This window comes from Melopsittacus undulatus, chromosome 1 (assembly GCF_012275295.1).
Source record: "Melopsittacus undulatus isolate bMelUnd1 chromosome 1, bMelUnd1.mat.Z, whole genome shotgun sequence".
Classification (NCBI taxonomy): Eukaryota; Metazoa; Chordata; class Aves; order Psittaciformes; family Psittaculidae; genus Melopsittacus; species Melopsittacus undulatus.
The window spans coordinates 96905771-97137625 of record NC_047527.1 but is presented as its reverse complement, the minus strand read 5'-3'; the positions used below and the strand labels follow the sequence as shown (position 1 = coordinate 97137625).

The 231855-nt window shown below is 50.7% G+C and overlaps 6 protein-coding genes across 8 annotated transcripts; 2 read left to right on the top strand and 4 right to left on the bottom strand.

The window, feature by feature from the left end:
- The first annotated feature begins 5876 nt into the window (after positions 1-5876).
- Positions 5877-141824, top strand: AGAP3 (ArfGAP with GTPase domain, ankyrin repeat and PH domain 3). Of its 3 annotated transcripts, none has more exons than XM_034066423.1 (18): positions 5877-6209; positions 55947-56005; positions 60831-60918; positions 61095-61180; positions 61427-61568; positions 63414-63548; positions 68585-68712; positions 76611-76766; positions 80708-80800; positions 89970-90074; positions 95276-95444; positions 120043-120216; positions 124737-124898; positions 137270-137424; positions 137940-138030; positions 138369-138591; positions 139967-140222; positions 140512-141824. In XM_034066423.1, exons 1-18 carry the CDS (start codon positions 5933-5935, stop codon positions 140737-140739), a joined length of 2727 nt encoding a protein of 908 aa, XP_033922314.1. In that variant the 5' UTR covers positions 5877-5932; the 3' UTR covers positions 140740-141824. The 3 variants fall into 3 exon arrangements, with proteins under 3 accessions (XP_033922314.1, XP_033922322.1, XP_033922310.1); XM_034066419.1 differs by lacking the exon at positions 5877-6209 and adding an exon at positions 43990-44941; XM_034066431.1 differs by lacking the exons at positions 80708-80800; positions 89970-90074; positions 95276-95444; ... (5 more) ...; positions 139967-140222; positions 140512-141824 and adding an exon at positions 79273-79373.
- Positions 141825-149999: 8175 nt separating this feature from the next.
- On the bottom strand, positions 150000-156816 carry GBX1 (gastrulation brain homeobox 1). The gene is made up of 2 exons (XM_034066383.1): positions 156042-156816; positions 150000-150526 (listed from the first exon to the last, which is right to left on the bottom strand). The coding sequence occupies exons 1-2, from the start codon at positions 156814-156816 to the stop codon at positions 150006-150008; spliced, it is 1296 nt and encodes a 431-aa protein (XP_033922274.1). The 3' UTR covers positions 150000-150005.
- Positions 156817-167254: 10438 nt separating this feature from the next.
- Positions 167255-175741, bottom strand: ASB10 (ankyrin repeat and SOCS box containing 10). Its single transcript, XM_005149842.3, has 5 exons — positions 175432-175741; positions 170968-171235; positions 169916-170420; positions 168486-168599; positions 167255-167674 (listed from the first exon to the last, which is right to left on the bottom strand). Exons 1-5 carry the CDS (start codon positions 175739-175741, stop codon positions 167489-167491), a joined length of 1383 nt encoding a protein of 460 aa, XP_005149899.2. The 3' UTR covers positions 167255-167488.
- Positions 175742-187166: 11425 nt separating this feature from the next.
- On the bottom strand, positions 187167-188192 carry H2BK1 (H2B.K variant histone 1). The gene is made up of 2 exons (XM_034060363.1): positions 188076-188192; positions 187167-187403 (listed from the first exon to the last, which is right to left on the bottom strand). Exons 1-2 carry the CDS (start codon positions 188190-188192, stop codon positions 187167-187169), a joined length of 354 nt encoding a protein of 117 aa, XP_033916254.1.
- A 3540-nt stretch (positions 188193-191732) lies between these two features.
- ABCF2 (ATP binding cassette subfamily F member 2) lies at positions 191733-202305 on the bottom strand. Its single transcript, XM_034061884.1, has 15 exons — positions 202247-202305; positions 201818-201986; positions 199561-199773; positions 198483-198665; positions 198025-198196; positions 197782-197877; positions 197061-197163; positions 196879-196974; positions 196652-196771; positions 195892-195981; positions 195546-195656; positions 195236-195298; positions 194669-194797; positions 193641-193844; positions 191733-192347 (listed from the first exon to the last, which is right to left on the bottom strand). The coding sequence occupies exons 2-15, from the start codon at positions 201969-201971 to the stop codon at positions 192210-192212; spliced, it is 1872 nt and encodes a 623-aa protein (XP_033917775.1). The 5' UTR covers positions 201972-201986; positions 202247-202305; the 3' UTR covers positions 191733-192209.
- A 565-nt stretch (positions 202306-202870) lies between these two features.
- Positions 202871-207546, top strand: CHPF2 (chondroitin polymerizing factor 2). Its single transcript, XM_005149843.4, has 4 exons — positions 202871-203145; positions 204543-205107; positions 205555-205737; positions 206023-207546. The coding sequence occupies exons 1-4, from the start codon at positions 202871-202873 to the stop codon at positions 207283-207285; spliced, it is 2286 nt and encodes a 761-aa protein (XP_005149900.1). The 3' UTR covers positions 207286-207546.
- The last annotated feature ends 24309 nt before the right edge of the window (positions 207547-231855 follow it).

Below are 231855 nucleotides of genomic sequence, written 5' to 3'. Positions count from 1 at the left end.
TAAATGAGGATTCATGATGAATGGGAAGAGATAAGGGGCGTGAGAGGCATCAGGAAGAAGTCAGGGTCAGGCCCTGGCACGGGGAGCGGGCAGGAGATGTGAGAACACGCTGGGAGCAGGGGAGCTGTCAGCAGCAGCGTGCCTGCCCGGCTCCGCACCGCGGCTGTCAGTGACGCGCGGAGCCGGAGGACACTTTGATGCTTCTCCTCTGCGCTGAAGGCGGCAGCGATGGGCTCATTTTCCGCGCAGGGATGACGTGCCTGATGACGCCACACATCCTCTGGGAGGAGCTATCCTGGAGATGTGGGATAACGGATAGCGGCGCCAGTCCACGCTGGTCCCTCTGGAGCAGCTGCCTTACCGGCACATGGATGCCTTGGGCACGGCAGTGCTGGCTGCTGCTTCCCCAGTCCCGGGCAGTCCCAGCCACTCACAGGGCTGATGGTAACGATGTGCCACCAGTGGCTGAAGCTGTGGAGTGGTGACTCAGAGGGCAGGCAGGTGAAGCTCTGAGAGTGCCGGGGGCGGGGGGGGGGGGGGTCTGTGTTTTTTGTGATCTGCAGTTTCCAAGAAGAGCTGGGGCTTGTTGAGATGATGAAGCCGTGCCATCGGCAACACCACAGGGAAATGGTGGCCTGTGGGAAAGTGACCTAAGCCAGACAAAGTGTGTGGTAGCCACCAGCAGCCTGTGTCAATAGCAGGGTGGTTGGTGGGGCAGGGGCAAGGGGCAAGGGAGAGGGAAGGGAAAAAAGGAAGAGGAAGGGACAAAGGAAGGAGCAGGGAAAGGGCAGGGGAAGAAGAAGAAGAAGGGGAAGGGCAAGGGAAAGGGAAAGAGGCAGGGGAAAAGGAAGAGGAAAACAAAATGGAAATGAAAAGGGAGAGGGAAAGAGAAAAGGGAGTGGGAATGGAAAAAGGAAAGGGGAAGGTGCAGGGTCCTGCTTGCTCCTCTGCATTGACCAGCTATGTAAGACCAACTACAAAGGCAGAGCCGAGGGGACACATCCAGCTGCAGCAGGATGAGAATCCCAGCAAGACCCAGGCAGCCCCAACAATGTGGGGCTGAGATCCCCACCTGGGTTTTCCCTTTTCCCACTTGCCATGGGGCACCCAAGTGGCAGCCTCAGCCATGGCCAGGTCACTGCCCATGGCACAGCGGTGCCCCCAGTACTGAGCGCTAGGGCTTTGGTGCCCAGGACCCTTGGTGACTGCACTGGGGTGAGTAGTTTCCCTCTTTCAGTAATTCCATTTCCAGTGTATAACCAAGAAGGCACCATATTGCTCTGTAGGAACAATTCCGAGCGCTTTCCTCTGAGAGTTCACCTGCTGGGAAGTGTCCTCTCCAACAGGCTGTCCTTGGTGTTTGAAGACTGTGCTGATGAGGTTAGTGCAGAGGTAACACACTCTGCTTCAGTATGAAAATCCACTTAGTGCCATGGGACACTTATGATTTAAAAACTTGGTGCAGTACAGTGCTAATAAAGAACTATTGATTGACTCTAAAAGGCTAACTGGCGAATTTAATGCGTGTTTGTGAACAGGATTTTTTTTGTCCCAGTTTGTTCCTAGAAATGCCATAAAAGACCTCAGCTGGTGCTGGTGGCATTTAGTACCTTACTCAGTGGTTTAAAGCCAGCAGGAAAACATGGGTGTTGAAAATATGTGGATGAGCTACAGCTAAAATCACAGATGAGCAAGGAACCCCCACAGAGGTGTGTGCCAGGCAGAGGTGTAGGTGACCTCCCCCAGATACATGTGTGCAAGGTGGGAGTGAAGGTGATGCTGGGGCTGGAAAACAGCATCCAGAATTTTGTATGTTGAGAAGGTGTCAAGGCACCTGGGAGGATTGGGAAAAGAAACATGAAAATCAGCTGAGGTTTGGAGAAGACGCCCTACTTTGATCTCTGTAAGCCTTACCATCTCATCAGAGCAGAGGCTGAGTGGAGGCTTCATTACAGAGAGGGGGTGTTGTGGGTGTCAGCACTGGGGAGGATCTGAAAGCCGCTGGTGAGCTGCTCTCCCAGATACCTTATTGATATCCCACCAGCAAAGGGCAGCAAGGCTCCCCTCCCCTGACATCTTGCAAGAGGTGGGCAGTTCGTTCTACCTGGTATTTTAACTGGTGACCAGTGCAACATCCACAGGCAAGAAAATCACAAATGGAAGGGAAGTCAGAGCACTGTGGGATTATGGACAGCATCACTGCAGCAAAGGATCTGGGTGGGCAGCAGTGGGATGGACATGTGTGCTGATTAAGTCACAAAAAGAACAAACTTCAGTTTTGGGATGTATTTTGGGGGACTGGAGAATTTAAAATCAGTTAAAAATGCTTGTTAGAATTATTGGAAATGATGGAGCCAAGCTGGAAAAAATAAACTGGGGGTGACACCATGTCTCAGGCAGGAGATGTCCTGCTGACCTCTGGGATCAGCTGTTACAGAGCAAACCCTGTTGCTGTGATAAGCAGAGGGAAACATTGCCTAAAACCAGCCTGTAGTGTGAGACATCCCAATATTAGACATCTGATGCCAGACTTTTCAGGATGGGTTTTTAAATCTGTCCCTTTTTCTTGGTCATCCAAGAAATTCTGCTTGGCATTTGCATTTAAGTTCATATGTTTTAAGTCAAATATTCCCTTTTCAGTGATTTCACTTGACTTCCCTCTGTTCAGAGAGATGAAGCCTTTTGAAGGACTACATAAACATGTTACTGGCTAGGATTATCACCTATTTGTCGAGCTTGATTGCAATCCCATTGTGATCACCTACTGTAGGATGGCCCCCCATGGGTTACACCATCACCTGTCCAGCTCAGAGCATCACATCCCAGGGTTCACTTGCAGTGCTCTGCTGGAGCATAAAAATAAAGAGAAAAGCAGAAAGCAATGGATTTTTTATTTTCTTCCCTGTTGTTCATTTTCCAAGAGAGGTAAAGTATTGAAATATATACGTGTATATATGTATGTACCTATCTTTATACTAAAAAAAGGCTAATCCTGCTGCCTGGGCTCCACAGGCATCTTCCTGTGGATCTTGGGAAATTCTCCAGGCTGCAATATCTCATGCTCTCCAGGTGCTGCTTATGGAAAACATAACTGCTTTCCCAGGAGCCTTCACAGGGTGATGGTGCAGGGCCACACACGTTTCAGAAACATCCAGGACCTGCAGCCTTTTACTGGCACTCTTCTCTGAGGAGACAGGAGACGAGGAAAAAGGCCCCAAGGCAGTTGTTTTCGACAAACAATGAGAGTGGTTTTCTCATTCAGAGATGATGAAATAAATGTTCTTAACACCAGAGGAACTGGAAGATACCCACAAGGCAACATTGCCAGGTTGCTCTATTTCTTTGTAGAATTATGGAATCCCAGACTGGTTTGGGTTGGAAGGGGCCTTAAAGTTCATCCGGTTCCATCCCCCTGCCACAGGCAGGGACACCTTCCACCAGACCAGGTTGCTCCAAGCCCCGTCCAACCTGGCCTTGAACACTGCCAGGGATGGGGCAGCCACAGCTTCTCTGGACAACCTGTGCCAGGGCCTCACCACCCTCACAGGAAGAACTTCTTCCTCAGATCCCATCTCAGTCTCTCCTCTGTCAGTTTAAATCCATTTCCCCTTGTCCTGTCCCTACCTGTCCTTGTCAAAAGCCCCTCTCCAGATTTATTGTTGGCCCCTTTAGGCACTGGAAGCTGCTCTAAGGTTTCCCCAGAGCCTTCTCTTCTCCAGGCTGAACAAGCCCAGCTCTCTCAGCCTCTCCATAGCAGAGGTGCTCCGGTCCTCAGAGCATCTTTGTGGCCTCCTCTGGACTTGCTCCAATAGCTCCACATCTTTCATGCGTGGATACACTGGAAAACCATCAGTATGTGACACCACAGGAGCTTTCTGAAGAAATGAACCCAACCACTTTGGTGGCACGGGGTGTGAAGCTGGTTTATATGGCAAATCCACCCAAGGAAACATCTCCGCTTGACGTGTCCTTGGGAGAGGACACAGAAAACAGACTCACTGCTCTGGGGCAGGCTAGTGGCTAGTCTGGGCACCTACAGAGAGATTTGGACAAGAGCACCCTTGGCCAGCTCCTTGCCTGCAGTGAACGTTTCTGTTAGGGGCTGTGAGCAAGGGCAGAAAGACACAGATAAAACAGCCCCCAGAAAATGCTGTGGGCACGGCCCAGAGCCGCAGACCAGGGTGTGCAACTGGTGCCCACAGCCTCAGCAGAGACTGCAGTGCGGAATGCAACGCAGACACGGTTGCATCTGATGTACTGAGGAAGAGCCAGCCTGAGTTATGACTCACAGCTCCATTGCGGGGTCTCTGGAAGTGTTGCTGAGCGCTCGTACAGGTGATGAGGCTGGTACCGTAACACAGGAGCAATTCCTACGGCTTTTGACAAAACCCTCATGAAATTGTTTTTCTAACAAACCCCTTCTACAATGCACGAGCTGCAGGCACCGCACTCTCGAGGAATCCCGGCAGCCCAAAAGAGGGAGACAGAGAGGGCAGGGATGTGCTTCTGCACCCACACACCCTGGCACCGGCTGCTGCATCCTGGAGAATTCCCGAGCCTGGGGAAGTGTCTCTGCCTGGAAACTCTCCGGAGATCTCCTCCTCCTCTTCCTCCTCCAACCCTTTCCACCATCTCTGCTGAGGCAGGAGCTGCCCCCAGCATGGCCCATGCCAGCTCTGCAGCCATCCCCAATACCCTCGAGGCTCTGGGGCATCACCACCTCAAGGGGCTTTGATATCAGTGGGGCCAAGGGAGAAATCTATTGGGATCTCAGTTCTCTCAGTTGGTTGTTTTTCGTTTCCTTCATCTCCCTGGTTATACTTTCTTGTTTAATCTGCCAGGGTTTATGGTCCTTTCTTTGTTTCTCAGTGTTTTGGAGGATGCTGTCTTGTTTCTGTCCATCTTCATTGCCTGGCTGGCACTGAGTTTGCCGGCTCTCATGCTGCCTGCAGGCTGTGACACGGTGCCTTGCTGGAGCCCTCCTGTTCCATAGGCAACTTCTGAAGCTGTTTTTTGGGGTGAACATGGCTGGGGTGGGCTCCATCAGCCTGCTCTCTACAGGGGCAACAGGGCTGGCAGCCTGTGGCTCTGTTGAATGGATCCACTGACCGCTCCTGTGTCCTGCCCTCTACAGCCTTGCAGTCTCTGAGCACCCCCCTGTGATGGTTCCCTGGGTCGTGCTGTCACCTTGCCAGCCTTCACCAAAGCAGCTTGTACGGAGCACCTGAATGAGCCCACAGCAGCGAGGCCCTGCGGGCAGGGGGGACTGGAGAAGGGACCCCACCACAGTGCGGCAGCGGCTGGTGATCACCCAAGGGCCTCTCGGGAACGGCTGCGTTTCATGGTTTCTTAAATGACCTTGTCGTGACAAAAGAATGATGTGATCGCCTCCAAAGCAGGGCCGGAGACTGGGAGGGCAGGGGTGGTACACGGGGGGTCCCCAGGCCAGGCTGGGGGAGCACAGGCAGGCCCGGCAGCACGATGACGGTGCAGAGGCTGGTGCCTGGTGGGATGGTGAGAGGTGGCAGGCGGTGGGGATGGGGTGACCCGGCGATGGCGGACCATGGCGATGGAGGGCAGTGGGGATGGGAAGCCACGGGACTGCGGACCCCGGACACGGGGGCTGCTTCGGCCCGGCTGGTCCCCGCGGTGTGCGCTGTGCAGAGCCGTGACTGCCCGCAGCGAGCGCGGTCCGGCGGACACACGGGGCCGGGCAACACCGCCCCCCCGAGCTCAGCTCCGCCCCGCCCCGGGGCCGGTCCCGCTCCTGCCGCCGTGACGCGGGCGCGGGCGGGGCGGGGGCGGCGCGTGACGCGGGGCGCGCTACCGGCGGCTGTGCTCGGCGCGGCGGGGCACAGAGCCCGCAGAGCCCGGCCATGCAACGGCTGCCGGCGGCCCCGCGCCGCTGACCGCCGGCCCCGCCACCGCCGCCATGAACTTCCAGGGCGGGCCCGGGCAGAGCCCGCAGCAGCAGAGCCTGGCGGCGCCGGGCGGGCCGGTGCCGGTACCGGTGCCCGGCCCCTCGGGGCCGCAGCCCGGCGGGCCACCGCCGCCGCAGTTCGGTCTGTCCAACTCGGCGGCGATCCGGGCCGAGATCGGTCGCTTCGAGTCGGTGCACCCCAACATCTACGCCATCTACGACCTCATCGAGCGCGTGGAGGACCTGGCGCTGCAGAGCCAGATCCGCGAGCACGTCATCTCCATCGAGGGTGAGCGGAGCGCCCGAACCGGGCACAGCCGAACCGAACCGGGGGCAACCGAACCGGGCCGCGCGGAACCGCGCTGGGCCAGGCCCGGCTAAACCAAGCGGGATCGCGCCGGTTCCGGCCTCGCCGCATCCCACCGCGCGGAACCGGGCCGGGCCGGGCCATCGCCGCTGCCCTTTGTCCGCGCCGTCCGCTGCACCTGCTCTCGGTGCTCAGCGGGGGCGGGGGCCGAGCCCGCTGCCTGCCCGCGGGGCCCGGCTGCAGCCCTGCCCGCCGGGCCCCGCAGCTGCGGCGGGAAGTGGCCGGGCCGGCCCGCGGGGGTGGCCGGAGGCGCGGTGGGGCCGGGCTGAGGCCTGCGCCGAGGCGGGCCGGGGCCTGCGGCTGCGGCGCCCACCGGTGCCGGGGGCCGGGCGGGCTCCGTCCCCGGGGCTGCAGGCACCGAACCGGGAGGGTGGGGAGGCGGGAAGGGAGGGGGTGTGCTCCGCAGCCGCGGCCCCGGGGTCCCGGCGCGGCTCCGCGGCGGGCAGCACTGGGGGTCGCGGCCTGCTCAGGGCTGTAGCCCGCCGGCCTTCGTCCTCCCTCCTGATCGGGGCTGCGAGCCGGGCGCCGAGCTCTGGGCGGGGGGATCTGGCCTTGGAATCGGCGGGCAGCGGAATGCTGTGGGCGTGCGGTGTGCTGGAGCCCGTTAAGATGAATAATGCGGAAAACTGCGGTGTCGGCCCAGGAACTTGCAGCTGAAAGGCTGAGGTAGAGCCGAGCGAAGGGATGGATGAGGGGAAAGGGAAGGTGCTGAGCTGGGTGGGCTGGGGACAGCTCACAGCCACTCAGGGATCCCTCTGGCTGGCGTTGGTGAGCCTCAGCCCTCTGACCCTGCACCCAGGCTTCACCCTTCAGCAGAGGAATCCTTGGGGCCACGTGTGCTGTTTGGTCGGGATAAGAGGTCCTGGTTCCCTTTGGTGGCTTGTTGAGCGTGGCCGTTTCCCTGCTGTGGTTTTTGTTGTCTGCTCGGTTTTGGCAGCATGCTCGGGTCTGCTCCAGGCACGTCGCTGCAGGTGGCACGTGGGACCTGTTGGGATAGCGGTGGAATGGAGCAGCGCTGTGTTGGCTGCCACAGCGGGTGACAGTCTGGTCCAGTGGCTCCCCTGGAGCTCTTCTCAAGGTGCCTCCATCCCACTCCAGTCCCTGGGATGATTTCTTTGCAAGGAAAACAAGTCAGAGGGTCTGTAACAGAAGTCTGAAGGTTTGCATGTTTGAGGGGATGTAAATTGTTTCATCTGTCTTGTGGTGCAAGGACAAAGGACGTTCAGTGGGATCAGAACAGGGCGGATGTAGAATCAATAACAGGAGGGGACTTTTCCCACTTCTGTGACTGGCCAGTGAGGTCTTCCGCCACAGTTGAATTAATGGGATCTAATGAGGTGAAGACAGAAGGGATTGGTACGAGAGATGAGTGGGAGTGCACAGGCCGTAGCAGTGCCCAAGCCCGTGGTGCTGGGGCTCCCACTAGGGAGCTTGGGACGGTGCTGGTGAGGGAAGACTCTCTCACATCCATTCCCAAGGAGTTCCTGCAGCTCTTCCTTAATGTGTCTCTGATGCAGTGGAAGACCCAAGGTGGAATGCAGTGGAAGAGCCAAGTAACCAGCAACTGTGATGGTTTGATCCTGCTTGTCATTCCCATGTTGTGGGATGGAGAAGCTTCCACCTGAAATACTGCTGTACTGCTGAAACCTGGGCTTTACTCCCCAGTTACCAGTCTCTCTGCAGGCAGAGTGTGGGCTCCCTGTGTCCCTGTCCTTGTTTCCCTCTGTGCAGGACTGCAGAGCTGCTCTGGCCACCCCAGGGTATCGGGTGCATGTATCCTCCCCAGCCATTGCCCTCCTGTGCCATGCAAACATGGGGAAGCTGATGCCGAGCGTGTTGGCGTTTAGGTGCGTCTCTTAGCAACTTCGCTCGTGGTGCGTGTGTTCTCCTGCTGCTCAAAGCAAGGTGTGAAACAAAATTCTTCCACATGCAGCTGCAGGCAGTTAGGGCCTTCCAAAGCTGGATCGCAGCGGTCTTGTTTAACCCAAAAAGTGAGGGGTGAGGAGTGACCAGCATGCTCCAGTCACAGACCTGTCCTGTCTCTTGTGGTCTTTCCCCGTCTTGTCCCTCCTTGATTTCCGGCGGTGCATTTGGCAGAGCAGGAATCCCACAGATTCCCTTATTTTGGCTGCAGTCCCCACTTAGCTGCTCAGCACTGAGTGGAATTGTGATCCTGGTGAAGTGTGCTGTGATTCTGCAGTTGCCTGCAGTAAGTTACCAGCTATATATGGGAGGCTGAATTAATGGTGGGGTAATTAACCATTGGAAGAGTTTTGCTGGAAATGTTGTCATCTCTTGAAGCACTCCAATATGGAAGACAATATCCTTCTAAACTGCATGCTTTGGGCTAGATGCGGGAATTGCTGGAAGAGGGGTTTTGTTTACGATGTTGATCCAAAGATCAGATTCTGTGACAATAATGATGCAAGGTCCTAAAATCTGTCAAAGAAGTTGCCAGTGAAATCTCAAATTCAACTTCCTAACACTGAGTGCTGGATCTTGCAAGTCTTGCTTATGTCCTCTTACCAGATTCTTTTTCTGCAGGCAATCCCTTCCTTTTTCAAAGGGAGAAAGACAGGGGCCAGTGCCTTTCTGCAGTGCTTTGCAGAAGTTCCTCACCCTCTGGCCGGACCTGGGGTGGCCAATGCTTCAGTGCAGGTTTTCCCCTTCAGAATGTGCTCTGTACAGAAACCTTGTGGTTTTGTGGCTCTTGCTGCAGCCAGCATTGCAAGGAGGGGGGTGAAGGAGTTGGGTAGGCTGCTGCCCCTGGGAGCCCTGGCAGCTCAGATGGGTCTGGGGGAAGGAGCTTTTCCCAGTGAGAAACAAGAAGAGTTTGGAGTCAATGATGGGATGAAAGCAGTACATGGACAGACCTGTGGCTGCTCGCTGGTCAGCATCTCCTGGGCCCGACCTGAGACAGCGCTCAGTGTCGCTGTGGGAGGAAAGGGAAATCAGCTTTATTTCGGTCTCTTCCTTGTAGCTGGAGCTTCTTCGCTCAGAGACTGTGGCAGGAGAGAGCGCTGTCGGGCGCCCAGGGCTGGGGAAGGCGGTGGGCTTGGCTGGTTGCCACTGTCAGCTGAATCACAGGCAGGACCCGGTGGTTTTCAGTAGTTTCTAACCGCCAAATTTGGACAGATTTTCAGGGGGCTAGCGAAAAGCGCTTCCCTCATCCCAGCCGCGTTTCTTTGCCAAATTTCAGAGGCTGCTGCAAGCTGCTGAGCTCCGTTAAGAGGCTTTGTTGCATAAAGCAAAATGCTATGCAGCTTCAGTTCTGAGGTTGGTGTGACCCCTGCTTGTCATAAAAGTGACCTCTAATGATGTTACTCTGAAACAGACTATAGACAGGATTATATTAATAGAATTTGTAATTGGAACAGTAGTCACACAGCACTTAATTTCTTTCATAGGAATTTTCAGAAGTGACCAGAATGCAGGTTCTAGGCAGGGAGAGCGACACTGATGTTGCAGAGTGTGGCCAGAGGGATGCACAGGATGGGGACTGCAGGTTGCATGGGGCAGCAAGAGCCATTGTGGAGCCCTGGGCACACAGGAGGAAGCAGCCAGGAAGATGGATCATGGTTGCAGAGAGGTCTTCTGTGTGCATGAAGTAATGGAGGCCAAGGGGGAGGAGGTGGAAGGTAGATGAGGAGAAGTAAGTGAGATCCATCAGCAGAGCTTTTGTTGAATGATCAGAATAATTTTGTGATGTTAGCTGTCATGCACATGTCTTGCAGCCCCCTTAAGCTGCAAGGGAAGAGCTTGGAGAAGATTGTTGGCTGTGCTGAGAGGACTCGGTGGCCAGGTAGCAGGAACAAGAATCTGCCTGAATGAGTAGTCAGAGTTTTACCTGGAATGCATGTTTTTCTCTTTATCATCCTTTCACACCCCTCCAACATGCTGCTAAACTCATTTTGGTTCCTTTCTGCATTTTAAGAAGTGGGATTAGTTTGGAAAGATTTCCTCTGTATTCTTTAGCTGTTACTTCCCTGGCAGAGGCACAGGATGAAAAAAGCCTGGAGAATGATCTGCTGATAGCAGGCGGGTGGTTAACTGTGGCTCTGCATCTGGCTTTAGCTGGGCAGGAGTTGCCTTTGAGTCTTGGCTTTTCATTGTCCCAGCTGTTCTGCTGCATTTATAACCAGAATGGACTATTGGGTCACTTGGTGTGACAGCTTTCATCCCAGGGTTTAGCCTTTTCCCAGTAGGGCAGCTGGATAAGGCATATCTTTGAGATAGTTACTGTCTGGGGCCTTGCTGCCTGGACAGCATTAGCTGTCCATTATTAGCTGTCTTGCTGTTAATAATTAGCATAGTTTTTTCAATAAACATCTCCAACATCCTGGATATTAATTTTTGCATTTCTAAGAGAGAGTACTCCTTCGATACTGGGTATTTTTGTGTTTAAAGCTGCTTGTACCTATTAATGGGGTCACTTTTCTGTCTCTCTGATGACTTAAACTGGCTGAACCATTGTATTCACTTCCAGCATCAGTTTTACAGCTCTTATTCTGCATCCTTTTCCAGTGTCTTCAGAAACTGGCTCCTGATGCTCTGATTCACAAAGCAAAATCCAAGGCAGGAGTTGCTGTTGATGCAGTATCTTCTTGAGAAAGATAAGAGTGAAGCTCTCTTAAGTTGTCCCAGCATTCTGCTGTGGTTCTGGGTTGTCCCGTGCTGCCAGGCCGCACGCAGGGTTTGCTGGCATGACCCTGCTCAGCTGAATCAGCCTCAAGTAAATTACACCCTATGGAAAGGAGAGTGTTCTGCTTAGCTAGCTCTTTCCTGCTAATTCCATGACCTCTGCAGAATTGCCTTGTTTATGTGTGCCTCTAAGTTCCTGAAGGCTGGAAAACCTCAGGGAGTAGTGGTGGGGTGCAGTGGGAGAAGCTGGGCTCCATCTCCTCCATGAGCAGCAAACCTGAGAGCCATCAGCGCCTCTCTGCCCCTGGGGCTGGACATCCCAGGCAGCTGCATGTCTCCTGCTATGCTGCCCCTTCTGCGTGCTGGAATGGGGCTGGGCTCCTGTGTCACTGCAGTCCTGAGTTTTGCTGGAAATTAAGTTCACATGTTCTGTTTTGTTTGGGGTTCCAGGGCAAAAACTACCAGGTGAGACCTCCTTGGTGGATCCTCTCAAGCCACTGTACGTGCTAGCAAGGAAAAGCCCTGGATCCTCTCCCACAGCAAGTGGCAGAGGAGTCAGCAGGGCCAACACTGCTCAACATCTCCCAGAGCTGATGCATGGTGTGAACAGCACAAGCAGAAATGTCTGTGTGGGGAGAGGCCTGATGCAGGTCCTGGTGCGCAGGGAGACCTTGTCCCCGTGGGATTGATGGACAGAGTAGAAACATTGCTGGAGGAGGCCTGTAGCATGCTTGGACAAATACATGCACTCTTTAATGATGTTTTATGTTGCATCCCAAATTGTCTGGAATAACCTTTGCCAGATGCAGGTCTCACCTCATAGAGCTCACAACTCAGGAACAAGGTTTTGTAGGAGAGTCAGAAAAGCAGAGAAAGAAATTGATGCTGTGATTGACAGGAGTTCGAAAAGGTGATAAAGCTGGAGCAGGAGCACTGGAGGATGATCTTGACAGCTGAAGACTGAGTGGGATGAGGTTACAGGTGCAGTGGTGAGGGAAGAGAAGGTTTCTGGTGCTGCAGGGGCAAGAACTTAAAGGCTGTGGCTGAAGAGGAGAAGATGGGGATGTGGAGGCACACCGCAGGGAAAGAACAGATTTGGATGTGGCCTCAGTGTACGCATTGGAGATTGCTGTGGCTGTGCTTTCACAATTACCCAAATCCAGCACACGTGTGGTTCCTGCTAGAAGGGACCATGTAGCTCTTCCCACCTGGTAGCTCCTTGCCTGCCCTCTTGCCAGCGCTGTCTGCTGTATGGTGAGCTGGATCAAGGAGCTGCTGTGGTGTTGGTGGTAACCAAGCTTTGCACTGGGATTTGGTAGATCTGTTCTGAGCTGTGCACTGGGCTCACAGTGCGACCACATGAATGTGGGTGTGGGCGCAGGCAAAGAGGGGGTAATGCATGGTCAGAGCTGGGGGGCAAGGCAAAATGAACCTCTGTTTCTGAGCTTGGGTAAGACAGCTTACAGCAAAGGTCTGTTTGCTAAATATCCTGAGCGTGACAGCAGCACAAGTCAAGTGCCTGGGGACGAGAATGGGAGCCAGTGCCTGTTTGAGCAATGCTTTCTCCAAGTGTTTCGGCAGATGTCAGCAGGTCTTCCGGAGCTCAGTGCGGTTTCTGTGCATTGTTTAGTCCTCGGTGGCTCTCTTCCCTTGGCTTGTTCAGTCTTCCTTGACCGAGTGTAAGCTCACAGCTCTCAGTTTCTCCCAGTAGGGAGTTGCACAGTTTGGTTTCACAGAGTCTTTTTGCTTGTTTAGGGACAGCTCTGCACCCGAGTGGTACTCCAAGCGATGGCGTCCCACTGACCAGCAGCTGCCCGGCCTCTGTCAGGATAGGGGTGGCTGTGACAGTTTTGTCCCTGGGAGCTGCCTCTGTTCAGTGTAGGGTGAGACCTTGGTTAATGGCCCCGACTGTTGCTTGTGCTTTCCTTCTGTGCTCGAGCTGGAGTGGCTGGAGCTTTGCCGGGTGAGGAAGCAGTAGGAGAGATTCAAGTGTGGTTAGTGTTTGGCAATTGGTCTGTGATCTTGAACCAGCTTTCTGGGGGTTTTCTAAACCTCCTGATGGAGCATGCCTGCTCTGTGCAGAGACCCTCAAGTCTTGAGCAGTACTGGCCTCTGACCTCCTCTGTAGTCTCACCAAGATGAGGGTTAATGGCGTTTGCACATCCAGGCTGGCTGTTCAGAGCTGAGGATAGGAATTCTGGTTAATTTGGGTGGCCCAAGTAGGTTTAAATTCTGTGAGATCTCTACCGTAAAATATGTTTCCAGATGGGCTGGCTGATGTGAAATGGGTGCCACCTCCTCCATCAGAAGCGTGTGCAAGAGTGGGTGTTCCTGGTGCCCCTGGGCAATGGGGTGCCAGCCCTGGAGCTAAAGCCCTGGTCTCACTCCTGGCTGGTGTGGTGAATGTGAGAGGACTGTGGGCAGGAGTCATGGCTTCCAAAGAAGCAACAATGGGCCGAAGGGCTGATGCAAGAGCCTAACTACTAGAAATTGAAGGACACAAGAGCTGCCGCAAGAATGTGCCTGCGATCATTGCTCTGAACCTTGACAAGCATCGTCATACTTCCATTGCATCCCTTGCTGGGCAGGAGGAGTCCTTTCATCTTTGTGATCCCAGCTTACTATTTTGGCATCCGATTTCTTTTAAATCCTCCTCCAGGACTTCCTGTGAGTCAGAGCCTCCTGTACAGCTGCATGGACAAACCATGACTGTTTGATTTCTGCCTACAGTGTCTTGCTTGAAAAAGGCAACTATGATCTTATTACCCCTGCAGTGCTCTGGGCATCAGTAGTAGCACTGAAGCTGAGGTATTGCCTATTCAGGTAGATTTTCTGGAGTGTTTTAGTGAGAGCAAGGAGTCTTCTGAGGCAGGCAAGCTGAAATTCAAGGTAATTTTATCCTGCTTCCCTATTGAAAGGAAATTCATATGATAAAGATCTGCTCTTCTATGTGTGCTTGCCTCTCCTGCCTCAGTAACTTGCAAAACTGCTGCCCAGTTGCAGCTAAACCTGGCAGACCCCTGCTGTTTCTGAATTCCTGCAAATCCGAAGAAAACAGGTATCTAGACTGAGCAGAGTAGCCCAGCTGGTGCCACATGGAGGTAAAGGGATGTTTGCATCTGTCCTCAGTGGCTTGCTGTCATGGGGCTGCATCTCTACTCTGGCTTGTGTGAGTCACTCTGGAAGTTCTTGCCGGGGGTTATGTGTGAGATCTTGTTCTTTCCATGTGATCTGTGTGGTGATGAAATCCACCCGCCTCAGCTACAACTAACTGTTGCTGCATCCAGAATCCTGGTGGTGTTGTGCTGATGCTGTAGTCCTGGAGGTTTGGGAGCCACGGACTCCAGGTTCGTCATCTTGTATCTCAGCCTGCTGCAATGGGTAATGTGGGCTGTCAGCCCTGGACACTTACTCTCTGTAGCGTGTTTGTTTCTCACTGTTGATTTTTGGACAGTTTTTGCTATTTAGCCCAACAGTGGCTCCTGTGCATAATGAAAAGGGCTTTGCCCTTCAGATCAGCCTCTAGCAAGCACACATCCCTTTCCAATCTCCAGTTGAATGACTGGAGAGCAAATCCATGAGCGCAGCAGTGCTGCTGGTCAGATGTTCCCAGCGGGTTGATGGGTGCTGCGGGGTTGAAAGCACTCTGGCATTTCTGTTTGGGAACATTAGGTGTGAGTCTGCTGCTTCTGTTGATGGTTTTTTTTTTCATTGCAGTCATAACTTGGAGCTATATCTGATCAGGTTGCTTCTGCAGGTGATCCTGTGAAAACACAGGACAAAGAGAGCCCTGCTGCAGAGGTCTTGTGGCTTATTTCAGAATGAGAAGTAGATGCCAGTGAGCAAGCAGGGAGCACACAGGGACAGTGGGACAGCATAGGCTGCATTGTGGACATAGGCTTAACATGGCAGTCATGTAACCTGTGCTGTTTTTTACGTTTCTGGTTGAGTACAGAGGCACAGGAGAGCTTTAAGGAGCAATTTGAAAGAGGATAATAAAGCAGATTTCAGGTTGTTTACAGAGAGCTCTTTTCAAACACAAAGTACAAATGGGAGAAAATAGAGGTGCTTGCTTGAAATTCAGCAGCTGGGAAGTGGAGATTGCTGTCACAGTTTGGGAGGGAGAAGAGTCAGCTCTTCAGCAGCGAAGGAAGGATCGTTGTTATCGTATGAGTAGGTTGGGAGGGTGAAGACAAGCAGCTTGCAGTTGACGTGACAGAAGAGGAGGACCTGGAGGGGGGATTCAAAGGGAGGGTTGGCCTGCTTAAGAAAGAGAGGTTAGGAAAATAATTTTAGCAGCAGCATTCTGACTGAATACAGATGAGGCACGATTTTATGCATGTTAGACAGTTTTTGGGGGGAAGGGTGCAGTAGTGAAGTAGAGTGGAAGCCTGGGGTCTTTGACTGCGTGACCTGATGATAAAGGCTGTATTTCAGGGACTGTAACTTATGTAGCTCTGTAGGGGTTTAGGGACAATCAGGATATAGATAGGAGAGTTAGGTCCATGAACTTTATTCCCTGTCTGAATTGTGTCCTTAATTCACAGACAGGATCTAAGTGATGTCCCCAGGCATTGAGCAGGAAGGGCTTGGGGGAAAAGGGGACAAAGCTGGGATTAGTAACAGCTCTCTTTAATCATGTTGAGCTTGGGCTTGTGGGTACACACTTGAAATGCTGGAGGGGAAAATAAGCTGAGACTTCATTTTGGACAGGAGACAGTCCAGAAATAGAAAGGCAGAACTATGAATCATCAGCATAGAGCTGAGAGATGGTATTAAATTAAAGCATAAGGCTAGCTAGAAGAAGCATGAAGGAAAGAAAGAAGGTGCTATGGGCAGAGCCATGTGAGGCACCTGAAAAACAGCAGAACTGAAGGTGGGGGGGTGAGGACAGTCTTTCTGAGGCTGGTGAAAGAAGCAGTAAAAAACTAGCAGGAGACCCAAGAGAGTAAAAGAATTGCTGAGACCACAAGGACAAGGTGTGGTGGTTAGTTAGCTTCCTGAAGGAGGAGCTGGCAGGGTCCAGAAGGAGAGACTTTTTGTCAGGGCTTCTAGTGGGAGACAGCACAATGGGCAATAGTTTTAAACTGAAAGAAGGTAGGTTTAGATTGGACATGGGCAAGAAGTTCTTCCCTGTGAGGGTGGTGAGGCCCTGGCCCAGGTTGCCCAGAGAAGCTGTGGCTGCCCCATCCCTGGCAGTGCTCAAGGCCAGGTTGGATGGGGCTTGGAGCAGCCTGGTCTGGTGGAAGGTGTCCCTGCCTGTGGCAGGTAGGTTGGAACCAGATGAGCTTTGACCGTTCCTTCCAGCCCAAACCGTTCTGCATTTCCATGAAATCTCTTCCAGTGTTTAACTGTCCTTTCCTTAGAAAGTTTAACCTGAATCTTTCTTTGTTCTTAATTTCAGCCTCTTACTGAGGACAGAGGGAACAGTTTGTTCCCTTCCTTTTTGCATCAGCCTCTTCCCATACATGAAAACTATAGCAGAATCCTATTCTTGAGGCTTAATAACTTCAGGTCTTTGTTGGTGACATCTTCTCATCCTGTGTTCATCTTTGTGCTGCTCTGGACTCCCTTCTTTTGATCACATCCCTCTTGGAAAAGTGGTACCCAAAGGCTGGATGCAGCCCGCAGCCTAAGCACAAGGCAAAACTTAACTCCGCAGCCTTGTGTCTGTTCATGTGATTCAACACAGTGGTTGCCTTTTCTCAGCAATACACTATTGTTGGCTCCTGTTGGTTTGTGATTCACTTTGGCCCCCAGATCCTTTTCTGAGGAGCTGCTGACTGTAACTGTACAGCTCTCTGTCCTGTTCTTGGGTAAATGATGAATGCTGTGTATGTGTAGACCTTCCCACAGGCCCCTTTGGTATTTAATCCTGTTTAGACACTTTCTCCAATTTGATAAAGCCATTTAGGGTTTTAAACTTTGCAGTCACTCTTAGTTTCATGCCACCTACAATTTTAATGAGCATACTTTCTTCCATCATCTGGTTGGTTAATAGAGCTGAACCTAGGAGAAACCTTGCCCAATTCAGGTTGATACTAATTTCAATTTGTGTGGTCATCTTTGATAAATAGTCTCAGCATAGTTGTCAAATCGATGTTGTTCTAAGTGTATAGTACATTTATCCTTCCTTAAATTAATTTTGAGTGCACCATGTGAAACAGAGTCAGAAACATTACTTAATGTGTGATGCTTAGCATCTGCTTCTGTGCTGTGCTGAAGGTCTGTGACCCCGCTGCAGAAGGAAATGGTGTTGCTTAGACACCATTTGTCCCTATGTACTAATGCTTGCCTTGTCCTCCAGGGACTTAGAGGTTGTTGCTTTCTTTTTTTGATGTTTTGAATCAAAGTGATCTGGGAGTTCTCAGCTTCTCTATTTGGTTTTAAGGGTGGGCACTACTCTTACCTCCTTGGGTGCAGGTGCCTTCCATCAGCAGAGAGCTGTTGGGGCTTGAGCTCTTCTGAGGTTGCTCCAGTGGAGGCAGCCTCAGCAATGAAGCACTCTATGGTTGAGTTAATCAAAATCTAGCGTTGCGTCTTTTTACTGAAAGTGTAGGTATATTCTTTGGCCACTCCTCCTTGTGCTAGACACCTCTTTGCTGTTCATAGTGAACACTTATGCAAAAAGGCATAAACCACTTTGTCCTCAGTGCCATTTCTCAATTGCCTTTTCTGTCTGCTGAGTAACAGACCAATCTTTTTCATGTTCTTATGCTGATTACTGGTGTACATGAGAATTGCTTCTTGCCTTTGCTGTTGATTGCTAATCTCTTCTACTCTTTGCGTAGCTGTTTTGAGTTCAGTCTCTCGTGCTGATGCCACTCTTTTGTATTCTTATTAATCTGACCTAATTTCCACTTTCCACATGCATGCCTTCCTGTGCCTGAGACCAATAAGGAGCTCATGTGAGTCAGCCAAGTTGGTCTCCTACCACACTTGTTATTCATTTGCACCAGCATAATTTCTGTTTGTGCCATTAGTACCACTGCTTTGAGGACCTGCCAGCTTTCTGTAATCCTTTAAAATTTTTTTCTTTATTTTATTTTTCCTTTTGGATTTGCCTCCAATAAGATCTTGCCTATGGAATTTAGTAATGTCTGCCTTGGCGGAGTATCTTATTTATAGTTTATTGTCCTTCCTCTGATACATCATAAGAACCTGTAGACAGTCCCTTTTTCTGCTCTGCCTCCTCCTGACTGCTCTCTTCAGAGGATTTGCTGAAGGATGCTTTAGTAGACTGTAAGAGCTGGAAATTAAGTTGGAAAGAGCAAGATAAAATCAGAGGACAAAATGGCATGTGGCCTGGTGCAAGTAAGGAATGGGTGTGGGAGAATCTGCCCAACCCCTTCTGCTTGGAGCCCAGGCTTCAAAGTGGGTTGTTGGTGAGAGGATTGCACAATGTGCCTGTGATGAGACATTTAGCGAGCTTGTGGTGAAGGGTACGAGGAAATTGTGGTGATGAGGGGGGTGAGACTGGAGTATATTCATCTTGCGAGAAGACAATGTGTGAAAGTAGGTTGAGCTCAGTTAACTGGGTTTTGTTTTTTCAACACAGAATTGGGTACTCTGGTATCAATTATTTTGCTGTGTATTGTGAACTAATAAAACTGGTGCTATTACCCCACTATTTGGCTTAATAAATTGTTTGATGGAAGCATTTCCCAGACAAACATGTAGGTCAGAATGGAAAATGTCAAGAAGTGGAGAATGGCAGAGCTGTCCCTGCTGGGGAGGGGGTTTTGGGAGGTCTCTAGTGCAACATCCTACTCAATGTGAGGTCAGTGTTGCCATGCAAGTAGGTTGCAAAGAGCTTTGGCCAGTTGAAAAGATCGTTAAGACCTCAAAGGATGGGGGTTCCACACCTCCCTGGGTAGCACATGGCAGCAGTGCCCAAACCAACCTTTGGTCGGTGGTTCTGGCTGTTAATTCCTCTAGCTACTAATAGCATTTGATTTCTAATTTTCATTAATCTGGTTTAAAGTCCCATTTTTTCACTTGTTACTTAAAATTGGACTAGATAAAACTGCTAACTGAACATTATTCCCTGAAAAGTTTACTCAAATATGTCTTGATGTTCTTTTTGGAAAGTTGATAATATAATTCTTGTCAAATGTCTCCTTGTGAGTCCATTTATTGTGGCCTTCAAAGATCCTTTATGGCTCTCCATTACTCAGTGTTTTTAAAAGAATAAAAAAAATCAGAATATAGGCAACATGCCTATAGTCTGATTCAACTGCTGTTAATGTTTACTGTAACTCCATCTCCTGTCTCTATTGACCACTCTTTTTAAGTATCTGAGGATTGATTACCTCTTTCGCTTTGGCATTGCATTGAGGACTAATGATGAATTGCTCAGCTGCTCCGACCTTTGAACTTTTCCTAGGATTTGACCTGCCATCGTACAGGTATGTCTGGTAATCCTTGGTCCAAACATCTTCCTGCAGTGATCGCTGGTAATCCCTGGTCAAAACACCTTGCCGTGGGCAGTACGAAAAGATGCTTTAGCTCAACAGGTTCAGCTTGCAAAGTGATCCAGATCACTCAGTCACATCCTAGTCCCAGATTCTGCAAGTTACAGCATCAACCAGATGTTTTTCAACCACAATCTTTCTTTTACTTGCATTATTGCATCACATAGAGAAAGCATTGAATAGCATCAGGTCTGATACGGATTCATTCTTACCATCAGAGAAATGTTGTTTGGATCTCTAGAAATCTCCAGTCCACCCTATTCAAAGTCAGACTTTCACCAGTACTAGACCAGGTTTGCTGTGATTTTCTCTGACTGAGTGTAGAAAACTCTTCAGAATTGAACTTATACCGTGTCTCTGCAGTAGCTACTCCCTTAGTGGAGAAGCTTTTTGGATACCTGGTCTCTGTGGTCCAAAGCCATGCATATGGCTCCTGTCCCTTGTTGCACTGTCTGCTGTTGCTGAGAAGGGTTCAACTACATCTTTCAGGTAGCTGAAAGCCACTATTAGGTTGCCAGACTGAAGAAGCCCATCTCTTCAGTGTCACCGTGTGGATCAAGCCCCTCACTCCTTGATAGCCATCTCTTGGACCCTCACTGATTTTATAACATCCCTCTTGAACTAGGGAGCCCTAAACTGGTGCAGCCTCACCAGTTTGGAGAGACATGACAGACTCCCTCAGTCTGCTGACCATGCTTCTCCTGAAGTGACCGAAGTCATGGTCTGCCCCAAACCCAGGCATCTCCTTGTCTCCATGCTGAGCCCATTGAGGTTTCTCACCACCCAGTCCAACCTTTTAATGGTATTTGTGCATTAGAGCACTGTTGTTCAGCATATCCACCTGCCCCCTCCTGGGTCAGCATTATTGTGGGGGGGTACACTCTGTCATTACACGGGTGGTCAATTAAGGTATGGTATGATACTGGCCATGTATTGACCTACAGGCTGCTTTGGTCATTACTGCCTGACAGATGGTTATTGAGCCATTGATTGCTGCCCTCAGCCTGATGGTTCAGGCAGTTCCTGCCCACCCTTACTCCTGTTGTCAAGCCTGTATTTCCTCAGCTCAGCTGTTCCGTGAGGCAGTCAGGGTGATCCTGGATGATTTGCCATGGTATATCCTGGTTCCTTGTTACCTGCTCGTTGCTCCCATGTTTGGAAATGGCCTCCAGAAGGATGCAGAGCATGGTCCTTGCAAGGGCTCATGGAGCTGGCTATCCTGGCATTAGCCACCTTGCATGTTGTGGAGACTGGCATAGCAAGAGCATTTTCCCAGCTGTCTGGAGCTTCCCCATATTGCTAGGATGGCTCTAGAGTGTCACTAGATAGTATCACTTACCTGGTAGCATGAAGTCCCTCTCTTTTTTCAGAGACCAGTCATTTAGTCAGCTCTTACTGTGACTGCGTATGTCATTACTGACTTCACAAAGCGGGAATTTATAATAGCAACACTGTATAGTCATAAGTCACATCTTCATGCAAACATAGACAGAATTGTCTTTATCAGCAACACTTGAAACATCTGGAAGAATGAAATCCGATCTATAACTCGAATTTCTGTTTTAAGAAAATCAATTCCAGTTAATCCTTCCCTTTACTTTATAGGGGATTCATGTTCAGATGGCTGCTTGGGAGAGTCTGTGTGTTCTTTTCAGGATAATGAGGTAGCTTCACTCTGTTTCAGTCATTCCTGAACATCTCCATTATTTCAATATTCATTAAGAATCAGCAGGAGCAGAAGAGTGATCCTTTCTGTGAGCTCGCTCTTTCTACAACCATCACATTGAAGTTGTTGCTCTCTGGTATCTGCTGTGGTGGTTTCTTGCTGTGCCTGTCCTGCAGAAGCTCTGTGGAGGTACTGTATTTTGCAAAGCTGCTTCCTGTTGTGCTTAGCATTGTTGAAAAACTTCTTTTCCTGAAGTCTTCAGCTTCCTATACCAAGTTTTGATACTTCCTGCATTCAAGACCATATTGACATCTGTTTCCTTCTCTTTTTTTTTCTCTCCATTTCTTACCCTGACGTTATTAGCCTCTAAGTTAGTTCAGGTCTTTTAGCCAAGTTGTCATCTTTATAGAGTTTTGGCTTTTTGGCTATCTGGTAAATCGTAATGAAAATGTAAAAAAACCTAAGCAACAACAAAAGTCTCAAATAAATGAAAAGACAGATGAAACCAAGCACCCCTTCAGACCTGGAATGCCAAACCCCATGTTCTCCGTGTAAAATTGTCCCATAAGTACATTAATTATCTAAGACAATCAGAAGCACACAAGCACTTGTTCTCTGCGCCCCCTGGTCAGTGGGGATGCTGAAGGAGGCCCCAGCTGGGCTCTTGTCACTGAGAGCCCATGTGAGGCTCTCCAGCAGGCTCAGAATCTGTAGCCATGAGCAGCGCTGGATCTGAAACTGGGGGCTGTGGGCTCCATTTCCAACAGCCTCTTGGTCTTGGGCAGAGCCTGGTAGCCTTTAGAAAGCTGGTTGCATCCCCTGCTGCCTTCTGTTCTCTGCGATAAGTGGAAAGAAGTTTCCCTTATGCCCACAGCCCGTGGTGAGGTGGTGTCTTCCTTCACGTGGTTTGCCTGGGGCCATGTCAATGGGTGAAGCCCTCACCTCTGCATCCTGGTGCCTGTTTCCTTTGCAAGTGGTGTGTCATGCTCCTGCTCTCCCTGTTGTCTTGGGCTGTCCGTGTGTCCAGGGCTGTCCCACTGCTGGCAGGACCGGGTTCACTGGGCTTCTCTGCTGCACTGATCCCAGCCTCACGTCCCTTCCTCTCCTTGAGCTAATTCTGATAGTCCCAAATGGCAGTGGCGGGTGCTGGATTTAGGTGGCACACTAAAATAAATGCACAGTTAATGGGATTTTAGGTTAATTCATTGCTGAAGCAGGTGATGTGCAGTTTCCTCTAGCTGAAGAGGGCAGCATGTCAGAGGGACCAGGCAGGTGAGGTCCCCTTGGTGTGTGTCCCCCACTGAGGGGCACATTGCCATGTTTGAGCCTGTTCAGGATGGGGAAGGGCTTGTCTGACCCACAGCTGGGGTCAGATGATGGTGACCACAGCAGGGACACTGGCATGTGTCCCTGCAGCATAGCTGGTGGCCCAGGGCATCTCCTGCTCACACTGCTGCTGGATCAGTGCTCTACCCAACCCTGGGGTCCTTGGGGATCCGCTGGCAGCAGACAGCACATCATGTCAGGGAGGAAATCTGCACCTGGAGCTGCTGTGGCAGCATGTGCCGGGCAGCCAGTGTCCACCTGTCCATCTGCAGCCCTGTGTCCAAGGGTGACTCAGCCTGTCTCCATGCTGGTGACTCAGTGCCAGACTCCCACGTGCTGTGCTGCCTGTGCCTGACTCACTGCCACTGCCAGCCAGAGGCACCCACTGCCCGCTCCTCTCCACCAGCTGAAGGCTGTCAGCCCTGGCTGGCCAGATACACAGGCGTGTATGACTGTATCCCAGGGAGTTCTCTCCAGAGGCTGAAGGAGAGTCTGTCCTGAAGCATACCTGGCTTTCATGGCACATCAGCTGTAGGTGTAGTTCGAAGCCATGCTTTTGTGTCTTGATACAGAGCTTTGCCAGCACAAGGGTGGAGATGGCTCCATGTGTGCTGTGACTGGAGCAAGGCCCATGCTTGCAGACTGCTGTAGAATATGGCTTCCCTCCGTCTTCTCCAATTTGGAACTATCTGTCTTGGAGCAGAGTTAGGATTTCTGTGAGTGACAAGTTGATCTTTTAGAGAATGGGACCTTGCCACCCTGACCTGGCAGCAGGGGCTTAAGGAGTGTGGTTATAATCGTGGCAGGAATTTGACTCATGGTCAGGTTTCCAGTGCCTTTGAGGCATGGGTAAGGCAGCAGAATTCATGTGTTGCAGAAAATTACTCTCTGTTAGCATGTTATCCACTGCCTGTATGTTTGTCTGTGTGGTGGCATGTGATCAGAGCTGGACTGAGCAATTTGGTCCTTGGACTTGGGTATAATGGCCAAGAGGAGAGACTCCCTGGACCTGTTAGCTAACAGCATGCTGACTGTAATGCTGTAAGGCATCAGAGCACCAAGAGAGCAGTTTGGGGAGGTGACACCTCAAAGTGGACCTGTGGCTGGGCAGAACACAGAGGGACAGCTCTTGTCTCTCATGGGAGATGCCTCTGTGTACCCGAGTGCTTCCTGGGTGTGAGTAGTTCCCCTGATCTAGCTCTGCAGCCTTGATCACGCCACCAGTATCCTGGCTTATGTTGTGTTTTGCAAGCCAGGATACTTGTTTCAGAAGGCTTGTGGTGCTGCCTGGATCCTCAGCTTTGTTTTCAGGTGAGGCTTGTGGCTGCAGGGTGGAGTGACGACAGTAGGGTTGGACAGGGTAACCCTCTGCTAGCGATAGTAATTAGCACTTTGGCTCTACATGGCTCTTTCTTCAGGTTGACCATAACAATTGCAGTGCTTTGCTGTGTCAGGTGAAAGAGGAGGCATTAGCCTCTTCTTGTGCCGCCTGGTGCTCATACTAGTGCCTGAAGCTATCTAGTAACTAGCGGAGTGACTCACAAGTACAGAAAGCCTTATCCTAGGCTGAAATATCAGGGAAGCCTTGGTCAGCAGGATTGCTGTACATTGGCCAAGATCAGCTGCCGACATACAAGCAAGTGCTGGATTCAGCCCCTATCAGTCAGGAACTTCATCTCCTGATGGGCCGATGCAGAGTAAGCTCTCTGGACGCTTGACTGGTAAGTGAAGCACGAGTAAATACCAATGTCATGGAGCTGCCTGAATGTGGCTGGACATGGTGGCAGGGCTGCGCAGTGGCTTGGCTGTGTTGTCACTGTGCTGCCTTTGGTGGGGTGGTGGTGGGGGGAAGCGATGTCTCCTGGTATTGGAGACTGGAGTGCTGGCAGGTTTAACAGTTAAACACCCAATGGTGGTAATTGTCTTTAAACTGAAGTCTCTAATTCTGTTGTTTCCATGGAAATGGAGTGATCTTGTGATTAAGACGTAAGGCTGGGGTAGTGAGCACTCCAGTCTGTTGGAGCTGCAGACTCTTGCTTCATTCCCGTGATTGCTGCTCTGAGGTACCGTGTGTCTGTCTGCTTGGACTGCAAGGGGAGATGCAACCTGCCCTAATGCAGGGACATATGTACCTGCTCTCAGAAAGGTGTCCCAGAAAACCCTGCTTAGTCCCTAAAGATCCTGACAGAACCATCTTCTGGTGCCTTGAGGGGTGGCATTGCTCATGCCATGTCAGCTGAGCAGGCTATCGTTGAAGGGAGATGTGGGATCCAGAAGCTGGGGGAGTTGTCTAACTCAGCATTTGGTGGCTGTGATGGAGCTGACACCACTGAGTCAGTTCCCTCTGGCTCCTCTGAAGTGGGAGTGCAAAGTAGGTTGCATGACTTGAGTGCCGAAAGTGCTTGTTTTTCTCCATTGACTAGGAGAACTGAGGGTGACTATATCAGATATAGGTATTCAAAACACAGATGGCTTTGACTTTGGCTTGAAAAGAGGATAAGATGTGATGGGGCCCACTTCTTTTTGTGGTAGCCTCCTGTGTTAGTGCCGAAGGGGCACTTAGACTAGTGGGGTTCAGCAGAGCATCTCCCTGCGAGCTGCCTCATGGAAACCAGCATCTCCAGAGCACATCTGTTCTTAGCTGGCTTGGAGATCTGTTCTCTTCAGCTCACTTCTCCCTGGTCCTCCCACTGCATTGCCTTGGTGTTTCTCCTGTTTTCTGTGTCCAAGGCAATACTTTGGGCTGATCTGGAGTGCAATCTTGCAGCTGCCATGGTCTCCTGTGAGTGGAGATGCATTGTCAGAAGGGAAAAGGAGTCTCTTCCTTCCTGGGAATTGCTCCTTTGTCCTCTGGCTGCTGAGACATCACAGAAGTGTAGCAAGTGTAACTTCTGTGTAAACTCTCCCATATGAACTCTGTTACTTGATCAGATTCTCTGTGTTTCTACCTTTACTGCCTTTGCTGTAGCCAACACAGTTTTAAAGCTGGCACAATATTTTATTCACCACACAATGTAAGAAAGATATTAAACAGATACCTCACTGATTTCCAGTTCATCCCAGAGGTTACATAAAATTATAAATCTTTTAAAGCCTAGCAGAAGATGTGTTTGAGTCTGGTTGTGTTTAGATTGTGCAAGATCCTAATTGTTGTGGTAATTTGGGAGAGACCCTTCGTGGGGCCCTGCTATACAGGCATTTAATGGGGGTTGGAACTTACTTTGCAGACATGGAAGGACAGGCTAATGATTTTATGGCTTTGACACTACCATCACCAGGTACAATACATAATTTTGATGTCTTTTTTTTTATTAATGTGAATAGTTGGAAAAAAGCACCATAAAATCATTTAAAGCCTGGGGGAAACAGCTAATAGAATAGTAAAAGGTTTGAAAGCAATCAGATCAATTTAGAAGCTGAAGAGAGAATGTGACCCATTGGGCAGAGCCCAAAGCTACACAGATTCACCTTTAAAGTACTCATTTTTATCAGAGTATGTAACCATTGGAATAACTTCACTACAGATGCAGTAAACACTTGCAAGGCCTCAAGTGAAAGCCTGGTGTTTCTTTGCAAAGTCCACGCTGTTTCAGGTACAGGAGATGATTTTGATGCTGGATTTATTGAGTGGGTTTTTCTAACCTGTGCTGTGCAGCTAAATGGCACAGGGATGATCTCTGCTGTCTTTGTAATTGTTATCAGTGACAAAATGCAGAGGATTCAGTAGGAGTCCTTGATGTCAGCTGAAAAGCCTGGCTGCATCTCTAATACAACTTGATTGCATTCAAATAAACTTAAGCAACAGTGATAAAATTATAAATCAAGCACTCAAAATTGAGAAGTGCTAAAATCAAAAGCGCCTTTGTATTTCTTTGTATTTTTAAATTCCTTTTTCATTAGGCTGTCAGCAAGGAAGCCATCTAGCAGATCAAGATAGAAACTGTTCTGCTGCAGCTTGTGTCTTGGCGAAGCCCAGCCTAAAGTGGAGGCTGCTGTGCATCTTCGGCTTGAGCTGTTGACGTGTGGGAGCCAAAGGCTGAATCGCTTCCCTGGTGTCGGTTCCTTCTGCATTAGTTTGAACTGAAAGGGAGTTGGAACCAGATGATCTTTAAGGTCTCTTCCAACTCAAACCGTTCCATGATTCTATGATCAGAGCAAGGGGTCTCTTTGCATCCAGCAGTATAAACAGAAAAGTGTGAACAGCAGCTCTCAAAGGGGTTGTTCCCCCCCAGGTTTGTATTACATTCACAGACTGCAAAAGTCATCTTGCACAAAGGATGACCCCAAGCCAGCTGCTCGGATCCGGCTCCATCTCTGAGCTGTGGAGGTGCATCAGCTCTTCAAGCAACTCAGTCAAAGCTGGAAAAATGTACAGCTTTGGCAAAGCTACCTTATTTTTCCCTAACCTCATTTTTGGAAATGCCTGAATTGCTTTTGCTGAAACTTCCAAAAATACCAGCCTAATGCAGAGAGCAAGCATGGAAAATTTCAGCTTGAATAGTCAGTTTGGCAAAGTTTGCAGGCCCGGATTCTGAGCTGCTGCGGTGACTCTTTGACAGCCGAAATCACACATGCTGCCAGCAGCCCTGCACACGCAGAGGCCCACAGGGGAGACTGAGAGGCGAGTCCACTGTTAGTGCCATCATGAAAGGAGCTCCCTGGGCTGTTCAGCCCATCATCACCCTGTCCTCTGCTGCCACCCAGCCTGTGCCCAGGGGCCAGGATGTGAGCTCCCAGCATGGAGCCATTTGTCTGACACGGATTTCCCGAGCCCAAAGCAGTGTCTCTGTGTTTCTGTAGCCTTGCACTGAGCTTTTGTCCTTGAATTTGCCTCATCATCTGCTGAGCGCGTGTTAGCATCACTGCATCCCTCAATGAGGCGTTTTACAGCTTACTGATGTTTTATATGAATAGATCTCTTTCTGCTCTGAACCTGCCTGCTGATTAATTGGATTTGATGTCCTCTAGTTTGTGTTTTGGGAGAAGCAGTGAACAAATTGTTCCCTTGTGGCTGCCTGCTTTCTTCTCCTGACATGGAAGACTTAATTCCCCCTTTACCATCTTCCTTTTTCAGGCTTCTTGTACAGAAGCTGTTCCATCCTTTTGATCAGCTTCTGCCCTTCTCAGTACCTTTTCTAGTTCCCTTCTGTCTGTTTCTGAGATCTGGGTCAGAAGCACTAGGGAGGGTGAGGAGCAGCACTCGAGCGGTGCACAGCTGTGAGCCATGGACATGCTGTGGATCGGGGCGAGAGCATTGCAATGGTCCCAGTTTTGTTCTTCATCTTCCTCCTAGTAATTGCTAGAACTCTGCTCTTTGATTGCTGCTGAGCAGCAAACTGATGTTTTCATAGAGATGTTTAGAATAACTGTCAGATTTTGAGTGGCCAGAAGTTGGAGTTCCTATTGTGTATGTAAAATAAGATTACTCTTTTTTCCTGAGTATGCCACTTAACATTGATCACCTACTGTTCTGTCACCCAGTTACTCAGGATTGTGAGGTTCTTTCACAATGCTTTGTCTTGGTTTCTCCTATCCTGACTCATGCTTTGGAGCTGATCTGATTTTTTCTTTTGGCGGTTTTGTTCTTTCTGTGCTTACCTGCAAATGCTGCACTTGTTCTAGCACCTTCCATTTCCTGAAGCTGTGGGGCTGCCACAGCCTGAGCTGCAGCAGAATGAGGACATGCTGCCTGCTGAGAGACTCGCTCTGTCCATCCGGCCGAGCAAAGGTCTCTGTGAACCAGAGCCTTTTGTCTGAGCCTGATGTGATTTATTCTTTCTCAGAAGTTCCTTTCAACCAGCTGGCTGTTCCTCTGCATGTCCGAGGCCGGGGCAGGTTTCCTGTTTGCTGCTCTTCCGGCAGTGCTGTGCTATGGGACCTGCAGCTGGGTCCTGCTGTGCGCCAGACCCTGGTCCTGGAGGTGCTGCCACCACTGTGGTTCCTTTCCAGTGGCTTTTATGTGCCCTCTCCAAGAGCTGTGCATCCTTTCAGCCCGGGTTTCTCCCAAGGAGGGAAGCTGCAGCCCTGGGGAACATGCTGTGGTCTCTGGTGCTGCTGTTCCCTGACGCAAGGGGCAGGTTTTGATGGTGGAGGCACAGGAAGAGCTGAGCAGTGGCTCCCTGCAGATCTCTCCTGCTTTAAGGACTTCCCAGACTGCACCAGAGCAGCTCATTGGCTCAGGGAGGATTTGTTGTTTGGCCAAGGAGACCTTGGATGTCAAAGATGTTTAAAGATGGAGCAAATGTTGTATTTGTATGCGTGTTTGCTCTGGTGGCTTCAGTGCAGGGAAAAGGGGAGCTCTGAGCATAAGGATCCACACCTGCCTTCAGAAGTGCTTCAGTACCCAGAGCTCCCGAATTTTGCAGCAATCTCTCCAGGCAGCAGATAGCTGGTGTGCTTGCTCAGTCCTCACCCACAGCGCTGGAAAGCCAAAGGGCAGCTGAGGGCAGATGCAGGGAACGGGGGGGGGGGCTCAGTCCTTGAAGTATGGCTCACTGTGGCCCTTGAGCGGCACAGCAGTATTTACTGCAATGCCAACCCTGCCTGGATGACTGCCATAGTCTGCCTGCCTGCTCAAAGAAGGGTTAGGGCTCAGTCCGTGTCCAGCACCCCAGGGAGTGATGGGGAGCTGAAAACAGATCTCCTCTGTGTTGAGCCAGCCCTGTTCCCTCAGCCTCTCCTCCAGGGTGAGCATCCAGCCTTGGGTATCACCATTCCCTCCACCAAACCCCCCACATGCTGTTCAGAAGCATTCTGTCATGGGGAAGTGGTTGCACTCCTCCCTGGTATCACTCTTCCTCCACCCTTGGTGGCTCAGTGCTGTTCATTCCCAACTTGGCCCCAGAACAGTGCAGCACCAACCATATTGAAAGAGATTTGAAGACAGCAGGTGGAGTGGGAACTGCCACTGCACTGCATCTGCACTGCATCTGTCTGCACATGCCAGACAATGTTCTGGTGCTCTGATCACGCTGCAATTTTAGACATGAGCAGCACTGCACAATGGATGGCAAAGTTGCCAGGTTTGGTGCTGTGGTGTTTCCAGCGTACCAGTCCAGTGCCAGCCTTGGGCATTCCTGGAGGAGGTTCCCAGCAGTGTTTCCTGCTGCATCTCCACTAAAGTGATCTCTCTGGAGCCATCCATCCAGCCCTGTCCTCAATACTGGATCATCCCCAGATGGGTAATGGAGGGCAGGACATTCCACCCCTTCCCCTCACAGTGCAGCTCCCCAAATCCTTCTCCCTCCATAATGGTTGAGCAGGGATGCAGTGCTCTTTCTGGTGATGGTGTTTTTGTGGCACTCGCAGGTTACTGTTTGTTTTAGAAGGGTTGATGTCACAGAGCTGAACTAAATAAATAAATAATGAGCCCAAGTACTTAGGGGAAAGAACATAAATAGCAAATGCAAGCAATAATTATTCATTTCTAAAGAATGTCTTGTTTGTGCCCAAAACACCCAAAGCCCACAATTAATGAAGAAGGCTGTGCTGTTCCAGGATTCAGGCTGGCATACAAAGGAGGTAGCACATCTGAACAATTAAGACTGTCACAGAATTAATCGCTAACGGAGAAAAAGCCAAGACTGCAAGTGAGAGAACTGAAGGAATAAGACGCAAGGAGCAGTCTGCATGCAACTTGGTTAGTGGCAATTGGGAATTATGAGGTTTATTTTTCAACTACAGTGTTGGTCCATGGCTGGTTAAAGTGCATGGGTTGTCGGTAGCCATGCAGTATAAGCATTCTCAACCTGGGCTTGGGGAGATGAAATGCTTTCCCTGGAATGGTTGTTAGTGTTGGGCAGCAGCTACTAAAATCAGGTATTGATGATTCCCGGCTCTGGGTAGCTTGCAAGGCAGGAGCCCTGGGGAGCTGCTGCAGAGCTCTCTGATCTCTGGCCTCTTGGTGGCTCCTGCATGAGAAGATGACTGAGACTGGAGCTGGTTAATGCTGTGCCAGCCTCTAACAGGATAAATGGGATGACTCAGGTATTTATGATACAGTTAGCCTGATATCGATCCCTGGGAAAGAGCACAGTGGCTGACACAGTCTGAATTAATGAAGAATTAAAGGAGGGGAAATGAGTGCCAAGTAGCATGTTTGATGGGATTTGTATTCCATAACGCTGATGACAGCTCCTGAGCAGAGAGTGATTAGGTACAGGTATTAATAATGAAATAAGATGTTTAGACCTCTTTATGATACTTGGTTTAGGACAGAGTGAACTTTAGTGAAGAAATGAGTCTATGATCAACATTAAACCAGTAAAATGGAGTAAGAATTAGGACCTTGGTGTGTAGTTGTAAATAAAATGGGTATCTGAGCAGTTGGGTGTGTGATGGGTTTTGTGGGAGCTGTTCTTCACCTTGTAGCATTAAGCATTTATATTGGTTGCTGGAAAAAAATAACCCGGAATGGTAACTGAATTAATAAAGATTATGTAAAGTGGTAAACCAGGGAGGAATCCCAGCGGTGAGGGAGGGGAATGAATCTGGTGGAGGAGAGGGAGGGGCTTGCCTGGAGAGCCAGGGGCTGGGGAGACATGAGGATCTGGGCTCTTTCCTTGGTGGAAAATGAGCTTCCAGCGCAGTACTGAGGACAGAAGGGGCAGTCTGGATTCTCTCTGTGTGTGATTATCTGTAGGGAGCCTGGTGGGAGACATAGAGGCTGGGCTGGGACAGTGCCTGATTCTGCTGTGTGCGCACCAGCGGAAAAGCATTGGGAAATCAGGGGGATTGAGAAAGACTCGTGAGTTAGTGGCTGGCTTGTGGCATGTAGCCACAGGAGGGGACTTGAGCAGCCCTCCTGTGTCACAGAGACTGTTGAGAGGTTATTTGATCAGAATTAGATGAGCAGTCCCTTCCTTTGGCAGGTGGTTAGAGGCTGAAGTTGAAAGATGCCGTCTGTAAATAAGACACATATTTTGGGGAGGTGAGGGCAGTAATTCAGGGGCAAGGGGGGCATAGATATATCTCTTCTCTCCAGTCCCTGGAGCTGGTTGCTGGGAGGTTAGTGGACAGAGGATGTCCTGCATGCTGCCTGTGACATGGATGCCAGGGATGTTTTGGGTGGCTGCTGTGGGACTGTTGAGGCACCAGCAGCATGGGGTGCACGTGCAAAGAGGGATCTCAAACACAGCAAGTTCTTGCTGGCCCAACATATGGTTTGGTACAGCTGGTTATCCTTGTGTCCTCCCTGCTAAACAGCAGCCAGTCTTGGCATGGTGAGAGGCACCCAAAGCTGTCAACTCCTGCCCCAGCCACATGGGAAGTTCACATGGGTGCCAGTGTGGTTGAAGCCTTCCTGTGCGCATCTCTGCGGTCAGGCAGCAGGGACCTGTCAGGCTCCCCTGGGACTTCGCAGGGCGGGTGTGAGATGGGGCAGAGCGACGTGGAGGCTGCTCCTTCCCATGGGGACCATTTGGTGCGTGCTTCCCTTGGGAGCATGAGCCATCCCCAGGCTGAGGGATCTGTGGTTGCAGTAGGAGCCTCTGGGGGACTGTGAGAACACGAGAATGCAGGTGGGAGGCCAGCACCCTCTGTTGTGTGTGGCTTGGGTTTTGTTTTCTTCTTGTAATCTGACTGATGATGGTCTTTGTGCAGAGGCCTCGGGGAGGAGCCTGAAATGCCTGTGTCCAACAGAGCTCTGCCTGCCTGAGGGCTGGTGCGTGTGCTGATGGAGACGAATGGCATGGTGAGGCTGCTCTAGGGGGTCAGCCTGCCGAGTGCTTGGCCTGACCAGCACACTGTGGAGCCTCTCCTGCCACAGGAGCACAGGCTGGACACCCGGCATCAGGCAGGAGAAGTGCTGCTGCAGAGCAGGGATGCGAGCAGTCGAGTGGAGGTACTTGGGTGGAATTCCTGGCACACTGGCTGGTGCAGTTGGTGTGTGTATAGGGAATAAAGCAGGAGCACACTAGCTGGGGGGCTCTAGCAGCATCACCAGTTTTCCTGGGTTGCAATCTCCATCCAATGACCAGCATCCAAATCCGCAGCTCAGCTGGCAGCGGCTGTGTCATGGTTCTGCAGTTCTGTAGTTCATGCTGTCTGGATTATGCAAAAGGGTTGGTACAGTTAGATAAAATTTAATCTTTTTTTTTGCATAAAACAAAAAGGCATATGAAACGGCTCACAAGGAAACTGCACTAAAACCCAGCAAATATTACTTTGGTTCCAAAAGCCAACTTTGGGAAAATTTACATTTTATATCCTAATTTGGGCTCTTTTGCATATGGGTTTTGATGCAGCCTTTAATTATGTGCTTGTATATTTTCCACAAAGCACTGCATTACTCAGGATGAAAATGTGCACTCAGGCCCCAGGTAAGGTCGTGTGGTCAACAGCGGGGCAGGCACTGCTGCCTCTCAAGCTCTACCCCTTGAATCTCCATTACCTGCCGATGCACTTGCCTAAGCTGTGCCAGAAATGAGGTGCTGTGAAGGGAGCTCACCTGCAAGAACTGGAGGGCTCTTGGTACCATTTTGGTCTTTCTCTGGGTGCTGCCTGTGGTACCTCCTTATTTATCTGCTGGTGATGGTGTCCAGCTCCCAAGCACTCCATCAGTGTAAGGATACAAAGCTCCTCTCCTGCTGCTGCATTGCAGCCCACGGATGATTAAGGATTATCATGAGCTCAGGATAAAACCATGGATGGCCCCGTCAGCCCATCTGGGACAGCATCTGCAGGGTCCCCTCCCACCAGCCCGGTGGAGGTTATTGGCAGCTGCGTGCTGCGCTGGGGTGTAAAGGTGCTTGGGCTCACAGGGAGGGCTCCCTCCTTTCCTCGTGTCATAGCTGTCTGCTCTTGGGTGGTTAGATCGTCCCCTTCAGTGCTGGACACATTTTGTTTGGTGAGACAGCAGCCCCTTAGAACAAGGATGGGTTTGCAGCTCGCCTGGCAGACAGCTGAGCAAGGGCTGGATCATATTCCTTGGGTCCCAGAATTCTTCTCAGCCTGAAGCTGTGTCCACCATTTCTGCATGGATATGTTGGGTTCCCTGTGGGGCTGGCCCTGGCTGGGGCAGCTGCTGAGCCCCCCCTTTCCCACTACCTGTCATGGGGGCACTGCCGGAGTTGCTGAAGAGGGAGGGTCAGCAGCCAGGGCTGAGTCAGGAGCCTTGGCCCATGATGGTTGCTGACAGTGAGCTGGGTTTTGCACCCTTTGGTGTGCAGTGCAGCGCAGGTTTGGTTTGGGGGTTGTGGGGTGGGCACTGGTCTCAGAGACATTTGTGTTTGCTCTCCAAGCTTCTTGGCTGCCAGACTAGTGCATAGAGAAGAGCAAAGCACCAGGCTGGGGGGCTGCTGGTGCTCCTGAGCCACTTGCTGTCTGTTGGAGAGCTGTGCCAGGCTGCTGCCTCTGCAACACCTGCATGTCCCCTCCGTCCCTGATGCCCCAGGGAAATGTAGGAATGCCCCTGGCAGTGTCCTGGCACTTCATGGATCTGTAAAGTCTGGCTTGTAGCTTTGGGCTGAGGCTTCGGCTGGAGGCGTTCTTGCTTTTGCCTCACTGGTGGTGGTTTTGCTGTATTTATTTAGTTGGCTGGGAAGAGAGATGCTTTAGGGCTGGAAACCACTGAGGGAAGTGCGTGAAAGGCTGGGCTAGTTGCCCCTGCAGAAGGCTTGATTAACGAGCTACAATTTAGCCAGAAAGCAGGGTTATTCTTCCCATCCCGGGAGCAATGGTGCAGGCTGCAGAGCTGCTTGAATCATTGCTGGTCATTCCTGAGAGGCCAGGAGCTGATCTGCAAAATAACTGTTACCTCTTGAGTGCAGTCAGTGTCTGCTCACAGGCTGTCACAGTAAACATCGTAATTAAAACACCGGTAGTGATTACACTAAAGTGGGATTAAAAAATAGAGCACAGCTAAATGTGTGTTTGGTCCCATGTTTGTCACCTCCTCTCACTGCCAGCCGCAAGCAGCAGCAGGGTGCTGGGTGCTCTCTGACGTCCTTTGAAAAGTCATCATGGTCATAGAACCACAGCATAGTTTGGGTAGGAAGGGACCTTAAAGCTCATCCAGTTCCAATCCCCTGCCACAGGCAGGGACACCTTCCACTAGACCAAGTTGCTCTAAGCCCCATCCAACCTGGCCTTGAACACTGCCAGTGATGGGGCAGCCACAGCTTCTCAGGGCAACCTGTGCCAGGGCCTCACCACCCTCATAGGGAAGAACTTCTTCCTCAGATCCCATCTAAATCTCCCCTTTGTCAGTTTAAAGCCATTCCCCCTTGTCCTGCTGCTGGGAGGGAAGGATGATCCTCAGTGCCAGAGGTATTTGAGGAACTCATTACCTGGAAGCTGTTGAGTCTGAGGCTCCCAGGCTTACAGAGAAAGTGTGCTTAGAGTGCCAGGCTAATAAAACGCAATGGGAATTTCCTCTTACTTGGTATTGTTTTCCCTTCAAGTTGTACTGCACCATTCACTCTGGAGTCATAGCCGGGGCTGGTTTAGGCTTTGGCATTTCTTGAAGCAAGAGACTTGGCATCAAAATGCCAAGTGAAGCCGTAGGCTAGATAGGGAGTATGTGATGTGCAGACAGCAGTGTCCTGGTGTAAGGCTTGGCATAGGTTTCCTCCAGGAGCCTTTGTATGATGCCCATTGTGGAGAAGAGGACTTTGATAGAAATAGGAGCAGAAATGGGTTATGGGGTGAGCAGAGGAACCAAGGGTCTCTTTGAGGAGGATTATGCTGATTCAGACCAAAGTTCGGTTTAGCCTTGTCTCCTCTTAGAAGGTGACTGAAGGCAAATGTCACAGGAACCAGATGAAGCCAAGATGACCTTACAGTATTATCTTCCTGGTTGACCCAGTATTCAGTGGTGTGTCGCTGAGGGACTCCTGTACCAGTGGTAGAGTCCACATCTTATAGTGCTGGTTAGATTGTTTTCTGTGATTTGGTTTAACTGCTTTTGAACTGGATGAACTTCGAGTATCCACAACATCCTGTGGCAGAGTCCACAGCCTGGCAGCATGGTGTGTCTAGTCTAGTCATTATCCTATCCTATCCTATCCTATCCTATCCTATCCTATCCAAGAAATGCCTCCCTTTGTTTTGAAACTTGTCAGTTTAATTAGACTTTCCTCAGTTCTTCTGTTGGAAAATTCTCTTTCTTACCTGTGCCCTGGAGATCAAATCATGGACTGGGAGTCTTACCCTCCCTCCCCCCCCCCCCCCTTTGGCTTTCTCCTCCTTAGGCTGATAGATCCTTCTCTATTTGCTTCACGGAAGCTCTTTGTGAGCTGGGACCAGAGCATGGCATTGAAGGTGGGCATAAAGCATGGATTTTATATGGTTCTCCCTCTCATTCCCTGTACTTCCTCCTCCATGCTATAACACATCTGGCTGTGGCCGAGTTGCCTGTCACAGCCAAGGGCCCTATGCCTGGGTAGGAATAGCTGCCCCAGCACCCACATTTTGCTTGTGCTGTCAGGGTGCTTGTCTTGTCCTCCATGGGCAGGGCTGTCTTTGAATCCCAGTGCTGCTCCTTGGCCCACTCCCCTTCTTCCAGAGAAACTCGAAAGCACTAGGTGGAGGGACTTGGTCAGGCTGTTGCTGAATGTCCCCAGTGCAGCTGGACCAGCTGCATCTCCTGAGTTCAGATGATTTTGGTTACCATCCAAAGCAGGTGATGCCTTTCTGTGAGGTGTGACTGCTGCTGGCAAAATCCCTCCTGATTCTTTTCCAGGAGATTGCATGTATCTGTGTCTCCACTTGCTCTGTTCTTCATCATCGTTTTCACTGATCTTCCTGTCACGGATGTTAACTGACTGGTCTGCAGTTCCCAGGATTCCCTGACCTGCTTTGCAGCACCAGTGTTGTGATTGCCACCTCCTGTGTCCTGGACATGAAGGCAGTTTTGGGTCACAGCCTCCACACTGCAGTGAAAAATTCAGCTAGTTACCCTGATATAAGCAACCAGAGGTACTGAAAGTTCAGTGTTGGCAGGTCCATGCCCTGAAAGCACTTGATCTGTTTAATCTGTAGATGAAAACGTCACAGTTGGTGCACTAATATCCACCTTTCTCCTGTTAGTGATGTCTTTCCCTTTTCACTGTATGAAATGTTTTGTTGAAGTTCATGTTCTGCAGATAACCTTACAGTTTTCTGCTGGCTGAGGCTCATGAGCACATGGCTCGGTGCATGTTTGGACGGCCATCTAAAGTTGAGCTCGGTAATGGGCCGGCAGGTAATGTGATCAGAACTGATCTTGACTTGTTAGCATCCATGGATCATCAAAGGAGCTGCCCTGTGCCCCAGTGAGTGAGCTGCATGTGGCAGGGAGGAGATGCTGTCACGCTGGTGGAGACCTGTGCAGGAATCCTGCCTCTGGGCTTATGGTGCTGGAGCCTGGGACACTTGTACCTAGGTGGGAGCAGGAGGAGAGGTCTACACTTGTCCAGCCTGGAGCGGGGGCTCTGGCTTGGCACATGCTGCAGGATGCTGCAGTGCTGCAGGCTGGAGGCTGGCTCTGGCTTGCTCCAAGGTCCTTGTTGCACCAGCTGAAGATGTGAGTGGATTTAATGAAGTGTGTATTCTCATTGACACCATGTTGTTGTAAATGTTAGGTTTGTATGCTAGGTGATGTCTGCATTCTTTGGCATCCTGAGAGTTGCATCTTCTTTTCTAAAACTATTGTTGGTGAGAGTTTAAACTAAAACTCTCCAGGGTTTGTTTTGCAGGAAGGAGGCTGATTTTTCTCTTTTCTAGAGAACTTTAGGGGCTAGAGTGTTGTGATGACCCTGCACCAGGTGTGATACAGAAGAATTTACTAATGCTGCTCTCACCGCTGTCTCTTGTTTGTGGCAAAACAATCTCTGCCTTTGTGTGCTGATGTTCTTAGTCACTGAGCTGTTCCTTGGGAGGATGACAAGGTGGAATCATGAGGTAAAATGGTATTTGAAGGCATTTGTTGGGATGCTTAGTTCCATGTGAGCATCTCAGGTTGTTATCAGTCTGGCTTTTTAGCTTGTTTTTCAAAACTACTTCCTTTACCTCCTCTCTTGTTCTTGAGCAGATGCCTGGAGGGAACAGGGGAAGACGGGACCTTTCCATGGCTTCTTACAGTGTAGTTGTTCTGCATGTTTTCCAGAGAGGGCCGGTGTCAGATAGCTTTGGGAAGCAATGCTGGGAGCATCCCTGTTGGGATTCTGGGCTTCTCTCCTTTCTGCAGAGCAGAATGTCTTCCCACTCTTACTGTCTGACAGTGTCTGCTGTTCCTGTAATTCCGGTGCGTTTCCTTTGTGGTGTCTGAGCAATGCCACGTGCAATGGAATGATAAGGCCCTGAGGATAGGGGTCCGTCCAGTCAGTGCAGACCTGGCAGGGTGGGGGCTTTTCACATAGGTGTACCAGTGTCCCTTATCCACAGGGCGTGTGGCTGTGACAGTGGTGCAGTCACGTGTAAAAGACATGGTTTGCCTGGTTTTGGGGAAGGACTCTTGGATTTTTGAGGTTCTTGGTACCCAGGAAGGGTTTTGTTCCCTCCCCGCTTCACGCAGTGCCTTGTGTGGATGTCCTGATGCCCCATCCCGGCCAGTGAGGCTGGGAAGCACCATCCTGAGCCCACTGCTTGATAGGGAAGCAGCAAGAGGAGCTGCTCCCTGTGCAGCTCCCTCCCTGGGAGACTTCTTCCTCTGCTGCCCTGGAATAAACTAGAGGATTTTTACTGTTGTAAACAGTGATTAAAGAGGAGAAGTTCAGGTTAGATGTAAGGAAGAAGTTCCTTACTGTGAGGGTGAGGAGGCGCTGGAACAGGCTGGCCAAAGAAGTGGTAAATGCTCCCTCTCTGGCAGTGTTCAAGGTGAGGCTGGACATAGTCTTGGGTGACATTATCTGGTGTGAGGCATCCCAGCCCATGGCAGGGGGCTGGAACTGGATGATGTTAAGGTCCTTTCCAACCCAAACGTTCTATGATTATGGAAGGGATTTCAAAGGCAGGGCAAGGGTTGAGCTTGAGGACATGAAGATGTCTCCTTTAGTCCTCATCCCAACTTTTTCCATGGGCTTTTGTCTTTGGATTTCAAAATACTGAGGGTATTTCACAGTACCTAGCCTAATCACGTTGCTCATACCTGCAGCCGTTGCTTGAGCATCTCCAGTGGTGAGGGGCACAGAGGACTGTGTAAGTACAGCCTGGGAACAGCCTGATACCAGCACTGGTGAGGCTGGCTTGGAGTGGAGGTACCAGCATAACTGCAGCTAAGCAGAGGCTGAGACTTAGTCAGGACACTGGTATTAACATCCTTGCTTGCACAAGTGCCTGGGGGGTGGTTTAATGAGCAAAGTGATCGCTGCCTTGATCTTCTATTACAGCAGGAAGATAGCCAGGGAGATTACATCTGAGAGTGTTACCTTCCAGGGTTTCCCTGTGGCACTGAGGTATGGAGTGGCTTAGGAAGAGCCATCTCTGCATCTGTCTTGTACTGTGTGTTGGTGTGGGGCTGCGGGGTCTGCAGCATGGTAGTGATTAGCTGCTCAGGTTCCCTTGGTGGGCAAGAGAGTGCCCGTATCCTGTGTGCGTGGTGTGGGGGGAGGTTTGGGTGACATGGGCATGACCTCATGGCGTGTAGGAAGGAGGTGGTTTTGCCTCATCATTGTGAATCCCAGTGGGGAGAAAGTGGTAATTTCCTCATCAGCAGTGGCAGGTTTGCAGGCAGGACTCGAGCTGGGGGTGTGCAGCGTGTGTGGGAGGAGGGAGAGAGCTGATGCTGAAATCAGGCTCTCATGTGCCTTTTCTGTTTACTTCCTGGCTGCTGTTAACTGTTTGCTGGCTGGGCCTGCTTCTCCTCTCCATGGAAACTGTAGGCACCAGCCTGCTCCGAGTTGCCTCTCTTCAAGAGGCCATGGCAAGCCAGGGCTCCAGGGCTGCAAGGGGGGTACAGGCAGGGAACTGAGGGCTTTTCCAGAGCTCAGATGTGGAGCAGTGCCTCATTTCTCCAGTCTAAGACCCTGGGGGCTTGCAGGGGACTGCTGGATGTTTTGTCAGTGGAGACGTGGGGATGTTGTCTCTTGCGAATGGCTTGGTTGTAGTGACCAGAAGGGGTTATTGCAGTGGAGCTGTTGTGATTGACATCTCTGGCTGTGCTGGATGCTGGATGCTGAGCATCCAGAGCCCAGAGCCTGGCTGTGGCTGAGCTCAGCTCTCAGCAGTGTCCCCTGCTCGGGGTCAGGGGAAACGCCTCCATCTCCTTCGCCCTGCTCCGGTGGGGTCTGCCCTCACCACCGCCTCCCCTAAGGACGTCTGTGGCGCGCTGCTGACGCGCTGGCAGCGGGGCTGTGACGCGGGGCTGCGGCGCTGCGCACCCCATGTCCAGGCAGCGGAGCCCGTGCTCCCGGATGCTCCCGGTTTGGGCAGAGCCTCATCAGTATTCCTGGTGCGCTGCCGAGCCGGCTGGAGCTGGTCTGCAGAGCCTGGCAGCTCCGGCGCGGTCCTGGCACTGCGTTCGGGGCGCTCCTGCAGCTGCGGATGGGCTCAGCCGGTGGCACTGAATGGAGCCCTCCTGCTCTGCTGCTCCAGCCTCACGCTGAGATCACATGGGTCCGGCTGGACTGTGTGTGCTGGGGGTCCTTGGGCATCCCACGGCCTGGCCTGGGCAGTGGCACTAAGCCTGGTCTCCTGCCCATGGCCCCAGTGCAGGCACAGTGTGTGTGCATGTAGGTCCCTGGAGCAGACTGATGTCTGTCCAGTCCTAGTCTGCTGCTGGCATCCGCATGCTGCCAGGGTGCTGAGAACTTGCAGCTCTAGCTGTGCTGAGAACCAAACCCCTCCATCCCCAACTGCTGAGGTGTTCTCAGACACTGCAGTCCCAGGTCCTCATCTGTGCTGCCCATGTGGCTTGCTGCAGTGGGTCTCCCAGTCTTGGGCCCCTCTGCAGAGCAACAGCACCTTCAAACCCACGTGGAACAGTGAATGCGGCCATCCCATCCTCCAGGCTGAATTGCCCCTTGCAACAAAACCTCTGGATCTGCAGACAGCTGGAGCAGATACACCGGTGCCAGTTAGGTCTGGAGGAGCGCAGTGGAGCGTTTGACCAGTCACAGTTCAGACTCCTTTTCCATTTCAGGGCTCCACCCTGAGCTTCTCACTGGGGACCAGCCAGCAGTGGAAAGTTCCCTGACTTTGGGACTGTCTTCCAGTGCAGCTGTTGTTTAGCTTCCCATGGCTTTTTGTTAATCTAAGGCAGATGTTCATTGCCATAATATTAGGAACATGAGTGTGACTCATAAAAGTACTGGTAAGAGACTAACTTGCTTCTGTCCCCAGGCACCTGCCCTGGGTCAAGATTGCAAAAGCACAATGTCCCTCTTACATCCCAGCTCTTGGAGCTCGTCTGCTTCCGGAGCTCCGCATGGCACAGGGGACTCCAGCACCCGCCTTTCCACCAGGCAATGGAGTTGCAACCTCCCATTTGCATTAGATATGCACACAGCACCAGTCAGACCTGGTATAGTCATAGAGTAAACTGCCTAAGAGATGCTTAGAGGTGCATAGGGGATATTTCAGCGGTGGCTGTTTTTAAACGCTGGTGGTTTCTGGTTTCCTGGTCTCGTTCTCAGAAGACTTCTTCCATCAGTCACTGTTTCAGCCATACTGGTTGAAGAGGCAGCCAAAGCCCATGTGCTGTTGATATCTGATGGCGTCTGAGACCTTTTTTTAGGTGCAAGCACCCTCCCTGCAGTTTTTTGCCACCACACGTCATATCCGAGGCTCCATTTCATTCTATTTTACGTCTTTTGCTCTTTCTGTGGGAATAATGCCAAAGGGATCAAATCAATGTATGTAGCATGTGGAGACCTTTGCCTCGTAACAGGCTAATTAGATAAAAGTACCATTATGTTGTTACTGTAGTAAAGACCAATATCTTCTTGGGATGTAGCCATATGGATGTTGTTCATGTATTTCTTCTGAGTGCTGCTGGAGGCCCCAGCTGAACATTGTGCCCAGGTTCTGGCACTGCACTTAGAAAAAGGTAGTAGACAAAGTGCAGAGGATTGAAGGGAATGGATTAAAAGCACTAATAGCTTTTAAAGTGCAATCCTCGGTGGGACAGGGAAGAAGACATTGAGAGTTGTGGGGAACACTGTTTCCCAGTACGTTTGAGGCTGTGGGGAAGAATGAAGCCTGCTCTCCTGCACAGCTTATACGGTTACTGCAGGAGTAATTGTCATTGTGTGCAGGCAGGGGGATCCGGACAGGATTGTGGGAGGAGGAGTGCGAGCAGTGAGGATGGTGCAGTGCTGCAGTTGGCTCAGGGAGGCTGTGAAGGACAGGTCAGACAGACGTCTGTCCGGGTGATCCACACGCGTCTCACCCCGCCTCGGTAGCGGAGTGTGTGGTACATCCTCTCTTCCAGAGATATTCCTGTGATTCAGTGATACTGAAAGCCCAGAACTTGGCAGAATGTTTAAAAAAGATGAGATTCACATAGAAGGTGTACCATCTGGCATTGTCAGGGAAAAAGTTAAACCCAGGATCTTGGGAAGGGATGAATATAGATGGTCCCGCTTCATTACAGCAGCAACTTCCAATCCCTGGGAGCACGGAGTTTGCAAAGCGTGGTTGGGAAGGAGCTTGTGAGGTTACTGGTCTGGTTCCCTGCCCACGGGCTCGTTACCTGTGTCTGGATCGCTCCTGACAGACGTCTGTGTGATGGGTTCTGACATCTCTGGTGGCAGAGACACTGTGGTCTCCGCAGCCAGGCTCGTCTGGTGCTCCGCGCTCGTTGGAAGACATTCCCTCATAATTGCTTTCTGCAGAATTCCTCGCTCCTCGCTGCAGTGCGGCTGCTCCTGGGAGACAGGACAGCAGATGATGTGGATGAGGGTCGGATCCAGTCTGGCAGCTCGTGTGTTCCTGTGACCTTGGCACAGATGGCAGAGCTGTGGCTTTGGCAGGTTGTCAGGCGCCTTCTGCTCCCATTCAGACACTGGTGCCCGTTGGTTTGGGAGGGAGGGAACTAGGTGCACCCATCTACTGCCCAAGAAGCACGGACAGTGTGGGGACAGGCACCTGTGAGCTGCTCCTTGCAGTGGGCATCTGCTCTGTGTGCCCAGCACTTTGCGGCTGGGAGGATGTACAGGTTTTAGTGTCTGGAAAGTGCCAATGAGACCAGGGAAGAGAAGGACCTCTAGCCAGGGGAGGAGGCTGCTGCGTGACGGCTCTGCTTATGCCACAGGGTGATGGTGGAAGTGGGGGAGGAGATGGTGGAACCTGTGTGCTTGGGGGAGGATGGAGGAGAGAGAGGAAGGGGCTTGGCTGAGGTGTTGACTGTGCCATGGGAAGAGGGTGAAAGGCTAAACCTGGCAGTGCCTTGTGTTGAGGTGGGATTTAGCTGTGGGCTATGGCTGGGTCTGGGTGCATCCACAGAGAACTGCAGGAGATGGGGTGTTACTCAAAGAAATGGTGGGGACATACTGTGAAGGTGGATGAAGGATCGAAGAGAGGGCAAAGTCCGAAAAGATGGTGGGATTTTGGAAGAGTTGAAGCAGTAAAGATTGGATAAGAGGGAGAAAAGGAGGCGCTGGTATGAACACATTCCTGGAGAGGCCTTGAGAGCTAGAAGGCTTGTTTAGCAGGCAGGGCTTTCAAAAAGGTAAAAGTAATGTGAAAAAATAAATCAAGGGAGAGCCAAGCATCTTTTTTATCCCCTTCCCAGAGGGATCGCAGAGTGGGAGGGAGAAAAGCCAGGGAAAGGGAAAATGCATTGGGAAAAGAGAGGAGGAGGCCCCATGTGGCCTGCTGCAGGCAGGAATGGCTGGGGGTGCTGGGGAGGAGATGGAGTGGGTGCTGCAGTGGGGGGCTCTGGAAGAAGCGGCCTGGAAGGAAGGCCAGAGCTGAGCCATGGAGTGTGTGATGGAGGAAGAGGCTTTGCTCTGGTGTGAGTGTGTGTGTGTGTCTGAGTGTGCGTGTGGGAGTGTGTGTGTGTGTGATGTGTGTGTCTGTGTGTGATGTGTGTGTCTGAGTGTGCGTGTGAGAGTGTGTGTGCGTGTGTGTGTGCGTGTGAGAGTGTCCGTGTGTGTGAGTGTGTGTGTATGTGTCTCGGTGCCGGCCCTGCAGGGCCCCCGGCACTGCCCCCCGGAGCCGCGCGAGGGCGACCGGCGATAGCGGCGAGCGGTTCCGCCGCGCCCCCTGGCGGGCACTGTCTGCCCTGCACCCTGACGGCGGGGGCTCGCTCCGGGGTCAGAGCGGACCCTGACTGTCCCCGGCCCAGCCGGGCGGTGCAGGCGGCCGCGGGCAGCCTTGACGAGGGCCGGGCCGGGAGCACCGCGGTGTGGCGAGTGCGGGCCGGCCGGGAAGCGCCGCCGCTCCCCGTTGCAAAGCGCAGGCTGCCGCCGCGAGCACCGAGCGGCCAGGCAGTGACAGGGCCCTGCCCCCGGGGCTGCAGCAGAGCCGCCTCCCGGTGCCGGCACCGGGTAAAGGACAGTGCCAGCTCGCCCGGGGCTCGGTGCCCGCGACGGCGAGGGGAGGGCGAGGCCGGGCGGGGCGGCCCCGGCCCCATCCCCATCTCCGGCCCCGTTCCGGGGCGGGCCCAGCCCCGCGCTGGCGGCGCGCCGGAGCGCGGCCCGGGCATGCCGGCGCGGCGTGGGAGCCGGCAGGCAGCGGGCTGCTTACGGGGCCCGGCTGCGCCGCCTCTCCGGGGCCTGCCGCCCGCACCGGCAGCGGCCCAGAGCGGCGGGGGGCCCGGGGCCATGGGGCAGCCCCGCAGCTGACGATGGCGGAGGGCTGGCGCTGGAGCGAGGCGGGCCGGGGCCCCCCGCGGCCGAGCCCCCGCCGCGCCGTCAGCGTCTGCGAGTCCCTGGACCTGCAGGGCGTCCCCGCCGTGCAGGCCGCCCTCAAAGCCGCCCAGCAGCAGCGGCGGCGGCCCAAGAGCTTCTGCGCGGCGGGGAACGGGCTTGCCGCCGGGGCCCTGCTGCCCCCGCCGCCCCCCGCCAGGGCCCGCGGCAGCCTTTTGGACTTCTTCAGGCTGCGCTCGCCCCGCAAGCCCGACTCGGCGGGAGAGTGTGAGGGCGAGGGCACACAGTCCCTGCTCGACGGGGCCGACGGGGCGCAGCGCCCGCGCCCCAGCAGCATGACTTTCCTGCCCTCGGCCCGGCAGCCGCACACCGCCGAGAGCCCCGGCTTCCTCCGCGGGGGCTCCCTGTGGGGTAGCCGCCGATGGAATCTCTTTGGGGGCAGCGGCTGGAGCAGCTCCGGCCCCAGGAAGAACTTCAGCTCCCTGCGCAAAAGCTTCAGTTTCCGTCTGCGACGGGGCCACGAGCTGCGGAGGTCGGAGTCAGGGGGACTCCTGCGCCCCGCACGTCTCCGCACCAAGAGCGAGGGAGATGCCAGCTCCCTGCACACCTGCCCCAGCAAGCGGGACCTGCTCTATCCAGAGCTGGCCAGGGTCGGGGGCAGGCTGCACACCGACCCTGGGCAGCCTGGGGGACTCTGGAAACTCCTCACGAGCCGCTTCCGAAGGCGAGAGCGTGGCAGCACCAGCAGCACGTGCTCCAGTAACCCCCACGGTGGTGCTGAGCCTGTCCTCCTGGGCAGTGGTCCGCTGCGAGCGCTGGGTAAGTGAGGGCAATAGTGCTTCTGGCCTGGTGAGAGCCCCCCTGCACCTGTGGGCTCTGTGGGGATGGCTGACTGTGGACTATTCCAGCTCGCTGGGGTTTGCACTTAGCAAAGCTTGGCCGTAGCAAGGTAGCATGAACGTTCATGAGGCTGTTGTTGGTGCTGAAGGAGCTGCAGTGTGGCTAGGTGGAGGTGATCGGTCATAGAATGGTTTGAGTTGGAAGGGACCTTAAAGCTCATCCAGTTCCAACCCCCTGCCACAAGCAGGACACTTTCCACTAGACCAAGTTGCTCCAAGCCCTGTTCAACCTGGCCTTGAACACTGCCAGGGATGGGGCAGCCACAGCTTCTCCGAGTGTCTGGATTCTCTTGCTGGTTGGACACCTGTGAGCTGAGCACACGTGTACCAGGTCTCTTTTGCCCCAGTCATATACCAGCAAGGGCAGGGAGAGCTGAACCTTGTGCCGTGTCCCTGGGGGAGCAGAAGGAACTGAAGCTGCATGGGAGGGGTGTTAGTGGGCTCAGGAGTGAGGGTTGAACTGTTTGGAAGATTGCCAGAGCTGAGGTGTGGAGCAGCAAGGGTGGGTTTTGTGGAGCCCAGGAATGTTCCTGCACCTCCCTCTTGTAAGCAGCTCCCTTATACCAGGCTCTGTCAGGGCGATGGCGCTGCCGGGGTCTGCCCTGGGGCCAAGTGGAGGTGAGGAGTGTGTGTTTGGGATCATGGTCATGCTCGCTGGGTGTGGGGCAGCCCATGGAGCATAAGCATCCCGAGTGATGGGACAAGGGCACAGAGCCAGTACTCCCATGGAGACTGGGCATGTGATGGGGACTGTCAGTTGAAGCGGCTGTCAGGTCCTTGGGCAGTGTCTGGAGAGCAAGAACAACATCCATAGGCTTTGAAGGTCTGGAGCACTGGCCTGCACACATGGCGCTGGAGCTGGGGCTGGGCCGGCTGGGACCTGCTGCGCTTGGGGAGGCTGGGCAGCTGCTTTCAGGCCCCTGCGAGCCTCTTCAGGTTTCCATTACTCTGCTCTGGAGCCCAGGCGTTCTGGAGGCAGCTCATGTACCAGAGGGGCAGATGGGGCTGGTGGGCTCCCCAAGGAATCCACCTGTTCCCCAGACAGCGGCTGCTGGAGCAGCTTTGTGCCCACGATGCTGTCCAGGATGGCTGGGCTCCAAGGACCATCGGAGGAGCAGCGCTGCTGGCAGCCTGAGCCTTGCTGCCACACAGGGAGCTCAGGGGGCTTGTTCCTGCCAGCCCCCCTCATCCCCAGGGCTCGCTGTGTTCTGGGGAAAGACCTGGGGGCTCTGGGCGGGTGGCCGAGGCTGCCTTCGAGGCAAAGGGACAGGGCTGTGCTGCTGCCGTGTGCTCCTGCTGGGGGCCTACCGCTGGCTGGGGTGCCCGGGGCCGGGTGCTGGCTGGGTGGCGGGAGGTTCCCAGGCGAGGGGAGGCTGCGCTCATGGCTGGGGAATGTGGGTGTATCCGGGCAAGGAGGGCCGGGCCCTGCCTGTGCGGCGGGGGGCCTGTTCCTGCTTGCCAGCGGCTTCCAGCAGGAGCTGCGCCAGCAGCAGCCAGCCCGGCAGCCGCATTCCCAGGGGAGTAGCTGAGGTTGAGGGCTTGTGTCCTCGCCCCTCACCTCCCTGTGCTCTGCAGCCACCTGAAAGGAGGTTGGAGCTAGGAGGTGGCTGGGCTCTTCTCCCAAGTTACAAGAGGAAGAGGCCTCAAGATGCTCCAGAGGATATTGGGGAAAATAGATAGGCATTGGAACAGGCTGCCCAGGGCAGGGGTGGAATCACCATCCCTGGAAGTGTTCACAACTATGTAGGTAAGGCCCTCAGTGACATGGGTTAGTGCTGGACTTGGCAGTCCTGGGGTAACGGTTGGACTTGGTGATCTTCAAAGGTCTTTTCCAACCCAGCTGATTTTGTGATTCGATGATCTGCTGGGGAGCCTTCTGAGGCTTCACTGAGGAGCAGTGGAGGGGGCTTGGAGCCAACCAGAGATTGCTGCTTGTCAGGGTGGTTAGCATTTGCCACCATGGCTCATATTGGAGGCCCAAGCTTGGGGATGGCCTCTCTGGCCTGCTTCAGGGTCTGTGGCTCATTGTGGCTGAGCAGGCCCTGTTTCCTGGAGGTGCAAAGTTCATGCTTTGGTTTGGTCTTACTGCAGAACACTGGTTTGCCATTGTCTGCCTGGTACCCAGTACAGGCAGCACAGGCTTCTGTACACAGCCATTGTCCTCCTGGGGTCAACAAGATGTGAAGAAGCAGCAGGGAAGTTTGCAGAGCAAAGCTGCTGTTGCTTGTCCCACCTTATGTGCAGTTTCCCATTGTCTCTTCACTCAGCATGCTGGTCCATGAGCTCCGGCTCACTCCAGTGGGAGCTGTGAGCCTCTAAAGCCAGGACATCATAGACTGGAGGTGCACAACCTTAGTATTGCTCCAACATGGGCTTGCAGGAAGAGGGAGCTCAAAGAGATCTCTGCCCCATTCCTGTTTCAGGTTGGCAGACCCAGAGTGGTTTAACACCTTCTCGAAGTTTCAAAAGCTTTGATGCTCTCTGTGCTGTTGCTGCCCACCTTAGCCCTAGGAGAGCTGCTGATACAGTCCCAACATGCCCTCGTGAGGGGTGCAGCTGCAGTTGTGGTTATCAGCGCTTTGGGAAAGCTGGATGTATGAGTCCAGGCAGAGATCCAAGCCAGCACTGCCACCCTGTTTCCAGAGCCTGGAGTTTTTGTTCATAGCAAGCTGAGATACCCATCCAGCCCTGCACACTGCTGTGTAGATACACCCAAGGACTAAAAACCCATCCCACCAGAGAGCCAGGAGGATGGTCTCAGTGCTGCTCCCCCATCCTTGTGCATAGAGGGAGCATGCAATGGGTGCAGCATCTCCAACAGTTCTGGAAGTCCTTCTCACAACCACATTCCCCTCTCCCAAGAAAGATGCTTTCTAAGGTGGTTTAAGGTAACTCCGTTTACTCTGGTGTAAGCCATGTTCATTCCCTGTGGTGGTGGGTTTCAGTTGGAACTCTGCACAGGGAGGGCTGATCATGGGAGCACAGAGTTCATTACCCGAAAAAGACTTAAAAGAGTTGGTCTTTGTGCAGCAGGATGATGGCTAACAGGGAGTGCTAATACACCAAGGGAAGGCAAAGACCCCTGTGGACCTAGAAGACAAAGTCAAACCAGAGTCTGGCCAGCTTGGACTAATGAGAAATAACCATCATTGGTGGTTCAAAGGAACATTTCTAGGTATCAAGGTATCAGTTGGTGCAGTTCTAAGAAGCTCTCTGGTAGGCACAGGCTTGGAAAAACTGAGCTGGTTTGGGACAGGAGTTTTCACTGTGCATAGAAGGACCATGCAATGGATGCAGCTCAGGAAGTGTTTTCTCACAATCATATTCCTCTCTCCCAAGAAAGATGCCCTGCTTTCCAAGGTGCCGTAAGGTAACTCCCTTTACTCTGGTGTTTAGCCGCACAGGGTACTGATGTGTAGGGCATGTGTGAGAGAAGACTACTGGGAGACGAGGGGTGTGTTTTTACATTAATAAGGTGAAGTTTGCATAGTGAACTGAGTGGATAATGGTATGCATCATCTCTTGTTGGTACCTGCCTCAGCGTAGCTGGAAGTGTTGGTGAGAAGCAGAGATGCCATGAAGGGTTTAGAGACCATGCCGTGGATGCTGAATCCAATCTGGTGTCCACGCTTCAGAAAAACTTGAGAAGTCTGGAAGGTATCAAGGAAGGAGTTGTTGGGACACCGATCTGAGCAGTCTGATCCTCAGGATGAGATCAGAGATGTGTGCTGTGGCTGCAGAGGTGTTCTGATTACAGTCTACAGGCTTCTGTAGGAAGAGGGAGCTTCAAAAACCAACACCTTTTTCATCTTAACCTGCCTTTGCTTGTGGGGTTGAACAGCTAGAGCTGAGGTCGAACAAATTTGGAACAGGTTTTTACTGGTGAGGTAGGTCCCCACAGAGCACTGGTGTGGGGCAGGTGATAGGTTATGTCTTTCATTTCACCAGCTCTGTTGGGTTGTCCCTTTCAGCAGACCCTGGCCAGCCATCAGTGCAGAATTCGGTACAGTTCTTCGGTCTGTGTGTATTCAGACGTGGATTGGGAAGTAGGTGCTAGAGGCTTAATATATGGCTAAAATCTATGCCCTTCACTGCATACATGGTCTGATGGCACCAGTTGCTGCCACTTGTGGTGTACTAAGGAGTAAGAGTGGCAGTTTGTGATTGCCGGAGGATCTGTTTTCCCAGAGATCCTCTGGGAAAGATCCTCTTCTTTTCCTGCTGCAAAGCTCTGGTGAGGTAATGCTTGCTAAGGCCATGTCCTACACAGAGTGTCCATGTTGGCTAATCCTGTGATGGGAATGCTAGCCTTGCCATGTTGGTCCTTGACCTGGGGAAATCTCTCTTCCTGCCAGCATTGCCAGGGTTGAAGGTTTATCGAGCCTGGCCAGGAAAAGGTGGCTCTGCCCAGGCACGTCGCACTCTGCTGCCCTTTTATCTGCATGTGCGGGCAGATGGGTACTTTGGAACGTGGTTTGTGTGGGCACCACTGTGTTTGCTCAGCCTCTGACCTGGTTTCAAGGCTGCTTTTACTGTCAAGGGTTTCAGTGTCCAAGTCAGTTCCACAGTGGCTTGGATAATGTGTTGGTTAATTATTAGTTGCTGTGTGCGGAGACCGAATGTGTCTGGCACTAGCGCTTCTGAAGCATAAGGTAGATGAACCTGCTATGCTTCATCCTATGAAGGGAGCAGCCTGGGTGAGCAGTCAGTTTTGCCCAGCCAGCCCCTTCCTGCTCCCAGCTTTGCAGCAGCACATGGATACAGGCAGCGGCAGGGCCGTGCTGTTGGTAGAGGTGAAGGAGGCTGTTGTGTCCAGCCTCTGAGATGGAGGGTTCTGGTCTTGTTTCCTGTGTGTGATGCTGCCAATCCCACAACTGTGGTCTGGTCTGAGGGCACTGGAGGTCTTCAGGATGAGTGGCTGACTGAGGGACATAAGCTATGTAGGGTGACTGCTTTATGTCCATACGCTCTTTCTGTCCATATCTGCTGCTCTTCAGAGTGGGGACTCTATCCACTGTAACTTCCAAACTTCCATATGGGTTTCCTCCTTCTGCATGAAATCTCCATGAGTAGAAGGGTTTGGGCAGTGACAAACTTGGCCTGAGTCTCTGTTTACTAGGACAGGTCAGACTGATAGCCTCTCTTGTGTGGTTGTGTCCTGGAGCCAGGGCCCCTGTTTGGCTGTGCTAAGGCTCTTGGTGTGCAAGTGGTGCTGTGAGTCCACTGCTTCTGCTTTCAAGGTCAGATGTGCCTGGGGAAGATGTTCAACCGCAGCACTCACAGTCTGGTTTCTGCTGTATTGCTAAATAACAAAGAGAAGAGGGAGGAAGTGACTGGGGGTGTGTTTTAATGTGAAAAAACAATGATGCAGCCAGTCGAGCAGAGAAGCTGGTCAGCTGTATCGCTACTCCCCAATGCCTACGTGAACCCTAATGACGAGGGAGTTCATTAAGGTGTTACCTCAGCTGGAGGCAATTTCTGCTAAACAAACTCGTACGAAGGCTCCAGCACTGCTGGTGCCTGGATTTCAGTTAGTTCATTAGATCAGGACAGGTCACTGGTGGCTTGATATGTGCTTCCACGTGCTCAATGTGCCTTCCTAGGAGAAGATGGGGATCTTGTGCCTCTTCCAGTGGGGAATGGTGCCTGAATGGCTGCTGTCACCCCCTGCACTGCTTGTGCAGTGGTGGGGAGGGAAACGGTTGTTGAAGGGGGGATTCCCACAGCCAAATCAATCTCCTGCAGGTATGTACTTGGGCCTTCCTTGTACTGGTCTGGCACAGACACTCGGAGTGTACAGTATTGCACTAACAGAATTTACACCAATGGGGTGCAGGAAATTGCCTTATGTTGCATTTTGGTAGCAAAGGATCAGGGCCTGGGGTGGACGAGCTGACATCAGCGAGTTGTGTCAGCGCTTTTCGGCAGCCAGGTACTTGGCCTGTGGCTGTTTTGGGTGGTTGAGAAACTGCTCTCGAGGTGCCTTCCTGACAGCTCTGTGGGTGTCATCTGCGCCCGCCCGCACACGGCTGCGGCGCTCGCTTCTGCGAGAAGCTGCTGGTGGAGGAGGAGAGCAAATGCAAGGAAATGGCTGTGGGGAGGGCTCTGTGCTGGGGGATGGATGAGCTGAAAACCAAGTGATGGAGCCACCTTTGCATCCCTGCGGGCTGTGGGGGCTTCAGGTGATGTGGGAGCTGACAGATGAGTTATGTTGAGGCCTGTGAAAAGGCGCATCAGGACTAGGTGTGGGTCACCCATGTGTCAGTGTGGCGTGCATGGGCATCACCCTTGCGTGAGGAGAGAGGGGTGGTCGGTGTGTTTTGGGAGCAGAGCAGCAGGGATGTAAAATGCACTGAGGGCCAGTAACAGTGACAGATTCGAAAGACTCCGTTGTAGCAAGGACCCCAGCCTGACACGTGCAAAGTGGGTTGTGCGCCAGGTCCTCAGGCCTGCCTGGGCTAGCTGGTGGTCTTGAGTACCTTGTGAGAATGGTGTAAGCCAAGGATTTGTGATTGGTAGTGGTGATCCTTCAGGTGCAGTAGAAACTTGTACAAGTTCTGGAACCTGCTGTTCAGGGCAGGAGGAGATGCTACACGCTGCTGCTTGCTGCAGGTAAAGGCATTTTTCCTGTTTTTGACTACCAGAGCTAAGCTTCTCCCCATGGTCTGCAGGGAGTCCTTTGGAAGCAGCCATAGAGGGAACTGAGATCTGTTCTCAGCAACTTTTCCAGGTGATTGTGAAGGGATCTTGTGACTGTCTTCAGTTCAAGCCACTTCTGGCTTGGTTTCTGTTCATTTGGTAACACAGTCTGTAAGCTTTTGCTTTTACCCTTCTGGGTATTGGAATAAGAGTGGGCTCACCCGTACTCTGTGAGCATTTACACTGGGGTATCTCAATCCTTAAATGCTTCGGATAGAACATCTTACCATTGCAGCTGGCTCTGCTGAATGGTCTGGGCAGGATCAGTCACTGGGGCGATGTGGGACCTTTCGCTGCAGCTGGCTACCTTCCTCCTATTGCAGGTGAGAAGCTTTACACAGCCACATATGCAGCGGACGTGTCCTCTTCTGCTAAACAGGAGATACTGGAGGACAGCAGAGAGAATGCAAGGTGCACAACAGCTTCTGTACAGGGAGTGATCTAACAGCTGGGACTCCACAGTGTGGAAAGGAGGGGTTGTGGTGAAAGACAGGGGTGCTGGTCAGGCTGGCTAGGTGTGTTATGTTAGCTTACCACCTCTGGTACTGGAGCTGGGGCATCCAGTGAAGTCAGACCTGAAATAGAAGAAAGGAGGTTTTCAAGGAATGGGTATTTGTATTGCTGAAACTCCTTGCTAAAGAAATGCGGAACTGAAATTTTGCATTGTTTTAAAAGGAGACAGAGCAATTACTCAAAGGAGAGATTTTTGTGGTTTACCAAATAGACAAACCACAGGAGATCCCTGAGCTGAAGAAGCCAGCAGCCACAAACATGTGGGGTCAGTGTCATATACTCTCACCCTTGTTCTTACTCTTCCTGGGCTCCCATGTGCCCACTGATGCTCAACATGCCTGGATGGACCTCAGTTTGACTACACATGGCCATTCTCAGGTAGTGATGTTGGGTAGCCTCCTGCCCTCAGCAGAAGCTGCTGCTGGGGCAAAGCAGCCCCTGCCACCCCCAGGGAGGGTAGGCAGCCCTTGGCAAGGATTTGGGGACCCCAGAGGGACCCCAGGGGACCCCAGAGCAGTGTGGTTAAGTCAGCAGGTACCAGTGTATCCTCCCTGCTGCAGTGTGGGATGGGCCTTAACAGTGACCATGAGATCATCACTGCTGGTGTCTCCATCCTGCTCCTTCCCACCAGTGGGGCTGTCACTTGGGTGCAGGGACTTGGGGTGGTGGGAGTTTGGGTTGCACCATGCAGAGAGGTGCCAGCGCCCTGGCACGTGCTGCTGAGCAGAGATGATGTGTGTGCAGCCTGGCACACGGGGACCTGTGAACTGATGGTGTCATGCAAAGGCTGGGACACATCAGGTTGATCACGAGGGCTGGCTGGTGGCCTGGGCTGGAATTGGGTGTTGGCACATGTTGGGAGCTGATTGACAAGCAGAGGTGTGCAGGTTGTATGTTGGTGTTTCGGATTAAACATGCTAGTGATAGTTACTAATTTGATGTGTTGTATGGCTGAATGTTAGCTCAGTTAGCATTGTGGTGCTCTTAGGTGTTTATGTTAAGGTTTACTCGGAGGCCTTTGCAGCAAGTCAGAAATCAAACTGTTGCTAACCTGGACCTTGGTTAAAAACCAAAGATCTGTTAGAATAGTTAGCACAGGAGACAGCTATGGAAAATCTGGAGACTCTCTGTACTGAGCATCTGAAAACAGAAAGAGAAGAGAGCAGCCTGCCCTCTCCAGGTGTCTCTCTGCCTGTCTTTTCCTTCTTAAGATGCAGTCGGTGAGTGCATTTGACTCATGCTCTGCTCAGAACCCCTTGAAAAACCTGCTTGGGTTTGGTTTTTTTTCTTCAGTTTTCTATCATTCAAGAATAACGTGTATTTAGTGAAACAGTGCCCATGCGCTGCCTTGTCTAATCAGGAGGGAGGGAATGCCAGTAAAGGAGAAGGCATGGAGGGTAGGTTAGCCATCTCAGTGGACTGGCAAAAGGACTAAGTGGAGCTGAAGTTGCAAGTAGAGGTGGCAGCTATTTTTAGACCAAGTAATGCAGCTGGAAATACAGTTGTGCTGTTACCTTTTTGAAAGGGCATAAGAAATTACCATTTTTCTCCTAACTTACTGGTTGTTTTAATAAAAACTTCTGCTTAAAAAAAAAAGATAGGTGAAAGATACCATGGAGAAATGATTCCTCTAAAGAACCTTCATGATAGTTATAAATAACTTTGTGTTACTGCTTCAGACTCTTACTGTAGCTTAGGATAAAGAAGTGTTACTAAGTTAACGTATGAATGGTAAACTTGAGGTGTGAGCATTGCATTCGTACGTCTTGACGGGATGGACAGACGTGCTGTGGCCTGCAGGAGCTGACGGCTGCACAAGTGCTGTGCTGAAGGCACAGTGGTGGATCATCTCTTTTTCCCCTCACGCACCCTGAGCAGCAACAGCAGGTCAGTATGCAGATGTGCAGGCAGGCAGGGCAGGGTCCCTGCCAGCCCTCTGGCCACGGTAGTGGGCTCATCCCCACACAGCTTTGGTTCCCTGGGTGAGGCAGGTAGAGATGAGACAATGTGTTAGCTTGGAGAGAGAGGGGGCTGCAGCTGCCGTGTGCCCAGCCTTGCCCTGGGAGATACAGGAACATTAACTGGGATGAAGATAGCCGCTGACTGGCACTGGCAGGGCTGAAGAGCCTGCCATTGTCCTCTGATCCTGCCTGTGCCTGGCAGCATCTCCTGCACTGCCGTGGTTTCAGGCTGCGGTTCTTGGCACAGCCCCGCATGAAACACCTACTCGGCAGAGACCTGCAGTGCCAGCTCACCCAGCCGGTTTGGGCAGTGCCGGTGCAGGCACAGAGAGCTAAGGTTTGCACTCTAAGCCCTGGTGGGGTTGGGGCTGCCAGGGGCAGCTTGGAGGAGCTGTGGAGTGGCCACAGCAGGGATGGGATAGCAGGACAGGCCTAAGGCTATCCTTCCCTCGAGCCTGGTGTCCCACTGCGGCCGTGGGTGACATCTGAGCAGTGGTAGCACCAAGGCTGTCATATTTAATCATAGAATCATGAATGATTTGTGTTGGAAGAGACCTTAAAGCTTGTCCAGTTCCAACCCCTGCCACAGGCAGGGACACCTTTCACTAGACCAGGTTGCTCCAAGCCCCTTCCAATCTGGCCTTGAGCAGTGCCAGGGATAGGGCAGGCACGGTTTCTCTGGGTAACATGTGCCAGTGCCCAGTCACTGCCCATGGTCAGGTCTCATGGAGTCACCTCTTCCCTTTTTGAACCTGTGTGGGATTTCCGTACATTGTGGCAGTGAATTCCACAAGTTTATTACAGGTTCTTCAAGAAGGTGTGCTCCCACAGGTTTCCTGTCTCCAAAAATCCTTTATTATTTTTATGCAATTAACAGAGCAAGTGCTGCTCTTTTGTTCAGCCCCCTACCCTGTAGCCATATGGCTTTGGGTGGAGGATGCACTTCCTCATCCAAGGTAAATGAAGGATTCTAGTTTTGTTAGGAGTGGCTGCTGGCTTCTTCTGATAATCAAGGTGTGCCCCAGGCTCTTGCTCCTCTGGAGAGTCTGGTTTTATTTGGGAAGTCTGTTGTTTGACCAGGTCCTGGAGATTGTCTGGATGTAAATGAAATGTTGGTGATTTCTGTGGCCCGAGAGAGGGTGTTTCCTGTGCCATTCAAAGCCATGCCTGATTGTTACAACCTCCTAAAGCCTATTACAATGTTCTGTAAATTACATAATGTACATGTAATTAGCTATGTTCACTTTCAATCATGAACATAGATTATAGGGTGCCTTCAGTTCTTTATCTGCACTGTACAGTGCACTGATGGTACAGCCCAAGTACAGCTTTCAAGGCACTACTTCCACTAGTGTGTGCCCTTAGTTCTGGTGTCCTTCACAGCATGTTCCCCCCCCAGAGGCATCTGGTCTCTGGTGGTTCTGTTGTCCCATGTGCCTTGAGGAAGGGGATTCTTCAGGGCCTTTTGTGCTCCTGCAGAACAGAAAGGAAGGTCCTCAACCTGCGGTACATGGGCTCTGCTCTGTTGTGCTGCCTGCTGCCTGCAGCTTGGATGCTCCTTCGCATCTAGAGCTCCAGCTACGTGGGCATGGGCAGCTTTGGGACTTCGTGCAGCTTCTTGCCTCTGGACAAGGTGGAAGGGAGGGGAGAGCCACAGATTGCCTGGAGGGAGCAGGGAGAGTGTGGCAGGATCCTTGTTGCAATCTGAGGAAGACCACAGTGACCTAATGATTTCTCCTCTCTGTTCTCCAGATTCGTTTGTGAACAGCCAGGAATGGACCCTGAGTCGCTCTGTGCCTGAGCTGAAAGTGGTGAGTACTTGGTGACTCGTGCCTGGGATACCCCTGGTTCTCTGATGTTTTCCAGATCCACAAGAAAAATACATATTTTAATGTGGCCAGGTGGAAATGCAGAGAGCCTTCAGCCCTGCTAGGGGGGAGAGGACCTGGAGCTGCGGTTGTGCTGTGGGAACCATAGAATCATAAATGGTTTGGGTTGGAAGGGATCTTAAAGATCATGTAGTTTCAACCCCCTGCTGTGGGCAGGGACATGTGCTGTAAGGTGTCCCCAGAGCCTTCTCCAGGCTGGACAAGCCCAGCTCTCTCAGCCTGTCTCCATAACAAAGGTGCTCCAGCCCTCAAAGCCTCCTGTGGACTTGCTCCAGCAGCTGTATGTCCTTCTTATGTTGGGTCCCCAGAGCTGGATGCAGGACTGTAAGGGGGAGTCTCACAAGAGTGGAGTGGAGGAAGGCAAAGGAGGGCAAAGACTTCTTGGAGGCTCACACTTGTGAGAGGGTGTTGATCTTGGAGAACACTCAGAGATGTAGGTCAAAAGGCAATATTTGAGTACCTCACCCTTCCTGCTAGCGGTAGGAGAGCTGTAATTCTTGATCAGGTACTGTTACACAGGCTAGACCTTCAGGCATAGCAGAAGCAGGGGCAAATCCTGAGCAGTGGGTCAGGCATGCGTCTGCTGTGATCACTCTAAGAGCTGCTTTGGAAGTGTGGCAGTTACCATGTGGGAGATGTCACCTCTCTGTTTGAGCCTTGCTAACTGCAGCTCCACACTGGGGCTTCCCTTGCCTCTGCTGGCCACCTCCCAGGCATGAGTGCCTCACAGTGTCCCTGTCAAGGAGGGCAGTGGATGAAACTGTCACCTCTGGTGCTTTGTTCTGCCAAGCAGAGAGGAGGAATCTCCTCTGGTTTGTCAGCACATAGTGGATTTCACAGGACATGCTGTTACCAGGTTTCATCACCTACCTGTAGGATGGGGTCTCTGGTGGGGACTGTTTCTGCCTCCCTCTCACCCCCAACACAGGTTGATCATTTGGGACAAGATTTTGGGGTGCAGCACCTCTGAGATGGAGCTGTTTCCCATGGCCTGCTGTTGCTGACGGCCACACACCAGGTCACCATGACCATCTGTGAGTTGGTACTGGTCAGCAGTGCAGGAAGGGATGTTGGTGGGCAGGAGGCTGCCCGCACTTCAGAGCAGCTGGCTGAGTGTTCTTGGGGACCTCGCAGTCTGTTCCACCTCTCCACTCTTCCCATGCTCTCCATGGCAGCCCTGAACTCCCTCGGAAGATTGTTGGCATGTTTCCCCCAGCCCTTTCAAGATGAAGTTTTTCACTCTTAACTCGAAGAAGCAAGCAGGCTTTTTGCAGAACATACCAGCATTGCGCTGCCACCGTTCTTCTGATCTGCTGCTAAGTGAAAATGAAAACAAACTTTTGAATATTCATTGGTTAGCTTGGCTTGTAAAATGTGTGTCTGTTCAAAAATATCCTTGCAGCTATTCTGTGTACTGCCTCCTGACATTGTAACATTCTGCAGGCTTCAAAACGGTGCTGCAAGCTAAATAAACCTAATGCTTTTAGTTCTTCCTCAACTAGCACGAGCCTTTTCCCAGGTTTTCCATGACCTCTGGGGATCTCTGTTGCTTCAGGGTTTCATCCAGCCGATGCACTTCTTCCTAAAAGCCTGGAGGCCTTTCAGAGTCTTGGTTCAGTCCTGACCTTGCTGGGCTGGAGTCTTCTCTGTCGTGTGTCTGGGATGAGGCAGTGACCGGGCTCCCTGTGTTCCATGGTGGTTTCTGGGGTGGTTTTTCTGTGGCTGTGAAGGGAAGTACCTCTTGTAGCAGCAGAGCTGCTCCTGTCTGCATCTGAGATTGTGCTCAGCCAGTGGGGATGTGTAGAGCCAGGCAGGTCCTGAGCTTTCAGGTGCATATCAAGGGGTCTGTTCTGCACCATGGTGCTGTGGCCCTGACTGCCCCGTGGGTGCACCAGTGCTGTGCCTTCCATCCTCATCTCCCAGTGGTGCTGTCATCACCATCTTTTACAGGGCCCAGCTCTTCACCCCATGTCTCTACAGAGTGACAGGTCTTTGAACAAGCTCCCAACTTATCACAAAGTCATGTTGGCCACAGCTTATGTTCCTCCTTCTTCTGTGGGAAGTAACTGTTTCACCTCTTCTGCCAGAGGGCAGGATCTTGTTGCTTTCTTCCCTGCTCACCTTGCTGTGCGCACCACAAGTGGTCAATGTACTTTCTCTAAGGATCTATAATAGCTTTATGTATTTAAGTTATGTTCAGCAGTTCTCCCCACTGGAATTTTATGCTGAAGCTTCATCTCTCTGCTGGAGGCTGAGAGGAGGCTGTATCTGGGAGATAGCAGCAGTTCCTGCAGACAGGCACAAATGATGCCCCTTGGAAAGGGCTTATCCCTGGCCCTGACATGGGGCAATGTCAGCCTTTCACTGGCCAGCACAGAGGCAGGCTGCATTCCCTCATTTGCCCAGCATGTCTCTAGTGCAGAGGTTTCCATGGTGCCTAAAGCCCATGTTTTGCTGTGGTTTGGTGCCTCTGAAGGGTCATGTTCCTCGATACTGTCAGTTCTGTTTGAGCTTGTTTATAATGCCAGATGAGCTTGAAGATAAAGCAAAGCAGAAGTGGATTTTAGCAAGATGTAGGTCAGGAGTTTGAGTATAAACAAAGCGTAAATGCAGCCTGCATCCAATCCAAGTTTTAGAGAGGTAAACATTGTTGGAGTGTTTAGTGTCTGATGTTACATGGAGTCTTGGCTGCCAGGTAGTCTTCGGGTGCTGCTTTGTTTTACAGAGGTTCTCCAGAGACTGAAGCTGCAGAGGGCACTGAGCTGAGCCCCTGCACTGCCAGCTGTGTGCCAGGGTAGCCACAGTTTCTTGTTTCCACCCCTTCATACCCCAGGCTGCTCATGCCACCATCAAAGTGCGGCAGTGGCCGGAGAAAGGAGTGTTGCCTTCAATTATACTGTGGGCTACAGCGCTTGTGTACCTCTTCCATCTCTGCCGCTCACTTGGCTCTGAAGCACGTGTGCATTACCTGTGAGGTGCAGTCTGGTGCTTATTCTCATCTGTCCAAACGTGCTGTGTATGAGCTCTAATTACTGCTGTGGATGACAGACCTGGCAGTGATACGTTCAGCCTGGGCATGTCCGTGGGAGTGCGGTGATCCACACTTCCTAGTCCTGGGCTCCTGGCACCTTGGTCCTGCTGGATGCTGGCTCCATGTGGCACAGGCACAAGAGGCGTTGGGATTCCTGTGCTCCTGTAGTGTGGTCTGCCACTGGCTGAATGATGCTGATGCACGGCTGGTGCGTCTCTGTCCCTTGACAGGAGCATGCAGGTCACCCAGGGCAGGACCTGTGCAGCGGCAGCTTTTGAGCACCTGGCTGAAAGCTGGAGAACCTGCCTGGTGGTGACTCACATGCCAGCCTCATCCCTTTACCTGGAAAAGGTCAGCCTTAAGCTTCGTTTTGGTTGCAGAGGCAGCTTTGGTGTTCCCAGTCACTCCTCAACCCCATTTCTTTCAGCAGTGGTGCGCCTGCAGCTGAGTGGCTTTGAAAGTAACACTGCAAACAAGTGCCAGGCTGGACCACATGTTCTGCGAGCTTCATGGGCTCTGCATGGTGAACTGGTAGGAGGTTGCCAGGGTTTTGAGGGTGTATAGGCCTGTGTAAGGAGTGAGTTAGGCTCTTGGCTAGAGCATCTCTCCACAGGCCTGGAGCATTGGGAGGAGGTAGAAGAGCATGCTGCAGGCCAAGGGCGCCTCTGCATTTCCCCAGTGTTTCTACTTCAGCTCCATCAGAGCAGCACAGCAGTTGACACTAGAGTCAGGATGGTCGGTCATGCAAGAGCCCACTCTGCAAGTCATGCTGTCGCCATGGCTGTGCAGAGTACCTGTGGGATAGGGGTTGACCAGTTGGAACTAGATCTTTTGCAGTGATGGAGGAAGGTGCCCCATTACCCCAGGGCTGTTCTCCCATCAGCATTGCAGGGCCACTTGCAAGCCCTGAGGCACTGCAGTTGTTGTGAACAGTTGGGAAAATCCCAGTGCTAGGAAAACCTGGGGTTTCTGGCTGACCTGTCCTGGGACAGCTAGGTTTGTTTGGTAGCAGATTTGTAGGGTGAAACAGACTGACAGATCCCTAGCCTAGGGTGTTTCAACCTAGTTAAAATTGGTGCTATGTGTCTTTATTTTCAGTCAGTTAAAGATGGGTGCTGGAAGTCTTCCTGTGCAGGCAGCACAGCCGGCTCCACTGGGAAATGTGTGCTCTGCTGTAGCAGTGTCACTGCCACAGAGAGGAGCAAGTGCTGCGCCTTGCTGCTGGCATTGGAAGCAGCAGCTCTACCAAACACATAGCCAGTCTCTGCTCTTGGTCTTCTTCTGGCAGAGGCTGTCAAGAGCAGCGCACCAAAATATGGGATTTGTGAGCTGGGAGAAGAGTTCTTTTCCTTCTAAGTATTGCGGCTTGGGAGGGCAAGTGTTCTCCTGAGGAGCAGGAAGGTTGTGGGAAAAGCTGACACGGTGCTGAAAGGACTGTGCCTGTTTGGAGGAGACAGGGGTCCTCAACACCCTTCATCTGAGTACCTGTGCCCCAGTCCCTGCTGCTGTCTGCTCCACTGAGACCAGTTAATGCCCCCAGGCCTCTCACTGAGTACTGGGCTGGGTCCCACCATCCCCAGTACCCTCTCAAGAGCATCTCTGTCCCCCATCTGTGTGTATTCAGGCAGTGGTGGTCTCACCATGCGGGGCGTGGTTTCCTGTAGAGGGAGATGTGTCGGGCACATGGGCGGTGGGTAACATGTGCCTTTGTTTCAGGGCATCGTGGGGAACCTGTCCAGTGGCAAGTCAGCCCTTGTGCACCGCTACCTGACCGGCACCTATGTGCAGGAGGAGTCTCCAGAGGGTAGGTCTGGTTCTCAGGGTGCCTGGGGAGTGGTCTGGGCCCTCTGCTTTAAAGGTGACCCCAAATCTCTGCACCTTATTTGCCATCATGACAGGCAGCCTTGTCTGACTTTCATTAGGGGTTTCCCCTGCTTGCCCCCACCTCTCATTTGACTGCTGCTTTGCTCTCTTCCCAAGGTGGCCGATTTAAGAAGGAGATCGTAGTGGATGGTCAGAGTTACTTATTGCTGATTCGAGATGAAGGGGGCCCCCCTGAACTTCAGGTAGGAGACCTGTACCTCCTGCAGCCCTTTCCCACCTTGTCCTAGGGATGGACCTACCTGGCTGCCTCTTGAAACCTGTTTGAGAGATAACATGAGGACTGTGAGGCCTGAGGAGGGGCTACCCCTGTAATGACTGCTCACCCTAGGGCCTCCCTGTGATGTTGCAGGGCCTGGGCTTGTGCTGGAGCTCGTGCTGGGGCTCCAGGACACTTGTCTGGGCTGTAACAGCTGGTGTGTTTCCCTCAGTTTGCTGCCTGGGTCGACGCTGTGGTGTTTGTCTTCAGCCTGGAGGATGAGATCAGCTTCCAGACAGTCTACAACTACTACCTGCGGCTCTGCAGCTACCGGAACACAGCGGAGGTGCCGATGGTGCTGGTGGGCACGCAGGGTGAGAGCGGGGCCTTTGAGCTCTCTTCTTCCGTCTGTCCTCCCCATCGCGGTCAGGAGCACTGGTGATGTGTCCTCATGGGCAGGAGAGCACAGAGCACTAGCGCTGCAAGTGACCAGGGGATCCTAGTCTCTGTAGTTATATGTGGGACCGGGTGATACTGTGGTCCATAGTCTAGGGTCCTGGAGGAGCTGAGCAATTCCTTCTCAGGCCATCTCACTTCCCTGCAGAGAGCTGCCTTCTTCACAGAGCCACTTTCCTCTTTGAAAGAAAGGGCCTGGGCATGAGAGGCTGATGCATTGCTCTTCATCCTCTGGGGTGAACCGCAACAGGCAAACCCTCCTCCCCTTGCCCCCCCAGGCAAGGACTCCTCTTCACTGCAGAGCTGGGCCTGGAGCGAGCAGGGGCAGGGGCAGAGGCCATAAGGGAACTGTCATGAAACCATGGCTGAGGCTGCCAGGGGGTGTGGGCAGCAGAGGAGGCAGGAGACACAGGGCCTGGAGACCCTCTGGGCACCCCAGGCATGCCTGGACAAGGAGCTGCCAATGGAGAGGGGCTGCTGGGAGAGAGGACAGCCCTTGAGTGGGATTCCTGCCTGGCACAGCATGCGTTGAAGGCAGCCTCACCTCCAAAAGCCTTCCTGTGGGTGCCCAGGAGGCAGGGAGGGGCAGCAAGGGCATTGTTTCAGGTGATGAGCTCTGCTCTTCTGAAATGAGTGTCCTTCCTGCTGTGGGTGGTGAAGTGCTGGAGGCAGGGAGCGTGGGGCTGCAGGCATTGGCTGGATCTAAGGGTGACAGCAGAGAGAGGGAGCATGGACAGAGAACACGAGTAAAAGATGTCTTGTCAGGGCCCAGTTCCTGAGCAGTGTGACCCCTTCCTGGGAAAGGAGAAACTGAGCCTGGGAGCGGAGGCGGTGACAGTGGGAGAGGAGTCACAGGGGTGCCTGCTTTGGGCCCCAGAATAAGAGTAGAACAAAGTTGTTAAACTCTGTGGTTTTATAGATTGTGGAGTTAGTTTTAGGACTGCATGGTCTTCATTCAGGACTGGGTTGGGGTTGTTGGCATGTACCGTGGAGGGTCGGGAGAGGGGAAATGTGGCAGAGGGGTTGGTGATCATTGTTGTCTCAGATTTAGAGCCAGCTGAGGTCACAGTCTTGGTACTGTCACACTGAGCAACCCGCTGGAGAGTTTGAGGAGGACTTCTCTACAGTGAGAGTCCCAGTACTCCTTTGGCTCCTTCTGAGAAAGTTCATTTACAGCCCCTGCTTGTCCCTGGCGAGTCTTCAAGGAATTGCCTTCCTCTTGGGAAGATAGTTTTTCCAAAGTATGCAAGCACTTAGCAGCCATCTGGGATACAAATTAAGCCTATTTTTAAGTGTTGTCCACCAAGGCCTCATATGTGATGTGAGTTCAGCCTGGCAGACCCGTCTCTCCCAGTTAACTGAGGATGTTTTTTCCTTCTTGACGCTTTAATATGTAGGGCAAGGCCATGAGACCTGAAACAACTGAAACTGGCAAAGCCAATTTACTTTGCAGCTGAGGCTGCCTTAGCTTGGCAGCCACACCTCCCCCTGGTTTTGCCCTCTGTCTTCAGTGACACTGGTGGCTGCATGATTAGGAGAGTTGAATAGGACTCTGCTGTCCTATTCAACACTGGTTCATTTAAAAAGGTTCATTTAGTAATTCCATTTTTCTACAAACATGGGACTTTGTTGCTGAAGGCATTAATCAGAGAGTGGGTATCTGTGTGCAAAGGGAGGGAGGGAGACCAGGAGTGTGTCCTGAACCTGTGGATGGATGCGACGCTGGTGCTTGCTCTTTAACTTCCTCTCCCTTTGTTTTCCAGATGCCATCAGCGCCACAAACCCCCGTGTCATTGACGATTCTCGGGCACGGAAGCTTTCCAATGATTTGAAGCGCTGCACGTACTATGAGACCTGTGCCACCTACGGACTTAACGTGGAGAGAGTCTTCCAGGATGGTAACTGCAGCCTGGAGGGTGTCCAGGCGAGACGGGACAGCAGTGCTGTCCTACAGAGTGGGCTTTATACCACCTAGAGCACCAGCTCTCGGTTAGAGTAGCAGTGATGTTGCTTCACAACACAGACTTGCTCCAAGGAATGGAATATACTGTGTGTGTGGAAGGATTCCTCTGTGTGTAGCACATAGGTGAACTGCACATGGATGTGCATGGGGACTGCAGCGCCCTTTCTTTCAGGGACTGCCCTCTGGGTACCCACTTGGTCTGGAGAGCAGGGAGGCTGCAGGGGTGGTTGCACCCCCACTGTGGGCCTGTGCAGTACAGCTGTCTGTATGAGCCTGCAGAGGAATTGTTAGGCTTCAGAGAGGCGTTTGGTTGCCTTTCATGGAGGAGAGGAGGAAGCACAGCAGAACCATTGGGTGTTAGAAGTGGGGAAGCAGCAACTGAATGGCCAGATGGGGCAGCTGTTCTCATGGGAATAGCGTGTGGGAGAGCATTTCTGCTTAGGCCGGGAGAGCAGTCTGCATAACAGTGATGCTGTAGGTTGGAAAGGGAACCTACACCGTGTCCTAGGAGTTTGCAGTTGCTTACATAAACCAGGGCCCTGCCCTTTAATGGGACTGCATATTTCCCTGTTGCCTTCCTCTGCCTTGTCTTAGGGAGTGCAGCGGGGAAACTGTTCAGTGCATGAGGGAGGGTGTGTGCAGAGCTGAGTGGCTGAGCAGGACAGAGTTGCTTTTGGAAAGGAGGAGAGCTGTGCTGGTAGTGTTTTTAAGTGGAACAGGCACATGGAAGAAGGTTTTGAAATCACCGTGCAATAGGACTGCCTGAAGGCAAAAGTCAAGCTTTGTTCATTGCAGCACAGCAAGATAGGCTGAGGGCAAGACACAGGACTGAGTCTGCTGTTGGCTTTAAATGCTGTCTCCTTCCTCTGAGCTGGAGCTGGTGATCCTCCTTCCCCTGTGTAAGTCTGTGACCTTAAGGCCAGTAATCGCCTGTAGCGGGGTGAGGATCATAGTTGCAGCACAGCTTCTCTTAGGCAGAAGCATGCAGAGATGTTCTCTTCTCCTGCTGCTTGTCCACCTCTGAGACTGTCAGAGAAGTCAGCCCAGAAAATGACCTTTCAAACTGTTCCATCTTTCAGGCCAGGAACCCTTCAGCATCCAGCAGCCTCTGCACTGGTTTGGTGTTCCTGGGGAAAATAGGGCGACTTTGTTGGGCAGGTTGCTTCTGAGTCACCCCTTCTTTCTCCTTTTCATGAGCAGTGGAGAATTGGTGGCAAGGAACAGCTGGGAATAGTGAAAACTGCGGCAGACCTGGAAGGGGAGGATCTGCTAAACTAGCTCAGAGATTTGCAGAACAAGTCCTAAGAGAGAAGCAGCAGGTGGGCTGTGTGCAGAGCTGTCCCTGGCTTCTGGAAAGCATTTGGCACTGTGTGTTGCCAAGTTTATTCAGCTTATTCCTTCGTGTTGGTTCTGTGTTCCCCTTCTCTGAAGGACAATACAGTGAAGAAAAGCAGCTGGTGGGCTTGGGAAGGGGCTGGGGAAGGCACTGAAGGGTTAGGAGCTGCTGTTTGCTACATTGCTTCTTATCCTTTAATGTCAAGACAGAATGGATTGTGCTCTGGGGTTGTTTTTTCTCTTTGTTAACCCTGGGAGCAGAGATAACACAACTTGAAGTAGTGCAGTGTGTGAGATGAAGGCTCTCATGTGAGACTGGGGCACAGCTTGTAGTACTAGCACTGCTTAGCAAGCTTGTTGGGAGAGCTTTATCTGCTGCTTGGAGGCTCAGGAGTGAGCAAAGTGCTGTGCTTCATCTTTTGTCTGGGCTTACTCACAGGCTGTATGTGTGGTCAGGAAGGAGGCAAGGGAGCACGTTTGTCCATGTGAGGAGCAGTGAGGTTGAGGAAGTCCAGAAGACTGCAAAGAGTGGGTTGGTTCTTTTGAAGACATTCAAACAAAATTGAGAGAACATTCAAGCAAAACTGATGTCCGTCTGGGCAAATGCTGATGCAGTATGGAACAGGGAGCTTGGGCTGCCCTGCTGGGAGGGCTGGCGCTGACCCTGGGCCTGAAAGCAGGGGAGCACTGAGTGCAAGTCCACATGGATTCTTGCCTTCATACATGGCAGCAAGAGGAGCATTGAGGAATGTTCTTGAACTCGGGTCTGAAAAGGACACAAAGAAACTGAGATTAGAAAAATAGCTATAAAAATTAATTAAGGCTGGAGAAAATACCTGATACAGATTCACTAAGAGAGCTTATCCATTCAGTAAATGAAAAAGAAGATTGAAAGGTGACTTGATTACAGTGTAAGAATAACAACATACCTACATGGAGAGAAAATCTCAGATACTGAGACTCTGCAGGCTCACAGAGAGTTCATGCTAGGAGCCAAAGCCTATCGAAGTAAAATGTTAAAGAATCTTTACTTTTTCTCGTAGTAGCCCTCTTTTCATTAGCTGTTAGAAAACATGCATAGGGAAGTGCTGTATGTTGTATCTCGTGCTTTGTCCAAGTCCAGACCATGTCCCTTACTGGAGGAGACTCTCACACAGATGAGTGATGCAGTATAGGTTGGGTGAAGTTCAATGCCTGGTAGCATACAGAGGTCAGCCTTTGTTTCAGCTGGAGAGATCCTTCTGGCCTTTGAGTGTGCGTGCAGGAGCTGCCTGTGTTACTGCAGTTCCCTGTGCCATACCACATTTCCTGCAGTGGGCTGCCTCTGTCATGATGGTAGGCATGCCCTGGCTGAACATTTTGCCTGGAGCAATGGAGAAAGCAGTGTGATAACTGGAAGCAGAGGGACTCCCCATCTCATAGGAGATCCAGAGTAAATCCCAGGTACTCAGTGCTCTTACCTCCCTGCACAACTGCAGGACTGCACAGAGGCTCCTGAGCAAAGCTTTGGCAGGGAAGGAACCAGGCAGGAGGAACTGAGGACAGCTGAGCCCAGCAGGATGTCCCCAGACATCACCAGCATCTGAGAACTATTCAGGGACTTCCAGGATCCAGTTTTGGATGAGGCTGAATTGACAGGATGAGGCATTTTTGGAGTGTGCAAGAGGCTTTTCCCAGTGAGCACTGGTGGGTCTTGGTGCATCTGTTTTGGTATCTGGAGTACTGTCAGTCATGGACTGTGTGAGGGGCTTGCCCTGCATGCGATCTATTTACCAGGCAGATCTGATCTTTATATGGTTTCTCCAGCACAAGTTACTCAGCCAGATCCTGGGAGACCGGCCCCATGTAGTCAGGTGAAGATGTTGACTTTCCACAGCAGAAACAGGAATACTTCTCAAAGTGGTGGTCTTTGCTTTCATTGCAAAGGTTTGCTTGCTTGTCCATACTGTACAGAGCGTATGCTGCACTTCTGTTGCCACCCAACACTCCCAAGTCCTTCTCCTTATGGCTGCTCTCAATCCAGTCTCTCCCAGCCTGTATATGTGCTAGGGATTGCCCTTACCCAGGTGTAGGACCTTGCTCTTGGCCTTGTTGAACTTTATGATGTTGGTACCATCCCACTTCTCCAGCCTGTCCAGGTCCCTGTGGATGACATCCCTTCCTTCCAGCTTGTCAACCACATCACACAGAGATAGTGAAAAGCAAGTGATCCCAGAGACTGGCTTAAGGGATGACAGAAATTGTCCTTGAAAAAGTGTGGCTGATATTCAGGATGTAGAAGAACCTCTGCCTAGCAAGCAGAAATGTGACGGCTGCCTTAAGATAGCTCGGTTAAGGGTTGGTGAGATTTTATCACCACCAGTATGGCCTTGCTGGCCTTGTGATTAGTACCATTGCTAATGGTACAGGATGAACAACAGGGCAGAGCTTCTGCCAGGCTCTTTGCCTGGGACAGCAGTTGCTGAGGAGTTTGAATCTTTTCTGGCCCCTGAGGTACCTGAGCTTGCAATGGGCTTGGCCAGTGTTCGAAGGAGGGATGGTTCACACAGTGAACACTGCATGAAGCTGGCCAGGGGGAGGAGAGCAGGGAAGACCAGCAAGTTAATTCAGTCTGTTTGGTGGGTCTAGGAGGAGTTCCTGCTATTTATGGGATTAATGTTTAGCTTGGGAGTCTGGACAGGCTCACAGCTTTATCAGATGAGCAGTGGACAACAGACCTTCACTGGTCTCTGTATGGGACATGGCACTGCAGCTGTATGAGGATTTGCAGTTGCTGTTAGCATTTGAGTTTGGTCACACCACGTATGTGGTGCAACGTCTATCTGGAAATGGAATGTGGCACCTTCCTTATTGCAAGAGCGCAGAATTTGAGGCGTGCTGGGTTGGACATGTGATGTTCCCTGTGCCTTCAGTTGTGTTCATCAGCATGCAGGAGAAAATGAGAATGACCATGTGCTCTCCTGAATTCCCCAACAGCTTGTTTGCTGTCATGCTCTTTGACAATGCTCAAGATGTTTTATTTCCAGAAAAGGTAGGAGATTGGAATGGCTGAAATGCAATTTGAGGCTGTTGGCATCAGGCAGTGAGGTCACAGCAACTGGGAGAGTTGTTCTTCACATTAGTTTTTTGAATGTGTAGAGACTGTGAGGGTCACAAGGGCCCAGGCTAATGGAGGTGGCATTGCCTAGGCTATTCAGTTCCATAACTGGCTCTTGTAGCTGCTGTGAAGGGGTGGACAAGAAGTGACTCTGGCTGTCCAGGGATTCTTCTGCAGCAGCCCAGGGGTCTGGGTGGCTCCTTGGTGTCCACATGAAGTCACTGCTCTGCGTGAGACCCAAGAGAACCAGTGGCCTTTGAGGACTCAGCATGGGCAGCCTGCCCTGCTGCCTGCTGGAACAGCCACAGGCAAACGCTACCCATTGCAACTGGGTTGTGTGACAGTGGCAGGCAATGGGGATTGTGAGGTTGGGTGTTCTGCAGAAATCCTCCCCCTCAACACAGGGTGGTGCAGTTTGAGCCCCAGATGTTGGGCTCAGTCAGAGGAAGGGCTGGGGTTTCACAGACACCCCCAAGAAATCTGCGGGTGGAGAAAGTTGCTTTCCATACTCTGACTCTGTCCTTTCTCCCTTCTTCCAGTGGCTCAGAAGGTGGTGGCTCTGCGGAAGAAACAGCAGCTTTCCATTGGCCCCTGCAAGTCCCTGCCCAATTCACCCAGTCATTCGTCTGTCTCTGCAGCCTCCATTCCTTCTGTTCACATCAACCAGGTGGGAAATGGGAACGGGAAAAGCCAGGGAGCCCACGTGCTTCTCCATCCCCTTCTCAGTTCACTTAAAACACAGCACATTTAGCCTAGCCTTAGGCTCGCACTACAGCCCTGGAGTAGCTTTTGGTAAGAGCTAAGTGCTTGTCACCCTGGCCCATCAGTCTCTAGCCCACAATGGCTTGATTCTTGCCCTGAGGTCAAGCTTTGCGTCTAAACTATTGGGTCTGGCTCATGGTCTCCAACAGTTGTGGGGTGTTTGTACAACCATCCCCAGTGGAGTGGTGAGTGGTCTGCAGGGAAGCTCCTGGGCAGAGCAGGTCTGTGAAAGGGGCCTCAGTCTGGCTGCCATGGCCAGGCGGGCAAGCCTGGGTGGACACAGCTGCCCACAGTCCTGCTCTCCTTAGCAGTTGGGGAGGTGGGCTTCATAAGGGGTGTGTTTGTGCAGGCAAATTTGGTGGTGAATTGAAGGATTAATGTGGAGAGGTTCACCTCTTCTGTCAGAGGAAGGGCTCTGTGCTGTGCTTCTGGAACAGCATTAGCTTGATAAGGGCTGCCAATGTCTCCATGCTGGGAGGATGGTGAAGCAAGAGGTGTTTGTTCTGTGACTCTGGTGGAGCAGAACTGATGCAGGAGGGGCAGGTCAGAAACCAAAGCCAGCTGCCATGGTGAGTAGCTGGTGAAGGAGCTCCATTGGGCAGCTGCCTCACTGCCTTTGGGCTATGCTGCAGTTTCCAGCATCCACATAAATGCTGAGCTGTCTCTCTGATGAGGAGGGTGAGATACTGAGCTCTGCTGCTCCTCAGGGGCAGTCAAGCCAACAGATTCCAACTCTGAAGCAGCTGGCATATGTAATCACAGGATCTGTAACAAGGACTCAAGAAGTGTGTCATGGTGCTGTCAGACTGAGTAACAGCAAGTGTAGCAGCTGGGTTTATGGAAGATGGGATATGGCATGGCTAGAGCAGCTGGGAGCTCCTTGGCTGCCTCAGCAGTGAACAGTGCTTGCAGTGATTTTTGAGGAAAAGAGCAGCTAAGGAGCATGTACAACTGAAGAAAAGGCAGACTGAGGCTTTTCTCGTAGGGGTTTTAGCTTTGAACCTTAGGGTGTATCTGAGCTCCTCACCCCTGGGAAAACTTCTGGTACACCACCACAGGAGAGTCTATTCTGGTAGAAACCTGAGTAGTGTCTGCAGCCCCTGGTTGGACCCTTACATCAGGAATTGTTACATACCTCTGTGAAGTTATACCTGACTGTATAGGCTTCTGAAGCTATACAGCAAGTAGGTGTGCACAGATTTTTGCAGAGACCAGTGCCTGGTGCTCTAGATCACCCAGACACCAGTGAGTTCAGATGAAGCCTCTGTGTGCAAGTGAATGGGCTGATCTCTGCTGATAGGCAGAGCTACTTGGTGAAGCTGCATGGCTTTCTGATCAGAGCTTGCTTGTGTCCAGTGAGCTTGTGGTACAAGCAGAGTGAGCTCAGCTATCTGCAGAACACAGACAGCCATACTGTGCCCCACAGTGTGTCTGGGTATAGATGCTTTCTAAGAAACTCAGTAGGAGACATCCAAGGTGAAGACAAAATCCAGGGGAAATGTGGATTTGAGTGCATCTGGTAACTTGAGGATTTTTATTAGGAGACAAACTACAGTCAGAGACTGGTTGGGAAGGAGAGGCAGCCTGTATGGAAATGGGAGTGGGGTGAAAATGGCCACAGGCAGCGTTCCTCAAGGAGGAGATGAACACTTGTTTAATATTTTCTTCAGTGTCCCAAGTATGAGAAAAGGATCCTGACAAATACGTACTAACAGCACTTGCTGTGCCAGGCAACGTTTGTAGTGAAGCTAAAATTGTGTTCCCTGTGTGTGGGATGTGGGGATACCAGACTTCCCAGTTGGATTCCAGTTGCTCATGTAAGTATGAAGTGAAACTGGTGGAGGAGCAGCAAAAGGCAAGTGGGAGAGAAAAGAGGCCTTAACACAAGAGAAAGTTAAGCACTTGACTTGTTTAGCTGAGGAAAGTAAAGGCTGAAATGGAGCAATCCTGACCTTTAAAATAGCTGTAAAAGGAAAGAACTTTTTAAGAAAAAGTGCTAGAAGAAAAGGGATTTAAGAAGAAAAGGATTTAAGACTGGCCACGGGGAAGTAAAGTTTGGGCATCACATGACATTTCTAACTGCCTGACATGAGTTGGTTAGAGGCTTTTGCTCAGAAATCTCCCTATTTTCCTTTCCTTCCTGCAGAGCATCTTTCAGCCTGGTTTGCAGATGACATCTGTGTAGAAGTGAATGCTGGCTCAATGGCTCTGAGGCAGGGCCCTTACTCTCACTACCTTGCTGTGCTCCTGGGGCTGTGCTGGAGGGACGTAGGTAGTTCTGGTGGGAAAGCAGGGCTGTTACAGGGAGGTAATGCAGCATGCAGCTAGCAGGAAGTTGCAGCTGACTGTAAGGCCTTTCTAAGCAAGAAGTATGTATTGATTGCCTGGGTCGTAGCAGTGCCAGCAGTGTCCTTCAGGAGCTTCCTCCCTCCCTGCACATGCTCTGTGCCTCTCTAACACTGCATCCTTCCTGCACCGCAAACCGCGATGCCACAGCGAGGGTCAAAGTTAATTTCTGTTCCCTGGGTCTTCTGTGGCTCAACTACAAACCCTGTCATTTCCCAGTAACTGCTGCAGTAATCTTTGCTGTGGTTTACGCATCTCTCTTCCATTACAAAAGCACTTCTGAAAATAGAGTATGAAGTAATGGAACTGGTGAGTGAGTGTAAAATGCTGTGAAGTATTTTCCCCTTCTTGCTTGGGCTAAGAAATGAGGTTCTTGAGTTGCTTCCCACTGTCCTCAGAGAAAATCCAGCTGGCTTGGGGAACACACATTCACTGATTGCCGGTGTTTCTAACATGGACTGGGCATAGCAGCCCACACACTCTGGCGCATATGGGCTTGCTGCCCATATAGAGGGGAACACATCCAATAGTGAGGCAGTGACCCAGTGATCAGGGATGCAAAAGAGCCTAGAGTTGCTGCTCAGGAGTGCACTGTGCTAGTGGGGACACCCCAGAGGGTATGGTCTCCAGCATTGGCTGGAGCAGCTGTCCTTAACACAGGGGACTGCTGGGTACAGGCAGCTCCAGAGTTCTGCTGGGCACTGCTCTTCAGGTCTGGGCTGCAGAAGTGCCAGAGCCTCTCGTGGGGATGGGTGATGGTGGTCTTCTGCTCCTGGCACTGAGATACCCAGTGGGGAAGCTCTGGGAAGAGATGGACAAGCTGCTGTGTCAGGAAGGAAGAATGAGAGGGTTGGCAAGGTCTTTGCAGAGTAGTGCTGTGTTCTGTGTTTTTCTACCTGAGGGTATGGGGCTCTTGCCGAGGTTCCTTACTTGTCTTCACAAGTAAGGGAGCAGGAAATGGCATGGAGGAGGATCTCAAGGAAGGGTTTAACATGGAGATAAAATGGAAAGAAGCCAAACAAAGAATAGAATTAGGAGCTTTTGTTTGCCTTGGACTGCAGCTAGGTGTTGGTGTTGTGTACAAGATACACTGAGACAGAAGGATCTCTTTCTTCTCAGTACTGCTAGTAGGAACAACGGGACTGGCATTTGCATCATGAGTACTTGTCCAGGAGGAGCCTTTGGGAGCCTGTGCACTGCTCTGTGCAGGGCTGACTGTGGGTGTTGAGAGGTGCTGCCTGCAGCTGCTGGCCGTGTGTGGTGGCAGCATGCTCTGTCCCTTCCAATCAGTTATGATATCTTGGGCAGCATTTTGTTCCCCTTAGCAGGCTGCCTTTCTGCTGTTAGCAACAGCTTTTCCTCACCCCCTAGATCATCCCTCTTACCTTCTGCTGGTAGCTATGGTTGAGGACTGCTTCCCTTCATAGGTTTGTGCCTGGAGAAATGGTGGTGCTGTCTAAGATGAGAAGGATGGTCTGCTTGCTGCCTGGTCCCCTGGCTCATGCAGCAGGGCCAGCTCTATCTCCTGGAGCCGACAGTGAAGAAGGTACCTGTGTTTTGGAAATGGGAGCAAGGAGTCCCTGCAAAGGGTTGCTTACAGAGGGCAGGAGCTGGGAACCAACCTTGCCTCTTGTCCTAGACCTGGGGACATCTTTCCTGGAAGCAGTTTGATGCTACTACTTGAGTTGAAATAGCTTTCTTGGAAACTGCCATTCCTTGGCTGTCTGGCTGGTCCATTGCAGTTACTGGAAGAGGAGAGACCCCAGAGGACCCTGTTGATGCTGTCCTCATCTACCCAGAGGACTTTCTTCTCCTGGTGTGAGGTTGTGGCTGGTTTCCAAACCATTGCGTCAGGTTCCCAGACTGATATGGGTCTGGAATAATGATGTTGTGTGAGATGTTTTGATGTCCTTGCACAGTGGATGGTCCTCCTTATTAACAGTTCTTGAACAAGCCAAAAGCCCTGATTTCTGTCTTTGGTAGTTTTGGGGTTATTCTGCAGTTTTCTGCCTCAAAGGAAGAAGGTGCCTTCTTCCATTGAAGTGGAAGGGAAGGGAGCTGTAATAGCAGGTCAGCTGTGGTCAGGGTTTTCCACCAGCACTCACTATGTGTACCACACACCATGTGTGTGACCCTGGGTACCATGTTCAGCATCTCCCCGGTCCTGTGGCGTGGCAGGAGCCAGGATAGTCCTGCATGCTCCCTAGGGACACCAGTGGAATTTCCCAGCAGCATGTGTGGCATGGATCTGCACCCTTTAGAACAGACACCACAGATCCCCCAGGACCCTGCAGCCCCAGAGGGAAAGCTCTTGCTTGCCTGCTGGTTCAGGCTCTCCTCTCCTGCATCCTGCTGTCACTCACCACTGGATGAGCAGGTTAGATTGGTTTGGGATCCCTGATCCTTGGCTTGGCCTTGACTTCCACCCTGCTCCCTTCTGGCAGCTGCTTGTCTCATGCCCACAGGGTGTGGGTGGGAGTTTCTCGGGCCAGTGGATGCTTGCAGTACTTGCAGAGTTATTCCACCTGATTTACTGTTGCTACCGCTTTCTCCATCTTTCTTCAGGGACTCTGAGATGCCTTTAGGAGTACCCCAGGCTGTGGGATGAGTCACTGCTGCCTGGTTGCTCTGGGGTGGAAGTTTGTCTTTCTGCCAGGGAACTCATTCCCAGCAGCCGGCAGAAGGTAACAACAGGCACCTCACCAAGCCGTGCAGGCTGGTGGAGTGAGCTGTGTAGCCACTGGCACTTGGGGAGGTGCTGCCTGGGCACAGCTGCCCTCCCTGCACGGGTGGCTACGTGTCACTGATGGCCTCAGGCTGTGGTCTTGCACGGGCTCTTTGTGACACTGGGAAGTGCATTTAGGGAGACCTCAGTAGGAGAGCAGATGAAAGAGGTGGAAAATTAAAGTTTGCAAGTAAAATGAAACACAAACTGCAGCTCACCTGTGCTAGGTAATGAGTGCTTCCTGGCCTGCTGCAGCATGTTTCAGCAGGGCTCAGTTAGCGTGTGTGTCTTGGCAGCTGAAGCAACGGACATTTGTATTTCCTTGTGGAAGCCCATGTCCTGCTGCCTGCTCAGCTCGTGCTCCCTCCGTTTCATGGTCTCTACACTCCTGGCTTCTTCCCTGTCCCTGTGCAGGCACTGAGTCAGTGGCTGCTGTTCTGTTTGCCACCTTCTGTTCAGAGCTTTTCCCAAATGTAACTTCTTGTTCTGCCTTACGCCTTTTTATGCCAAGAGTTACTACATCTTAACTTCAGCTGAGTTCTTCCCTCCTCCGGCACTTTGGCACTTCTTTGAAGTTTGCAATACTTACCCATTACATGCTAATGGGAAGGATTTGTCCCCCTGTGTTTTACTAAGTTTTCAGTTTCTGCTGTGTTCTTAGATTCCAATGGCAACTGCAGGTGGCTGTTCAGGTGGATCTGCAAAGTAGCTGCCAGGAGCAAAAATAAAGTCTTTGCCCAGACATGCCATATTGTCAGGGTTCTCCCACATCCCTGTGGTTTGTTCTGGATCCCTACTGAGGTCCGGGAGCAGCCTGCTTGAGCTGAAAGGTGTGGTGGTTCAGGGTATGCTGCTGCCAGCCTTCGAGCAAATTTCTCCTCTGCCCTGAACTCATGTGATGGTAGCAGCCCTCACGCTTGCCTTTGGTGTGAGACATCCTTCAGCCTCAGTACCTATCCTGAGGTTTGGGTGTCTGTGGGACACCAGGAGGCTCAAATGCTTGTGTTTTTGTTGTTTGAGACGGGCAGTAACTTTGACTTGTCTCCAACACTAGGCAAACTTACAGGCTAAAGGCAATTACTCTGGCCAGGCAAAAATTATGAACAAGACTACAGGGAGTATGTAAAATGTAAACCACAATTTAGCAAGATTTCTTCCTGGGAGGTTTAGTGTCCATCACCTGATATCCATGGGTTTGTCCCAGCTGGTATGGCAGGAGCCTGAACACTACAGCCTCTTTGGAACTGAATCCTTCCCACACTTGTAGCTTTGTAACTACTCACCAGGATACTGAAATATGCAGAGCTTAGCCAGGAAACTGCCTTAGAGTGGTTTCTGGACTCCTGGCAGCCTTGCCTGGCTCATCTTCCTGGGTAGCAGGTTCTCTGTGCTACAGCATTGGCCATCTCTTCCCTCATGCTTTGAATCTTTTTCTGACGTGGTTCACACATTACGCATCAATTAGATACTGACTGTACGTGTATTGTTATGCCTGATCCTAAACTTGAGCTGTCTCAGCAATTTCTCTTTGACTGGGTAGCCATAGCTTTCTGAATGTGGTCCTTCATTGCAGTGTTAGCAGAACACTTCCTCACTCAGTTTGAATCTATGGTTTGCAGGAGCTCTCTCTGTTAAAAGTTCAGAAGTCACTGGCAGGGTGGCACATTGCTTTGCTTCTCCGTGTCCCTGGTGGTCCCTTTTTCCCTGGGACACGGCAGCAGAACTCCTTTGTTCAGCATAGGGTTCATCAGCTGGACAGCACGTGGAGAAGAAGCCTGGTCATGTTTCCAGATAGAGTGCCCTGCTTTTACATGTGGAAAAGTAGAAGCAGATCAGGCTCCCATTCGTTCTACATTCAGGGTAGCAGAAGCTTTCCTGTCTCTGGGTAGTCTTGGGGCAGTCTGAGTCCCATACTGGCAGGGAGCCTTTCTGAAGGCCACAGAAGCAGCAATGTGGCCTCTAGCTCCTTGGTTTGAGCCATGTGTGCTGCTGGGCTGGTGACCCATCAGAGCTCAATGCAGTGAGTCCCTTCTGGTACGAGGCTCCCTTTCCTGTTGAGTGGGCAGTAGAGCTGGGCAGACTGCAGAGGATTTGTTGCTTGGTGCTGCCCTGTCTCCAGCTTGGTGTTAAGGTGTTCCAGACCTACCTGGACATGGAGGTCAAGGCATTTTGTCAGGGTAGCATGCCTTCCCACAGGCTTCATCCCTGCTGTGGAAGGGTGTTTTGCTCTGGCTTCAGGAAGCAGGGTGCTGCAGGCAGGCTGTTGTGGAGTTGCTCCAGAGCCTGGGGTAGCCCTGGCAAGCAGGGGCACTGCAGCTTCCCAAATGGGGTTTGGACGGAGGTCCATCTCCAAGTCCTTCCAGAGCAGGAGTTCCCTGTGGCACACCTACCTGCCTTCAGTCACAAGTCTCCTGCTCTGCCTTAGAAAGGAAGAAGTTGGGCTGCTTCTTGGATGGCTCTTTCCTCTCTTTAAATTTGCATTTGCTGCTCTTCACTGTTGATTTCAGAACTTTATCATTTTATTAGTGATAAAACTGGAGCAGAAAGAAGGGAAACTGCTTTCCCAAGATCTCCTGTTGGGCAGGAGCAGTGCATGCCGTGGGATGTCTCCCCTATTCCAGTCCTGTGCTGCACTTCCTTGCCCTGGTGTACCAGGCTGTGTAGGTGGAAGGTGTTTCTGCAGTCACACCCCCAGACATTTGCTTGTCTCTGACTGTCCCATTCTGCCCTAGGCTACCAATGGTGGAGGAGCCTTCAGTGACTACTCCTCCTCTGTGCCCTCCACACCTAGCATCAGCCAGCGGGAGCTGCGGATTGAGACCGTTGCTGCCTCCAATACACCCACCCCCATCCGCAAGCAATCCAAGCGGCGCTCCAACATATTCACGGTAAGCGCACTGGGGCCACAGGAGCTTTGGGATGAGTTTTCTGAGGGTCAGGCAAAGAGAGGAGGGGAAGGGAGCAGATCCACAGCAGTCTTACCCCACAGGCTTCCGTGCACTAGTCTCTAGGTAAACCTTGCTGTGCTGTTCGGGGAGGGGTGGGTGGCAGGGGGCGCAGAATGGGTGCATGGGGAGTTCCCCCCCAGGAGAGGGGGTCTTCAGAGTGTGTAGGACCGTGGTGTTGAGAGCTGCTTCTGGTTAGTGCGTGTGTGTGTGCATGGGGGAGCTCCTGAGAGCAAGCTGCTCCTTGCACACGTAGGAGTGTGTGTGTTTATAGTGTGCATGGGTCTGAGCGGAGCTCCCTGATCTTTGCTGGGGAGAACTGCACTTTGTGCGTGCACAGCACCAGTGACCTCTGCCGTTCCTCTCCTTGGGGCCGTGCCCCTGAGCGTGGCACAAAGTCCCTGGCTCCTGGGCCTCCTGTTTGGTGCCATTTGTGCTGTGCAAGGTGGTGCTGTGCAGAGCCCAGTGCTAGGCACTGGGCTTCCCTCTCTCCGGTACCCAAACTGGGCATCTGTGTGACTTGAGCAGCACACCTGGGAACTGCTGTGGGGCATGGATGGAGGGGGGCATTAGGGAGCTAGCAAAGCCTTGGGCCCCAGGTGGTGCAGGGAATGTCTGCAGCTATTCTCTCTGCTGGTTGGGTTGCAGCCTGCCTGCCTCTCAGCACACTCTCCCACCATGCACACACCCGTGCACACAGTCCTGCCCACACACTTAGCCTCACCGTTAGCACAGCCCGTGAGTTTCCCCTTGCTCTTAGCACACACATACTTCCAAGTTCCTATGTCTAGCATAGATAGCCTTTGTTCCCCATGTAAATGTGTTCCTCTCCCCTGATGCCCCTGTAAATGTGCTGGACTCAGGCCTGTTCTCCTCCCCATCTAAATGTGCTTTCCAGCCACCATTGCTCAGTACACTCGTGTCTGCTGTCTGTGGAACTGGCCACCACAAAGTCCTTGTACGTGTTGCACCATGTTACCCTGTGTGAACAGCTGCCGTTGCCCTGGACCGAGACCACATAAATCCACAATGTCCCATGCCCCATCCCTCTCACTGCACTATTGGCATCCCAGATTCCCCTGACTCCTGGTGCTGGGAGTGTACCCATCTCCTCCAACTTCTGACATCGTAGAAGCATTTGCTCTGATGTCCTGAATGCTTCATGCACTCCCCACCGCTGGCATCTCATACACCTCCCAGCTCTGGTATGCATGTGTTCCCAGCCCGTAAGTGCTTGCCCCCACTCCCTCTGCTGCCTGGCAGGTAGGCTGTCCCCCACCAACCTCCTCCTTGCAGCACACACTGCCCTTGGCAGCAGATCTGCTGCTCCTGACGCATGGTTGTTACCATATGAGCCCTCCCCTCCTCTGTGTGAAAGATGCCCTGTAGGTCTCCTGTTGTCAATGGTCATGCTTACTCTGTTGCACTTCAGTGCTGATATATGCTTCTCCCTCCCCGCCGTTTCTCTCGCTCATGCTTGCTGCTGTGCACCAGTGCACGCGGGCGCTCATGCACTGCCACCCATCCTTCTGCTCGCCTGCGCGCCAACGGGTTCTGGACTCGCCGTCAGCTCATGTTCACGCTGTCTCACTCCTCCTGGAGCCCCATGCTCAGCTCACTTGGTGCGGGCCCACGTTCATGGGGGGAGGAGGAGGGCGGCTTGCTGTGGGGCTCACGCTTACTTGCTGTGGACGTCATCATCCGTCTAGGGCTCTCACTTGCTCGCTCATTCTGGGCTCAAGCTTTCTCACTCTCGCTGTGGGGCTCACCTGTGCTCATCTGGGCTCACGCTCACTCGCCGTGGTGCTGGGGCTCACGCTCACTTGCTTGCTCTTGTGCTGGTGCACATACATGGCTCACATTGAAGTCTTCACCCCATTTGGTCGTGGCAGCAGCAGCAGCTCCTGACACCTCCTCCTGCAGTGGGACAGGGCCAGGATGAGTAGGGATGGGAAGGAAAGGAAGGCTGATTTTTTTGCCGCTAGCTTTTCCCAGGCAGGCAGCATAGGTGTAGCCAGCAGCCCCCCGTCCTTATTGGGGTCCCCATTGGGCACAGGCCTCTCTGTGGTCCAGCTCCGCTCAGGTCCGGGAGCAGCTGCAGCCCCAGTCCTGAGCTGTGCCTGGTTCCTTTGGTCCAGTCCTTCTCCTCCTTTCCTTTCCTCCTCCTCCTCTCCTGCGCTCGCTCCCCTCCTGCTCCCCTCTGCTCCCTACACTGGGTTGCACCCCACTGCCCATGGGGGTCTGCATGCCAGGGACTGCCTGGTGGAAACAGACCCTGCCCAGAGGCACTTGCCCGGTCCCCGGTAGCCGGAGTCCAAACCCCGACTGCTGCTGTGCCAGTGCCCACTCCGTGGCCTGTCTGTCCATCCGCTGGCACCCATCACTGACAGACTCGTGTCCGTGTTCTGAGTATAACTTGCCAAACTCTTTATTCTTTCGATATTTGCAGATATGTGCCACTGTTTCCAACTTTTCATCAACAAAAAGGCCTTTCCAACTCCTTCCAAATTAGAAGATCCAGGTGGTTACACACGGCACCTCTGTACAAATTCTCTCACTTTTCATTGCCTCTCCAGGGCCGGATAAGGGATGGGCACTGGGATTGATCTAAGATTAGAGGCTCGCCCGCCCTCCAGCCAGCATGGGTCCCCCCCTCGGAGACACGCAGGAGCCTTTTAAATCCCCCCAATGTAAAGTCTAGGAAGCGCTGAGACGGCCTGCGCCTGCACTTTAAGCTGGGACATTTCTGGGCCTGCTGGATGCTGTCTAGGCACTTTCCATGCTCGGGGATGCCAGGCGAACGACCCTCATGGGATGGGAAGACCTGCAGACCCGCCGGGACCGGGCGACAGCAGCGAGTGGAGCTGGATGGGCCAAAAGACGCTTTGCTGCTGCCTGCGGGAGCTGCTGTTAGCGCCTGCCGCTAGCACTCAGCTCCTTCCTCCCTACTGCACCTCCTGCAGCCTGCATGGACTCCTGCTCCTCCTCCTCTTCCTCCTCGCAGCAGAGCAGCCATCTATGTCTCTTTAGTTTTCTTCTCTTTCAATCTCTTTGTTTTGTTCTGGGCCCAAAAGCAAGTGAATTGGTGTCCCAGGCGCGTGGGGCTCGTGTCCCTTTCTGATCCAAAGCACATGGGGCGCTCCCGGACTGAGGGGGTGTGTAGGATGCTCCAGAGAGACGCTGCCGCTGCCCTTCTGCCATTGTTGTGATTCTGAATGTATTGATTGTGCTCCATGCCGTGTATGACTTGATATTTTCCTCTGTCCTAAGCACTTTGAATGAGTTCTGCTCAACAGACTGTATATTTCATATTGTATTTATTGGAGTTTGCTCGCACCGCAGCCGCCCTCGGGGGCTGGCGGGTTTTGCTCTCAATTCTCTAGACGTGTGATAGATATTTATTGTCCATGCTCTTTTGTAAGGGGCTGGTATCTCTCTCTGCCCGGTGACCTGTGCTACTTTGTATGGTGCAAGTGTGTTAACAGAATAAATCTGTTGGATTAGTAGAGGTGTGAGTTCCTTCACTGCCTTTAGCCTCTCCTGCTTCCATCCATGCTCCACCTGCATCCCATGCCATTTCTGTCTGTCGCCATGTCCTGTGTGCCCCTGCGGGAGGGAGGGTCAGAGGTAGCCCCGTTCTGCTAGGAGGACAGCTCTGCTTGCAGTTGTGGGGGGAGAAGGCAGCTTGCCAGGGGACAGGCTGGGGGGAGGCTGGGGCTGGAGTGTCCCTAGAAGGGACGGGTGAGATGCTGGCTGCTCCATGCGCTGGGAGACCTGGCCTGGGGGAGAGTGGTCTGGTCTGGTAGCCTGCTGGGGACGGTGGGGCCACGTGTTTCCATCTCCTGTGCCCCCATCTCTAACGACCTGTGTCTCTTCTCTTCCAGTCTCGAAAGGGCGCAGACCCAGAGCGGGAGAAGAAGGTGCCGGAATGTAAAGCGGACAGTATCGGCAGCGGGCGGGCCATTCCTATGAAGCAGGTTTGATCCTCCTTCCTTCACCCCCATGTTGAGTGGGCTCCCTGGGGGAGTGCTGCAAGGCTTTGTGGTACACTGGGTGCCTTCGCTCCGTGTGGGAGAGCACAGAGGAGCCGGGTGCTCCTTGGCCCGACTCACCGGATGCCCTGGGGGCTTCACACCCACCTGGACCCCAGGAACGCGGTGTGTGGGGTTGCTGGCGTGGACCCTGCTCTGTGTGCCTGTGCTGGGTGCGGAGCAGTTCCAGCAGAGGGCATCCGCATCCCGCATCTGTGCTCCAGCGCATTCCCCGCTGCAGCACTGCACTCTTCCTCTCACCTCTCCTCTCTTTTCTCCTCCTCTTTGCTTCTGTTCTGCTCCACACCAGCCCAGCTGCCCTCCGGCAGGACAGAGAGGCTCTCCTCTCCTCATCATGGGCAATGGCAAAAAGCCCATGCCGTGAGAGTTGTGAATCAGAGTGAAGCAGCCACTTGTCCTCTCAACAGGGCATTAGACTTCTGCCTCCTGGCTTCCAGGGAAGCTTGAGCTACCTGGAATTGATCCTGAGTGTTGCCTACCCCCATGTCCATCAGCTGGAAAGCAGTGATGGGTAATGTCTGAGCAAACCAGATGGTATGGATTGGCTTGATGGTGTGATGGTGTTTCCACCAGGATTTCCATGCACTACTTTGCAGCATGTGCCTGTGCTTCTTTTATGCACCATCTGCCTACACACTGCCAGACCTGAGCTGCTGTGCACGTGAGGCTGGTTACATCTAGGTGGGACCAGGCTGACAGGGGAATGGGGTGGTGGATCAAAAGAGGGAGACCCTGCTTGCTGCTACAGCCCTTTCCAGTCCATGTAGGAAGGTTTGCAGAGGGCTGTTGTCAGTGCCACTGGCAGGGGAGTACAGTGGAGCAGCGCTGGGCTATGTCTGGGAGGGCAGTATGCTAGAGGTCAGGCAGGGGCCAGAGGGGAGCAGTGCTGGGCAGGGTCTGTGGGGTCTTGTACATGGGGGCTCTGCTTCTGGCATGCCAAAGGTTTGCACAGCTGCAACAGGAAAGCGCTTATCAGCTGCATGCCAAGTCATGCCCCATCTCTCCCTGTGGCACAGGTCCTTGTTTTAATCTCGTGGTTGCAGCAGGGATCAAAGCCCCTTTAACTGTTTCTTCCACCTTTTATTCTGCTGAGATGCTTGCCCATCTGTCCACACTGCTCCTGTTATTTCCATGCAGACCTGACTGCCTCTGCATACCCTTTGTAGGGGCCATGTGCTGGAAATTATGGCCATGCCTATGCTAGCATGACCCAACACTGACCAGAGGGCTGCAAGCTGAGCAGCCCAGGCCCTGCCTCCATGCCATGTGTACTGCCTTTTGACTGCCAGTCAGTGTGGTGGGGACATGGTTTGTGGTGGCAGTGCTGTTGTGCTCTGGTTTTCAGTCAGCCCAGCATGGCAGGTGGGGGAAAGAGTGGGCAGTTGCTGTGTGGTGATGAAGAGAGGCTGAGGGCAGAGAGACCGGAGCCTTAAACTAGAGTTGACTTGGTTCCCCAAAGCTGTGCTGCTGGCTCCAGGAGGTCTGGTTGTGGAAACATTTCCATGGCCTTTTGTTTCTGGACCTTTGGATTGCTTTTTCACTGTTTCACTTCACTCATCAGGGAAAGATGCTTTCTTTAACTGCTCCTATGTCACTCTTCATTGCTAACTGGGCCTGGCCTTGTCCTGTCTGTTGAAGGTCACAGTGGTTTAGTGTAATTATTAAGTTATTTCTTGCTGTGGGCAGGACAGTGCTGTTACTGAGTTCAACAGGTAGAGAACTGAGGCAGGCAAAGGTCCAGGTCTGTGAAACTAGGCTTGGACATCATTCCTGTGCTTTGCAAGAGGTAGTAGGTGCCCAACTGCTTGCCTGATTCAGGACTTAAGTGAAGAGATCAGTTTGCCCAGCAGCAGCTCTCCAGGAGAGCCTGGAGTAAAACATTACCTTGTGAGACCTGGGTCCATGCCCAGACTCAGGACTGGCACCTCGTGTAGCCAAAGCAGCAGAAGGTGATTGGTGATTCCACAGAGGAGATCCTGACAACCTTTTTACAGGAACCTGTAGAGACACTGGGGAAGCAGTGTCTGATCAGAAAGGTAGACATCAGTCTATGCAAATGGTTCTCCATCCCTGGGCTCTGACTGTCTTACACTGTACTGGAGTAGCTGGCCCTGTGACAATCCTTGGGCCACAGAGCACTGCTGTGACCTGTCTCTTGAGATACTGTGGCACCCTGAGATTGCTACCCTCCCACTGCTTGAATTAAACAGTTGTGCTACAGCATCTTAGGAAGGCACAGAGCTTTGATCCTAAAGGAGAAAGCTGGCCAGTATCCACATAGAATCATAGAATCACAGAATGGTTTGGGAATGGAAAGGACCTTAAAGCTCATTCAGTTCAAATCCCCTTGCCATGGTCAGGGACACCTTCCACTAGATCAGGGTGCTCAAAGCTCTGTCCAGCCTGGCCTTGAACACTTGCAGGTTATAGGTTATATGTGTAAACATGCAGTGTAGTAGATCCAAGGTATCACCAGAGTGCTGCAGTTCTGCACTGTCCTTGCTGCAGCCCTTCACCGAGTTGTTCCTCCAAGAGGAGCACTGATTTGTTGCCACCAGTGGAAAAGGAACAAAAACTCAGCAGCTGTAGCTCCATATCCTAAAGATTCAGGATTGGCAATGATTGCTCTACTTTCTGATATGGACCTGCCCTTTCTGGAAGATTGTGGAGATCTCATTGCTTGCCATCTCTCTGAAGGGCAGTGAAAGAGCAGGGCCTTTAGCTTGCTTTACTCTCACATGGTCTGGTGGTCCTGCCCAGCCATAAACTGACAGAGAAGCCAGTGATATAGCATGGCAACCATGTAGGATCTTCTGCCTGGGTGCTTGGTCAGGTTCAGACTGCTTCGCTTCCCTCAGCATGTGCACTGCTGGGCTGATGGCAGCAAATGCTGTGTTGGGGGTGCTGCAGCCACTGATGGGTAACTTTGGGAGCAATTTGATTCCTCTGCTTGGAAAAACAAGCCTGGTGCATGCTTAAATTGCCTGAGGTAGCTGAAGTCAGTGGATGATGCAGGGCAGCAGTAGGGGTGATTGCCCTGAAGACTCCTTCCATGATACCTGTGGCTGTGATCAGTGTGACGGGTACATGATCCTGTAGAATTCAGGAAGAGAAGTAGCACTAGAGACTGCTGGCAGCCTTGTCTGGTGCTTGGGAAGGCAGACCAGGAAGTAGGAGGTTGGGTTAGGTGGTGCAGAAAGGGGAGACATTGGGAGGAGAAGGGCCATACGCTGTCCCGGAGATGTGGTGGCTGGCTCTCGGTTGTCACAGCCTTCTCCAGCACACCTGAGAACAGCACATCTGGGTGACCTCTGTGTCCCTTACACACCAAGCACACCTAGGAAAGATGGAAATCCCCACTGGGACAAGTGAGACCATGGATGCTGGTGCCTCTCTTCATGTCGAACAGCACTTCCTCTCCCTCCAGGCTGCAAGGGCAGTCAGTGCCTCTGCCGGGTCTGCTCCACACCGTGGACTTGGGATCCCCTTGCTGTGATGTCGTTTTGGTGCTATGTAGGTTCAGATGGTCTTGCAAGGTTGATAGAGCTTCTTCTGGACGCTTGTCTCTGAGAAGTGGGTTAATTAGGCCGGGAGACTAAGCTTCCCCAGCTGTTCGTTACTGGGAATGAAGTCCTAATTGCACTTGTACCAGATTCTTTCTGGGAAGGCTGTGCTGGATGCACAGGCAGCCCAGGGGTCCCCAGGTCCCTGGCCCAGCTCAGTTTGGGCCATGCACTCCAGTAGGACCCAAGGCGGGTGACTCCTCCTCCTTGGGAGCTAGGATCATGCTGGGAGCTTAGATTACATTTAAATTGCAATTTGCATTTTCCAATCAATACGCGACTTTACAATTAAGTTTGTTGTTAAAATTCTTAGCAAAAAGTGAGTGGAAGGGAGATTTGTGGAGTAAACGAGTCCTTTGGGGGCCATCGCTGCTCCCTGCTTCATTACGCTGCATATTGCTGCTGCTGCTTTTACTGTGCACCACCACAATCCAAACACAACACAGGCACTCGCACCGGCCGACAAAATGCGGGGAAAGAAAGGAAAAGAGGGGAGAGGAAGAGGGTTGGGCTCTCTCCCCTTTCATCTCTGGCAGCTTCTTTCCTTCGTGCTTGACTTGGGAAGAAACTCACAGAAACACAAGGTACTTCTTGTGAATCTTTCTATGAGAAGCAGAAGGAGCTTTTGAGGTGTGATTGTGTGAGCAGAGGCCTCGGCACCCTGAGGAGCCCAGCCTGGAGGCACGCTGGGGTGCAGGAGCATGCCCTGGATCTGCGTGGAGGGGATGAGTTCAGCTCCCTCCAGCATTTCATGTGGCCTTGTCCTCCTTGCCTCTTCTCACTTCTCTCTGAGCTGCTGCAGGGGCCTTCCTCCCTCCAGCAAACCCAGAGCTCCCTGGATGCTGCTGGGCCAAAGCTCTGCATCCTGCCATCAAAAAAGAAGTTGGGCTGTAGAGTTGTAACCTTGAGGCAGTCAGCACAGTAGCACCATTAAAATCTGGAATCCTCTTGGCTTCTGTCCCCTGCCTCTTAATCTCCAATACAGCAGCAAACAAGTTTAACTGAGCTGTATCCCTCAATTCAGCTGTTTCTTGCAAATGGTTGGCCTTAAGGGCTCCTTTCCTCCCCTTCCCTCCCCCCCCGCATTTTATTAGATGTTTACTTAGACTGTGTAGTTGCTCCCAGTTTTGGACTCTCATGCCTTCTGGCTTGAAAAAGTGGGCTGCCAGTGTTCGATTGTGTTTCCAGCTCTGGTTTTGCTTGTGTTTCAATTTGCGAAGTTCCACATTTGTAGCTGAACTAACTGCTTTAGTTTAGCTAAACTCTCCTCTACAGGCAACACATTTTTAGGGCTTGATAGAAGATGCAGCAGCCTGAAAATGTTGAAGTAGGTATTTTGTAGCACCAAGGTGCATCAAGTCGAAGGCACATCAAGGAGAGGAGAGGCAGCCAGAGCTGTTTTGCAGTATGTATTGGCAGGTCAGGCTGCAGAACTGAGCCAGGTTTAAGGCCAGAAGGGATCATTATGCCCAGAAGCTAAACAATCTTACCCAGTGACTTTGAGCCAAATTAGTAACTTCAGCCTGGCCTGGAGCAGATTTGTTTGAAAGATACCAAGCAAATGTTCTCAACTACAGAGCATCCACCATTTGTTTAGTGTAATATTAAACTGTCCTTACATGTGAGGAGGAAGAAACACTTTCATACACTGTGTGGGAAATGCATGGCCCAACCGTGGTGCTAGAGAAGATGATTTTATGATGGTCAGAACCAGCCTGGTGTTGAGGAAGCACAGGTACCACTCACTGCATGTGAAGGGATGGCTTACGAGATCTGAGAAGCAGTTGTGCTTCTGGCACAGTCAGGCCCCAAATGGGCTGTGTGTGCTGGTCAGGTCACTGCTCTTCAAGCTGTGGGACGGTTGGAGACTGCAGGGTGAGCAGGTTGATGCTCTCAGGAGCATGTTCGGCACCCTCCCTGCAGCCCCCTGCAGCATGGCAGTAACAGGTTTGGAACTGTGAGTCCAGAGGAGAGAAGAATACACAGAACTGTAATCGCAGTCTTCAGATCACGCTAAAGGCTGCTGCAAAGGGCCCAGGATCACTCTGCATGGTCACCACCACAGGGAGCCTACAGGAAAACTGGAGAGGGGATTTTGACAAGGACAGGTAGGGACAGGACAAGGGGGAATGGCTTTAAACTGACAGAGGGGAGACTGAGATGGGATCTGAGGAAGAAGTTCTTCCCTGTGAGGGTGGTGAGGCCCTAGCACAGGTTGCCCAGAGAAGCTGTGGCTGCCCCATCCCTGGCAGTGTTCAAGGCCAGGTTGGATGGGGCTTAGAGCAACCTGGTCTAGTGGAAGGTGTCCCTGCCAGTGGCAAGAAGCGTCAGAGTCTGATCCTTGGTGGGGAGGATCACAGTCTCCATCTCTGGTGGTTTTTACAGAGAGGTTGGAGTCATGTGGGTGCACCTGAGCTGCCACAGGTCTGCATCAAAAGGAGCATGACCAGCAAGTCGAAGGAGGTGATCCTGCCCCTCTACTCTGCTCTCGTGAGACCTCACCTGGAGTATTGTGTGCAGTTCTGGTGTCCTCAATATAAAAAGAACATGGAACTGTTGGAACAAGTCCAGAGGAGGGCCACGAGGATGATCAGGGGACTGGAGCACCTCCCATATGAAGACAGGCTGAGAAAGTTGGGGCTGTTCAGCCTGGAGAAGAGAAGGCTGTGTGAAGACCTCATAGCAGTGTTCCAGTATCTGAAGGGGGCTATAGGGATGCAGGGGATGGACTCTTCATTAGGGACTGCAGTGACAGGACAAGGGGTAACGGGTTGAAACTTAAACAGCAGAGGTTTAGATTGGATATAAGGAAGAAATTCTTTACTGTTAGGGTGGTGAGGTACTGGAATGGGTTGCCCAGGGAGGTAGTGAATGTTCCATCCCTGGCAGTGTTCAAGGCCAGGTTGGATGAAGCCTTGGGTCATATGGTTTAGTGTGAGGTGTCCCTGCCCATGGCAGGGGGGTCGGAACTTGATGATCTTAAGGTCCTTTCCAACCCTAACTATTCTGTGATTCTATGTGGTGAGCTGGCCTCCGAACACTTCCAGCCTTGCTTTCTATGATTACCTGGAGGTAATACCGTCTGCCTTGTCCTACCTGGTAGCCTGCTGCCACATTGAGTTGCCTTCTTCACTGAACCCTGGGAGCTCAGGAATCTCTCAGTGATGGTGCTTCCCAGCCCTGAGAGCCCCCCTGATGGGTGGTCTGTCCCTGAAACAGGACCTTGCCTGAGCTGAACTGAAATCCATGCTGTCCTCAGGAGCCAGTTGGTACAAGGCAGATTGTGTTAAGGACCAGTCACTGATCATTCACTTAGCTGTGAAGTTTCTGTGTTTCCTTCATGTTTTCTGGTTTTGTGCTTTCTCTGATCTCATCTGGGGAAGGCATTGGTTAAATCCTGTGAATCAAGTGCAGATTGGCTGGACCTCTATACAAGCACTTCTGTTGGATGTGGATTTGCCATTTATGATTACACTTGTTCTCATTTATGATTAAGTTTTGAGACATTTTGCTTAGCCAATTTTTGCTCTGTACATTAATGACCTTAACGATTTTGTACAATTATTTTTTAATGGCGTGTATTGCTTAGTTAAAATCCTGAGGGAAACCCAAAAATGCTGTGTCAGCACAGTGACCATTGTTGTGAGGTTGCGATCTTACCAAAAGTAGGATCAAACTCCTCTGATGACCTCTTTCTGCATTGGTTGGTGTTAGTTCCACTGCTGTACCCTCGTTCCTTGCTGATCACTTCTTGTGGTGGTTTTCCAGAGTTTTTCCAGGTTGGACGAAGCCTTGGGTGATATGTTTTAGTGTGAGGTGTCCCTGCCCATGGCAGGGGGGTTGGAACTAGATGATCTTAAGGTCCTTTCCAACTCTAACTATTCTATGATTCTATGATTCTAAGTGTTCAGCTGAGTGGCCGTAATTACAAGGGTCATTGCTTTTCCCCTTGCAGATCTTGTCAGAGCCTGAGCTTTCCGACTGCCGCCATGTTCCGAGGCATGTTAAAATCAGCACCTTTTAACCACTGCTGAGTGAGCTCTTCAGCTAACTCTCTGAGCTGTTGAAGGCAAGGGACCAGATCCTGCCACCTACACAGCTTAGCTTTTGCTGCTCTGTTCTAATTTTCTCTCCCTTGCACGGGTAGGAGGCGTTTCCTTTTCACACTGTTTGCTTCCCAAGTACTGAACATAAGCGGTCATGGAGCACTTCTGCCTTTTCTGCATCATTTATTGCCGATTTCATGGTCATGTCTGGCAGCGTTGTTACCCCAGCATGTGCCAAACCCTACAACTTTTTGTTGTGTTTCTCCATCATGCAGGCACAGCAGCCTCAGTCTCTAGGCACTGGGACGGGGCCCCCAAATATGCCAAGGCTGGCAAGACAGACTTTCTGTCTAGGTTTTTGAGGAGGTGCTGGCCTGGGGCCCAGATTTTTGCCACATTAGGAACAGCCAGTCTGGATGTCTGTCCAGACAGGGCTTTCGGAGGGCCCAAGCCCCACAGTTGATAGATCCAGCTTTTTCCCAGACTCTGGTATTCATTTGTACTTTTGTCCCCTGTGTTGCCCTTTCTTCTGTGCCAGCAGAATACTTGATGCTCCCTCTCCAGTCCCTCCTCCAGAGCCCTTGCGCCTGGCTTCTCATCCCGTCTGCCTTCTCCCTTTCCACTTCTAGTCCTACCTGGTGCATGATAAATTGCTACTAGAAGCAGTTTTCCTGGGAAGGCAGAACTGGGTAGGGAGGGGGTTAGAGGTGGCCAGGCTCTGAGCATTGATTCAGATCAGTGGGAGTTCTGGGTTAGTTCTGGGTTGGGCTGGTGGGAAGGAGGAGCTTCAGAGCATGGGAGCACATTTTCAGACCCTTAGCAATGTGCTTTCCCTGAAGGGAAATAGGATGGGTCTTATGTAAATCCTGGTAGGGAAGGGGGGTGAAGTGATGCCTCAACTGCCCAGACATGTGTCCCTAGCTCCATCTGTTGACATCTCAAAGAAGTAATTGCAAGCAGGCAGGAGAATACACATCCCCAGTGGGATCTGTATCTTGAGTGTTGTTTCACTGGTTGGCCCCTGCCTGTCCCAAATTGCCCTTGCCCTGATCATCCCTCTTGCTGTGTTTTCAGTGATGGAAGTAGGTCTGGGAGCACTGTGGTAACAGTGCAGTGTTGGTTGGTTGTGAAGTTGGCTTCTGTCTTGTGTTGTCACTGTCCTTCAGCACAAGAAGATTTGCCCAGGGGGGAGTAATTTGCAACAGCAGAATGCATTATGGGTCCCTCAGAGGATCTGGGCATCAGTACTGGCATGTGGAGACCCTTGTCTCTGGGAAAGGGAGATGCTGTCCATGGAGATATGCACGGATTGATGGGGAAAGGGATGCAGCCCTTTTCCTACTAGTCCCAGGGAAAAAGCTGTTGGGAAGACCCACCTAGAAGATGTCTTTTCAAGGACTGGTCTCCTACAAGGGGCAGTGCTGGAGCTGAGCAGGAGGTGCCTGGTCCAGGCAAGGTCTGAGACTCTTGACACTTGTCTTTCAGGGCATTCTCCTCAAACGCAGTGGCAAGTCTCTCAACAAGGAGTGGAAGAAGAAGTATGTGACGCTGTGTGACAACGGAGTCCTCACCTACCACCCCAGCCTGCATGTAAGCACTGATCTGGGTTAGCATGAGGGGTGGAGTGGGACAGTGCAGTTTCCTCCTTCATGCTATGGCTTCTGCAGGTCCTTCTGCAGATGCCACTGTAGCAGAGAGTTGCTTGGGCAGGGTTTGGCAGGAGGTCCTGTGAGGGGATCCAGCATGAGCCCTCGATAGGGCAGCCTGAGCTGTTTTTTACAATGGCCTGGAGAAACCTCTCCCCTCTCATGAAGGCTGTGTCTGCAGTGCCAAGTTGGGTGGATAAAGCTGATAGGAACATGGTTTGCACAGAATTATGCTAAGTAAGTGCATCTTTTCTCTGTTGCCCTTGCTCCGTCCATTAAAGCAGGGGTTGCTGCATCTGTGCATCTGGGGTAAGGAGCAGGCAGAGAACTCCTTGCAGCCGTGGCTGATGGTGCCATTTGGGTGTGGAATAATTTTCCTGGCTGCTAGGTATTGGGTAATGGAGATGAGGTGCCTGTGCAGAGCCTGCCGAGCTGAGCTGTCACTCGATGCATCTCTGATCCTCTTCACTGCTTGGCTCAGGCGCACAGCTGCCTCCCCATCCATCTCTGTCGCCTCCCCACTGTGGGGCTAATGACTTCTTCCCCATTCCCTCTTGAGCACAGTTTGCTGCTGAGACAGTGAGCTGCGGACGGGCACACCTGTGACACCGGGGCCGCAGCACCCTCTGCAGGGGACATACTGCAGCAGGACAGGCGAGCAGTGGCTGGGGAGTGCAGCCTAGGGCCCTGGGTGCAGGGCAGGTTAGGGCTGCTGGAGGGCCCACCAGGGCTAAAGGGAGAAGAGCAAGGTGTTGCTGCTTCTGTGCTTCCTAAAGATCCTGGGCCCTTGACTTGTCCTTGATCTCCTCAGACACATGGGTCTTCGGAGTGCCCTGAGCCTCAGAGTCTTTCTCCTCCATTCTAATCCCGCATCTCTAACTCATGGGCTTACAATGCTCAGTTGACTGGCTCCTGAGCTGCCATGCCTTTTAATCCTCCTATCCTTACACTTTTAAAGCAAATCATTCCTTGCCTTTATTTGTGGAAGCTTTAAGATCACTTTCTTCTTTCTTTTAGTCTTTGATCCTTGTACCATACTTTGGTTCTGCAGTTCCTTAACTTTGTAACCCCATATTTTGCTCTTTAGAGAACCAGACTGGGAGGGAATGGCTGCTGCTGCTGCCTGCTCTGTGTGTGTGCTCACATGCGTGTGTGAGTTTATCCCATTTCCATCAGAGACATCATAGGCCATTATTACAATCAACTGTAGAGGCAGGGCAATTCCTGGGATGGTGTTTAACCACTTTCAGATGATGCTGCTACACACTAAGTTTCTCTCATTTTTACACTGTTTCTTCCTCAGGGGGTGATCCAGATTGATCACCCTTTCTTTCTTTACTGCACTTCTTCAGCGTTTCATTCCATTACTGCATTGCCCCAAGCAAAAATCTGGTTTGCTTCTGCCTGTGATCCACAGCCCATTGCTAAGAAAGGTACAAGATGGGCCTCTTCTCCCTCATGTTTCACTGCATGCTTTGAACCTTGTGCCCAAGATAGGTGTTGTCTTGTCTTATCTTGACCTACAGCAAGGACTGGTTATATGTGGGCTGCAGAATGCAGAGCTGCCCAGCTCTGACTTCTGCAAGGATGAGGGGGTCTGCATGCTCCCTCCATGGCATTGCCTCCCTGAGAACCTACCATCACATTAGATTCTTTACAGCAATGCTGACAAAGGTTCTGGTGAGCAGTGCGCTGTTCTGATTAGCAAACCCACTTTGTCTTGCCTTGCCTTCTCTCTGGATACAGCCTCACCTCCTCACCTTCTAGGGTGAATCTGGAGATGCTGCAGTGCGCTTGTCCCCAGGTTTGTCTCCTATGCCATAAAGCAAGTTCCTCTGTCCACAGGATGATGCAAGCAGCGCACATGAGGGTTGAACTACTGAAACCTGTGCTCCTGTGGAAGGGCGCATGCTTTGTCACTTCCATTCATGGCAGCAGCTCTCAGGGCAGCAGGCATGTCTCTTCAATCAAGGAGACTCTCAGCATCCTGAAATTCCTTCCTTGAGATGTGAAGTCCCAACTTCTCCCCTCCCTCGCTCAGGGTGAGCCTGTACTGCCACGTGTTTGGAGGATGGCAGAATTTTGGTGCAGCAGAGGTTTCTCTGGGAGCATTGCTGAGCACTGCAGGAAGAGTGGCTTTCCCAGCCCCTGACAGGATGTTCAAGCCCTCAAGTACTTTTTGCTGTTCTGATGTTCACAGTGGCTTTTCCTTAGCATGATTCAGGGCAGTTCCTGCCTAGGCTTCTCTCCTTTTGCATATCTGTTTTGTCGCTCTTGAGATAGGTGTAGGTACTGCAGGGATCAATAGCCTTGCCTTTCTTCCTTTTCCTCCAGTAGACATATCTGCCCCAGATGTGTCTGTGCCTCATTGGATGAAGATTACTGTGTAGCTCTAGCTGGCTCATAGTTCTGGTTTTACCAGCTTTCTGGCAGGGCTGTTATCTGCTTTTGGGTGTTTATCACTTGACCTGTTTCTGAATCTGTATCTTAGCTCTTCCAGCCCCACTTCGAAGTTTCCTCACTGGGAGTCAGTTTTAAACTGTGGATTTGCAGTCACAGGCTGGCAGGCATAGAGTGCTCCAGTGAATCACAGAATGGTTTGGGTTGGAAGGGACCTTAAAGCTCATCAGTTCCAACCCCCTGCCATGAGTGGGGACACCTTCCACTAGATCAGGTTACTCAAAGCCCCATCCAGCCTGGCCTTGAATGAGCTGGGTCCAGCCCTGAAACCAGGTGTTCTGTGACTCCGTGGTGGAAGTGCGTATCTGCCTTGACTGCTAGCCTGGACCTGCACTTGGGTCCTACAGAGCTGTGTGTTCCTGTGCTGAGGTGCCACCTCTGCCTTCTCTCTGGAACAGCCAGCAGTTCCAGAGACTGTGAGCAGGATGCCTGGAGTTAGAGCAGGAGTGCTCGGGGGCCTCATCCCTGGATTCAGCACAGCTTTCCTTGTTGCATCTGTATTTTTCATATCTTTCTGTGGGTGTCTTTAGTGAAAGGAAAAGAACAAGTTTTTTGAAGAGACTAGTGTGATTTCCTATCACTTTCCCAAAGCCTTGGAGAGTAAGTGCTTCTGCTCGTGAGGAAGGTGTTATGTGGTTCAGCCCAGCTTCACTGGCCAGGCTGTGCTGTGCTGCACAGAGCTAGAGAGAAAGCATCTCCCATTTTGCAGCCAGTGGAGCCATTCACACAATCACCTTCTGTTAATTCTATCTGCAACATCAATTAAATTGTTTGTAGAAACTAATTGAATGTGGCTTAATCACACATCTTAATAGCTTTCCACGCTTTGAACTCGTTGTTAATTCCAGTAATAAAATGAAATGAGAGAACTGGCTGGGTAATTAGCGAGGAGGCTTGGGAAGAAATTGCTGTTTTATAGCATGTAATAAAAGCAGTGCGCTGGTGACCGCTCTCTCCGGCAGGCAGGCGGCTACCGCAGCAATTGTGCTGAGTTAGGGAAAATCCTTCAGCCCCTCTGAGATTCCCTGCCCAGGGGTGCCACCAGGCTCCCACCCAACCAGGGACAGCTTGCAGCAATGTTTGGTTGGGCTGGTTATGTAGGAATTCCCTGGGGCACCAAAGGGTGGGGGATGTGTGTGTCATTCGAGGTCAAGTCATGCAGAAGCTGGAGGCGCAGAAGAGTGTGCTGCCACACTGCCCTGTCTCTTGGGTGTGCTGTGAGGACTGGATGCCTGCACTGGGTTTGGTGGAAAGAGAAGAGCTCAAACCCAGGGGTTGAGGTGCTGCTGGGAGTTTGTAAACCCTGCAGGTAGTAGTCATCTGAGACCACAGAACATTGCCTCTACTACACCCCCATTCACCTGCTTCTTGGAGCCAGGGACTGGGAGAATGGTTGCTCTCAAACTGGTCTTATTCATGTGCTTATCTCTTTGGATCTGGAAGCAGATGGGGACCAGCTCTGAGTTAATCTTTCTGGTGACCTCCTTGTGAACTGGAGCAGACCCAAGTCTCCCTGCAGCAGCTGCAGTCTCACCCTGGACTGTTGCTGCCACTCAGCTCCCAGTGGCAGTGAAAATCCATAGCGCAGAGAGCCAGGAGAAGGTGCGCCTATGTCACGATTCCTCCCAGAATCTTAGCACAGCTTTCAGTCTCTGCTCCCTTGAGGTCTGCCCAAGAGCAGGGCAGGAAAGTTCCCCTCTGTGCGTCTCTCTGGAAATCACATCGCTTGGGTCTTTCCCTTCTGGCCCAAGGAAGAGCCAGCCACATCAGAGATGGTTAGGGGAGAGCTGCAGTGCCCTGAAGAGCAGGGATGGGGTGAAGATACGGGAAAGGACACAGCTTTCAGGAGAGGCTAGAAGTCTGCAGGCTTACTTTGATCAAAAGAGGAGATGCTATTAGGAGATGGGGCAGAATGATATTAACAGTCTGCATGTGGAGTTTTTGGCTGAGTAATAGTCTCCCAGAAGAAAGGGGAAGCACCAAGTTTTGAACAATGTAAAGCTATGCAGGTAAATGTACAAGGGAGTTATCCTGAGTTGTATTGTTTTGGGCTTGAATTACCCTTGCTTTGACCCGAGAGGGAATTTCCAGGTACCCCATTACTTACACTGTCCTATATTTTATTATTAGCTGTTACAGCTGAGTGCTATGATTAAAAAGACAATAGATGACAGGGAAGAAGAACTGCCTGCCACCTCCGTGCTCTTTTGCTCCATCTAATCTCTGATTCCTAGCCAGGCTTTCACAAATGGGCTTGTCATGACATCTGACTGCCTATGGCAACATCCCGCCATTACTCATATCAAAGCTGACTAGTTCTGGGCACTGAAAATGAGACCTGGCACTTCTCTGGAGCCAGTTGTAAGGCACCAGCTAGTCATGGGAAGAAGGCAGGTTGGAGTCAAGGCTTTGTATCCATGTTGTCAGAAAACAGCTGGCTGTGGACACTGGGGAAGTTGTAGGGTCTTCCACCTCTAGCCCACCTGACATGAGACTTCAGTATAGTGCAAGAGAAACCAGCATGCAATGAGCTCCTGAATTGCTGGCTGGCCATTTGTCTGGTAACCAGTTACCATGTGGATGAATGGATCTGGGGTTTAGTTTTAATTATGTCGATGAGAGAGGAGCCGAGAGCCGTGAGACAGGGCAGATCTGATCTCAAACCATTGTGCCTCTCTGCTGTAGGATTACATGCAGAATGTCCACGGGAAGGAAATTGATCTGCTGAGAACTACAGTGAAGGTACCAGGCAAGCGGCTACCCAGGGCAACAACGGCAGCAGCACCCAGTGCCAGCCCCAAAGCCAATGGGCTTGCAAAGGAGAGGAGCAGCACTCAGCTCACAGGAGGCACAGGTAAGAGTTGGTGACCATCCTTCCCTGTGGTGCATCAGCAGTGCCTTGCCTTGCTGGGCTGCAAACAGAAGTTGTTTTGAAGTTTCTTGCTTTCATCTCTTTGGGGGTGCCTTCGGTGGGTGTTGGCACTTCTGTACAGGTCTCAGGTAAGCTCCTAATGGGATTTTGTGCTAGTTAGTGTCCAGGACAGAAGAAAGGGTGGAAGGGCTTTAACTAGTGGTATGAATTTCCTGAGAGGAAACAGTTGAGTCTGATGAGTTTTATGAGTGTATGGGGAACCTGTTGCTTCCCAAAAAAAGGAAATCTCAACCACGGATGTCTTGATCTCTGGCAAGTTCTCTTCTGCTTCTTTCCTTTTCTTGTGTGTGTCCCTCCCCTCTTTTTGTCCTCACTTTCCCCTAGAGAAATAGTAACAGTGAGGGACTTGTTTAGTAATTATTATTCTCCTGTGTACATGCTGAAGAGGTGCAGCTGGCGCAGAGTGTCGAGAGGCGGTGAGGTTGGGAAACTCTCTGGTTTCTCATGGAGTTCATGCCACACTGCTTACTGCTTCTTCTGCTACAGGAGTTATCACACCATGGAGAGCTGTTGAACTTGGAGCTTTCCTGCCCAAGTTTCCCAGGGCATAGACATGCCTTTATTTTGTCCTCTGGGTTGGTATCCTTGGCAAGATGAGCAGTTTCCACACGTGTTCTTTCCAGCCAACTGCTGGCAGCAATCTAGTATAGCAGGATATGGGTACCTCTCACTCTTTGAGATAACAAAGGAGTGCTGCTAATGCTGCTAACAGTGGTGCCATTGAGAGTGAACCAGATCCTGGTTTCTATTTTGTGCTGCCCTGCAGCATGGTTGTGTCCTGTGGGCTGGGTGTTGTCAGCACTGTGCATCACAGCTTTCTGGAGCTGAGGACTCATGAGATGGGTGCAGCTGGAGTGAATGCCAGGAGCTGGCTGGGGTCTTCATCATCACCTACAACACAGCGAATGCAGCATGCTGACATAATGAGTCCTTCTGAAGACAAACTTCTGTTTCTTAGGCTCAGAATTAGTCTACAGACAGATAACTGCTAGTCAAGTAGTCTTTGTGGACCAAGGATGTGCAGCTCTGCCTGGTTTCTGCCATGGCTCTCCACTGTACACTCGTGTCTTCACCACACTGTACACCTTCAGCATGCCCAAGCATGGTAACAATTCCTGCCTCAGCACAGAGGCACTTCTCAGGCTTGCATTTCTAGGGTGCTTTGTCTGAGCTCCTACTCAGGTTATCGGAACTGTAGGATGAATTCAGAGACAAACCACAGAAAAGCTTATGCTGATGTCAAACCAAATGCTCACATAACCCTGTATCCCGCTTTCAACAGTCATCTAGTTCTGTTGGGCTCATGAGAGCAGATTGAGATGTGACTTGATTACTGATCACTGCTGCTAGGAAAGCCAGCATCTAGAAGTGAGTACTCTGTGAGGCCTTTCAGTCTGGTTGGCAAAGCCTGAGGAAATTCAGTGTGTGGAGGCCGAAGTTAGAGCAGTTTAAACTGGAGATGAGATGTAGTTTCCTAGCAGGGAGGGTAATTAAATGTTGAAATAGTTTATCTGGAGAGCTAGTGGACTTAGCACTGCTTGAAGCCCTTAAAGCGAGATTAGTTATCTTTCTACAAGATATGCTTTCATCCAGTTCATATGTCTGTTGCTGCATGCATATGTGCAGGGATCAACCTGGATGGATACAGTAGTCTTTTCTCATGCAGAGATATGTGAGTTTGAGATTCCCTGGTCACTATCTTCATTCTGGGCCCCTGAGCAGAACAGTACTACCCTGAGCACATGCATCAGCAAGGGGCTCAGCATTAAGACAGCAGCCCTAATCAGATTTTATGTCTTGGCTTTGGGTGGTTGCCTGCATTGGTCAGAAAGGTTTTCACTCCTGCTACACAAATGGTAAGATGTTTTCTGAGGAATTTTTCAACTCACTGTGATGTCTCCAAGACTGATTGTAGCTGACGATGCAGTCACCACGGTAAGCGCTCTGACATGATAAAGATCTTCTGAGGTGACTTGCTCATATCCCTGTGTAATGCAGGGTACTGGGTTTGGGGTTGGTGAAAAATCTGCCCTGCTTCAAACTATGAGGGACTTCACAATTTTGCCACCTTTGGGGCTAGGGATAGGACTGTAACAGGAGTCTATTGGGCATCTCTCATTTAATCCATACTTTGGGCAGCTAGTGAGAGGGCACCTCAAAAATTGCAGTTCTCTGCCAGTGCACATTTTAATCTTTGGAGGACATGAGCTTTGGAGACCTGAATGATTTGCTGTCTTACACCAGGAGTATCTAGGTAAAACCAAATGACCTGTGTTTAGAGTTCAAAGCAAGTGGTTCATGGTTTCTTTGTGACCTGAGCTCTGCCAAGGTAAGTGAGTGTGCTAATTAAAGTCCAGTACATGCACAGTCCTTACCCAGGGGCAAGAAAAGTAGTAGATAAAGGGGAGGAAGAGAAATAAAGGATAAAGTACCTCACACTGCCCTGTGTGGATAACATATGTATATGTGCCACTTTGGTGGTGACTCAAAATAACTTCCAAAGTAGGCATAGACAGTACAACTTGAAGCTAAATAAAGCAAGAATGGGGAAAGAGCTTGTACTTGTGAAACCTGTGGGATTCTGAGCTCAATGGATGATGGTATTTAAACCATTGAAGAAAGCAACTTTATTTAGTCAGGGTTGGTTTTATTTTAGATTGCATGTGTTCCCATTGTAAACCCTGTTGTGAGAGGAACAGAATGCTGTCAGCCTTTGCAGCTGCCTTTTGTCCACCTAAGGCTCACACTTTGTGCAACATACGTGCAAATGTGATGTTGTACGTGCCCAGGGAGGTTTTGCAGTTTCCCCTCTCAGAGGTAATCAAAAAATAACCAGACTGAATCCAGGGCAGCTGGCTCCGGGTGGCTCTGCTTGAGCAGGGGGGCTGTACAAGACAACCTCCAGAGCTCCCTTCCAGCCTCAGCTGCACTGGGATTCTGCATTTGTCTTACCAGTATTAAAAATTTGTCTCCAAGAGGTGTATATCTTCAGAGATTTGGTGCAGAGATGGTGCTCCTGGAAGCAGGAGTTTGTCCTGAATTAGAAACTTTTTTTTTTCCTTTATCCCTTGGAAAATATACTGGGATTTAATCAAAGTTTTGGAAGTTGGTTACTGAAAGCTCTTGAGCATCTAAATCTCTTCCTGGGCTGTCAAGAGCTCCTGGCAGAACGGTCTATGCTTTTCTGTTATATTTTTTTCCTTCACTTTCCAGCTGTAATGTCCTCCTTGCTTTGATTCTTGTATGCAGTTTTACTGGTAAAGAGACTATCCAGAGACACAAGAGTTGCTAAGCTCAAGCAAAGGTTCTGTTAACAGGTTTAGAGCTAACTAAATGCAAATAACCAGCATTAGTACAACATGTATGTCTGAGCCCTAAATCAAGTCCTCCAACATCAGGAAATCCTAAAGTGCAGGTGTCTTGTTTGTGTCCCCTTTGCCAGCTGTGTTAGTTGCATGCCTGGACCTCCATGCAACGGCACATTCTTCATCCACGTCTCCGTGCAGGATTTGCTTTTGCATGTCAGGCTTATCATCTCCCCAGTTATATCCTGGGAGACCAAGAGGACTCCTGTGAAGTGCCAGCCAAGGGGAGCTCATCCAAGAGCATTTTGGATATGCCTTCTAGAAGCATCTCTTCTCTGCCCAAATATTTCTGTGGCACTTTCATGCCACCTTCTTGTCCCCTTGGTTTTCTTTGGAGACTTGCTGCAGACTGCCATTGAATCATTTGATCTTCCGACATTATGGTTCAGCCATGCTGGCTACTGAGCTGTTGGGTGTTCCTGGCGTGGTTCTGGCTTACAGCAAGGACTCTCCTGGGCAGCACCCTAAGGAGCATTGCAGGCCAGCACACAGCTTGGGTGCAGCTTTTGGGGAGAGTTACCAATTATAGGCAAAAGCTTGGTTGTGCCGGGGGTTTCAGGGCCAAGAGGCCTGGTGGTGGTAGCGTGCATGTCTCCAGAGTGTCATGGTTTAAGCCCAGCCGGTAACTCAGAGCCACGCAGCTGCTCACTCACTCCCCACTTCCTCCCCCCCTACTCCCAGAGGGATGAGGAGAATGGAAAGAATGTAACTCCCACGGGTTGAGATAAGAGCAGTCCCGTAACTAAGGTATAACACAAACCACTGCTGCTACCACCAATAATAATAATGATAAGGGAAATAACAAGGGAAGAGAGTACAACCGCTCACCACCTGCCAACTGATATACATCCTGACCCGGGGAGCGATCTAGCCCTTCTGGGAAACTGCCCCAGTTTATATAGTGGGAGTGACGTGCTGTGGTATGGAATACCTCTTTGGTCAGTTTGGGTCAGGTGTCCTGTCTCTGCTTCGGAGCGATCTAGCCCTTCTGGGAAACTGCCCCAGTTTATATAGTGGGAGTGACGTGCTGTGGTATGGAATACCTCTTTGGTCAGTTTGGGTCAGGTGTCCTGTCTCTGCTTCCTCCCAGCTTCCCTTCCTCTCTGGCAGAGCGTGAGACTCACAAAGTCCTTGGTCAGAGTAAACATGACTGAGCAACAACTAAAACCATTGGTGTTATCAGCACTGTTCTCCGGCTGAAAGTCAAAACCACAGCACTGCACCAGCTACTAAGAAGGAGAAAAATGACTGCTACTGCTGAACCCAGAACACAGAGAGACCTCTCAGGGTGGGCAGGCCACTGCTTCGGGCTGAGCTTTCCATGGCAGAGCAGCACTGGAGCTGCTTTACGCAAACACCACAGCCTCAGGTCTGCCACGACAAGGCAGGAGAGGAGCTCACCCCAGTGCATGATGCTGTCCCACTCAGTACCCCACACTGACACAGGTTTTTAAGCAAGGGCCCTGCTGGCTCTTGTGTTCCACTGTAAAAGGAAACCCTTTAGTGGTATGGATGTGCTCAGGGACAGCAATGAGCTCATTTTCTGTCAAGCCACCTCTCCTTTGCCTGGGGTGAGGGATTGTATGTGGTCCACCTTCTATAGTCATGAGCAGAAGACTTCTTTGGGCCAAGTATCCTACATCAGGAAGATGAATGATCTTGTCCTGGAAGACATGCAGGAAAGAAGGGGGAGGTAACTCTGGTGCCTGGAAAGCCACAAGGAGGAGGGGGGGACAGCTTGCCTTCGTGAACACACCTGAACAAAATATCTCATCGCTTAGATGGGAATATATTGTGACTGGTGTGCATGAAGGCTAAGAATATGCTAGATGTAGAAGTGGTACATGGATATAAATAAACACTTCTTATGATTTGTAAAGTGTTAGTCTTCATATAAAAGTCTGAGAAGTGCTTTGAGTAGCAAAGGCACCAAAGTAGAAATGAGACCACCGAAAGCACCCAGATTGGTCAGAACGTCCCTGTGTCTGGGTCACTGGGTCAGGTCTGTCCTAAAATGATAGTGATACTTGCTAAAGGGCTTTTTTGAAACCATGAATAGAAGTTCTCCACAAGCAGTGGGAACTGTGAAGACTCCCAGTGTCTCAAAGGAAGAGCACAGGTGGGTACTGGCCTTTGGAGAAAGCTGAGGAGGAGTTCTTAGCAATTACTGCTTGGTCTGAATCCCTGGTCAGGTGAGACACTACTGGCTGTGATCTGATGATGAAAACATTTGTGTTATTCTGGGTTTCTGGAGTGGAGCAGGACTGGGCCAGATGCTGAGCATGGGCAGCATCTGTCAACTGCAGCTGGAGCAGGTGGTGCCCAGTAGTGCCGCAGGTCAGCTTTAGGCACGTAGCTTCAGGAGGTGACTCGAGCACCTCACCGGCTGGTGATGTGTGTATCTTGCTGCCAGAGCCTAAGGACGCTGTGAGCATGGACTCTGGTGGTGCATATTCACTGCAAAAGTGGCAGGGCTGGTTCAAGTGTCCCCTTCAGATCCTTGCACATCCTCTTCCCATGGGAATATCACTTCTCTTGCACTCTTCTTCAGAGATCCCCAGATGTATTTTTGCTGTAATTCATCAAGCTCACACTTTCTGCTTTTTCATCCCATCTGCATCTCATTCAGTGTGTGTTTCTGGCTTAAAGAATGAGGGCAACTCTTATTCAAAGTGGAGACTGGATGAAAAGGATTTATTTTAGTGGGGGAGGACAGATGGTAGCATAAGAAAAGTGAAGACAGTGTCAATCAGCAAGAGAGACTGGTCTCAGCACTGCTGTAACCCTGAGTTCTGGCCTTGCAGAGGTTTGCAGGGACCTACTTCAAAGCAGTCAACACAGGGGAAAAAGGCATTAAGCATACTGCTTGAAAACGTGGTCTGTGGTGCCTGGGCACGTACCTACGTGCCCGCTTAACATGGCTGCACACACAGTGCACATGTCTCTTCCTTGACACTGCATTGCAGCTGAGCAGTGTGAGAGGAGGCTGAGCAGCTGAACACTGGAAAACCTGTCTTCAATTGAGAAGGTGAAGTATAAGGAAAAATCAGCAGATCGCTGAGCTTGTTAGCAGCTACATGGAGGCAGAGTTACTGGCAGCAGAAGGCTGGCTGATGGAGCAGGCACAAGCAGTGCAGATGCTCCACCTCAGCCAGAAATGCTGAGCCAATGCAGCAGTCCCAAGTGAGATGTTTTGCCCAGTATTGCACAGGCAGCCAGGCTGGGTGGCTTGGAGATGGGGACTAAAGCAAACAAAGCAAGGGAGAGTCAGAGCATGGTACCAGGGAAGGAGATTAGGAAGAAGCTCTGCCTGTCTCTGCAGTGGCTCATGTGGGGCTTTCCAGCTCACCAACGACCATGTGTCTCTCATGGGATTTACTGCTAAGAGGTGTGGGAAAGTGAAGATTGCATCAGTGTCCCTTGTGTAGATGAGGCCAAACAGAACGAGCTGGGTTGGTCTCGGTTCAGGGATGTGAGCTTAAGCACGGTAGTCTTTTTATGTGAGAGAAGAGCTGGAAAGGGCTGATTCTTGGTTGCCTTTGCCCTGAGGAATAGTCTGTATGGTGTTGTGTGTGTCAGGGCAGGCAGTGTGTGAGCCTTCCTCTTCCTGTTGCAGGATTGCTCTGTAGCCAAGGCAGGGCATTTTCTTAAGTGGTGGAGGTACTGATTGCGGTACAAGGTCTTGGCTGGTGCTGTCACTTCAGTGAAGTGACAAGGGTCCAGCTATCTGCTAGCAGAGTTAGAATTGTCATAACATCCTGGAGTGGTTTGGGTTGGAAGGGACCTTAAAGCTCATCCAATTCTACCCCCCTGCCATGGGCAGGGACACTTTCCACTAGACCAGTTTGCTCCAAGCCCCATCCAACCTGGCCTTGAACACTGCCAGGGATGGGGCTGACACAGATTCTCTGGGGAACATGTTCCCATGTTTTGAGTGCTTGCATTAATTCACAGCTCTCCTGGCTGGAGCCAGCAAGGCAGGCTCCTCAGGCACTTGCACAGGAGCCCTTGATGCAGTGTGCATTGGTTGCTTGCCTCACCCCTTGGCTGTTGTGCCATATGGGGTGATGGGGGAGCCTGTGCTGGTCTCAGTCACTCAGCAAAGTGCCTGGGAGCACAGCCAGGGCTGGAGATGGAGCTGGGGTTCCAAGCAGCTGCAGGATTTTTGCTGGGTTCATGCTGATGCTTAGCAGCACGCCCCATCCTTGCTTCCAGAGCAGGTAGCCCAGGAGCATGTTTGCACAAGGCAGGAGGAGGGGAGCACCTTGCCATTGCCATTGCCTGCCTGGCCGCTGGTGCTGGGGGAGCGTAGTGGCAGCGGGGCCCCCCCTCCACTGGGCCTGGTGCGTGTGCGCTGCCCCCCGATGCTCTGCCTCTGCAGAGTGAGGGATTGGCTCCCCCAGGCCGGGGTTGCTGAGCCTGCTGTGATCATGTCACGTCGGGCTCCGTCGATGTTAACATCTCATTATCTTTGTTACTGTAATTACATTATCCGCTGCTTTATGCAGAATTATTCTCCGAGGACTAATTGATGGATCCATGTTTAATTCATTAATCATTAGCATCAAATTCGACAATTACAGTGCACACTGATTGTGGAATTTCAAATGTAATGAGGGAAGAATTAACAAAGAAAAGGGAAAACCTGTTTCCCTGGCATACCGCTGCTCGCCATGGGGGACAATGACATTGAGGGAAGAAGAGGCAGCAGAGAGCAGGGTGGCGCAGGTCATGGCAGAGAGGAGGCTGGTGGGATCATCTTGTGCCTTTCTCTTGGTTGTAGCTGCACAACATACTCTTTCAGGTCAGAGCAGGGTTATTAATCCCCTATGAAAGGTGGGTATTTGAGTACTGGAGAAGAAGAGCTCAGCTCTTGCTTCTGGAACAAATTTGCCTTCCCTACCCTACAAATAGCCCATGGGCGCAGAAGCAGCACATCTCACCCTGCCATGGCAGGTTCCTAGGAACACCAAGGACACCCCAGTGTACTTGTTGTGCTCACACACTTTGCAGGCTGGTCAGATTGTGGTCTTCAAAACAAGCTTGCTGCCCCCATGATTTGCTCATAGTTCTGTGGCTGGTCTGTCCCTGCACGGAGCATAGGACCCTCTCAAAATCTATGGCTACGTCTCTTCATTTTCAGTATTTGCTACCCTGAGGCAGGAGTCCTGTAGCATTGCTCTCTTTGTTTTGGTGCCTGTGAACTAGTTAGCAGAAGGAAAGCCAGAGCAGTCTTTCCAGACCTGCCCCATCCGCAGTGGATCTGCTCAGGACCAGGGTTGGTGCAATACCCAGCACAGCTGTTTCAGTATAACATGTGGATACACCACTTCCTTCCATCCATGTGTGCTTATAGCACAGTCTCCTTGCTTATGGAAAGGGGCAGCTTCTGCTTTGTCTTTCAGTGCTTTCACTTTACTCTTCTGACTGGAAGAGTTCAACGTTAGTTACTGTTCAGCCAAGAGATGGAAACTTGGACATGGGGATGCTGAAGCTGAAAGGAAAAGGGTGAGGGTCTGTGGTGTTTGTCAGTTTGGGACCTTCCTTTTTCCCAATACTATGTTAAAGGGTTGTTTGTAGTCTGAAGATGAAGCAGAGATCAGAGATTTAGTGAAATTTATCTGTAATTAATATTTTGCATCATGAATCATGTATAAAATACTGCAAATTCATATGTATATTATAAATATTATAAATTCATGATAACATTCATATGGTAACATCTTACGAATGTTTATCTGGCTGCCTGAAGTAGGAAGATGAATCCAAATGTGAGGTTGGAGAGCCATTGCATTCAAGGATTTACACTGAGTAGAAGCTAGAAATTGTCAGGACTTCATGGGGGAGAGAAGTGCATTAGAAACTCGAAGGAAAGACGTGAGACAGGACAGTTCCAGCAAAACCTTGGTGCCCAGTTCTTGTGGTGGGCAGAAGCCTGAAGGACCAAGATATACTGAATCAGCTTGAGGTTTTTATTTACGAGGTATATACTAGAGTTAGGATGGATTTCATATGTCCAAGCATTGTAATTTTGTTCTCTCACTACTATTATTTCTTTCTATAGAAGAAAAACTGAAGCAAAGAGGCTGAAGCAAAATTGTCAAAAGCATCTGCTCACTATGTGCCCCCAGTCTGTAGAGCCTAAGAATCCCTAAGAACCTAGCCCTTTTTTAGCCCTTTAAAGCGTAGCTGTGAGCAGTGAGCTCCTGTTTATCAGTCCTCAGAGTCTCCACCTGGGCACTTGGAACAGGAGGAACACATTATTAATATGGCTGGTTTTGACAAGTGTTGGTATAAGTGACTTGAACAGTAGTTCTGGGAATTTTGCAGCAGTGTACAGATTAGATCCCATATTCTCAGAGGAAATACTCAGCTTCTTAGCCTTGGGCTGCCCCTGCTTTTCCTGCTGCCTTCTACATTGTTCTTTTGGGCACCTTGATCCTGCAAGAGATCTTTTGGAGATCTCAAATATAACAAACCACATCACTCCTCATTATCATCTGTGTTATCCTCAGATACTTGTCTGCCCAGTCTGCCAGTTCATCTCCAGCCCGCTGTCCTTCACGTGGGCAGCAAATCATAGGACCACAGGCTGGTTTGTGTCAGAAGGAACCTTAAAGCCCATCCAGTTCCAACCCCCTGCCACGGGCAGGGACACCTTCCACTAGACCAGGTTGCTCCAAGCCCCATTCAACCTGGCCTTGAACACTGCCAGGGATGGGGCAGCCACAGCTTCTCTGGGCACCCTGTGCCAGGGCCTCATCACCCTCACAGGGAAGAACTTCTTCCTCAGATCCCATCTCAATCTCCCCTCTGTCAGTTTAAAGCCATTCCCCCTTGTCCTGTCCCTACCTACCGTTGTGAAAAGACCCTTTCCAGCTTTCCTGTGGCCCCTTTAGGCACTGGAAGCGGCTTTAAGGTCTCCCTGGAGCCTTCTGCATGCCCAGCTCTCTCAGTCTGTCTCCATCAGAGAGGGGCTGTCACAGTGTGTTATTGGGACATGGTGACAGTGGTATTTACAGTATTGCAAAATGTTGCATCCTTAGGTTTTACCACAGTTTTGTCTCCTTTTAGATGGCCAGCTGAGTCACTCTAGCCTGTAGGTAGGCAGTGGAATGATTTTTCCAGAATGAGTCTGCTCTTGTGGGAGGAAGGAAATGCTTTCTCCTAGGGGTGAAATCAGAAACACTGAGGTGTTTTGAGGTTTCTCTGGAGCGGCAAAGGTGTATGGGAGTGCTGCAGGTCAGAATTGGGCATGCTGTCGCCCATCAGCTGGAACTGCTGATGTGTTGGTTGCAAAGTGGAAAGGCACACTGAGCTGCCCAGCTGAGATCTTCTGGACTCTGTCTGGATATGCATAGTTGTTACTAAGTTGTGCAAACTGGACTGTGTTTGCACCAGCCAGGGCAGAAGGGATGTGGGGGTATCTGTGAGGCAGAGCAGCAAGAAGTAACTTGGATTCAGTTCAGTCCGTGCATGGTCCATAGCAGCTCCTTGCCCACCAGTCCACATTCCTCCAGAGCCTGTCCCCATTACATCCAAAGACCATTTTCTCTGTATTTGAGCTATTATGTGAAAGTACTGGTAGCCTGTTCAGTCATACAGAAAACCTGTTGTGTCATTCTCCAGCTTTACTGGTGACTCTGCAGATGTTTGCAAAGCTGATGGCCCAACTGTTAAGTAGCTTCATCTATTGTTTGGTTTCCAGAAGGGCCTCATGCTCCCCTTGTCAGAGCATGTCTCCTCTATGGAGTCACTGAGCTAGGAATTGTGCCTGGGAGAAGAGCTGCCTGCTCACACCATTCCTAGGAGCCATTGCCCAGCCATGAAAATGAAGTTTTGGCTCCTGCCAAGTGACCAGGGTTCTGTACAAGCATGGGAAGGGCAGCACCTCTTGCTTCAGACCTGCTCTTCTTCTTGCTGGCTTGCTTTGCCAGAAATCTGGCAGGCCAAGAGGGAGAAATCATTCTCCCTTTTGACCTGCCAGTTGCCAGAGTTTTCTGTCCAGAACCTATTCTATTTTTTCCCATCTTTTAGAGAGCTGCTCACCCATCCTTCTGCTTTGTATGTCCACACCCAGGGCCTTGCTGCTTGGGAGCTGTGAGCACTGAGCTCACTAGATTTGTACTTTGGGTATTATGGACATGCTTTTATTGTGAGTTTTCTCAAAAGGCAGTTTCTCTGGTGTGTGACAGACTATCCTGGCTATTCCTCTTTGGTTTTCACTCTCATCCACAGCATATTCCAGCATATCCAATCCTTCTACCTGTCACACTTTAGACCATGACCATGGTGTGACTCACGTATGGTCAGCAGTCATGTTCTCCAGGAGTATGCAGGGTAAGTGTGCTGGGGTACAGCTTGAACCTGTGACCTTGAGCTTCTCTCAGATGACAGAGCGTGGCTTAGGTGGGCTGCCATTGGCTGGCAGAGATGTAGGACCTTCTCAGGTCTCTGCTCCATTGCCTGATGGAGATGTAGGACCTTCTTAGGTCCATGCTCCACACTGCCCTTCTGGGGAGCCCAGCCTCTGCAGCTCCAGCACCCCCACTGCCTCCTGGCTCTAGACACAGGGTGTGAGTCCCAGTGTCCCTATGAGAAGCACATGTAGGTGCAGCCCTGTTCTGTGGAAGTGGCCATGAGTTGTGGTGAGAGCATCCAGCCATGCTGAGCCCAGCAGTGCTGTAACAGCCCTGGCTTTGCTCTGCATCCCTGGGGTGGGCTGTCCACCCCCTTATCCAGACCAGTGAAGGAGCAAGGCTGTGCCATAGGCACCATCACACTCGCACTCATCTCCCCACATGGAGGTCCTGGTCCTTGGAACCGGCAGCGCTGTTGGCAGCACAGGCAGGGAGCAATTGGAGCATGGGAGGGAGCTGCCAGTGCTTCCTCCCCTCCCCATCACAACTCTCTCTGCCCTCCCTGATGGGAAACCAGAGATTGATTTTCTCCGACCCAACAGCATAATCACTAACCCTAATTAGAGATAATTACTGGGACTTGATATACTTATTACTTGCTAGAACACTAAAGGAGCTGTGCATTGCAGGCTGAACAGGGAAAAAAGGCCTCAGAGAAAGTGAGGAGGAGAGGAACAGAGAGGAGAAAAGAGCAGGGCAGAGAGAATGCTGTGATGATCAGAGCTCAGGGCAGGGACAATGGAAGTGCTGAGAGAAGCCAGATGGGCATGCAGCTTCATCGCACAGGGGCAGCAAGCCAGACCCATGGGCTGCAGTTGTAGTTATAAGCATCCTGTATTTCTGAACATCTGGCTCTGGGTGTCTTGCACAGGGCACCTGGAAAAATGAAGAGGGTGTAATTAGTAGCCACCTGTGAAAATTTCAGTGTAAATAACTTGCCCCACATTGCCAAGGCAGACTGGGGTGACAGCATAGCTGGTGTTCTCCTATGGTGGACTGAGGACCTTTTCCAAAAAACTGTGCTTTCGCTTACATGCAGACCATGCTTATGCTGCAAGAGAAAGGCAGGGAAACAACTTGTTACAGGCAACAAACTCGTGGCCATTATGCTGTCACCCAGTCTTCCTGCCAGCCCATCCCTTCTTAAGTGCAGGCTGCCACTCCTGGTTTGAGTCCACCTTCCTGCCCTCTCCTCTACACTACAGGGGCATGGGGTCGGTGGCTGGGGTCTTCAGTCTGTTTCTGGACAGTCAGGTGCCCCAGAGGAAAGTATAAAAGCTCGTTGCTACCAGGCAAGGAATAGAGTCACTCTGTTATGAGCTTGCTCTGTCCCCCCCTGGGGTCCTGTGGAGAGCCCCTGGCTCATCCATGGTCTCTTGGTATTGTTGCACACTGGGTGGTTGTGTTGCTGTGTGTGTCAGGCAGTCTTTGTGGGCAAAGCAAGTAGGGCTGTATGAAACATGCTATGAGTGAATAGCTGTAGAAACAGAAGTTAGGTAAGACAATATAATACAATTCTAGCATAAGTTGGATGGGCTTTTCAGTTGCTACCGTTTGTGAGCTGTGTGCTAAATCGTGGGAAACGGGAGAGGTGCCTGAGGATTGGAAGATGGCAAATGTCATACCAGTCTATAAGAAAGGCAAGAAGGAGGACCCGGGTAATTATAGACCAGTCAGCCTTACCTCCATCCCTGGAAAGGTGATGGAACAACTTATTCTTTACTCCATCTCTAGGCATATCAAGGATGAGGGGGTTATTAAGAACAGCCAACATGGTTTTATGAAGGGGAAGTCATGTTTGACCAACCTTATAGCCTTCTATGAGGATGTGACTAGGTGGAGGGATGATGGTAGAGCAGTAGATGTGTTTTTTCTTGATTTCAGTAAGGCATTTGAGACTGTCTCCCACAGCATTCTTATAGATAAGCTAAGGAAGTGTGGGCTTGATGATCAGGTAGTGAGGTGGATCAAGAACTGGTTGAAAGGAAGAAGGCAGAGAGTTGTGGTCAATGGCACAGAATCTAGCTGGAGGTCTGTGACTAGTGGAGTCCCTCAGGGGTCGGTGCTGGGACCAGTGCTCTTTAATATTTTCATCAATGACCTGGATGAGGGAACTGAGTGTACCCTCAGCAAGTTCACTGATGACACTAAACTGGGAGGAGTGGCTGACACACCAGAAGGCTGTGTTGCCATTCAGCGAGACCTGGACAGGCTGGAGAGTTGGGCAGGGGGAAACTTGATGGAATTCAGCAAGGGCAAGTGTAGAGTCTTGCATCTGGGGAAGAACAACCCCATGTACCAGTACAGGTTGGGGGTTGACCTGGTGGAAAGGAGTGAAGGGGAAAGGGACCTGGGGGTCCTGGTGGATAGGAGGATGACCATGAGCCAGCAATGTGCCCTTGTGGCCAAGAAGGCAAATGGCATCCTAGGGTGCATTAGAAAGGGTGCAGTTAGTAGGGCAAGAGAGGTTCTCCTCCCCCTCTACTCTGCCTTGGTGAGGCTGCATCTGGAATATTGTGTCCAGTTCTGGGCCCCTCAGTTCAAGAAGGACAGGGAATTGCTTGAAAGAGTACAGCACAGAGCCACAAAGATGATTAAGGGAGTGGAACACCTCCCTTATGAGGAGAGGCTGAGGGAGCTGGGTCTCTTTAGCTTGGAGAAGAGGAGACTGAGGGATGACCTCATCAGTGTTTACAAATATGTAAAGGGTGGGTGTCAGGATGATGGAGCTAGGCTTTTTTCAGTGATATCCAGTGATAGGACAAGGGGCAATGGGTGTAAACTGGAGCATAGGAGATTCCACGTTAACATCAGGAAGAACTTCTTTACTGTAAGAGTGACAGAGCACTGGAACAGGTTGCCCAGGGGGGTTGTGGAGTCTCCTACATTGGAGATATTCAAGGCCCACCTGGACAAGTTCCTGTGTGATGTACTCTAGGTTACCCTGCTCTTGCAGGGGGGTTGGACCAGATGATCTTTTGAGGTCCCTTCCAACCCTCGGGATTCTGTGATTCTGTGTGCAAATGCTGGGTTTTCATCAGTCACTGCAATACTTGTCCAGGCCCACACTTGTGCAGCAAACCCAGAAAGTTCTGGGTCTGTTTCATTCCTTCCTGCAGTTTTGTATCAGACTCAGCTTCCTGTTTCTGGCTGTAAATGCAAATGGTAATTTGTATTGGTGCTATCTGTCACAGAACCAAAGAATGGTTTGAGTTGGAAAGGACCTGAAGATCATCTAGTTTCTCCCCCCTCACACTAGACCACATTGCCCAGGGTGCTGTCCAACCTGGCCTTGAACACTGACAAGGGATGGAGTATTCACAGCTTTCTTCGGCAACCTGTCTGCCAGTGCCACCTTGGTGATCTCTTCTGGACTCTTCAGCAGCACATTGTCTTCTCTGGTTTGTATTTTAGGCAGTATAACTTGTACATTTTCTGCAGCTTGTGATTTCAGGTTTCTGCAGAGACTCTTAAGTGACACCTCTGGCCGTATTAACAGACCAGGAGTGAGATACAGAACAAGGACCCTTTCCTTTATCCGCACCCTACTGCTCATTCCTAGCACTTTGGTTTATGAGTCTCAGAAACAGTTTCAGAAGTGTTTCATTGTAACATGTTGGAGAGTAAATTATGGTATTGTGGTGATAGTCACTGAAGGACTTAGCCAAGTGGCACTAAGGCTTCTTCAGACTTCCTGAATCCGGCTGGTTCAAAGCAGCACTGCAACCGCATGGAGAGTGCCGTAGGTACCTCATCTGAAGCAGATGAGAATGAATCACAGAACTGAACTTTAGTAGTGGCTTAGGCAAAAGTAACCTTGACTTCATTGTACTGGTGTTCAGGCAGAATAAAATTCAAATCAGAAATAGAGAGTATTAAGCACACACATGCACAGACACACGCACGCAAAAATATATATCCAAGCCAATTTAACAAAGCTGAAAGCAATTATGCACCAGATCATTTGGGAGAAAGAACTTAAAAAAAAACCAGAAGCAAAGCATAATTAGGAGTTTTTAAGGAGCATCTCGCTGAATACCAGAAAGTTGAAATCAAAAGGAAGGTTGCACTTCTTAAAAATGTATTAATCTGGGTTAAGAGGAGACATGAGCTGTTCGCTTTTTCTCTATCCAGATAGTGAAGAATGCACAGGAACAAAAGTGGAGGGGAGCCAGCTGTATTGTGCTGATGTATTTTGTATATCTGCGTATCTGTATGTATATAGAAAGCAATAAAAATAACAGCAACAAATAAAGTAATCGATAAGTATTGAGCAGCAGTTGGGAGCTGCAGTAGGTAGGTAGTTCATAACACCAGTGTGGTCCTACATGGCCAGCTGGAACCACGGGTAGAGGCTCTCTCTGCCATTTAGCCCTTTGCCAGAGCTCCACAGACTAACATCCGCCATGAGTGATTAATTATGAGCAGCCCTCAAAGTGACCCTTTTGGCTTTGTGGGAAGCATTCCAGCTCCTGACGTTCCCAGACTTGCTCTGGTTACAGCTGCACAAAGGGTTTGTTTCACCGCTTTCTCTGTGTTCATTGCTTGTGGAGCAGTCGTGCACCTTGTGCCTGCCCAGCTTCCCCAGACCATCATTAGCACCAGTCACATTCAGGGAAGAAGTTAAATATATTTAGCAAATTATGCTGTTAAGAACTTGAAAATGAAGTCACCAATGAGATAAGAATGCCAGGACAACACAGCTGCTGGGTACACCCACCAGAGTTCGCCATAGGGACATCAGTGCCTCAGCTGATAGAAAGATGCCACATCTGGAAGCTTCGTAGTTTGTGGACTTCGCAGTTGGTCATCTCTGCTGCCTTTCTCCTAGAGGGAACCCTCTCTTTTCTTCTCTCTCAGAGCTGTTTCACTTGAAAGAAAGACAAATCCTGCATCTCTGTTCCTCTTTCAATACAGATCCAGATGTTGAGCTCAAAGCAGCTCCTGTGTCTTCCCTGGTGCTTTGTTCTGTTCTGATCTCAGCAGTGCAGTGTGGAAATGCAGCAGGGTCTCATTCACCACCACTCAATGTATCTTAACTACATACTAGTCTTGTGCCCTGTACTTGGTGAGCTTCTGCTGAAGTGGCTGCCTTGTCCACAGCATTTTCTGCCTGTGAATCATGAGAATAATCACTGTTCATGTATCTTACTAAATTCCTAATCAACTTTTACATGTTCCATGAAGACTCGACATAACATAGAAATAAAAGTGATGGATTTAGTATCTGAAGCTCATTTCCCAGCTGACCTTTCCCCCTCTTGGCTAGTTTTAGGAGCCTGCATTAACATGGTTGCACAAGGGGATACAGAAAAGGTAGCCAGCAGAGTTAAAGGCAGTTAAAAGTGTATTTTTTCCCAAGTTTATTAGGAACTAATGAATCCTAAACCGAGCATTTGTTCATTACAGTATGGAAATAGTGGAATGGTTAATAAAGAAAAAAAGAAGATAAGTGTTCAGTGAACACTTCTGTTTGTTGTCTGGGAAGAGGTAAGATGATGCATCTTATCACAGAATGATGAATTCTTCATATTCCAACTGTAATTAGGAAGCATATTAAACAGCAGGTAGGAGATTTAGACGTGTTTGAATCAGCAAGTCTGAATAACTTAATTCAGGAATTCTAGAAGATGTGGTCAAGGTCTTTCTGACATTTTGATGGTGACTGTCAGTTTTGGGATGGAGAGGACTTCTGGAGGGCTGAGGTTCATGGATTTTATGTGTCCCCCATATGAAGATGAAACTGAGAGTCTGAAGAGGACTCAGAGAATAGCCGTGAAAATAGTGAAATGCTTGCAAAATGCACCTTGTACTGAAAGATTCAAGGAGCTCAATTTGTTTAGCATAACAGAGGAAAGGGTGAGAGATTATTTCAACACCATCTGCAAGTGCCTATATAGGAACAAAAAAATTGGTAATAGAGAACTCTTTATCAGATAAAAATACACTGAGATCCAGTGAGGGGTAGCAGAAGCAAGACAATTCAGACTAGAAATAAGGTGCAAATTCTAACGGTGAGAGTAATTAACCACTGGAACTACTTATCAGGAGTTGCTGTGATTTCTCTGTCACTGACAATATTCTAATCAAGATTAGAAGATTTTCTAAAAGGGACGTTGTGGTTCAAACAGATGTAAATTAGTGGAAGACCTATGCTATAATTTTAGGCTGTACAAAAAAGATCAGACAACCAGGGGGTCCTTCTGGCCGCTTTGACTCTGTGTCCAGATGTGCTGTCACCTGCTCTCCTGGCGGATATTCCCCTTCCCCACAGAACTCCAGCCACCCTTCCTTTGCAGTGGAGCTGCAGGGTGAGTGGGCATGATGTGCTCCATGGTGGACTCTGCATGGGTGTGTGGGTCAGGCATAGCTCAGGCTCAGGAGGACTGAGCATCTCTGGCTGCCTGGGGTTCCTGAGATGACAGCATGCTCTTGGTGCCTGAGGAATTAGGGGTCAGCCATCTCCTGTTCACAGGCTTCTCTGGTTTGCTGGGGTCCTGCTAACTCAGTATGTGGAGTCAGCCACCATCTAAATGAGAGGTGAGTCTGGTGTGTCAGCTTGAGATGTCCTGCCTTATCTCCTGTGCCCCTGAGTTTTGGTTGGGAGATGGAAGTACAAAATGTTAACCATGTCATGATCAGCCCTTCCCATCCTGCTGCAGGCAGCTTCATTTTCAGTCCTCCTGGAGATGTCTGGACTTCACAGAGCTGTTTCTCTTGGTGGTTTGTACCCACCACAGATTAGCTTTGGTAGGAGCCAGGGTGTTATATAGTCACTTGCCATGTGCATATGTCCAAAAACGTGCTCTCCAAATGCAGTGCTAAGAAAGGAGGAAGATTCCCCTGTGTCAGAGCATCTGTGAGGCCCAGTGAAAGGCAAAGGCTCCCACTGTGTGCAAGCTGGCAGATCCTCATGGCCTTGCTAAGAAACAGGGCTGGGAAACCTCAGTCGCCTGTGGTTTGGATCCATGATTTCACGCAGACGTTTGCTGTTGGCAGAGCTGGGAAGGACATCTGTCATCCCAGAACATGTCCTGCCATGCTTGTGGGGCTTTTTAGGTGGTCGGTATTGTCAACATATCCCAAGGAGAACTTGAAAGTTGATGTCTTTCACATGACGTGTCTGCATTCTGCTGCTTTTGGTTGGTAAGAGCTAACCTACATTTTTTGGCCTCTGTACTGTTGGGAATTGTCGAAGAGGAAGAAACCAACTATGTCCATCAAAGCAGAATGCAGTGTTTCATTCAGAAGACCAACCTGACAGACTCTCTGGCTCTAGACCTGCTCTGGGAGTGAGGGCAGCTCTGGGAAAGGCAGCGGTGGGGTACTCCCAGGGCAGCTGCATTCCTGCATACATGGCAGCTGACCACCCATTGATGGAGAGGGGTGAATTATGTCTTTACCAGCGGGGATTTCACAGGCAGTCAGCTTAACCAGGCTCACTGGCTCTCACCTCCCCTCAAGAACCAGTTGGTTCCTTGGAACAGAGGAGTTTCCCACCAGCTGGAGGTGGGTACCCATCCAGCCCATGCTGTGCAGCCCAGGAGCAGTGTGCTGGGGTCCAGAGCAGCCACGGCTGCCCCACACATGCGGCTTTCAGGGAGGCTTTGAGACATGCTCTGGCTGCCAACACCAGCAGAGTACACTAAGGTGACTTGCAGTAACTCTGACTTTGGAGTTAATGATGATTGGTTGGCAACATGTACCTTGAAGTTTTGGTTAATGGGTAGTGGTAACTGATGACTCTTTGGGATGTAGTTTGGCAGATAGTGAATAGCATTAATCTGCAGCGTGCTACTGGCTGGCTGCAGGACAAGAGGAAATAGGGTTTGCTTCATGCCAGGGTGTTCTCACCCCATCCTGGGGTTACCTCCATCACCATCTCATGCCATATGGCTAGCAGTCTCTAGTGAGGTGGCAGCAGCTCTGTTCAGCACCAGAGCAAGACCTGACACTTTAGAGAAAAGACCCAACCTTGGCTGTGAAACGCAGGGGATTTTTATTGTGTTGCAAACTGCTGTGTCCATTGTCCAAAGGAGGATGAGCCTTTTGGAGCCAGTGCCCTTTCTCATGTTGAAATTGCAGTATTCCTGGGCTGACAGCATCAAACACAGCAGAGATTAGTCCAGGACCGTAATCACTGGTATGTCTTTTGGCTGTCAGTGCACAGAGAGCATCCATCTGTGCCACTGAAGCAGTCTGTCTTCCATATCCAGGAAGAAGAAAGTCTCTCTTCCGTATCCATGTCCGAGTGCAGGCACTCGGCACTCAGGACATGTGCATCAAGGACACATGTGGCTTCACCAGGAGCTTGCTCAGAGTGGGTGTTGGATGCTGGTGGTAAGAGCTGATGTGTCACTTGGTTTCTTCAGTGCTGGTCAGGTTATTGTGTGTTCAAGGAAGAGAAGGAACAAGTCCTTTCCTCAGTGAACTTGTCAGGAATGTAGGTATTTCTGTATTGCTCATGTTAAGATAATACGCGACTGACTTAGCATGTCCATACACTTTGTGCTGCTACTGCTGGCAGTCTGCAGGGATTCAGGACTGCCAGCTGTAGGACATGGGCACATGGGCTAGCAGGATTAGCAGGAATGGGATGTCACCTTTGTTTTCTGTACCCATTCCACCTTAAATTAATTTCTTTCAGGGTGGTAGGTTGTGCATGAAGCTCTAGGAGAGGTATCACACCAGATTTGTGTAGTGCATGGGGGATCCTGTGTAGTACAGATGGGGGATTCTGTAGTAGTACATGTAGTACATGGGGGTTCCCCTGTGGCTTTCCAGCCTCCTTGGTGGTGTGTTTCAGTAATGCTGTGAAAAGGCAATACTTGTAGCATTCCTCCTCCTCTGGTGGTTACGGTTAGAAGCCCCAGTCTAGTGGAGATGTTATTGTCATTGGGGTGCAATCCAGATCCCATGGAAAGCAGTATGTGCATTCCCAGGATTTTCTGAATCAGGCCCATTAGTTCCAGGGTACCTGTATTACAGAATCCCAGAATCCCGAGGGTTGGAAGGGACCTCAAAAGATCATCTGGTCCAACCCCCCTGCAAGAGCAGGGTAACCTAGAGTACATCACACAGGAACTTGTCCAGCGGGCCTTGAATATCTCCAACGTAGGAGACTCCACAACCCCCCTGGGCAACCTGTTCCAGTGCTCTGTCACTCTTACAGTAAAGAAGTTCTTCCTGATGTTAACGTGGAACCTCCTATGCTCCAGTTTACATCCATTGCCCCTTGTCCTGTCATTGTCATTTGTATTTTGTGCTAGATAAATATCATTGTGGTTTTGTTAGCTCACTTTTCAAAATGACATTCTGGTTTTAGGTCATTTCCCATTTACTGCTATGTCATCACTTAGGCTTTACTTAAAAAGGCATCGCTAAACTTTGCCTGCTGATGGGGACACACTAACATGGTGACATGAATCTCTTTTAGGGGGATTTTGAGGAAATAGTGACTGGGAGAGCTTTGCCTGCAGGACTGTAGGCAGATTCAGGGAGAGTTCAGTTCCTGGAGGCTTTAGCTCAGAAAAGCAGTATTTTACATGTAGCCTTTTAATTCACCTTTCACTTTGCTTGCCTAATATGAAGGGAGCATGTCCAGCAAGGGGCACAGTTCCTGAGGGCTCCAGCCTTGTTGGGACCACCTTGCAGATCCCTAAGATGAGGGAGTGGCTGGGCTTTGAGGACATTGCTGTGCCGTTGAGTGATTCCAGGCATCTGGTGTGAAATGCAGGGAGCCCATGGAGACACTGCAGAGGCTGATAGAAGCTGTTCTGGAAGTCTTAGCAGTACTGTTTAATTACAACATGAGAGATTCAGACTGGTACCACTTCTTCATGGCATGCACTGCTAGCAAGGCAGGCGTCAGGTTTGGGATGCTCGTGCTGGATGCTGGTGCAGGGTTGGGTGGTCAGAGTGGGCTCCAAGCACATCCTCGGCTTTCCCAAGGACGTCTTTTTCTGCACACACTGGGTATCTTGCAGGCCTGGCTCAGGTCACATCACAGCTGTGGCCCCCACAGGCTGTGCTTCTGCAGCAGCCACTGCCAAAGCTGGGCAGGGTCGCAGGGCAGGCTCTGGAGGTGCTGGGGTTACTGCTTTATAAGCCTGACCACAGCAGCCTTCCTTTTCTGCCACCAGCAGTTCCTGCTGCCCAGCCTCACCTCCTGTACATGCCACAAAACCAAGGAGGTTGTTGCTGGGGGCAGGTTTGGAGGGTGCCTTGGCAGGTTGCACATCCCTGCCCCTGGTGAGGGCTGGGGCACTTTGTGGCAGCTCACACTGCTCCTTGGAGGAGCAATGGAAGGGCATGTGCCCAGTATGGCTGGCATGGAGGTGCAGGGGCAAATCTGGGCTCCCGGGGGCTCATCAGGGCTTTCCCCTTTGCTTCTTGCAGGAACTCTGCACTCCTGCTATTTGCCTCCATCTCCTGCATAGCTGTGGTGATAGACATGTGCTGTGTATGCAGCCTGGCTTACGGCCCATCCCATCCCATCCTGTCTTGTCCCAGCAGCATGATCTCCAGGACCCATATCTTCCCAGCCCCGGGAGAACTGTGTTGTCCCTGCTCCAGTGGCAGCAGGCTCCCTCCCATGAGGAGGCAAGAGGAGATGGATGCAGCAGTCAGGAGCGGAGCGCCAGCTAATTACCCTTCCGAGTGTGTCTTGTAAATTAAGGGCTAATTAGAGGCAAAGTCAGTGTCATGGTTTTACACGTGTTTCTGTGGCGCTGAACAAGGAGAGGGAGGGGGAACATGCAGCAGCCAGGCTGGAGGCAGGCAAGCCAGCGCCTCTTCTGCTCCTGCCCCACGGGCAGGGGCCCCAGCAGCTTGGAGGTGCAGGGCACCAACAGCCCTGCAAGCTCTGTGTTGACACTGCCAGGGCAGGCAGGATCTGCAGGCAGGGCTGACAGAGTCTCAGCACAGTGCAACGGAGAAGGGATTCTGTGATTCTATGAAAGGGTTTTTGGTCCAGGGTGGGTACATGAAGAGGAGGGTGGGAGGCACCTGCCATGCTGGCATTGAATGGGAAGTGCTCGTGGATGGCAGGCATGCGTGGTATAGGGATGATTGCCCAAATCACCCCTTCGTTCAGCACACACCTTGGATCCACCTTTTGTAGGGGGGATTTGGGCTTCTTGAGCAGACATTTCAGGCACTCTGCAGCCTCAGGTAGCACTCAGGCACCAGTGACACTCGAATCACACTTCTTAGGTTTTCATGGAAACAGCAGGCACAGAAACTTACCTTTATGTACAGATTCTGGGGCTCCACATGGGATTTTATGGGGCTCTACTCTTAGTGAAGGGTGGCTGAGCACTAGAATGGGTTGCCCAACAAGGTTGTGCAATCTGCTTTGTTGGAGAAACTGAAACACTGTCCAGACACAGTTGTGGCAACTGGGTCCATGTGGCCGTGCTTGAGCAGGGGTTGGACAGGGTGACCTCCACACCTCCCTTCCAGCCCCAGCCATGCTGGGACTCTGTGAGAGCAAAATGAGCCTCCTCTTACCCCAGTGAAGATGCAGTCAGCTGAGCTGTCCTGGCTGTAGCAGATCAGCTGGGGGCCTGCTCCTGCCAGTGTCCATCTGCTCTCCAGCCTGCTTCTGTGAAAGGTCCCACTTACATGGCAGTCCCATGAAACAAGTTGCTTGGTTTTCCTTAGCCCAGCTCCTTGTGTGGTGACTGGGTGGTTGGCTCTGGCAGGGCTGGAGCAAGCAGATGGGTCCGGCTGTGGGTCTGTGTCTCATCAGCCCGGCACGCTGTGGCTGGAGCTGTTCAGTGGATCCTGCCCTCTTCCGTGGCCACAGGAGCTGCTGTGAGAGTCCCAGCTCAGCATCTGCACCTGAGGTGGGGGAGGGAAGAAGCTCCAGAGTAGGGAAAGAGACCCTTTGCTTACCCCCACGCTCCCAGAGCATTCCCTCTACCATGGCTGGACTGAATGCCCTAAGGGAAGGTGTAGGGTAATCCCTCTAGGATATCATCATCCTCCTTAATGGATTGCCTGCAGCCTTGAACTACAAGATTTTTGCTCCCTGTCAGAATCGCTCTATTTACTATTCTGGAAATTTTGGATATTCTTGTAATCTAGAAACACTTGACCCATTTTGAATCACTGAGAGATCTTGTCTTCTGTGACAGTCTCTAGTCCCCAGAACACTCTTTTTCTTGGGGATTCAAGCTCCTGGCCTCAGCTCCAGAGGTTTCCAGCTAGTGTGAAGAAGCGTTTCCACCTGTAGTCCCCACCTTACAGACCTCTCTTGCCCTGGTTGTCATCCTCCGTGTGATTTTCTATTGGCTCGTAGTGCCTCCAGCGTGGTTGCGTTTCTTGCTAAAGACACACAAGGAGTTAAGGAGTGAGGATGAGGTGAGATGGGGTGGTTTTGTGTTTGTCCAGGTGCCTGAGGCTGTAGAGAAAATGGTGAGCAGAGCACAAACTCCATTGGCAAAATCTGGCTGGAGGTGGAAGCTGTGTGCCAGGGTGCCTAGCTGTGCATCCTAGGGTGCTGTACTAAAATCCACTGAGCTGGTTGTCCCTCTGAGGAGCGCTGTGTGCCGGGTCGTGCTTTTTTCTCAGCATCTTTGAGGGGGTGATGTGCTGGCATCCCCTGGGAGAGGAGAACCAGAGCCTGTCCTTATGCAGGGCCATGTCTCATCATGTACAAGACAGCTTGTCCTTCTTCCACCATGCTCCAGAGGTCAGTTAGTTCATGCTTAATGTGTGCCTCTCTTGCAGGTGCTCCCCACTCGACCAGCAGCACCTCCCTGCACTCAGAGCGCTCCATCAGCGGCATCAATCTGGTGGGTTTCAGCTCGAAGCCGGACGGCATGCACCAGCGCTCCTACTCTGTCTCCAGTGCAGACCAGTGGAATGAAGCCGTGGCCATCCCTGGCAGCTGCCCCAACCCCTGTAAGTAGTGCTTCCGACGCTGCTCCCCTCAGTGGCACAGCCTGGGGAGTTTTGTTTTGGTGATGGGGCAGCCCTGAGCTCTGCCTTGTGTCTGTGAACCCAGTTTGCTCACGGGTGTCAGACACAGGCTTTGGGACCTTGCTGGGACTGTCCACCTTCGTGAGGATCAGCTGGCAGTATCCAAACTGGGGGGAGAAGCTCTCCCATGGGCGCAGTAACAGAGCCTCCCTCCAGCCAAGGGATGCTGCTCTGCAGCAATACTGCTCTGGCCTGTCTTATCCTTCTGCCCCACTCAGCTCACCATGCGAGAGGTAACCATTGCTTTCCCCCATCGCTGTTCCTCGTCAGCACCCCCAGCTCCCAGATTTTGGGGCAGTTGAACGAATAGGAGTAATTCCTGGCTCTGGAGCACACACTGAGCGCGGCCCGCCCCCTCCCCCCACGCTCACTCGCTCTCTGTGATGTTTCAGGACAGTTGAGTGAATTAAAATAATTCATACATTTCCCAACGTAGCCACTTTGCCGAATTGGAAAATAAATGCTTTTGTGCTGCATTCATCACTCCTTCGTTCCTGGCTCTGCCGCCGCACTAAAAAAGCAGTTAAATGCACATCAAGAGTGGAGGAGCCATTTCCATGCCTGCTCGCCCCTTGTAGTTCTCATTAGCGCAGCAGCCGCCCCCCCGCTCGGTCCCAGGGGCTTTCGCAGTTTAAAGAGAGCCTCTTTATGATCATTACCGGAGTCCGACTGTGCGGGCGCCATTTGCAGCTGAGGAGGCTCCTCATTTGTAACTGTGAAAAACTATCAATTTCAGCGCGCCTGATGCAGCGGCTCCATCATTGGCCCCATCAGCTCCCTGCTGGAAGCGAATTAATCAGACTGTTACTGCTGATGGGGCAGCGCAGGCGATGGGAGCGGAAGGGTGCAGCTCTGAGCATTAATGTGCCGGCAGCCCCCCTCCTCGCCTCGGACACAGGGTGCAGCAGGGCAGCCTCCACTCCTCCAGTGCCGGAGGAAGTGGGGTGCAAGGAGGGGGGAACCGCTTTGGACACGGGCACATCTGCTGGGATGCTCGGGTCTGGTCCCCCACACCCTTTCCACTGCAGGCAGCCCCTCACCCTGCCCATGGGAGCCGTGCATGCAGCGTGCCCCTGTGCACACAGCAATGGGGTCTGCACCCCCTCATGCCAGCGAGCAGGTAGGCAGTGCTGCAGTCACACCTTGCCTTTGCACAGGTGAATTTTGTGGTACAGCCCTCTGGACAGCAGCTCTCTGCCTGGATGGCCTCCCGCCCCAGGAACCATCAGTGGCAGGTATGGTCCTCCTCCCAGCAGCCCTGCTGCAGAGCCCAGGAGCCTGGTGTGGCCATGCTGCGCATTTTGCTTGCCCTGGTTTTGGCCTGAATGTCACAGGAGAGCAAGCTGGCGTCTCCTCCTTGTCTTCAGGAGGAACCTGCTGCACTTGTGGCCAAAGCACTTGTACCCAAAGCAACGTACCTCTTTCCTGCAAAGTAACCTGGAGGCTGAAACAAAATGGGTGCTGAGATGCTGCTGCTTCTTTCCATGACTTGGAGGGGTGAGATACCAGCTCAGTGCTAATTGCGTGTCTCGATCGCTGATGGCTGCTTGCCTGCTCTCAGGTCCCACTGCACTGTTTAGGTTACTGAGCCCTGTGGGTTGATCCTGCTTTGTGCTGCCCTGTGTTAGTGGTCTGCAGACACATCACAGGGAAGGGAAGAGCCCACGGCATACGAGGGACAACCAGCCCTGCTGTCCAAGGAGCAGCCTCACAGTCTGTCACCCAGCTCACAGCTCGCTGTGCCATCACCATGTGCTGGCCAGGAGAGCAGTGATGTCATACCTCCTGGCATCTGTCTCCTGTCCACAGAACTGCTTGGGGCTGTCAGGCAAGAGCTGGGGCAGGCATAGTGCCTGGAGCAAAGTGTTGTCTCCAGGGAGATATCACACAGCTCCCTGGGCTCCTTTTGCCATCAGCTGGAGCAGCCCTGGGCAGCACACATGCCAGGCTGGCTCTCCAAGCTGAGTCCCTGCAGAGCCAGCAGAAGAAGTAGGCTCACAGCATCATGAAGGAGAGGGTTTTTGGGGGAACAGGCAGTGCTTTCCATGCGGCGGGAATGCAAAGCCGAACAGCATGTCACCACTCTGCTGTGGGGCTGAGCTGAGCCTAAGCAGGCGTGCCTCACCCCCCAACCTGAACCCCACTGTGCAGCCCAGGTCTGAGTGCTCTGTTGTGTTTCCAGCTCTAAACAGTGAGGCAGGGTGAGGAATATTTATCTACTCAGAGCAGACTTGTAGAGGGTGTCCTCACAGCTCTTAGGGACAGCTGTCTCCTCCAGTTGTGCCGTGGAGAGCACATGGAAGAGGGATGGGATGGACTGTATAGGTCATGTAGACATGCTCCAGCACATTTTGTGTTTGTCCTTTATGAGAGGACTGCTGCACCTCACCAGAGGAACCAGGCAGTGCCTGCAGAAGGATTCCCGTGGTGAGATGAGGACCTGGAAGTCCTTGTGTGGATCAGAGGAGCTCACTGTCCTGCTGGGGAAAGAGGGAGAGCAAGCGATACAAGGTCTTGTAGAGAGAGCGTGTTTCACATTCTGCTCCTGCCCCACTGCAGTCCCATCCCCATCCTGCTGTCAGCCTTGGAGGACCCCAGCTCTGTGGCTTTATCTGCTGGGCAGTAAGAAGAGCAGGGATGTGAGTAGTCTGTGGAGCAGGAGGCATGATGCTCATCGCAGCCTGACAGCGCGTTGGTGGGAGCTGCAGAAATGCACAAACCCTCAGCTGAGCCTGGAGGGGGCAGGATGCCAGCAGTGCGTGGTTTGGCCCGGGGGCCATCCTGGTGAGCAGGTGGGCAGTAGAGGTAGGCTGGGTGGATTCAGCACGTGTAGCCTCAGAAGAGAAAGTTCAGGTCCCCTGCGACATCCAGGCTGGGAGATGAAGGTGCCTCACACCTGCTCTAAGCCTAGTCCTGTTGAACAGTGTCAGTAATTTATATTTATAAAACTGGAGTCTGATTTTATTAGGTTTATCTCTCTTAATTGTCAAGGGTGAGCTATTTCCCTGTGGAAAAATAGCAGCAGAAACACCTTACTAGTGTGTGTCAAATGTATTAGAAACCAGAGATAGAAGAGCTCTGGTACTGCATTCTCTCCTAGACTTGCGAGGGGGACACGGACTGTATGCCAGACCTCTGTGTGGGGCAGCTTCTGGCTGCTGCCTCTCCATCCCACTGATGGATGTATACCTTGCCACACAGAGACAGACCAAGCCCCAGTGAGCCAGGCTTGACTGAACTGGGCTGAACGGGAGAGCAGAGGCTAGGCTGGAGCGGGAGAAGGACTTACCATCTCACAGGCAGTCCCCGCTGCTGGAGGGTGCTGCCCTTGTTAGATGCCGTGATTGCTTTCTTAATTTCAGGTGCCACGAAACATGGAAATTGAAGGTTAGGACTTGATGGGAGACACTGGGCTGTTGCACAGAGGACAGCGAGCTGCCCAGGACAGAAGCAGGCTGGGAGCAGAGCCACCATACATGCCCTGTGGGCGGATGGACACTGGAGAGGCAGGAGTGTATTTAGGAGAGGGTTAACAGTGCAGCGAGGGCTCCTGCGCCTCGTTGCCTTCCCCGGAGTCTGCATTTTTATGCTGATTGGAAGCCTGCGCTGTGTGTGCTGCTGAAATTGAATGTCAGGCTTTTGATTTTGTTGCTGGTCTCTAATGAAATTTGACATTTAATGGTGAGTGCAGCGGCAGCGTGTGTGTGTGTGATCGGAGCTTGATTAGCGCACTCTAATTGACAGTAATTAGGCAGCTCCCTGATTGTTTCTAATTCTGCTATTAATTGTAAGGAACAGTATGATTGAGGATAAATTTGGTGCGTTGCTGCTGGGGATGCAGCTTCTTCAGCTCCGTATCGGAAGCCTATTGAGACCATCATGCTTAGGTTCCTAAGTGTGGCAACCCCAGTCACCTCGTCTGGCAGAGTGATGCCAGGGGGGGATATGATGCTTCTGCAGTGGCACTGCAGATCCTGGGACCTGGATCCGTGCCTGGGGGGACCAAGAGCACCTTCTTTGACTGTCCTTTCCAAAAATGCATGCATCACCCTGTGAGGACACTGTGACTGAGCAGTACGCACAGGGACGTGCGCTGACAGGTTGGCATGTCAGGCTGCCCCCAGTGATGCCACTATGCTTGTCCTGGCTATGTAGATGCCAGCGCTGTCTCTGTGTGATCATCCCTGGTGACTCTGGGATGATCACAATCCCAGAGCTTGTCCAGCCTGACCCTGTCCTAGGCGCCTGCCAGCGCTGAGCTGGAGTGTGTGTAGGAGCTGCCCTATGTAATGGGGCTGAGCATGGTATTGTTCTGTTTCATGGGGCTGTGCATTTTGAGCCAGGCAGAGGACCGGGATTGCCTCCACGACACTTGGTTGTCTGTAGAGAGACTAGACTGTCACTGTCCTGCTGTACATTACTTTTTCTGTCTTTGTTCCCAGCTAACGGTACTGCTGATTCTCTCAGCTCCAGCCCAAACATTTCCAGTGCTGCCAGCCCGAAGCTGGAGCCGCCTCCATCACCGCATGCCAACAGGAAGAAGCATCGCAGGAAAAAGAGTACAGGGACAACTCGGCCTGATGGCCCCAGCACCGCAGCAGAAGGTAGGAAAGGTCTTCTGCCTGGAGCACTGGGCTCCCAGGAGTCCTGCCAGGGCTCATCAGGGACTGGGGGCTTGGAGCGTTCCTCATCCAACCTGGCTTTGCTTATCAGAAAGGAGCAACCAGCCCCTCTTGATCACCTTCATTTCTCACCTGCAGCAGAAGCAGCACTGCCATCATGCCCTTGACTGCACATACTATTAGTGGTAATAATAATTACTAACTGTATTAGCAGATGTGAGAGCACACCATATAGTTAAGGTGGGCTTAGCTGTGCCTAAGGTGTGCAAACACTTTCTGTCACAAGTCTTTCCACTGGCTTGTAAATTTTCCAAACTTTTATCATTTAAAAGAACTATGCTGGCTCTCTGCCTCAATCCAATGGTCTTTTGGAAAAGTTTATCTGCTTCAGGAAACCAGTTGAAGATGTATTCATCGTTTTGCCTATGCTGGAAGTACTGATGTTTTTTCTGTTGGGAGATATTGGTGTCTCGGGGGTTTCTGAAGAAGGACCCAAAGCTTGGCAGGGAGCCTGAAAGACACAGGGAAGTGCATTTTGCTGTGAAAAGCCATGCAGATTTGTTCAGGTAGAGATGAACCTGGCAACCACGTTCTCCAAAGCCTGCACCTGTGGTTAGCTTCTGTGGAAGATGTGATCCTCAGCCTTTAGGATTTGACTGTGGGTCATCCTGTCCCACAGTGTTCATTGAGCTTTTATAGTAAACCAAAATAAAGGTTTAATTCAGATGGCTAAAGGCAGGTGGAAGGGGACTAAGTACAAGTGTTCAAAACTAATGCTGCTGTAAACCAAACCAGAACATTTTAGCCTGCACATTCATTAGCCTGTACCTAACAAAGCATGTTGTGGCTGTCCTGGCATTGTGCTCCAAATCCCAGGTCAGCCTGTGGACCAGCAGCCCAGGTTGCCCATGGCGGAACAACTCTTCATATATTCTCTCTCTTAGAAACATTGTGGTGATGATCTGCGCAGGAGCTCAGCAGTTCTGTTGTTCAGACTTTTCTGTCGTAGTTATCTTCATATGAAAACCACTGAGTTTGGGAAAGACTTCCCCTTTGCGGTGGTTTTTTCATGTATCTTGAGCATCATTGGAATCTCATGGAAAACATGGAAGTATTATCTGTATTTGTTAAAAACCTGATGTATTCTTCACTATGGGTATATGTTGACTCTTCAGATACACTACTGCTCTTCCTCATGTCAGCTCTCAGTTTGCAGTTCTCAGTCCAGTGCTTTGACAAAGAGAGAAGTATTTATGTGTCTGAAAAGTAGGATACTAAAGAGTAGCAAGACTTTGCATCTACATGTGAGGCTAAGAAAGCACATGCTAAAGTACTGTGTCCCATCCTGTAAATAATACTCCAAGAGAGTGTGGGAATACTGGAAATAGTTGTAAAGAAGGTCCCAAAACTGACTTGGGTCTGATGACTGTATTAATGAGGTGGATGTTAAGGTATTCAGTTTACCAGAATGGAGACTGAGAAGTGAAGAACTGATGTTTTCAGTGCTTACAGAGTCTGGGTTAGGGTTAGGGATAGGGTCTGGTCCTGCAAGGCTGGTGAGCATAGCTGATGGGGGTGTGAGGAGGCGCAGAGGCTGGGATCTCTAGTTACACAAAATTGAATACAATTTCTTAGTGGAAAAGGCAATTAAACGTGGGAACACTTTTATGAAGTAGTAATGGGGCCTAACTACTGCACAGAGTCTTAAAATTAAATTAGTTACTTTTCCATAAGCCATGTGGTATCCAGCCCCTGGCAATGACAGAATTCACTGCTTCCTGTATCCAGGTGGGCAGGCCAGATAAGCGGCACACTCCTCTTTGGATGCCCAGTCCACTAATCCTTGAGCCACTCAGTTTTTCTGTCTTTTCGTAGGGAGTTTTTTCAGGCACATGCTCACTCTTGCTGTCCTGCCCTGTTTGGCAGTATCCCTGGAAGGTGGAGTGACCAAGGCTGCACACAGCGACGATGTGGTACCATGTGATGTGTATAACAGCATCAGCGTATTTTCTGTTATTCCTTACCCTGGTCCTTGACCATGGTGCTGTCCTGGGCAGAGGTCTTGTGCTCTCTGCAGTGATATCGAGGCCCTGTCTCAGGTGGGTACAGTTAATTTAGAGCCCTGTCAGGTGCTGAAGTAATGTAATTTCTTTCCTACAAGGTGCATTACTTTGCATTTATCAACATGGAATTTCATTTGCCAGTGAAGTGTCAGTTACCAAAGTTCATTTGTCACTGCACAGACCTTGCACACAGTTGCTCCTCCTGCTGCCAGAAGCCTCTGGCACCAAAACTGGGAGCAGGAAGAATACCTCCGCAGTGATGGGACACGTGGCAGTGGGCTGCTCAGCCTGCTCCAGTGCAGCAGTAGAAAGGGAGCAGTGAGGGGTTAGGAGAGCATGGCCAAGCAGAGGGGGCATCTGTGCTCTGCAACCCAGCCTCTGTGTCTCCAGCTTGAATCCTGTCTTTCCAAGTCCCTGTGTCCACCTTCAGTTGGTGAATGGGGGCAGTACTCACTGGGTCAGCGCTGTTGTCATGCAGATGATAAGAGCGTGCTGCTCCCAGGCTCACATTGAGTGTTAGTGGTCCCATGCATTGTGTTCCACATGGCGTATTGTACAGTGGTTTTTCTGGCTTTTTGGCTGGCTTTTCAAAAACTTACCTTGTATTTATTTTTAATGTCATCTGCTGTATTAGAAAACTGATCTGATGGCAAAATTTAGCTTCCAAAGGCCCGGTCGGTACTGTCATTCTCCCAGCTCTCCCTGCTTCAGCACCTCCTGGGGAAGCCAGGCTGTGTGTGCTGCAGGGCTGTGGGCAGCATCCATGCCAGTGGCATTGAGCTCCAGACTTGATCCTGGTGTAGGCAGTGTGATGTTTCAGTAGCAAACAGCTGCATACCCCATTTGGGGAGGGGTGACATCTCTGCCTGGAAAGGGTCCTTGTACATCCCTGTGCTCAGTAGAAATTAGCTGAATCATGTGCTCCTTTCCAGTCAGATGATCCCTTGCCTGCCATAGGTCTGATTGGCACTGGGTCTCCCTGCCTGTAGTGCCCTCCTTGGGCGACTCATTTTGTCTCTCCTGCTCCCAAGGGCTGATACAGCTCAGGGCATGATGGCATATCATCACCAGGACCAGGCAGCCCAGAGCAGATGCAGAGGAGTCTCTGGAACTGATGCTTGGGTTGTGCTTTCTAAACACTCGGGAAGAGCTTTGGACTAGAGACATACCCATGTCACTGTCCTGCCTGGCAGCCTGCATTAGGAGTGGAAACTGGCAGTAAGCAAATAGGAGATAATGAGTCTCTATGTAAGGTCCTACCCTGTGCCTTAATGGTCAGCAATTGGAACCTGGGGCTGAGCATTACTCCACATCATGGGCATAGCTGATGACTTATGTCATGGACTGGTGTCCGTAAGTATTCTGACCCTTGATCCTTTTGAACAGTTGCAGTGGGCCTTTTTCACAGCAGGGTAATCTGAGCTTTTTGCTTTTGTATAGTCAACATGGTGAAAGTGTAAAAATCACTGTGCAGAGAGCAGGGCTGCTGTGCTCTGTGAAAGAGCTTCCATCCCTTGTGGTGCTCATCCCACTGTCGAGGGTGCAGCATCTTGGGACGAGTGTGGGGGAATCATGGGCTGTGTTGTCCATTAGTTCACGCCATTGTGGCCATGACGGTGTGGAGAGCACTACTGCCGGGACCCTCGAAGCCTCCTACCAGGAGACCTCAGCAGCTGCCTCAGGCCAGGCATGATGTCGGGCTCAGCCCTTGGTCACAGCATCTCTGCCAGGCAGGAGCAGAGTGTGGAGGAGCAGATGGTATCCCAAGGCTTGGGCTTCAGCCAGGCTGCCTTCAGATGTCCCCAGCCCATGTCTGTGTGTGCAGGGCACAAGCACCTCAGGTTAGCATCCTGGGAAAGTTGGTGAGGTCTGGGGATAAATTGCCATCAGTTTATCTCATTTAGGAGGTAATCAGAGCCAGGGACGTGCAGAGCAATTGAATCTTAGTTGTTCTGAAGTATCATAAATCAAACGAGCTGTTGCTTTTTTACATGGGCTCATGTTAAAGAGAGCGCAGTGTCAGGTTGCTAGGGAGCATCAGCAAACTATGGCAAGCGTGGTATTGGGTTGCCGGGGATGTCACCAAACCAGAGAGTGCGGCTCAGGCTGTCAGGGAGCACCCACAGGCTGGCAAACATGGTGTCAGGCTGTCAGGGGATATCACAGCAGCCCCGGGAAGCGCTCATCACCACAGTGGTTGGGTTGCAGCATCAGCCTGCAGGGACCATCGGGGAAGTCTGCTGGATCAAAGCGCTTCTGTGGCCAGCAGTGCTCTGTCCTGCCACAGACAAGCCCAGAGCCCCCACTGCAGCCATGCCTGCATGCCTGGGACCCCTGTCTCCTGCTCCAGGCGTCCCAGAGGGCTGTGGGGAGGCCTCCATCATGTCTGACACAGGAGCACCTTTGCGACGCTCCCTACGCCAGCATCCCCATGGCTGCCAGAGCTCCGGGGATAATGAACTTCTCATGTGCTTAAAGAGTGATGCAGGGTGCATGGCGAGAAGCTGACAGCCCCTTAATGTGCTTCTCAGTGGCGGCCAAACGACGCGGTTTTGTCTTTGTTTTTTAGTTTTAAAACCCACGGGAAATTGATGGCCAGTAAAGAGTTGTGTTGGGGCGATGTGCGTGATTAATACCAACTGTCAGGGGCTGTTGGAGGCCGATCTCAGCGAGCTGAGAGTGCGAGGCTGAGCTGCGCTTACCAGATTGCTAGGGATTCCAGCTGCTATTGCTCAGCGCCCGCCTGCCCCACGCAGCTTGTGTCACCCGTGCGCTTCCTTCCACCAAGCCTCTTAATTCAGTGCTAACAAGTCAGTCCTGCTCGGTACAGACCCCACCAGCTCCCTGCTCCATCCTGGCGGGATGAAAGCAGCCTCTGCATGGGTATTGCCACACCACAGCGGATCCCCCATCTCTGTCAGCTCCACACCCCCTTGTTCTGTGGTTCCTGGGAACCCTGTAGAGCTCTGTGTTGCCCCTCAGAGACCCCTGTGTACACACCCATAACCCTGCTGGTGTGTCTTGGAGCAAGCACACTATGAAGCCTGTGCTGTCCATGACCTCCCTCCTGTGCAAGCAGTGCCATCCCCCATGCCCCCAGTGCATGCACATACGCTCCACAGCCCTTCTGCTTACCTCAAGCCCCACTGCGTCAGGGGCACACGCTGCACCCATATGGCATTTTCCCCCCAAACAAAGAGAAATGGCACTCCTGGTTCCTTGCAGTGACCCCCCCGCACCTCACAGTGTAACTCAGGAGCACCTTCTCTTCCTGACACACAGGCTCAACTGGCTTTACTATCCTTCCCCACACGTGCATGCCCACGTTTGGCACCCCACAGCATGTCCTGTGTGGTATGGTTGCTGCTCAGAGCCTTCCCCTCCTTGTCCTGCATGTCCCCGCAGGCGGAGCAGGCAGCACGGGGTGGTGGGAATGTGCCAGCTCAGCTTGGGGCACTCTGGGGTCTGGGAGCACTGGGACAGAAAGCGCTGTGGGGTCTCCATAGCAATGTTCTTGCTGCAGCTCTCCTGGCGGCTTGTCACTGTGGAGGGGGCCTGTCCCCGTTGCACTAATACAGGTTAGGAATATTGGGTTTAATGATCTGCAAAATGAGGAGGCAGCGAGCTGACATTTACGAATGGTGCTGCATCCTTCTCTTCCCAGATGCCTGCTAATTTGTTGATATCCCGAGCACCTCATAATGATGTGGTACAATGGCAGCTTGCAAACAAGCATCCAGAGGCTGGGGGGCCCACTGGCTACCCTGCTTGTAGACACTCTCCACAGGCTCAACAGCAAGGGAGTGGAGCTGTGGGCCAGGGACTCCTTTCACCAAGGGCAGGACCAGCCCTTGGCTCCCTGCCATGCACCCCACACACTGGAAGCATCCCCCCACCTCTTCCCTGTGTGACCATCCCCTCAGCAGGGCATTCAGAGGCACCTCTGCTATGCCAGCTCGAAGTGGGAGAAAGGGTGGGAGCAGAAGAGAGACTGAATGTGACTGGGAGCAGGAGAGAGTGGAGGTGAAAGAGGAGACTTGGAAGGCAAGAGCAGGGCATGGCTCAGTGTGAGCTCTGCTTCTCACTTTGCTGATATTGAGTAGGATCCTGCTCCTAGACCTGCTGGGATGCAGGGAAAGGTGTCCCACACCGTGCAGGGCACACTGTGCAGGGCAGGATGTCTGTGGAGAAGGAGGAGGTGGCAAGTGCCACTCCCTGCACTCCACATTTTGGTCCCTGCAGTGGGGTGCCTGGGCTGGCCTCTTCACTGATGCAGTGTGTAGTCTGAGTCCTTCAGGGAGCAGGACAGATCCCTGCCCCCAGCCATGTGCTGAAGCTACCATGCTTTTAGCCACCTCACTGTACCACTTCTGCTCAAAGCTGCGCTTCCTCCCACCGAGAGCAGAGAAGGGCACTCTGGGGACACCACTGCTTCACTGCTTCCCTTCCTCCCCTTCCGGCTTCTTCTCTCCAACACAGAATCCCAGAATGGTTTGGTTTGGATGGACCTTAAAGCTCATCCAGTTCCAACCCCCCACCACAGGCAGGGACACCTTCCACTAGACCAGGTTGCTCCAAGCCCCATCCAACCTGGCCTTGAACACTGCCAGGGATGGGGCAGCCACAGCTTCTCTGGGCACCCTGTGCCAGGGCCTCACCACCCTCACAGGGAAGAATCCCCTTCTGCTTCCGCAGGTGACAGGGATGGATCTGTTGGTCTGCTGGGCATCTCAGCTCCACGGCACCTGTGGGCAGAGAGGTTTGTCTCACCCTGCTTCTTGGTGGGGCTCTTCCCCTCATCTCTCACTCTGTGCTGGTTCCTGGCAGTGCATACAGGATGATGTCTCCTTTCCCCCATCCCTTGCCTGTCTTGTGGTGCTCATCTGTTGGCCCTGAGGAGATGGCTTCTCCCAAGGGCATTTTCCTGGCAGTGGGGGCTGCGGGCTGCCCTCCTCTCCAGCACTGCAGGCCAGTGAAGGTTGATCACTGCACAAGAGCTGGTCACCTCGCTGCAGTTGCTGCAGGAGCCCACTCAGCCTGGTGGCTCAATTGCTGGGAGTGTGGGTGCAGCACAGCCCGGGCCCGTTCTGGCCGCTGTGCAGTACCCTCGCTAATTTTGCTCTCATTTGGAGTGCTCCGTGCTGGGCAGCGTTGGAGCTGGGTCAGGGGTTAACGCCCATTAGCAGAGCCGGCTCGCACCGAACCCTGCTCAGCGACTCTTCACGGAGCTCAGTCTTTAAAACATCATCAAAAAATCATCAAGAGAGAGAGAGACAAGTGCGTTCATTTCCACTGCCCACTAATTCTAATGGAGCTGCCATAATGGACTCCCACCAGCACGCCTGCAGGCAGCTGCAGGGCCAGGGAGACGGCTCTGCCTCCTGGCCCTGGGATAGCCCCTCTACCCCGAGGCAGCTGGAAACGGCTTCCCGCTCCTGTAGGAGTGGCTTCCTCTGGGACCTTAGCCCTGTCAAGTATGAGGTGGCGAGCTCTGGAGCTGGCCACCCTGGCCACCAGGAAGGAGCCTGTGCCCTGTGTGGTGCAGGGAAGGGTGTTGTGGCAACTCTGCTTCAATACAGGTAGTCTGAATCCTTCTGCCTGTGTAACCTCTTTGTGCTGCCCTTTCATCTGGCCAGAAATGCCCCCAACCCATCAGAAATCTGTGCTTCTCCCCTGAAAAATCTGTGAAAGCCCCATACATTCCCTAAAGCTATGACTTGAATCTGATGCAACTTGTATGGGCCCTTCAGGGAGCTTAGGAGCTCATCCCAGACCATCTGAGAAGCTGGGTCTGCACACCATTTGAAGCTGCCCTGAGTCCTCAATTCCCTGCCCAGCTCTGCTAAGCCCTGTGTGTGAATCTGATGGCATGATCCTGCAGCTCCCACTCTCCCTGCCATAGCTATGCTGTGCTCAAGCCTCCAAAGGGATCTGACCCTGCAGTGCCGTCCTGTGTTGCTGCAGGGAAAGAGGTAGTGGTTTTGCTTGCAAAAGAAGCCTTGGTGTGGAAGAAAAGCTGTCGTCCTTTGTTAGCTCTTCCCGGGCTTTGCTGAGAGCAACAGGCCCTTTGTTCAGAGTAAAGCTGGAATCCAGGAGGCACAAAGGAGGAAAGGGAATGGAGGTCCTGTGGCTTGCAGAACTGGCGCTAGGGCTTTAGTTTAACTGGGTTGGATGCCAGGGCTGGGACCAGGCAGCCCCATGGCTCCAGAATGTCGCTGACCTGTGACATTGGAAAAGTCCATCTGTGTGGGGTTGGAGCCCCAGAAATCTTGCTGTTTGCCCACGTTAGCTGTGGGCAGCCCAGCAGGGACAGGGCATCGGGAAGCTGCCAGCCCATCCTCTGTGGGCTTCCTGAGCTGGGGGACACATGGTAAAGACCTGCAGCAGGCAGGCAGTGCAGGGCAGGCATTTGCTGCCACATCTCTGCTGGGAAGCGCATTGAGCAGAAAGGCTTGGGCTGGGATTCCTGCCTGCATGTTTGGTGGGGACATACTGAGTAAGTGAGAGAAAAGAACAAGGGTGATGGAGTTGTGTGAGCCCATGGCAGGAATCCTCAGCATGTCCTAGGGACTGCTGACCTGCTTGCTATTGTTTCAGTGGCAGCAGAAGCAGCTCCTCAGCAGGGAGCACTTGAAGTGCATCCAGTACTTCCCAGGTCCAGCTGGCTCGATGGGGCTCTGCAACACACTTGACAGCAGCCACAGGTCACACAGACCAAGTATGGGGGAGATTTAAGGAGAATAAGGACTGATTTGATATATCTGATATATTGGGGTGCCCCAGGCATGATTTTGTTGGTGGTCTGATCCAGGATCTGGGAACTGCAGACATTTCCTCAAGCACCTGGGCAGTCACAGTCCACCAGGGCAGAAATGCCACTTTCTCCTTCCTGGCTATTAATGCTTTGCTCTGGGCAGCAGTCGATTCTGCAGCTGCCAGAGGCCTGCTCTCTTATAGCCTCCTGCAGTGACAGAAGGAGCTGTCACTCACTCAGCCCCTGGACTGCAGATCCCATTCACAGGTTGGGATGGTGGAAGAGGGGGGGGCTGCTGCTGGCCCATGCGAGGGCTGGAGCAGGGCAGCACTGGCAGATCCAGCTGAGTGCTGTGGTAGCAGGATCCTGTATCTCCTGACTGCAGTTGCCATCAGTGGCTGGGTGCTCCCTGCCCATATTCAGGGTACGGCAGCATTCACAAAGAGGGTGGTGCCAAGTAGCTAAGGTGAATAAGGACTGTTCTCCCACTATTCAGAAGTTACCAGCTGTGTATTTTGCAAGAATCTTGGTTTTGAGCTGGGCTTTGGTGTCCTTGGAGCCTCCACAGCTTAGGGCATGGGGCACGTTGCCTGCAGGGAGCTCCCCAGAGTGGGGACTGTGCGGTCTCTCCCATGGTTGAGAGCTGTTGGAAAGGGCAAAGTGATGCCCCAGTTAGGCAAGTGCATCACAGAGAGGGGAAGAGTCCAGCAGCGTGACTGAACGCAACTTCCAGTTTCGTCGTCCTCCTGATCGTAGAGTCACAGAGCAGCTTGGGTTGGAAGGGACCTTCCGAGGTCACCTTGTCCAGCCTCCTGCAGTGAGCAGGGACATCTGCTGCAAGATCAGCTCATGCCCCAGAGTTTCTCATTTCCAGCAGGAGAAAGGCAGTTGCAGACATCTTTCCCCAGAAGAGGAGCACCAAGCTGATTCTAGGGTGAAATGAGTGAAACAGCTTCCCCTTCCTATCTGGAAAAGGCAAGCCAGCTAGCACTTCACCTGGGGAGCCCTTCATCCTGGAGTCATTCCATCCTCCCGAGGGTCTGCTGGTGTGGAGACCGAGCCTTGCTTCCTGCACCAGTCCGTTTCATCAGCGCTGATTATCTCCAAGCCCCCATGGCTGCTGCTGGGATCTGTGCAGGGCACACCATGGAGTGCTCTCAGCAGTGGCAAAGGGCAGGCATCTTTCCAACCAGCTGTCACTCACACTTTTAACCCCCATGAACTGCAAGATCCTGAGCCTGCTGTGTGAGTAGCATGGCACTCCCCACCATGGCACAGTAGCAGGAGCAGCGTTTTCCCCTCAGGTTGTTCTCGGGTAAGCAGCTGTGTGTGACAGAGATAGGGTTGGGTGCTGTGCCCGGTACTTATTAATGCAGGTGGTGGTGCCTGCAAAGGAAGTGGGAGCCTGGAAAGAGCACTTGCAGGGGAGGAAGGGCTGTGCTCCCACCACCCCCACCGGAGCTGTCTTTCCTCAAGGAGACTTCCCGTGGCTGCACCCATTTTTGGGGAGTATTTCTGGACAGCCTTGCTCTGCTGGTGCCAAGCAGCCCAGCAGCAGCTGAGATTGGCCATGCCCTTGTTGGGACCCTGCTGGTGGCCTCTGTACTGGTTACTCAGCTCTGCTGGGGTGCTGCAGGCTGCAGCAGGTTCCTTAGTCATTGCCCTCCTGCTGTTTCCCTCTGCAATGAGAGACTCCTCAGATGCAGCTTGTGGGGGGAGTCAGGCACAGGAAGGGACCCCTTCCAGACCCCTTCCACTCTTCTCCCCACGCCTCGCCAGCAGGCACAGGACCCTGCCACGCTCGAGACCAGCACAGTTCTGCCTTGGTGCGGACCAGGCCGGGCCCCTTGGCCTCCTTGCTGTCTCTGGAGCAGTGCAGTTGACTCCCTGCTTTTAATAGAGAGCTGGGAAGGCACATTATGGAGATGAGGGTGTTATTTGCATAACGCTAATTAGGTAATTACAAATCATTTTGCTATGAGCTGAAGCGTGTGCTGTGACATAACGTTTATTAGTCATTCCATTCAGGCCCCGCTTAGTTAAGTCATTTACTGCACTAACTACTGAAGTTGGCAATAAAAGGTAAATGCTGGTGCAAGGGTGCAAAGGGGAGACAGGGCACCCCATGTAGGTCTGAGGCTCATGGCATAGTGTGGCAGAGCAGAGCCAGTCCCAACAGCCCACATGGAGAGCAGTGAGAGCAGTAGCCAGAGGGTAAGACCACATTTTAAGCCTTGGTTTTCAGCAGTCTTGTGGTTGTTTTGGCACTGTTTTCTTAGGTGCAAAGGACCTGAGGTGCTTTCACGTGTTTTCACTGTCCCCTGTCTCTCTGCTGGCTCTGCCGTGCAGCTCAGGGGTGCCCGTGCTCTGACACACTCCCTGGAAACCCACCATGCAGCCTGCTTTTGTAGTGTGCTAACACTACCATTTGTATCCAGCCTCTGAGCACCTGGCTGAGCACCCCCTGGGGCTCACCAGCACTGCCTTCCCTGAAGACAGAAAGTTGAGAATTTGCCCCCAGAAGACTGCTTTAACATTGAGGCTGTATCTTCTGGGGTTGCTTGCAGGGCACAGATGTCAGTACTGTGCAGAGGACCAGCAGAGGCACCTGAGGAGCAGGTCGCCTGGCTCTGTGCTCCTAAGCACTTTGCCCTGTGCATGTCCCTCCTGCCATCCCTGCTGCCATCCACATGCCTCATGGAAACAGCTCTGCTTGGCCGGCTTCCAGGGACCCCTGTGGCCACCAGCTTCCCAGGTTTGGGAGCCAGAGGCTGCCTGCCCAGAGGGTCACTGAGATCTGCCAGAGCTGAGAAGGCATCACTCTTGCCCCTCTGTGGCTCCTGCTTGGGTCTCTGAGACTTAATGCTTCTCTATGGGAAGACAGCAGCTGTGCCCTGTTGCGTGGGTCCATGGAGTGCTCAGGCACTGAGGGCTTCCCAAGCAACATCCCTGCCCTGATGTGCTCCTCAGCTGGTGATGATGCCCCTTCCCGATGCACAGGCCAATGAAGAGGTGCCTTTGAGTTCACCACAAAGACCACTCATTGGCAGGCACCAAGCACTTTGTGAGCTATGAGGGGTGATGAGGCTGCTCAGGGCTCTAGCTCTGGGGAGCTGATTTCACTGCTCAAGAGATCAGCAGCTTTCTTCAAGAGTGGGACATAGAGGGCATGGAGAGCAGGGCACAAGCAGCTTCCTGGTGCCACAGTCTCCTGGGTTTCTTGGCTGAGATGGGTGAATGAGGCTGTGGATGTCTGTGTGCTGAAGGAAGGGCAAGCCCACGCTGGTGGAGCTGGCATTCAGGGAGCTGTGTAAGGAGCAGGAGGGACAGGCTGGCACCGAGGTCTGGTTCCTCTCTGCACACGCTTGCTACCTTCACTTCCCTGTCCAGCATCCTAGGAGCACCACTGCTAGTAACCCCCTTCCCACGTGTGCTCACAGCAGTGTTCCGCAGGGATCAATCTCCGTGCTCACACCCTGCAAGGCCAGCAGACCTTCACCTTCCCTGACCCTCGTCATGACACCTTTCTTTTCCAGAACCCGATGAGCCATTTGAGTTCATTATCGTTTCCCTGACGGGCCAGACATGGCTCTTTGAAGCCTCAACATCAGAGGAGCGAGAGCTTTGGGTCCAGGCCATTGAGAGCCAGATCCTGGCCAGTCTGCAGGGCTGTGAGAGCAGCAAAAACAAGGTAAGAGATCCCAGCTGAGTTCTGGTTTGTTCCCTTCTCACTGGCATCTGCTTTGCTGCATCTGTCACTGTCCCAAGCTTCCCTCTTGGTGCAGGCTGGATCCCACCCAGATCCCTTTGCTCCCAGTCAGGTTGAATCCTGTCCCTGCTCCCCACTGTGTTTTCTGTCGCCTCTCTGAGCTTTCTGTCCTGTATCCAGTCTGGCTCCGGCCCCACCTAGCTCTCTGCCACACACCAGGACGGAATCCTGTGCTCTCCACTTCTTCCTTGCACAGCTTTACCCTTTCATTCCCCTTCTGCCTCACCATTCCCTGTTCTTCCAGCACATACCTGACTGTGAACCAACCCTGTTCTCTGGGTTCCCACGCTGGAACCCCTCCTGCAGCAGAGCCTGCAGGGTGCCTGCGGGAGCGAGGTGCTGGCAGCTCCCCAGCGAGGTCTTGGGGTGCTGATGGGAGGACACGTGGTGGGGTGGTTGGCCTTCAGTAAATGGGGTTTCCATGCATTTCGTTTCAGGCTCGGCTGGGCAGCCAGAGCGATGCACAGGCCATGCAGGCCGTCCGCACTGCACGTGGGAACAGCTTCTGTGTGGACTGTGATGCACCAAGTAAGGAATGCTGCACTGGGAAGTGGGGCTGCTCACCCGGGGAGGAGGACTCCATCCCAGCCACGTCCTCTCTCACCCAAAAAGAGACCTGGTCCATGGGGCTGTCTCTTTCTCTCCTGCAGTGTACCCATTCATCAGGGTACTGCCCATCCTGCCACGCTGGTCCGTGGTCCCCTACTGACCATACTGGGGTACTTGTGTCTGTGCTACTGGGGCACTGGGCTGGGAAGGGATCTGGGGGGCAGGTGCCTGCAAAGATGGGTCTGCTGGATCATAGAAGAGGGGCTGCTGAATCAATGCTGGTATTAACTCTCCTCTACTGATCTTGCTGCCTTCAGACCCAGACTGGGCAAGTCTCAACCTGGGTTCCCTTATGTGCATTGAGTGCTCTGGGATCCATCGCAACCTGGGCACCCACCTGTCCCGTGTGCGTTCCTTGGACCTGGACGACTGGCCTAGCGAGCTTCTCATGGTCATGACAGCCATCGGCAATGCCCTGGCCAACGCTGTCTGGGAAGGAATGGTGGAAGGCTACCCCAAGCCCACTCCGGAGAGCAGTCGGTAAGGGAGATGGGGAACTATGGAGCTGCTTCTCAGACAGACACACCAGGAGGCTTGAGGGCACCACAGGAGTTTGGGGGCAGCCATCCAGTCAGACAGGTGGGCAGGAACCCTTGAGGTACTCCAGTGTTCGGGGTCCTGACTGCTCTCTGGGCACTGGAGGCCTCTCCCACTGTCCTGGCAGGCCAGCAGGACCTCATGGCCGGCCATGGCCATGCGGTGACTGCTGGAGCCGTGGCTGGCTGTGAAACAGAAAGGGTTAATAGAGATGGCTTGGCAGCGTTGTATGGGTCTCAAGGGTGCGTCCCTTTCAGGCCCTTGTCTGTGCCTATCGGAGCGACTCTCCTGTCACTCATCCCAACAAGAGCCCATTCTGTGGCTTATCAACGGATAAGAGTGGGTCAGGGGGCGGCGGGAGTGAGCATGCTCCGCGCAGGGCATTGATGGCCACCCGCCAGATGCAGATGGATAGAATGGCAGCAGATAGCAGCAGCACGGCACACATCGATCTGCCCGGCCCCGCAGCCCCAGGCGGGATGGACGCTGCCGCAGCCTTTGTTTGCACCAGGCGAGACGGCAGCAGCGATAACGTGCCTCCCGTGGCACCGGGCTGCCGTGTGCGGCAGCTAGCCTTTTCCTGCCGCTGGCCAGGGCCCACACACGAGCACAGGACAGGGACAGTCCCTGCACTCCTGTGCAGTGGGCACACAGGAGAGTGTGTAGGGGCACTGGCACAGAGATGTGGGTGTCCCTTTGTACAGTGATAAGTGTGAGGTCTGGGATAGAAGAGTCAGGAGAGACCTTAAAGCAGCTTCCAGTGCTAAATGGGCCCACAGGAAAGCTGGAGAGGGGCTTTGAGAAGAGTGTAGGGACAGGACAAGAGGGAATGGCTTTAAACTGACAGAGGGGAGACTGAGATGGGATCTGAGGAAGAAGTTCTTCCCTGTGAGGGTAGTGAGGCCCTGGCACAGGTTGCCCAGAGAAGCTGTGGCTGCCCACGGGGCTTGGAGCAACCTGGTCTAGGGGGTTGGAACTGGGCAAGTTTTAAGATTCCTTCCAACTCAAACTATTGTGGGATTCTGTGACACTTCTGCTGTGCATGCATGAATGTAATTACACAGCGTACGTAAGGGAGCTATACGGAGGTGCAGGGAGACAAATGTGTGCTGGGCCTGTGTCTGGAGCAGAACCCCAGTGACAGCCATGTCATGGAGTGCACAGCAGTGAGGTGTCAGCAGCAGGACCACACACAAGGCACACCTGCGTGTGACAAATGCTCACTGCTAACATGGCAGTGCTGGTATGCATGCCCCTTTGCACATGGGGCCCAGGCAGGTTGGCCCACCTGTGACAGTGACAGTGTCCCATCTGGCAGGGAGGAGAAGGAGCGCTGGATCCGGGCCAAGTACGAGCAGAAGCTGTTCCTGGCTCCACTGCCCCAGTCGGACATCCCGCTGGGGCAGCAGCTGCTGCGGGCTGTGGTAGAGGATGACCTGCGCCTTGTGGTAACACTGCTTGCCCATGGCACCAAGGAGGAAGTGAATGAGACCTATGGGGATGGAGATGGGCGCACAGCGCTGCATCTCTCCTGCGCTATGGCCAACGTGGTCTTCACGCAGTTGCTCATCTGGGTAAGACCGGACCCCGCAGCCTCTACCATGGCACTTCTGGCCTTATCCCAGTGCTTCCCCCCTGCAGCACCTCCCTTCTCCAAGGTTTCAGGACTCCCCTCATCCATCCCTCTCCTGCAGGTTGCCCCACATGCCCCCTGGCACTGCCTTGCCCACCCTTCCATATCCTCCTCCCTGCCTGCCCCAGTGCCACAGACCCCTTCTGCCTCTGCTCATGCTCTTGCAGTGCCACCCTAGTGCCAATGGGGCCACAGGGTGCTGCTGACCAGTTGCTTTCTCTCCTGTACAGTACGGGGTGGATGTGAAGAGCCGGGATGCTCGGGGCCTGACCCCGCTGGCCTACGCCCGGCGAGCTGGCAGCCAGGAGTGCATCGACATCCTGCTGCAGCACGGATGTCCCAGCGACAGTGCCGTCAACACACTGACCCCCAGCCTGCCCCGCCGCAACACCAACGCCAACAACAATGCCTGCACCGTGGTGCCAGCTGAGCTCAGCTCCAGCCCCAGTGCTGTGTAGCTTCTGCTCACCATATGGCCACCTTCCAGCCCTGCCAGTGGACCAGGGCCACAGGAGTGGGTCTGAGGGCAGCACAGCCAGGCCACCTGCTGTGCATGCCCCTCACTGGGACCGCTGTTCTGGCTGGGAAGAGGCCGGGGAGGCAGCAGCCTGCTCCACTGTGCCCCTTTCTGTGGGCTCTCCCCATGCACCTGTGGGGAGGATGGGGTGGAGCTGTGCAAATCCAGTGCTGTCAGCTTGCGGGGGGTTCCCTCACAGTCACCGGGCTGGGGGCTCCAGTACACCCCATTCTCATGACCGGTACAGGGGGAGGAGAGGCAGCTTCTCTGTGCCCCCCACCACACACACATGTAGATAATACAAGGGCTGGCGGCAGTTGAGGTGTGCAGCCCTCCCCTGCACAGCCGGTACTGGGGAGGGTGATTGCTGCACCAGCTCTTCCAAACAGTTTGGGCTCTCTCCTGCCCTCCCACCCGTGTTGGCCTCACTGTGCCCCCTTGGTGCCATGGGGAGGTGGGGGGCAGCAAGAGGTGCCTGTTTGCCCACTACACCCCTGTGCTACTCCCTGCTTCTGGCCGGTGCAGAGAGGGATCCACTCGCTGTACCGCTCCCCACATGCTGATGCAAAGGGCTCGTCTCTCATGCAGCCCCTGGACAAAGGCCTTCATCCTCCCTGGTGATCTAGAGCTGTAGGAGGATGGCCACCCCGGGATCCCCAGCTGTGTCTGTCTGTCTGTAGAGTCACTGTCCTTCCAGGTTCAAGCCCCAAAGCCATACACAGTGTCTCCATCAGAGCATCCCCGCTGGCTCCTGCTGCTGCCCAGGTGGGGCTGGTCTCCGGCTGAGCAAGATGAGAGTGGAGACAAGCGTCTCCCTTTGGTTTTGGGTCAAGCCTGCAGCTGAGCGCTGGAACCCCAAGGCTTTGGACGCTGCTGTGGAACGTCTCTGTCACTTGTGTATAAAATGTACATTGGAAATATTTATATGGACACTCTGTATATACTGTTTCTTCGCCATGAGTTGCCCTGTGTGTGTTATCTGCAGCCAAGGAGATAAAGACCAATAAAGCAACCCACCTACTGCCAGGCCAGCTTTTCTGTGTGCTGCCATTTGGGCCTCCAGTGCAGCCTCCCCTCTGCTTCTTGCCTGCTCCTTGGCACCTGGTGGATTTGCATCCCAGGCTGACAAACATTCAGCCCTTTCTCCTTCCACATGGGAGTTGGTATCAGTAGCCTCGTGCCGAGGTGGGCCCCTTGGTGTACGTGGCAGAGTGCTGGGGTGGGGAGTGGAGATGTGTCAACCCCAGGTACTGTGGGACAGTGTAGGAACACAGCCCCAAAGATGCACGGCTCTGGTGGGATGAGGTGTGTGCTGGGCAGGGGAAATGCTGGGTCGGAAGTGCTGAGGCCAGCTGGTCCCTGTGCACAGTACAGTGAGTTCCAAGGTGGGAGGTTGAAATAGAGATGAGCAGGGAGTGATGGACTGTCTCAGCAAGCAAGGAGCCTGGGTAGTTTGCTTGGCAAAAACATCGCTATAGAAGACGGGTCATCTAGCCCCAACGGGCAGACAGCCCCAGGCAGTGAAGAGAGTTGTGGGTCCCTGCTCCACCACCCCTGACCCCACATACTGCTCCCAGCTTTTAGCTGAGCAAGGCCCAGTGTTGCCAGTTCACTCAAGGCCACACCACAAGTGACAGTTTGGGGCTCCAGCATCCCCCCTTACAGTGCCTGGGTCCAGACTCTGCTCTGCACAGGGACTGGGCACAGAGATTGGTCCCCAAGCCTGTATGGTAGTGCTGTAAGGAAGGGATGCACCAAGAGACACAGCTCTCCCCCTGGCACCCCACCTTCAGCAGTCCCCTCCAAACCCTTGTTACCTCTTCCCTGTGCATCTACTATGGTGGCTGCAGATCGTGGCCCCAACCCCTCCAGTGCCTTAATTCATCTCCATGTGCTAGCCGCATGTGCCAGTGTTGTGGATCCCGTCCCATTCCTGGCCCCACTCCCGGCCCTCCCATGCCCATGTCTGCCCCTCATGCCTCGCCCCCTTCTTCCTCTCAGCACACATAGGTGCCCTGCACCAGCCCTGGCCCCAGCCCCAGCCCGGTGCTGGGCTTGGTTAATTTCCTGGCGACTGCATTAGCGGGAATGGAAGCCGAGGGACGGCAGCTCCTCTGGGGCCCATTAATCATCCCCCTCAGACAAGCTGCCTTGATTACAAGTGGCAAGAAATTCATTAGGGCTGCGGCTCTGACAACTTTTATCTGCGCGGCTGGATCTGACTCATTAGGCAGCCAAATTAAAGCCATGATGGGCCCTGATGAAATTCACTGCTTGTTTATCTTGTGCGATCTGATACATCTGCCCATACATCATCTCCTGCGCAGGATCCCACCCGGCCCAGCCCCGGCGCCTCCCTTCCCATCCCAGCCTAGCCCTGCCCTGCCCTGCCCCGCTGGGACGCCCCCTGGCTGTGGCACAGCCTGGACCCAGCTCCAAACCCACTTCCAGAGCCAGGGGCTCCGCTCGACCCCCTCACCTGCAACCACGCTCTGCCTTTGGGGTCAGCCGCAGCGCTGGGGCTGGGGGCGGCGGCCGTGCCAATAAGAGCAGTGTGAGGACAGCCCTGGAGCTACAGGGTGCCCACGGGGATGTGCAGCCCCCCCTTGGTGCACCCACCACCCCGGGCAGGTCCTACCGGTGGTGGCACCACTGCCAGTGCACAGCCCCGTGGAGACAGACCCAGTGCCCTGCTTGCTTGCCCACATCTTGCAGATGGATGCTGTGGGTCCAGGGGCTTCTCCTCTTCTTGCACTCAGGGGAAGGGAGCACCCGCAGCTTCCCTGTGGCTTCTGACCGTCCCAAAGAGCCAAGAAAAAAGCCCTTTACTCCAGCTCTTGAGTAGTCATTGTTTCCTTAAGGGGTGCTGCACTGCCACCCTATACCAGCGTGCTGCTCCAGTGCAAGGGCCTGTGCTGGTCACAGGCAGCCTCTGGGCTGGGGCACGCCATTCCTGTCCCCAGGAGGAATGGGTTTGTGCTGAACAACTGTGTCCCTGCTAGGAACACAGCATGCCTCCAGCTGGCAGTGGGGCCAGGCCCCATGAGCAGCACTGTGGTCCTGCCCCAGTGTTATCCCACTGTTTGAGCACATCTCCATACCACGGTGGCCTGCACGGCTTCACATCGTCCTGGGCCTGGCCAGGCAGAGGCAGGAGCTGCTGTGTCCTTGTTCATGCTGGTGCCAGGGAGGGCACAGGCAGACCCTCTGCTCTGTACACCACAGGAGAGTGCCAGGGCAGCAGCACAGTGGGGCTGGCCCTGCATGACGCAGCCCCTAGCAGCAGCGATGACCACACTAGCTCCTTGGCAGCACCTTAAGGACCCTGCCACAGGCAGCCAGCACCACTCACACCTCCGAGCTGAAGCAGTGGCTGCAGCAGGGTGTGGGTGCTGTAGGGCAGGAGCAAGGACCGTGAGCGTACCCAAGGTGTGCAGCCCCAGGCCAGAAAACAGCCATGCCACAGGTCTACACTTCCCAGAGAGCCTGAGCCCAGCAGACCCTGGCCAGGACAAGCACCATGAACCCTCTCACAGCCCTAGCTGAGCTTACACAGAGCTCTGGGGGTAGCAGCCATGGCATAAGCAGTACTACCCAGCCGGGAGGCAGCGGGGACCACACGCTGGGTACATGCAGGGGTGCTTTTACAGGGGATGGCCAGAGCAGGGATCACACTATTGGTCTGCACTTTTGCATTTCCAATCAGCCCTGCCTGTTTGAAAGAGAGGACAGAGGTGAGACACAACGTCCCAGCTCCCCTGGCCTGTGCTTACCAAGATAGGGCACCAATATGCTACACTACAGCACCTTCACCCTGTGCCCATTCATTTCTCAGTATCTGGCCTATGGAAGTCCACAGCACAGGTCCTCCCAAAACCCTCTGTGAGGAGACCTCAGCCTGGCAGCTGAGGGCACTGGCACAAACTGGTAAGCTGTGCGAGGTCCAGCATAGGCAGGTAAGTGGGACCCCACTGCTTGGGGAGAGTTTCAGAAGTTCTGGATAGGAAGGGACCATCAAGCACTGCAGTCTTGTGAAGTGCTTCATAATGCACCCAGCACCTGAGCAAGTAGCAGCACAACAGAGTGTGGCTGCAGTCCATCTTTCCTTCCAAGCCCCAGGTCCAGCTTGCCCTTGACAATGTCTTCCAGGTCTTGGATCATTTTCCTTTGACACCAAAGATGGACCCACCAGGAGTCTGAACTCTGCTGCTGAAGCCATCGTGACCAGAGTGGCTGCTGAATCTCCCCTGTACCTGCACCCTGAGTTCTGTGTGCTGCTGTGGAGCTGGCTTTGAAGTAACTGGAGCATGGGGGAAGATCATAACCTTTCCTGGGTGGGAAGGGAGATTGTGTCTCTCCTACCCATATACCCTCAGAGCCAACTTCTTCCCAGCAGGGTACAGATTCATTGCATTGCAGGATCCCTGCAGTGACGACACCAGCATGGTATTTCTGACTGAGGCTGAACGTATGATGAGCTGGTCCCTAAAGACAATCCCCCAGCAGCATGAGTTCCCCTGTAGCACACAGTGGTGTTCCTCTGCCCTGCCTCAAGGCTGCTCCACCACGGTTGGAGGGCCCCTGCTGCACAACTGCTTTGGGAAAAAAGGCCTGCTGAGGAACTGCTCTGTGAGCCAGCAGCAGGACAGCAAAGCAGCTGGGCAAGCGCTGGAGAGGCTGACTGATGAGCAACTGGAGCACCAGCACCAAGTCTTCATACGAGCCCATTGTTAGAGAACACCTTGAGCCACCTTTGTTGCACTGAAAGCTTTTCCTGAGAGGGGACCCCTGAGGGAACAAATATCCCATGGGATGCATTCACCACTCCTTCCCAAGTTCTTTAAGAACCATTGTCCAGGTAAATGAATGTGCAGGTCTGAGAGAATTCCCTTGTAAATGATGAAACTGTCTTCATGAGGGCAAAATAAGTCTTGTTCGTATGTATGTGTGTATATATATGTATAAAACATATGTATAAATGTAACATATAAATAAATACATGTCCATCCATGTACATATCTTTATGCATCTGCATCCATATCTACATTTTACTTTGTGTGTGTGTACACATGTGCACAGGTTGCCCAGAGAAGCTGTGGCTGCCCCATCCCTGGCAGTGTTCAAGGGCAGGTTGGATGGGGCTTGGAGCAACCTGGTCTGGTGGAAGGTGTCCCTGCCCATGGCAGGGGTTGGAAGTGAATGAGCTTTAATGTCCCTTCCAACCCAGACCATTCTGGGATTCTGTGATTTTGTATGTGCAGAAGTGTGTGCATTTGGGATTCTACATGAGTTCCTTCCCTGTACCAGTTCCTACTCCAGAACTGGGACCTCAGACAGAGGGTGGTACATGGGAAGTTCTAAATAGATACAAGAGAAAAAATACAAGTAAGGTGATCTGACACTGGAACAGGGGCCTGAAGAGGTGGGATCACCATCCTTTGAGATACTTGAAGTCAGCTGTCCATGTTCCTCAGCGTCCTGATCTAACAGGACCAGGTTTGAGCAGGTGTTGGACCAAAGACCTCCTGAGGTCCCTTCCCAACCCCATAGCTCTGTCAAGCCAGGCTCTGTCTTTACTGCCCAGTTTTTCATTATTGCTCTCCTCCTCCCACTCTCCCCAGTCTAACTGATGCAGCACCTATAGCTCTAGCTCATGGGGCATGCTTCCCCTCTATCACAGCAGACCTTTTATCTGGGGACATCCTGCATCCCCTTCTGCAGCCTGGGCAGTGGCATTCACTGCACTCACGGGTGTGCTGCAGCACTTTGTGCCATGCAGGAGGCATCAGGCGCATCACAATGCACAAGGTCCACAGGGGAGCTCTGCTCTGCACAGCGCAAGGAGCACGCTGCTATTCTGCAGCGCTCTCCAACAACCCTGGTGACAGCAGTGAGTCTGTCACCTCCTCGGCACCAGGCTGAGCTGCAGCACCTGCAGTTGCATTAACATGACTGCCTGTAGGGTTGCATTGTGCACTGGCTCTGGGATTGACCTTACTCAGCAACAAAAAACAGCTAAACACCAAATAACTTCTAATAAGCTGAAAGTTCCAGTTCTCCAGTCCACTCTCACAGCAGTCCATGGACAAATGTGCATAGAGGGTTCAAGCTGGCAATGGCATGCATGGCTGGGGATGGTGGTGTGATGGGTTAAGAATGCAATAAACTGATGCTGCCACTGGAACAGGGCATTACCAAACCACAGGGTCAGCTGGAAATGCCAGTAAGAACAATGGGGTTCTCTGACCCTAAAATAAATTCTAACTCCTCTCACTGTCCCTGCCCCAGCCCTGGAGCTGTGGACATCTTTCGGAGTGCTGTGCTTCATCTTGTACTGCTGTGCTGTGCTAGGCTGCAGTGGCACAGACCCCTCATGTGGACACATTTATAGTGACAGAGCACTGCTTATAGCTGCACAATTGCTTCATCCTGCCTACCCTTGCCCTCCTCACACCCTCCCCAGAGCTAGCCCAGATGTATGTGCATCAGCTCATGTTGCAGGAGGTATTGCATTTGCTGCAAACGATATGTTACCCCCTTTACCAGCCGTGTGTAGATAAGCTGACAGTCTCTGCCTCTGAACAACTCATATCCAAAGAGGAAGAAGCAGGGAATACCTGAGCGGTAGCCCTCAGGTGCAGGCAGTTCTACTCCCTGCATGCTGAAGGGAACTATCAGCTCCTGTGAGCACTGGGCACCTGGGGTCAGCTGCCAGAGGACATTTACCTTCCCATATCCAGCGTGAATGCCAGCAGATGATGATACCTGAGCAGGCCAAGCCCACACTAGGTATGCTGTGAACAACACCAGGCCAGGCAGCTCCTGAGGAGACTTTCTTCTTTCCAGGTCGGTGGTGCAGTGGACAGAGGCAGAAGCTGTCCTGCTGTAGCTGCAGGAAGACAGATGTGCTTTGCTACCCCAGCAGGTGCTCAGAAAGCCAGATCATGAAAGGGTCCTGCAGCACTGTTTCTGGACCTGCAACAAACATCTCTGTGGGAAGAATCACTCACCTAGCACATCCAGGGGCACAGCTTTGTCCTGACGGTTGCTCTGCTCTCAGCTAAGGCCAGCCAGAGCCAGCAGCTGATGGGCAGGGAGAGGCACCCACCAGGGCTCCGAGGGTACAGGGCTCTGCAGGAGGACTCACTTTTGCCAGCCGAGCATGGGGTCCACACTCCAGAGCAACAGCCTCACCTGGCCATAGGGAGGGAGCACTTCATCTCAGGCAGCAGGGAGATAGGCAGCCCTTGCTGTGTCATTATCAGGGAGGGCCCCTAGGAAGGTGAAGTCAGCTTCAGCTGTCAGGGAAGTTGCCCTGTCTCCCAGGGAAGGGTGCCAGCACCTAACTGACCTAACAGTCACTCAAAATCCATATCGAACCTTGGAGCAATCAGTGCCCAAGCAGCACCATGTCCCACACCCTTGGAGAACACATTCTCCCTGTCCAGGAACCTCTGGTGGGATTGCGAAGGGTGTTGCTATTACAGCACAGATACCTGAGAGCTCCCTTGCCTCATGGGCTAGGCTGACTGGTGTTTGTCAAACCAGTGACATAGGTTTTCATGGCTGGACACCCAGTTAGCAACGAAATCACATGGTCCTTGCACTGTTGACTCAGGACTGTGCATGCAGCTGTGTGCTGTGCAAAACTGGGACCTCATCAGGGGCTGGGCTCAGCCATGAGTGACTCCAGAAGCAGATCCCATGCAATAGCTCTCAAAAGCAGACTGTTCCATTCTGGCTGGCCTAGATGTGAGAGCCCTGCCCAGGAAGCCTATAACCCCTCTCCTTCATCAATGCAGTGAGACTCAGCAGCTGCTCCAGGCTGGGACAAGGAAATACTGTTGGTGCCACCAGTGCCCATCCATTCTGGCCCTGTTCATGACTGCAGAACCTCGGCAGTGTGGTAAGAGGAGCAGGAACTGATACTGGTGAAACAGGCTGAGGTTTACAAGGGCAAAACCCTTACCTTCCCCTCAGGATTCAGTGGCAGTAAGGCACCTGAGCTGCAGGAGAATTTCTCCATTTATTCCCCACCGGCTAAGGAAGACAGGGAAAGGCTTTGAGGCAGGTCTCTTCCAGCTGGAATTCCAGCCCTGAAGAGGTGGAGGGCATTGCACCACTGGACCTCAGAGGTGCTGCTGGTACATGGAGCTGAGCCTGCTTAGAGTTGGCACAGCGCACCAGAGCAGCATGGGGACTGCAGGCAAGCACCCTGACTACACTGAGCAAGAGCCAGGGGGCTGCGGGCACAGACCTCACCTTAGCCCACGGCCAGCAAAGGCCAGGTCCTGGCATGAGACCCATGAGATGGGCAGGGCTTTGACTTTAGGGAGGTGACAGTCTGCAGAGCAAACCTCGAGGGAAGCCGGGTGGGAAAGTGGCTGTCGCTCCTGTCCCAGGGCATGGGGGACCAGGGATGCCGGCTGTCCCGGGGCAGGGCAGGGGACACAGCCGTGTCAGGAGCCCAGGGGCAGCGCACACGTCCCTCTGACCCCAGGGTGCTGGCCTCGGGCAGGCTGTGGCGGCAGGGGCTGCGGGATGCAGGGACGGGTGGCTCTGGCCATAGCTACCCGCGGATGCTCCCGGGCGCTTCCCAGCCCCTCCCCTTGTGTCTTCCCGTGTCTCAGCACTGGTACCGGACTGATGCCGATGGAGCCTGCAAGGCCACCGCTGCTCTCCGCACAGCCGCCGGTACCAGCATGGCCGAGGGGCGGGCGAGCCCCGGACCCTCCCTCCGTCCCCAGCCCTGCCCGGCCACCCCTCAGGGTCTGCGCCGCCACCCGCGGCCTCTGCCCGCTCCCTTGTCCTTGCCGCTGCCAGGCAGGGGGCCGGGAAGCGCTGCTGGCCGCTGCCGCCCGTCCGTGCAGTGCAGCCGGGTTGGCAGCCCCGCGGAGGAAGGTCGCCTCGTTCCATAGAAAATAATTTATTGAAATCACAGCTATACATGGGCGGGCGGCCGCGGGCAGCGCGGCCCCGGCCCCGGCCCGGCGCGGCTGGCGGCCGGAACCCGAGGGGGCCAGGCCGCCAGCGCTCTCCGCGGCACGGACAGACGGACACGCTGCCGTATGTACAGAGTTTACACGGAATAAATAAGGGACATGTACAGAGGAGTGCGAGCGGACTCCCGGGCCTCGCCGCTGCCGCGCCGGCCCCCTCCGCTGCCGGCGGCCCACCCGCCCCAGGGTCCGAGAGCCCCAACGGCGCTCAGGGCCGGGCGCCCTGTTCGATCTGCTGGTGCTGGCTGCGCACGGCGAAGCGGTTGACGTGCACCGGGATGGGCACCACGATCTTGGGGTTGCGGACGGGCTCGCCCGAGCGGTTGCTCACGTTGCCAGCCTTGATGCGTTTCCACTTGGCGCGGCGGTTCTGGAACCAGATCTTCACCTGCACCTCGCTCAGCTTCAGGGCGTGCGCGATCTGCGAGCGCTCTGTCAGGCTCAGGTACTTCTTGCAGTGGAACTCCTTCTCCAGCTCCAGCAGCTGCTCGCTGGTGAAGGCCGTGCGCCGCCGGCGGCTCTTCCCGGCCCCGGAGCCCGGCGGGGTCTGCTCGGCCGCGGGGCCGCCCTTGCCTTTGCTCTTAGCGCCCAGCGCGGCGGCGGCCGTTCCGTCCAGGAAGGGCTCCTCCTCGCTGTCGCCCGCCGAGCTCTCCTCCTCCCGCTCGCTGCACGGCGTCGCCGCCGACTTCACCTCCAGCTTCTCCTCGTCCGAGCTGTACGCCTTCCCGTCTGCGGGGCACACAGCGTCAGCGCCCGCCGGGCGGCCCGCCCCCCTTCCCCCCCCCCGCCCCGACCGAGGCTCCCCCGCTCCCGCCCAGTCTCGCAGCCCCTCGCCCGCCCGCAAGAGGAGCAACTGTCCCGGCCCCAGCCGCTCTCTCGGCCACGCTGCCGGCAGCACGGGCTGCATCGCGTTACCCGCAGCCTGCCCGGCGCTGGGGTATGAGCCACCACAGCCGCTGCCGCCATTCCTATTGCACAGCCTAGTCCCGCTTCCAGAGCTTGTCCAGACCTCCGCATCCGGAAAGAAAGTCTGTACCTCGTCCGTCAGTTCAGCTCTGTTCTATCGTACTACATCAATGCTGTTAACCCAGGACGAAGGCAGCCAAGAAGAGCTGAAGGACCGCTCTGGAAACAGCATCCAGAGCAGGCTCCAGCCCAGCAAACCTCCCTGCGGGGTTCTACAGCACATGGGGTGTCCTACCACCGACACTCCCTCCCTAACCCCACAATACTCTACAGCAGAACTGCACAGACAAGGGAACAAAGTGCTTAGGCAGCTGATGCTCAGGGCTCACCTCCCCATCCAGTCTGTGCAGAGGGGCAGGATAGAGACCTCCAACATTACTCAACACACAGGACCTTAACCAAGGCCACTCAAGGAGGCAGTGCTTGAACCACTGCAGGCATTTCTGTTGCATTGCCTTCTGGGATACTGGTCAGGTATAGCGGTATGAATCTCCTTCTTGCAAGCTTCTTGTGTCCCAGATTGCTGCCTGAATGATTAAACAACCATGGAGCAAGAGAGAACATGGGTGGGAGAGTGGAAAGAGGCCTGGAAGTCAGTCGCTTCCTCCGTAGCAGGGCTCAAAGGCCCCACAGAAGATCAAGTAAGATGCTCCCAGACATAGCTAGGGGTCATGGAGTGGTAGAGGATCCACAGTTATGCACAAGCAGATGAATCTATTTTGTCATGCTGAGACTAGAAGTGACCAACAAATGGTTCAAGTCTGACCCAACAGCAGGAATGGCTGCTGAAATGAGGTGATCCTGAAGCAATGCCACTCTCAATATAATCTTACATGCAGAAGAAGCAGCAGCTCTACAAGCTTCTAAGCAGTGTCCAGGTGTGTGCAACTTGGCCACTGGGTCTCTGGACACCTCACCTCAGTGAGAAAGGCAGAACAACCCTCAGTTGCCTGAAGCTGCACAAGCAGCTACTGCAAGAAACTGCTCAAGCCCAGGAGACATTCTTAGGAGTCTGGTTGCTGTGGAGCTCCCACATCCTTTGCTGGTTCTGCAGCAAGCCTGTAACTTCCTGAGAATGAGTGGGAGGCTTTGGAGATCTGGAATCATCTCTCTACTCCTCCTGCTTCATGGAGGGGGAAAGAAACACCTTAATCTCTATTCTGCTGCAGAAGAATAGACAGTAACCTCTTTCCTCCTGAGGGTCAGGGGCCAGAGAAGAAATCTCCCATAGATATAGGAAGTATAGTAAAGAGCCAGGGAATCAGTACCTGTGAGGGTCAGGATTATCTGCAGGTGACATGAACCACTTTGGCTGACAGCACACAGTCTCATGCAAGCACTTTGACAAAGAAAAGGAGAGCTTTCATTTCTGTGTACCACCTGTCCATTGGAGCATGAGGCCTGATAAGAGAGATCTTAAAAGGATGTCAGCATCTTCACCAGGAGTTACTCGTAGGTGCCTTTCCCCACTGGTGGAGGCATCCCAGCAGCCACACTATCAAACACTCCTACAGGAGCCAACTGCCCCAAGAGAGACTGTGTCCCAAGAGACTGGAAGAAGGCTGAGCTACCAGCTGCAACATGTCACTTGTAAAACAGGTACTCTCTCTGGATACATTCTTCTTAACCAGACCCCACATTTTAGATGGTTTCTAGCAGACTAACACCTCTCACATTTGTGTCTTACAGTAGGGCTGAGTTTGTAGTAAGAAACTCAGAACTATAGGATGATAGCATCTAAACCAAAGGTTTTCACAAAGAAAATCAGTATATTGGCCTGTTAGTCAGCTAGTATGTCCCTACCGAAGAAGTAATGGAGGCAGGGGTACCCCCCATTTGGTGGGAGGGTTTACTGAGACTTCAAAGGCCTTTGAACAGGAAGTGAAGCTGTTATGAAGCAAAGCATTGTGACTTTAAAAAACCAGCAAGAAGGCAGGAGAGGAAGAATGGGATTGACACATTGCTTTGTTTGTCACAAAGTCCCAGTTCACTGATCTTAGTAAAAACACAGAGACCTGTTGGAGTGAGCCTAGAGGAGGCCACAAAAATGATAAAAGATGGCAGATGCAGACTAGAAAGAAGACATATTTTACAGTGAGGGTGGTGAGACACTGGCACAGGTTGCCCAAAGAGGTGGTAGACACCCCATCCCTGGGAACATTCAAGGTCAGGTTAGAGAGGGCTTGGAGCAATTTGGTCTAGTTGAAGATGCCCCTGCTCATTGCAGGGTAGTTGAACTAGATGACCTTAAAGCTCCCTTCCAACTGAAATTATTCTATGATTCTGTGATTCTGGACATAGTAAGCATGGTGAGGAGAGTTGGGTGTCACAGGTGACAAAATTATTCAAGCAGGATCTGAGGGTGCTGGTTCAAGAATGTGTGTTGTGACAGCCAGAAGAGCCCCGTGTTGGTAAGCACACACGAGCTGTTTGTCGTGATCACAGGGAACAACATAAAACTTCACCCTGTCTCTGACTGAATGTGCTGTTACTACATCAACCCAAGAGAGGGTCTTCAAGCTGCTGCCTGGATCTTGGTGGAGACAGGCACAGCTCAGGAACAAACATGCTCTCAAGAGAGGTGTGGAGAGCTGGGGGTGTTGAGTACCGTTATCCTGGGAGTTGTAGTCTTTGTTGCAGCTGTAGTAACACACCAGCCCCAAAGCTTTGCTGCTTTTTAACACCAGTTTCCCCACATGCCTCCCCTCCACATCAAGAAGTGTAACAACAGCTGGAAGCAAGTTTGAGACATAGCAGGTGAAGAGAGAGGCCCTAAAATAGAGCATTGACTCTTCTGGCTGATCCAGCAAGCAAGTGATCTTGTCTCCATAGACACCTGCACGATGGAGATACTAATGGAGCCCAGGGACAGAAATAGTCACTTTAGGGTATAACTCACTTGATGTCAGCAAAACAGCAAAAGGAGGCATTACTTCTTCACATGGTTCTTCTACAGCTAAGAGATCTGTGGAACACCTTGCCCCAGGATGTGGCTGATGCCAAGTTTATCTCTCCTTTCTGGTGGACTCCAGGGGAGACTAGATAAGGTCACAGATGAGGAACTGGCCAAAGGTTACTAAATATACAGAAACAACACCTGGCTCACAAAGCTCCTGAACTGCAGGTGGTTGGATGGTAGGTAATTTTATGTGTAATTTTAAAAAGTATTGCAAAGTTTGCGTTCTCTTGCTCTTCCCTGAGCAACTGCTTTCAGCCAGGGACACAGATAGGGTGGTAATGCAAACTGCATTATAGTTTTTGGTGCCTCCATCTTCCCTTCCTTAATTGTGAAGAAAGCCTGCAATAACCAGCCTCACTTCCATCAGAGATGATTGGTAAAACAAACCCTATTGTCCATCTCTAAGGGCTTCATTTGGTACAGTCAGGAGAAACATTAGGTAAAGGAGAAGGTGGGCATACCTGGCCTGACAAATCCTCTTGGACCTGGGCAGAGCAAGCCACAGAGTCAGGTACACATGGGCACATACTTGTGCAGAAGGACAAGCATCCTTCCTGGCTTCAAAGCAAGCAAGTGCTCATAAACAGCAGCAAATGAAAAGGAGTAGCAAGACATACTTCCTTCCATTACATGAGCCAGGCATAACGTGGAAAGTATTAGAGAGATGATTTCTCAATACCAGAAATGGCTTGGACAGTTCATCCAACTCCCTCGGGAAAAGAGAACATGTTTGGCTTAGCTATGGAGGAGCCACAGAGGGAAATCAAACACAATACAGTTCATTTCCCCATAGATTGGGAAGATGCGGTCATACAGGCTGCGTACAGGTTTTGCTCAGGGCAGTCTTGTCCCTGAAGACACTTTCACAACAAAAGTGAGATCGCACTGGGCTTTTGACTCAGGACAGAGGCCTGGGAGCACCAGAGGGGCACCAAAGCCTGATAACCCACACAGGTAATGGGGAGACAAAATGTGCGGGCTCTCCTGCGAAGGGAAAAGGTTCAAGAGGTGCCTGAGTGAGGGAAACAGTCTTCTGAGAGAACAAGAAGGCAGGGCAAGGAAAAGACGCAGGCTTATCCAGGAGAGACTAAATGGAGATGGAGAACAAGCAGCCAAGCACTGCAAAAAGCAGCAGAGACTTCTCGGCACGCATCCATGCCAGGAAGCCTGTGAGACAAAGGTGGATCTCAGGGGGATGACAAGGGGAGACAGCTTTCAGGACAGGCCACATTAGAGAGAACCAGATGTTGGTTGGTCCCAGTCTCGTGGCAGAAGGGACACCTCAAGCCCCTTGCTGCAGGAGCGGATGTGGAAGAGAGCAAGAGCTGGAGCTGGCTGTGAAATACAGAGCAACAAGTAACAGAGCCTGATGCCTGCCTCACAAAGGCGAGGACCCCGCGACCCCGCCACAGCGGTGGGAGCTGCTCCCGGCCAGCACCGAGGGAGGTCGCGGGAGCAGAGCCGCCACCTGCTCGCGCCGTCGAGGAAAGCCGATGCGAAAGCAACGGGCACAGCAGCGCGGGGCGGTGGACCAAGAGAAAGGGGAGAGGGTCTCCCGGCGGCACGGAGGGGCTCTGATCACCGGCAACCGCAGCATGACGGTGCCCGGGTGGGGCGGGCTGCGGGCTAGCGACGGATCCACAGCCCCGCGGTCCGCCCGGGACGCTGCATCGTGTCGGGGACAAGGCGCAGCCCCGCACCATAGCTGCAGCGAGCGATTCCGGGACGGGCAGGAAGGGCTGCGCGCAGTCCTCGTTCGTGCAGGGCCAGCTGCCAGGACCTCGGAGAGCTCCGGTCCGCAGGGATGGCCCCAGCCCCGGGACACCGCACCGCACCGCTCCGGTCCTGCCGCACGATCCGTGCCCCACCCAGGCGGCCGCCCCGCCCGGCGGCTCTTGGGGCTTTCCCGACCCCCGGGCCCGGGCAAGGCGATCAGAGTTTGTCTCCCACCCGCGAAAGTTGCGGGCGCTGCAGAGCCGGCCCGGAACGGAGAGGAGCCGACTCCGTCCTCTCGGCTCGGGCCGACGGGACACACCGGGAACGCAGCCGCGGGCAGGTTCTGCCCCCATGGCCCATCGCGGCCCCACCGAATACCGGTCCCCCGAGCCGCCGGCTCCACGGTTGTTGTCCTGAAGAGCACGGTGCCGCCCATCGGCAGCCTCTGCTGGGGAGGCGGATAGAGACCGAACAGGGGCCGGGCGGGCTGTACTGCCTGCCGCTGTGCCCCTCGGGGCTGCGTAAGTGCGGGGCGAGGCGGGCCGACTCTCACCTCGGGCGAGTTGCCCTCCACCAGGCTGGGCTGGCCCGCGCCTCTCTTACCTGCCAGGCCAGGGAAGGGGTCCGGGAAGTGTAACGGCGGCTCGGGCGGTCCCTTGTCGCGCCCCGGGGGCAGCTCCTCCGCCTCTAGACCCTCGGCGCCCCGCCGGCAGCCGGCTTCGGGGTTGGCACGTGGTGGAGGCAGCTCCTGCGGCGGGTAGAAGCCGTCGGGGGGCTCGGAGAAGCTGGGCAGGGCAGTGGTGAGAGCCACCATGGAGGGCACGGCCTGGCCCAGGCTGGCGCAGAAGGTGTTGGTGAGGCGGCCGGCAAAGGAGGCCAGCGGCGCCAGCGGCGGCAGCCCGGACTGCAGAGGCGCGTGGGACAGCGCCTGCGGCAGCACCAGCGGCCGGTACGGCATGAACATAGGGTACCCGGTATAGAGCAGGTGCCCGGACCGCGGCGGCGGCGTCCCGATGAGCGAGTCGATGGAGAAGGCGGTCCCCTGGCCGCTGGGTCTCTGCATGGCGAGCGGGCGCCGCCGGCTCAGCCGGCACCAACTTTCCGGCGAGCTCGGGCCGCCGCCAACTCGCCGCGCCGCCGCCGGGCCCCGCCGCTGCAGCGGCCCTGGCCCCGGCCCGCTCCCGCCGCCTCCCGTGGGCTCCGGCGCCCGGCGAGAGCTGCCGCCCGCCCGCCCGTTCGCTGGCTCGGCGCGGCGGAGTGGAGGCGCGCTCGGAGCCGCCCGCCCGCCCGCCCCGCCGCGGGGGGGCCGGGCCGGGCCGCGGAGGGGAGGGGAGGGAAGGGAAGGCGGGCGGGGGTGTCGCCCTCTGCTCTCATCCATCTTCCGCACATCACGGTCGAGTTCCTCCTTCAGCACCCGCTCCGGCGGGGCAAGACTCCCCACTACCCCCAGCGCGGCTGGCCCCTGGGAAGGCACCTCCCCCTCCCGCCTCATCAGCTGTTATTAATGGTGATTGATGATTAGCAATTACGGGGCCAGCACAAGGGCGCTTTTGTGGGGACAGGACGGGGCCGGGCCACATCGCTCTACACATCCATCCTCGGGCCGTCCCCGGACCCAGAACAATATACGGGACGGGACAAGCCGAGCCCACTCTGCAGCAAGCCGCACCGGCTCCCGGAGCCGGCCTGGGCCGGCGTTCCTGACAGCCGAGCCCTACAGGGAGCGGCCCGGGGACGGGGCGCCGGGCGGGATCGAGCTCTCCGACGGACCGGTCCTTGCCGGGCAGTAGCCGGGCCCGGCACCCGGGAGCGGCCCCGCAACTTCGGGGTTACCGCGCTGTGCCGGAGTACCGCCCGCCTCCGGCCGGGGCGCCTGGAGGATGGGTCGGGCACGGTCTGGCTTGTCTCTTTCCAGGCTCCGGAGACCGTTTCCCGGAGCCTCGGTGCCGGGTTCGGAGCGGGGTCTCCGTGAGACCGGGGGGGGAGGGCGCTGCGGGGCCGAGGGAGGCTGTCGGGTCGCCCAGAGACGCACTCGAGCCAGACCAGGAGAGGGTGGCTGAAACCCGAGCAGAGATTGAGGCTCTCTTGCCTCCCTCCATTGCTGCTTCCTCCGCTTCGCGCACCACGGGGAGCTCCCGGTGCTCGGCTCCTTCGGGACAGGACCTGGCAGGCGGTGCTAAGGCCCGGCTGAACGGGGCCGCAGCCCGGGGCACCGGGGAGCTCCCGCCCAGGCGGCTCAGCCTGCCCGGACCTGTCCTTCACCGGAGCGGCCCCAGAGAGCCGGCGCCGGGGTTTGCGAACCTGCCCGCGCTGCGCTGCAGCTGCACAAAGCCCCTGAGCTCTGCCCTCCCATCGGCGCGCTGCTCGAGTGACAGACGCGTACCCCGACTGGCAGCCGATGCACATCACTCCGTCTACAGAGCGAGTGAGACCAGCGCAAGCAGACTGCTCCTGAACTGCGGTGAGAGCTCCACAGCTATGCCCTGCTCTGCTGCGTGTCCTGTGGTGCACGGCCTGGCTAAAATGGAGCACTCACGTTACACTCATGTCCACAATGAGATGCTTACTGGGCTTGTAACACACTGAACATCGAGCAAACGAAAGCCTTGCCTCGGGAGAGAATCAGCATCCGGATTACCATGCAAAGCACTTGGAAGCTGAGAAATACCGAAGCTGAAGTTGTGTCTAAACTCACTCCAGCTGCATTTTCAGTGGTACAACTACATGCCAGACCTTCCGCTCTCACCTTGGGGTAGTCCTCTTCTCAGGACCCCTGCCTGCACTCATCCTTTGACCAGGGATGCAGTACTTCTGGTTGCTTAGCTATACAAATTCTCTGAACATGCAGATTTGAACACCACCACCTTCTATTCTTTCTCCAAAGAGCTCTGGGCACTGCTTTGCTGCAGCCTTAATCAAGTGTTTTGTGGGGGACATGACAGTCCAGCCATGGGACTGAGCACTTGAATCCTGTGTAGAGCATGTAAACGAGGCGAGTGGGCCCACCAGGCTGACAGTGTGGTACTCGGCCTTCCTCCACCAAATAGTCACAATCTGAATCCCCAGCTGTGATATCAGTACAAAGGGCCTGCACAGTGCCTCCTCTTTCTTTTGTGTCTTTTATACCATTCTCTATGGCACATCCTTACAGTCTTGAGGAAATAAGCCTCTGTGGCAAAAGCTGCCCTATCGCCAGCCAGAGAAAGACGTGTGGAGAAGTCAATGTTAAAATAATCATCCAGTCACAGATACTGAATCATAATACTCAGGCCTAGCAAGAGGGATCCCTCTCACCACTCTGATGCAGGCACCTCCCACTGACTGATGGTCCTTAGATCACTAAGGAAGAGATGAGGGTGTTTACAGGGTGTAGGTCATTTGGACCCTACTCTAGGATGAGGACAGTTTTCAGGCTGGGAAAGCAGATGGCAGTGACTAGCAGTGGGATGAATCCCACCTTTGGATTCAGTTGTGACATGATAAGGGACATGCTCAAGGTCTGCAGGTCAACATCCGTGTTCTCTCTGTCCTTGGTTCAGCTTTTCAGTCTCATCTGCCAAATGTCTCTGTGGGAAAGGAACCTTCAGGTTGGTGTCAACATCAGGCACACAGCTTGGGTTCATTCCATTGCTATGTTAGAAGTTCGTTCCATTGCTGTCAGAAGTTCATTCCATTGCTATGTTAGACCATGGAGAAAACAAAGTGTAGCCATGCGTAAGTCACTAGATCTCAAGATGTTGTGGTTTAAATCCAGTCAGTAACTCAGAACCACGCAGTCTCTCACTCACTCCCCCCCTTCCTCCTCCCAGCTCCTGGAGGGATGGGGAGGAGAATGGAAAGAATGTAACTCCCACGGGTTGAGATAAGAGCAGTCCAGTAACTAAGGTATAACACAAACCACTGCTGCTACCACCACTAATAATAATAATAAGGGAAATAACAAGGGAAGAGAATACAACCACTCACCACCCTCTGACTGATACCCAGCCCAACCAAGCAGTGATCTAGCCCTTCCAGGAAACTGCCCCAGTTTGTATACTGTGCATGATGTGCTGTGGTATGGAATACCTCTTTGGTCAGTTTGGGTCAGGTAGGTCCTGTCTCTACTTCCTCCTGGCTTCCCCTCCTCCCTGGCAGAGCGTGAGACTCACAAAGTCTTTGGTCAGAGTAAACATTACTGAGCATCAACTAAAACCATTGGTGTTATCAGCACTGTTCTCCGGCTGAAAGTCAAAACCACAGCACTGCACCAGCTACTAAGAAGGAGAAAAATAACTGCTACTGCTGAACCCAGGACACAAGAGCTGTACTCAAAAGGGTCCAAAGCAAAGCTATGCAAGCAACTTGCGAACTCCTGAGCAACTGTCATTTTGATCACTTGTTCAGTGAGCCTTTTACATGTAATTGTAACTTCCAACACACACCTTGTACCCTGATACAAGTTAGCAAGATATGAGAGCAACAAGAAAGTGCGATCTTCAGTGACCTTGCTGGAGAAGCTGAGAAAGCTGGGGAATGGACTACAGCTCCCACAGGGAAGGATCACTGCCTGTGCCCAAAGCAGCAGGTCCTTCCTGAAGCTTCCATTCTGGCCTCTGCAAATCAATAGCTTGTACCCTGCAAATACCTATGTATATGTGCAAGATTAAGGTCCTGATTGCTCAATCACGCACTTGCGTTACCCGCAGCCCCTGTCTCTCTTCAAACATTGAATCTCAGTTAAATGCTGGGAGAAGCATGAGCATGCTGCTCCGACAGGGAAGGTGGACCAGGAAGCAAGAGTTGCAGCAGGGCAGGTAGGGCAGTGTTTTCACTGACAAGGGTGCAGTCCCACAAGACTCAAGAGAGGTGAGCAGAACAGATCTGGTGACAGTAACCAGGGTCACCAATAGTCAGAGATCACCCAGCAAGTCTCCAAATGGTAAGGCAGGTCCAAGGCTAAGCCAGAAAGTCAGATCAGTGGGTTGAGACCATTGTCAGCATGAGGGAGGTACAAGATCAGGTGTGCTTCCGGCTTAGTTCAGGCAGACACTGAGGGTCAGAGCCTGAGCTTAAAAGCAGCTCCTCAGCCAAGGAGGGGCATGCCCTTGCTGAAGTTCCCCAAGGACAGACATCATCTAAGTTGGCTCTGACCCTGGAGAGCCAAACCCCCACAGAAGAGGATTACACTCAGGGTCCTGCTAACATATTCTGCTCTGGTTTGCTTTGTCTCATGAGACTGTGCATTAAAGAGAGGTAGAAATTAATTTGCCAAATTGTATAGCAAAGATCCAGAGAAGAAAATGTTGAAGGAATGGGGGCGGGAGGAGGGGGTTTAGGCAGATTAAAGCAAATATTATACTGTAGTACGTACATTAAACAAGACACAGACTGAGAGCTCGACATCCACCATCCTTGCAGGATGAGCCAAACCGGGGTCCAGGTTGCACATGATAACTCTACTACCCCTTAGGCCTCCAGGGGCTTTCCCAAATTCTGTACCCTGTATCCAGTCTTCACATTTTTTCACTGTCTAGTGGAAATGCAGTTTCCATGGCTTCCACTTGAGGCTCAGACCTCCGTTCTTCAGTAAGCTCCCTGGGCGTTTCTCCTTCTCTACACGCCTTCTCTGCGGGAGCCACTCCGTGCCATTTTATCAGGCTCCATCCTCCACTTGCAAGTAGCTGGTAGGTTCCCTTAACGTGCCTGAAGATACACATCCAACACACCAGGTACGTGAGAAATATCAGTTGCATGTGCAATTTGTAAAGCCCCTGGTCTCATTGCACTCTCAGCTATTGACAAGGAGGAACCTCTCAGGACCTTGCTGGATACATTATGAGACACTCAGGTAGAAAAGAGTCTCAGGAGGAGTCCTGCTCTCTCCCTTCTGTTTTGGGGTTGCTGGGTCATAGCTCTGTGTTTATCAGTGTCAGCACTTGGTCCTGAGTCTCAGCAGTCAGGGCCCCAAGTGCTGAATTCAAGTCCAGTCTCTGCAAGCAGTGCCCTTAAGCAACCACAGACCAGCCTGTCCCATCTCCTCCATCACATCACTGCCTGAGCTGGCCCTTCTTCCTCAGCCACCTTTGCTTGCCAGCCTCTTCTTGTCTATTTTCTGCATTAGAACTGCTGAAGCTTCATCCTCTTCCTCCTCTGACCCTTGCTGGAAACGTGAGCATGGAAAAGTCAACAGGCAAGACTGTGAAGTTTCCTACTTAACACTTGATGCTTTAGACACAGCATCTATGCTGAAGACAGTACATGACCTGCCTGGTTAGAATGAAGGAGCTGGCATAACTTCAAACTGCTCAGCATAGGCAGAGGCTTCCTGGGAGAAAAGTATCAGCACCTAAATATGTCCTTGCAAAATGGGATCCTCAGAGGCTGGTTATTTGGGAAAAGTTGATCCCATACTACTAGGGAGAAGAAGAAACATCTGGGCCGGCTCTCCTTCCTGCTCTGTAAGCTGTTCCTCCAAGGTGGGGAGTCTAGAGCATATTCCTGGTACACAGGCTGTTGGCTAAGTACAGGCCAATTAATTTCTGCTGTAGTTGTAATGGGAAAAGTTCAGTCTGTGACAGGCACACAGCATGACAAACCACAATGGCAACAGTTAAAGTTTAATAACTCACTGGCAAATGAAAGCAGGTCTTTCTAATGGAAACTGCTATGCAGCCTTAACTTTATGCCTCTACCTGCTCCACTTATGATCTGTACGCAGAATCTGGCACAACAGGACTAAATCTAGTCACGGCCTCTAGGCATTCCTGCAATATATCTACTAAACATATTAAAAGCAAGGGTAATGTTGCAAAATTATCTACTCAAAGTTCAGAAAATCTGGATAATGGGCTGGCTGTGATGTTGTCTTGACAGAGGCAAGGCTCCTATCAGGCACAGACCTCACTATTGGACTATACAGTGATGGTGGACAGAGACTTCTGGAGGTCATTTTGTCCACCTCTGCCCCTCACTGAAGCATGGCTGTCTACAGCCAGTTGCTCAGGACCTTGTCCAGATGGCTTTTGAATACCTCCATGGAAGGAGATTCAGCAAACTCTCTGGGCAACATGTGCCAGTGTTCAATCTCCCTCACAGTGAAAATATGTCTCCTGCTTTTCAGACAGAGCTTTCTGTGTTTCATTTAGTGCCCATTACCTCTGATCCTGCCACTGGGCACCACTGAAAACAGCCTGACTCCCCCTTCTTTGTGGCCTCCCTTCAGGTATTCATCTGCACTGATGAGATCCCCCTGAGTCTTCTCTCCAGGCTGAACAGTCCCAGCTCTCTCAGCTTTTTCTCACAGGACATATGCTCATGCAATTTTCCCATGTTTAGATATAGTTATTTTGTCACCCCTCAGTTTTCTCTTCTTCAGAATACACAGCTCCAGATCCCTGAGGTGCTTTTTGTTGGCTATTTCCTTGTCTTCTTCCCACTCTTGATGTCCTCTGCTCCCACCACAGCCTGCCCTCTATGCTATGGACACCACACCTCTGGAAGAGCAGACCAGAGTGGTACTTCTTTACAGATCAGACTCTGATCTGTGCATGCCACAACAGCTGTGCTTTTTCTGTGCAGCTGGGCATGGGCAGTATGTGGCATGTTTGTTCCTGCACATCTCAGCTTACACCATCTCTCGCAGGTCAGGCCTTACTAAGGCTTTTCCAGCTGCATTCTGCTGGTTCTAGGAGAAAACTTGGTATTTGTCCTGCTTGCCTTAGCAGCAGCTGGGTCTGTAACCTCAACCAGCACAGCTGCAGATTAAATAAGCCTGTCCATACCTCTATGGAAGTCTTTAAGAACTCTAGAAAAGTGCAGGACAGACCTCCAGGTAACACCCTCTTTGTGTCACTGCAGTATGACTGCTGGTAACTGACTCCAAGTAAGGTTTTCTGACTAGTTCTGCTCTCACTTAACAGTAGTTCACTCTATATTGTCTTTTCTTCAGTTCATTTTGAGAATCTAATGTAAAAGATCATGAAATTAAGATACTTAAGACACAGAACATCTGTTCTTTCTGTTCATTTCCCACAGGCCCTTTGACCTGATAATGAAGGACACAGAACTGGTCTTACCAACCCTGCATGTATCCAGGCAGTTGCAAACTGTTCAGTTACTTGCTGTAGTATTTTTCAGGAGTCAGACTAAGGCTGTCCAGGCATAGGAATAAATTCAAGAAGTCACAGGCTACTATCAAACATGTGCTTGCATTTGGCCCAAGCCCAGGTGGCCCAGAAGCCCAAAGGACAGCCTTGCAGCCAGGAACCATGAGTTAGATGGGACAGAGTGGATGTGAGCAGCATTTGCTGACATCTGGTGATGAGCTGGAGGAACAGAGCAGGGCTGACACCCCAGAGCGCATCTTTATACAACAGGAGTGTGCTCCCCTACATTTCACCTGCAGAGCATGGTACACCAGGAGCATCTGCATCTCCTGTAGAGCATCTAGGTGAAAACAGACGTGCAGGAAGCGTTTGGAGTCATGCTCCTAACGGTGAGATACCAGAAGCACTCTGCACCAGGAGAACTGCTCTAGGACCAAACCAGCCCCTAGAGTCAGTCCAGCAGAGCTCTGCATGGGGCTACTCAAAGACTGCTGTGAGTCAGAGACCCTTGGGGTCCCTCATCAGGTGGATCGTCCTCATGTGCTGGTGGATTGGTGAAAGGAGTTTACCTTTGTGTGTCACATCCAGCCCTGAGGTCCTTTGGCAATGCACAAACACTGCCCAGTCCTACAGGGTGAAATTGCTCAGTGCTTCTAAATGGCTGAAATCTCAAAGCTAAAGCTTGTGAGAGAAACTGAATAAGAGAAAATATTTAAATAAAATTATAAATTAGCATCGCTGTTTATTTCAGAATGTCTTTTTCAGAAACCCATGCAGGCAGCAAATTCAGAGCCAGGAAGCTGATAGAGCCAGTACAAACCAGTAGCTACAAAATAAAGGAAACTAAGGGGAAGTCACAGACATCAATGAAGTACCAGTGAAGTGAGCAGCACTGCCAAGGGAAACATGAAACTGTTTCATTACCCTGGGGCCAAACACAGTCCCAGCTGTGACAGAGGCCAGTGTTAGACCGGTGCGGAAGACTGACAAGGCTATGGATCATAGCTCTGTAATTAAGCAGACTGATTTCTCTGGGACTTGGGCTGAGCACCATGCAGGATAAATTCTGGTCTGGGCTGGGCTAGATCTTCCAGTGATTTTTAAAAAGGCAGAGATAAGAAATCTCCATCCACCATGATAAGCTATTCTGAGACCCAATTACCTAGTAGATTAATTACCCTTTCTATTAAAAATGTGTCTCATTTCTAATATGTGTTTTCGCAGTTTCAATTTCCAGCCACTGGATCTAGTTTTACCTCTAAGTGCCACTCAGAAGAACTGGCAGTGCTGAACAAACCCTGCAGCTGGCCCCTCAGAAAGCTTGGGAAGGCACAGCTGAGTACCAGCCATGGATGTCAGAATGGTCGTGGAGTATGTGTTTAGCTCACATGCCCACAGTGCTTCATGGAAGAGTGCTGTCAATCCTTCCTGCCCGGTAAATCTGGGACTGAAGAACAGGTGCCTACAACTGCATGCAGGACTCCAAAGATCAGCCCTGGTGTGTTCAACCATGGATGCTCCAGCAGCAGAGAATCCAAAGAATGGCACTTGCCCCAGGTTTCTGTGAGTAAATGTATGTTCTGCAGAATGAAACCCAATAACTCAATAGATATTTCTTCTCTGTATTTGAAACAACAATGGATAATACTCGTATTTTACTGTGGTAACAAAACGCTATTCCATCAGTAATTAAGAAAGATGTTAAATAAAAACTTTAAATAATAATTATTATAATCTGCAGGAGAATAACTTACAGCCAAGAGGATTTAATTGGCTAATGAGTTCACTGAACCATTGATTTTTTTTCTTTATAACAAATCATGGCACACTGGGGAACTTAAGATAACTCAGGGAAAAAAAAATCCAGTCCTTGTCGGTATCTGTATGTGTTCACACAGATATCGAAGAAACTACAGAGCAGTTAATTCAACATATATCCCAAGCAGCCGCAGACAAGCAGCCAAGGGATGCTTTCAAAATCAATTGCTAATTGATTAGCATAACTGAGTTAAACTCAGAGCATCTGTTCTCAGCCTGCACTTAGCTTTAACTTTTCTGATTGTTTCAGTTTTGAAAAAGGGCTTAAGTGCCCAAAAGCTTTTCTGATGATTTTTTTCTTTGGTTTGTTCTTTGTCCCCTGTCCCCCAGTCAAATCAATCAGCCTGTAAAAGGTATTCCCCTTTTCCTACTAGCCTCACATTCCTTGAAAATGGCTCCTCAATGGTATCCTTGCACCAAAGAAATCACACCCTTCTAAGTTCAGTGGGAACACAGATGAAATCTAATCTATGAAGATATATCCCATGGATGGCTTGCCCCTTTCAGCCACCTGCCTGACTCAGCCTTCCCACTGATGCTGGGATCCTCTGCCTGCAAACCTGGTAGCTCTGAAAGGAACCATGGAAACTCATCTACAGTCCCAGCACAGGAGCTTCACTGAAACAGATGCCCATCTATGCTGAGACACCTTTGTCCAAAGAGGAGCTGGCAGTGCCAGGAGCTGGCCTGCCCACATGTGCAGTGGCATCGTGTGCCCTGGTGTTTGCAGAAACTAAACACGGGAGATTCACCTCTTCAACCTGAGCTTCCCTCAGCATCCAATTGCAGAGCAGGCTTCAGAGCTAGCAAAAGTGATCAGCAGGACCTGAGGCATGGCTCTAAGTCTACCAACTGCAAGAAACAATTACAAAATAAAGCAAACCATTAAATTAAATCCTTCCCTGTCCTTAAGGTGATATTATCTTAATGGCTGAGTACTCATTACTAAACATAAGTTATTGTAGGCACATGGACAGTGCTGGAAAGAAGGAAGAATGGTAAACCAGCCCCGCATGTACTGCTCCATAGACTGCCTTCATACCAAAGATACCCGTTGAGGCTAAAGCAGTTCCAGACCATGTTGCCACCAAAAGGGACAGACCCCCCATTTTTTGCTCCTCTTCCACTCACAGATGTGAACAGAGAAACAATGTGCAGTGCTGCCTTCATGTACCTTCTGCCAACTAGTTGCAGTTCAGGCACATCTGGAGTTGAGAGCAAGAACAGAGTTAGCTTACAGCAAATCTTTAAAGGATGGTTTGATTTCTTTACAACTGCTTCTTTAAATGGTAGGAACAAACACTACCCTTTACCTTGTCCAGAGTGTGGTGCAGCCCAGGCAGCAGTGTGTGGACTTGCCCTGTACTCTGGTAGATGCTGGCTGCTCTGGGCCCAGGGGACCAGCACTGTCAGGGCATGTTTCCTCCTCGCCCCACAACAAAGTCCCCAGTGCCGGCACAAACACGGCTCTCCTGCCCCGAGCTGTAAAGCCAGGCAAACCCAGATGTTGTACCTGCATGGGACCTCAGCCCCACACTCACCACACATTTCTCTGTATCTCCTGAGAAGTATGTGGATGTGTGGGTCTGAGAGCACACATGCCACTGCATGTGGCACATCACATGGATAAGCTCTTTCAAGACAGTCTTCAAAGCAAGGCAGAAATCCTACTCTGGTAGGTATAGAGTAAGACTGGGGTTTATTCCAAAGAACTTTGGGTACAAACTGTAAACAACTTGACTAAAGACAGGATGTTAATAAATGCCTAGGGCATAGAGCTGCACCATTCAGGTTAGGGTTTGTGGACTTGAGATAGGGAGACCAATATTCTATGACTAAAACTGTGATCAATGCAGTGTATTTGCTCCTTGTCCCTCAAAACACCCTAATCCCCATACTTGCTTTTCCTACTGAGTCTGGAGTTTGTTCTGATTAGTACGGGTAAACAGAGTGCTCCAAAACAGGTGCATGAGGCAGAACACAAGTCCGCCTGTGACAGGGACACAGCAACAGGTTTGGCCTGGGGGGCAGACATGGCCTGGCAGGAGGTGTGCGAGGGGAAGGTGTTAGCAGGGAAGGCACAGTTGGCACCGCAGGGATGGAACATCTGCACAGAAAGGCAAAGTAGGACTGGAACCACAGCCCTCAGTAGAGAACATCCTCGAAGCTGAGCAGCAGGAAACGGTGCAAGGCACTTGGCAGGTGCAGCTGGGACAGAACTGTAAGCAACCGGCCCTCCAGGAAGGTCCTGAGTGTGCAGCGAGCCAGATGCTGCAAGGAACGAGGCCTTCGCTCCAGGGAAAAGAGTGACTGGTAGAAACGTGGGTATTTCTACAGAAAGAGAAGAGAGGACGACACACAGATAAAGCTAAAGATACTACCCTGGCAGCAGAGGTTGAACCAGACATCCCTCTGCCTTAGTCACTGTGGTGGAATACTGTGGTCAGCAGGACTTTGGAAGTAATAATCTCCCTGCTCTCAGCACCGGTGAGGCCACACCTCAAATACTGTGTTCAGTTCTGGGCCCCTCCTTACAAGAGAGATATTGAGGTGCTGGAGCATGTCCAGAGAAGGGCAACAAAGCTGGTGAAGGGTCTGGAGAATAAGGCTTATCAGGAATGACTGAGAGAACTGGGATTGTTCAGTCTGGAGAAGAGAAGGCTCAGTGGGGACCTAAGGTCACTTTCTACAACTGCCTGAGAGGAAGATGGAGCAAGGAGGTGGCTGCTCTCTTCTCTAAAGTAACTAGCGATAGCACAAGAGGTAATGGCCTCAAGTTGCACCAGGGGGGGTTTAGAATGGATATTAGGAAACATTTCTTCACCAAAAGGATGGTCAGGCATTGGAACAGGCTGCCCTGGGAAGCAGTAGAGTCACCATCCCTGGAAGTGTTCACAAACCATGTAGGTGAGGCCCTCAGTGACATGGGTTAGTGACAGGCTTGGCAGTCCTGGGGTAACAGTTGGACTTGATCTTGAAGATCTCTTCCAACCTAATTGAGTCTATGATTCTGTGATGCTTCCTCCCTATCCCCCAGCAGCACCACCCCTGTGCCCTGCAAATCTCCACCCAGCCCCAGCCCTGCCCCAAGCTTCCCTGGCACCCTGTCACAGTAGCTCAGGGGCAGGATGCATTCTCTCACCTGTACAACCTCTGCTGGAACTGCCTCCACCCAGTCCTCGGAGATGTGCACATGGTCATAGCTGTTCATCAGGGCCTCGATGACACGCGGGCAGGTATGGCAGTACCGCAGCACCTGTGCCGGAGAGATTACATGAACACTTTCTTTGAGCTAGTCCTGCAAGTCCTACCTTCACCTCCCAAAAGCTGCTCAAAGATAGCCTTGTAAATCTCAGGAACTAATGTCCTTCCCTTGTGCTGCCCCAGGAGATCAAACCCACAACAATGGTGGGAAATGCCAGAGCACCAGTCCTGTGACTGAGGGTGGCTGAGCCAACACCCAACACACACAGCATGGGTGTATTCAGCACAACTGAGTCCCTACAGCCTCTCCTTGGATGCAGGGGCTAACATACATGGCAGGGATGCAGAACTTCATCTGCCTCACTGCTGCAAGTAGCTTGCAAGCAGCCACTCTGCTTTACACCAGGTTCCTTCCCTCACATTTTTCTAGTTAGAGCATGAGCCATTCTGGGGCAAGGACTGACACTGATCTTGCGGGCAGCAAGACTAAGGCATACCATGCCTCTGTCGAGGGCTACACAGAGGTCTCAGGGATGTATTACGCCTCTTTAGCATGGAGCTAGACATCCGGTATCTGTGCTGTGTGTAATGGGTGTCCTAGGAAGTAATGTGCTCATGTTAGCTGTGACACAGAGCCCCAGGAAGACATCACACATCTTGTGTAACACATCTCTGGTGTGTACTATGTCTGTCTAAATGCAAGCAGCACGCTGGTGCTCTGTATCTTACACCACCCATGTGGCCTTTGGAGCACACCCCACCCATACATAGCTGCAGAGAGGCAGATCTCCCCAGGCTCTTGGCTCCCACTCTCTGTGGCCCAGGCCAGCAGTAGCTGTCAGAGTCTATTCTGGCTGTACAAGTGATCCTCATTATCTGGCGTTAATAGGAGATTAATTAGTGTTAATTGTTGATTTTCCTGTATTTTCCCAAAGGGGAGAGCAATCTGCTGATCTCCGGGCTGGGTAATTATTGCACCGCTCAGGAATTAAGACAGAAAATTAACCCTCTGTTTACTGGTGTTTTGCAGAGGCAGCATGAGCTGGAGGGTATGGCCCAAAGACACATGCCCAAGAGACCGAACATTTTCCTGGGCAAGTGATTAAGGAAACTAGTAAGTACTGTCCACGCAGCTTAGCAGACGGAAGTGGGAGAGTTCTGCAGGAGAACATACCCCAGGAGAAAACTTCAGGAAACCCCTTACCATTAATGTCAGTTTCCCCTCCCACAGCCCATGGGAAGAGACAAGCAAGCAGGCTGGAACAGAACAAGCTCTTCTGAGACAGAAACACCCTTGCTCTCACTGGAACGCTAATGTTCACATTCTCCCTTTCCCACCATGCTCCTGCACAGCTGTGAGGCCCTCACCTTGAGAAGAGCACCAGGCCAGATGCGGATGGCACCGTAGTTGAGCAGGGCTTGCACCACAAGCTCTGGGTGGTGGTCTAGCTTGTAGGCAGCTGCTTGCAGGATATTGTGCAGTGCCGTGTTGCCGCTGTAGTTCATGATGTTGACGTTTGCACCCCGGGCCAGCAATAACTCTGCTATTTGAGCATTGGCATTCTTGCAGGCCAGGTGAAGTGGGTGCTGACGGTCCCTATCTGCAGCATTGATGCTAGCACCACTCTCCACCAGCAGCTGGCAGACCTGGTAGTAGCGGTCCATGTCCTGGGGCTGATGGGGCTGAGCACAGGCAGCATTCAGTGGTGTCTGTCCCTCCTCATTCCTTGCCTCCAGCTCTGCCCCATGGCGCAGAAGCAGCTGGACGTGGTCTGTTAGGCCATGCCGTGCTGCTATATGCAGTGCTGTGTCGTCTTCCTCCTCTGTCCGACTCTTCACGCTGGCTCCGTGCTGCAGCAGCTGCTGTACACACCTGTGTGGGCCAAGATGACTCAGTGACAGGCTCTCCTGTCCAGCGATAGTAGCTCTCCTCACCCCCATGTTTACACCATCCTAGGGCTTTTACTTTTCCCAGAAGTCCAAAAGTCCCTGCTCCTCATGCTCTGGAGCCATTTTAAGCCAGATGACTGGTGGGTGGAGATACTATCATCCTAATTCTAGTTAAGTGTCCACAGATGTGTAATACAGTGTTGTTACACTCAGAGTCTGCTCCCACACACCCACATCAGCCTGCATGCACAGTGTGTGCCCTGAGCTTCAATGTGAACCATCAGCTCTGCATTGCTGGTGGGTAGCAAGACAGCAGCACCAAATTCAGCTGCATCAGCTGAGGACTACAGCTTGCAGTCATCTTTTGGACTTCAGAGGTGATGCTGGTCCTGGAATAGGCAGTAAGACCATCCCATTCAGCAGCTGTTGCTGCAACCACCACCCCGCCTGCAGGGATGAGCAGGGTACCCTTCTACAAAGGATAAGGTTTGAGGTGGGATGATCTGCTGTGCCCCCTCAGCAGAACTCACCCGATGGAGTCTGGGCTCTTGCAGAGATGCAGGGGCTTGTAGCCATCCTCGGAGACAGCCTCAGGGTCAGCACCAAAGCTGAGTAGCAGGCGCACGCAGTCTGTGCTGGCTGCTGCACAAGCCTCATGCAGGGCAGTCTTACCCCCTGGTGCAAAGTTGACGGCAGCACCCCTGATCAGCAGGAGCCGCAGACAGTCGGCGTAGCCCCTGCTGGCTGTGATGTGTAGCGGTGTGGTGAGCTCCTGCTCATAGTTCAGAGACCACAGTCCTGTAGGGAAAGAGAGGTCAAGGGGCTGCGTCCAGCCACAGTGCACAAAAGCACTGGGTCCAGACTTCCCCTTTCCCCAGGGTACCTCATATACATCCCCCTCCCCCCCCCCCCCGCGAGAGACTCGGGTTTCCCCTTAAGGGACTGCCTCTTTGTGACAGTCTCTTCTCTGCAAAGTCTCTGCCTTTTGACTAGCCTGCCAAAGGCAAAGATCTGGGGATAGTGCCTTACAGTGCACAGCCATGCTGATGGGGAGCTCAAAGGAGCAGCTGTGCCTTGGGCAGAGGCTGTTCGCAGGAAGTATGCTTCTCAGTCATGCAGGACAGGGGTTGTGTTGACAGGAGTAAAGCAGATGAAGTGCCCTGGGGCACAGGCAGGGCTGAAAGCAGCAAGGTGGCTGGGAAGAGCACCAGGTGTGAAGCACCACAAACACAAGGAACCAGACAGTAAAACAAGCAGGCTGACACGCACACAGGAGATTTGGACAAGCTGTGAGCATGGTGCAGACAAGAAAGCTTCAGCAGAGATGGACATCTAGGGCTTAGGAGAGAGCAAGAGGCTGAAACATGCAAACTCAGCAAAGATATTGGAACCATTGCTGAGCTGGTACAGTCTGCTGGCAAACAGCCTGCAGCTGTTACAGAAAAAGGGCTCCTTAAATCATGTCTCTTGCTGCCCAACCAGGCTAGGGTGGAGAACCAAGTCCCAGACTTCTTATGTTCAACACTACATAGCTCTCACCTCTTTCTCACTGAAGCGGCATGCCACCAACTGTGTTTCCCAGGGCCCAGTTCAAACTGAACTATCTTGAGGACCTAACGTAGGGCTGTGACAACTCCTTGGCCAGCACAGCCCACAGAGAGATCAGCAGCACAGGCTGCACACAGACAGAATAGGCACACAGAACCTGGTTACAGGGCTGGTCACAGAAGGAGCACTACCTGGAGCTTGAATCTCCTCTGCCAAGTGGGGGAACCCAAGCAGCTTCCAAGCACTTGCACAGCCTGTGCTAGGAGAGCCAGGTATTCTGGATCACACTTCCGAACACATGAACACTCTCCCATAAGCAGCACAGGGGAGCACAACTACATCCTAATGCTCTCACTCCCACCCTCATTCCTCCATAACCCAGCACCCATAACACACAATCCCAGTAACAAGAATGCCCTGCAGCATAAGCAAAAGGCTCTGAGTCCCTGTCGAGGTGGAGCATGCTGCCTGCCCACTGCCCCCTGCATACTCAGCCAGCGGATGTTGAAGCGATAGTTCTTCCACTCTTCCAGGTCACTGGTGTCAAAAACTGCATTGGGACTCAGGTTGTTCTGAGAGCTGCTGAGGATCTCGGCCACAACCTCCTGATCCCCAGTCAGCAGGGCCTGCCAGTAAGTCTGGGCAGGGCCATCCACCTTCTGTATGCAAATAGGTTCCTGGCTCTTGTCTGCTCTGCCTCTGATGCTGCCCATGATGCAGCACCCAGACCCTCCCAGACACCAGGGCAGGACGTGCTGCTGCTGCCTCCCCGGCCAGGCTCTGAGCCTGTGGGTGCAGCCCCACCAGTGCACTGTGCCCCAGTTGATGGGCTGCCTGCCTGCCTGCCTGCCTGCCCTGGGGCACTATGCAAGGAGGGCAGACATGCCATAGCACTATTGGGTGGATACAGCTCAGGTCTCAGCTCTTCTATTCTGGGAAACCTTGTGACAGAATGTTTGGGCCAAGAGACTGTGAAGGACAATCCTCTCAGGCAGCAGTCCCTACCTACAGTCACTGGTTGTGAAGGGAAAACCCTTAGGCACGGCAGGGCAGCAGGGTAGAAGGGTAGCCTGAAGGGTAGAAACAAAGACATAACATCACTAAGAAAAGAGAGGAAGTAGCCTCATGTCCAGCTAGCCTTCTGTCACCCAGTTGCTGCCCAGACCACAAAGCACAGCTGCTGCCATAAACCAGCAGCACAGCTCTGTCCAGCCCTTAGTTTCTTGCACATCTCCAGCACTGAACACACACCAGTTTGCTAGTTCCACCCAAGCCCTTGGCTCTAGACAGGTTTTTAAACAAACTAAAGGAAGGTTCATTTTAATCAAAGCTTAAAGACAAAGGATTTTGAAAACAATTACAGAAATATGTACAAGGATGGGAAACAGTGCATTACAAGAGAAGTAAAAACATAGAAGGTAATTATCCTTCCCTACTTTTCCTTTACTACTTTTCCTTGAAATTCAGCTTTACAGAAAGCTCCTGAATTGCTTTAGTACTCCTTTTCCCATCCTTTGACAGTCGCCTCACTCAGGGTTCTTCACTGCTGTCCCTTCACCTGAAATGGCATTTTCTCCTGCCCCCACTGAGTTGTATAAACCCACCTGCCCCTACTTTGGTTACAGAACAGCACACTTTGCCCAGAGTTTGTCAGCATTGTGTATGCATTTTGTTCAGACCATATATTTTAAAGAACACACCAAACTGCATGGAAGGCTAGTAGCATTTAGTTTAATTCTGTGGTGTGGAACTATTTAGATCATACAGCTAAAAACAAGTGACCCCAATAGACCACCAAGCAACAATTACCTGGGTGACCAGAGAAGAGTGTAAGATAGGGAACTTTACCCTTCTCAGTAATGAAAATGAATGACCAAGTTCTGTAGTGACAGTCTCCAGCATGCTCTGTCTGTGCTGATTTCACCATCTTGTCTAGCTAAAATGTAGTGCATGAAAGAATAAGGAAGGAAGCACCAGGCAGACTTTCTCACCTGATGGTATCCTCTGTTTCCCCAAAGATATAAGCTGGTGTCCCACGAAGAGTCTAAGGTTCCCAATCACATACACATCACCAAGGAGGCAAAAGGCTGTGTGAGTTAGTATCAGTAACACCATACAATGTACGCTTCCTCTGGGCTTCTTAAAATATCAGTGGGGATGACTTGGGAAACACCAGGTCACTAGTGTCTACTTTAAGGTCACTGGCTGGCTAAGTTTTAAGAAACTGTCGCTATAGGCCAGTGAGATACAGAACCAAAGCACGAAGGTTTGCTTTGGTTATTGTTCTATACACTTATCTGATAAATTTGGCAGTACATTTTTGGTCTGTTTCGTTTGATGAATAATTTTGGTTGATTTTTTACATCTTGAAACTTCGGTGGTAAGAGCAATTTCTGTCTGAAGTTGCTTTACACCAACTGCTCTGATATCCTTGGGACACAAATACAAGCAGACTGACTTGTTGTTCAAGTGTCAGCCAGCTCAGCATAAAACAGGAGTTAAAATGTGCAATTAGTGTTTTATTGACAAGTGGTTTCAGTTACGCAAAGTGCAATACCTTTTGTATTTTTATTCCTAAGTAGACTGTAACAATTCAACACCTGGGTTGTACAAGTCTTGAAAGTCAGTAAATAATCTTCACCACTCACAAGCAGCAGCACTTGCATCTGCAGGCTTGCACTACCTGTTTGCCTCTTGGCAGCATGGATCCCCACACAAAACACTTGGTCATGGTCAATCTTTATCAATGTGCTCCACGGCTTTGTGCCAGGACACTTAAAAAGAGCACACACCTCTGGAAAAGTGGCCTTTATCAACAGGTCTTCCATTCTGGCACAGAGAGGCTTTTGTCACCAACCTTCTATGGAAAAGAATGGTGCATTTATGGCTCTCGTACACCTGACAGTCTCTGTCTTAAATTCTGGATGCCTGCCTGCACCACACTACTAACAGGCAGCAGCAAGGACAACTGCACTTCCAGACTACTAATCCCTCTACTACCACTTCTCTGCTGTTCTCAAAGCATGTCACAGTTTCCAGTTTCTAATGAGCTGGAGTAACAGACCCAAGATATATGGCAAGAAAAGCGTCCTTATGCCACCTGATGCCTTCTCACCCAAGAACTGCCTCCATCTCACTCATATTTCACATCTGTCCCAGCAGTCTCTAACAGGACAGCCCTGATGTTGTTCCTTTCCATCAGCACTTCCAAGGATCCTATTCTCACCAGCAGTTTGGCCACCTGTAACAAGACCACTGCCATTTGTTCAAAAGCACTGGAAACCTCCTTCCTCAACCAAAAGCCATTCTTCCTCAGTCCCTCTTCCACCACCCTGCTTCCACCACCAGGGATTTCTCTCAACACTTTTCTCAGCCATCAGCACTCTTTCTCTGGTCCCCATCCTGGGTACTTTCCATCCTCCCATGCCCCAGCCCTGCACACCCACCAAATTTCTTGCTGGTCCAGCGTAGCTCACCACCCTTGGTCTCAATGATGAGATTGATGGCTGCATCCTTGGTAAAGTACTTCTGCACCATCTCCAGGTCCCCAGTGAAGAGTGCATTCTGAACCAGCAGATCCCGGCACTCCAGTGGCTCCAAACGGCTGTTCTGGCATCCCTGGCTAGTTGGGCTCAGGCTGTGCTTACTGTGGTAGTACTGGGGCCTTACACGCCGAGAGTACTTCCACTCATCCAGCTGCCCCCCATCCATTTGCAGCAAGCGTGTGGTAGAGCTGAAGGGAAAGGTGCAGTCCATCACAGGGGACAAACAGAGCAAGTCTGAACTATACAATAAACAAGCTGCTGCAGGCAACAGCCTCTTATCCAAGGCCGTGTCCTTTGCAGGTTACTCCGGGGTTCCAGCTTCCCAGTGTCTGGCTGGATTCAGGAACGGCCTGACTCACCCATTATAAATAGTCTTGGTTGGCAGCTCCTGTTCATCACCTCCTTCCAAGAGATTATTTTCAGCTGCTGGATGCAATCACCAGCACATGCTAGGTACAGGAGAAGGGTATCAGGCAGCCTTGAAACACTCTCTATGTGTTTTCTTGTTTGCTCTGCAAAGTCTCTGCTCTGCACTATTCTCCCACTTGGAATGAAACAGAGCAAGGCCACAGCCCAAGCACAACTATGGAGACCCCTCTAGCCTCACTCACATGTGGTGAGCTTCGCCATGCTCATCCCACCACAGGTATATCCGTACGCACACCCCCAGTGGTCTTTCTCTTTGGCACACAGAGTCCTCCCAAAGCCTCTCCCAGCTCATTGGTTTGTGCTCTTCTGCACGAACAGTGCCCAAAACTGACAACCAGCTGCTCTGTCCCATGACAACATGCACAGAGCTCATCAGAACTATTCATTAGCTTATTTTTAATTTCCCCTTTCTCATCTCTCCCTTCTACCTCTTTCACTTCTGTCATCTCTTACACTGCCCAGAGCCACCTTTACCCAGGGCTTGCTTCATTTATCAATTTTGCAGAGAGCAAATTTCCAGGGGGTAAAAAAAGGCTGCAGAGGGTCACAGCCCACAGAAGATAGAAATGGGTTTAGGGCAGGAGAAACTACTGGCCGCTTGTCCAAAGCACAAAGGAAATGGGACAATCAGGCTGAAACCAAATGGAGAGGAGCAGTCAAGCAGGAAAAAGCAGAGGAGACCGGATGAATTACCTATAGAGTTCACCAGGCTCCTTGCCCTGTAGATGGGATCCACCTTGCTCAGCAGCTGTAGGAGCTCACATACCTTGTTACTAACAAAGTCATCCATGTAAACTACAAGCCTAAAGATGTAGTATATGGCCAGCCCTATCAGGTCAGAGACTACCCAGGAAACCATGATTTAATGCAGACATTAGCTAGTCATATACACTAACCTGGATGTATTAAATGCTGCCACTTTCAGGAGGTCCTGATGACACATAGTAAGATACTGGAGCCCATACTGCACACTGCGTTTTCAAGTCTTAAACTATTAGCTCCTCATTTTCTACCATAAGCATTAGTAAACCCTGGTTTTGCTTTACTGTTAAGCCTGATGGGTATACAGAAGCTGCTGTGCTAGATTGGAGCCAAAAGCAAAGTACACACCTCTGCAATACAGTGGACGAAAGGAAAGAAGGAACCAAAAGAACTTGCACCCTGATTAAAAGGGGGAACAAGCAGCCAGATCCTGCTGGTCTGCAAAAGATTAATGCAAATGGTAGCCAGCAGCTGCTGTTTTGGGAAAGCCTTTACTGCAGCAAGCACAAAGAGACCCTCCTGTAAGCAAAGGTAGCAGAGCTTTGGAGCAGGCTCCAAGAAAGAAAAAGCAGAACATGTGTGATCCTCAAGACAACATTACTGAACTGAAGCCCTCATTTGCAAGTAGGCCATGAGACATGGGGACTGGGTTAGAGACCCTCATGTGAGTGAAGGAGGTTGTCCCTCAAACATTCTTCAGGACTGCTATTGCACAGCAGTCGGAGTAGTAACCACTCTTAGTAACACTTCTCTGCTCCTGAGGAGCAACTTGCTATGGCAATAAGTCATTCAGAAGAGCTTTCCAGGCTCACTTCTGACACAAGCAAGCCAGCTTCTCAGGAAAGAGGACCTGCTAAGGACAGCACATGGCAGGGATTGTGAACTGTGTTCACAAAAATTCTAACCCAGCTGAAAGGTAAGTTTGAATATAGAAGCTGACAGCCCATCAATCTCTCTGGGTCTCACCTCCTTCCTCCTGGAAGGCCTTTTACAAAACTAAGGTGTCATCATTCCCAAACCAGACTATTGACAGCTGCAGCAACTTCGCTAGCTGCTGTGTCAGAAGACTTAACCAGAGCAGGGGTACAGGGGTCTGAAGCAGGGAATGCTGGCAGAAACATTGCCCAAACAGACAATTTCAGGTGAGCCAGCCCCAAATCCACTCCCAGCCTTGTTCAGTTTGCTGGCTATGCATTCCTGCCCATGGTGCCTGAAACACTGGGCTCTCTTCCTGATCTTACTACTGTCTCCTTTGCTTTGTGTGGCTTCTCATCTTCCTGGTCCACTGCCACATTCAGGATCTGTGGTTCCTCTTCCAAGAGCTCATCATCAGCCTGGGGAGAAGACAACCTCAACATAGCATCTGATTGATTCCTGGTTCACCTCTAACACCTCACTAACACTGGACCAGGAACACTGTACCTAGAGGCCCCATCACATATTAGCCATTCCCGGCCTAAGCCCTTCCTGCACATGGTCACAGGTTGCACAAAGCAGTGGTTAAGCTGAGCTTTCTCCAGGAAGAAACAGCCATGAATACCTTTCTGAGCCTGAGAGCTCTGCTCTTGAACACACTCAATCTCAAAAACCTTTCAATTTCCCTTCAACACCTCCAAGTAAAACAGTTGCCAAGTAGGAAGGTCCACAGGGCTCATCTGCAGGAAGATATATTTTCCCACCTCTTCTCTCTTATTCTTGATCACCTTCAGGCCATGGACTCTGTCTGCAAAGATGGGGCAGCTGAACTTCACCAGACTCATTCTTTCAACTCCATTTTCCCCTGCCTCCCAAATTCACTCTGCCTTCTACCAGTGGCTTCCCTATTGCCACACCACATCTGCTAAGAGAACATCTCATTACACCCAGTTCATTGTCATGTTACACCCTTCCCACTTGTGTTTCAGCCGCCTGCCACCATCAGGGAAGAACTGCTGCCTTCCCCATAGCAGAGCCCGCTCTGTTCTCTACAGCACCTCTGACCCATCTCCCTTGGAAGGGCAGTTGCACAGGCAGCAGACAGGCATGTAACACAGCCTGGCTTGGATGAGCTGAGCCACCATGCACATGAAAAATGAAGCTTGGCAGACAGAACAGCCAGGTTCTCCCCACCAGCACACAACACTCAGCGTCTCAGCAGGGAAAGCCAAGCATCCCATACACATGCAAGTCCAAATGCCTGCATTTGGCATTGCTCACCATCCACACCAAGATGTGATAATAAGCAACCACCTGCAAACCCAAGGTGGACTCGTGCATCTTGCACCACAGCTATGGCCACAGGAATACACAAAATACACAAAGCCCTGTGCACAGAAGACAATATGTAGTGTCCTGAAGAATAAACCCACCCCAGACAGACTCTTTGAAAGCAAGGTGAAGGTTTCAACTGTAGCCTTAAGACTCAGAGGCACATACACAGGGAGGGAACAATCAAGGCAATACCCCACACATTACCATCCACAGACTCATGCATATAAACTGTGCAAAGTTTCAGCCATGAAGTATCAGCCTCTGGTTTCTTGATCTGTGTTGCATTTAGAGCAGCTCCAGTCCACTCCTAACCATGGCATACAGCTCCCTTACTTGGGCAGTACATTGTGAATGCTCCGTTCATTGCTGGCAGAAATATGAATGAAGGCAGCACATGAGCACTTCCTTGCCCCAGATTATATCAGTTAGCACCCCTTCAGCATAAGGCTGTGGGACCCAGCCCCTTCATCCTAAGACCATCCTAGCACATGTTTCCCAAACACATTGGAAATTCAGACACGCTAGCCATGGGGTGGGATGGGGGGAAATTCCTCTTCCTGAGAACATTTGCTGCCTCAACCACAGATAGTCCCCATGCTTTATACCCTGGCCTTCCTCCTATGATTTGACAACCTTTGCTGCTACCCCAAGCTTTACTTCTGCCCTCATACCTGCTCAGCATTCTCTGAGAAAATTATGCTAGAGCATCTTTTCCTATTCCAGAAAGCAGTCAGCAAGGTCACTGTGCAAGGGACACGGATGTCAGAACCCAACATGATCTGTGGGCTCGATCCCCACCTCACACATTTGGTTACAAGGTGGCACCAAGCAAAACCACAGCTAAGACTCTGGCTAAGGCTGCCTGAACACAATCAGGAGAGGATAAAAGGAGAAGACTGAACACTGCTCATGCCACTGAGGCCAACAAGATAGAATGGTACCGGGAGCTCTGTACTGCCGCACAGGATTTCTGCTTTGCACAGGTTGGGAGAGCAGAGGAGGATGCCCATGGAGCAGTCAGAGGGGAACTGGGGGTAGAGGGACAGACAGCAAGGCCACCCTCCCATTCAGCCACTAGCCAGGACTCAAGAAACTGCTGCTCAAGATGCTGCTCCATCTGCTCCCTCCTGCCTCGTTCCTCCAGCTCACGTAGCTTCCTATGGACACTCAAGAGCACATGCTGCTGAGCTTCATAGTCTGCCTGGCATGGGTGCTGCAACTCTTCTCCCAGCTGCACCCAGAGCACAGCAGCTGAAAGCATAAGGGCTGCAGGGTCTGGAGCCTGCAATAGCACAAGTTCGAGCACTTGTCAGAAAGTAAGCACAGCTCTGCACTGAGCACGGAGCACAAGGACAGCACACCTGAGAGACAGTCCCATCATCAAGCATGCTCCACACATCCCATTTCAAAGGCCGGCACCCAACTGCCATGACCATGCCCCTTGCTCTTCTTGCTGCAGACGACACCAGGCCTGACTTATCAAATAAATTTCTCCCTAGTGCTGAGCAGAAGCAGCCATGGTGGGGAAGAAACATTAGGAGCATCAGAAAGAGGTTGTGTGGGGAGTGAGCAGCGTGCGTGTAAACGAGCCTGTAACGAGTTTGTAATATGCATGTGCGGCGCGGCCTGCGCAGCGTCATCACAATGGCATAGGCACTTTCCCGCCTCATTGCCTCCCAAATGGATTTTAAATATCATTCCGAGGACACAATTATTTAAAACGCTGAACTAAACACTCGCTAATGGGAAAACGGCGTGTGGCCTGCAGCAGCCATTCCTCATGGGGCCACTCTGCCCATGTCATCCTATTCTCCAGTCCCACACCCTGCATGGGGCCACATGGAAACAACCTCCTCCCGCTTGGAGACCACGCAGGGTACCACTAGGTAACTGTCCGGAGCCCAGCCCAATACACATTGCTTGTGTGAGAACACACTTCTTGTCCTCAGGCCCCAGAGAAGCACTCTGCCTTGTTCCAAGCTTCTCAGCACTGGGGGCACAGCAAGGCAGTCACTGGGGCTCTAACAATTGCTGCCTGCAGCTCCGTATCAGAAAGCACCTTATCAAACGGCAGGTCTTTCAGTCCTGTACCCCCCTGCCATGTTTGGCAGCAGGTAATACAGGGCTATAAGAGGAGAGGACATTAGAAGAAGGATGCCTTCTGATTCCCATTGTTACATGGCCCTGGAAATTATGGATATCAAATAAGACTTTTTCACATAATTAACTTCTGAATACATCCCCCACCTCCACTGCACAATCCCAAGCAGGGAAGATGAAGCAGCATTACTGTTGGCTGCATCTGAGACTCCAAAGTGAAAAGAATATGAAGAAAGAGAGAGGGAAAATAAAAAACCCAACCCCCACAAACAAAACCCAATGAAACAAACTATTTGCAGCAGTACTTGCTAGGGGGAACTTAGATGGAGACACAGCTCCAAGGATGCCACAAACCCTCAGTCCCATTACAGTACTGGCAGCATCAGGGATAACAGAGCCTCAGACAGCAATGTGTGTGTTCACAGGACAGCATCTCTCTGACCTTTGGTCATCACTCACCTCCCATTCTCCAGGCAGGGATTCTGGGCCACCATGAGTTACGGACTCAGAGTCACCATTACTCAGTGACAACAGCCTACCTCACACCAAATCAGAAAGGGGAAGGGACATAGACCAGCCCTGTCCCCACACACCAGCAGCTGAACAGAGGATGAAAGCCCCTTGCTGGAACTCTGGCTGCACTTCAGAGGTTCATATTTTAACAGCTTTGGCATCACCAGAGCTATCCATCACCAGCTCATTTTCCTCTTCCTCATTCCTGCCTATGCTATTTGGAACAGTGTCTAATGATGCACCAGAGCAGCCACCTGGCAGAACTGCTGCCAAGGGATGCAACAACATGGAAAGAGAAATGCACACAGGTCTGCACACTGGTGCTAGCCCCCATTGTCCAAAAAGCTCCTGCCCCTCAAGTCTGCCCTACTCATCATAGGCCTCAGAGATGCTTTGTCTTTTGGTCCCCACCCTACGAGAGAAAAGAGCACATAACTCTTACCTCATTGTTCACTTACAAAAATGAAAACAGAGAACACAGGCATTACTGATATTTTTATGACACCTTTGATTCAGTTTGTCACACTATAATGTCCTTTCAATGGGGTTGAAGAATGGATGAAGGCAAAAAACCCCAACCCAACAGAGGTTACTTTTACCCCATGGACATGTATAACTTGGTAAGAACAAATCAGATTAATGTAGACGTGGGGTCAGGGACACGCAATGTGACAGTGCTGCAGTGTTGTAGCATTAAGAACTCAGTGGGAGACTTGCAAGGGAAGACCTGGAAAGAGACAAGCTCACAGACAAAGGTAGCCCCAAAACACTTTAAAAGAGTGCCTGCATGGGCTCTTAGTTAAGGTCTGCTTTTTACCATAACCTGAGTGTTTCTGGGTCATTTTGCAGTGACCAATTTGTTGTGAATCCCTGCTGGTTGGCAGAGTCTGCCCCCTCCCCTCTCAGAGCATCTTCATTCAGAACTCGCCTGATCCATGAAGGCATCATGGCACAAACAGGGCCACAAGTCCAGTCTGGAAGAAGCTGAGCTGTGGAGTAGTGCTCAAAACATCTAATCTGTGCTAAGCAGGCAGAGTGATCCCTCAGGAAAGAAAACTGTTCATGACATTCTGTATCAGGGCAGCTCTATGGGTATGTACTGTGGGGAAACAACCAGCACGACCCCTGCACAGTGACAGATGAATCCAGCCTCATATGGGAAATGCAAAAAAAGACAATCTGGGCAGGTTCAGGGCAGAACTCACCATTCCAAAGGCAACCATCTTCTTCTGCCTCCCAAGGTAGGTGCATCTGCGCAGCTGGCTGCCCTTCCAGATCTGTGAGGAAATGCAGGGATGTAGTAAGAGGAATACTAGGCCAGTCATCAACTCTATTTTTCCAGCATTTAGGAGAGGAAAATAAAAACGAGGTGGGTGGACATGAAACAGGATGCACAAATTACAGTACTGGAGAATCGAGCACCTGCACCACTAAAAGCCTTACTCCTTTTGGGCTCATCCAGTGCTAGACACAATACCAGATACTTCTAGGAGACAGCCTCTCATCTAGCCATAAATCAGCACCTTATCCACACAGACGTAAGCCAATTACCTGCTAAGAGAACCAGGGTACTACGCAGGGAAGTTGCATGGTCCACAGGCAGCCTGCTTCAAGCTGGACAGCACCAGGATCCTGCGTGTGCAGCAGAAATAGATAGGACATCAAGTAGTCAGAGAGAGACACCTCTAGGGCAGAAGCAGAACTGCAGTTCCAAGCTGTTCCATGAGCACTCTCCGTCCCACAAAAAGCCTAGCTGCACATCCTACAGCCAGGAAAATGTGAGTGCTGCTGGAAAGGGGAAGAAAACTTGGACAGTGTGGCCTAGGGAGCAATAGAATAGACTGGGCAAGGAGATGGACTGCTCACCTTCTGGATGCAAACAGCAGCCTGCTCACAATCCCATTCCTGGACTTTCCTGGGTCTGATGCCGCATCCAGATAAGTCTCCATCATGAATCTGGCTCACAGGCAGCCCTGACACATCCACTCTGCCACCTGCACCAGCTGCACAGCTTCTCCCCACAGCACAACTGGCCACAAGGGCTAAAGGAAATAGAAATACAGCTCTGCAAGGCACGATGCTGCTCCCACCACTGCACAGGACCAGTTCTGACTTGCAGGCAGGGCACTATAAAGAAAAGAGCTCTCTTCTGTGCTGTTCCACAACCAGAAGGAAAGGAGTACCAGTACAAGCTCTTTCCTCCCTCCCCCAGCAAACATCGTACCACAGCAGCACGGCTGAGACTGAAGGTGATATGCTCAGCCCCAGTTCTGCTGCCTCCTGTACTCTAGGAACAGCATATGCATCTCATCTGGTCCATGCTGCTGAGCTAAACTCACCCCAATTAGACAGAAACGAGCATTTGTCACAGTTCTACGATCATGAAACTCAGCATCAACTTACAAGCCTCATGAAGTCAACCACTACCCCACATACTGTTGCCAACCACAACTGTGGTTCCTCCTGACACTCCAACCCCAATTTTTGCCTACACTGGAAGACCTCAGAACTACGTATCCACTCCCAGCCTGACACTGGCAAAGGACCTCCACCACATCTCCCCCCAGAACATAGTGCACATCTTTCCTTTATACCACCACAGATGCCAAGGGGGCACCTCCATGCAGGAACCAAGGGACAGCCCTGCACACCCTGAGAAGGTGCTGTACTCATGGGACAGTTGGGCTGTCCCTTTACAGCACAGGAGACCATGCTCTTCACCAACACTCTGGACCCAGCACTCACGCAGCCTTGTGGGCTGCACAGGCTCCACAGGGACAGACAGAATCTGCTAATGCTCCCTTCAGGGCCCTGGCTCATTCATGTAGAGAGCATTCAGAAGCTCCCAGCCAGCCTGAGGAAAAACAGGCAGGACCAGTCACTAACATGATGGTTCAAGGCAAAACATAAGGTGCTCAATCCTAGCCCAGTTTATAGCCCTGCAAGACAAAGTTCTCTCTTCAAAGCCACTGGAAGCAGGAACAGATGATGGCCACAGGTCCTAGAAAGAAAATACCCTTTGTTTCTTCTGTCAATCCAGCTCCTTTTGCACTGTTTCTTCCTCCCTTACCTGAAAGGGAGACATTTTTCACCAGGAGGTAAAAAACCCAAACAAAAAAACCAAGAAAAACCTTCAGAACCCATCAGGAAAAGCAAAACACGTTTGAAAACAATTTATAAACAGAAGAAAAACCCTCTACCCACTATCAACTGCACCCCACTGACACAGAGGGATTTAGTGTCAGCTCTGACTGTTACAAACTGAATAACCAGCATGGAGATCACCTGGGCTGGTGCAAAGAGGCCCAGCACAGGAAGGAGCAGCAGGAAGCTCAAAGACAACATAAGCCTTTAGCAACCAGAAACCTGGAAACTGAAATAAGAATGGTGGAAGATCCCATCCTGCTTTCCATAACAACCCTAGCTTTCCAAAAGTATCCCCTGTAATCTCTGCTCTTTGTTGTATTTTGTTGTTTTCAAACAGCAGCTGTTCATCCAGTCCTACCAAACAATCCAGATGTCCACAGTTCAAACTGCCTTATAGTTTGTAATATAAAGATTAAAGACATGATCCATGGTTTTATACATTTATCTGCAAACAGCCAACAGGAGTTTTGCTTTTTTAGTTGCATTAAGTTTGAACACCAACTCCTACAGGACTCCATGAGACAGAAAGTCTGTTTATGATCTCTGTTAACAACTTGCTGAGAACTGGATAGCTCAGAGAAATCAACCTGTTATTGTGTGCTCCATAGTTGACATATGGAGCTCATTAAAACTTAAGTGAATCATCCTAAAAGTCATAAATGACAAGTCTGTGATGTTATCACTCAAGTCCATGATTTGGTAAATAAGATACATTGTACATAAAACACTTCAGTGCCTTATGCTCTAACCCCTTAATTTATTATCAAGCAAGTCTTAGAGAAGAGTTTCCTTTATTTTACCTGGAATTAATCATAGACTAACTGGCCCACACTTAGTAATGCTATCCTCCTTTTCCAGGGTGAAACACATTCCCTCTCTGATCCTTTCCTGCCACTCCAGGTTTGGTTTTGGCTTTTTTGGAGTTTTCTATTTGTGTGGGGGGAGGGGAGGATATTGTTTTGTTATTTATTTTTAAATAAATGCCAGCAGACCAGAGAATTCAAGCCCACTTCTTCAAAACCCAGGTAAAAGTTATGGACACACCAACCTTGAAGCAGTTGTCCCATCTAGCTGCTATTTAACAACCTTTCCTTACCCACAAATGAACAAGGCAATACCTTTTTTGGTTTAATAATACTTTATTAATCAAACAGAAAAAAACTATACAAGAAACAGATGGTATTGCTGTACTTACTGCATACTTCATGCCAGGATTTTTGTTGTTGTTGTTTATGTGTAGAAGTTTGTATTAATTTCCCTACTACCTACAAATACTTTTAACCTCCATAAAGGAGCCATAAAGCCTACAGCCAAGAGGTATTTTCCACTGATCTATGCTACATCTTTGTTACACCACCCTCCAGCACCCCAGTTACAGCTTTCTCTGAGCCAGGTTTGGTTTTCAGTTCAACTTTGAGCTCCCTCCATCACCAGGTCCCAATTCTATAAACATCTGAAAAGATTTCCTAAAACTTACTATATTTTTGCCCCCACCTTCTTGAAACCAGTTTAACAGAAAACTTTACTAACAGCTTTCCTCCTTTGAAACATTATTGACATAAGGTCTCCATCTGCTCACCATGCTTATGATTAGGACAAGACCTTAGTAGCAGCTGACATCAAAAGCCAGTGGCTAGATCACCTTTATTCGTTGTAAATGGGTGAGGCTACAGGTAACTCAGTTGAGCTGCAACAGGTTGTAATGGGAAAATGCAGAACATTCAGATGCTACAGCAACTTCACCAGTTTGTATCAAGCTTCCAACATGTGCTTCCCACACTGTAACTTGTTTAGAGAGGAGCATGTGAAAGATAATTTAGCCTGTGATAAACTAGGACAGGTTTGTGCTCAATTCTCTTTCTGGATCACTAGTTAAACCAATCCAACACTCCTTCAGGTGAGTTAGGTCCCAGGCTAAAAGTACTTGTAGTGGCCAGCAGCACGCTAAGAGAACCCTTCACCTTTTCCAACACTTGCATCCTTCCTCCTCCTAAATCTGGATTAGCATTCTGCTCACTCCCCCCTTAGGAAACACCCAACCAGCACCTGAAGAACTTTCAGCTGAGCTTTTCATCAATGGGAGCTCCCAGCAGATCTTGCTCTTTACCCAGGCTGGACCACCACAGAAAGCAGAACCATCCCTTCCTGTTCTTCTGCTATTGCCTACAGCACCAGCCAGGATCCCCAACCACTATGACATGTTGAAGGCAACAGCTGCTCCATACCAAGTAGACAGAACCAGAGTGGGATCTCCTCTAACCTCCCACCCCACTGAAAGCTCTGACCCAGCTCCTTGGGCCCCCACCAACATCTATCAGCCCTATCCATGGTGATGATGAACACCCACTGACTTCTCCTCCCACCCTTCCCCCCCAGCAGCATCATGACAGGCGAGGCACACTCAATGCAATGGGAATTTATTGGGGTCTGGCCAGTCACTTGCTGCTGGTGTACTTGGTGACAGCTTTGGTGCCCTCAGAGACAGCATGCTTGGCCAGCTCACCAGGCAGCAGGAGCCGCGCGGCTGTTTGCACCTCCCGGCTGGTGATGGTGGTGCGGTGATTGTAATGGGCCAGGCGAGAGGCCTCCGAGGCCAGACGTTCAAAGAGGTCATTGACAAAGGAGTTCATGATGCTCATGGCCTTAGAGGAGATGCCAGTGTCCGGGTGCACCTGCCGAATGGTAATCAAGCACTGTCTCACACATCCATCTTCCTGAAGTGGGGGCCACACTTCCCCCCCCCTTTCAGACAGGGCACTCAAACCATACATGGACCATCATTTGCCACCCTGAGAGTCTCAAGTCCTGTGCCATTTGCATTAGACTGAAGAGAGGCTTTGGGATTGCACTGGCAGGAGCCTCCACACAATCCCTTATGGAAAACCAGCCTGTGAGAAGTGGAGGTAGAACATGAGCTCCAAGTCTTGCCTACAGGATCATGCAGGCAACTGAGGCCCAGATAACTCATAGTTACCTCTGAAAAGGTCTTTTGCTCATCTTCCCAACAGGAATTACCAGAACAATTTAAATTCTTACACAGAAGGTCAGCACCAGCCCTATTGCCTTTTACTCAACAATTTCTTCAGGCAAAGCTATGTACTAAAGCTTATTCTCACCAAGAAATCCTTTCTGATGAAGCCCATTTCTTGCCTTGCCTCTTGCTCAGAATCCCCCCACCATGTACTTTTGAGATTCAGCTGGGGCTCTCTTGTACCCACTTATTCTGTTTTCCATCTCCCTTATAAGCAGATTTTCCTTCCTTTTCTTGAGGCAGTTAATACGCAATTGGCAGAAGTGACTTTACATATGAAGCTGCTTCTAGCTGAAAAGAAACATTTGCTCACCTGCTTCAGTACTTTGTAGATATAGATTGAATAGGTTTCCTTCCTCTTAGGCTTTTTCTTGGACTTCTGGTCCTCAGAGGCAGAAGCATGACCACGCTTTCTCTCACCTGCACCCATCTCAGTCTCCAACAGACCAAGCTCTAACACAGCAACCAGTAGGTGCCATGGGGCTGGTTATATACTAAAGGCAGCAGCACTTCACCTGCCTCAAGTGTACTCCCAAGGAGCAGAACACACACCTGTAACTGATGATTCCACTTTGCACTAATTGAAGGGCAGCTAGCATAGCAGGACCTTGGAAGTTACTGACTCAATTAAATTTTCAGACCTGAGAAAAGCTCTGAGAGCAGTATGGGCAAAGAGGTGGGCAAGAGCAATAGCATCATAAGATCACATGGGGCAGAAGTGGAGGAAAGCTATTCCAAGGTTTTGGTGAAAGGAGCCTTCCTGCTTTAGTAGAGGGTGTAAACTGGAGTACTGCTTTCAGAATCAAATGGGTGGAACCTCTTCTGTGCTATGTAACAGATAATGCAATCAGTGGAGACTCAGTAATTGAAGGGACCGTCAGTCTAGTGACTGAACTATAAACATTCCAATAGCCAGTATTCCTCCCACTATCTCAGATAGTCTGCTCCTGGGAGACCTGCCTGCTATAAATAACAGGGCCTTGAAGGATGGAAGGCAGGCAGTGGGAGGGTGAACATTCTGAATATGTATTTGATCTTGGAAATCAGTGCTCACACCAGTGCTGATAACTATGGTGCAGGAATTAAGCCAGGGAAAAAAACCATGTGCGGCAAACACAGTACAGAAGTGAACAAAATAGAAAGCTTCCTGCCCTTCAGATAGAAAAAGAAGCCTTTCTCTAAGCAGACATCACATCAGGTGTTTCATAAAAGGGTAATACCTTTGAGATACATAATGTACCTTTGAGGGAGGAGGCACTGGTATCTCTGTGCTGCCATCCACACTGTCCCCTGCTCAGGGCCTCCGTTATACTGGCACGTTTTTAGCAAATCACATCTTCCAAGGAGTGAGTTTGGGAGACTTGCTCATCAGTCACTGTGCCAGTGCTTGTGCAGACAATAGTGTTTCACTGAATTTAGTTTTATTCTAGGCCTGTCCTCCTGGGAAGGCACCTGGTCACCCACCCTTAGTGCAAATGGAAGTCACAGTGGCAACCAGGGTCTAAATATCACAGAAGGGCTTCTTGCATGCAGGAAGTGAAATATTAGTAACCAGGTGGAACATGCTAGAATGGTCACATCAGTGCATTCATGACAGAGAATAGGCTTGAACATTGAAGATATGAGGTAGTGGAATCCTTCTGGGGACAATAGTGACTCATACTGAGAGCAAGGACCAGGCTTGTGTTTTCTATGAGGCCATGCATTGACAAGGACCAGTACAGGGCTTCTCTCCTGATGTACTAAGCACAAGGAGCCATTAAATAGTAAGGGCAGAGGCTCATCCAGTGAGCAGTATGGTCAAATCTGTACTCCCAGATTGGGGAGTTACCACCTGCTTCCCTAGATTGCATGTGCTAGAGGCTGTCCAGTGTGGAAGCCAAAAGCTCATCTTGACTCATCCTTGTGATATTTTTGTAGTTTATGGATCGACTCACAACACAAAGACAAGGGAATCCCACAGCCTTGCACGTGGTGTAGTATCTGCCACTTCTGGCTGTGGCTGTGTCACTTTTAGACTTGAAGCAAGAGTAACGTTGTAGAGGCTTGAGGCCACTTCTTTCACAGAAATGACCGTCCTAGCAGCTAAGGAGCAATTCTCATTATTTACCTAGATACAGTTTAGCCTTTTCACATGACCAGAAAAGGCCTAGCTCAAACAGTTCAAAATGCCACAGTCCAGCTACTGGCTGTCTCTCTGACAGTACTACAGGCCATATACCTGCCACAGCTGTTTCAGTGCAGTCTTACAAACTGTCACCAAAGAATGGGTATAAAGCAAGTCTGAAATAACAGACTGATATGGCATGTATGAATGTATTTTCCATTTTACAAGTCTTAGCCTATTGTGACCTCTAGTGCAGCTACAGCTACTTTTGCTTTGAACATGTATGTACCTGTGGTCCTTGTTTGCTAAATCAGAGACCTGTCTGCAACTGAGAAATTCCTCACGTTTTGCAGCAGCAGACAGCTAACAGAGCTAGAAAAATTCTCAAACTGCTGTCCATCATGCTGGCTGTCATCTCAATGTTCCCATGCCCTTCTCAGGATTTAGTATTCCCAAAGAACTCAGTGTAAGGTTTTATCCTAGATTTATTATTGCCACCATGGCTCTCAATTACAAATCTGAAATGGAGACATTAGAGTTGTTGCCAAATGTTTGCCAAGAATCAGTAAGAGCAGAATGAACAGCTCTAACCTCAGGCAGGACTTCATGACCTCACCATTCTCATAGCTACTTTGCAACCCTTCCCAAGTCACCAACATCTTTCTAAAACCTAAAGAGCAGAACAAAGACATGCATTCATCTATTCTTGTTTCAACTTTTGTGACACCAATCAGCCTTTACAGACTTCTGAGTACTACATTGTGAAACTTTTCAGTGCAATCTAGCTTTTCCTGCAGACCTTGAACAGCTTTTATACTAACTTGCATTATTTCCTCAAAAAATTACTTCCCCCCTCAGATCTTTGCTAAACGCACTGAAACACCTGAATGTTCTGCACTGTCTACTGGAGGCAGGTCCCATTGTGACATTTGTCCTGTGGATGATATGCAGCACTTCTATAGCAGCAGTCACAACTTGGATGGTTCAGTTGGAAAAAACCCAAGGAAATGCTTTACTCAGAAAGTCAGACCCACAGATGGTTGGCATCTGAGAAAGTACTGCAAGAGAGTGAGTACAATTACTCCGTATTTGTCCTGTTCTTCAATTTGCCCGTTGGCATGTACTGGTGGAACAGGTCAGCGGGCTACATGAGCCTCTCACATAAGCAGTACAGCCATTGTCACGTGTCAGAATTAATTAAAATGACAGCTCACAATCATAGGAATTTTATAGGATTTGGATTGTTATCTTTTTCTTTAGTGTGTTTTGTTTTAAAAAGAAATTAAAATTGTATTTTATTCAAGCTTCTATGGCAGAGGGTGAAGTCTGATGCGTTTCTAAAAATTTGCTATTAAGAACAAAAATAAACCAACTTTAGTCAATTAGTCTTGTTTAGTTATACCTGCACCAAACAAATAACTTCCTAGTGCAAAAATGCTTAATTATTGAGTCTTATTATTCAACCCATACAATTCAAGGTGAAGAAAAAGCACACATCTAAGCCATTCTGTTGTAGACAACAAACATACTGGTATTTTATAGATCTAAATTCCCTTTTTAACAGCCAGTCTTCAGAATCCTTTGAAGTTTTATCTGTCAAGAAAGCATGTGTGGCTTGCTCCCCCTTCTGTCATAAACTGGAAAATACAGTGCTCACTGGATTATCAAAGGTATCCTAGGTGTAAGGATCCTACTCATTGCTCTGTACCTCGAGCTCAGTACTAATCACTTCATAGATCCCATGAGTCATAACTTTGGTAGTACCTTCACCCCAGAAGACACGGCTCTGCACCCTCACTTAAAACTCAGCACTAGATGATTTGCCCCAGCATGCCCCAATAACTACTATGGCTCACAAGACAAGAGTGTTCTTCCCTCTTTATTGACTGGTGGATTCTCAGGCAGATCTGTTAATTACACTGTTAAATAATAGTTAAAAACAAACCAAGGCCAGAGGAGTTTGATGTGAAGTATCTAAACTGAAGCAGAAATTGGGAAGGAAGAGGCGGGAGAAGCTGGGCTGGGGTCTCCACTTCTGTATCACTGCAGCTCAGACACCCTAACTGCCACTGCCATGATCCCAGATCATTAGATTCCAAGGCCCGGCTCAGATGGGACATCATCTAAATATGGAAACGGTTGCCCAAACGTAGCCAGATCAGGAGAGAAGAGATCTGTCCAGATACAGAGGTGCAAGGCAAGTCAAGGGGAAGCAGTATTGCAGCAATCCTAGAACACAGCCAGAGATAGCAGCAGAGTCCCATTCCAGTCGGCAGATGGGCGAGTCACATTGGCCACTGTCAGTCTCCACAGTGAGCACCTGACCGACTGCTCTAGAGCTCACATGTTGTGGGTCTTTTTGGTGAGCTGAGGATCCTCGCCCACCAGCTTTGACTTGAGATGCTCCTTGTAGGAGAGGATGTCGCCTTGCCACTTTGTGATTGTCTGCTTCTCACAGACCCAGATCTCCTGTGCAACCTGAAAGCAAGCACAGGAGAGATTTACAGTACAGCATTTAATAATTTTACCAAAGTTATAAAATTATCCCTAATCTACTCTCTGTAGTCTGGTAAGAGTTAGGGTTAGGGCTAGGGTTAGGGTTTCACACTTCACACTTCAACTACCAAAGAGAAATACCTGTAGTGAAATATCTTACCTGATGTTTTCTGCATATTTATACAAGATTCTAGAACTAAAAATCCTTGACTGCTCAACATTTCTTTTTTTTTGTTCATGGACTAAGGAGGTGTCCTGGGTTCAGCAGTAGCAGTCATTTTTCTCCTTCTTAGTAGATGATGCAGTGCTGTGGTTTTGACTTTCAGCCTGGGAACAGTGCTGATAACACTGATGTGTTTAGTTGCTGCTCAGTAATGTTTACTCTGACCAAGGACTTTGTGAGTCTCAGGCTCTGCCAGGGAGGAGGGGAAGCTGGGAGGAAGCAGACAGGACACCTGACTCAAACTGACCAAAGAGGTATTCCATACCACAGCACGGCATGCCCGCTATATAAACTGGGGCAGTTACCTGGAAGAGTTAGACCACTGCTCAGGTCGGGCTGCGTATCAGTCAGCAGGTGGTGAGTGGTTGTATTCTCTTCCCTTGTTATTTCCCTTATCATTATTATTATTGGTGGTAGCAGCAGTGGTTTGTGTTATACCTTAGTTACTGGACTGCTCTTATCTCAACCTGTGTGTGGGGGGGGGGGGAGGAAGGGGGTGGAGTGAGTGAGCAGCTGCGTGGCTGACTGGGCTTAAACCACAACAGGAGGAAAGCCTTTCCTGCTAAACTGGGCAGTTAAGAAAAAAAAAATAGTACCTCTTGACCTGAACTACTTGCATGTAACACACTGAAAAATAAAATTACACCTGAACTTGCAGATAAAGCTATAGCTGATAAATCAGCACTTGATATTTGTGTGTATGTGGTGCAACTTCCTTTGCCTGTGCAGACTGAGTGATAAATGACTGTGCTAGAACTACTCCAGTATCATTTAAGAACACCTAGTTAAAGCCTCTATAGTGTCATTACCATTTAACTTATTCTTTACTTCTAGGGTTTTGTTGGTTTTTTTTTTTGTTTCATTTTTTTTTCCAGTACCTAATGTGCTCCTAAGCTAGCTCAGAAACTATTTTACATGAACATGGCAAGGGAATCATGTCCAGAGATTTCTTTCACTCACACATCTTCTTGGGATGAGTCGGTTGAAAACACTTGGTTTAATTACTTAGAATGTTAGAAAGGTGCTCTGACAAAATTCACCACTTTTCTTACCTGTTGGATGAGTCTGAAGTCATGGCTGACAAGCATCATTCCTCCTTCAAAGTCATTAATAGCATCTGCCAGAGCATCTATTGTTTCTATGTCCAAGTGGTTGGTGGGCTCATCCAGGAAAAGCATGTGAGGATTCTGCCAGGCCAGCCACGCAAAGCACACACGACACTTCTGCCCATCAGAGAGGTTCCTAATGGGGCTCACCTGACAAACACAGACACTGTTTGCAGCTCTGCAGGAAAGCTTACACACTTCCACCCTGACCACAAGATACTCAGATTTCACTGTGTTTCTAGCAGCTACATTATACAAGAGGACAAAGCCTAGTCAGTTGTACACCTAAACTAAGCTTCTCTCACCAGCAGAACAAGGGAATTCCAGGCACTTCTGAGAAATGTCCATCACAAAACCCAGCTTGTGGTAAAGGTTCCAAAGTGTAGTTAATTGAGGTCTGACTTGTGTTCAGTGCAGACACAGCCATAAAACTACTCTCAACTTCTGGAGTGACAAACGGAGAACAATGTAAAAATCAACGCTTAATTGCAGTGATGAGGACAACTCCTGTCATACATGTGATGTATGATACACAGGAACATGTTATGTTTAGACTTAGAGCATCACTGGTGATCCTACCCTCTCTGAGCAAAGTGGTCCCCACTCCCAGTTGAAAATGTGTTCTAGCATTTCTGCCTGCTATTCATCTCAGCAATAAGAAACAAACTAGTTCAAGTTGCAATTAAAATACGCTCGAGCCTGGGTCTACGCCACAACTTGTCTTCCCTTCACCCAGATTCTGAGGAGGTCACCCATTCCAACCCACATATTGTTGCAATGCAAAGAAAGTTCCTATGAGCCATGAGTTATTTTTTCCTCCAGTTTCAAGAGCTGAGACAGAAGAAACATTTTGATGCTGTGGTGTGCTATAGCGCATACTGCATCACACTGGCAGACATCAATAGAGCAACAGAAAATGCAGCAGCTTTACTTCCCACATGAGCAAAAACCAAACCTCAACCGCTTGTACTCACCTGCTGTTTCCCTGTCAGACCATATCTACCAATGATTTTCCTCATCTCCTCCTTCTCTTTGATCTCTGGGTAGCATTTCAGCATGTACTCCAAGGGTGAGAGGTCTAAATCCAACTGCTCTTGCAAGTGCTGACAGAAGAAGAAAAATCAGCTTCAAGCTATGCAGGCCATCCACTTCATGGCCAAAAGTATTTCCCTCCCTTATAAGCCCTCTGTACCAGCTGAGCAGAACACATGAGTCAATAAACCCCCTCACAGCATAGCCACTGTGCAAACTATTATGAAAGGAATTTCCATTTCAGGAGCAGGAGTCCTGCTTCAGAATAGCAGGCTTGTTCACGACCAAGCACAAGGCAACCATCTCTCCTGTAAAAGTCTAGAGGCTAAACAGAAAGGACTACAGCAAGCCTCTAGAGCCCATTCAGCCAATGGAACAGTTCCGTCCCCTATCTCCAGGCCAAGAAAGGCAGCAGTGGAGAAGCCTCAGAAACAGAGGGGCAAGATTCCTCATGGCTGACAGCTTTTTCCTCAGCAATTCATGTCCCTGGTGGCTGCTGTAGGAAATACCTGGTGGTATCTACCGATCTTCACATGTGAGTGCTTGCGGATCATCCCATCTGTGGGCAGCAGCTAGAAAAGGAAGATAGAAGCATTTCACCACAAAATCCATCCTTTGGCTATATGCCAGAAATACAGAATCCAGATATCTCTGTTATGGCCCAGAGGAGGCAGCCTGCACAGATAATGTGAGATACTGTGGCATGATCTTAGAACTTCCAGGGCCTGACTGAGGTGTGCTGGCAAATAAATGCAGCTTCATTGAAGACTACCCCAAGAATCAAGGTCCAGAAAAAAATAAACAATGTAGGGAGCATACCTCTCCTGTGAGCAGTTTCAGCAGTGTTGACTTTCCGGCTCCATTGGGTCCAACGAGAGCTACGCGGGTATCCAGGTCAATCCCAAACTCCAGGTTATTATAGATCCATGGCTGCAAACCACAAAAGTCATGACACATATGCTTTTCCACTACTACCCAGAACCTCCATGTTCCACCTGTAATACTCTGTCCTCAGAAGACTTAGCATTAACACTGACAAGAAGTTTGATCGACTAGTCAGTCGTACTGCAGCCTGATCAGAAAGCTTAGCCAAAGCCTTACACTCCCAAACAAGGCAGGGATACAAAAAATCTCCATACAACCCATGCACACTCCCCATACTCACCCCATCCTTGGTGTATCTGAAGCTGACATTCTGCACCATGATGACAGGAGGAGGGATTTTCCCACAGGATGGGAAATAGAATGACAAAGTCTGTTAACACAGAATATCCACTTGTTAAAGACCCTGGAGCACAAAACAACCCTTCTGGTATTCTGGTATAACTATGCGTCACTACAGATAACACCTGCAGACCAAGCCACCAGACTGTGACTTTTTATGAGCCCCTCTAGCAACCCAGATTTATTCTGATTATTTGCCTGCAAGCTCATCTACTGGATATGAGAGTCCCTATTTTTTTCCACTTGAATCAAATGTGGGCTTGTTCTCTTCAAACAAGTACAAATTGATCTGAGCATTCTCCCCCATCTTCTCCAACCCTCAGACATTCATTCCTGATTTCTGTGTCTGCAAAATAACTTTATTGATATGACAAATCTCGTTCTCTCCCTAGAAAATTACTCCTCCTCTTCAGCATTATACTAGCTTCAGTACAGTCATCCTTGACATCAGGAAGGGTGTATCATTCTTGCTCCCAGTTATGCCAGCCATTCCCGCTCTCACAGAATCATAGAATGGTTTGGGCTGAAAGGGATCTTAATGTTCATCTAGTTACAACTCTTCTGCCACAGCCAGGGACATGTTTCACTAGACTAGGTTGCTCGAAGCCCCATCTAACTTGGCCTCAGCTAAAGATCATTCTACTTATTTAGCCCATGTTTCCAATATTGATCTCCAGATGCAATCCCATGTCTCATCCTACCTTATCATTCACAACTCTCTCTGTCAAGCCAGCAGCCATCATTTTTTGAAGGGTCTTCTCCTTGCTCTGAGCTTGCCTGGCCAGCTTTGCACTACCATGACCAAATCGTGCAATGTAATTCTGCAACAAAACACGGAGTTAGCTGAAAGCCACAATAACAAGGTTGAGGAGGTGCAGGAACGCCCACCTGCATGGATATAAAGATGTTCATGCAGCTAGGCAGATACCTTCATATGGGCAATCTGATCTTGCTCCCAGTGGAATCGCTTCATTTGATTTTCTTCTAGCTCCAAGCGCGTCTTTACGTACTGATCATAATTTCCCTAGAAAGAGACCACAGAATGTAATACATCTCCAGAAAACAGCTCCTCTGTTTTTGCCAGTTGCAAGCAGGGCACTGTTTACTCACTGTGTAGTACTTCAGTTTGCGGTTGTGCATGTGGATTATGTTGGTGCAGACACCATTCAAGAAGTCCTGGGAGTGGGATATCAGCACAAGGATCCGCTTGAACCTAGGGCACCATGTAATTTATTAATTTGAGATTAAGGCAGTAAAATAATTCTTGCTTGTTGGCCTTGATGGTGACAAAGGATTTACATGCACCAGATCTCTCTTGCCTACAATCGGATTTAGAATAAAAAGATAACAGCCTTGGAGATGCTCTGGGAAATCTGGAGTAAAGCAGCTACAACCAGCTGCAGCATGCAAATACTGCAAATATTTTCTACTATGTTAAAACACTACTCACTGTAAGAAAGCCCTTGCGCATTGCACAAAGAGACAAGAGCTGGCCACCCATCTGGTAGATGACTAGTGCTACTGATGCAACTGACTCCACTGGCACCACACCTCTAAGAAGTTTCAACCTCTGCTGCTTACTTTCACCTTGGTACAGACTATCATCTATCAGGCACACTATGATTTCCTCTGCTCCTAATCTGTAAAATCTGTATCAAGAACCCTTCCACATATAAATGTAGCAACAAGCATAGAAAGGTGTCTCTGGTATTGTAATAAGTATGTAGCCACAAGAAGTATAGACAGTTATTACAGTAGCGCTTGCTCATATGTAAACAAGATGTTCCAGCAGAAAAGCACAACATGAAGCAGCAAACTCCTTCATGCTTACGTTTTCAGCTCTTCCTCCAACCACACACAGGCATCCAGGTCAAGATGGTTTGTGGGCTCATCCAGCAGCAGCATGAAAGGCCGAATGAAGAGGGCTCTGAAAAGCGAGCGGAGATGCATGTAGGGTAAATGCAGGTAACTCAAAGCCTCTCAGCTCCGAGTTCTGAGAAGTGTGTATATGGCTCTGCAGAGCCAGGAGCGGGCAGGCAATCTCCCAGGAGGCAGCAGGCAGTATAACACTCACCTAGCAAGAGCCACCCTCATTCGCCAGCCACCACTGAAGTCCTTCAGCTTCTTCCGCTGCATGGCGGGGCTGAACCCCAACCCATGAAGGATACGTGAGGCTCGGGCTTCTGCCTTGTCAGCATCCAGCTCCTCCAGACGTTCATATAACTCCAAGAGTTTCTCACACTCCGCTGAAAGAGAGCCTGCTTGTCAGCACTTCTAGGAAAGGTGAGTCCATCTGCTTTACTACTATTCAGCCCCCTCTATTCCTAAGCCTGAGACACCTCTTAAGAAGTTGCACAGATTAATTTCATTCAAAGAAGTGCAATCCCACAGGACTTTTCAACTAGTACAGGGCAGCTGGGGGAAACAGGTATTGTAACATATAAAAACTCTGCCAAGGAACCCAAATAAAACCTCTTCTTTGGTGGGGAGGGAAATGAAGGAAATGTCCCTTGGGACTCGAAGAAGCTTTACCATCTTCATGAGCCAGACGTTCTGCTTCTCGCTCTAACATGGCCCTTTCTGTATCCACCTCCATCACACACTGTAGAGGGGTCTTGTCACTGGGAGGCATCTCTCGGGTCAGGTGATAGATGTCAATATGCTCCGGGATGGGCACTTCTCGTTTTCCAATAGCTGACAAAAGCATGGATTTCCCTGTGTGCAAACAGATACTCGGCAATTAATTGTTGGATTCACTGAGTTATAATGTCACAGAAAAACAAACAAGATGCAGTCAGATTCCATTGATTGCCTCCCTTTCCAACTCCAAAAAACCCTTGGGAATTTCTTGCCCAAGAGGCCAGAAGAATTGGAGACACAGCAGAGCTCACTGCCTTGCTGTGACAGGCTGCCCTCACAGCAAAAGTTCACCCCCCCAAGGACAAGACTGAAACATGAAGAAGCTCTTTGGAAACCACTGCAGTTCAGCCTTTGCCTGGATTTAAGAACTTTATGTCTGATGTATTTTTCCTGCTGTCTAGCTAGGCCTGACATCTGTTACTAGGACCCCAGAATCTAAAGACCTCTAACAAAGAGGAAAATAATGTACTCATCACTGGAGAGCCTAGGGGCTTTTCTGAAAGTTAAACCAGCTGGTCACTCTTACTAACTCTTCTTCGATTACTCCTATATTCTGCATCTCTCCATGTAGGGCACTGCTTTCTCAGGGGACAGTACAGCTGTTTTTCCATTAAGACCAAATCATACACTCATACTGTGCAAGTTCTTTGACCAATAGCATCAGCACTGGGTTTACTGACACTACAAAAAAAATCCTGCACGCAGGAATCAGGCAGATTCACAAAGCCCAGACATCTCACCCAACTCCCCACAGAAACAAGTTCAAATGCAGTCCAAAGCCAGAATTTTACCTCATACTTCCACCAGCATCCTAGCAATTCCTCTTCCTGGGTAGGGAGATGGGAGAATGGAAACTACCATGTCCCAGCCATGACTGCCTAACTGCCTGCTTTCTTGTTTCCAGCTTCTCAGCAGTATGGCATCTTCCCCAAACTCCAGAAAGCCGATGGCACTGTGCCCCATAGCTTACCAATCCCATTGAGTCCAATAAGGCCATAGCGCCTCCCGGAGTTCAGCTCAAGTTTTGTATCACTGAGCAGCTCCTGGCCGTGGAAGGTCAGCGAGAGGTTAATGATGTGCACATCAGTACTGTTGGGATGGGAGGCCAGCACTCCTGTCACAGCACGGGCAGCGGCTTTCTTTAATTCAAAATCCTCCAGTTCCTTTGTAAGAGCATCCACCTCTATATGCAGAGACAGACAAAAAGTATTACTGATTTGCCAGCACAAGGGAAGCCACAAGCCTCTGTATCAATAGGCCCAGGATCACAAAATGAATTCTCATGCCCCGATTTTTACAGAAATGTTGAGGTGGCTCAGACACAATGATAGTCAGCTTTTCAGCTTAGCAGATGGATATATACGATATAACAGGCACACCCACCTGCTCTCCAAATTAAATATGACCAATAGAACTAAATGAGCAGCCAGAACAGTCAGCCTGTTATCCAAACAACAGGACTGGGACCAACCCCCACTGCTGGAAGGACTGGGGGGGGGGGGAAAGAACTTACAAAGTATTGCTTTGCAACCTTAAGGAAAGAGCTGGCCAAAAGAAAACTTAAATAGGAAATAAATGAAGGGAAAGCTGAGAGGCCAAAAAAACAGCAGTACCAGAACAGGTCCTGCTTCTTTTTAGAAGCTAGTATGTCCATATGCATGCCCCCCTCTTCCTTTCCTCCTATAGTATACGGATCTTTCCTTTTCATCAGTTGCTGCCCTGAGTTATAGACTGATTTCCATTCCTTGGTGAGACACTGCCATTTGAAGAATGGCACTGAGGATGTCAGCAATACTCCCCCTGCCCAGAGATGAGGCCTGGGATCCAGACAGTTTGTGTTGAAGCCAGTGAAGAAGAACACCCTGGCTGTTAGCATCCAGTACTTTTGGCAGAACTACTCACTCAGCAAAATCGCTATTATCAAGTGCCTTAACCAAGAAGGAACAGAACTGTTAGCCGCACTGATGCTGAACCTCCTCTGAAAGCACGGGCAGTGCAGGCAGACCATAAGAAGCAAACCAGATGAGCACACCACAGTCCTTGACTGCCAGCCTCTGCTCTTCAGCAGCCGGACCCACCAGCTCCTGCCCCACTTGCCGTGACCGGCGCCGCCGGCCGTATCCCCTCACCGGGGCGGTGGACAGGAGGGCCCGGCAGCTGCTCCCCAGCCCCACCAATAGGAAGGCAGTATGCAGATGAGCCGCGGCAGCAGTCGGTATTGGCCGGCTAGGTCCGGGCGGGCCCGAGTCTCCGCCCGCAGCCGGCGGCACCGGGATCGGGCCGGAGTGGCACCAGGCATCTGCTGGGTCTGGCCCGTAATCCGGGCCCGCCAGCACCAGCGCTCTTGAGTGTGCCTGGGGACCACAAGGGCTTTCGGCAAGGAAAGGGGCCCTCGGGGGTGCCCTGGGTCTGTATCGCACGCCATGCCTTCTGAAACAACGCACCGTGAGCTGAGCCCAAGAAAAGCCCGTGCGCCCAACTGCCTGCCGGTTACAGCGTGGGCTAAGTACGGCCAGAAAATAAACTCCGTGTAAGTTTTCCCTTGGCTGTTTCCTTTACGGGGGTCAAGATCTCTTTGTTGACAAAGTCCCTTTCATTAAGGTAGTCAGATTCTTAGTTTCTGCAAACCAGGTATGTCCCAGAGAAAGGGATGAATAGAAAGGATCACAGCAGTAAGAACAGTGAGAATTCAGACACTACAGTGGTTCCTGCCACAGGAAAAAACAACAAAAAAGCCCCGAAGCCAAACAACACCACCCCACCACCAAAAAAAAAACCCAAAACAAAAACCCAAACAAAACACCCCAAACCACAGCCCTCCAAACTAAACTAACAAACAAACCCCACAAAACCAAAGCCAAACAGGTCTGGCCATCAAGTACAAGAAATCGGGACAGTGTCTCCGCGAGAGAGAAGAGACACCATCAGCACCCTCTACCTTTACCCTGCCAGCCTCAAGCAAGGGCCGGGAAACCCTTCACTGCTCAGCTCATGGAGAGCCACCAGCAACTGCCGGAGATGTCCCATCGGCTCCAGGAGAGCGCGGCCAAGACCGTCGGACGCCGCCGCTGACCCAGCACAGGCAGCACCCCGCACCCGTGGGAAGCCCTGGGCACAACTGCACGCGTCCGGCCAGACGCTGCCGGGCTGACCTCACTGGGGGTGGGGGGTCCCGCGGGGAGCAGCCCGAACAGAGCGACTGCCGTTACGGAGGGGCCGCCTCTCACCTGGCAGCGACGTTCCGTTGGCCTCCGGGGGCCGGACCTCCTGCGGCTCCGTCCCAGCATCGCCGTTCTCCTCTGCGGCGCGGCGTGGCCGCTGCCGGGCCTTGGCAGCCTCCTTCTTCTTGGCCGCTTTCTTCTTGGCCAGGTCCGAGGGCATGGCGCGGCGGAGGGGCTGCGGCGGAGGTGCGACAGGCGCCGTTAGGCCGCGCCGGCCCGCACCGGCTCGCCCCGCCCCCGTTCCCCGCCCCGGCTCGGAGCACGCGGCGCTGCCGGGCCTGACCGCTGGCTGCCGGCCCGGAAGCTGGGCTGCCCTCGCCGCGCCAAGCTGCCCAACCCAACCCAACCCGATACAACGGAACCCAGCCCGGCCAGACCCACTCCTCCTTCCCACCCCTCGGCCGCAACCGCCGCGCCGCGCGACCTGGCCCGCACCGGCTAGTCCGCGCTTTCCTTCTGTCGCAACAGGACAGCTGCTACCGCGTGCGCACGCCCCGCCCACCTCCGCAAGAGCTGCCAATCGGAGCATGAAACGTCACCCGCGCCGGGCGCTCCGCGGCTGCTCTGGGAAGCGGAGTCCGCGCTCCCCCAGTGTGCCGGGCAGAGGCACTGCGCGCCGCAGGGCCCCGCGCACTACGTCTCCCGGCGTGCACCGTCCCTGGCCCCGCCCCCGGCGCACCCCCCGCTCCAGCGGGTGACGTACACACGCGGGGAGGGGTCTCGTGTACCATAGAGGCGAGGGCGCTACGGAGAGCGTAAAGGGGAAGCGGAAACGTGCGGGTTGCGATGAGGCGGCTGAGGTGGCAGCGGTGGGAGAGCGGTCGGGCGGGACCCACTGCTTTACACCGCGGCCCCGGCACGGAGACAGCGGCCCCCGCCGGCCTGCAGGTGAGGCAGCTTCGGTGCTGCTGACTTGTGCTGCCCGAACGCCTCGCGCCGGAGATGTCGTGCGGCCCCCCGGTTCCCGAGCGCTGGAGCGGCACCGTGAGCCCGGCCAGGCCGTAGTGGGCCTGCGACCGCCATCGCCCGGATCGAATCGCTCCGCGGCTGGACGCCGCCATGCGCCTGGCTGCGCTGCTGGCCGCGTTGCGGCCCGTGCTGCCGCTCGTGCTGGGCCTCTCCCTCGGCTGCAGCCTGAGCCTTCTGCGCGCTTCTTGGAGCCAGAGCGGTGCGGAGGACCAGTGTCTGGGGGGGATCGGCCGTCCCGGGCCCCTCGCCGGCGGAGCTCTTCCGGAGGTTGCAGATGGAAGGCTGGGCCCGGGTCATGAGGACTTCAGGCCTAGGATTGTTCCATACTACAGAGACCCCAACAAGCCTTATAAAAAAGTGCTCAGGTAAAAATCTGTTCTTTTGGCCAGGCTTTCCTGCAAAGAGAGCAATCACATATGGGTGGTCTGACTGACCTTCCAGTCAGTAACAGGTTCAAGGTGGAACATGCTATTTGAAGTACCTTATGTAGTAACAGCTTGATGCAACAGGGCAACAGCTGAGATGGTTTCCTGAGAGGTGCAAGCTATGGGTTTAAAAAGCTATTGAAGTAATAAGTGCACCCAAGAAGATTGAGAATATTTCTTTTTTTCATTGCTCATGTCTAATAGAACATGTTAAATTATTCTCCAAAACTTTTTTAAGCAAGCTTATTAATTAGGAGAATGTTGAACAATTAATGATAACATGTAACTTGCAAGTGGTTAGCTCTGTTCTTTTTGTTTGCTTGTTTTAATTACACTAGCAGTTTCCTAGTTTGGATAAATGATGTGAGAATGTACTTTTCCTTGAAGGAAGCAAGTGTTTTTACAAAATGTAGATTTTACTAGTGCACTGTCTTTTAAAGCTCTGCTTCTAGGCTTAACTGTTTCACTACTGATAGACTCCAGCATACTTATCCTAAATTTTGCAAACATCATGAAGTTTAAGAAACAAATTGTAAGGTCCTGCACCTGAGTCAGGGCAAACCCAGGAGCAGCTACAGGTTGGGCAGAGAAGAGATTCAGAGCAGCCCTGCAGAGAAGCACTTGGGGGTGTTGGTTAGTGATAAGCTCACTATGACCCATTAGTGTGCACTTGCAGCCCAGAAACCAACCGTGTCCTGGGCCACATCAGAAGTGTGACCAGCAGATTGGAGGTTGATCTTGCCCTTCTGCTCTCATGAGGCCCCACTTGGAGTATGACGTACAGTTCTGGTGTCTTCAACATAAGGACATGGAACTGTTGGAACAAGTCCAGAGAAGGACCATGAGGATGATCAGGGGACTGGAGCACCTCCTGTATGAAGATAGGCTGAGAAAGTTGAGGCTGTTCAGCCTGGAGAAGAGGAGGCTGCGTGGAGACCTCATAGCAGCCTTCCAGTATCTGAAGGGGGCCTAGAAGGTTGCTGGGGAGGGACTCTTCATAAGGGACTGTAGTGATAGGACAAGGAGTAATGCACTCAAACTGAAGCATAGGAGATTTAGGTTAGAAATAAGAGAAATTATTTACTGTGAGAGTGATGAGGCATTGAAAAAAGGATGTCCAAGGAAGTTGTGAATGCTTCATCCCTGGAATTGTTCAAAGCCAGGTTGGATGAGGCTTGGGGCAGCCTCTTCTAGTGGGAGGCATCCCTGCCTATTGCAGGGTTTTTGGAACTAGATGATCTTAAGGTCCTTTCCAACCCAAACCATTCTTTGATTCTATAAGTCTTTGATTTTTTTCATGGAGCTGTTTGCCATGTAGGTGTGTCCTTCTATTACAGAACTCGCTACATCCAGACAGAATTGGGATTTCATGAAAGACTGTTTGTGGCTGTGCTGACATCCAAGGCTACCCTGAATACATTGGCAGTGGCAGTGAACAAGACAGTAGCCCATCACTTCTCTCGCCTGCTGTACTTCACTGGGTTGCGCAGTGCCAAGGTGCCTCATGGCATGGTGCTGGTGGCCCATGGGGATGAGCGTCCCATTTGGCTCATGTATGAGACCATGAACTATATTCATCAGCATTTTGGTTCTGACTATGACTGGTTCTACATCATGCAGGATGACACCTATGCCCAGGCTGAACAGGTCAAGGCTCTGGTGACACACCTAAGTATTAACCAAGATGTCTACCTGGGACGAGCAGAGGAGTTTATCGGGGGGGATGAGCAGGCCCGCTATTGTCATGGTGGCTTTGGCTACCTGATCTCCCGCAGCCTGCTGCTTAAGCTTCATCCGCACCTTGACAGCTGTCGCAATGAGATCCTTAGTGTGCGGCCAGATGAGTGGCTGGGACGGTGCATCATTGATTTCCTTGGCATCACCTGTGTTTCCCAGCTCCAGGTACTACCTTCCTTCTTGGGGTTTTGTGTTAGCTAAGCCTGGCAGAATCCATGCGCTTACTAGTTCACCCCTGCATAACAAAGGGACCTTTCCTTAAGCCTCTGATATGAGTTAGGGGAAGAAAGGAGTGTGTGGTATGGCAGCACCGCGGAGAAACAGATAATCAAAGCTGAAATGTTGTGGGAGAGAGAACACATACAGTAATTTTCAGACTACTAGCAGATGCTAATCCCGAGGTGTTTTAGAGGTCAGATAAAGGGCACATTGGTACCAAGAAGCAAGTAGGCATATAGTGGGGGGGGTGAGGGGAGATGACAACTCCTACATTTTGGTCTCTGGGTGCTGCAGTCAGCATTTCAAGAGGGCAGATGCATGTTTGGGGTGAGGGAATGCTTCTCTTTGAATTTGAGTTCCATGCCAGTCTTTTCTGGCTCTTGTCCACTTCAGGGCCAGAATTATCACACCTATGAACTGGCCAAAAATACTGAGCCAGAGAAGGAGGAAGAAGAGGAGTTCCAAGCAGCTCTTGCTGTGCACCCTGTTTCTGACATGACCTTGATGTACCGGCTGCACAAGCACTTCAGCAGGATCCAGCTTGACAGAGCCTACCAGGAGATCCAGGACCTCCAGGTAAGTGGTGAGGGATATGTGCAGACTCCTTGACCAAACAGGTCTCCTTTTCTTTCAACACAGTGAAGGAAGAGTATCTCTTCTGGTTGCAGGTGTGACTTGTCAGCCACACACAGAGTCTAATCCTGCGTCTCAGAAATAGCACTTTTGACACCATGTTATCCAAAACTACTGGTGTGATACTACCAAGATACAGTTCTAGGTGGTGAGGCAGGCCTGGGTGGGAGATGGAATGGACTTCTTTGAGAGTGGTTAGGGATCTGTATGTGTTCTCTCTTTGCACAGATGCAGATCAGGAACCTGACTTCATTGACCCCTGCAGGTGAGGTGGGCTTGACTTGGCCTGTGGGCATTAATGCCCCATTTCTTCCAAAGTCACGTTTTGAGGTAATCAGCTGGGACTACTTCACTGAGCAGCACCTCTTCTCTTGTCCTGATGGCTCCCCCAAGTGTGAACTCTTGGGAGCCAGCAAAGCAGATGTCAGTGAAATCATTGAGTCTGCACTTGAGCAACTTAACAGTCGCTACCAGCCTCTGCTCCGCTTCAGCAAGCGGCAGTTGCTGAATGGTTATCGGCGTTTTGACCCTACACGGGGCATGGAATATACTCTGGACTTGCTGCTGGAGGCAGTGACCCAAAAGGGCCACAGTCATGTTCTGGCCAAACGAGTGAGCTTGGTGCGACCGTTGAGTAAGGTGGAAATTATTCCCATGCCATATGTGACAGAGGCCACACGAGTGCAACTGGTGCTTCCCTTGACAGTGCAGGACCTGGATTTTGTGGCAAACTTCCTGGATATGTTTGCTATGAACACACTGGACACACATGATAATGCCTTGCTGACTTTGCTTTTCATCTACCATCCCTATGATGCTCAGCGTGTCAGTCAGGTGGATGTTTTTGCTGGAGTCAAAGCCATGGTAGGAGAGCTGGAGAAACGCTATGCAGAAGTTAAAATCCCCTGGATTAGTGTTAAAACTGAGGTGCCATCACAAGTGAAACTCATGGATATAGTCTCAAAGAAGCACCCTGTGGATACACTGTTCTTCTTGGCCAGTGTTTGGACAGAAATCAACATGGAGTTCCTGAACCGCTGCCGCATGAATACTATCAGTAATTGGCAAGTCTTTTTCCCAGTGCACTTCCAAGAGTTCAATCCTGCGTTGGTGTACCGTGGTGAGCAGACTGCTTCCTCCACCACTGACTTCCTGAGGGATGGACATTTTGACAGACATTCCTTTGCTGAGGCCTGCTTTTATAATTCTGACTACATGACAGCACGTACAAAGCTAGCAGCTGATATCTTAGACCGAGATGAGGTGCTGGAAAGCATGGAGGTATTTGATGTCTTCCTACACTATTCTGGTCTGCACCTATTCAGGGCTGTGGAGCCAGGCTTAGTGCAGAAATATGCACTGAGGAGCTGCAATCCCCGCCTTAGTGAGGAGTTATACCACCGCTGTGTGCTTAGTAACTTGGAAGGACTTGCATCCCGCTCACATTTAGCCATGGCTCTCTTTGAGCAGGAGCAGGCCAACAGCACTTGAGAGACTAGAAACATCAAGAACTTCTCAGCACCTTAACACTTGGCACTTTCCATCCCCTTCCCAGCCTTGCCATGGGTGAAGGGCATGTGATGTCCAGGGAGGAGAAGGAGGAGGACTTTCCCAGCCCTGCTCTGAGACACAGGCCTGGGCTGCAGGGAGAGGCTGTTTCTCTGGGGGTTTTGTGTTGGGTTTTTTTTTGTTGCTGTTGTTTTGTTGAGTTTTTTTTCCTGGGTTTGGAATAAATAAGTTTCTTTCCAGGCAGACTCATGTGGTTACTTATAAACTTTATAGTGTCTGGGATGAGGGAATAGAACAAGCTGTAGAGTTGACCTTACTTTAAACCACACAATTCTGCTGAGCAGTGCAGAGACTGTTAATATACCTCTGCTATGCTACTTTCAGTGCTGTTGTAGTATGCTCGTTTGTGTTTGTATCTTCATGTTTTCATTTTTCAGGGAGGCATAAACATAGCTTGTCTAGTTTACTGCTCAACAAAGCTACTCAATGCACTTTGACTTTGCTGTTTGGCTTTTTGACAACTGCAAAACATTCATTTTGTTGCATCATCTGGAAAGGTGAAGGAAAAGTCCTGTTGTGCACTAAGCTTACCTCAGTTGGACTGAGCACTGTGGTTGTAGTGTGCTCTAGAAGACAACCAGGAACTGTCTGAAGTTCTGCAGATAGAGCAAAATATTATCCCCGCAAATAACAGATACATTACTTCCTATCGCAGGTGCCATGGCTAGCAGATTTAATAATTCCGCTTCAGTCTGACCTGCTAAGTCCTTCACCTGTTAAAGTAGTGAGCCTGTGCAACTGTTCTAAGGGACAGAAAATTCTTCAGTGATGCCATATATTTTTTGAGTTCATGGCTCTACACATCTTCAATACACACTTTTGGGACCTGGTTTCCTTTGGGTACAAACACCTGCTTGCCACATGCATCTTAGCAGAAGCAGGCAACTGTTTGCATATTCTTAAGGGCTGTTATTCCAAATTCACATATGTGTTTTCATTAATGTAATTATTAAATGGATGAAAAGCTCTCTTTTAATGAACAGGCATAGGTTTTCAGGATGCTTCTACAGGAACAGGTTCTTAGCCAAATGTTAGTTGTTACATTTGAGAGAAAGCTTGATAAAAGTTTGTAGATAACAAATGTTAACCAGGTATGAGAAAATGAGGACAAGTCTTATACAGAATTATTTGAACATAAGATGTACTTATAAAACAGGTAACTGCAAAATCCTTTATCTGGCAATTAAGCAAACAGGTCGTGGTTTAGATTTCCGTGTTCTGTATCACACAGAAGGGACCTCTGGAATCATATAATTCAATCCCACCCCTGCACAAAGGGTCAGCTAGAGCAGGTTGCTCAGGCCTGTGGCTGGTTGCATTTTAAGTATCTTGCTCTCCTGGCAATCTGTTCCAGTGTGTAGTAACTTTTAGAGCCAAAGAGTTCCTTCTTATGTTTAACTGGATTTTTTGTGTTTCAGTTTGTGCCTGTTGCCTTGCTATTTCACTGGATACCACTGATAAGCCATCTGTTTCTGTCTTCCTTATCTCTCCCATTCGTGATTTATATATATGGATAAGAATCACACTCAGCCTGTTCTTCTGTAGGCTGAACAATCCCAGGTCTCACAGCCTTGCCTGTTAGGACAGACATTCCAATTGCTTAGCCATCTTCACACCCCTTCACTGGAATTGCTCCAGTATGTCTGTGTCTGTCTTATACTGGGGAGCCCAAAACTGAGCATAGGACTCCAGGTTTGTATCCCCAGGGCTGAGTAGAGGAGATGGATTCCTGCCCTTGACCTGCTGGCAACACTCCTAATGTAGCCCAGGATGCTGTCCCCTTTGCTCCTAGAGAATGTTGCTGGCTTAAGTTTACCTTGTTACCATCAGGACCCCACCCATATCTTTACTGCCAAGCTTTCAGCTTTCCAGTTGCTTCTTTGCAGCTGGTATTGCAGAAATCAAAGGTCAAAGCCCTGATGTGAACTTGTGAATTTGAGTGTGATGAGCCAGCAAGTGTGACTAACCCCGTTCATGGCTGCATAAGCACTGTTAAGGAAAGAGACTGTATTTGCTATACTCATGGAGAGTATGAGGTGGAGATCTGGTGTCAGGATCAAAAGAGAATCTTCAAGATTTAAAAGCTACAAAAGAGGTATTCAGAATCTGAATTGTTGCTTAAAAATTAGTAGAAAGCTCAGATTGTTTTTTTAGGAAATACTGTCTTGGTTGCATTTACATAGGAAAAAGTCAGGTCTCTGCAGAACATCTTACTGAGATGCATGCTTGTTGCTATGCAAACCTTCAAAGAGTGTGAACAAGAGAAGCTTTTGCTTGTTATGAGTGCTTGTTTTGCATGAGGAGGTGCTGATCTGTTATGATCCCAGTAGTGACAGGCCCCTAGATTGTGTAAGGTATTATTTAAAATATGATGTATTAGAGTTAATACTATAAAGAGAGAATAGTATAGATAATCTTGCATCCTTCAGATGCAGGGAACCCCAAGTGGTGTAGCACTGAATCTGGTCCACACCCAGCCCACCATGCAAACTCCATCTGCAGAGTAGACTCTGCCATTTTGGCTACTAGAGTTATTACAGAATTAGAAGAAAACAGCTATTCATCATTTCTGCTGTTAGACAGAAAGGGTATCTGCATGATAATTTCTTTTTCACTTTTAGACAAAGGCAAAGCCACACAGGTGGTGTAATTGCCAGTATGGACTGAGAGAGCTGCCTGTGAGTGCTTCTGTTTCAACAAGGTGGCAGAGGTTGTCCTGCAGACAAGGAATTTGTGTTGCAAACACAGGCTGGAATGTCACACTGTGCGAGTAGCACAGCCCAAGCCTGTGCACACTCAGGTGAACTGTGATGTGGGTTATTGACTCCCTGATGTACTGTGGCTGTTTTCCAGGATCACTACAATAGTAGAGATGGACAGTCTAAGAAACCCTGCTGCTGGTTGCCTTGATGGTATGTTTGTATTCCTGAACACAAAAGAGATTCTGGTGCATGAAATGCCTTATGATGCCAGAGAGGATGCATAGCTTGTAAATGTAAGTTTCAATATGGTGTAGTATCCAAGGAGAATTCCCTGAATTATTGTCCACACACTTGGAAGGACTACAGATAGGCACTGGATGCTGTAGGGAGCTATGTAAGCAAAGCAAGCAGTCTGATAGGATGCATGGGGGTAAAACAGTTCTCATGAGAAATAATAAGCATTGGAAAAGGTGCAGTAAGTTAACTGTCAGGAGCTCTCTGGTGATGAAACAGAGAGCTGTAGGGGATGTAGCAGTTGGGGATATCTGTAAAGTAAAATAAGCTACTACAAAGAAGGTCTTAAAATTACAAAGGCAAGCTAGAATTATTAGTGAGTCCTTATTAGAGAAGAAAGTGAATAATGGGAAACAGGATAGTGAGATTTAATTTACTATCATTTAAACAAAGCAAAGATGCAAACAAAAAAAATTGAAATGTATCATTGTTTGGTAAATCACTGTCCTTGTCAGTACATATGAAACAATGCAATACTACACAGAACCTGAAACTCTTAAGGGCAACTAGTATCTTGGGGGGAAACTGAGGGAAGCTGGAAGCTGGTTTTTTGAATTTATTTTGTATTTTAAATCCATCTCTGAGGGAAGGGAAAGGCAGGAAATACTGCCAGCAAACTGCTGAGTCTGTAAACTAAAGATTCATGTTAAGTTCTGATCAGAACTGTGCATTTGAAGGTGAGATTAGGATATACAACAGGAACAATTGTGTCTTACAGGCAGACAGGTTACCTATCACAGTTCTCTAGCTGGAATAGCCTGAGGATAGTAAATTAGAAATGCAATAAAGAAAGTACTGTTGAATTAACTTATCTAGTGCTACACTGTCCTGGTTTGAGCAGTAGCAGTCATTTTTCTCCTTGGTAGCTGGTGCAGTGCTGTGTTTTGACTTTCGGGCTGAGAACGGTTGCTGATAGCAAGTATGTTTTGAGTTACTGCTCAAATGTTTGGTTTGTTCAAGGACTTTTCTGAGCTCATGCTCTGCCAGGGAGGAGGGGAGGCCGGGAGGAAGGAGAGACAGGACACCTGACCCAGGCTAGCCAAAGAGGTATTCCATACCATAGCACGTCATACCCAGGAAGTAACCGGGAGAAACCCGGAAGGGCTGGAGCTCTCGGGGATGGAGGAGGTATCGGTCGGTGCTCGGTCGGGCAGGGTGGGGTGAGTTATGGATTGGTGGCTGGTGAGGTGTTGTATTCCCTTCACTTGTTATTTCCTTTATCATTATTATTTGTAGTAGTAGTAGCAGTAGTGATTTGTGTTATGCCTTAGTTATTAAATCGTTCTTATCTCAACCTGTGGGGGCTACATTCTTTGGATTCTCCTTCCTAACTCTCTGGGAGTTGGGGGAGCAAGGGGGGGAGCGAGTGAATGAGCTGTGCAGATTTGGTTTAAACCACGACAAGAAAAACGTTAATCTCTTTTTACAGATACCTAACATTATGCTATAAACAACTGAAACTGGAAATGCTGACAAGAAATTTAGTGTAGTTGGCATTACTGCATAACTCATACTTGTCAAGATGGTTGTACAGCAAGTAAGACGCCTTTGAAGTTACATCTTGAGTTAAAGGTGATCAGACAGCCATTACAGACTTGAAAATCCATTTGATTTAATGCAATGCTTTAACTATTAAATAGGAAGTTATGCAGCAGCAAACAAGTCGTGCAAGTTAAGAACTCAAATAAGAGGCACTTGTTGGATTTGGGCACTTCTGCCAAAGTCCTAAGGGGACAGTTCTCCAGTCAGTGTTGTTTAACACTTAATTGATGATTTGGAAACAAATGTAAGATTTTTATTGATAAAATCTGCAGATGATGTAAAAAATCAGTACTGCAAAAAACAGTCATAAAGATAGGATAACAATGGAGAAAACACTGTAAGGCTATTCATGTAGATTTTGTCTTAAGGCAGTCAAGAGCAAATTTACATGCTTGGGGAAAGTGAAGGCATGTAACTCCTCCAAAAAGGACTGTACCAAAAAAAAAAACCACCAAAACCCAACCCCAAATGGTTAAATCTGGAAAGAAATTGACTGTATTAATGTGCAAGCAGCTTAATTTGTTTAGGAACCACTGTTTTAGACACTAAATTGCAGAGCTATCCCAGCCATGTAAAGTGTGCGGTTTAAGACGTGATAACAGATCTATACAGGTGGACAGTTTGGAGGAAACAGATGCTGTTTATGTGAGACAGTAATAATGCCACTGGTGGCATAGCCCTTTTTTTTATCTGAAGATTGGAAGAAATATTTTGCAATGAGAGATGCAGAACTTCTGTAGTGATAAGACAAAGGGTAATGGCTTTAAACTAAAAGCAGGTAAATTCAGACTAGATATAATGAAGCCATTTTTTACAATAAGGATGGTGACACCCTTGTACAGGTTGCTCAGAGAGGTGGTAGATGCCCCATCCCTGGAAACATTCAAGGTGAGGCTGGATGAGACTGGGCAACCTGATCTAGTTAAAGATACCCCTGTTCATTGCTGTGTATTTGGACTAGATGATCTTTAAAGGTCCCCTCCAACCCAAACTTTTCTATGATGGTAGGATTCTATGAACTCTAATTACTAAGAAGGTTGTGAAGTGATCTGATTAGAGTATTGATATAGTACATTGACTGAGTAAAAATGCTGGATACTAAAAAGGGTTTTGATTGTCTAGGAGTAAGGCACAATAACAACACCACCAAAGCTAACAGCTTTAAACTGCAACAGATAATTCCAAGTGAAAGTAGGCATATGCTTTTAGTGATGAGAATTATTTGCAAGTGAAATTACAGAGTGGTAGCCTTTCCAGTATGTTACAATTTACTCAGCTTGTGAAACAGATTTCATTGGAGGCCAGTGTGAAGTTACTTGTCATATGTAAGCGAGCAGAATTAATGGTCCTTCATGGCCTTAAATGTCATGAGTGTGAATATATAGTGGATGAAAATTGCAAAAGATAAATCTGTCAAAGGCTATTAAACACGAAGTGAACACCTCTGTCACTGTGTTTGAATCACAAATTGCTGTGAGCTAGGAAAGCATCCAGGGAGGTATCACTGTATGTTTACACTTTTTGTATGATCTGTTCTACTCATTCACTGTTCGCCACTGTCAGGTAAATGAGTCAGGTGTACTTAGGATTTTACTTTGTGCCACCATTATTGTGGCATTATCTGCAAAAAAGGACCAGATCTTTTTCAAGGATATGCTTTAATTCAGCCAGAAATGATAAACTATGTGAGGACCATGGGGTTCATGGACTACAGTGGGGTCATGTATTGGCCAGGAAGACAAATTACCACAATTGTCATCTTTGACCCTGTAAACTGAGAAATGCATACCTTCAGTAGGTGTCTATTGTGCCTCCAAATGTGCTTAACCTGTCATGCTCCAGGTGAGTGTACTTTTGTGTGTACTTCACTTTGTTTGGGCTCCACATCCTTGGGTATGTTTCTTTGTCTTCAGCTGTAGTACGGGTATGTGGGATGGGTAGCTTGCTCCACTGGATGTCCTAGACAAGTTACTTATCCTGTTGGAATAATCTTTGCAGATCCCAGAGTAAAATGTGCAGAATGTGTTACAAACAGAGGAACCTTTTGTCCCAGCTGCATTTTTAACTTCAAGAAACACTCACCATCTTCTCACCTATAAAGGAGCTGCCGCTCTATCCCTAACCAAAAGGTATACTTAAAAAAACTAAACAAACACAAAACCCCAAACAAAATGCAGATGTTGTAAACTCGGATATTGTATCTGATCATGGTATCTGGCAATCTTCTCCAAGACTGGAATATAAGTGATGTGACTCTCCTGTGTGAGGGGAGTGTGTAGCCTATCTCATCTGGGCATGGCGTGGTTTCCCCCTTCTCACTTGGCAGCGCTAAGCAGCTTGGTTGTGTCTTTGCAGTCCCCAGGACGGCTGCACTTGTCTCAGCCACAGCTGACAGGAAACTGAATTTTCTCCCTCTGAAGTGGTTCACAGCCAATTGCTAAGCACTTTGGAGAGTGCAAGACAATCCCTTGCAGATGCTCTAGTCTGTTCCACAGGGAAGTTTTGGATTTGCTGGTTGCCAGATCAGATGACCAGATACAGAGTACGATATAATCTCATTATCAGGTTCACATTTCCCCAGGAAAAGAGATGGATTCTTGCTCAGCAGACTGCTCCATTCTCAACTCCAGCATGAAGACTTCTGAGAAACTTGCTCTCTTCTACCTGGTCTTAAGCATTTCCTCATTACACATCCATCACAAAGCATATGTTACAGTACTGCAGAATGGGTGGGGTGCAGGCTGATACCTTCATCTCCTGTTATGAGTCCTAGCCTGAGATGCTACAGATGCTTTCTGGCAACAATATCTCGGGGCTTGCCCCTCACAAGTCAACTTAGCCAAGACAATCGCCCTCTCTTCCATTCCTCTTTCAGATTGTCTTTCCTAGAACATTATTTTCTAAACATGCATCCTAAAGCTTTTCTTCCAGGATGCTCAAAGGTGGCAGTTTCTGGATTACAGGTAACACAGATACTCATTTTCCATTTACAAGTGTTTTTCTAGTGTAAGTAGTTGTGACGAAAAGCTTGCAAATACAACACACATGAAAAAATGCAGGCTAAAAAAGCTGAAATAACATAAGTATATAGCCCCCATTTAAAAATACCCAGTGAGACATAAAATTATCTACCTTATAATTTTTACAAGATTTTACTTCAGCTTTTAGATTTACACCCTTTTGGAACACTTGGGAATTAGCAGAATTGCTTGGCTTCTGCTCACAGAATCACAGAATCAATTAGGTTGGAAAAGATTCAAGATCATCAAGTCCAACTGTTGCCCCAGGATTGCCAAGTCCAGCACTAAACCATGTCACTAAGGGCTTAATCTACACAGTTTTTGAATGCTTCCAGGGACAATGATTCCACCACTTCCCTGGGCGGCCCATTACAATGCCTGACTACCCTTTCAGGGAAGAAATTTTCCATAATATCGAGTCTAAACCTCCTTTGGAGCAGCTTGATGCTGTTTCCTCTTGTCCTGTCACTTGTTACTGGGCAGAAGAGATCAGCCACCACCTCACTACAACCTCCTTTTAGGTAGCTGTAGAGAGCAATAAGGTTCCCGTGAGCCTTCTCCAGACTAAACAACCCCAATTCTCTCAGCTGCTCCTTATAAGGCTTGTGCTTATCTGATACTCCTTTTCAACTGAGTTGTTTTCTTTCATCACTTTCTCACAACTCCTTGGAGTATCACTCAGAGTTATTTGCTTTCAGCGCTTATCCTCTACAACCTCCCATCCTCGTCTCTCATTGTTTGCAATGCTCCTTCAACTTAGGTCAAACTCTCTTCAGTGCTTCTTCAAGTTAGTATTTGAAAGCGTACTTCATAAATCTCTTCCACTGGATATTCATGAAATATATTTCTCATTACAACAGTCACAGCACAACAAACCCACCGTCCGCCGAACCCTGCATCCTCATCCTCCCAGGAGCTTCTATCTCCTTGAGAGAAAGGTGTGCAAAATAACATGCAAATACAGGACAGTAACTCAGGGTATAGGCCAGGTTTGGATCTGAAATGTCACACATGCTTCAAAGCTCCCCCCACCCCCGTTCACTCCCGAGACACAGGCACTGCGGCTCACAGCACCACCGAAACTCTCATGGACTCTCGGTAAACCCCGGCCGCAGAGCTCCGCTCTCCCGGACACACCCTCGGGTTGTGTGTACCGCGAGCCAGGGCGCTGCCCGGGCCCTCCCGGCACCGCCGGCATCACTCCGCTGCCAGGTGGGGCCGCGGGGCGGGCTGCGGGCGGTCGCTACGGCCCAACGGCAGCCTGGGCGTGGGCTCTGTGGCGGAGCCCGATCCGCAGGGCGGGATGGAGCGGGGCCGGGGCCGCTGCCGGGACGGATGGCGGCGCACGGAGGCGCTGTGGTGCGCGCGGAGGCTGTGGTAGTGAAGGGGGCTACGGCACCGGGTGAGGGGAGCTGTGGAGGCAGGGGGCGGTGGTGGTAGCGGGGGAGAGTTTGAGGGGCGCTCTGGGGGCGTGCGGCTGTGGCAGCGGGCTGGGGAGCTGTGACAGTGAAGGAGTGTTCTAGCGGCGGGCCTCTGGCGGTGGGTCGGAACGCTGGGGCTGTGGTGAGTGAGGGGGGCTATACTGGTGAGGGGCGCTCCAGAAAGCGAAGGGCTGCGGCGGGCGAGGGTCGCTCTGGTAAGGGAGCTGTGGCGGTGAGGGGCGCTTTGGCGCCGGGGCTCGGTAGCGGCAGGGAGCTGGAGGCCGTAGCGGCGGGAACGGACTGCGGCGGCGGAGCCGTGGCAGTGGAGCGCAGGCAGTCCAATGCTCTCCCGACGGTGCCGTGGAAACCGACCGCGGGCGGGATCGAACTCCCCAGCGGCAGCAGCGCTGGGGCGAGCCGCGGGGATGCAAAGGTCCGGGCGCTGCCCCCGCCCGTCCGCGGGAGGAGCTCCGCTCGCACCGCCCCCGCAGGGCTGGGAAACGGGTGCAGGGTCCGCGGCTATGCAGTCCGCCTGTCCCTGAAGCGGCGGTACAGCACAGCAGAGCCGGAGGAGCGGTCGTTCCCGCACCCGGACCCCCTCCCCCGGCGGTGAGGGCGCTGTGGCTCTGCCGTCCCAGTCCCGCGCTGCTGCGCGGGCGGCGAGCGACGCGCACTTTGCAGACGGTCCCTGCGCCGCTCTCCGCAGAGCCGCGCAGGCGCCCCGCGCCCGGTGCTGGGACGGCGGACCCGGTGCGAGCGGGAGAGCGGAGCGGCGGGGAGGAGCATGGACGGGACGGTGAGCCTTGCCCCCGGTCCCGCCGCCCCGCGCTGCCGTCCGGTTCGACCCAGCGGCACCTGCGGGAGCTCTGGCTGCGGGACACCTCCTCCCGCACATTGCACACAGCCAGCGACATCCTCGGGTTGGGCACGGACACCGGCCGCTGGCGGTGCTCCCGACCCGGCGCTGCCCACAGGGCGCACCTGGCCGGAATACTCAGAGTCCGGGCAGTGGACCCTGCGCTTCCGCTGTTCCGCACGGCTCCTCCGCGGAGCCGGGCACTGGAATACCCTCGCTGCTCTCTTCGTGCTTCCCTTAGCGTTCGGCGTTGCGCCAGTGTGGCCGCCCACCTGGGTCCCGCCGGTTGTCCCAGCGCATGCCCCCACATCCTTGACGAAGCTGTGGTGGCGTTGATACCTCGCAGGGACCCACCTGGCTTGGAGAGGCAGGCAGAGGTGGAAAGCCCAATACCCATTTACCACTCCCAAATGCGGGCTGTAAGTCCCTGCAGGAGGCTTTCCCTCAGCAGGGACTGACTTTCCCATGGGAGACACCAGCACTCGTCTGGAATTACCCAGCTGGCCCTTGCATGGTCCTCTGGGGAGGAGGGTTCTCAATACCCTGTCTCCTGGAGACACTCCATACTCCAGTCTTGTTCTGCGACTGACAGCTGTCTCCAGTGCTCCAGAACCAGCTTTCATGCAGGAGATGACACCTTTTGAGAGAGAGCATTTTTCTTGCTGCCTCTAAGCTGCTCTCAGCTCTGTTTTCAGAGGGAGATACATAGTCCCAGGAACTCTTTCAGGGCAAACTGATCTGTATCTGTAGGATATTAATGGTCTGCACGGTCTTCCAGAAGATCTTGACTTCTCCCACAGACAAACCTTCTCACTTTGGCAGCGGGAGCTTGCTGTTGGGGATTGATGTTCCCTGGGACCTGGAACTCCTCCGTTTCGTCTATCAGCATGGCCTGTGGAGGGACCCTCTCTGCAAATTGCTGCTAGGAAAGCCTGAGGTAGAAATTAAACGGGGAACTGAGAAGTTCAGCATGATCTGGGGGTGTGTTTGTGCAGTATGCTTGCCTAGCTCTGTCAGCACTGCCTTCCTTGGAGAGACTGGCTTCATACTACTGCCCATCCAGGGGAGTCCTGCAGCTTCTGCAATAACTAGTTCCTTGTTGCTGCCTCAGGAGCAATTTGCAGCCTGCTGTTTACCATGGGGACACCATCATGAAGAACCAGCCCATCTTTCCTGGCAGAATCTCCTGCCCTCTGTGAGGAAGAAGCCTGCAGCCTGGCCTTGCCCCTTCAGCAGGGTGAGATTCCCAACATTGTCAGCCTCTGGTTGCCTCCTTTTCTGCAGTGCTGCAGTGATGTGCCTTTCTGTACCTTGTGCACTCCCCTGGCCCACTCCTTCTCACTTGTACTGCCTCCAGTGTTGTGTTCTGCCTCAGCCACTGCTTTTCTAGAACCTATTCTTCCTTGACTTCAGCTCTATTTTAGCACAATTCACCGTTATCTTCTTTATGCCGTTTGTTCTTCCCTTGTTTTAACCCTGCTGGACCTAGAGCCTTGTTACTGTCCCTGTGGAGTTGTTTGCTCTTTGCTCTTGCTCTTCAAAGTGCTGGGCACCAGCACTGCCCAGGCTAGCGCTGTGATGCTTTCTTGCCTATCCATTCTTTCAGCAGTTGCTTCTAACTGCATGAGTAGGTATAAGCTTACATCTGTGAATGCTATGAGTGCTGGTGTTCACTTCTGCTGTAATGCTTCTTTTCTTCTTCAGCTGCAGTACAGAGCTGTCAGAAGAAGCAGTGCTTTGTATACAGGTGCAGCTGGCTCGGCTGTTCGCAAGGAGCAGCTCCCTTTTCCTTCTTACCTTGGCTCATCTTCTATGGCACCTGTCATGAATATGCAGATGCTGAAGCTGCCTGCCTATACCCTAAATCTGGGGGATCATTAGTTCTTCCAGTTTGCAACTCTCTCACCATCCTACCAGGGCATCTGATAATGCCTCCTGAAATGTGGAGTATTCTGATAGCCAGAATGCTGACTCAGTTGAAGTTCCTGAACTGGCCTGCTTTCCCAGGGATTATGAGATATGTCTGATGGCAAAAACATAACTGAGAACATCTGTGTAAGAAGATAGCCTGGTGTCTTGGTTAAGCCAGGCAAATTCAAGGGAGCCCTTCCAATTTTAACTACCCTATGGTTCTTATTAGAGTATGCCTTAACATGTTGACAGGTTGTAGGCAAGTGGTGTACTTTATTCATGTTTTTTCTAATCTCTACAAATACAAGCTGTCTTCCATCTGTAAGGATGGCCTAATGCCTTGGCAAAAGTACTGCCCTGTCAATGTGGACATGCATCTCTGTGCAGTTATTTGCAGAGAAGTCCCTAATCACTGTCAGTTGCATCTTTTCTTGCCTGCATTTTCCCTCTTCTTTCTTTTTCCTTCAGTTGTGCTGCTTATGAAATGTCACATGAGTTGGCGCTGTTCTAGGAAATTTTATTTATACTGTATGTTACTTCCCTCTTACTCAGTATGTACTTTCTCTTTTCAGAGCTGGGTCCAAGTGCATCCTCGGCCTGCTGTCGTAGAGCTGTTCCTGCTTCAGGTCAATGAGACTATCTGCTGCTAATTCATCATGACATAATATGTGGTCTCCTGCCCCATTCTGTTGGATAAATTTCCTGCTTCCTCTTGATAAATACACATGTGACTCCAAGTGTTCATCCGCTACCCAGTCTGGTACAGGTAGGTTTTAGCCCTTTGAAAAATGACTTGTTCTAGGTGGGAAGAATGTGTCTGTGCTTTGTGCTGGGACTAGAAAATGTTTGGCTTTTGATATGGGAAATGTTATTTTGTGAAATAAATCCTGAACTGTCCACTTGCTGCTATTGACCTAAGCTGGTTCTTTTACTAGCCAGCTGCTTCTGTGATAGTTTCTGCTAGTGCTGACAGGGAGGGTAGTGATTAGCCAGAGTAGACTGACTCAGAACAAATAATGTTAGAGAATGCAGTTGCTAAAAGCAGACCTAATAGAGGAAAGAATAAAGAGTAGTGGTAGTAACAGGTATTCTTTGTGATAATTTATTACTCCATTAGTGACGAGTAAATGTGATTAGTTCTTGTTAGATGGTTATTAATTCGTAGGGCTACCATTCTTCTCTCAGCAGGTTTAAATTAGCATGGTTAGCTCTTCCCAGCTGTCGGACTTCTGTAGTACCTGCTGTTGCTGGGTATGTATTGGTCATCTCCATGATAAGGGACTCAAATCTGCCACTCATATCTTTATTTCCTACCATACCTCTTGTTACTTTCGCTGGTGAATATCCACCTGTATCCCTCTGTCTTTTTCCTGAGTCAATACACGGAATTCCTGTAAGGGACTTTGTTTTTCCCAAAACTGGATCAGTTCCTTTTAACCTTTTACAGCCTGCCCAGGTCACTTCACTGGTAGCAGAAATTGTCTGGTAGAAAAATGTGTTCTATTTTGCACTGGGAATAAATAGCCTAGCTTCTTTTTTATTTTATTTTTTAAATTTTATTTATTTTAAGACATATTAGGCTTGTTATTGTCGTTTGATTTAGCCCTTTAACAGCCATATTGCCTAGCCTGCTGCAGTGCAGTTAGGAGCTTTGCCCAGTACCTACTACCCCTGCCTTTTTGATTCTGTGAGCTAGGGAAAGTGTGTTACTAGTCATCAAATCATAACTTACATGAATTTAAGAATTGTGTTACGCTGAGACAGACCACAGTGTCCTGCCTCTGACTAGTAATGAGTATGTGAAAAAGGAATAGGAAGGTGAGGCAAATGCTAAATAGTCTTTATTTCTTTCACATACCTTTCAAGTTTTTGCAGTCATCTAATTATGGAGTCAGCATAATTTGTTTGGAGTAAACAATGTTAGAAAATTCCCCAAACTTGTAGGTCTGTTTCAATGTTGTCTTCATTGGAAGGAGTTGTTTCAGTTTTTTGATTGACTTTTCTGTGATTATGTTTTCTGTTACTATTATGTCCTTTTCTGTTCAGTTGAAAGTTCTCTTGGACTCTGAGTGCAGGGAGAACTATAGGGGCATTCACTGTGGCATGTTCTTAATGGTACTGTGTGCTTATATCCATCTTGCAGCTGTTGCTGAGTAAGGGTGTCTCTTTTAGAAAGGTAGTTTGGTAGTTTTCATTTAGGTTCCAAATGATAGAAGACTCTGGTATGGGTGAGAGGTAGTTGGCATAGGGAAAGACTGGACAAAAAGGGCATGACTGCAGATGCTTGGCAAAAGAAATTAAAAGGAGACTAATAACTTGCTCAGCAGGAAGTGCTTCTGTGATATTTTACTTGTGTTTGCACTTACGGATGGTGTTGGGTTCAAAGTGACCACTGAATGCCAGGCAGCAAAAAGGGTTTTTTTTTTTAGTTGATGTCTAGGAAAGTTTCTTTCCTTTTCACTTCTGGCACCAAACTCCATTTCTTTCTGTTCCTGTAAATACCACATGCCATTCATGTTCTCTATGCTGACTTACTTGTGAAGATTCCTTTGATGTTAAAATTAATGCAGAATAAACCTGCTAATGTATATTCCTGCAGAGAATGCACAACCCTTCCTGAAATCAGAAGAATTTATGTATTAAAACTCCTTTAGGTTTTTGATGAAAGACAAAGTATTAAGTTCAAACTTCAATACTTATAACTTGGAGCATCCTCCTTTTCCAGTGCAGTATTGCCACAAGTTGTTTTCAGAGTGCTTGGGCTAATGCCTGGAATTTGCTGGTCTCCCTTTAAATTGAATAGCATTCTAAGAATTTAGCTTTTCTGGAAAGTTGTGGTTGGAATAATTGGATGGTGCTTAATTTAAAATGTGAAGGATTAAGAGTTCTAGTATCATACCATGGGAGTTATCCAGGTTTTTAGTTTATACAGAAGTGTCCTAAGTGCCTAGAAACAAGTAAATAACTACAACTTGCATGATTTTTCTTCTAGCTCACACACTTACTGCTGTGTTCTTCATGACACTTTCATAATGTAGACAGTGGCTAGTAGGTCTTGTTCAGGAAATGTTACTCAGAGGTCATCAAGTGAGGTATGTCTGATTTTCATGAATTGACAGTCTGAGATGCCCTTAACATCAGAATCAGATGTTTCTGATACTCACTGAGTAAATATGAAAGTGACAATGCTATGGTCATTCTTGTACCTGGATGTGTTGATAGTACTGGGTTCGTGCTGTACATGAGTCCCATGAATTTTTATAGAAAGATGTTTTGATTTTCTTTCTATTTCTTAAAACAGTCTCTATTCATTGGTTCCAGTGTTTGAAAGACAAACTTTCCTTTATGGCCTTTGGTAGTCCAATGGTCTTTACTATTTTGTACTCTTAACTGTAATTATGAGGTCTGTGTTTGGCTGTGGTAGTTGTCCAAAGCTAGGGATAGAAGCATTTCTCTTTGAACATAATTATCACCATGTCTTAAATGAAAGCCTTTACGAATGTCAGTTTCAGTCTAATCAACATTGTATCTTTCAGTTTTCACCCTGAAATTCAGCACACTTATTCTCTGTTGTGAAAGAATTTTAATAATAATTTGCTTAAAGGCAGTTCAGCTCCTTTCCAGATCCTAAACTGCAGAGATGAAAACACAATTTACCAGTCATATATTTCTGAATTTATGGGCACAGCTATTGCACTGAAGTGGGAAATCATATAAACTTAACTTTTGAGAAGCATGTGGCCTTTGATTTGCAAATGTGCTTTTGATGATGTGAAAGAAATTTGATTTCATTTGGTGAAATTGCAAGGCCTAACAAGGCACAACATTCAACATTTATGAATTCGTGATTTTTAAAGATTTAAACCAGTCATTTTTCCCTGGCAAAATATGTATGATTCATGGCAACTGCAGAATTTATAGTTAAAAGGTGATGTCTAGATGGAGAGCAAGAGCTGTGTTTTCAGCTGTTAGGTCAGTGAGGAATGATTTTTTTAAATGTTACTTAGAGATAATTTTTTAAAGCTTTCTGTTTCCATGGCAGAGAAAGGACATATGGCAAGGTTACTTCAGATTTTAGTTTTATTTTTTTTCTTCTTCGAGATCATAGAAATAACCACTGATAACTGAGCTGGCTGGTATGCTGCTCAGGCTCAATGTGGACAGTGGCCAATAGGGATTAATTTTAGGAGGAAACACAAAGCTCATTCAATGTGTGGTTTATGGAATAACAGAATGGTCTGGGTTGGAAGGGATCTTCAAAGATCATCTTGTACTGTTCCAGTATCTCACCACCCTCATTGCAAAAAAGAATGTCTTACTATGTCCAGTCTAAACCTACCCTCTTGCAGTTTAAAACTGTTGCCCCTTGTCCTGTCACTATAAGCCTTGGTAAAAAGTCTCCCCATGTCTTTCATATACCTTCCTTTAAGTGTTGAAAGGCTGCAGTATTTCCCTGGAGCCTTTTCTTTTCCAGGCTAAATAACCCCAATTCTCTCATGTGTTCTTCATAGGAGAGGTGTTAAAACCTCCTGGTAATTTTCATTGCTCTCCTCTGGACCTGCTGTAATAGGTCCATGTCTTTCTTGTACTGTGGACAACAGAGCTCCTGGGGTCTCAGGAGAGCACAGTAGACAGGAATAATCTCCTCCCTTGACCTGCTGGCCATGCTGCTTTTGATGCAGGCCAGAATACAACTGGCTTTTTGGGCTGCAAGCACACACTGCTGGCTCATGTCTAATTTTTCATCTGCCAGTATCCCCAAGTGTTTCTCCACAGAACTGCTTTCAATCACTTCATCCCCCAGCCTGTACTGATACTGGTGATTGCTCTGACCCAGGTGCAGGACCTTGTACTTGATCTTGTTGAACTTCATGATGTTCACATCGGTTCACTCCCTCAGCCTGTCGGGGTCCCTCTGAATACCATCCCTTCCTTCTACCCTATCAACTGTACCACTTGGCTTGATATCATCTACAGACATGCTGAGGGTGAACTCAATCCCACTATCTATGGTTTTAGCATTGGTCCCAATATAGACCCCTGAGGGACATTCCTTGATAGTGATCTCTATCTGGACATTGAGCTGGCAGCTATTCAGAGGCACTTTTCTTAGAACACAAGAACTATCAATTCCTGCATTTAAGAAACTGGGCAAGGAAGGTGGGAAACCAGTGTCTGAGTAAGGACATCCTGGTCAAACTGAAACACAAGATGGAAATGTATAAGCAGTGGCAGCAGGAAGACACATCGTGGGAAGAATACAGGGATACTGCCCAAGTCTGTAGAGGTGGGATCAGGAAAGCTAAGGCACAACTGGAGCTAAATTTATCAAGGGATGTGAAGAATAAGAAGGGCTTCTACAAGTATGCTAGTCAGAGAAGGAAGGTAAAGGAAACTGTACTCCCCAATAAATGAGACAAGGAATCTGGTGACAACTGACATGGAGCAGACTGATGTATGCAACAACTTCCCACCCTCTTCTTCATTTTCACTTGTAATTCTCTTCAGTCCCTGAATATTGGGAATGAAGTCCCACCCATCATAGAATCCTCAAATGGTTTAGGTTGAAAAGGATCTTAAAGCCACAGACAGGGACATCTTCCACTAGACCAGGCTGCTCAAAGTCTTGTCCAGCCTGGCCTTTAACTCTGCCAGGGATGGAGCAGCCACAGCTTCTCTGGGCAACCTGTGCCAGTGCCTCACCACCCTCATTATCTAATCTAAATCTCCCCTCTGTCAATTTAAAGCCAAAAAAAGCCTCTCTCTAGCTTCCTTGTCAGCTCCTGTAGGTACTGGAAGCTGCTCTAAAGTCTCCCTGGAGCTTTTTCTTCTCCATACTGAACAAGCCCAGCTCTCTCAGCCTGTCTCCAGCCCTTGGAGCATCTTCATGGCCTCCTCTGCACTCATTCCAGCAGCTCCATGTCCTTCACCAAAGTATATTTTCCCTAGTTGATGAAACTACAGGTATAGGTTTGGAGAGAACAAGTCTGAACTAGAGGAATCCCCAGGTCTTGGAGCTGCTGGAGGTGGTGGCTGCAGCAGGATGAATAAATGTTCAGTTTTTGTAATGGAAAGAGTGCCTTTTGGGTTCCCCATTGGCTTTCAGTGTATGATAAATGATTTCAAAAGAGGTAAATAATGAAGCAACAAACTTAGCCAATAACATGACATTATTCAGTGCAGTAGAACCTAAGTCTGTCTCTTTAAGACTGGGAAAGAACGTTTAAAAACTGGGTGATAATACAGCAAACTAAATTTAAGGTTGATGAATTCATATGTAAAGTGTGTAGAGAAAATAAGCCTACCAATGTAGCCACATTGTTGTCAAAATTATCTCTTTTGGTTGAGGAAGGAATTCTTGGCATCTTTATAGACAGTTCTTTGCAAATATGAGCTTAACAGTAGCAGTAAAAATGGAAAATTCTATACTAGATATTCCAGAAAAAGAATTACCAAAACTGAAGGGAATGATATCATAATGTATAAATTCATGTTTCACTTATGTCCTGGACAGTGAATGCAATTCTAGATCCCTTAAGATGCGTTGACTAGTAGAACTAGAAGATTTCTAGAGCAAGCAATGGGGATAGTGAGAGGTGCAAAGGTTTCCATTAGAGGAGGTGTGTGAGAATCCTTTTGAAAAATGATAGACAAAGATAACTGTGCTAGAGATTTTCAGGCATCACAGAGGAAAGGAGAGTGACTATTTATAGAACATTTGGACACAATTTATAGAACCTATGGATATAAGGCAACAGGCTTAAAAGAAACACCAAGTTTTTGGTTTTGTTTTAGCTCCTGTCAAATTAGATTGTAGCATTTATTAAAGATGTCTACAGTATAGATGGGTTCAAATGAAGGTATTATACTGCTGGCTCTTAAACATGGCAGTCCAGGCTCAGGTTGTTAGTAAACAATGTCTGTTAGAAACAGGAAGGTCATACAAGGGGAATATATATATTTTGGTTTTTGGAATAATAGTGTTCCAACTATGAGGCTCTATCCATATAGTAAAAAAAAAAAGAGAAAACAAAAAGAAGTTTTAATGGACAGATGTAGAGGAGCAGTTTATTAGAATGCCTCTATAGTTGTAAATGAACAGCAAAACCAACCCACTACCACCAAAGAAAAACAAAACCCCCCAACAACTGAAAAACCCAACTGCAGGATATTTTTTAAATTGTATTTCTTGTACCTTCTTCTGAGCATCTGGTCCAGTTGGCTGAGTGGAGCTTTGGTCTGAGATTTGATGGTGTCAGGAATGGATTTTTTGCCACAGTCTTTATAAAAATCTGAGGAGAGGATAGTAAATGATAAAGGCTTCTTTTGTTCCAGATGTCAGTCATTCTTGTTAAGCAACTTTAAAGAGGAAAAAAGAAGAGAGAAGTTAAATAATTTAGCTGAAACTCTCTTCCCATCTTTGACTTTATTTCCTTCATGTATTAGCCCTCTGAGCTGTGGGCTTCCCATACCTATCCAAGTCTTTTATACTCACTCAAAATTGAATATAAAAATACTTTGTTCCTATTTATAGACTGTACTTTGGAAGGGAAAAAAAGTGAAGATAGGAAAACTCTTGCTTGAAAATCTATTTCACTAAAAGGCAGTAAAACTTCACAAGCCAAATCACGTTTTTCTTGGTAAGTCATATAGTGGGTGTTCTGCATGGTGTAGATAAGTTCCTGGAAGCAGGTGGTAAGTTTAGGGTTTTCTCCGAGTTTCATGCAAGAATGAAGGTGCCTTGAAGAGAAGCAGAACACATAATATGTCTTGGATTATACCATCCAGTAGGCTTTGGTGATACAGGATAGGAGAGTTTCCATTCTGGATTTACAGAATTGAGAGAAACTCTTTCATAGAAGAGTTATGCTGCTGTGTGGTGAGTGTTGTGTGTAACAGAGTCCCTTCACTTTTAATTTCAAAAACAAGCCTAGCAAATATCAAACAAAAACACTACTTAAGAGAAAATTAAAATGAAACCCTCTGAAATCTAGTGCTCAATTCAGATGAAAAAGAGTGGAAATTCTCAAATATTTTAGCAAGATTTGTTTATCTGCTTAATGTTACTCTGATGGCTTATTTGGTGTTTAGATTGCACTGCTACCTAGGACTTGTCTTTTCTTTCCTCTGCTTTCCCTTCTTGAACTGCTCTGGGGAGGCCTATTCCACACATCACATTTGGATTGTCCTGTGCTTTGTTTCTACTGCACAGAATATTGTTCCTGTGCTAAATACTTGTCCAGAACTAAATACTTGTCAGAGATAAACACTACTTTGCATCAGTAAAGATGTCTGAGTGCATGTTGAAGTCCTCAGCATCGTCAAAAGGCAGAAGAGCAGTGGTGGGCTAGGAAACAGTGCCTTGAAAGTAGTAGGAAAATGAGGAAAAGGATAAATAATAGAGGAAGGGGTAGGGAGCTCTGGCGAATGATCAGAGTTCTGGATGTGGTCTTGGGGGTTGTTTTGAAATCAAATGCAGATTAGGAAATGATAAACAGCCAGCTGCAAAGTGTGTAAAAAATGCTGGGGAAAAGAGCTGTAAATATGGAGATTTTCCTTTATCCAGGACAATTTATCCTCTTTTGCCTACCCGTGCTCCTGTTTGGGGAGGAGAAAAAAAAAAAACAAGAAAACCCCCAAAACAAAGTAGGAGAAGGAAATGGTGGGAAGTGGTTTCAGTTTGTTTAGCAAAAACTTTCTGTCTTCAGGAATGGAGGTGTATGTGATGGAAGGAGCCTGAATTGTCCTGAGACTCGGCTTTTGGAGACCCTCGCTTTCTTTATGGCCATGGTACAAGAACTTGCAATTGTGGAGAGAAATACTGTTAATTAAATTAGAATACACATTAATATTATATATTGTCTTTACAAAGGACATTTAATCAGTCATGAAAAATATTGGGTGGGTAAAAGTAGTAAGGTGGGTAATAATCTTAGTTATGGTTATGAAGTACTTGCTTATTTTCTCTGTGTTTCAGGTCACTTCTTGTGTACGGACTTTCAGTCTAGCTTTTTCAAGTACCTGTAGGATATTGCCTAATTTTTCCAACTTTCTGGATATTAATGGAAGGGGTAGTGATTATCCAGCAAAATTGGCAGTAGCCACTTGGTCATGCTGACAAAGCTAGGTCTTGAGCAGCACACTTAAGGGACTATGCCTGGACTGTATTTTCATTTCTCTCTTCTTTCTCCTGTTCAGTCAAACATCTTCAGTGGCTTCTTGTTTGAATGCTGAGCCTGTGTGACAACATTTGTGTGGATATGTCTTCCCTGAGTGGCTGTTGCTGCCCCACAGTTTCTCTATTGTTATTCTACCAGTCAGCAGTGAAATAGCTCATTGGAAACGTGTATGGTACATGGCAGAGGCTACATGAGGGTCTGACTGTATATCCTCTCACCATCACAGAGCATTGGTACCATCTAATACAACTTGGCAGTGGTAAGATCTCTTAGTTATCATAGACTCAGGTTCCTCTGGGACTCAAAGCTCTCTTTGAGGCAAGCTGATGCTGATGTACAGTCACTGAAGGCCTTAAGAGGCCATGTAATGCAGAGCTGGCCAGTATTTCTTGACAAGTTCAAGCTCTTGACAGGCTATATCACTTGGTCAGCAGTGGAGCTGTGCTGTCACTGAGGTTGCAGAATAATCTGAATCCTTGGATGCAGGAGGAATACATGGAAGGAGATGATGGAATTAGTGCAGTGATGAATACTGTGGAAGTACGCCAACCAATCTGGACTCCCTTGTATGCTTTTTTTTTGTTTGTTTTGTTTATTTATATGTTAGGTTCCTTTTAACGCTCCCAGTGTTTTCATTTAATAATATACAAGGATCATATATTGAGAAAAAACATAGATTAATTTGTATAGAAATTAATAGGCTTTGGGATTGTTCTAGTAATTAAATAAAAACAGGGTCCTAAAATGATGCCATTCTAGGGACATTACTGCACAGTACCATAATACAGGTTCCATTTCAAGTATCTGTACTTCAAGAAAGCTGATGGAATATGAAGAAGTACTGAGAAGAGATGTATAAGGGGATGAAAGGTATAGTTACTACTGTTTTATAGTGAGTAGCCACAAGGACTTGCTGTATTTTGTTCATTCAGGAGAGGCTGATAGAGGGATTTTGTTCTGATCTTAAAGAATCTAAATGGGGAAGATAGTTCAAAAGGCGTTTTTGTGTTAAGGCATGGACTTCTAGTCTGATATGCATAAGGCAGATGAGCATTGCCTCTTACTCTACTTGAATTTGGGATTATTTCTGAATAATTATTCAGAATTATTTCTGCTAACTACCATTAATTAAAGTATGTGGCCCCACACAATCCAGGAAGTGTTGGTATAATATAAAAGGCAGGTCTGTGAGCTACAAGTAATGAAATTCCAACATGAAGTAAGGCATAGTTTTACAAGGAGGACAGTTAAACAGTGAAAGATCAGATATCAGGACACAGTAAATCCTGATTTAAAGAAATTTAACAATCTAGATTGCATGACTTTACAGCTTCTTCATAGCTTTTAAGTTAGAATTAACTGCGGAGAATCTGCTGAGTGAGGGATGGGTTGGTGTTGTGGGAGCAGCTATCCTGCATCATGTCATGGGTGTAACACAGTATTTTGATAGTGGCTGTGAGTAACTCTAAGGAGGAGTACAAAAATGAGAGGAATATGATAGTACTTGGCCCTGAATACTCACCTAGAGTGAGTGAGAGGTATAGCGTAGAAATGGTGCTATTGTAGACAAGGTCCAATTGTAATAGGCCCCCTGGCCTGAGAGTCTGTGTAAGCATTTCCTTCTGATAATTAGTATCTTTGGGAGTTCTGAAGTACAAAAATTTAAATATGGGCTGCACTGGTTCTGTAAATGCTGATATAAGGGTGGAGAAGTGGCCCTTCTGCTCCCAGGAATGACAGGCTTCCAGCCTCCCCCATTATGGGAGACTCCATCCATCACTCTTTGATCATAGTTTCTTAGCTGTCTCTCCTTCCCATCTTTCACAGTTGATGCTCCCTCCCCACATTACAAATCTCAACTACTGGTGCATTTTCCTCAGAAGGGATGGGCAAAAAGTTGGGTGAGGGAGAAGATAATGGGAAAAGAGAATTCGGTGACACCGGCAGTCTGGCGGCCGCCGCTTCCTGCAGCCTAGGGAGCAGCATTTGCTCCTCTGCGGCAGCTTGAGGAACGTTCTGCCAGGCTCGCAGGGCTGCTCCTGCCTGGAGGACGCCCGCACCTCAGGACGTCTCCGCAGGACTGGTGGCAGCTGCCACAGAGGGGCAGCAAGAAGCCGCTCGGGGCACGGTGTCGGTGCTGGCCGCGGCTTCACGAGCTGCTCCCTAGCTTGACAGCGAAGCGCGGACACGGGGTAGGAGCTCGGCTCCTTCTTTGTGTGTGTGCTGCCGGCCACGCTGCTGCCACCCTGAGGTCTCGGGTGTACTGAGCCCTTTGATTGTCCGAAAGCGTTTCCCAGTTTTAAAATAGCGGGAGTGAGATAAGCCGGAGGGGAGATGAACACTGGCTTTGCCAACCAGTTTTTCTCTGAGTGCATGTCTGCACCACGGGAGACCTATGCAGCAGAAGGAATTTGTTTTTCTGCAAGTTAGGTCAGTGAGAGTTAATAAAGAGTTACAGAACAATGGTAGAAAAAATTTCTACGCATCCAGAGGCGTTCAGGTTGACAGTGTCATTTTGAATGTTGATATCAAACCTAGATTTGAGGAATAATCTGACATAATTATATCGAAATGCTTTAAACAGGTTGTGGAAAATGGGAATGGGGAGAATGATTGACATGTTAAACTTGGGGTGAGGAGAGTGATTATGTGTGTATAAAGATCCTTGTGATCTTAAAGATGCTGAAATACTTTGGGCACAATGTTCACCAATCTCAAAAAGCAGTGACTGTCTCCTCGGCAACAAGAAAGGCATGTGTCTGTTCCCATGGAAATGTGCTGTGAAAGCTTCACAGAGAAGATTCTGTTCAGAGCTCAGCAGCGCAGGCTCCAAGCTCTTTGTTGCTCCTACCTGAAGCAGAGGCTGCCGGCACATTCAGGTGTTCTCATCCTGCAGCTGACAAGGAGTGAGCTGCAAATATTGTGGAGCTGTTCCTGGCTCCCTGTATAAAACAGATTAATTGTGCGCTGCTGTTCCCATCTTAGGAGCTACATCCTCAGTCACTAATTGACAGCATTGAAGATGACTTTGCAGCTTTTCATAAGGAAAGCAGGATTATTGCTAGCCAATGAAGCGTCAGAGAGTTTCTGATACTAATTCTTTCAAAGGAGTGGACAGGCAAATCTGAAAAACAGGAAACAAAGGATATGCAGGGAGTCTGCATCTCAGCAGTCCTTTCTGCAGTCTGAAAGGTGAAAAGAGCTATGTAGGAACAGTGATAGGTCTGCTGCACTAGACCCACCAAGAAACTGCTAATACAGTAAATAAACTATATATAATAGGCACCACTGCTTCTAAACCCATGTAATGCTCTTCTAAGGGAGCAAACATATTTAGTGGGGACCAGAAGCAGTATGAAAGCATGGTTTGATCTTTTTTTTTTTTTTTAGGGGGTTGTTGTTTTATTTTTTGTTGGTTTGTATTTTTTTTTAATACGAGGTGTGGGATGCAGAAGCACTAGTGGAACAGTGATGATTTCAAAGTGATGGACTGGGAAAATGATTTTAGAAGCAGCATTATATATGCAGTTGTATGTATTATGTATAGGTAGTAGTGTGTTTGTTCTT

Coding starts and splice junctions, on each gene's coding strand:
- AGAP3 (XM_034066419.1), top strand. CDS start 44,101: ATGGCGGAGGGCTGGCGCTGGAGCGAGGCGGGCCGGGGCCCCCCGCGG. Junction 137,425..137,939: donor GTGAGAGCAGCAAAAACAAG/GTAAGAGATCCC, acceptor ATTTCGTTTCAG/GCTCGGCTGGGCAGCCAGAG. Junction 140,223..140,511: donor TCACGCAGTTGCTCATCTGG/GTAAGACCGGAC, acceptor TCTCCTGTACAG/TACGGGGTGGATGTGAAGAG.
- GBX1 (XM_034066383.1), bottom strand. CDS start 156,816: ATGGATGAGAGCAGAGGGCGACACCCCCGCCCGCCTTCCCTTCCCTCC. Junction 150,527..156,041: donor CCCCTTCCCTGGCCTGGCAG/GTAAGAGAGGCG, acceptor TGTGCCCCGCAG/ACGGGAAGGCGTACAGCTCG.
- ASB10 (XM_005149842.3), bottom strand. CDS start 175,741: ATGGACTGCACCTTTCCCTTCAGCTCTACCACACGCTTGCTGCAAATG. Junction 170,421..170,967: donor AAGAGCCCAGACTCCATCGG/GTGAGTTCTGCT, acceptor TGGCCCACACAG/GTGTGTACAGCAGCTGCTGC. Junction 168,600..169,915: donor GGCCTGGTGCTCTTCTCAAG/GTGAGGGCCTCA, acceptor TCTCCGGCACAG/GTGCTGCGGTACTGCCATAC.
- H2BK1 (XM_034060363.1), bottom strand. CDS start 188,192: ATGGGTGCAGGTGAGAGAAAGCGTGGTCATGCTTCTGCCTCTGAGGAC. Junction 187,404..188,075: donor TCTACAAAGTACTGAAGCAG/GTGAGCAAATGT, acceptor ACCATTCGGCAG/GTGCACCCGGACACTGGCAT.
- ABCF2 (XM_034061884.1), bottom strand. CDS start 201,971: ATGCCCTCGGACCTGGCCAAGAAGAAAGCGGCCAAGAAGAAGGAGGCT. Junction 199,774..201,817: donor CAACGGAACGTCGCTGCCAG/GTGAGAGGCGGC, acceptor CTCTGCATATAG/AGGTGGATGCTCTTACAAAG. Junction 197,164..197,781: donor TTGGAGGAAGAGCTGAAAAC/GTAAGCATGAAG, acceptor ATGGTGCCCTAG/GTTCAAGCGGATCCTTGTGC.
- CHPF2 (XM_005149843.4), top strand. CDS start 202,871: ATGCGCCTGGCTGCGCTGCTGGCCGCGTTGCGGCCCGTGCTGCCGCTC. Junction 203,146..204,542: donor CCTTATAAAAAAGTGCTCAG/GTAAAAATCTGT, acceptor CTTCTATTACAG/AACTCGCTACATCCAGACAG. Junction 205,738..206,022: donor AGGAGATCCAGGACCTCCAG/GTAAGTGGTGAG, acceptor CTCTTTGCACAG/ATGCAGATCAGGAACCTGAC.